This window comes from Tenrec ecaudatus, chromosome 10, assembly GCF_050624435.1.
Source record: "Tenrec ecaudatus isolate mTenEca1 chromosome 10, mTenEca1.hap1, whole genome shotgun sequence".
In the NCBI taxonomy this organism is placed as follows: domain Eukaryota; kingdom Metazoa; phylum Chordata; class Mammalia; order Afrosoricida; family Tenrecidae; genus Tenrec; species Tenrec ecaudatus.
This window is the reverse complement of record NC_134539.1, coordinates 4,746,994-5,033,018: the sequence shown is the minus strand read 5'-3', so window position 1 is coordinate 5,033,018 and position 286,025 is coordinate 4,746,994. Positions and strand designations below refer to the sequence as shown.

At 53.6% G+C, this 286,025-nt stretch overlaps 1 protein-coding gene and 2 long non-coding RNA genes across 8 annotated transcripts; 2 read left to right on the top strand and 1 right to left on the bottom strand.

Moving 5' to 3' along the window:
• Window positions 1-98,825: 98,825 nt before the first annotated feature.
• SMARCA2 (SWI/SNF related BAF chromatin remodeling complex subunit ATPase 2) lies at window positions 98,826-277,057 on the bottom strand. 6 transcript variants are annotated; one of them, XM_075559865.1, is made up of 34 exons: window positions 276,935-277,057; window positions 244,485-244,750; window positions 236,531-236,660; window positions 227,646-228,041; window positions 219,838-220,093; window positions 213,722-213,848; window positions 210,853-211,026; window positions 208,842-209,015; window positions 203,943-204,113; window positions 196,168-196,221; window positions 193,545-193,675; window positions 193,317-193,374; window positions 192,437-192,537; window positions 190,381-190,528; window positions 188,296-188,459; window positions 186,385-186,451; window positions 185,377-185,487; window positions 181,835-182,077; window positions 177,104-177,217; window positions 172,311-172,418; window positions 171,720-171,806; window positions 168,940-168,986; window positions 167,782-167,948; window positions 161,090-161,253; window positions 159,896-160,123; window positions 157,424-157,501; window positions 155,093-155,311; window positions 121,134-121,357; window positions 109,376-109,429; window positions 104,871-104,976; window positions 104,340-104,441; window positions 102,163-102,295; window positions 101,490-101,680; window positions 98,826-99,896 (listed from the first exon to the last, which is right to left on the bottom strand). In XM_075559865.1, exons 2-34 carry the CDS (start codon window positions 244,707-244,709, stop codon window positions 99,861-99,863), a joined length of 4,788 nt encoding a protein of 1,595 aa, XP_075415980.1. In that variant the 5' UTR covers window positions 244,710-244,750; window positions 276,935-277,057; the 3' UTR covers window positions 98,826-99,860. The 6 variants fall into 6 exon arrangements, with proteins under 6 accessions (XP_075415980.1, XP_075415981.1, XP_075415979.1 ...); XM_075559866.1 differs by lacking the exon at window positions 276,935-277,057 and adding an exon at window positions 275,101-275,252; XM_075559864.1 differs by lacking the exon at window positions 276,935-277,057 and adding an exon at window positions 274,642-274,898.
• On the top strand, window positions 125,381-127,316 carry LOC142458895 (uncharacterized). The gene is made up of 3 exons (XR_012786424.1): window positions 125,381-125,566; window positions 126,309-126,425; window positions 126,665-127,316. It is a non-coding gene; the product is annotated as an uncharacterized LOC142458895 (long non-coding RNA).
• Window positions 127,392-138,448, top strand: LOC142458896 (uncharacterized). Its single transcript, XR_012786425.1, has 4 exons — window positions 127,392-134,045; window positions 134,261-134,400; window positions 134,692-136,581; window positions 137,027-138,448. It is a non-coding gene; the product is annotated as an uncharacterized LOC142458896 (long non-coding RNA).
• Window positions 277,058-286,025: the final 8,968 nt, after the last annotated feature.

The following is a 286,025-nucleotide window of genomic DNA, read 5'->3' as shown; positions in this document are numbered from 1 at the left end:
GGGTCAGAGTCGACTCAATAGCGCCTAACAACACCAACCAACCTACGTACCTTCTTACCTATCATCTACTTAGCAGCTACCTGGTGAATGATCACCTGGGAGGCTTTTCTTTCTGCAGTTAAGGCCGGCTTGAGTTGGGCTGGCTGCCCTGATGAGGTCACTTCTGAGCAGTGTAGAGTGAGCCACGTCCTGGCCTTCCTCTCTGCTTCCTCAGCCCTGCAAAGCCTAGACAATGCTCTCCTTTCTTTCAGGAAGGGCTTGCCTTTGCAGAAGATAAACTCTCCCTGGTCCCTGGCCCCTTTAGGACAAGCTTCTGGAAAAATCTGATTCCCACCTGTAATCCTGCCCATGAGCACCAGCTGAACGTTCTCCCACAGGATCCTTCCACAACACAAGTCGGACCAGGCTGCTTTCCTGTATAAAACACTCGGGCACCAGCTTACAACGTTCCCGCCACAGACTCGAGTGTTCGAGAGTTAGCTATCGCATTGTCAAAGATCCAATTCTATCCAGCTCTAAACCTCTCTGTGCAGAGTCGGCAGGGAATTCAATTAGAGTGCTTACTGGAGGCCCTTCTCAGTCCCGAGAGAAATCCAGGTCACTTACATGGTGCCCAGAAAGAAGGAAAACGCCTGCTAGCCTTCATGGTGGCCACTGGCACCTTCATTTGCCAACCCTCCTTGACCCTTCAAGTGTGGGTCTCTACAGTGGTTGTACCCAGTGAGCCCAGGCTCTTTGCCTAGGGGCGAGCAGCTATGTCAGGGCCAGGGTTTCTATGATGTCGTGTGGCCCAGGCCACCGGGTTTCTGCCCTTGGCTCTCTGGCTACCCACCAACTATTTTCTTCCCAAACTCGAGCCCGTGGATTCCAGGGCATCATAGTGAGTGGCCCCACAGGACACAGTGATACTGAAGCATAGGGCTTCCGGGGCTGTTGATCCTTGTTTCCTGCGATAGTTAGGGGTTTTGTGTGCCAACATGGCACACGTAAGAAGATAAGGGCAGAATTTAGCCTGTCAATCAAGTCACAGCTCGATGACCTCCTCTGGACATGCGGCCAAGATAAATGGCTCTCTGGAAGTCCGCCCCCCCCCATCCCCACCCCGCCTTCTCCTTCCTGTTGCTGAGCCACGCTGAGACCCCCGGGAGCCCTGTGATGTGATGCAGCCACCGCCATTGGATCCACACCACTCTGCACCCTCCGGCTGTGATGCTCCGGCAGTCTGCATCAGTGCATGTGGCCGCGTGAGTCTAAAGAGGGGCGTAAGGACTGGTATCGAACTGATGGACTTCAGTTTGATTGGGCTGGGATGTTTCACTGATGTCTGATGTAAAGGTCTCATACCTATATGAGTGTCTCTGCACCCCGGCCTAACACGTGTCCTTTGCTAATTCCATGCGTGTATCCATGGACACGCTCCCGCTCTCCCACACGCACCCGTTCAGCCTGCGGGTTTACTCGTAGAGGGCCACTAAGGCAGGGTGGGGTCCACTGTCCTTAGCGCTCACCAACCTGCCAGCGACTTCCCCAGCCTCCATCCTTGTCTCCCTTGCCACCCAGGTGAGCGCTTGTCTAGCGGCTACCCTGCGGCTTCTCTCCCCTCCTGTCCCCTCACAGTCCTTGCAGCCATCAAAGGACGCTCCTTCTGCGTGAAACCATCTCTTGGCTTTTCACGGTGGTGGGCTCCTTCAGCGTTTGTCCTTCAGGGATGGCTTTCACTTGGCCTCACGCTCTCCAGTTCATCCACGTCATGTGGATGGCTCGACGCTTCACTGTAATTCGTTACTGCTGTCCTATAGTCCGCTCTGAAGCCCTGGTGGCAGACTGGATGCACATTGGGCTGCTAACTGCCAGGTCAGTCGTTTGAAACCACCCACCGCTTCTCGGGAGAAAGATAAGGCTTTCTGTTCCCGTTAAGAGGGACAGCCTTGGAAACGCACAGGAGGGGTCTCTACCCTGTCCCACAGGGCCACGTGTTTGGTTTGGGGGTTGCTGTCTTCTGCTGTGAGCAGGTCCCCAAGTTCATGGATCTGGGCATTATTCGGGTTGCCGCCCACCCTGTTGCTGTGGTAAACGGTGCTGCCCACGCTGGGAATCCTTACGATTCTCCTGCAGGGCAGCTGGTGGTCTGACCTTTGGGTGCTGCCACCAGGTCTTTCCTCCCACAGTCTGTTTACACTGCTGACCCTTCCGCTAGCAGGTCGAGTTTCACCTCCCTCATTTTTCACTTCACCTCTTCTGTGTCATCAAATTGCTGTCCTTCCATGTCCCATTCACGGACCAAAAAAAAAGTCACATGGAGTGAGGTCAGGTGAGTCAGGTGTGTGGGGCAAGAGAGGCATGCTTTTTTATTTTTCGCCCTAAACTGGCCCACTGAGACAGCTGCTGTTACACAGTCTTTTCAGAACCTCTAAATAGTAAGTTTGATGAACAGTCTGACCTGGTGTGAAGAACTCCAAATGCACTGAGTTGACATTTGCATCCATTCAGGAAGTTGACGAACGTCCAGAATGAGGTTTGTCATCAATCAACATGTCACCTATTTTGAAACGAGAAAACCACTCGTCACGTACACCTGTGTTTCTCCCATCGCGCTGTCCTTGTGAGCTGTGTTCAACATCACAACAGTTTCTGCGGCATTTTTCCCGAGCAAGAAATAAAATTTCACGGTGACATGCTGTTCTCTTTACATCACAATAAAACGAGGTTCAAACGAAACTGCTTTCACGAAAAATTCACTGTGACTTGAGAGAACCTTCGCAAGTGACACCACTGGGTGCACTGACTCAGAGCGAGCCGCTCGATGCTCACCTAGCGGAAAAGCGCATACTAAGCAAGCCGGTTTTGTGGAGTGTTACCCCTCATTTATGTTCATGAGTAAAAGAAGAAACACAGCTGAGGCTGCATGTGGTTGGACCTGCAAACAGGTAGTCTGGAGATCCTCGCGTCTCTGTCTGTGAGTGTGTGCTGAGTAGACAACGGGACAGGGCGAGGTGGCAGCAGACGGGAAGAGCTGTCAGTCCTGTTTCCACACCACCCCGTCTCCCTTGATTCTGGGGCAGACTTGCACCGTATGAATGGATACTGACCCAGCATCTGGAGAGCTTTCATGTGTGTTCTCAACCCAAATTCAAACTCACTCCCAGCCATTGAGTCGACACAGTAGGACAGAGCAGAATTGCCCTGCGGGTCTTGGGGACTACACAGGAGCAGACAGCCTCATCTTTCTCCTGCAGAGCAGCTGGTGATTTCGAACCATTGACCTTGTGGTCCACAGCTCAATGTGCAGCCCTCTGTGCCACCAGGGCTCCTTCCGTTCAACTGAACTTGGAGTTATATTGAGGGAGTGGTGTGTCGGGCCACCTCAGTGATGCTGACAGGACCCTTGCCCTTGGGGGGCAAACAGCATAGGGAGACAGATGTGTGGATGGCAAGACAGAACCACAGAAAGACCGAGTGAGCCTGCAGAGAGGTGACTGGCCCTGCATGGAGCCCTAGGTTGACTCTAGAGTCTGCACCAGCCGAAGAAAACAGCCAGCCAGGCCTGCGGGAAGGTGGTGGTGGTTGCCTGGGAGATAAAGCTGCAGAGCAGATTATGCGGAATGTGACATGCCAGGAATATAAACCCTAATCCAAGGCCGGGGGTGATGCTTCAAAGATGTGTAAGGAGAGAAGCCAAGTCATTAAAATTTGACTTTGAGAGGTTAGTCTGATTCTCTAAGTAGTTAGCTCACTGCAGTGGAACTCAGGGATTTTATAATAAATGCAAGATGAAAGTGTGTGTGTATGGATGTGTGTGTGTGTGTGTGTGTGTATGTGGTGGGCGGGGGGGCGGAGTGTGGGGGAGCTGGTCTGTGTGCAAGCTCATCTGTCTGTACTTGGTGGATATGCATAGGGGTTTGTCTGTCTGTAGAAAAATCTCAATCTTCTTTTTCTTCCACGATTCTGTTTCCTTGCCCCAGCTGATGCGTGGAGGCCATGGGGAATACAAGGTGACAGGTGACAAAGACAGTATATGAGCGGCTTCAAAAAAGAAAAGAAACCAAAGATACCCAAGTTCCCCATGGGCGAGACGGTAAATCCCGGAGAGGCTCAGAAAATCCTGCCGGAAATGTGTTCTACCTGGCTCTTTGTGTCTTCTTCATTCTCATGCCAACTCAGCTCCAGATGAAAGAGAGGGAGGGGCCAGGAGGGAAGAGAGAAGGGGAGGGAAAGGGAGAAGGCAGGGGAGAGGAGAGGAGGGGAGAAAAAAATTGGAGTGAGAGATTGAGAGAGGGAGGGAAAGAGCGACAGCGAGGAGACTGCAAAGAGGAGAGAGGTGTAGGGACGGAGAGAGACAGAGAGAAGAGGAGAGACAGAGAGATTTAGGTCTGTCGTTTGTGTGGGTGTTTGCCACTGCAGTAAGTGCATCCTTGTACATTTTTAAATGATGCCAGCGCTCGAAAATTGATTCCGCATCTGTTTTCCATTAAAGTCTACATGAGTAATTAACCAATGGGGCCTCGGTGGAGAAGATCCGCAGGCTGATTTACTAGGATGGCGCTGGGCGCTTACCTCCAGGCGGCTCAGGCCCCCAGAGCTCATATTTCTGAGTCTGCTGACATTCCACATTCCGACTCTCGGCAAACCCAGATGCCCGCCAGGTGGCTAAAGGCTGCTTACAAGAAAGTGTCCCCCTGGACTGTTTTCGGTAAATCTGAAAGTAAGCCACAGAGCGACTGGCCAGGGTCCCCCTCTGCAGTGGGGATCCAGGCTCTGTCTTTGTCTCCGAGCTGCCCCAGGCTGGAGGTCTGTCTCCTCTAAGGTGACTCCTGGGGGGCCCTTGGACGCAGGAAGGAGTGTGAGCAGGGGGCAGTTGCAAAATCAACGGCGTTTGTCTTCAGACTCGTGTTCGAACCCCTCGTGTGGACTCCCGTAGAGAGATGGCTGCCACCGAGTTGACTCCTAGGAAAACACCCTCAGGACCACCACATGTGCCAGCCCACCCCGGGCAAGGGTGCCGGTGTGCCTCCCCTCCCACAGCCCCTCCTGGATCCTCTCCTCCACGGGACACGGTGGCCTCCACCGGTGATGCGTCCCAGCAGCGTCTCCACAGCAAGCCGCCGGACAGTGCTCTTTTGTGACCCCTCTCCCTGCCCCCTTGCTAGTTGTTGCAGGTGCCCTGCCAGTCCTTTCTTCCTGGTCTGCCTGAGGTTGAAAGTACCACTGAAAACTGTGTCCCCGTGGGTGACCCTGCTGGGATGTGAAAGACTGCTGACGTGGCTTCCAGTATCATTCACTCTCACCCTCATTTGGTCCCTGGGCACCTCAGACCTCTCCTCATGCTGACCTCCTGGTCCAAAGCAGACCTTCCCTCCTGTCCTTTTTTCCAGCCCAGCCTGGAGGTGAGCAGGCTGAACCACAGATTCCCCGTGAATCCATGTATGGCTGAGAAGACTCTCCTATGGCATCCCTTCCAGAGATCTCTGTGGTGTCACTTGGCTGCCTGGCCAACAAGAGAGGCCGCTGCCAAGATCGCAGCAAAGCAGATATCTTCTGGAGCAATTGGCTTTTCATTGCTCCATTTGGCAAATGGCCCCACTATTAAGTTAACGCTGTGACAGGGGCATTTTGCCGCGAGCTGAACTTGCTTTGAAGAGGTTGAGTGAGCACCAGGACCTTCCAGAAAGGACCATAGATCTCCTTGGGGTCTTACGTAGCGCCAAGGTCAAGCACACGGAGCAAAGCCGCTATTTCACGGTACGGTGGTGGCGGGCTCCTGGCCTCCCCACACATAGCAGGATGCAGTGGGGCCCAGTCCCGTGCCTTCCCCTTGACCAGTGCGGACCAGACCCACGGGGACACGGGTTTCTGCTGGCAGATTTGGGGAAGCACATCCCAGACTCGGCCCTGCTCAGTGTCACCAGCATGCTGCACGTGTCCACACACAGGTGAGCTACCTCAACTGGGGTGCCCACCTGGCGTCCCTCGTGGGAAACGGGCGCTAACCCTTCGCCACCTGGTTTCACTTCCTAGAGGCGCAGCAACACTGGTCACAGTACCCACGGAGCCGCTGGCGGTTCTGAACTGCTGGCCTTGCAGTTAGCAGCCCAACACGTAACCACTAGGCCACCAACCAGGGCTCCCTGATTAAGTAGGAGAGAGAGAGAGAGAGAGAGAGAGAGAGAGAGAGAGAGAGAGAGAGAGAGAGAGAGAGAGAGAGAGAGAGAGAGAGAGAGAGAGAGAAGCCAGGCTTCCTGCTGCAGTCTTGCAGAGAAAGAGGAGTCCCTTGGAGAACCGGATGCTGCATGCGAAGCTTGCTTTCTCTTCATCAGCCGATGCTGACCAGAAGCAGAACAACAACCACAACATTGAAGCCCACACTCATAGCTGGGAAGGAGAATTTCCAGGGCTCTCGGGAACCTACCTGGAAGCTCTAGGGTGTGGCCTACGAGCCAAGATAAGGCAGTTGAAAACCGAAAAACTGAACTCACTGTGCTGGAGTCCACTCTGATTCCTCTGGACCCTGGAAAACCGGGTAGGACTGACTGCGTTTCTGAGACCATAAGCCTGTCTTTCTCCCATGGAGTGGCTGGTCGATTGGAACTGCTGATTTGTGGTTAACCACCCAACGTGTATCCACTAAGCTCCCGGGGCTCCTAAGGCAGCTGAGGTTGATTGAATGAAGGTCATCAGGGTGGGGAGGACACCTGGTGGTGCAGAGGTTGAAAACGCTTGGCTGTTATCTAGGAGTTCGGCACTTCTGACCTGTCAGTCTCTCTGGGAGAAAGAAACGCCATCTGCTGATTGCTGCTGGGTGTCATGGAGCTGACTTCGACTCAGAGAGGCTCGTGAACAACACACTGCCTGGTCCTCCCCCAGCCTCAGAATCACCGCCGTATGTGAGCCTATGGTTGCAGCTGGTGTGTAAATCCATCTCTTTGAGGGTTTTCCTCTTTATCATTGGCCCTCTGTCATACCAAGCAGGATGGCCTCTCCAGGGACCAGTCCCTCCTGATAACACATCCAGAGTGGGAGTACAGGTTTCTGGCTATACTTCTTCCAAGCCAGGTGTAGTAATTAAATAATCTGGTGTCAATTTGAGACTATTAAGAGTGAAGGAGTGGAGGGAGGCTAGCCTGTCAATCAGGTCGCAGCTTGATGACCTTATTTGGAGGCACAAAGGAGGTAAATAGCTCACTGGAGGCCAGATACAGTCTCTGCTTCATCTCCCTGCAAGACTTTCCTGTTGTCAAGCCACATGGAGCTCCACTGATAGAGCCAGAGCCCTGGAGCTGTAGGAGCCACGAGGAGACCCACACCAACTCTGAGATGCTTCCACTGCCACTGGATCCACAGGACTCTCCACCCACTGGCCTGTGAGCTTCCTGCTCCCGACATCATTGCATGTGTTGCTTGAGTTTGAAGAGGGATTTATCAGACCTTTGGGCTAATATTAGACTTACAGACTTGATCTGGACTGGGCTGGGATATTTTCTTAATATACAGTTACTCCTAATATAAAGCTATTTCTTATACACATATACATGTCTATGGATTTATTTCTCTAGTCTACCTGGACTAACGCAGCAGATTTGTTTTTTTCCTTTTAAGTCCATGGTACTTTCAATATTCATTGCTAACACCAGAATGAAATCCATCATTCTCCCCCACCCCATTTTCCTTAATCATTGTTCAACTTTCATGTGTCTATGAGGTCACTGAAAATACTACGGCTTGGCTTAGTCACACCATAGTCTTTAAAGTGCCATCTTTCCTTTTTAACATTTAAAGAGGGCTTGTGCAGCAGATTTACCCAATGCAATAGTCCATTTTATTTTTTGACTGCTGCTTCCAGGGGGATTAATTATTATTGTTGTTGTTAGCTGCCACCGATATGGTCTGCACAACAGAATGAAACCCTGCCCGGTCCTGCGCCTCCCTCACAATGGCTCCTGTGCCCAAGCCCATTGTTGCAGCCACTGTGTCCGTCCATCTCATTGAGGGCCTGCCTCTTCTTCACTGCCCCTCCACTTCACCAAACATGATGTCCTCATCCCGGGTCTGGTCTCTCCTGGTTACATAAAATGTCCAGAGTCTGTCAGATGAAGCCTTGCCCTCCTCGCTGCGCAGGAATACTCTGGCTCCATGATGCCCGAAATAGACCAGTTTGTCCTGGGGCAGTCTTGGGTGCGCTCAAGATTCTTCTCAGAGCGACAATTCAAGTGCACCCATTCTTCTTTGTTCTTCCTGGTGCGGTGTCCCAGCTCGCACGTGCAGAGGAGGCCGTGGGAAACGCCACGACTGTAATCGTAGATCCAAGTGAAAGGGAATCTTTGATGATTCCAATCATTTCTGCTACATTTATCCTGCTATTGATTGTTGGCTGAGTTGTGAGATGTAACCCACACTGATGTCTTTGATCTTCGTCAGCAAAGACATCGATTCTTCTTCGGTGCTCTGTATTCAAGGTCCAACTTTCACCTGCATCGGAGGCGACTGAAAATACCATGCCTCATTCTCAAGGTCACACCCTTCTAAAAATTAGCCGTTACGTAATATTGCTTAAGCACTTCAGTGTGTGGGTGTATGTGTGTGTGTGTAATCATGTGCTTTTACTTGGGTGCTAGAAGAGGCTTGAGAAAGGATTTGCCTCTTAAATGTCTGTGAAAACCAACCCCTTGCTCTGGGTCCAGGAATTCCACTGCAGAGTGGAGGACCCCATGAGACACATTCTGCTTTGATCTGATTGAAGGTCAAACAAACAAACAAAAGTCCCCTAAACAACCACGAGAAGGTAAGACTGGACCACAAACCCCAGATTCTCTGAGAGGTTGAAGGAGACTGGATGAAGGGTGGAAAGATGGAAGCGAGAAGCGAATGCTCCCCAAACGCAGGCTATAAGATACAGTGCACTGCACCTTCAGTGGTGTTCTGTATCAAACTGTGACTTTATTTTGTTTTTTGGAGAGATGGATTAAGGAACCAGATACCGTTTCATAGGGGTCAGGGTGCCATTCCGCCTTTTTGCAACAAAGATGCGTGGGAGTTACTTCGCTGATCTATTTTCAAACGGTTTCATTGGCGCATGGTCCACACACACATCTGACAGTTCAACATTCCCTCACAACAAAGAGGGTTGTGCAGTCACCACCACCATTCATGCTAGAACATTCCCTTCTTTCTTGTTCTCCTTGTTAGGAGCTCCCCATTTCTCCCCAACCTCCCCTGCCACACCCCCAGGAATTAAGAGCGTGGGGCAAGGAGACTGACACCAGCCTAGGTGGGTCTCAGCTGGCTGCTGTGCACCATCTCACCTGCGGACTCTCTGGGACTTGGAAAGAAAGTCCTTCCCGTGACTCTCTCGCGCCCGCCTTGTCTTTCAGCATGGGCTTTCAGCATGGGCTCTCAGCTCCTTCACCCTGGTGAACAATTCTGAATCTACATGGATGATAAAGCCTGGTTTCCCTAAGGAACTCCCGCTGTCTCTGCAGTGCATGGATTTGAACAGCCGGGGCCGGGGAGACTGAGCTTGGAGTCCTGATGCTTCTTTAGTTTCCATGCAGGATGTTGGGCATGAAGTGAAATAGTGAAAAATTATCCGTTTGGCTGGAAAGCAAGGAGACAGATGGGTAGCTCCCACCGGCCCTCCCCTGTGCCAAGATGCCAAGCCGTCAACACCTGCAGAGGGCAGTCCTTTCAATTACCCAAGAGAAACCCAAACTAACCCCACTGCCATGAAGCCCATTCCGTGTCAGTCACCCCCAAATACAAAGCAGAGCTCTCTCTTAGGGGTTCTGAGACTGTATGTCTTTATGGGAGCACACAATCTCATCTGTTTCACTCGGAGCAGGTGGTGGTTTCGAACTGCAGACTTTGTGATTAGCAGCCCAACGCATAACCCCTACGCCACTAGGGCTCCTTAATCCAGGAAAACTCACTGCCATTGAGTCAATGTTGACTCATAACCACCTTATAGGACAGGATAGAGCTGCCCCTGTGGGTTTCTGAGACTCTCACCCTCTCTTTCTCCAGAGGAGCAGTTGGTGGTTTCAAACTTCTGACCCTGCAGTGAGAGGCCCAATGCATAACCACTCTGCCACCACGTCTCTGTAATAAGCCAGGAAAGACTAGCAGATGGTTCACGGTGCTTCCAGTTACTTTACCAGCTTTTCACAAATGAGAATTCTGCCCTTGAAGCAACCGGGGAAGCAGAGGCTGGGAAAGAGGTTTTGGAAGGCTGCCATGTTGTGTGGGGCAGGTTGGGCACTGCCCACAGGAGCCGTGGATCCTGAATGCACAGAAGGATCTGCAGACCCGTATGGCAGCAGCTGGCAAGGTCATGGATTCAAGTAGGTGGCCAGGACACAACCCTCCTGTCTCTCCGATTTATCTCTTCCTTATACCACCCAATTGTCTGCCTGTTTTAGACCCTTTCCCTTTTCCCTCAGCAGAGATGTCACTCGGAGGACTAACGGTAAACCTGGTCCAATCCTGTGACAGCTGGACAATGACTCGGAGACAGAACAAGAATTGATGCCTTTGAAGCACGGTGTTGGCAACCTTATTGGCTACGCTATGGAGCTCGGATGGTCTGGTGATTATGCCTTGGGTTGATAATCACAAGGTTGGGAGTTTGAGACAAACCGCCTCTCCAAGGGATGAAAGAGGGGGCTTTCTACTCCCTGAAAGAGTTGCTGTCTTGGAAGCCCCATGGGCAGTTCTCCTCTGCCCTAGAGGGTCACTGTGAGGTGGAATCAACTCCACGGCAGGGGAGTTGTTTTGTTTGTAGTGGGCTGCAGAAGAAAGAACCAGTCTGTCTCTGAAGAACCACAGTTGCTGAGAGGAGAGAGCGAGGCTTGGTCTCATGAACTTGGAACAGTCAGCATGAACTGAAGGGCCGATCCCTGGAGAAAAACATCACACCTGGCCAAACAGAGTGCCAGTGAAATGAAGGAAGGAAGGAAGGAAGAGGAAGAGTCTGGATGAGGCGGAGGGACACCGCGGCTGCAACATGGAGCTCAACAATCACACGGGCACCGCGGCTGGACGGATGGACACGGGCATAGGACCACGGTGACGATGGCGCAGGTGTCTTGTTCTCTTGTGTGTCAGGTCGCTGTGGGTCACTGGCACCTAACAACAATAACAACACCTTCACAGAACCGACACCCTCCTCTTCCCCCCGCCCCCCGGGAGCAGCTGGTGGGATGGAACCACTGACTTTGGGGTGAGCACCAGCCCAATTATGACATCTGAGAGAAGCTGGTCTTCTTGCCGGTGTCCACTTCCTGCCTGCCGTTGCCGGGCAGGGTCATGTTGAACTCTTCAAGTCCCTGCTCCGACTGACTCTCATCTCATGCACAGGAGCAGCCCCGGCCCCCCATAGCCACCGCCTCACAGCAGAGAGCTGAGCCAGGTAGGTGGGTGTGGGGAGCACCAGGGATTGCCAGAGGAGCTAATTAATGCATCTGTCTTGGGGGTGGGGGGTGGGGAATGACAGCCAGAACGCTCCCTAGAGGCAAGGCTGGGGAGACATGTCGTCTGGAGAGATCAGTCCCTGGAGAAGGACATCACGATTGGGAAAGTTGAGGGGCAATGAAAAAGAGGAAGGCCCTTGATGAGATGCTCTGGAACCTCCCAATTGTGAGACTTGCACAGCCCCGGGCAGGGTCTTGTCCTGCCCGACATCGGGTCACTGTGAGTCAGAACCAACTCCACTGCATGGCATCACATGACATTCACAGCCAGCTCTCCGGTGGCTGACATCCGAGAACGGTCCAGTTTTCATTCAAATCGCAGCTCCAGCGCTCAGTCTTGCTTTGTCCAAACCTGGACCCAATGCGCCCTGAGGGTGTTCAGTCGCTCTGACAACTTCATCTCTGTCATGATGCCATCATGACACCCCCCACCCCGCCCCACCCACCCACTGCAGGGCTGGGGCAGCATGGCCCGCTGCTGCAAAGCTTTCCGAGTCACCAGTCCCTTTTCTGCAGAGATTCCCAAGAGACCCCCACGCATGCCAGGGCCAGCAGCCTCCGGGGACTGCAGGCACCCCTCCCCTGGATGTGACCATGGGACCCCTGGACATTCAAAATGAGCAGTGAAGAATGGGACACCACCAGAGGAGGCCACAAGTGCTCCATGTCCCCACCCCAGAGCCCCCCTTGGGCGTGGGGCACCTCGGAACCCCTCTGAATTGGCCAGCACCTGACCATCTAGTTTCTCGCTAGGGTGACCTCATGGGGCTTGTCTGTAGCCACCTGGCTGCCCTAGTCATGCATCTGCTGCTGCAGACTAAGCCTCCCAGGGGGCCCTGGCCGGGGACAGGAACTAGCAGAGGTTGCCATATGGGCTCAAGAAGTCTGTGCAGCTTCTCCCGGGCCTGCTTCTCTAAGCCGAGTCCAAACAGACAGACCGCCCAGGATTCCCAGGGGAGAAACAGATTCTCCAGGAATGCTCCAAGTGGACCCTATCTTTGGGGTAGGGGGGGGGTCATTCCACTAGCCGGGTAGGATTCAAGAGTCCAGGACAGGCCCCCAGCCTGATGGCTGCAGGAACACACAAGCCACCTGGTGGGCCTGACTCCATGCTGCTGTGTGCAAGCTTGTCCCGGGCTGGCAGGTCAGTGGGCAAAGCCGAAGCCCCGGCCCAAGCTGCAGCGTGCAGAGCCTGCACTGGGATCAGACCGGCCAGGCCAGTGACACCGCCCGGTTTCAAACATGGAGAAAGAGGAGAAATGGCCCAGCCGCCCCTCAGCGGGCCTGCCTGGCCGTGTGCGCTGAGGCTCCCGAGCCTCTTCCTGAAGCTTTTGATAATTATCTAATTGGTCTCCAATCTCCATAGACGCTGTTTGATCTGCTTTTCGGAGTGCCTGGCTTGACAGCTCCCCTCCGATGAAAGGCCTGCCCTCTCTCCTGCCTCCTGATCACAGAGCACATGGCATCCCGGGATACACAGTGACGGGACGGGGAGACTGATGCCTGTGTGACTGGCCACGTGCGTGATTTTCCTTGGAAATCACCAGGCAGAGCTAGCTGAGGGTGCAATAGTGACCTTGAAAGTAACACCTGGCTACAGAGGGTTCGACCAGTAGTTGGAACTGTCGAATGCAGAGTGGGCGATCGGAAATGTACAAACAAAACCAAACGCACTGCCATCCCACACTGCACGGCACTGCTGACCCCCGGCGATCCGACAGGCCAGGGGAGAGCAGCCCCGGTGGGTTTCTGAGACGGTAATCCTTTATGGGAGCAGAGGGACTCCTCTTTCTCCAGAGGAGCAGCTGGTGGTTTCCAACAGCTAACCTCAAGGTTAGCCACTCACTGTGTAGCCCACTACGCCACCAGGACCCCTGTAAAAGGTAAACTCTCACCTCATTATAATTTTAAAAGATGTTCTATACAGTGATGTATATACCTACGCCTAGACCAAGTACTAGAAATAGGAGACCTTGACCTAGACCTAGATCTAGACCTAGAAACACTTAGACGTAGACATTGGAGAAAGAGGGGGGGGGGGTGTTTCAATCCTGTAAAGAGTTAATCTCAGAAACTCACAGGGGCAGTTCTACCCTGTCCTATAGGGTCATTGCGAGTCAACCTCAATTCGATGGTGGTGAGTTCGGTTTTGACTCGGTCCATCTGGAGGTAGGGGTGGAGTTCAGCCTACCCATCAAGCATCAGCCTGGTGATGCCGCCTTTTTATAAGAGACGCAGAGGAGAACTGAGCTCTGTCTGGCCCTTCGCCCTCCTGCTGGTCTGGGTCTTGTGGCTCCTGTCTGGTGGCTCACGGATCCCTGGAGCTGTGGTGCCCTGGCATGTCCCTGCAGACCTTGGATCCATGTGACTCTGCATCCACTGGCCTGTCGTCTCCCACCTCCCCACTTCACCTGAGGCATTGGCAGCTCCGTGGGGCTGAAGCAGCTTCGGGCTAGCATCAGACCTATGGCCTTGCGCTGGACTGGACGGAGCCATGTTCTTGATATAAAGTCCTTTCTAGTGCATGTGAGAGTTCCTGGTTTTGTTTCTCTAGCAAACTCAGCGCAACCACAAGCCCCAGGAGTAGTTTATAGAGGCCAGTGGTCTGGTTCGCAGTAAGTCTTGGGGCTGGCACAGCGCTGGGAGGCATTTTGGCCATTCAGGGCCGACTCAACGGTCACCACCAACAGCAGAGATGACAACCCACACTGGGTCCAGGGGGCCTGCCATGGGGACCACAGCATCTGGAAGCGTCTCTGGCTCACTCACCTGTCATCACGATAGTGGGCGCCCAGGCGGAGAAAGGGATGGCCAATTGACAGAGCGCTGGTGACAAGGGACTCAGAGTCTGCAGAGCCATTTCCAAAGCTCCGCACGCTGAGGTCCCCCCTTGACACCTCAGTCACTGGCCTTCGCCCTGAGTGAGTGGTGGATGGTGGGAGGTTGGGGAGGTGGACACCGCAGGGGCTGCCCTGACCCTGCTGTCTCCATATCCTATGTGTGCCTCTCACTCTCCTGACCCGTCCCTCCTCCCTGCCCGTCCCCTTTCCATCTCTCGCATCATTTTGGTTTACCAGTAACGTGACCATCGTGTGGTAGGATATAGTCTCCTCCATCATTGTTACCCTTCATGGTGATGCAGTGGCTACGCGTGTTGGGCTGTCATCGCAAGGCCAGCAGCTTGAAACCACCCCCAGCCCCCCACTCCACAGGAGAGAGAGGAGGCTCTCTATTCCTGTAAAGAGTTTCCGTCTCAGAAACCCACAGGAGCAGTCTACTCTATCCTCTAGGCTTGCTATAAGCCAGAATCAACTTCACGGCAATACGTTTGGACTTTGGGGCTTGGCTAGACTTAGCCCGCCCCATTCCATCCACCCTTCGGCAAAGGCCTTTTCTGAGCGTTTCTGCCGTCTTGGCTTTGAATGAGTGCATTATGGACCTGTCTCACGCAGTGTCTCCTGGGTTCCTTACCAAGTTGCTGACACTGACGTGCCCCTGGCTGGCCTCACGGGCATGCCTCGGTACCCCGCGCTTCACGGACGGGCGCCGAGGTCTCCACCCGTGGAAGGTCTGTGACCATCCTGCTTTGGTGCCATTTTCCCAACACCGTGTTCGCTCCATGGCTCTGTGGCCCATTTCGGCCTTTCCCACAGGACTTCGACATCGTCATCCTGCTCTTGCACGCTTCCCGGTCCAGTGCCAGCCGGGCTGGGAGAGCAGAAGACGTGCATCACTCCCATCACGGTCCTAGTTGCGTCCTCACGCTGGGCCGGCAACACGCAGGCCTGACCTCTGCAGGCTGCCTGTGTTTTCAAGAAGTTTGGAGCCTGGTAAGCACAGCCGCAAACCTGGGTGACCCCCCTCCCTCCTGTGTCTTGTTTCCAGGGGCAACTGCTCGATCGCCTATGGCATATTGAAATCTCTTCCATCCTAATAAAAAATAAAATCTGATCTCAACCACAATCCTCTCTAAGCATGCCGCCTAGCTCCCTTCTCCCAACCCCCACCCCCACCCCGCATGCCTTCAAATGTCTGAATGTAGGCATGTGGGCGGTGGACGGTGGAACAGGGAGGCCGCAGAAGGACAGATGCCTTCCAGCAACTGCGGTGTCGGTGACAGATCCTGACTGTATTGTGGGCCGCCAGAAAAAACAAAAACCCCAAACCAAGTTCGCTGTCACCGAGTCCGCGCTGATGCATGGCGACACACCGTGCGTTTCTGAGACCATCACTGTTGGCGGGAGTAGAAAGCAAACACCTCATGCTTAGAAGAAACGCAAGCAGAAGGCTCCTTAGAGACAAGATGGCAAGACCGCGTCTCCATTTTCTGCGGCGTTCCCCTCACTGTGACCAACCCCAAACTCAATGCCATCGGCTTGACTCCAACTCAGAGTGACCCAATAAGTGGTTTCGGAGACTGTGAATCCCTACAGGCACCAACAGCCTCATCTTGCTCCCATGGAGCGACTGGTGAGTTTGAACCAGCTGTGTCAGTCTGGGTAGACCAGAGAAACCAATTCTTAGACACTCATATGTGAATAAGAGAGAGTTTTACATCAAAGAGCAATTGTACATTAAGAAAACATTCCAGCCCAGTCCAGATTAAGTCCATAAGTCCGATATTAGCCCATATGTCGATACTGGTCCATAAATTCCTCTTTAGACTCACGCAGCCATACAATGACACTGAATGCAGGATGATAACAGGCCCATGGGTGGAGAGTCTTGTGGATCCAGTGGCGGTGGAAGCAGCTCAGTGCTGGCAGGGGTCTCCACGTGGCTCCTCCAGCTCCAGGGCTCTGGCTGCATCAGGGTAGCTCCATCAGGCTCATTGTCAGTAATGTCGTCGCACAGGGAGAGAGTGAGTGCCATCCCTCCAGGGAGCTATTTATCTCCTTTGCACCTCCAAATGAGGCATCAAGCTATGCCCTGATCGACAGGCTGGACTCCACCCCTCCACAAACGACACCACATCATGTAACTACCACACCACCTACCTTGGATTAGCAGTCCCATGTGCCTCGGCGCATCCGAACGAGTCGACTCTGAAACGGACAAGAATGACGCTGGAAACCCGTTGGCATGTTTGTGTGTAGACAAGTGTATCATGATCTTTATTGCGCGCTGGCGTGTAAATAAACCTAGTGTCTTTTGCATATTAAACTACTTGAATTTTTGCGGGAACAATACTCTTCTGTGTGAGACGAGGGGGGATATTTTTTAAATCTTGTAACCCGACATTTTTCAACTTGAGGTATAAAGTTCTTGGCAACATTGAAATGTCAAATTGCACAAAACTGCAGTTCATAGAGGAAGCTCCTTCCACGCCCGTGTTCCTGAGGGGAATGAAAAGAGCAATTTATAAAGTCCCACTTCCATCACAGGAGTGCTCTGACTCTCGCTCAGAGACTTTGGGGGGACCTGAGGCATAAACATGGCGGAACAGAATTGGTGCTGGCCCCTGAGTCCCAGGCCCTCCATCTGCCAACTCACTGCCACCGAGTCGATGCCAAGTCAGGGCGACCTTGTAGGACAGGGTAGACGTGCCCTGTGGGTTTCGGAGACTGTAACTCGTCACGGGAGTAGAAAGCTTCATCTTTCGCTCAAGGATCTGCCTACAGTGACACCAAAAGGTCCCAGCGAAGCCACCGCGCCCCCTGTGAGACAGTGCTGTGGCTCTCACTGCCCCATAGAAACTGGGCAGTTCTTGATCAAAAAGTGGGAGGAGGTTTTCAAACACATTGCCCCAGGTTGTCCAACAGAGATGGGGCTACCTGAGACCAATCAAGTCGGAGGACAGCAATTAGCGCGATGGCTGGGACTCTCCGCCGTCCGCCCACCCAGGCAAAGATGGGAAACCGGGACACCCGAGCCAGCTCTTGACGATGACTGGCTCCCTCTGCATTTCTAAAGACAGGGGGCCCTGGTGACACAGTGGTTACGTATTGGGCTGCTAGCAGCAAAGTCAACAGTTCGAAACCACCAGCTGCTCTGAGGGAGAAAGACAAGGCTTTCTACTCCTGTAAAGAGTGACAGTCTGAGAAAGGCACAGGGGCTGTTGCAGGACTGCTATGAGTGGGAATCAGCTCCATGCCGTGAGGGAGGGAAATTTTCAACGATGTTTCACCTGCAACTGTCTGGGTGGATTAAGTTTTTCATTTTATATCGTGGCTTTTAGTAACACTTGATTAATTTAGTACTAAGAAGTGATTTTACAGTATCAGTTAGTACTGTGCGTGGGCCATTAGGCTGCTCACCACAAGGTCGGGGGCTCAAACTCACCAGCTGCTCCACTGTAGAAAAATGAGACTGTCTGTTTGCTCCCAGGTTCGAGTCCCCGTGAGACAGACTGAAGAAGGCATTGGAATGACGGTGCTGCGAAAGAATACTGACGGTGACAAAAAGAACCGACGGATCGGTCGGGGAAGAAGCACGGCAAGAAGAATGCTCCTTAACGGCAAGGGTGGCGGGACTTTATCTCACGTCCTTTGGACGTGCTGTCAGGAGAGGTCAGTTCCTGGAGCACATGCTTGGTAGAGGGACCGTGAAGGGCAGAGCAAGACCCTCCACGCATAGATCGACACAGTGGCTGCATCGATGGGCTCAAACCCAGCAACGGTGGAGAGCATGGTGCAGGACCAGGCAGTGTTTCTTTATGTTGTATGCAGGGTCCCTGTGGGTCAAAACCAACTCCACAACCCCTGACAACAGCCACCTGACTCAGATGTGACTTGGTGGCAGTGAGACTTAATACGCAGACTGTGCTAGTTATATAATCATTTATCGATTTGAGAGGATTCAGAGTGAAGGGGTGGAGTCTAGTCTGTCAACCAGGTCATAGCCAATCAGGCCTCTGTGTGGGCATGGCCTTCTCCAGAGGATTCTGGGAACTCTGGTATTCCCCCCTGGAGGTGGGAGACACTGCAGTGTGAGCAAGACAAACGCATGGGTAAGAGGAACAGAAGTGACAAGCAGGGAGCAAGGCATTCTGGATGGAGCAGGAGCAATCAGACGCCACGTTAGCCCCGAGTGGCTACGTAAAGCTCAAGGCTCGGTACAAGGTGAACGCCTGGGCCCTTGGTTCAAAGGATGCAAAAAGCGGATCATGGTACGTCCTCACATGGGAAGGGTTTTCTTTTCTCTCTATCTCCCCCCCCCCAGACCCCACCCTCTTCTCAAAAGGCCCTGTAGTGTTTTAAATTTGCTATTTAATTGAAGAAAAAGGTTAAGAGTCAGCATGATTTTTACCATTCATGTTTATGTTGTGTGTGCCAGGTAAGGTTTCGCGTCAACTTGGCTGAGTCGGGATTTTCAATGGGTTGGTGGTTAAGAATTAGTAAACTCCACTCTGTACTCCATGATGGGGTCTCCTTGGGGGTGTGGAGGCTTGCTATGTTTGGAGTCCGTGTGTGTCTTCTCATCCTGCCTCCAGTTCTTTGGACTTGAGCCACCAGCCTGCCACATTGCCCAGTGATCCTGGGCGTCATCTACCACTTGCTGCCTTAGCTGCTGCCCTTGCATTCAGTCACCTCTGCACCCAGAAGTAGCCGTCTGGCCTGTCGATATTGGGGTTATCAGTCCCTGTAGCTCTAGGTGTCAGGGGAATCCTCCAGTCTGACATCTGGCCCAGGTACTTGGAACTTGCCCCCTTCTACAACTGTGTGAGTTACTTCCTTGATCTAGACCTCTCTGTGTATATACATAAATAAACTTCACTGATTTGCTTCTCTAGAGAACGGAGCCTAAGACATGGTGCAATGCCAGTTTTTGATGTAAATTACAGAGCATTGAGCTCATAGGCAGAAACACTCCCATTACCCACTTCCTATTTGGGGACTTGTATGTGTACACGTTTCAGTCTCCCCAGAGTAGGGAAAACACGACACACAAATAACACAACTGTTTTTATTCCACTTCTCAATACACACACTTGTACCAACACTCCCTGTCTTAGGCTTCTTGAAGAATAAGAAAAGATCCTGAGAGGGTGCAAATAGTTCACAAGCTCAGCTGCTCACCCAAAGATTGGACGTTCAAGTCTACCCAGAGGTGCCTTTGAAGAAAGGCCTGAGAATCTACTGATGGAAAAGCAGCCACAAGAACTCAGAGGAGCACAGTTCTACTCTGACACATATGGAGTGGCCGTGAGTCAGAGCCGACTCATCAACAACTGGCTCTGATCGTGTGGCTGCTCAGCACCGTGAAGCCAGCTCTGACCAGGACAGTTAGATGAAGCACCCACCATAAAATGCAGGTTATGAAGGACATTTCAGACTATAAAAATCCAAGGCCGGGAGGCACCGTAAACCCATGGTGCTGATCTTGGGTGCTATGGAATTAGCTCCGACTCACAGTCGTCCTGCGCACAACACAATGAAGCTCCGAGCCTGCCCATCCTCACGATCATTGCTGAGCTCCTTGTTGCGCCCACGGTGTCCACCCAGCTTACTGAGGGCCTTCACTTTCCCGAGCCTGGAGTCCTTCTCCAGGGACGGCTCCTTCCCTACAACACGTCCAAAGTTCACGCGACAAAGTCTTGCTGACCTTGCTTCTAAGGAGCATTCAGTTCTGTTTCTTCCGGGACAGATTTCCTTGTCCTTTTGGCAGTCCATATACGTTCCGCCTTCTTTGCAACAGCGGATCTCAAACGCATCCCTTCTGTGGTCTTCCTTCTTCGCTGGCCAGCTTTCACAAGCACAGGAGGTGACTGAAAGTACCATGCCTGGGGACAGGCTCACCTTAGTGCTCAGAGTGGTGACATTACTCTTGCACACTTGGAAGTCTTGCCCAGTGCAATGCATCATTTCATGTCTTGACTCTTGCTCCCATGAGGCTTTCCTCTAGTAAAATAAATAAATAAATAGGTAACTGAAACTCATACCTAAGAATCCTGCAGGTGTGAGACTATTTTTATATGTTCTAGCTCATCTCAAAAGCAAGACATCATCTGATAGACCATTGTGATAGAAGCATGAGAAGAATATTCCAAGTTCTCACTGGTCCAGAGTGCGTTCCAGGGTCCTGAGTCACATTATAAGGAAATAGTTCTCTTTGTTTGTTAGTTTTTATATGATCCTATGCTTATTAAATCATGTTGCTATGATTACCTTGCTCTGTACCCTGGGTCATTACTATGAAATACTGAGTCACCATGCCCAGCTTGTTGAGGATTACTTTGTAACGGAGCCAATATTTAATGAATGAATCACATCTCTTTGCTTTTCAAATCGCTGTCACATGAGCACCAGTAGTGAGACCCCTACCTACTCCTACTGGTGTTAACAAATTTGAATTTTAAACATCTTATTGAAGTACCATTATCAGACTTTATAGACAACACCATACTTTATTTATTTATTTAGTCCAGAGATTTGACCTTTTCAGTTGTGGATGAGAAGCCCTGGTGACACTGGAGTGGGTTATACATTGGGCAGCTAACCACAAGGTGGGCAGTTCAACACCACCAGGTGCTCCAAGTTAGAAAGATGAGGTTTTCTGTTCCTTTAAAGATTTACAGTCTCAGAAACCCTTGGGGGCAGTTCTACTCCGTCCTATAGGATCACGGTACCACGAACTCGAGGGCAGTGAATTCTTTTGCTTTAATATTGTAGATTAGCATGCTATTTAACTGCTTGGTTGTTTTCTTTTTGAATGTAAGTCTAAACCATGGTGAAAACGTTTGTCATGGTGTGCCTGTCCCTGGATATTGCGAATGGGTCTGTTAAGATCAAGTGCTATCATGAGGAGGACGAGACAGCCGATACATTTCTCATTTTTAATATGACATTTTACCCACACAAGTAATTTTTAGTATCTTGCTGTGCTTGTGAGGGGGTTTGGGGGGTTGAAGGACAAATAAATTAATTATTGATCCTCTTTGTTAATACCCCCTCCAGAAGTGGCAGAGGGCTGTGATGTGAAAGGTCAGCAGTTCAAAACCACCAGCAGCAGCTCTAGCGGAGAAAGACAGGACTTTCTACTCCCATGAGGAGTTAAAATCTGAGCACTCACTGGAGTCAGCACTGACTCTATGCCGATGAGTGAGGACTGGAATGATTTAAATGACTGTCTTTTCATTAGGTTATCTTTTTGAAGTACATATGGTATCATTTTGTATGTCCTCTGCAGCGTGGGTGTTAATAAAACTATCGGTACAAGTTGATGGTGTAAGCCCACGTGGAGAGATCTAACATAATCCTGTCTGCGGCCAGCATCATTTCGGAGTTGGCTGTTTCATTGTTCGACTCTTCCTCTCGTAAGCACACCTGGATTAGCTTCCAGTTTTCCCTTGCCATAGAACGCTGTGGTGACCATGGCAGGAGAAGTCTCTCTGCTTATCTGCACGCGAGAGGGAAGCCATTAGAAGTGCTAGGTGAAAAGGTTCATTTTTACAGGTGGCTTCTAGGTAGTCTCCAAAGAACTTTGGCAACAGATCTCGTCTCCCAATACCCACAGCAATATCCAGATCCTGACCAAAACAGCCCCACAGATAGGTGGACTCCATTAGGACGAGGTTCAGAAATTACAATGGATTGGAAAATCGCATCATTCTCATTGTGAATTTTAAAGAAACATTTAGAAATCACCTCCTTTACCTTATGAGGATTGACATGCTGGCCGGAAGAATGGACTCCAATCTGGGAACAATGGTGAGGGGGGGGGGCAGGACTGTGCAGTTTTCTGTTCGGCTGTACATCAGGTCACTATGAGTTCATTCCGAGTCCATAGCCTCTAACAACAAACAACACCCAGTGAGGATCCCTAGTGACACAGTGGCTATGAGGTGGGCTGCTAACCTCAAGGTCAGCAGTTACAAACCACCAGCTGCATGGGAAGAACTGGAGGAAATTATGCCAAGCAGAGGAACCAAGCACAAAGGGACAAGTACAACATGAGTCCACTGAGGATAGGGAGATAGCACCAGACTTCAACCCGGTGTGCCAAGACATGAATCCAACACACCAGCATGAAGCAGGGAACCAATAGAGAGGTCTTTGGGGCTGGCCCCAATCCCAACTATGTGGACTCCACCCCCTCCCCTAGCAGGAGAATGCACTACAAAGGACAGAGCTGAAGCTACAGCTCAAGGGGAGCTGGGGGGAGGGGGGAGAGGGCGTGTCTGATCAGAGCACACAGGAGCAAACGAAGAGGGAAGAGAGAGTGGAACACATCCTGGTCCACCAAGTCCTGAGGATGATATTCCTGCTCAGAGCAGCCAATGCACAAAGAGGACCATAGGGCCACCCCCACACCCCTATGAGATACAATGTCCCTTGCTGGCTGACCCATATCACTATGGGAGACAACACTGGAGGCACAGTTCAGGAATTGTGCCCGATCTGACCCCACCACACCAGGGCAAAATGCTAAAGGCATGCAACAGAGCAGCAAGGGGAACAAAGCAATGAAGTGCCTGGGGAATCCCAAAATAGACTGTGGGGCCAGGGTGTGGCACCCTATCAGACTTGACCAGAAAACACTCCTAAAGGTCAACAAACAGACCTGGAACTATTTATAGGCTTTTCTCCTTTTCTGTCATTGTTTGTTTTGTTTTCTTTTGTTGTTTTGCTCTGTCTTGTTTTGTGCTTATTATTGTCTCTGCATGTCTATCGAGATAAGACAGGTGGGATAAACAATCCAGGGGGGAAACAATGGACCGACCAGTCAGTGGGGACCTGGGAGAGGGGAGGCAGGGAAAGGACATGGGTATTAACAAATCCAGGGGCAAGGGAACAAGTGATCTAAAATCAATGGCGAGGTGAGCGTAGGATGCCTGGTAGGGCTTGATCAAGGGCAATGTAACAGAGAGGAATTACTGAAACCCGAATGAAGGCCGAACATGATAGTGGGACAAGGGGAAAAAGGAAAAAGAGGAAAAAACTAGGAGGAAATGGACATTTATAAAGGTCTAAATACAGGCATGCACATATTTAAATATATTTATATATAATGATAATGGAAACAAATCTAGGTACATATATTTATATGTTAAGTATCAAGGTAGCAGAGGAACATTGAACCTCCACTCAAGTACTCCCTCAAGGCAACAACACTTTGTTCTAATAGCCTGGCATTCCATGATGCTCACCTTCCTGACACAATCGCTAAAGGCAAAGCAGGTGCATAATCAAATGTGGTGAAGAAAGCTGATGGTTCCCAGCTATCAAAAGATATAGCATCTGGGGTCTTAAAGGTTTGATGATAAACAAGCGGCCATCTAGCTCAGAAGCAACAAAGTTCACATGGAAGAAGCACACCAGCCTGTGTGATCATGAGATGTCAATGGGATCAGATATCAGGCATCAAAGACCCAGAACAAAAAAATCATATCAATGTGAATGAGAGGGAGTGCAGAGTAGAGACCCAAAGCCCATCTGTTGACAATTGGACATCCCTTTACAGAAGGGTCATGGGGAAGGAGATGAGCCATTCAGGGTGCAGCATAGCATGGGTGAAACATACAACTTTCCTCTTGCTCTTTAATGCTTCCTCTGCACCACCACCCCCACTATCATGACTCCAATTCAACCTTAAAAATCTGGCTAGACCAGAGCATGTACATGGGTACAGATAAGAGCTGGAAACACATGGAATCCAGGACAGATAAACCCCTCAGGACTAATAATGAGAGTAGTGATACCAGGAGGGGAAGGGGAAAGTGTGAGTAAAAAGGGGGAACTGATCACAATGATCTACATATAACTCCCTCCCTGGGCGGGGGGTGGGGGGACAGAAAAGTCGGTGAAGTTAGACATCAGTCAGTGTAAGACATGAAAAAAATGTATAAATTATCAAGGGTGTGTGAGGGAGGGAGTGGGGGGAGGGGGGAGGAAATGAGGAGCTGATACCAAGGGCTCAAGTAGAAAGAAAATGTTTTGAAAATGATGATGGCAAGAAATATATAAATGTGCTCGACACAATGGATGTACGCGTGGATGGTGCTAAGAGCTGTATGAGCCCCAAATAAAATGATTTACAAAAAAGCAAAGAGGGGCACCTTGTATGTTAGCATCAGCATTACTTTGGCTCCTAAAGGTTCACTGAGTAGGGATTTTTGGTCCACAGAAGAACTCTGATACAGCTCTCCTTTCTTGCTGTAGTCATGTCCTGCTTCTGTTTTCCCAATTCTCTATAATGCTTTCAGAGACAAAAGGTTGTGGAGCCACACCTCAGGAAAAACCCCTTACCTTTATCTCAAAAAGATTATGAAGAAATAAAAGATATACTGCCACACCCTGGGGGGAAAAAAAAAGCAAAGAGAAGAAACCGCCAGACACTCCAGGGGAAAAAGGAGAAACTCTCAATTCCCACAAAGAGTTACAGCCTCAGAAAGCCACAGGGCCAGTTCTGCCCTGTCCTGTGGGGTGGCCGGGAGTCAGAATGGACCTGATGGCAGTGAGCTAACTGAGCTGCCTGAGAGAGAACTACATGGGGGCCGCCTACCACTCCCACCCCTTCGGATCAGTCGATGGGCCCTGATAGAGTGGGAGGAGAAGGTGGACTAGAAACAGGCCAGTGGAGCCGGCAGGGAAGGGCTCTGTGGGACGACTGCCCTGAGAGACGCTTCAAGCCCTGAGCCCAACTAACCCTGAGCCGCCTGGAGCTCAGTGGCCTACTTGGCTCAAAAGAAGGAGCACTGTCAGCCTGTGGGCACTGTGTTCTCTCTTTGTACGGCCATCCAGATGAGACTAACACACAGGAGGAGTGTCCTAGTTCCCTAGAGCTACCACGACAGACACACCACCAGGGAGGAGGATTGTAACAATCAGGAAGGTGTTCACTCCCCGTTCAGAGAGAGACACACGTGTGAATTCATGGAGCGGGCTCTCAGGGAAGGCTCTCTCTGGGTGTCGGCTCTGGAGGAAGGTCCTGGTCACTTCGGAGCTTCTGTCCCGGGCCGTGTTCATGTACCTTGGCATCTGTCTTCCCCCGGCTCTGCTGCTGGGTTTCGTCTCTTTCCCATCTCAAAGGAGAGCTGTCTAAGATGCGCCCTGTGCTAATTGTCTCACTGACAGAACAAAAACGAGCCATTCTTAAATAGGCGTGTATAGCCACCGGTAGCAGAGGGCAGGATTTACAGCAGCTCATTAGACAGGCCAGGAGGGACCAGCCCTGGAGAAGATCATCCTGCCTGGTTGAGAGTCGTGGAAAAGAGGAAGACCTTCAGTGCGATGGGTGGACACTTGGGCTGCAGGGATGGCCGTAAACATGGCACCAGCTGTGAAGGTGGCACAGGTCTGCTGGGCTGCGCCCTGCTACACCTGGGGTCTCTGTGAGCCAGAAGCTGCTTGGCCATACCTAACAGCAGCCACAGTAATTTGGGTAGGACACTTCTTTCCCCAAAGCGCCCAGGGGCAGGTGTACCCTGGCTTACAGGGAGGCTATGAGTCGGGTCAACTCGATGGCAGGGAGTTTGTTGTGTTGGTTCTCCATAACAAGAAGTGACAGGGGCAGAGACACTGCAGGGATGGAAACAGCAACCAGATGGGGAATCACGGGGACAGCTGCGCACGGTGAGGGATGTGCCCAATGTCTCTGGACAAATGATGTGGGGGGTGAATGGGAGCATACCCTGCAAGCCAACCTTCGCCTACAGCACAGTGAGCTCTGATTTCAACTTTCATTCCTGTGTGTGTCTAGAAGTCCAGTGGGCAACCACGGGCCCGGCATCTCTCGGAATGAATTCAAAGACCACCCTATTAATCACACGAAAGACATCAACAGAGGTGAAGGCGTACCAAAAATGCTTTTGATAAAATCCCATTTCCCTGCCCTAATCTAAAACCCAAAACAAGAGAGAACGGAAAAACAAAACACACTCTCACCTCATCCTTCATCCACTTGGCAGAGAGCACCTCTCAATGCTGGAGGAGCACCATCCTTCCCGAGGGCCTTCACGGCACGGGCACCTAGCTGAGCCCCAGTTGCCCGAATGGCCATCATTATTGACCACTGGACCACCGCCCCTGGGCCATGGGCTTTCTGAAAGGCGTAAGCAGCAGGCTGAGGAAGTAAAAACCAGGGTGTCTGCAGAGAGCATGATCGTCCCCTCCAAGATGATGGCAGATGACCCACTGGGGAGAACCCGTTCACGACGGACCAGGAGGTCCCTCCGGCCTTGACATTGCCTCTGGGTTGTCCTGCTGAGTGAGCACCTTCCACCCTCAGCCACCGAGGACCTTCTTGGGCCAGTGACCGTGGTTTCAGCCTGCTGGTCATTGGTTGGCATCGGTGCTCAGGAAGTTGGCTCCAATTCAAGGTGCCCTCATGCAGCACAGAACAAAAGGTAGTCGGTCCTGTGCCCGCCCGCCCGCCCACCTGCCCTCTCCACAATTCCTGGTGTGGTTGAGTGTGTGGCAGTGGTCTCTGTGTCAGTCCTTCTCAGGGAAGGTCTCCCTTGTTGGCCCCACCCTTTACCGACTACGACGTCCGTCCTAGAGATTGGTCCGCCTGATGGCGTGCCTAAAGTCAGGGAGCTAATGGTGGCTAAGGTGCCTCCTGGCTTTGGTTCTGCAGCGACTCTCTCTTTCTCTGGGCCGTCTCGTCAGAGAGCCCTGCTGCCTGTCTGGCCCTTCCCGGGGGGGGGGGGGGCAGCTCCCAGCTCTGCGTGTGGCCGTTCACAGACCCATAACTCTGGAGCTCACTTACAGATTCACTTGACAAAGGCCCCTGTCGGGAATGAGGGGTGGTCAGGTCAACCCTACTTCTTTATTACTAATGACGGGGGTTGAAAAGAGAAAGCATTAGACTAAGCACCCACACACTTAGCGAGGGAGAATCTAGTGCACTTTGCAAATGCCCGACGGGGTCACCAAGAACCCAAAACAGCACTGCCCTCAAGTCACCTCCGACTCCTGGCAACCGTACAGGATGGAGCAGAACTGCCCCCTGTGGGACCCTAAGACTGTGTTTCTTTGTGGGAGCAGAAAGTCTTATCGGCTGACCTTGGGGCTAGCAACCCAGCAACATAACCCACTACCCATCAGGGCTCCTTTAGCGACCCTATGGGACAGAGTCAAACTGATCTTGAGGGTTTGTCTCCAAGGCTCAATGTGTATGGGAGCACACAGTCCCATCTTTCTCCATCGAGTGGCGGGGGAATTTGAACTGCTGATCTTTGGGTTAGCCCACGGCACCCTGAGAGCTCCTGAAATCCAACATGGAAGAGCAAATAAAGAACTAACCCCTGGGTTTGTTAACACCACTACCTTTCCCCCCACCTTCCCCTGAACCATTGCCATACACACACACCACACAACCCACCCCAAACTGTGGGTTTTCTCCTCCAGATTGTTCTTACAGCGGGTGCATATGCAAATGTGGTGAAGAAAGCTGAAGGTGTCCAGCTATCAAAAGAGATAGCGTCTGGGGTCTTAAAGGCTTGAAGGTAAACAAGGGGCCATCTAGTTCAGAAGCAACAAAACCCACATGGAAGAAGCACACCAGCCTGTGTGATCATGAGGTGTCGAAGGGATCAAGTATCAGACATCATCAGAACATAAAATCATATCATTGTGAATTAGGGGGGGGGGTGCGGAGTGGAGACACAAAGCCCATTTGTAGGCCACTAGACATCCCCTTACAAAAGGGTCTCGGGAGGAGACGAGTCAGTCAGGGTGCAATGTAGCAACAAAATGCTTCCTCCTCTCCCACTATCATGATCCCAATTCTACCTTACAAATCTAGACCAGAGGATGTACACTGGTACAGATAGAAGCTGGAAACACAGGGAATCCAGGGCAGATGATCCCTTCAGGACCAGTGATGTGAGTGGTGATACTGGGAGGGCGGAGGGAGGGTGGGTTGGAAAGGGGGAACCAATTACAAGGATCTACATGTGACTTCTTCCCTGGGGGGCGGACAACAGAAAAGTGAGTGAAGGGAGACGTTGGACAGGGCAAGATATGACAAAATAATTTATAAATTATCAAGGGGTCATGAGGGAGGGGGAGCGGGGAGGGAGGGGGAAAAAGAGGACCTAATGCAAAGGGCTTAAGTGAAGAGCAAATGGTTTGAAAATGATGATGGCAAAGAATGTATAGATGTACTTTCCACAATTGATGTATGTATGCATTGTGATAAGAATTGTATGAGCCCCTAATAAAATGATTAAAAAATAAAGAAACAAACAGAAAGAAATAACCCCGGGGATCTCCACTTTAGGCCACTGCCCCGGTGGACTTCAGCATGACTTGGGAGCATGGCAGGGTCAGCCACCAACCCTGCCAGCGGAGGAGGGAAACAGGGACAGATCTGAAATCTGTCAAATCGTCCCTTCTAAGAGAAGGAAGTCACCATAAACCAGAGACAAGAGGGGGAGGGGGCACGGGAAACATGCATAACCAAGGAGGGATTTCTCCCAGAGCCAGACAAAGAGCTGCTTCCTTCTCCCACATGCTGATAAGAAAAAAAGATAAACAACCCAGAGAAGAAAGAGAATGGAGATCTGAATGGAAGTTCAGGGCCAAGCTAGAATCCAATAAGCATATGAAAAGACTCGCTTTACTCGTCTTTGGGGAAATGCAAATGAGAGCGCTTTGAAGCATTGTTGTCTCCTGGCTCATTCAAAGCAACTATAAACTGCGAGATCCTGAGAGCTCACCCGTGAAGGGTCTCAGGTCAGTTCATTCAGCTCACTTGGAGAGGTAGAAATTGGTAAAGCCTGCAGGGAAGGCCACGTGACCTTGTTGTTTGTTTGGGTTTGCACTCAGAACCTGTGGCCCATGAAGGCGCTGATGGTGAGACACTGGTGTTGGATGCCGGGGCGGTGCCCCCTGTGCGCAGCCATCACCGCCTGTCAGGGGCGGCCAGTGTGTTGCTGGGATGCTGAACAGGTTTCAGAGGAGCTCCAGGGCTCAGGTGCAGGGGGAAGAAAGGCCTGGACACTTGCTTCTAAAACGCTGGGGAGGCCAACGGTCAGGTTCACAAGTTCCCTCCATCTGGATCTCCATAAACCGGAGGTGGGGTCAGTAGCAGCGAACCCGGCATTCCAGCCTAGACTTTGGTTCTGCAGAAACACCTGTGCAAATGCACAGAGGGACACAGACCCAGAGAGCCCGGATGACTTATGGGTAGTGGGTTTTGCGTGGGACTGATCACTGCAAGGTCAGCGGTTGGAAACCGCCAGCTGCTCCTCAGGACAAAGAGGAGGCTTTCTTCTCCTAGGAAGAGTTGCCACCTTGGAAACCCACAGAGGCAATTCTGCTCCATCCTTCAGGGTCGCTATGAGTCAGGGCTGACCGCATGGCGCTGAGTGAGAAGTCTGGGTTTTCAAGGGAAAGGGACTCCTGGGGCAGATGCAGAAGGAGCTCCAACCACCGGGTCTGGAAAGAAAGCTGTCGGGGGGTCTGGGCATGTTTTTAAATGACTCTCTCCACCTGTGCGGGTCGCCCTTCACAAAAGTCCAGAGCAAGAGGCCAGGCACAGGCACTGAAATATTCGATGCGTTCTGACCTACAGAAGCGACCATGTCATAAGGGCCATGGGTGATGAACAAGGGCTACATGATGAACAAGGGGAAGGCGCTGTTAGGGAGGAGGCACTGGTGTGTCGGGATAGCTGCTTAATATTCGCCATCCGTGTGCACCGGGCTTTCATGAAATAACATGTCTAAAGTTTCGAGGCGAAAATCAGGCAGCAGGGTATCTGTTATGATCAATAAGCGTGTGCCCCAAGGTAGGCGCCACTGTGATTAACATGTATGTCAGTGGTGTGGAGGGAGAGAGACAGACAGACAGAGACAATCCTGCTGACTTCAGGACTGTAGACCTTATACTGTTCCAGGCACTCAGGTTCTCGGCTGAGTGCTTCCTGTTCACGAAGTCACTCACTTGCCACAAGGATCAGAAGCGGGATCAAACCCGCCTTGCAGATCAGAGAAAGACAGCCCTAAGATGGGGGGGCTCGGGTAGGTGCAGGGGCGGGCATACCCAGCTGCTTCCCCAAAGGTTGGCGGTGTGGGTCTACCTACAAGCGCCTCGGAAGAAAGGCCTGGTGATGGACGTGGAAAGGTCAACCATGGAAAACCCTGTGGAGCCCTGGTCTACTCCGCCACACATGGGGTCAGAGAGGGGCGCAGTTATTTCCAGAATGGCACCAAAGTGGTGGGCAGGGAGGGGTGGAGATGAGCAAGAAGTACCAGTGTTTTCCATCTCACCCCTAACGCACCCACCGCCACGTCTTAACCTGGTGCCAGGTGGAACAGTCTGCTGGAGTGAGTCTCTCAGGGTGAGGGCAGGCAGAGACCAGATGCTAGAACTCAGGGATGAGAGAAAGTGCATGCAACATGATAATTTTTCTCCAAAGAACTCATTTTCTTGGGAGGTAACGGATATGTACATGAGGAACTGCTCTCACTCATTAGCCATCAGGAACGGCAAGTCAATATCACCACGAGCTGACATCTAATGCCCATAACCGCAGCCCGTTCTCACCATCTGAGAACAACAAGGGCTGGAGAGGGTGTGGACAGCCTGGAACTCTTATTCACTGCTGGTGGACTTGCAAAGCCGTACGTACAGCCACTGTGGAAAGCGATGTGGTAATTCCTAAACCGATGGCCATGGAAATACCATCGGATCCAGCAATACCATTCATTACTGGGCATATGCCCCAAGGAAATAAGGAACAGATCACGAACAGACGTATGCTCCCCCGTGTTCGCTGCAGCACAGTTCACAATAGCAAGAACTCGGAAACAGGCTACGTTCCCATCAGTAGAAGAGTGGATTAAAAAAACCAAAACTGTGGATACATAGACACAATGGGATATTGCACATCCCTAGAAAGCAGTGATGAAACCATGATATATCTCATGATATGGATGTATCTGTAAACATTAATGATTGATTCCAATTTGCAATAGGGATCTATAACTACCAAACAAGTGGTCCCTGCATTTTGAAATCGGCTAAGCCCTGGCAGAGCTGTCAGGATAATAAGCAAACTGGCACCCGATTGTGCCCACTATCTGCTCTGGATTGAACTGCATCCCGCCCACCGACCCCACTCACCTAAGAAAAGCCATGTTGAAGTCCTGATCTCCAGTCCCTGGGCTGCACCTTGTTTGGAAATAAGGTCGGTGAGGATGGTGTCATGGAGCCTCGGTCAGGCCGGATTAGGGTGGGTGCCAGTCCAATGGGTAGGCGCTCCGGCAGGGTAGGGGTTACATGTTGGGACCCACCAGCAGGCCCAAAGGAGAAAGATGAGCTGTCTGCTCTCGTGTGGGTTTACAGTCTCAGATCCCTGAAGGGTGGGTCTCCTCTGTCCTGTACGGTTGATAAAAATCAAAAGCAGCTTGGTGGCAGTGGGACTGAGTGATGAAATAGGAGTGGTGACATTATAAAGTTCTAACGCCACAGAGGGGCTCTGAGCAGAGAGGGCCATGTGATGGCGGAGGCCCAGACAGGGAATCCTCCGAGGCAAGGGATGCTGGGAACTTCTGCTCTCATCAGGAAAAACGATGTGGGGCAGACTGGTCCCCAGAGCCCTCGGACACAGTCACTCAATCCACAAACTCACTGCATCGGCGCCCCTCTACTTACCAAGCCTGATGTCCTCCTCCAGGGACCGGCCCTTCCCAACAACACCTCCCGAGTGCACCAGGTCAAGTCTTGCCATGCTGGCTGTTAAGGAGAATTCTTACTGCTCTTCCCCCCAGGTAGAGCTGGTTAGTCTTGTGGGTCCCGTGGTAGAGTTCATGGTCTTTGCCAACACCCTAACTCAAAGGCATTGATTCTGCTTCCACTTGTCACGGGGATACGAGGACCTTGGAAAGCCATGGCTTGAGCCAGGGACCTCTGAGTCCTCAAAGCGACGTCTTCACTCTTCAACCCTTCAAGGGAGGTCCTTGGAAGCCACTGTGCTCGTCGCTGTGATGTGTCACTTAATCTCCTGCCTGTGCCGTCTGTGTCCTTACACGGCACCCGCCTTGAAGGTCTTTGGTATGGCGGCCCAGGAAAACAAACCCAACAGCCTTCTCCCGGCATCTGGGGTGTCGCCCATGTTAGACCCTACCTGAAAGCATGCTGTTCAGGCACAGCCGTGACCTGACCCCGGTCCCCATGACCCCACGATCCTGAGACACCCATCATTCCTGTCTCGCAAGTGTCTGTGAAGTCAGGAGGCCATCAGACCGCCGGTATGGATGGTACGTGAGTATCAAACACGCAGACACGGGCAGACATCACTGTATCAACTCAGGGTGAGCAGAACAGAATGTCATCCAGCCCTGCATCATCCTCACGGCCACCATGCTCCAGTCCAGCATTGTGGCTCCCCTTGCTGGGGGTCTCGCTGGCTCTCCCTGGCCCTCAATTTTACCAAACATGCTGCCCTCCCCTGGTGACATCCTTCCAGATGGCATGGCCCAAGCAAGCAGGCTGGACCAGGTTCTGTTATGATCTGTCGGGTTTTCAGTGGCTGGGATTCAGAAGCCGATCCCCGGGACCTTTCTTCCTAGTCTGCTTTCATCTGGAAGTTCCACTGAAGCCTGCCCACGGTTGGTGACCTGCTGCCCATGGTGGTGACCCTGCTGGTGTCTGGAATCCCCAGTGGCACAGCTTCCAGCATCAATGCTGAAGTCAATGCTCATGGAAGCAAAGGTCAAGAGATCAAAAGACGTGTTGCGCTGGGCCCACGTTGAAAGTGCTGAAAAGCCAGAGTGACACGGTGAGCACTAAGGCGTGCCTGACCCAAGCCACGCTATTCCTATCATCTCACGTGCATGTGAAAGTTGGCCACGGCGTGAGGAAGAATGAAGCAGAATCGTGCATCTGAACGATGGTGCCGGGGAAGCCTAGGCAGAGGACCACACACAGCCTGCCAGAGGAGCAAACAGCTCTCTCGGAAGAGGGACAGCCAGAATGCCCCTTAGAGGCGAGGATGGCGAGACTTCATCTCCTGTCCTTGGGCCATGGTGTCGGGAGAGATCAGTCCCCAGAGAAGGACATCGTGCTTGATAAAGTAGAGCGGCAGCGACAAACAGGAAGACCCTCGACCAGATGGACTGACAGATGCTTGATCATCCACTGGTCCCGCCTCTTCTCTTTCCAATCCGCTCCACTCTGGGTGTGCCCGCACACATGCTCACACACACGCCTGTGATCGTCCTGCATTCTGCATCGTTGCATGTGGCTGTGAGTGTGAAGAAGGACTTATGGACTAGCATTGGGCTTACAGACTTGACTGGGTCTGGGTGGGGACACGTTCTTACATATGATTACTTCTTAATATAAAGCTCTTTCTCAGACATACATGAGTGTCACTGGATTTGTTCCTCTAGTCAGCCCGGCCTGACACAGAAAGAAGGAGGGAGAGAAGGAGCGAGAGAGGGGAAGGAAAAGGAAGGGATCCCTTGCCATTGAATGGACTACAACTCCCGGAAACCTTTACCATGGAGTGGACTACAGTTCCCAGCTGCCCCACAGGACTCTGGTCACTGCCATCTTTATAAAGCAGAGTGCCAAGTCTTGCTTCCGCAGTGCTACTGGGTGGTTGGAACTGTCAACCTTTATATTGGCGATGATTGCAAACTACAGAGACTTTTCTACTCCTCCCTGCCCCTTGGATTCAGGGAGCCTTTAACCTCGAGGTAAGGAGCTTCCCCTAACACGCCAGACACGCAGCCAAATCTGTGGTTTTTCCCTGAAGGGCCCTTTCGGCCTGCCTCTGGGATTGCCAAGCCTTTTGTCTGTTTGCAGTGACGTCAGCCGCCCGCAGTCTGGGCTCGCAATCAGGGGAGGCGGCGATCGACAAGGGTGAAGGCAAGAATTGGGACTTGACGGCTGCTACTGTTCTGAAACACAGTGCCTCCGCAGCTGTTCTCTAGTTATGCTTGGGCAGGGAATTTCCGAGGTTTGGGCTCCCCTTCCAGGATCCTCTTCCCTCTGAGGATCTCTGGGGTGGAGTGGGGGATGGGGGATGGCTTGTTCCCCCACTGCTACCTGCCAGCAGTGCCACCCCGCTGGAGGCCCGCAAAGCCCCCGCAAAATCCACTGCTGTGGAGTCTCCCCAACTCAGTAGGACCACCCCTTCGGCTTTCCAGGGTGGTCATCTTTCAAGAAGCAGGCTGCCTGTCTTTCTCCCACAGTGACTAGTGAATTCTAGCCAGTGACCTTTCAGTTAGCAGCTCAATACTTAACTCACTGCACCATCATGGCTTCGCCAAGTCCCCAGGCCACTCCAAAAGCCTCCTGGGGACACACGTGTTGATTTTATCTCAGCGGATCAGGAGTGCCTGGCTGCACTCCACATGGTCTCTCGAGCCTTCTGGGAAGCAGCGTCTACTTATTGATCCTCTTTGGCCAGGAGGTTGTGGTCAGGTGCCGTTGAACCAGGTCCAACTCAGTGACCCCATGCACAACAGAACCAAACTCTGCCCAGTTGGTCCTGCACCGTCCTCACAATCCTTCCTATATCCGAGCCCACGGTCGCAGCCACTGTGTCCGTCCATCTTGTTGAGGCCCGTCCTCTTCATCACGGCCCCTCTGTTAGATCTCTCAGGGGAGAGCTATACCTCGGTCCTTGGCTCTGCATGAGAATGCATGCCGAAGCCTGGTTGGTGATCCAAGTGAGTTTTATGAGAGTTAGAAGAAGTTTCAGGTTTACACGGCACCCACAGGGCCCTGTGCAGCCTCCCTAGTGGCTGCTCGGAAAGTCACGTGGTCAGCTCCAGGCTCCAGGCTCCAGGCTCTGGGCTCCTGCCTTTTTAAATTATTCGTGGGAGGCATGGTGGATGACCCTGGTCGACCCATTGGTTGAATTGAATTTACCTGGCGTAGGTGGGCCAATCCAGGTACAGCGCCCACCCAGGTGTAGCTCCCCTTCCTGGCCGGAAGCTCAACCATCTGAGCATGCACAGCGCACCGCTTCTTCACAGGGCGGTAGCTCAGACCCCTGGGCATGTGTAATGGACGCCCAGTCCCTAAGCTAAACTACCTAATACCTCCACTTTACCAAGCAGGATGCCCTTCTCCAGGGACGGGTCTCTCAGAGCAGCAGGTCCAAAGTATGTGCGTACTTAGTACTTGTTTCTAAGGAGCGTTCTGGCTGTACTTTTCCAACGACAGATGTGTCGACTCTTTTGGCCGCTCGTAGTACTTTCCGTTTCGTCTCCTTGGACAACACCACATTCGAATGCATCCTTCTTCTGCCTTCCTCGTCCAGAGTCTGCCTTGAACAGGCATAGGAGGGGCGTGAACATACCATGGCTTGGGGCAGACCCGCCTGAGTCCTCAAAGGAACCTCCTTGCTTTCCAACACTTGACAGACGTCTTGGGCAGCAGGCTGACCCACAGCAATGCGTCCTTTGATCTCTTGGCTGCTGCTGCCAGGAGCATTGATTGCGGATCCAAGCCAGACAAAGTCCTTGCCGACTTCAGTCTTTTCTCTGTGTGTCCTGATGTCCCAGGCTGCTGCCGGAAGGGATCACTGTGCTCCTGCTGTGGGGCTGCCCTGTAGAGGAGGGTCCTGGGTGCTTGCTGCAAGCAGGGGGCCTCCAGTGAGCTGCCCCAGGCCCCTGTAACTCCGTTCGAATGTAGCCCGGGCAAGGCTGCAGTTACCAGGTAGAACTTTGCTCCATCGGGCTTTCGAGGCAGTAATCATGGTAACCCGCGGCACTCAATCACCTCAGATGCCGGCGCAAGCCGCCAACAAACACGGGAGAGAATTGCCGCCTTTGAATTGTGGTGCTGGGAGAGGATTCATCTTAAATATGCTCTGGACCACCAGTAGGAGAAACAATCTGTCTTGGAAGAAGTACAGCCAGACGGCTTCTTAGAAATGAGCATGGTGACAACTTGGTCTTGTGTACTTTGGGCAAGTGATCGAGAAAGACTCGTCTCTGAAAGGGGACGTTATTCTTGGTAGAGAGGGTTCCCAAAAGATAAAAAGAAGACCCTCAAAAAGACGGGTGGACAGTGTGGTTGCGACATTGGACCCAGACATGACACTTGGGAGGATGGCGCAGAACCGGGCGGTGTTTCGTTCTGTTCTGCAGTCACTGTGAGTTGACATTGACTCAAAGGCACTAACTGAAAACCTGGAGAACTCACTGCCATCCAGTCCATTCAACCCTATGGGACAGAGTAGAACTGCCCCCCTCCCCCTGGGGGTTTCCTCTACCACCACTCTACGGGAGTAGAAAGCCTCATCGTTCTCCCTCGGAGAGACTGGTGGTTTTGAACTGCTGACCTTGTGGTTAGCAGGCAAATGTTAGCCACCGGGGCTCCAGAGCAAACTCAATGGGGAGGGGGCTGGGGAGGGCTAAGATGAATGACATAAGGTGAGGGAGGGAGGTGATGAAGAAGGTGAGGGTGTGGGGGAGGGAAGGAGACGAGTGAGGGAGATGATTGAGGGGAGGTGAGGGAGGGAGGGAGGTCAGGGGTAGGATGTGAGTCTTTATTCTAGGGGAAAGAGCTCTGCCATGATGGGTTCCACCCTCTGAATGAGTTTTCACAGCTGACGATGTCTCTGCCGTGGTGACCAGCTCAGTGATGCCCTGTGGCTCGAGCCAGCCCCGTGGCACCCTGGGTCCCCCTCAGCATGTCGCTATGGGACTGCGTGAACAGCAGGAGATGAGCATGCTGGGTGAGCTGCCAAGGATATGACCCCACCGGGAGACGGGGGGAGGCGACTGTCTCCTTGTAGTTGGTGGGGTGGTAACCCTCGCCCCACGGGGAGGAGAGTTGCACCTAATGCCTAGACCATCTGGATCCTGCTGCCATGGCTGGCTGGCTTACTCAGGCACATTGCCCTCCTTCAAAAACTAGGGACCTCAACCGGCTCTTGAAAAAGCTCTTGCGGCCTCACTGAGCTGGCACTGTGAAATCACCCCCTCCCCGGAAGTGGTAGGACTTGCTATCCCACCAAAGTCTTTGCATGTGTAAGACACGTTTGTGAAAGCCAGCAGCGAGGCGTGGAGTGTGTACCCCATTCTAAGGCGTGTGCATTTGCGGCCCCTTTGGGGTGCTGCAGTCGCCTAGGGCTTTCTCGTAAGGAGCCGAGACCTCCTCGGCGCATTGGACTCTGTCTCTCAAGTCCCTTCCCTTCCCGCTCTGCCGTCCTATAACTCAGTGAGTCCTGGACAGCGCCATCCATTCTCCTATGGCAGGACGATGGGGCCACAAGCCCGGGGAAGAGGCTCCGGATGATCAGGATGAAGGATGATGGCTCGGGCCGTGGGCAGACTTCTGAATAAGCTGCTTTGTTCCTTTATCCGGCAGTCAATCGTTTGTTACCCAGAACATCCCGGCTGAATGCAGGCGGCGCGTGACCGGTGTTAGGAGTCAGTGTGACCGGGACACAGAGCTGTGGCGATGAAGAAGATGAGGGCCAGGTCCTCAGAGACTGGCCATCGCGTAGGGGGACACATCTGCCCTCGTCAATGACCCTGTGTCAGAGGCCTTGCTGCTCTGGGGTTCCCAATGAGGCCATCCCACAGATTCCAACGACCCACCCACTCATGGGAACGACATTCCCGCAGCGGGCTCTGCAGGAGCCTCACCTCTGTTCGCCACCGCTCTGGGCCTCCTGGCCCACGGGGAGCTGCTCAGCCCATCTGGGAAGGAGAACGTGGGGTGGCTGTACAACGGGAGGTAGACAGTGAAGAACACTGGTTCCATTCTTGGTTGTCTCTGCCAAAGGGAATCGATTGGCTCCTCGTTGGAGAAGACCTCATCCGTGGGCTTTAACTTCCGGGAGTCAGGGCAAAGAGGAAGTCTTGTGACCGCCTTCCTGGATGTTCAGCTTGGCAAGGGTGCTAGGCTGAGTTCTCCAGGGAAGCACAAACAAGTCAACGTGCATGTGTCTGTTGATAGGGAGATTGATATCAAGAAATGGCCTTCACAGGTGTAGAAGTGGGTAAGTCCTGCCTGGTTCAAGTCCGTGGGTCAGAGGTCAGCTGGAGGCTTCTCCTGCCTGCCCCCCGTCACTTCAGGGTCTGAGGAGCAGGAAGCAGGAAGAGGAAGCAGGAGGACCACAGGCTGGTGGATGCCAAGCTGAATGAATCCTTTTGTCCGTAGTAGCGCCTCTTCTCAGCCATGCCAGCACTTCTCTCGCATCCATGGTCTCTCAGCCACGTGGCTCCTTGGCCTCTGCCCTGGCCAGGCAGGTGTCACAAAGCTCCTTCAGCACTGCCTGCTTTACCTGCTCCCAGAGCCTGGAGTCCCACTGCTCTGTCTCACAGTCTTGGCAATGCTCCTCTGCTGCGTCTCCACGCATCCTGGATGCACATCACTCTGGGCTCTTCTTTCCTGGGGCCGTGGGGCTCGCTGGGCCTTCTTCTGAGATAGCCCACCTACACCCAGAGGAATGGCCAAAGGGACCAACCCCCTGAATTGTATTTGAGTGGGATCTGAAATACAGGGATTGGTCACTTTGACGGGAGTTACAGAGACTCTGGATAGAAGAGCCACACCAACTAGTTCCCTTCCCAACAGCTGTAACCATTCCATGCCTGACTATGCCACCGCGGAATTATCCAGGGTCACCACCATCAAGGCAAGGACCAACTGGACAGCCACAGTCTGAAACGTTGGTGATACGTGAGTTGTCTCGATTGTTTGGCCACTACCATGTTGCCCTTGTGGGCATTTCCGTATGTGTCTTCGACCCAGAGAGAGTCGCTATGGATCTGAACCATCTCAGTGGCAGTGGGGTTTCTGTTTGTTATGTGTTGTTTTTGAGTTTTGGTAAATGCGTATACACTTCTCCATTGGGTACATGCCTTGAAGTCCTGGTGGCCCAAGAGTTAAAGGAGTAAACTAATAACCAAAAGGTCAGTGGTTCACACCCACCAGCCACTCCTCAGGAGACAGATGAGGCACTGAGCTACTATGAAGATTACAGTCTTAAAAATCCTATATGGCGGTTCTACTCCGTCCTATAGGGTTGTTTTGAGTTGGAATAGATTCAGTGGTGGTGGGGGTGGGGTGGGGTGGGGGGCGTTGCTTTAAACTCTCAACTTGTTGCCATTGAATCGGTTCCAATTCATAGGCGCTTATAGGCCAGAGCAGAACTGCCCTGTGGGTTTCCGAGCGTGTAAGCCTTTATGGGGAGCAGAAAGCCCCTTCTTCCTCCCAAGGAGTGGCTGGTGAGTCCAACTGCTGATCTGGCGGTGAGCAGCCTAACATGGCACCCACTACACCGCCAGGGCTGGTGTAAATGCTTATGCAGGCTGACTTCAAGGAAAAAGAGGAGCTGATCCCAAGGGCTCAAATAGAAAGTAAACGTTTGGAAAATAACGATGGCAACATCGGTACAAATGTGCTGACACAATGGATGGGTGGCTTGTTAAAGAGCTGTAAGAGTCCCCAGTATTATAATATTAAAAAAAAAACCACTTTTGGAACAATGTGCATGATGTCCTGTTCTATTCTTAAATGGAAGGATTGCTTCTGGCCCAGTGATCAAGGCCCCACAGACTCAAGCTCTCGCCGTCTAGTCTTGCAAGGATCCCAGCCTAGGCAGCTCCTTGAGGTGCCTGGAGTTTGTCTCCAGGGGACTCTATGAGTCAGAAACAGACTGAATTGCACCTAACTGCAACAACGACGGCATTTGTACTTACTGCCATGACATCGACTCCAACCCATAACAACCCGAAAGAGTCCTGGTGGCCTAGGTGATGCATTCGGTAGCTTAACTGCAAGGTCAGCAGTTTGAAACCACCAGTCGGAGGCTCCACAGGAGAAAGCTGGGGCTGTCTACTCCTGTAGAGTCTTGGAATTCCCCCCCCCCCCCCGGGGCAGTTCTGCTCTGTCCTAGAAGGTTGCTATGACCACTGTCAGTGAGGAGGCAGTCTTTGCATCTGAGGGAGTCACGGTGGGATGAGGAGAAGGTTCCCGAGCCAAGAGGGCAAATAAAGCAAGGTCCTCGGGCGATATGACCGTGCCGTGAAAACACGGGCGTCCTCTTGGCCAATGCCTCCTGCAATTCTGATGACTTCACGCCCCCTTGGGCGCCCACGGTGCTCGGCCAAGACCTTTCGCGCAGCTGAAGTCGGACTTCCTCCCTGATTGGTTAGGATCGTGTCAAATGGTAACGCCATTATTCGGCCCCCTCCCTCTCCTCAGCAGCACTTGAAGTTCGGCCGCCTGGAATAATTCACAGCGCATCCTGAAGGGCCATTTGGCCTGACATTTCTCAACATGCAAATAGTGAGTACAGCATGCAAATAGCGAGCTAGATTCTAGGACAGCATTCGTCAAGCCTACTGTAATTTGCACTTGGCTTTTTCCTCATTGTCTGCTGATGTCTTTCTTGGCAGTAAACGTGCGGCTGCTTCTACCTGCGTTCCATATGATCAGATAAAAATCACCTTTCCTTTCCTAAGCTGGCATTTCAGCAAGGCCTAAGAACACATCGACAGGTGGCACTTAAATGCCATTACCTCTCTCAAGCTCTCTGACAACGCGCCCTCTCCACATACCGCTCCTCTCGGAATAGACCCCAACCTGGTGCTTTTCACCTCTGCCAATACAGGATCGGTTGTCATGGGTACAAGGGACATTGGGTTTTATGGGCCTCCACCCATGGAGATGTTCAAAGGGCTAAGATGCTGTGACCTGCTGTGGTGAGTTACCATCAAATTAGCACTGGCTGGTGGAAATCTCTTGGGGAAGATAGCTCAGGGCACCCAAAAATCTTAAAACATGATGGTTGGCTTCTTGACCTCCATTTAGACTGCTTTGAGAAGTGACCCGGACACTCCATGTCCTCTGCTAGCCATTCGTCTTTCCTGATGACATGTCCAAAGTAAGCAAGTCAAAGTCTCGACCATCTTGCTTCTTGGGAGCGTTCTGCTTATACCCCTCCCAAGACACAGATAGTCTACAGCAGGGGTCCCCAAACTACGGCCCCACGGGACACAGGCAGCCTGCCGAGGACACTTACCCGGCCAGCCGGGTGTTTTTGCCCCATTTGATTTTTTACTTCAAAATAAGACATGTGCAGTGTGCATAGGAATTTGTTCATAGGTTTATTTTAAACTATAGTCTGGCCCTCCAACGGGTTTGAGGGACAATGAACTGGCCCCCTGTTTAAAAAGCTTAAGGACCCCTGGTCTACAGTGTGTTCAATGTCCCTCATCAGCACCACAATTCTAATGCTTGAATTCTTCATCCATCTTCCTTTCTCATTATCCAGCTGCCATGTGCGTCCCAGGTAAGTGATGATCCAGTCGGGGGATTGCCCTCCAAGGTGTTACATCCCCCAAACTTGGACCTGTGTCCTCCTAGATTAGTTGTCCCACAGAACTTCGAGAGGGCCCCCTCCCCTGCCCCACCCCACTTATATAATAATGGGGGAGTCAGAGCTATGGAAACTTCAACAAAAGAAGCTTACAATCATAACAAGCTACTAGGCAAAGTCTCCAATGTATCCCAGAAAGAGAGAGAGAGAGAGAGAGAGAGAGAGAGAGAGAGAGAGAGAGAGAGAGAGAGAGAGAGAGAGAGATGCTCCAAGGGAAGAAAGGAGCCTCACCCACCACTGTCTATTCAGAGCATCCTCCTGTACCCAATGTGAAGGGAAGATTGGCTTGCCTATGGCATGAGTGGGCATTGCCCAAGATATGGTAGATAAACCACAGCTCAGTCATAACTTGGCAGAGAATGCAGAAGAAAGTAGAAGAAGGTAGTTCTAAATACCAGAGACAGTCTGATCTGCTGCAGACATGAGAACTACAGTCGTTAAGAGCGCTTCCTCCCGGTGCATACACCTTCGGTATTTTTGTCTGTTCGCTTAGAAAACAGGAAGTGCCAATGGGGTGAGTGTGTTTTCAGTTGTCTGAGTAAGAAGTATCACGTTAGGTGCAAGTGTGACCTCAGAGCGGTCTGGAGAGGATCTGGGTTTAAGAAAATGCCCACTATGGCAAGCGGACAAGAGATGGGCTGTGACGGTGGACTGGGATTGTTAAGGTCTTGTGTCACCTTGGCCGTGCCAGGCTGCCCAGTGCTTTGATACTTCCGACTCGTGAGTGGTCCTACGATGAGATCTCCTTGTGAGTGTGGCCCTGTGCCCGGAGGAGGATGCTATGGAAAAACTCTCCTCCTTTTAGCTGGAACGGGATCCTGCCACTGGCTCATCATAGGACCGCAGGTCTGTATTTTCTGCTGATCCCTGCAGTCTTTAGCAACCCGCCACCTCATCTGCCAACCGTGTGTTCATGTGATGTGGCAGTCCGACCCGCTGGTCTTGGTCCATCAACCCCAGGAGCAAATGAGGTAGGAGATGCCTCTAGCCCGATATCTGGCCCCCGGACCTAGGACTTGACCTGCTTCTACACTTGTGTCTAGAGTGCGTGTCACACTGCAGGGCTCTGGGTGCTGCTGCGATACCAGAAGCAATGTGAGGGGCGTTTTAAACACCAGCAAGCCTACCCAAGATAGACAGGTCTCAGCAAGCCTTGAGACCAAGAACATGCAATGAGGATGGGATCCGCTGTCCACTTCTGAGAGATTAGCCACGGACGGCCTCATGTCCAGCAACAGAACTTTGTCGGCGACAGTGCTGAGCCCCTCAGGTTGATGAGGGCACGTTGGTCCCCTCGGCTTGGAATTCACCCAAACACGCCTGGAGAAGGACTGACACTTCAAAGTAGAGTCAACCACACAAGGCGTATGGAGTAAAGCTTTAGGGACCTGAAATTTCTGACACGGCATGATCCCAAAGGAAGAAACAAATATCGATCAATAATCAGAATATGAACCGTATAAAGTGCGAATCTAGGAAAACTGTGGTCAAAAATGAAACAAAAGGTATGAAGAGCGATATCTGCAGCATGGGTGCGTTCTAACGGGTCCGATGGGTGACCATGGCAGGAATGGCACATTTCACCCATCGTCAAGGTCTGTCTTGAAGCGCAATGCTGCCGGGACAGGATAATATCTACCCGCTTCAAATTTACCCGCTAAAACTGGTGATGAAGAAAGTGAAGATTTCTACCAATTTCTTCATTCTGACACCGATCAAATACACAATCAAGACGCATGGGTAATTACTGGCGATTGGCATGTGAAAGTTGGAGACTAGAAGACGGGGCAAGTTGTTGGCTCATCCCCGTGGGTGAGGATGGCATGGGGTGGGCAGTGTTTCCTTCTCTTGTCCATGGGGGCCCTGAGGGTCAGAATCCACTGGACACCACCTGACAACAACAACGAGATCTGTGTGAGTCACTTCCTTGAGACCACCCTCTGTGTAGACTCATATGTAAGAGGCACTGGTTTTGCTTCTCCAGAGAACCCAGCCTCAGATACCTGCCGGGTCAAGACAAACACCTGCCTTCTAAGCCTCTCCATGAAGCAATTCTGAGCCTGCACCCATTCCTAGTGAAGCCCGATGAGGCCCCCTGAAGGTGGTCAGCTTCCAAGGAAGGGCAGAGGTGCAGGAACTCAGAGCCAAGTCCAAGCATGCTCCCTGCTGTGTGCACGTGTTCAGCACTGGGAGCTTCCGGTAGGAGCTGGAGGCAGGGTGTTGAAGTCCACCAGCACCCATGGACCCATGGCCCTCTCTGACTTCCTGTTCCTGATATCATCTGCACCTCCTCATCGTCCTCAGGCTTGCCTGCTCCTGGCCTTGCAAAACCTTATTGTGGCTGGCCATCTAGTGGTGGTCAGGGGTCAAGAACCTCACCCACCTCTTCACTCCCCACATTTGGGCATGCTCAAGGTCCAATGCCTCATGCTGGGCTGACCCCTATCCCCTGAGTCACCAAATCGCTCAGACCTGGGTGTCCTCCTTGGGCCTTGAACCTCTTCATTATGCATACCTGTAACCTCCTGGCCCTCCCCATCTGGTCTTTGGCCTCACCTGTGTCGCCTTCAAACCCCTCTTCCCTCCTGAATCCTAGGGCTCTGCCTTCACCTGCCCCACCTCTCCTTTGTCTCACACACAGGCACGTCCTGACCCTGCCCACCTAGTCCTTGGCTGTCTCTTGGCTCTTCCCATTGGCTCATTGCTCAGATCTGTGCCTTCTGCTGGCCCCTCCCACCTCTTCATAAGACATGGCAGTCACCTGAGCCCTCCCACCTCCTCAATTCCATTCTTGAGGAGCACTGGGACTCTTCAGACTTTCTCTCTTCACATCCTGGGGTTTCTGATCCTTCCCATGTTCTTAGTAAGCAGAATGTGGCTGCTTTGGGGGTCCTCCCAGCCCTCGGTGCCCACACCTCTGTGACAGCTTGCCCTGCCCGCATGCTGAGTCTTCACACCTGTGCCTTCCCTCCCCCAGCTCACCTCCAGTCCTAATGCTGGGCCTTCTGTGGCAATCTACCTTCCACTGACTCCACACTGGCCTTGAGGCCAGTACCACCTTCTCTCCCGCCCCCTCACCTCTCAGGTTGGGTTGCTTTCTGACTTGGCACCTTCTTGCTCAACACACCTGGCCTTTCATTTGGCTTCCATACTGCCTCACCTCCCATACAGGGACTTCCTCCTGTCCCCTCTTCGCATACCGTTACTCAGCCATCTCTGGGCCCCTCCACCTCCCTACCTGAGCACCTGCTGGTGCATTCCAGGCCCTTCCCACCCCCTCACTTCCCATATGATTGCTGACTCATCCGCCTCCTCACTGACCACACCAGTGCTGCCTCAGGGATCAGTCTGTCTCCTTGTGACCCTACCTGGGAATGTTCCCAGCCTTTTCCACCTCCTCAGCTCCCATTGCTTGTCTGCCTCCTGGTCCCTCCCAACTCCCATTCCCTCCACCTTCACTGTGCCCTCACCCCTCCCGGCTCCTCCTTACCCAGCGCAGAAATTTATCCTGGAGACAGATACCCACCCACACCATGGCCATGATATTCACAGAAGCACTACTCTCATCCACCCAATGCCCAGCAAGATGGATGGATGGATGGATGGATGGATGGACAGATGGACACATTGATGGATGGATGGATGGATGGATACATGACGGATACATGGATGGAAGGATAGATGGATACATGGATGGATGGATGGATGGATGGATGGATGGATAGACTATATGTGTGCCACCCACACAATGGGAGAGGTCTTGTGCAGCAGATTTGCCCAGTTCAATTGGTCATGTGATTGCTTTGATGCTACTTCCATGAGCATTGATGGTGGAGCCAAGCAAAATGAAATCCTGGGCAACTTCTCTTGTTTATCATGATGTTACCATTGAACCCACTGTGAGGATTTGGGTCTTCCTTACATTGATTTGTCATCCACACTGAAGGCCTCAGTCCTTGATCTTCATCAGCAAGTGCTTCAAGTCCTCCTCACTTTTGACAAGCAAGGTTGTGTCATCTGCAAGTTATTAATAATAATAATAATCTCTCCTCCAATCCTGCTGCCACATGGCAGGCACACATACATAGACACATAATAGCATGCATGCATATACACACCTCTACTCTTCCATGCTCTTCTGATTCCATTTGAACTACAGGAGACTGGTGGCTGGGTAAGTAAAGCTTTGGAAGGTGAGAGGTTCAAACCCTCCAGCTAATGAACAGGAGGAAAATGAGACAGCCTGCTTCCTTAACAATTTGGAGTCTCAGATGCCCTACGGAGCATGTTTTCTAGAATGAATGGACGGCGGTGGGCTGTATGCACATGTTTACCGGCGTGCATGCTAATGCCCTTGGTATGTTTTGCAAAATAGATGAGTGTGAGCAGACGGCCATACCTAACTGGAAGCACAAGAATGTCCATTGACCACAATGGACACAGGGTGTATGCGCGCCTCCCATGGCAGAGCCGCCACTTGCCCGTCACTTCGCTGTGCTGGGCGGGCTGGCCGGTCTCTGTGATGCTAGAAGCGATGCGACCAGGATTTCAGATACCAGAAGAGTCATCGGTGGTGGGCAGGATTCAAAAGAGCTTCCGGACTAAGACAGAGTAGGAACAAAGACCTGGCACTCTTCCAGGAAACTGGCGAGTGAACACCGTATCCACAGCAGTGGAGCATCGCTGGCTTTATATCAAGCCCTCCCCCTTCACCGTGCCTCTAAAGTGCCCACGTGGGCACCCAAGGTTTCTGATTCCATTCAAACTCCGGCTGGCAGGCAGCCCCAAGCGGGCCCACGGCCCGTGACAAAACCATTTTCTCCTCCTTGAAACTGCCAGGTGGCCCTCCTTCTCCTGTGTGGCTGGTTCCCACCGAAAAGGGAATCTCCAGTGTGAGAGTGTGCTTGGGCTTGTCTTAAGAAGTCTGCCATTGGGAATGCCCAGCGGCCGCCGAGACCCAAGGCTGTGGGTTAGCGCTAGAGACGAACAGGAACACAGCAAGAAGCTCGGTGAAGGTTCGGCTAGCAATCTCAAACGTAGACGCCATAGGCAGCCCCACCCTCTGCCACCGCTGCCTCCATGGTTCCTGTCCACCATGACAGCCAGTGTGTCTCCAAAGCCACGGTGGTTTGCAGAGTGCCAGCCAGTTGCTTCCAGTCAGGATCCCCCCCTCTGGCAGCTGCCGGGGCAGCCGGGCCTTGGTGTGTGAGCAGTGCTCTTTCGAGAGGATCGGGCCACCAAGGAGGCGACACCTGTCCATGGGCTCTGCAGGGAAACAGACCAGCAGAGGAGTGGAGGTTTGGAAGCGGGCAGGTTAGGTCTTCCAGGAGATGCAGTGAGCCTGCAGCGGGCTGTTGGGGGAGTGGCGTTGCTGAAGCCCATCTGGAGGACATCTGCTCCTTGGAAGGGGACTGATGGATCCCAGAAGGGACAGACACATGGGTGGAGATGTTAGTGTTCGTCTCTGTCAACCAACCAACAGAGTACAGGTTCTCTGTCACCCTCCTCACTTGGAATAGTCACCAGCTAAGTGAGAAAAGGAAGCAGGAAGCGCCTGATGGGGTAGTGGGCCTGCCCACTGAGCTGCAGACCACGAGGCAGCAGTTCGGACCCACCAGACTCTCCTTGAGAGAAAGAAGATGAGGCTGATCCCAAGGGCTTGAGTAGAAAGAAAATGTTTGGGAAATGTTGATGGCAACATACATACAAGTGTGCTGAATACAATCGAGTGATGGATTGTTATGAGAGGTGTAAAGCCTCGTGGGGAGTAGAAAGAAGCGCCGTGAAAGGACAGAAGCTGCGTGATCTCAGGGACGCGAACTCAGCAAACATGCAGGAAGACAAAAGATTCGCAGTGGTTTCCAGAGTGGAGGGGAGCCCCGGGGCACGATGGTAAAGCAGTTGGCGAGTAACTGAAAGACTGGTGGGTTTGGACCTACCTACCAGCTCTCTGCCAGAGATCAGGCAACCGGCTCCTTAGGCGAGCCACAGGGGCAGCTCGACTGTCCTGTGAGGTCACTGAATCCTCTCCACGGCACCTGCCAACACCATGAAAGGGAGCGATTTGGTTGGGGTCTCCACATGGCTCCTTCAGTTCTCAGGGAGTGAGCCAAGAGAGAGTCTCCTACCTCCAAGGAGGAAATACAGGAGTTCCCAGAATTCTCGGGAGAAGGCCATGCCCACACAGAGCAGTCATTGGCTAAGACCTGATTGACAGGCTAGACTCCACCCCTTCACTCTTAATCCTCTCAAGTCCCAGATTGACACCAGATTATGTAACTACCACATTCGTCAGTCTGATAATCACAAGCTCAGCCACTGGAAACCACCAGCCACTCCACCAGCTCTAGTCTGTCTGACAGGGTCACTGTGAGGCAGCATCCAGGGGGATCCAGTGCGTTTGGGTTTTGAATTTCTCCTAGGAGCCTGATGGCAAAGAAGGAGCCATGTGGAGACCCTGCTGAGTTGGAGGAGAGAGTGTGCCTCGGGGGCTGGGGTCCACAATACAGTGGTGGGAGGACTTGGAACTGGGTATTGGGAATGGTGCGGTGGCATGAAGACCGCAGCCAACACCATTGGACTCACTCACACCTGGCCACTGAGTCAACTGTGAGTCACAGTGGCCTTATAGGATGGGCACAATTTCCCCTGTGGGTTTGTTTCTAGGACTGTAACTCTTTATGGAAACAGAAAACCTCATCTTCCTCCCACAGAGTGGCTGATGGTTTCCAATTGCTGACCTTGTGGCTGGCAGCCAACACATAACCACGATGCCACCGGGCTCCCTATCTTCATCATCTCGTCTCTCACTGCCACATGGTCGATGCTGACTCATAGCCACACGGGCAAAGGGAGTGTGTGGTGTCACTGGGAAGATGCTTCCTTAGCCCACTGCTGTCAAGTTGGCTCTTATTCCTAGTGATGCTGAAGGGCCATTTGTCATGATGTTGCCTATTGGTGCAGTTGTGAAGATTTGGGTCTTTGTTACATTCAGTTGTGATCTATACTGAAGGCTGCAGTCCTCAATCATCATTAGTCAGCGCTTCAAGTCCTCCTCACTTTCAACAAGCAAGGTCGTGTCTTTTGCATAGCAAAGAGTAGTAATAAACCTTCCTCTAATCCTGATGCCCATTCTTCTTCATATAAGCCAGATTCTCTGATCTGATCTGCACACTGATTGAACAAGCATGGCGAGAAGACACACCCGCATGCGCACCGTTCCTGGTTTCAAGCCATGTGGTGTTTCCTTATTCTGTTCACGCAACTCCCTCTTGATCCAGGTGCAGGTTCTGTATGAGCACAGGAAGTGTTCTGGAATTCCCATTCCTCTCAATGTTTCCATAGTTTTTTATGGTCTGCTCAGTCGATGTCTTGGCATAGCCAATGAAACACAAGTAAACATCTTTCTGGTGTTCTCTGCGTTGAACCAAGATCCATCTGACATCAGCAACGATGTCCCTTGTTCCACGTCCTCTTCTGAATCCCACCTGAACCTCCCGGCAGCTCCCTGTCAATGTAGTGCTGCAACCATTGTTGAAGGATCTTCAGAACAATTTTACTTGCATGTGATATCAATGATACTGTTTTATAGTTTGAGCATTCTGTTGGGTCATCTTTCTTTGGAATGGGTACAAATATGGATCTCTTCCAGGTAGCTGTCTTCCAAACTCCCTGGCATAGACGAATAAATGCTTCCAGTGTTTCATCGGTTTGTTGAAATCATTTTGATCAATATTCCATCATTTCCTAAAGTCTTGTTTGTGACTGATGCTCTCAGTGCAGCTTAAATGTACCATTGGTCATGTCGTTCATTTGCTGCCTCCTGAATTGGTGGAATATCGACCACTTCATTTTGGTACAGTGACTCTATAGGCTTTCCATCTTCTTTGGATGTTTCCCGTTTCACTCAATCCTGTCAACTTGCGAAGGGGTGGAGTCTAGCCTGTCATCAGCTTGATGACCTCATTTGGAAGCACTATGGAAATAAATATCTCACTGGAGGTGAGACACACTCTCTCTCCCTACGAGACATTCCTGTTGACAAGCCACATGGAGCTATGCTGATGGCAGCCAGAGCCATGGAGACCCACATCAGGGCTAAGATGCTTCCACTGCCACTGGATCCACAAGACTTTCCACCCACTGGCCTGTGATCTTCCTGCACTCAGCATCATTGCTTGTGTTGCGTGAGTGTGAAGAGGAATTTACAGACTGGCATCGAACATATGGGGCTAATATCACATTTGTGGACTTGAGCTGGACTGGGCTGAGATGTTTTCTTAATATACAATTACTCTTGAATATAAAGCTCTTTCTTATACACATAGGAGTGTCTATGAATTTGTCTACCTAGGCTAACACAGAATCTTTCAACATTTCCATTGGAGGCTTGAATTTTTCTTGAGTTCTTTCAGTTTAAGATATGCTGAGCGTGTTCTTCCGTTTGGGTTTTCTAACTTTATAATGAACCTATCTCACTTATTGATTTAGTCAGTGCTGACTCCTAGCGACCCCCTGTGGGTTTCCCAGACTGTCACTGTTTATGGGAGCAGAAAGCCGAGTCTTTCTCCAGAGGAGCTGCTGGTGGTTTCAAACTGCCCACCTTGCAGATGGCAGCCCAGCATGTAACCACATCACCACCAGATCCTTCTCTGTAGGACAGGCTAAAGCTGGTCCCAAAAAGAGCTTGGTGGGTTCTAAGTGCTGGCCTTGGGGTGAGCACCCAACAGGTCATCAATTTCACACCAGGGATCCTTTATGTTAGTATTATGACTCTCTGTCTCTCCAGCTACTATGGCATCATCCCAGCTAGAACTGTGTTCCCGGCGGCTTCCTGTGGCTGATTCTCTGAAGGAGATCCACAGATCTTTCTTCCAAGGGAGCAGCTTCCAGTGAGATATTTCTCGGCAGTTTCTGTGGCTCACTGCTTTTCCTACTCGGAAAACAGCTGAAGCACTCAAGATAGAGAGGAATGTCAACTGCCCCCCTTGTTACTAATCCCTTGTCCCCGAGATTGACCGTGTGGGAGGCTGGGCGGCCCCTACGGGGGGTTGGTGTGAGCCCTGCAGGACAGAATTGCAGGCTGAAACCGGGTGACCAGGAGCCCACAGAAGCAGCCTGGTGGGTCTCCGAGGTGGCTGGCTCAGAAAAGAATACCAAGTGGAGGAGCCCTGGCAGGGTTAACTCTGGGTTAAGCTTGGAGCTGCTAACCACGACATCAGAGCAGGGGTTCTCAACCTTCCTCATGCTGCAGCCCTTTCACACCGTTCCTCATGTTGGGGTGACCCCAACCATAACATTATTTTCATTGCTAATTCACAACTGTCATTTTGCTACTGTTATGAATCAGGTGACCCCCCAAAGGGGTCGTGACACACAGGTTGAGAACCTCTGACATCAGTTTCAAACCCATCGACCCGCCCGTGGGAGAACCTTGAGAATGACAGCCACCTGCTGCCATCAAGACTGACAGCCGCTGACCTGCGAGAGGTCTCCTCTGTCCTGCAGGGGTCACTGTGAGTCAGAATTGAGTTCAGAGCAGTGGGCTTCCAGTGTCCGTATTGACATTATTCTCCCGCTCTTTGCCCCATCCGTGTTGGCGTCTCCTTCCTCTCTCAACTAAGCGGGTCTCCCAGTTGCTGTGTGAGGCAGTAGCCCTGCCTGCCCAAGTGCCCTTGCTGTCCCGGGTACGAAGAGGCTGGGAGAAGCAGCCGAAGGACATTTGTCAGTGGAGACTGCGTATTACCATGATGCTGAGCGGGTTTCCGCAGCGCTTCCAGGCTAAAAGTAGCTCTGGCAGTGGAGGCTGCGATCCGCAAGGTCAGCGGTTTGAAACCACCAGCTGCTCCTTGGGAAGAAAGATGAGGCTTTCTACTCCTGTAAAGAGTTTCAGTCTCAGAAACCCACAGGGGCAGTTCCACCCTGCCCTATCAATTCAATGGCAGGCTTTGGCTTGGTTTGGTTCCAGACGAAGATGGGTCGGGAAGAAAGGCCTGGCAATCTACTTCTTTCAGGAGGATATATGCAGGCTCCAGGTGGAAACACATTTCTGTCCACGGCAAAGAGAAGCAGGGTGTGGTAGTTATACAATCTGTTGTCAATTTGAGAGAATGACGAATGAATGGGGTGGAGTCTAGCCTGTCAATCATTGTATAGCCAATGAGGCCTTTCCATGAGGATTCTGGGAATTGCTGTATTTCCTTCTTAGAGGTAGAAAACACACACTCTCTCTGCTCACTCCCTGAGAGCTGCCCTACTGACAAGACACATGCCCTACGCTGCTAGATCCTGTGCCCTGGGAACTGGAGGAGCCACGTGGAGACCCCTGCCATCATTGAGATGCGTCTACCGCCACTGGATCCGCAAGACTTTGCACCCACTGACCTGTGATCTTCCTGCATTCAGTGTCATTGCATGTGTTGCATGAGTCTGAAAGAACTTTATCGATTGGTATTGGACATATGGGCTAATATCAGACTTATGAACTTGATCTGGACTGGGCTGGATGTTTTTTCAATAGTAAACTGCTCTTGTATATAAAGATCTTTCTTATACACATGAGCGTCCATGAATTTGTTTCTCTAGTCTACCCAGACTGACACACATGGTCAAAGGCCCAAACAAAGTAACAGGTCCTTGCCAGTGGGTGTTACCATGGCTCCCGCATCCCTCTCTGGGTGGACCCATCACAGTGTGAAAACAGTAATGACCCACCCACCCCCTCTCAGAGTGGCCACTGGTGAATCTGAGTGGGGTGGGGCCCCTGGGGCTCAGAGGTGGACAGCCACGCCTGGCTTGCTCAGAAAGCCAGATGCAGTGGTGCCAAGGCCAGGGACTACACTTCCACACGAAGGCAGCGTACTAAGAGCATGGTGGGGAATTCTGAACAAAGAAACAAACCATTGCTGAGTGGGTCCTGACTCTTGGCTACCGTATAGGGCAGAGCAGAACTGCCCCTGTGGCTTCCCAAAGGTGGCAATCTTCACAGACGTGGGGATTGTAACCAACAACCCATGACAAAATGTGCATACGTCGTGGGATGGTGTTTTCGGGGACAGAAGCCACCAAACCAACCTCACTGCCATTGGGTCCATTCTGAGTCAGAGTGATCCTACAGGACAGGGTAGAGCTGACCTTGTGAGTTTCCAAGACCATACCCTAGAAGGCCCTGCCTTTCTCCCCTGAGCAACTGGTGGTTTTGAACTGCTGACCTTTCAGTTAGCAGCCCAACAGGTAACTACTATGCCACTGTGAAAGAGAGTCCAACTCTCAGATACAATTTAAGGAGGATATTGATTATGTCATGACCAGTCTGTCTCATTCTGTCATTCATGGGGTCACTTGGGGGACGGACTGAATGGTCCTGAACAACAGGAAGCAGGACAAAGACAAGACGGAGATGAGGCACAAGGCCAATATGGTGTCCACAGAGTCACAGAAACTCGGCCATTGAAATGGGACAGGGAGAACAAAGGAAATTGTCACATCATGATTGGTGACAGATCAACTCATCACAGTTGCAGGAGAGACCACAGAAGCAACGAAGAAACCTTGATTAGTCTACGGACACAAGATGGACTCAGGGCCCTTTAACCCAGGCCGTCAGGTAGGACTCATGACTCTCTGGGCCCGAGTGCCCTCAACCCACCAAAGGAACCCCCAGCGAAGTTCCTGTTACACTCTGCCCCTCTTTAACAGTTCACGTTGAAACCCACACGCCCCAAGCTGTTCCCATTGCTGCTTTGTGGGCAGAAAGGACCCCAAGGAGGTTGAGCCTATGTCAGGGGCGGGAACCTTGTTTCTGTTAAGGATATTTACAACATCATTCAAGGGCCACACTGGTCAAACACTGAACAGACCCACCCCTATTGTGATGCTAGCAGAAGGCTCTGCCTCTGCCAAGAAGAGGCTGGTGGTTTCAAACTAGCGACCCTGAGGTTCCCAGTCCGTCATGTAATAACCGCTACGTGGACACAGCAGGTGGCCATGAGTCGGCATGGACTCGATGGCGGTAAGTTTGGAATGTGTTGACTGGAGCCTCCTCTCTTTGGTGGGGCGGGTGACGTTAGCTGGTGTGGATGATTTTGCGAGTCGGGCCGTCCCTACCCTGGTCTCCGTCAGGAGTTACTGTCTTGGAAACTCACAAGAGCAGTTCTACCCTGTCTTACAAGGTCATGGTAGAAGTCTGATCAGTGGCAGTGAGTTTTGAGTATCACATTGGGCTACTCTCGCAAAGATGTGCTGACTCAGAGCAGTTCTGCTCTGTTCTATGGGGCCACTCTGACTAGGCCTCGACTCAATGGCAGTGGCTTTAGGTTTTGAGTTTGAACTCCCTTTAATAGTGATCTCTTGGATAGAGGGAAGAACTAGGAGACAAAAGACATTTATAGAGGTCTACATACAGGCATGTGTATATGTAAATGTACTTATGTATAACGATAGGGAAATAGATATATGTACTTATATTTATATGTTCAGTATTAAGGCAGCAGAGGGACATTGGGCCTCAACTCAAGTACTCCCTCAACACATTCTGTGATGCTCACCTCACCGATAGGATCACTGAAGACAAAATGGATGTATAAGCAAATGTGATGAAGAAAGCTGATGGTACCCAGCTATCAAAAGATATAGCAGCTGGGGTCTTAAAGACTTGAAGTTAAACAAACAGCCATCTAGCAGGGAAGCAAATAAACTCACAAGGAAGAAGCACACCAGACTGTGTGATCACAAGGTGTCGATGGGATCATGTATCAGGCATCAAAGACCCAGGACAAAAATCCTATCAATGCGATGAGGTGGAGCACAGAGTAGAGACCCAAAGCCCATCTGTAGACAATTGGACATCCCTTTACAGAAGGGTCACAAGGAAGAAATGAGCCAGTCAGGGTGCAGTACAGCACCAATGACACATTGTAACTTTCCTCTAGCTCTTTAATGCTTCCTTCCCCCAACTATCGTGACCTCAATTCTACCTTACAAATCTGACTAGACCAGATCATATACACTGCTGCAGATAAGAGCTCACAACACAGGGAACCCAGGACAGATAAACCCCTCGGGACCAATAATGAGTAGCAATACCAGGAGGGGAAGGGGAATGTGGGGGGGAAAGGGGAAACTGATCACAAGGATCTACATATAACCGCTTCCTAGGGGGATAGACACAGAAAAGTGGGTGAAGGGAGACAGTAGTCTGTGTAAGACATGGTGGGGGGAGGGGGAAATTTATAAATGTCAAGGGTTCATGAGGGAGGGAGTGTGGAGAGGGAGGGGGAAATTAGGGACTGATATCAAAGGCTCAAGTAGAAAGAAAATATGTTGAGAATGATGATGGCAACATATCTACAGATGTGCTTGACACAATGGATGGATGGATGGATTGTGATAAGAGCCCCCAATAAAATGATTTAAAAAGAAAGAAAAATGACTTCCTATGGATGATTCTTATGTCAACTAGACACTCGTGGCTAGGTATGGTACCTGGAGATACCTCTGGCAGTGTAGCCTTTTGAATGAGAACAAGGGACTCGGGAACTGCCTCTTTCTGCCCCTTTGCCTTCCCGCTTACAGGGATTCTGCCCCTGCCCCTGAAAGCTGCTGGTGCCACCCCCCCCCCCATTTCCAATGACCACGGGCTCAGGGATTCATGCACCCACCAGCCTTTGATCTCCCACTCTGTGTTACCAGCACGTGACAACATGGGTCCGCGGAGGGGCTTCGGGCTTAGGGGAATGAGGTGGACTGGCTGGGCTGCCTTCTTGGTGTTTAATTGCTTGTTGCTAGAAGCTCTTCCTTAGACATAGATGGGTGTCACTGGATTTGTTTCTCTAGACAACCCAGCCTGACACACCTTCACAAGAATCATTCCCAAATTCCGGGGTTTCTGTCCCCCTCGTCCCTTTCCAGAGTCCCTGGTGGAGCAAACAGTCAGCAGGCTTGGCTGATAACCCAAAGGTTGGAGGTTTCCAGCCACCTAGAGATGACTCTGAAGAAAGGCCTGGCCATTTCCTTCTGGAAAACCAGCCACGGAAAGCCCCTCGGAGCGCGGTCCTCCCCTAATATACCAGCTTCACCGTGGACTGCGGCAACTGGTTTTCCTGGTTTTAAGGTCTTTTCTCTCTCCCCCAAGTCTCACCCATCTGGGTCTCAATCCCCCAGGGCACGTCCTCCTTTGAAGACCCAGCTTCCTTCTTTTCTAAGTTGGAGCCTGGTGGCCCCGGATTCCCAAAGGGAACAAGAGCTCATTCTTCAAAGTCTAGGAGAAAAACAATGGCTCTGAGCTGATTCCAACTCATGTGGATACCTCCAACCCCCCGCATGCCAGGTTTCGAGAGGAGTCCCACATGCTCCTGGACAAATTTGGTGTCCTCTCAATTCCACGTGTCCATGGCCATTCTGAAGTCCTGCCCTATAGCCGGCTCTACTCAGGGGCTTCCTCGGATCCTCTTTAGGACAGGCAAGAAAAGCAAAGCGGATTCCCTTCCGTATTCCGCTCCTGGATTCCCGGCCTTCCCCCCCCACCTCCAGGAATCTGCCATCAATTCGGGGGCTCCAGGGTCCCAGGCTTGGTCCTTGACATAAACCTAGCAGAGCCAAGCCACTCTGAGAACTGTAAGCACTGAATAATTAGGAAACACATTGTGCCCGAGTGGGCCTGGCTTAGAGGCAAGGATGAAGAGACTTTGTCTTACATATTTTGGACGTGTCGCAGGATAAGCCAGTCTGGAGAAGGGACATTCTCCTTGGGAAAGTAGAGGGAAACAGAAAAGAGGAAGGCCCTCAGGTGAGATGGATGGACACAGTGGCTGCAACCATGGGCTCAGACATAGGGAAAATGGTGAGGGTGACTCAGGACCGGGCAGAGTTTCGTTCTGTGGCGCAGAAGATCGCTATGGGTCAGAACGGAATGGACAACACCTAACAGCAACCAGGACCACACACAGTGTCCCATTCCACTGCCAGGAGTCAATGGGTTTCTTCAAAGTCTGTTCTTGTTTAATTTGATTCGAGGGCTCATTTACAAATGGCCAGCTCCTCTGGTACACACCCAAACCCCAAACCCAAAGCTGGTGCCATTGGGCCGACTCCTCCGCCAAAGGACCCACCCGGACAGAGAAGAGCCGCCAGAACGGTCGTCTCAATGAGAACACACCGCCTCCTTTTCCTCCATTGGCAAGTGCTTAATCTCTGCACCACCAGGGCTTCTTGGGTGTGTTCCACCAAACCACTGCCATTGAATGGGTTTTAACTCAAAGGCCCTATCTAGGTTTCCTAGATGGTCCGTTTTTATGGAAGAGAGCAGACAGCCTCATCTTTCCTCCTTGGAGTGGCTGGTAGGTTTGAATCTCTGACCTTGAGGTTAGCTGTTTAGCGCTAAACACCTCTCCCACAAACTCACTGCCATCAAGTGGATGCCGACTCATAGTGACCCTCTAGGACAGGGAAGACCAGGCCCGGTGGGTCTCTGAAACTATAATTCCTTACAGGAGCAGAAAGCCTCATCTTTCTCCTGAGTAGCTGGTGTATTTGAACCTCCAACCTCGAGGTCAGCAACCCAACGTTTACCCGACAGTGCCTCTGGGGTGTGTTTGTGATGTCAGGTGCCATTAGGTTGGTTCCAACCCATAGCAACCCTGTGCACAACAGAATGAAACACTGCCCAGTGCTACTCCATCCTATGCCTTCGTCTCTGTGCCTGAGCCCATTGATGCAGCCACGGTGCCCATCCATCTTCTTGAGGGCCTCCCTCTTGTTCGCTGCCCCCCTACTTTACCAAGCACAATGTCCTTCTCCAGAAGCCCTGATCATACAGTAATTATTCATTTGGCAGCTAAGCCCATGGCCAGCAGTTTGAAACCCCCAAACTGCTCCACAGGAGAAAGGTGGGGCTTTCTCCTCCTGTAAAGATGTACAGTCTGAGAAACCCACAGCCCTGCCCTCTGGGTCACTAGGCGTCGGAACTGAGTGGGTGGCAGTGAGTTTGGGGTGGGGGTGGATGTTTAGCAGCTGTTTGTGCCCAGCAATCTAGGCAGAGGAGTCAGAATCCCCAAGTTCTTTTCTCGCTCCAATCTGTACCGCACAGTGGGATCCGGTCATTGTATTTTCGGTTTGCTTTGATTTAGGGGCAAAAAGCTCAGAAGGATGCTCTGGAGCTGGGATTGAAATGGCTTCTTTGTGTGGCACCAGTCAACACCTGGCAGGAACGAGGCTAGTGTAGGAAGGGTGTCCGGTCAGGATGCCCCGTCAGAAGGAAACAGAGTGCAGCTGAGAGAGTGACCACAGCCCCTTTCTGGCCCATCTAGGTCGCCCTGGTTCCAACTTCAGAGCCCATCTGCAAGGCCACCTCTGGTCCTGTTATTCCCAGGGGGCTTCTCCAGGTGCAGCCTGGGCCACACCCAGCTTGGGCTCCATTCCCAGAGGCAATTTGGCTTTCCACTTCCTTGCTTGCAACCACAATTTCCTACCCCCACCAACACCCCTCCCCGGCCCCGATATTGCCAAAGACCTGCTCTTGTTGATTAAACCCCAAGACTTCGTTTAATATCTGAAATCAGAACGGGTACCCAGAAACCAAACCAAATCAATAAGACAGTTTATCACCTAGGAGACGGTTGCATTCCACTGTGCTGTTTGCAGAAAGTGGGAGTGGGGGTCTAGGGGTGGAGTGGGGGGTAGCAAAATAACCACAGTCTGCCAGCGAGAGGAAACCCAGGTGAAAGGAGAGAGGGAAAACATGGTAAAGAGACGGAGAAGAATTTTGCCGCCTATGAAATGCTTTCCCATTTTTTCTCCATTAAAAAGTGTTTCATCCTAATTTTCTTTATTAGACTTTTCAGCAATGCCTCTGCTTTCCAGGGTCTGTGCCGGAATGGCTTCTCCGCTGGGGAAATGCTGAGGAGAAACGACTTGATTGGAAACGGCGTGCTCCAGGTCTTTTGAGAGAAGATTTCTAAGAGTTTGGGCAAATCTGAATTGGTGGGGCTGGGGTGGGGTTTTGGTTTTGTATTGCTTTTACCCTCAGGGTTAAAATGAAGAAATTATGATACCACCAAGCTGTTAGCATCTGGGGTCTCACCACGGTCACACTGTTGTGAGTTTCTCCCCTGTTGCTTTTGATTAAGGAGCTCTGGTCACCTGGGGGTGGGTAGAGGTTGGGCTGCTAACCACAAAGTCATTCGTTCGAAAACCACCAGGCACTCTGAGGGAAAAAGACAAGGCTTTCTGCTTCCATAAAGAGTGACCATCTCAATTCAACCTTACAAATACAGCTAGACCAGAGGATGGACACTGGTACAGATAGGAACTGGAAACACAGGAATCCAGGATAGATGACCCCTTTAGGACCAGTGGCGATACCGGAGGGTGGAGGGAAGGTGGGGTAGAAAGTGGGAACCTATTACAAGGACCTCCATATACCCTCCTCCATAGGGGATAGACAACAGAAAAGGGGGTGTACGGAGACATCAGATGATATAAGACATGACAAAATAATAATAATATATAAATTATCACGGGTTCATGAGGTAGGGGGGGCGGGGATGGAGGAGACAAAAAGAGGAGCTGATACCAAGGGCTCAGGTAGAAAGCAAATGTTTTAAGGCTGTTGATTGCCACAAATGTAGAAATGTGTTTGACATGATGGATGGATGGATTGTGATAAGAGTTGTAGGAGACCCCAATAAAATGATTTAAAAGAAGAGAAGATAAGAAACACAAAAGAGTTATAAGACCCCCCAATAAAATGATTTTAAAAAAAAGAGTGACGATCTCAGAAACCACAGGGGTGATTCTCCCGTGTGATTCGGCATCAGCTCGATGGCAGGGGGTTTGGTTGGGGTTTGGTTTCTTGTATGAGCTGTCTGCTAGTCAAAGAAGACTGCACACAGCCGGAAGGCAGCCTCGGGCTTTAGTGGAATGCTCCGGTGTTGCGTTTTTCCTCTTTTCCTGAGTGTAGCGGGAACTAGGGGTGCCATTTAGACAGATGAGCTGGTTTCCCTGCGGTGAAGCACCTTCATGAGCACACAGGACGCTGGTGGATGAAAACGGTCCCTTCCCGAGACTCGAAACCTTGAGGGAGTGGACTCCCAGCACTGCAGGGCTCACTGAAGGGAATGCAGACGCCTGGTTCTTGCTAAAACCTTTAAAGAGTGACTTTGAAAAGGAAGCTGCCCAGGGAGCGGGTTCCGGCTAAGGGCGACTCTGTGCCAGGGCAGCACTGGGCTCTGAGGGGTGTGGCAGTGACATCATCTCCTGTCAACTTGCAAAGGGGTGGAGTGTGGCCTGTCAACTGGGTCGCAGCTTGATGAACTCTCTTGGAGATGTGAAGGAGATAAATAGCTCACTGGAGGCCAGAGATTCTCTCGGCTTGACACTCCCTGCAAGACTTTCCTGTTGACAAGCCACATGGAGCTGACAGAGCCAGAGCCCGGAGCTGGAGGAGCCACGTGGAGAGCCATGCCAGCGCTGAGATGAGATGCTGCCACTGCCACGGGAGCCACAAGACTTCCCCCCACCGGCCTGTGATCTCCCTGCATTCGGCGTCATTGCTTGTGTGTGTGTCATAAGAGGAATTTACAGACTGGTATCAGGCCTTTGGGCTAATATCGGACTTATGGACTTAATCTGAGCTGGGCTGGGCTGTTTTCTTAATGTACAATTGCTCTTTGATATAAAGTTCTCCCTTTTCACATGAGTGCCTATGAATTTCTTTCTCTAGTCCACCCAGACTAACCCAAGGGGCCTCTCAAGGGCTGAGGGATGAGACTCACAGCGACTCCTGCCGGACAGGGTGGACCGACCCCTGTGAGTCTCCGGGACTGTCACTCTTGACAGGAGGAGAGCCTGGTCTTTCTCCCGAGGAGCGGCTGGTGGTCTCAGAAATGCTGACTTGGGGGATGGAAGCCCAAGGCGTAACCACTCTGCTGCCCGGGCTCCAATGGTCCTATCGGGGTCGCTGTGAGTCAGCATTGACCTGACAAGAGTGAGGTGTTTGGTTTTTTGTCTTTGAGAGGGAAGGATCAGAAGTCCGTCAGCTGCTCCGTCTCCCAGGATGCCTCTGGGCGGACTCAACCCTCCAGCTTCCTGGTCAACAGCCCAGCAGAGCGCTAACCATTTGTACCACCCAGCGACTCCCTGGATGAGGTGGCAGAGGGGGCTGTCTGCTGCCATTGGTGGGCTGTGTGCAACAGAACGAGGCCCTGTCCAGGCCTGCGCCATCTTTACCACTGCGGGCATATCAGCGCCAGCCTTCCTGACTGCCATGTCCATTCATCTCCCTGGGGACTCTCAGACAAAGACACAAACCAAACTCACTGCCAGCGAGTCCCTGCCAGCTCAAGGTGAGCCTACCGGACGGAGCAGGACTGCTTTTGTGGGCGTCCAGGCCTGTCACTCTTTCCAGGAGCAGAGAGCCTCCTCTGTCGCCCAGCACGAGGTATGGCCCTAGAAATTCCTGGGGCTGCGCCAATCCCTCCTGAAGGGTCGCTGTCAGTCAGAACTAACTCCAGGGCGGTGGATTTGTTTGGGGCTCACCCCGGTAACAGACACCAGGCTTCACAGGGGAGAGTGGATTTATTCTGAGGGATGGAACCACGGCCAGGTGGAGAGACTGCCTCCTCCCAGCTATAGATGACAAGATGACAAACCCTGCCTCCCACCTCCCTCAGTGCCCTTGGGGACAGCCGCAGCCAGCCGGCCCGAGCACTTCACTCACCAAACAAGCCTGAGTACAAAGCCTCACCCCCACTTCAAGGGCCCGCCCCCAGATGATTATCAGCAGGCCCACCTCCAGCTCCAGTCCTACCACCTTCATGCCCCACCACCCCACCTCCACATACCGCCTCCTATACCCAGGCAGCCAGGGGAAACCCACACTAGCCTCCCATGCCGTGTTCAGATCTTGGGCATTTATCTTGGCTCAAGCCACCCTGGCCTTTTGTTCTGGAAGCATGCAAGGCTAGGGGAGGAGACCGGGCAGCCACCTGCCCAGGGATTCCGTCTTTGGACTCTTTACCCCATTCTTCCCAAGTGCCTCGGCTGACAGGCTGCCTCTGCCAGGGTCACAGCTCTTTGCCAGAGGGAAAGAGACCCGCCCCGGGGGAGGCAGAAGATGGCAGCTGTCTGCCCCTCTCTCACCGCCCTCCCTCCCCCTCGGCCAGCGGTGCGGACTGGCTGATGTATGATTAACAGGCTGTGCCTGTGCGGATTGAGCACATGAAATATCTTAGCAGCGAGTCTTCCAAACGCACACTGCCATCGAGTCTGTTCTGACTCATGGCAACCCTACAGGACAGGGTAGAACTGCCCCTGTGAGTTTCCAAGACCATAGCTCTGTATGGGAATAGAGTCTCGTCTTTCTCCCTTGGGGTGGCTGTTGGTTTTGAACTGCAGACCTTGTGGTTAGCAGTACAATACGTTACCCGCCAGGGCTCTGGCTAGCAGTGCACCCTCAAAAACCAAACTTACTGCCATTGAGTCCATGCTGATTCACAGACTGCTCTTGTTTTCAAGAGTAGAAAGCCCAGTCTTTCTCCCATGGAACTTTAGGTAGTTTTGAACTGCCTACCATTTGGATCACAACCCATTGCATAACCACTACACAACCAGGGTTCCTAGCAGCCTGCCTTTGTCACATCTTAGCTACTGCACAAAGCAATCAGGTATATGGCAATGAGCTCCCATCTGTGTAGGGAGTAGGCATGATGGATAAGCGGGTAACCTTGCTGGCTGGGAGGCAGCCGGGCATCAGAGAAACAGCTTCGATTTTAGAGTAACCTCCCTGCCTCTGCCCCCAACCTAAAACAATTGCCATCAAGTCAATCCTGACTCAGAGCGACTCTGTGGAACAGAGGAGGGCTGCTCCTTGAGGGTTCTGAGACTGCAGATCTATGGGCGCAGACAGCCTCACCTTGCCCAGTGGACCCCTGACCTGGTGTTGAGCAGCCCCCATGCCTGAGCCGTGGCATCATGTCGTTTTATCCATGAATTCCCAGGGGGGTGCAGTGGAGCGCTGCTCTCGGCTGCTGAGAATTGGAGGTTTCGTTCACTCTGAGGTGCCTCCAAAGAAAGGCCTGGTGATGGACAGCTGGAGCTGCAGCCATTGGAGACCCCACGGGCCCACTGGTTTAGCGGTGGTTCTCCTGAAGCTGCTCAGAGGTCATGGAGAAAACCAGACCCCTCAGGGGGCTGTGGTGTCCCCCAGGAGCCAGGAAGAAGAAAGGACCCTTGACTGGAGCTAAGGCCTGGGGGTGGGGAGGCAGAGGACATGAGGCTCTGGTCCTTGAGCAATGCGTACCTGTGATCCATGCACCACTCTGAGCCCTGAAGAGGACACTCTCCCACAGTCCCTGCACAGTCCCGGTCTTTTCCGGGGCATGCTGAGCAAGGGGGTCTCCAACGGCCCAGTTTTAGTGGCTACCCAGTGAAGAGGAGCTCTGATGGTGAAGTGGATTTTGCTTTGGGCTGCGAACAGGAAGGTCAGCCGTTCGAAACCACCAGATGATCCGCAGGAGAAAGATGAGACTGTCTACTCCTGTCTAGAGTGACCGTCTCAGAAACCCACAGGGCCGTTCCACCCTGTCCTCCAAGGTCGCTGTGAGTCAGAATGAGCTCAGTGGCAGAAGAGGCGGCGTTGTGGGAACAAAGGTGCCCACCGTGGAAACAGGGGAAGGCCCTGGACGAGATGGATGGACACAGGGGCTGCTGCCATGGGGCTGACTCGGGCCTGGGCAGTGTTTTGTGCTTTGTCCTGTCTGGCGGGGGGAACCAAAGTGATGACACCAAGCAGCAACTCAGAGGAAGGTCCCTGGGTTTGCTCTGTGCAAAGGCTGGCAGTTTGAAGCCTCCCAATGGTGCTGGCCGTGGTAGAACTGTCCAGTCAGCATTGGACAGCCAGGTGGGTGGTTCAAACCCACCAGCCGCTCCGAGGGAGAAAGCGGAAGCAGTGTGCTCCCAGGGAGTTAGAGCCTCAGAAACCTAACATAAGTCTACTGCATAGGAATTCACTTGACGGCAGTGGGTTTGGTTGGGGGCTTTGGTTGAATGGCAGTGACAGGGTGGGGGCGACCTGCCTCTGTGAGATGACAGAAAAGTGCGGCAGTTACATAAACTGTTGTCAATGTGAGACTATCCAGAGTGAAGGGGTGGAGGTTAGCCTGTCAGCCAGGTTGCTGCTTGATGACCTCATTTGGAGGTGCTAAATAGATCAAGACAGGACTCACACTCACTCCCTGGGAGACATTCCTGTTGAGAAGACAGATGGAGCTAAGCTAGACCCCTGGAGCTGGAGGAGCCACATAAAGACTCGCGCCAGTGCTGAGATGCTTCCACCCCCACAGGATTCACAAGACTTTCCACCCACTGGCATGTGAGCTTCCTGCATTCGGCATCATTGCACGTGCTGTGGGAGTCTGAAGGGGACTTTATAGACTGGTATCAGACATATGGACTAATAACGGACTTATGGACTTGATCTGAACTAGGCTGGGCTGATTTCTCAATATTCAATTGCTCTTGTATATCAAGCTCTTTCTTATATACCTATGAGTGTCTATGAATTTGTTTCTCTAGTCTACCCAGACTAATGCATAAAAACCTCCGGGGGCAGTCCTGCCTCTAACTCGTGGGACTGCCCCGAGTCGGGTTTGGTTCTCTGGCTTTGGCACCAAGAAGACAGGTGCATCCTGTACTCAGCACAGAGGCCAAGTCCCGCCATCTCTCCATCCACTACTTCTTACTCTAGCGGCATCCTGGAGCTGTGAGGCCATGGGAGTCTTTGAAGATGAAATGGCCATCTGATGCTGAACTCACTCCCGCTAGCCAGCGGGCATCAAAACCCTCCAGCCAGCCCTTTCTTCCTCCTTGAAAGGCCGACATCGAGCGCCCAGCCCTCCACAGATCTCGAGCCGCTGCCCGGCTCAGGCAACCTCTTGTTGGTACATGCCTGGAGCTGTTCAGATCTAGGTCACAACACGGCTTCCCTCTGATGTGGAAAACTCAGAGCCGGGCCCAGATCTGGAGAGGCCTTGAGTTCCTGCCCCCGGACACTGAATGACAACTCCTCTAGTTCCCCAAGAGGAACTGCCAGGCCCCTAGGAGCAAGACACAGCCTGTCCCCACAGGGCCCTGTCCCCCAGGCAGGAGCCCTCCCCAAAGGATGGCAAAAGCCCCTTTGTTCCGTGCCATTCGACGTGGTCTCAAACTGTGTCGCCATTTCTGATTGCCCCGATTTCCTGCCAAGGGACAACTGGGAGGGGAGGCGCTCAGTACAAGCCCTGCTACATTCCAGCGACAAAACTCAGCGGTGGTGGGCAGGCCCCAGTGGGGTGTGCTCGGTGCGGGGACGTGGAACATGAAACCGCATGGCATGCAGATGGAGGAGGGACAGCAGTGGAGGGACTCAGCTGGCCTTCAGCCATTCTCAGCGCCAGGGGAAAAAAGATGGAATCACACGCCCCAAAGCCGCCCAGGTTATACCCAGAGGCAGGCCACCCACGCTAGCCTTCTGGGAAGACCAGATGGGTCATGTTAGTCAATGACCGAGCAAATAGAAGGGCCAGTGGTGTCGTGCTTCAAGTGCTTGGCTACTGACCAACCGGCCGGTGGTTCAGAGCAACCAGCTGCTCTGCAGAAGGATGGGGCAGTCGGCTTCCCTCCGAGGCAGTTGTCTCTGTCCTCCAGGGTCGCCGTGAAGTGGTCACAGGCAGCTGTGGGTTTTGTTTAGGTGTGGTGGGATGAGTCGGCAGAGTGGCATGCATTACTACCTGTGTGGCCCGGTCAGCTAGCTGCCCCTCAGTCCTCAAAGTGACATCCTTACCTTGTGACACTTTCAATAGGCCTTTGCAGCAGATTGTCCTCTATGTGGCTCGTTGCTGGATTTCTGGGCTGTGGTTCTACGGGCGTTGCTTACGGATTCAAGTAAAATTGAATGGTGGACTTCAGTCCCTTCCGTGTGTGTCCGGATGCGGCGCGTATTGGCCTCGTGGGGAGCACTGGGTTTCTTTATGCCGAGCTGTCATCCACGCAGAAAGCTGAAGGCACGGATCTGCAGCAGGAAGGCCTCTGGGCTTACAGCAAGCAAGGGGTGTCACCCTCGTGGTCGCGTGTGGGTAATGAGGCTTCCTCCAATCCAGATGCCTCCCCCTTCCGTTATTCTGCCTTCTCGGATGATTTGGCCAGAATGCAGATCCAGTCAGCTTGGTGAGAGGACAGCGAGCTGAAGGCACCCCTTTCCTGACGTCAGCCCCTTTGTCTGTGTACAATTTCCACTTACGTACAATGAAGTGTTCTGGAATTCCCGTTCTTTGCGATGTCGTCCATTGTTTGCTAGGACACAGGCTGTCGACTACCTTCGCATTCTATAAGACACAGGCCAATGTCCTCCTGGCATTCTCTGCTTCCAGCCATGATCCAGCTGACAGCAGCAATTGATCATCCTCGCTGTAAGCCATCTTCTCAATTCAGCCAGAGTTTCTGGCACTTCCTGTCAACCGACTGCAATCATTTTCAAAGGCTCTTCAACATAATTTTAACTGCAAGTGATTGTAAGTGGTGTTGTTTGATAATTTCAACGTCCTGGTGGGGTCACCTTTCTTTGGGATGGGCACAAATGCAGACCTCTTCCAGCCGGTCGCCAAACGTCTTGACACCGACAGGAGGGAGCCTGGCGGGCGCCCTTCTGTTGAAACATCTCGTCTGGTATTCTCTCCGGTCCGGGAGCCTTGATCTTCTCCACTGCCTTCAGTACATCTTGGACGTCCTCCTTCTGCACCGTTGGCTCTTGGTCATATGCCACCCCCTGAAGTGAATGAACGCAAGCCAGTTCTTCTTGGTGCCCTGCCTTCGTGTCTTCCTCCCGTCCTCTTTGGATGCTTCCTGCCCCGCTCAGCGTTTGGCCCATCGAACCCTCCAAGACTGCACCCCAAGGCTTGAACATCCTTCCAAAGATCCAACTGTTGGGTTAGCAGCTGAGCGTGTTAACCATTTATTCTACCAGGGACTCCAGAGTCTTGTATGGCTCCTTGTGTCCTTCTTCTCCCCCCTCCCCAAGGGAAGGACAAGTGTGGGCGGCACAGAAGGGCCTGTCCCATGTCATCCTCTCCACTGTCCTAATTCTGCCCCTCCCTTGTGCTTGTGTCTATCTCAAAAGCCTTCCCTTCTCACTTCCCTGGAGACCACCATTCTCGCGGGGGTGAGTGGGTACCACCAGTGATCGCTCTCATTGCGGATGCTGACTCATAGCGATCCCTCCTGGGGTTTTTCTGCAACTGTTTCCAGGAATGGAAAGCCCAGTCCTTATCCCAGGGAGCTACTGGAGATTTCGAATTGCTGACCATGCAAATGGCAGCATGACTTGTAACCACGATGCCACCAGGGGTCCCACTAGGTCCAAAGGGTCATGCAATTCCGCTTCTGTAAAATTCCACTGCCAGCCAAGATAACAAAGATGGATATGGAGCTATTCCCTGGAAAGGGCTGACTGGTTTCTATTGCCCCACACTGCTCGGTGAGCAAGATCATGCACTTGGCAAAGCCGCCTGAAGCTGGCGTCAGACAGTTAGTCTTGGAAATATGCTGCATAGATGTTTGGGGTCCATAGAACCTAAACTAAAAAAACTCACTGCCAATTCATTCCAACTTACTGTGACCCTATAGGGTGGACTAGAACCGCTCCGTGCGCGCCTGAGCCTATAACTCCTTCTGATTTACAGGAACAGAAAAGGGCAGGACGAGTGGAAAGTGGAAAAATCTACAGGATGAATCTACAAAGACAGTACCTGGATTAGTGGATGGTTCATGGGGGTGTGGCCGAGGAGGTTGTGGGGCGGAGGAGCTAATAACGATGGGTACAATGTTTTAAAACTGATTGTACAACTCCTCTTGATGTGATTGAACTATTGAATTGTATGATATTTGGATTATGCCTCAATAAACTGTTTATATAAAAATGAATGCATGAGTTTTTCTTCACCTACAGGAGTAGAAAGCTTAATCTCCCCGCCCCCCTGCCCATGAGTGGCTGGTGGTTTTGAACTGCTAACCTTGTGGTTAGCAGCCCAGTGAATAATCCACTAGGCCGACAGGGCTCTTACATGGGACTAGGCTTAGTGATCTTCCTGGAGTTGACCCCAGCTTTGAGCTCTCACAGCCATTGAGTCGATGCCGCCTCATAGAAACCCTATCGCACAGGCGAGATCTGCCCCTCTGAGTTTCCCAGACTGTAACTGTATATGGGAGGAGAGGCCCTGTTTTTCTCTGGCCAGCTTTCTGCTAACATCCTGGAAATCATCGACCAGATCACTACTCTCATGTAAAGCTTTAAAATAACAACCCCTCAAAACTTGCTGCCATAGAGCTGATTCTGACTCTTAGTGGCCCTTATGGGTCAGAGTGGAACTGCCCCTGTGGGTTTCTGAAACTGCAACTCTTTATGGGAGTAGACAGCCTCATCTTGCGCCCTCAGAGCTACTGGCGGTTTCAAACTCCTGACCTTGCTGTTAGAAGCTCAACACATAACCCACCATCCCCCCAGAGCTCCCTAAAATAATAACTGGTGCAGGAGCCATGCTCCTATGATATTGGTTGGGAGAGGTAGACAAAGAGGGCAGCATAGCCAGGCTCGGAGTTGGAGCACAAAGGGGCTGGTGCCTCTCGGGTCAAAGACCGCAGTCTTCTCTGACTGGTACGAGAGGCTCTGGCTGCCAGGCCTTTGCTGGGCGTGATGGAAGCACAGGGACTGACCCGGATTCTCTCAGACACCCTGCTTTCTGGAGCCAGCAGTGGTTGCCATGGTTTCTACCTGGCAGCAGCTCCAAGGTCAATCCCTGGGCAATATTTTACTGCTGGTCTCAGCAGGATGAGTTCTCTGGGCTCTGCTCACACCCCCACCCCCGGACATGTTGCTCCCATAGCGCTCCAGGTCAGGGCAGCTGGAGAGAGAGAGAGATCAGAATAAACTGCAATTCGAGCCCACTGCTGGGGCAGCCAACCCACGTGGATGCCCAGGGGAGTCTGAGCTGGGAGAAGGGATCCTTAAGGAAGGGTGGCTTTAACCACGACAGAGGGACACAGCATTTGCTGGCAAGACCAGGGCTCTGAGCTCACTGGGGGCAGCGTGTGAGGATTGTTTTCCCTTCCCCGGGCCGGGAGCAAGGCCATGGCATGAGTCTGGCTGACTTCTGGCCGGAAGCCTAGTGCACAGGGATCCTTGGAAGGATGGGCCTCCTGTTGCTTCTAGAAGCTTCCCCACCTGCCCCCCTCTCAGGAAAAGGGACTATGATCAGGAGGACAATCTCCACGGACCGCAGGGCCCCTAAGCGTCTGCGTTCATCAAGGGCCTGGGGAGGAGTCACAGCATCACCAAATCTAACCAAGCCCACAGCCATCAAGTGGATTTCAGCGCACTGCGACCCTACCTGGGCGTCCCGAGGCAGTACATCTTTAAGCGAGCAGGTAGCACAATGGCTGCCCACTTCTCCCCCAGCGGGTCTGAAGCGCCGACGTTGCTGTGAGCAGGCCGCTGCGTATTCACCCGCACCACCAAGGCTCCTCGCACGTTGTCGCTGCTGTTGTGAGTTGCTGTCGGGTGGGTTCCAACTCACAGCGGCTGATGCACAATAGAAGGGCAACACTGCCGGCTCCTGCACCACCTTCACGGTGCTGCCCACAATGCCTGAGCCGTCGCTGAAGCCCCTGTGACCATCCATCTTGTTGTCAAAGACCTGCCTCTTTGTCACTGCCCTTTCTCCACTCTGGGGGCCCTGGTGGCATCGTGGTATCATGTCGGGCTGCGATCTTCGAGGTCCATGAACCGGCCAGGCTCTGCACTCCGGCAAACAGTCGCAGTCTGGGACTCTCACAGGACACTTCTCCCCTGTCCTCTAGGGTCGCTCACGGTGCATTCGGATTGGTGTCGTTTGCTTTTTCCTCCACTACAGCTCACACCACTGGGGTGAAACACCGAGGGCTATCCTGCCCCTATGAGCAGCGACTTGGGGCAGCCACCACAGACTGACCAAACCCCAAACCCCAACCCGACCCACTGCCATCAAGTCGACGCATCAGTGGCCCTGACAGTTGGGAAGTCTCTTGCTAATGTTGGAGCCCAGCCAGAGGCACTCGGAGGAAAGGCCTGGAGAGTGACTTTCACAAGGTCATAGCCCTGAGAAGCCCTTGGGGGGAGGGGGGCGCCACTCTGCACACAGGCCTCACCCTGGGTCTGCCTGGTGACTGACAAAGAGGAAGTGAAACCACTCTGGTTCCCACTAAAGGCTCCTTAAAAGGAGGGGCTTTCAAAAAGTTCCTAGGAAAGTTACATTTTCTCTTAGTTCCATTCCTCCCCCCCCCACTTCCATCCCTCCCCGTGTTGAAGCCCCTCATAGTCTGGCTTCTTTAGGGAGGCCAGGATCTAGCCACCTGTTTACAAGTTCAAACCCACTGCTATCAAGTTGGTTCTGACTCACAGCCACCCTATAGGGCTGACAGACGAACTGGAGCAGTACCTGCGGGCTTCTGAGAGAGACCATACTTTTTACAGGAGCAGACAGACTCACTTTCTCCCTGTCTGCTGACAAAGCTGCATTGAAGAGTAGTTTAAAACACGGTCTATCCACCCAGTGGTAAAGAGAAATGATGAAACTTGAAAACAGGAGATACTGAGTGCATGGACCAAAAAAACCCAAACCCATTGCCACCACGTTCATTCCGGCTCATAGCAACCCAATAGGGCAGGACAGAACTGAACCTGTAACTCTTCACAGGAGTGGCCAATCTCATCTTTTTCCCCAGGAGCGGCTGGTGGGTCTGAACTTCTGACCTTGGGGTTAGCAGCAGCTCAACGCCTAATTCAACGCCCCCGATTAATTAAGGCAGTCACAAAATGACCAGCATTGTAGGAGCTCAGTCATAAAGGATGGCTAGAATGGGCAACTGGATGGAGGGCTAAGACAGCTAGTGCCTCCATCGCAGGGCCGGGGGGGGGGGGGGGGGGTGAGGGGTCGGTAGCGGACGTGCAGAAAGCCTCGTTTCTGTTAACTGTGACAGGAAATTGGGCATCGGGTGTTAGTGTCACATGATGAATGTCATGGACTGCCGAAAATATCCAATCAATGAAGCACTCACACTAATGTATCTTTGAGGTCATATGCTCAGCATCGAGACATTATTTAGAAAATGAATAAACAGCCTGAATTATCCATGCCACAGTCAGACCCCACCCCCAGTCCCTGAGGGCAGTGTTTTGTTCTGTTGAGCAGAAAGTCTCTATGGGTCCAATCAACAACCTCCTCACTCACTTGTCCTAAATGCTTCCCTCAAAAGCAGGCATTTTAATTAAATTATACATCATAAAACTGCCCACATGTTTCTATTTCCTGGAAGTTCAGTCCCAGGTGGTGACTGGGGCAGTGGCTCTGTTCTGATCTTGGGCTTAGAGGTTCTGTGTAGGAGGGCGTGCAGGACAAGGCAGCATGTCCTTCACGGGTGCACAGGGGGCGATCAGGCGCTGGGGGCACTTGGCGGGGGATGTGAAACAAGATGCAACAGGGGGCCACTCTATCCCCCCCAATTCACCCGTGCCTGTGCTCGCTCTGCGCACGGGCTTCCTTTAAAAGGCTCCATTTCCCCTAAGGGAGGGCGGCTCTCAAATAAAGGGGGAAACGTTTTCTCAAATGGAGTCATTTCCAGAAAGCCTCTCCCGCTGGGTCAATCCATCAGTGTAGCTCCTCCGGGCACCATTCAGGCAGGGGGTTCCGATCTGAAGCCATTACTGTCAACCCTGCGGTGCCCGCCCCCTCCACAGGGGGCTGCCGTCCCCATCTGCAGCTGGGGTGCAACCACGGGAAAGAGGGTGCAGAGGCCTGGGCTGTTGGGCCCTCACACCAGGGCAGGGATCCACCCAGTGCCCACACCTAATGCTTAGTAATTCGCAGCTTTCTACCTGCCCCCTCCCCACCTTCCACCCCCGGTTCAGGATCAGGGTAAGGAAGTGGAGGGCGCCTCCGAAGAAGGGGTCTGGGCCCGGCAGGCTGAGTACGACTCCACAGGGAGCTGCACCAAGGCTAAAGGCAAGGCTGGGGGTGGGAAATGGGGGGTGTGCAGCCCCTTCCTCCTCGGCTCCCCTTCCTCTCCCACTGGCGGGCACATTCACATTTCAGAGTACAGCGGCCTACAATGCTAGGGCGGGCGTGGAGGGGGGAGGCACTGCTCCCACAGCCAAAGAAAGCCCCCACCCACCCCTCCATCCCTCCACCCCTCCACCCAGGGACAGGGTGCGGAGTGAGCACGAGTGAAGAGCGCCTGCGCAAGAGCTCAGTCCCGACGCCCGCGGGCTAACGACGGAAAGTCCAAATCCGAGGCTTGGAATTTCAGAACTGGAACAGACAGCCCGAGCAGCTCCAAAAAAAACCCGGACTGGATTTCCAAGAGCGAACAGGGCGCCGCTCCCAGCCCCCTGACCCCGGTCTGCCAGGTTTGGGGACAGACAGCAGCATGGGATTACCAAGTGAGCAAGGTAAACACTGGTTTTACTTGTGCTTACGCACTAATCTGCAGTCAACAACTTCACACAAACACACACACCCTCCGCCCCACCCCACCCCCACCCATGCATCAAAGATTCAGCTTTCAGGCAGGTCTGGCAGGCATGCCTCCACCAGGGGCCTGGCACCTTCCCCAGTGATCAAAGTCGCTTTGTAGACCTGCAATCCTGCAGGCACGGACAGCCTGGTGAGCAGGGAAGCAGGAGGTTTCTTGCACTTGCTTACTAACCCGCAGTGACCCTTTGGAGAGTTTTGCTCGCCTTTGAACTTGATGTAGGGAAGACCACGTGGGACTGACCACTCCGGATTAGCAAACAGGCGGCCCGTTGTTCTGTCTGCGCCCGGGCCCTGCACACGTGCAGTCGTGCACGCGTCCACACCCTAGGGCTCGGCGGTGGGAACCTGGGAGGGGCTGGACATGCGGGGCAGAACATCGAAGGCGGCAGAATATTCTCCTTGCTCGGCGGTGTGAAATCGCTTTCCCATTCAGACCAGGACCTGCACACAATTCCCTTTCTGAGCGGTGGAACTCATGAATGTTGATCTAGCAAGTCAGGCGAACACTGGCATCTTTTGTTCCCCGGCAGACAGCGGGGTCCGCCTCCTTCCCAGACAGCTCCCCCGCCTGGGAAGGCCAAGAGGCGCATCCTGCCCTGCGCCCCGGGGTCTCCTGCAACAATGCGGGGCTTGTCTGCTGGGAAGCCCGCCAGATGAGTGGCTCAGCCAGGGAAAGGGCGCCTCCGAATGGAGGGCCGAGGAGGGTTTACACCCAGGAGACCTCAGTGTGTGTCCTCAACCGGGCGACCCACTCTGAGAACCGGACCCTGGGCGCGGGGGACTGGGTGTGCGAACCTGAACAAATAGGATCTGCACAGGGAGAGCGCATGTCAACGCGGTTGTCCAGAGCCAGCAACAGCGGGCCCTTGGCTTGTGGCACTCACCCAGTCTGGTGGCAGGATAGGATGCTTTTTCATTCATGGGACCCAGCCTGGTCATAAAGGAGGTAGCAGAGCTACTGCAGGCCCAGTGTGGATGGGGGGGTTTGTGATGGGTGTGAAAGTTGAATGGGAAATGCCAACACACACACACACACACACACACACACACACACACACACACACACACACACCCCACCCCACCCACCCACTCCCCTCATACAAAAGAATGTCAGGCTCATGAATAAAGATAGCCAATGAGAATTTCCATTTTATCATGCCTCTGTGCTCTTCCGCTGCCACAGCTCCTCCAAGAAACAGACAAAACACCAAACTCACACTCACCAAACTCAAAGGTGACTCATAGTGACCCCCAGGTGGGTTTCCAAGACAGTAAGTTCCGGAGTAGAAAGCCCAGTGTTTCTCCTGCGGAGCTGCTGATGGTTTCAAACTGCTGACCATGAGGATTGCAGCCCAAGACGTAACCACCACACTGCCAGGCACCTCCCCCACAGCTCCTAGGACTTCCAACATGGAGCCAATGCGGAGAAGGAAGTGTTTCCAGAAGACTAATATTTGTGCTTTCTTTGGCTGCTTGATGTGGGTGGGTGGGGGGTGGTGGGGGTGGGGGTGGTGGTGGTGGGGGGGGTGGTGGTGGTGGTGGGGGGGGGAGGGTGGTGGTGGTGGTGGTGGTGGTGGTGGTGGTGGTGGTGGTGATGGAGGGGCTCAGGATTCTTAACAATTGCCTTGTGTGGACTCTGACCCATGGCGACCCCCTCCCTTGTTTGTGAGAAGAAAACCAGTCTCCATACTGTTTTCAAGGGCTGGTTTAGAGGAAGAGGAGTAGATCATCAGGCCTTTCTTCCGAGGAGCCCCTGGGTGGTCTGACACAACCAGTCTTTCACCTAACAGCCCAATACATGAGCATTCACACCACTCAGGCCCCCAGGATTTGCATGAATGAATTCATATTTCCTGCCTGCTCCCTTGGCTGGCACACCATGTACATCTCTGTGTCTCTCAGCCTGCGGCCATGGGAGCCCCAGCTGTCAGTAACACTGGCTCTTGTCATGCTGCCCTGGCCCCCACAGGACTTCCCAGAGAGGAGACCGGAAAAGATGGTTGAGCTGGGGGTGGGGCCTGGGGGTGTTTCTGACCAGGTGGGTGGGCCATTTCTCAGCGTGGGCTTCCTACATATGATGGTGGCCAGGCTCTCAGGAGATAGGGCCTCCGGAGCCATAGTGGGCCCCTTTCCCACCAGCTGTGCAGGCTAGTGAGGGGTGGGGGTTCCTGGGGCCAAGACAAGGAAGCAGACGACATGCATTCTTTCTGTGGAGCGAATTCTTCAGGAGCAAGTGATTCCTCCTCCAAGTCCATCGGCCTTGTCCTCCAGCTCTCTCAATTCCCGGGGCCCTGCATCTGGGTGCTGTTGGCTTGGATAGTTTCTGGGCTAGGCTGGGAGCCCTGGGGGTGCCGTGGTCAGGAGGCAGAGGTCAGTTATGCCTCCATGCTTTTTCATCCTGTCCAACACTAATCGTACTTCCCACAACATTCTAATTCTCTGCTGGGTTTGGGAATCTGTTGCAATGACCATGCAGAAAATACTCATGACCGTAGAGTTGATTGGGGAAGCGAAAAGATTCCAACATGTTAAGTATACAGTTCTTTTTTCCCACAATGCCTCTTTCCAGTCGTGCTGGCAGGCAGGTCTCTCTGTGGTGCTTGGTTCTCAGTCACATGGTCCTTTGGCTTGTGCCCCACCCCACCCCGCAAATCATAAAATAATCTAGGAATTAAGTTAACCAGAAACGTGAAAGACATAGACAAGAAAAACTACAAAGCACTTTAGCAAAGAAACCAAAAGAGACCTACATAAATGGAAACGCACATGTGCGCGGGTTCGAAAATAGAGCACTGCCCAATCATCCTAAAGCTATCATCTCCACCCAAATCTCAACACTCTTTAATGAAATGAAGGTGGGGGGGGAGAAAAATTAATCTTTATATGGAAAGAAAAGAGGCCTGTAGGTCCATTAGTGAAGAAAAAGGACACCGTAGGACACTTCACACACCCAGTCTTGGAATCAGTTGTACAGCAGGTATTTGAAACAACCTGCTAGTCCGCTGACAGCCGCACAGGCCAATAGAACAGGAGTGAGAATCCAGCCCCGGGAATTGCTTCAACATGGCCAAACACCTCTGCGATGGAGCTGGGGGCTTGCTGGCCAGGGACGGGTCTCAGGAGACACCTGAGTCACATGGCAGACCATGGGCCATAAAGACATGGTCTACATTCTAGTGTGGTGAGTAGCACTTGCTGGGGTCATAAAAGCTTTCGGGCAGCCCCCCTAGGTTCAACTATGGCGCTCTTCCTCTCTGGAGCCAAGGAGAGGGCAGAAAACCAAAGGTTCAAGGAAGAAATTTGTCCGAAGGAGTAATGGCCCACAGGAAGCACGGTCTCCTCCTGCCTGGGACCAGAGAACGAGATGGGAGCCAACTACCACGTGCTGACTTCTGTCCTCAGACACAACAGAAGATCCTGGTTAGAACAGGGGTGGTGGTGGTGTATGTGTGTTTGTGGGGCAGGGGTACGGATCAAAAGTCAGATTAATCAAAAAGAAACAAAAGATTTACTGGATTCACAGGGCCTGAGGGAACCCCAAAGGCTATCATCCTAAGAGCTTCTGAACGTGGGATGGAAACCACCCCTGAAAGTGACTTTTCAGACAACAGACCAACCTATAAAATAACCACTACTACCCTGAGTCCAGAGTCCTGGTGGCATAGTGGGTTATTCAGTAGACTGCTAACTGCAAGGCTGACCATTCAAAACCACCTGCCATTCGACAGAAGAGAGACAAGGCTTTCTACTCCCATAAAGAGTTATGGTCTCAGAAACCCACAGGGGCAGTTCTACCCTGTCCTATTGGGCCACTACTGATTGGAAATCGATGGGACAGCAGTGAGTTTGGGCGTTTTTTTGTTTTGTTTTTAACCCCCTGAGAATGCTCCCCTTAGAACAACCAAGTGTACCAGGCCCAATGGGTAGCACTTGTCCAAAGAATTTGGACAGGGAAGCTGGAGGAAGGGACCTGGGGGGACACAAACTCAGGAAGTGCTGATGCCCGTCCGAGACAGCGCCCACGTCATGGAACCAACTGAGAATGAATGGTTGAGTGGGACACTAACTGATTATGCAAACTTTTACCTAAAACACTAATAAAATGTTCTACTTTACAAACCTGGCTAGATCAGAGGATGTACATTGGTACAGATAGGAACTGGAAACACAGAGAATCCTGGACAGATGAACCCCTCAGGACCAGTGGTGAGAGTGGCAATACCAGGAGGGTGGGTTGGAAAGGGGAACCGATTATAAGGATCTACCTATAACCTCCTCCCTGGGTGATGGACAACAGAAAAGTGGGTGAAGGGAGATGTCGGACAGTGTAAGATATGACAAAATAATAATTTATAAATTAGCAAGGGTTCATGAGGGAGGGGGCAGCAAGGAGGGAGGGGGAAATGAGGAGCTGATGCTCAGGGCTTAAGTGGAGAGCAAATGTTGAGAACGATGAAGGCAACGAATGTACAAATGTGCTTTACACAATTGATGTATGTATGGAGTGTGATAAGAGTTGTATAAGCCCTCAATAAAATGATTAAAACAAAAAAACACATTGGCTGTCCAAACCCACCAAGTGGGCCTCAGAAAAAGGCCCGAAAATCTTGGGAATAAGCTACAGCCTCTGTAACCCCAAGGAGTGGGGCTCTGCTCCATAGCCGTCCTAACATCACCCCGAGTTATCCTGAGAGCAACTCTGCACTTTGTTTTGGCTTTTGGAGGCATCGTTCCCCGGGGGAGAAGGCCTGGCCCAGAGCCTCAGACCTGGGCAGGATGACAGCATGAGGCGTGGGCGACAGAGCCGGCCGCTTGAGATTTAGGGGTATTGATGACGACCGCGCAAGCAGAAACCATCACCGTCAGCTTCACAAGGAGGCTTTGCAATCCTGCTCGCTCTGCGGGCCTGGGAGGACTTGGTTCTGCAGGCCACAGTTTTCATAGATAATGAAGGGATGGTGCTAATTGAACAGGGCGCTCTCCCATGCCAGGAGCCACGAGCCACCCTCCCCTCCCCCCGACCGCTGCGAGATCAGGACTGGCAGTCCTCATCCACTGCAAGGAAAAGTGCAGGCGCTTATTTCCCCCCCAGGAGAGGAACGGCTGCAGCTGTCAATGATTCCTGGTGACCCCGCCGCCTTTCCTAGCTTCCAGTACTCACTGGGTTGATGAGCTTTCTGGCAATCAGGTGGCACCTGCTCTTAACGCTGCCGCATCCCTCTTCATCGGTCTCTGAGGGCGTCCGCAACCCAAACCTGCACAGAAACAACGGGGAGAAGACATCAAGTTGTCAGGAAGCTGTCCAGACTCTTGTTGTGTTTGGAACCATGATCAACGCTCCTGGAGGCCGCGGTCAGGAAAGCAATATTCCACGGCACCAGGAGAATCTGCTGCACTGGGCCCCTCCCCCGTGTGGAGCAGCCAAGGTGTCACTTTGCTGACTGAGTGTGCCTGGCACGAGCCTTGGTAGTTTTACGGAACAACACCCGATGGGTGGGAAAGCCCAGGGATGAATGAGGAAGATGGAGGAAGAAGGGACGCCTAGGATTTATCGTGTTGGTGGGAAACGGTTCACGAGTTGCCAGGAAAAAAAACAATGAAAGAATACAGCCGTGTTGGAAGAACAGCCGGAGAGCTCTTTAAAGAGAGGAAGATGGTGAGGCTTCATCTCAGGTGCTTTGGGCACGTCATCGGGACGGGCCCACCCCTGAGAAGGACTTCATGCTTGTGGAGCAGCAGAGAGAGGGCCAGCGACCCAGAGCAAGGCCCTCTGTGAGATGGAGTGGCACACCGGCTGCAACAGTGGGCCCCGAGACAGCAATTGTGAGGCTGGCGCTCCCTGTCCTCGCCGTAACGGCCCGGCTGTTGAACGCCGATCAAGAGGTCTCGTGCAGATGTACCCAGGACCGTGTGCCCTTTGATCTCGTCCATGAGCATGGACTGCGGATTCAAGCAAGGCAAAATCCTTGACAACTTCAATCTTTTCTCCTCCCACCACCAGTCCCATCCCAAGGTCCCTAAGCATTGGGGTTTGAGTATTTTTAGGAACTCTGAGGTTTCTCTCAGGTGGAAATTATTGCTCTTTGTGTTAGGCAGGGTTCTCTAGAGCAGTGGTTCTCAACCCTCCTAATGCTGCGACCCTTTCATACAGTTCTCATGTGGTGGTGACCCCCAACCATAACATGATTTTTGTTGCTACTTCATAACTGTCATTTTGCTATTATTATGAATCAGGTGGCCCCTGTGAAAGGGTCGTTCGACCCTCGAAGGGGTTGTGACCCACAGGTTGAGAACCGCTGCTCTAGAGAAACAAAACAAGTTAAAAAAATATATATATATATATATGGATAGGTTTATACAGCATGAAGAATACAACAGCAAATTCGTTCACACAGCGGTACAGAGGACTCAGTTCAACTCTCTTCTGTGGAACAGTTAATATTCTGGAAGTCCTTCAACTCACCTGGGCTGCCAGGTCCAAGGTCAAGGAAGCAGACAGCAGAGTCCTCCCTCAGGCAATACAGGCAGAATCCACCCAAAGGCAGCAAACAGCAGGGTGGGCCACCAACAGTCAGCAGCTCAGGAGCTTCGCAAAGAGGCCCCAATAGGATCTTGAACTCCAGCAATTCAAGACGACAGGATCCGCCAGCCTCAAGCTCGCGCGATGTACGCACCAGCAACGTGGCGGAGCAGGTCTCAAAGGAGCCTCAAGCTCTAGCGACACGATCCACAGGTTGGCTTGTCCACAGAGAGTGTGACTCACGTTGAGGTAGAGAGTTAGCTAGCTAAAGCAGCCACACACTGGCCTAGTCACCAGAGAGCAAGAAAGGACACCCATAGGGCCTTGCCAAGCCACTTATCTCTGCCCTCCAATCAAACGGCAACTTGATTAATCCCACATGTTCCTATTGACCAGGTTGGAGCAATAAACCTACCTTTCACATTGTTGGTTGAATCAGCTTCTGGTGAGGCGACCCGGGCGTGACAGAGGAAACGCTGCCAGACCCTTACACCACCCTCACAATCCTCGTCCCATTTGAGCCCATTGCTGCAGCCCCAGTGGCAGTCCCCTCTTTGTCGCTGCCCTCGACCTTACCAAGCAAGATGAGGTCCTTTCAGGAGACTGGCCTAAAGTTCCTGAGACAACTCGCCCTCCTTGCTTCTAAGGAGCACTCTGGACGCACTCCTCCCGGGACAGACCTGTTTCTTCCTCTGGGAGTTCGTTTAGCATGCTTCCCGACACCCCGTTCTTCTGGGGTCTTCTGTGCAGATTGTCGGGCATTTGCATGCAAGAGGGAAGGGAACGCACCCTGGATGTGTCTGGCGCATTTTAATCTTCAAAGCAACGGCACCTGTGCTTTTGTAAAACTTGAAAGCGATGACAAAGATGATGAATCTTCTAAGGAGCCTTCTGCCTCTACGTCTTCCAAGACGGAACCATCGGTTCATCTGGCGTCCGTGGCACAAAGAAGCACACGCTGTGCATTTCTGCACTTGGAAGGGGCCGGCCTCCCGAACCAAGCCTGCAGTGTGTGCTCAGGGGCCTTTGCAAGGCCTGTGCCAATGGGCTATGATGGGGGCCAGCTGGGTAGATGTGGAGCCCTGAGATGTGGGGGTAGGCAGAACCTACTGCAGGCTGGCTGCTGGCAGGAAGCCCGAGGTGTTTGACTTGTGAATAATGGGCACTTCCTCTTGGGCAGCCCGCTGCTCTGGGCCAGGGCTCTTCAGAGTCCAGCTGGTTTGAACTGGGGGAGAGCACCAGACCCAGGGCTGGGGGACAGGAAGCACGCGCTCCTGCTGTCCTGGCCATTTTAAGGTCATGGACTCTAGGTTCCTGAGTGTCTTCAGCGCCTCACTTAAAACTCTCCCTGCCATCGAGTGGATCCCTGCTCATAGCAACTGTGTGGGACAGGGCAGAATCACCCTGGGAGTGTCTGAGACTATAGCGGACCATGGGAGGAGAAATCCCTGGGGAGAGGGAGGAGGAGAGGGAGAGAGAGACATGCCCCAGCAAAACTCACAGGCAGGCCAACAGTCTACTGAGCCTTCTAAAACCTCGAGCCCCCCTCTGTGTCTGAGACCCTGGGACTGGAGGTGCTATTCCGGGAAAGGGCTGCTGCTGCTTCTGCCATCATCACCAGGTTCTAACCTATAGAGGCACCTGAAGGCACCGCAGCTTGCTCACGGCCAGGTCGGCGGTTCAAGCCCCCAGGAGAAAGGCGCACCTGTCACTCTGAATCAGAGTCCAGTTGCTGGCAGTGGGTGTGGGTCGTTAGGAGCTCTGGTGGAATAGTGCTTGGAAGTCCTCGGCGCAAAGCTAAAGTTGCTGATGGTGCAGAGCATCAGCTATGCTGAAGAAGGAAGATTGGGGCTTCCTGCCCCGCCCTACAGGGTGGCTGCCAATCTGCTTGACGGCAGTGGGCCCTCCTCTTTCCCATTTAGCTCCTTTTGATAAATCTGCTGTAAACTCTCACTGCACTTAAGTTTGGGCGGAGAAGCCTTGATAGCATAGTGGTTATGCATTGGGTAACTTCAAGGTCAGCAGTTCAAAACTACCAGCTGCTCTATAGGAAAAGGAGGAGCCTTTCTATTCCCATAAAAAGTTACATTGGGGGAGGGGGGAACGAATGAATAGCAATGATGGTGGAATAATCCCAGGGATGAATCCCAAGGATAGAATGGGTGGTGTAAGATATGTATAAGATAATAACAACAATACATAATATATTAAGGATCTGAGAGGGTGGCAGGGTGGGGGAGGGAGAGGGAAAAAGAGGAGCTGATGTTAAAGGGCTCAAGCAGAAAGACAATGTTTAGAAATTGTTAATGTCAATAATACGTACATTCCCACTTGAGATAATGGATGTATAGATTGCTATTACATATGTAAGAGCGCCCAATAAAATGATTTGTTAAAAAAAAAAAAGCGACGTTCTTGGAAACGCATAAGGGCAGTTCTGTCCTGTCCTGTGGGTGGCCGTGAGTCAGAATGCACTTGATGGCAGTGGGTTTTGTTGTTGTTGTTGGTCAGTAACAGGTGAAGGAGCCCTGATGGTGCACTGGGTAAGCACTCGGCTGCTAACCCAAAGGTGGGTGGTTCGAGCTCACATTGACTGACAGGAGAAAGAAGTGACAGCCTGCCTCTAGACCAGCGGTTCTCCACCTGTGGGCCGCGGCCCCGCCCCTACCTTCCCACCCACCCTTGATCGTTTATAAATTATTTTCATTTTCCTATTTCACACGGTCCGCTGTCTCCCTTCACCCACGTTTCTCTTGTTCATCCCCCTGGAGGGCTGGGGGTTGTATCTAGATCGTTGTGATTGGTTCCCTCTTCCTCCCCGTTCTCCTCCCACGTTCCCCCTACCCTCATGGTATCGCTGCTCTCATGGTTGGTGCTGAGGGTTTATCTGTCCTGGATTCTGTGTGTCCAGAGCGATTCTCTGCATCAGTGTACTGGGTTGAGCTTTTGATCTTGTTGGAGTGGACTGGAGCATAGCAGGTTTGTCTCTCTGTTGGCTCATTTGTTTGTTTCAGACAGGGTATGTCGATGCATGGGAATGGCAGTGCCGGGGAAGACCACTGACGTGCCTCAGTCAGCCAGATTACACGGGGCCAGGCAGCAGTCCCTTCCCTTGGCCGCACCGAGTTGGAGCTGCCTGCAGGGCAGTTAATGACTTTTGCTCGGACCAAACTCCCAGGGGCTGGAAGGCTAGCCCTGGGCCCTTATGCATGAGGTCAGTCAGTCCGTGCGTCCTTGATCTCCGATCAAACACGGGGTCAGACCCTAGGAGAGAATGAGAAGCAGCACCCACCAGGTCTGCCTGGCTCAGAGGCTAGAGGCCCTAGTGTCAATATCTGGAATCTGGCCTTGAAGGAGGGGCTGGGATGCTTCTGTGGGCCTGAGACCCTGGGCTGGAGGCTCACATGGCTTGGGGTGGACTAGACAAAAGTGGGGAGGCAAGTCTGTAAGAGAGAAGACCTCGTCAGAAGAACCCCACCCCTGGCCGCCACATCAATGCTGCTCACAGTGACCCCTGGGGGTTACAGAGTAGACCTGCTCCATCTGGTCTCTGGGCTGCAATCTCCTCCGAAGACTGCCAGGCCTTTCTTCCGAGGTGCATTGGGTAAGGGCAACCCCCTCGGAAACATTGGGCTCTGCACTCAGTTGTTCGTTTCTTTCTCAGAAGAGGTCTCCATTCGCTCTGCTGGATTCTGCGCAGTCTTGGCCAAATTCGTCACCACCCGTTGCATCGGGCAAAATGGATAAGGTGGGCGGCACACCTACCACCCCTCATGGCGTGTCTGGGGCTTGTAATCCTTGCAGCACACTGGGGTTTGCATTCACCCACAGGTGAGCAGTGGATCATGCACTCTCTGCCCCACCCACCCCGGCAAATCCATGCAGGACCTGTGGCCAGAGGCATGGCCAGCTTATACCCAGCTCTGCTGAGTGATGGTCACACGTGCCCAGCACAGAGCCATGCAGCCTCAGCCTCGGTCGTCTGCCATGACTCTGCCCACATTTCAATGCCATGAAATAAACTTCCTCTTCCCCCATCGACTTCGATCTGTCTGGATGTCTTATCGTCCAGAACCGACCCTGTGGTGTGTATCCCAGCTGTCTCTGTCTGGTCTGGCTTTGTAGTCAATCCTTTGGGGAGCCAGGCGACCGACTGTCACCAGCCTGTAAATAATTAATGAGGGGGGACATTAGCAGTATTGGGAGGGAGCTGCTGGGCCCACGAGATTTAAGTCTAACCTTGACTCCCTTTGCGTAACTTTTCAGTGGGATTAGTTTTAACCACATTGCATCAGCCCTTAGTAACACAACAAAGCGACATAATTCAGGCGGTCGGAGGGAGGGGGCTCGGCGGGAGGGTAGCCAGGGACAGTAGAGGCAGGCTAGGTTTTGCCGAGGGGAGACTTAGCCCTGTAAATCTCTGCCACCAATGAAATGCAGGTGGCGAAGTGGTTAAGAGTGGCCTCAATGCCCATTGGAAGGTCGCCGGTTTGAACCCACCAGCCGCCCGGTGGAAGAAGTGCCTTCGGTAAGGAGGGCAGCCTTTAGAGGTCCCTGGGGCAGTTGGACTTTGTCCTCTAGAGTGGCCATGGGCCCGTGGGCTTGGTTTGGGTTGACCCAAAGCTCTGCTGGAGGAAGTGTTGTAGGCAATCCACTGCTGCCTAGGGCAAAGACGGCCCACTCCTTCAAGGCGGTTTCAGTAAAGGTAGAGGTGGGTATGCCCCCCAGGGAGGGGGCCTGTCCTGGTGTCCTGAGATCCTCCTGATCCCAGCAGGTCTCCCTGGGGACTCAGCTGCTGGCCCACGTGGCCTTTTCTGGGAGGGCCGGACTGCTGGGAGGTGAGCCACCCTAGTGGCCAGGGCCAGTGAGCCTTCATCCTCAGATGGGACAATTCTGCGGCCTGTTCTGCAGAGCCCCCTAGAGGTCCCCCATGGGATCGCAGCCCCCAGTAGTCCCCAACCCTGACCTCCGCATCTGCTTTCATTAGGTGCCCACTGGGACACGGAGCAGTGACCCCACAGTGTTCCCACAGTGTTCCCAAGGCGCCATCTCCCTCGTGCAGAGGAGGCGGGTGGGTCACTCTGAGGTGGTTTTAGCAAGCAGCCAGCACTTCACCCCTGTGCCCCCATCAGGCACCTGGGCAAAAGAGCGACATTGATGTATTCTCTTATTTTCATTGGTTCAGAACAAAGCCACCATTGAGCCAACGCTGCCACATGTAACAGGAGGGGGCTTCACGAAGCCAGCGGCGGAACCCCACAGACTCTTTTTCCACGTGTCCATGGGCTTTCCCGGAGCCTGGACCTGTCTTCTTTCCCATGTGAGAAACATCTGTCATGACCACGTGCCAGCCCGTGGAGGCAGTGACCTCTGAGACAAGAACTCTTTACAGGTGCGAGGACCCTCGTCTATCACCCGAGGAATAGCTGTAAACCCAATGGGAGGTCAGCGGTTCAAACTCACCAGCCACTCGGAGGGAGAAAGATGAGGCTTTCTACACCCTTTACGATATGTTGCCCCAGAAACTCATTGGGGAAGTGCTACCCTGCTCTTTAGGGTCACCTTGGGTCATAATGGACTCCATGGCACTGAGTTTGGGAGGATGGCAGCAGCCAGGGCTCACCTGACAAGGCCTACAGGGAGGCACGCATGGATCCCAGTGCCGTTCCAGAAACAGGCCTCTAAACGGGCCTGAGGGGCAGGCAGCCCGGTGATGTCGGTTCATCCTGTGAGGACGCAGATGCCCGTCCAGGCTGCCCAGTGGGTGGCAGAGCCAGGTTGCAGCAGAAGGTGTGGTGCCCAGACCGCTCCCCGTTCTTAATACCTCTATAAGATTGTCTCTTACCACACGCCCAGTCTTCCTGGAGTCTAGAGAATCTAGAGCCAAGCCATTTCTAACCGGGCTAGAATCGACAGAGTCCCCAGACAGAGATGCTCCCTCCTCAGCATCATCTTCGTCCCCAGGAAAGACTACGGAAGAGCAATGCTATCGATAACCCTACCTGCTCAGTCTGCCGTGTGTCTGTCTGTGTGTCTGACGGTGGTGGGCTGGGGTGCTGGAAGAGATGCCACCGCTACTTCAAATGCCAGCAGGGTCCTCGGTGGTGGACAGGTGGTGGTGGGGCTTCCCAATTTGGAGAGACTAGGAAGAAAGGGCTGGCAGTTCCTTTATGAAACTGGAGAATATTGAGAAGAGCAGAGGCCTAGCGGCTGACCGGTGTTAGAGGCTGAGCCCCAGGGTAAGTCGTGGTCGTTGGGCCAGGCGGGGTTTCGTGCTGCTGTGCGTTGTGGGTCTATTAATTACACTTAACAACAGCAGTGAGAACAACCACACCACAAGGAACCATGGTAGCACCACCATTAGGCACTAGGCTGCTTACCCAAAGGCAGGCCGTTCAAACCCCACAGAGGCTCTGCAGAGAAAAGGCCTGGGAATCTGTCCCTACAGAAATGAGGACCTTGGAAGGAAGCCCGATGGGGCAGTTGTGCTTCGCAGTGACTTGGAATCAGCTGAGCACCACCCCACCACCACCCCTATCCCCCACCCCTAAAGGACCGGAATCACTACATAGCTTCTGGCTCTTACTCTAGATGCATCAGTAGTTTCGGAACTTCAGCCGTAAGAGAAGCTACATCCAAAATACCACACATCTCCTTCCATGCTGCCATCCGTCCATTCAACAAACTTTCCAATGGGAGTCTAGTATCGTAGACCACAAGCTAGCATTCTGTCAGCAAACGTTACTTGCTTGCACATGTGAGCCTAGTGTGGGGCCTCCTAAGCTCCATGAGCAGGGATAGGGAAACAGAAGAACCCGTGAGAACTAGTGCAGGCTGTGGCTAGTTGGCCTGGTAGAGAAAATCAAGCCCAAGATAACTGGCTGGCTACCACTTGAGGTTCAGTTCACCTCAGCAAACGTCTGCCAGGGAAGGGATTGAAGGGGGGAAGTTGTTCTATTTAAGAAAACACAATCCATCTCATTGTGCCTTCTGCCTTGGGGCGCTATGGGCTCATGGCACTGCGTCCTACCGGGATTAACTTCACACTGGTGGGGGTTTGTCTCTGCTCATTTGCTCTGGATCTGGACTGGTGTGCAGTCTGAAACCAGTAGCCAATCCTTGGAAGAAAGACAAGGCTTTCTACTTCCGCACAGAGTTACAGTCCTGGAAACCCACAGGGTTGTCATGAGTCCAGGTTGACTTGATGACAGTAATTTGGGGGTGGGGGGCTTGGTTATATTTTTGGGTTGGGGCTGCTGGGCAGGCTAATTTTCCCTCTCCCTTGTGTGGCCAGAGGAGTCAGGTAGGGCCCCCACCCCCCCTTACTCACCTGTGGAGCACACTTCACTTCTGACCCAGAAGGGGCTCCGGGAGTCACCATGAATCAGAGGCGAGCTGGTGGTCGCACCTGTATCCCTACCTGTCCATCTTTGTACAGGGGACCAAGTCACAGGTGTGCTCCCACCCCGGGTCTCTCATTGATGCAATGGCCTGGAGTAACCTTGCCAGTTCTGCACCTCACAGGTACCAGTGGGTCAGATAGGTATCCCTCCCTCCCCACCCCTTAGGATGGGACTGGGCATGAAACACGGCGAACAAGGAAAAGCACAGTCAGGATCCTAAAACAACACTGCCTCTCTGTCCTTCCTGGGGCGAAACGCATCTGAGCATCTCTTCCCTGTCCCTCAAACCCCGCTGTGCCCCTTCTCTGAGTCCCAGGCCCAATTGCTGCCAGGCCTCTTCCCTCTAGTCCGCGGCTGCTGGGACTACCCCTCCCAGGAAGCCAGTTGTCCTGATGGCTTCCGGCCCTCTCCCTGAAACTAGCTGTGTGTCAGCACGGGCTCAGCCCCACAGCTTTGCGCCCAATGCCTGGCTTTGGGAAGCAGACTGCCAGCGCTTTCCTCCAAGGCGCCTATGGGTGGACATGGCCCTGCAAACTTTGGGTGAGCAGTGGAGCACAGAAGCTCTTGTCACCCCCAGGGGCTGTGGCCACTCTGTCGGAGCCTGGGTGCGGCGAGGCCTGGGTGTCCCCTGGGTGGACGTCCTCCTGCCTTTGCTGCTTTCATGCCACAGATTAGAGAAAGGCTCACACTGTGACCGTTGGTTCAAAACATAAAAAATACCCCCCCTAACCCCCCAGGGCAGCTTGAATTGGCCCTCTCTTAGGGGGATCTCTCCCTTGTCCTCAGGTTTCCATTGGGCAGGGGACTTTTAAAAACACCACATCTGCCCGAGGTCCTTCGGAGTGTCGCGTGGATGTAAGTGGGCAGTCGCTCCGTCTCCATCTGTGCCGGTCGCTAAAAACCCAAACCAATCTCACTGCTGTCAGGTCTATTCTACGCCGGCTCTCAGCGACCCTCCAGGACACGGTAGAACTGCCCTGTGGGTTTCCACGACGGTCGCTCCTCAGCGGAGCAGAGCAACCACCAGGCGCTGCTGTGCTTCTCCAACTGGGTCTGATGGCTCCATTTCTCTCCAGGGCCTGAGGTCCCTGGGGGCCTTCATCACCACTTCGCTGGCCCTGGGCTCTTTCACTTCACCTGTGGGAGGACGCCAGCTGTCCTTGCTGTGGACAAAGGACGCCTCTGCCCTCCAGTCTGTTCTGGCTCTCGGGCGTGACAAGGTAGGATGGAGAGATGCAGTGTGTTCTGGCCTGTTCTTTCCCCCGCCCCCCCCGAGCAGATCACCAGGCCTTTACCTCACAGCACCTCCAGGTGGGACCCAAGTTGTCACCGGGGGTCCCGTAATGACAAGCAGGCATGAAGACAACAGGGGCGGAGGCACCTCCTGGCGAGGGGCCTTCTCAAAGGCTCCTTACGAGGATGGAGGACACAGTACCAACTCAGAGGGTTTCATACACCGAAGAAACACACCTCTGGCTCCTTCCTCTCTCCCTCCCCTCTCCCGGGGGTGGGGGTGGGGGTGGGTGGTGGTGGTGGTGGTGGTGTGTGTTTCTCGCCCGTTCCTACCGCATCTGGGAGGCTACCCCACCATCTCCCTGCTTCCACGGTCTGACTCCCAAGAACATGTCAGTCGCCTTTGCCCAACTGGCCGGAGCCGGCATGTCACTCTGGGATACTGGAGCTGCTCTTCCCTCCAGGCACATACGGCTAATCATCGTCCTTGGCATTGAGTTGACAATTCATTTGTGTCCTCCGCAGGCAGGCAGGCACACCGCCTGTGTGGTAGAATGAAGGAGTCCAGGGCCCAGATTCATCGTGAGGCAGACAGCTGTGCCGGTGGCAGTTAAACAACCCCGTCCAATCTAATAGCGCACGCTAATCAGCATTCAGAATTAGCGTCTAGACATTCATTGTGTGCCACGGCCAGTGGGCCTTGGGAGGTGTCTCACCATGATGGCGCCTAACAGCGACCACCACAGCTGGGTGTAGTTCCAAAGCGAAGTTTCCTCCAAGTGCACCCCTGAACACCCACTCACTTTCTCTTTCCAAAACACAGAATCGCCAAGGGCAGCGGGAGGGAAAAGCTTTCCTGGGAAGGAGACTCCAAAGGGCCAGCCTGTGCTCCCCAGCTCCCCGGGAGCGCAGCCTGGTCTTCAGAGGGAGCTCCGCTCAGTCCCCGGGCTTCACTGAGAATCCACTCGCCGGCTGGGGGTTTGGGTTTGCTGGTTCTTCTCGCAATGTCCTGTGTTCCCTCCTGCATTTAAGCGTATGATCCATTATTAATTCATCTTTTGGGGGTGGGGTGGTAAAATGAAAGCTCAGTTTTTTTGCCCGTTTCTGCCATCTTATAAAGTTAGGCCACCTCCCATATTTGGCCACATCCCCCCAAGAGAAATGAAGACATCGCCATCGTGGCTATTTTGGTAAGTGTCCGGAACTGGGGAACAAACAAAACCCAAGTGACCATCAACTGTCAATGGGTGAAACAGAAAATGGTGAAGGACAATTCGTACTCTCAAAAAACTCCAGCTCACTTCCAATGAGCCGCTTCTGCCCCATGACAAAGCCTTAGGGCAAGAGAGAACTCCCCCCGTGGGTTTCCAAGGCTGGTGGCGCAGTGGTTACGTGTTGGACTGTGAGCTGCATGGTCAGCAGTTCGAAACTACCAGCAGCTCCTTGGGAGACAGGCAGAGTCTTCTACCCTCCTTAACAGTTACAGTCTGGGAAACCCACAGAGGGTCACTAGTGAGTCTGCACTGACTCGATGGCCGTGAGTTTGGTTGGGTTATCTCTTTATGGGAGTAGAAACCATCCAAGAGAAAGCAGAACCCATCTGTGAAGCGCCTTGTGTGTGAATGATCACAGGGCCTCTACTTAGAATACTCAAGATCTAGGCGGGGGCGGGCCGAGCCGGGTACGCAAACCCCTATCCCCATCAGCTTATACGAGGAGACTGACTCTCAGGAACTCACACAAAGCGAAGTGAGTCCCACCCAGAAGGGTCACACACTACCTGGTGCTGCTGATAGGAGATTCTAGACCAGGCAGCCCTGCAGGGCACAGAGACAATCAGTCGTTGCCTGATGCTGGGGCCTGGGGGAGAGGCAGACAGCACAGGGGGCCTGAGCAAACCCTTGGTGAGGAAGTGGCTCTGCACAGTGCTGCTGGGGGTGTTACCTGTGGACACACGACGAGCCAAACTCGTATTGCTGACACGGTGAGGACGACCATTAGAGAAGCTATTGCAGGGGTGTTTACAGAGCAAATGGATGGTCTAGTCTGCACACACTTGGATCCGTGATGTGGGTGGCAGTCCCCACCATGTCGCAGCCCTCTCCCCACTTCTCCCTGGGTTTCCTGTTTCTGCTCTTCCTTCTAGCCCGAGCTTTGTCCCTGGACCAGCAGTGATCCTCGGGTCTCCCTGGTGGGTCTCAGGATGGCCTACCTCGCTGCCTTGATGTTAGGGCGGGGGGGTGGGGGGGTGGGGTGGGGGAAGGCGGGCAGTTGGACTGCGGCGGTGAGTTCTGCTCCAGGCTTGGGGATTCCACCAGTCTCAGTCAAACCAGCCAGTCATGTCTTCTTTTAAAAAATGATTTTAGAAGTTTTTCTTTTTTTTTCAGGATTCCTCAGGGACTTTTAAAATTTGCTCCCATTGTTGCCCTGTTGCCCTCCTTTTGCATTTCAGCACGGCTGTGCTTGGGGCAAACCGGGCACACTTTCTGCTCCTGAAAATAGACTTCTGCCTCGGGGGACAGGGTTTGGCACCTCAACAGACCCGATTGGAAAACACTCATAAGGGTCAGTAAAGAGACCTCAACTATCTATTGGTTTCTGTTTTGTTTTTTGTTCGCCCTATGCCTATCTGTATAAGATAGGCAGGACAAACCACCCCAGGAGAAAACAATGGGACGGCCTGTCAGGAGAGAGATGAGGCTTTAGACTCCCTTAACAAGGTACCGTCTCAGAGACCCACACCCTGTCCTACAGGCTTGCTATGCACCAGAGCCAACTCGGTGACAGTAAGATCGTCTGCTTTTCTGTTTGCGGGGTGGATTGATCGTTGGGTTGGAGACAGCTGGGGGATTGGCATCCCTGGGACTGTGCCCCGTGTGTTTGGACAAGCAAGGTGCAGGTAGTTCCACATCTGCCTGTTACAAAAGATTGCCAGTGGCCAGGCAATCGTGAAATCAATTTCCACAGCATCTAACTGGTTCCTTCTGGTCCCAGTCCCTGCTGAGAAGTCGCTTTTCCTTCCCAGCGAGAGGCTGAGTCCGGATCCTCATTGAATAAGCGCTGAGGGCGGAGGCGGTGTTCTTCCTACTGCAGTCTTCCCTCCCCGCCCCCCACAGCATTCCCTTTTCCCACCCCCTGAATAGAAAGTGCCTCTGGTGATGGTTGCAGTGAGTGAGGAGCTGGACTACTAACAGCAAGGTCATCAGTTCGAACCCACCACATGCTTCTCAGGAGAGAGGACGTGGCCTGTTCTCCTAAAGATGGATCGGCTCTGACTCATAGCTACCCTGTGTGCACCAGAACAAAACACCACCCAGCCCTGTACTGTCCTCCAATCATTGTTACGTCGGCGCCCATTGTCGCAGCCATTGTGTCCATCCATCTTGTCCAGGGCCTTCCTGCCCCTCTACTTTACCAAGCGTGATGTCCTGCTCCAGGGACTGGTCTCTCTTGACAACGTGCTCAACGTATGTGAGCTGGGAGACTTCCCATCCTCTCCTCAAAGGAGCGTTCTGGCCATACCTCTTCCAAGAGAGATGTGTTAGTCTGGGTAGACAAGAAAAACGAATCCATGGACACACATGTGTATAAGAAAGAGATTTACATACAGGAGCAATTGAACATTGAAAAAAACATCCCAGCCCAGTCCAGATCAAGTCCATGAGTTCGATATTAGCCCACATTTCTGATATCAATCTATAAAGTCCTCTTCAGACTCACAGAACACCTGCAATGACACCGAATGCAGAAGGTCATATGCCAGTGTGTAGAAAGCACTTGGATCCAGTGTCACTGGAAACATCTCAGCGCTGGCAGGGGCCTCTCTGTGGCTTCTCCGGCTTCTGAAGTCTGGTTGCATGTCCATGTGGCTTGTCTTCTGCAATGTCTCCCAGGGAGTAGGAGAGAGAGAGCGATAGATAGATAGATAGATAGATAGATAGATAGATAGATAGAGAGTTGTCTTCCGCCTCCAAGGAGGAAGTACCAGATTTCACAGAATTCTCAGGAGAAGGCCACGCCCACACAGAGGTCTCATGGGCTATCTCCAGATTGACAGCCTAGACTCCACCCCTACACTCTTTGTCCTTAAATTGACCCCAGATTAGGTGGCTGCCGCAGCGAGGAGCCTATTCTTTGGGCCGCCACTGTTAGTCTCCAGCACCACTATCCAAATGCACTGCCAAAATGTTGAGCCTTGTAACCCACAGGGGCAGTTCCACTCTGTCCGACAAGGTCCCTGTGAGTCGAATTGATTTGTCTGCAGTGAGCTTGCTTTCTGAATAAGAAGCCTCCCTGATGGCGCAGGGCGTCAAGCACTGGGCTACTATCAGAACGGACCCGTCCAGGCCTCCGCAGAAGAAAGAAGAGGCAATCGGCCCCCATTCCAGTCCACAGCCTCAGAAGCCCCCGGGGGCATCCCACTCAGTCCTACATGCTCACTCGGGGTCAGGATCGAGGGATTGCAGTGGGGTTGGCTTTGGGTTTTGCTGAGTATGCCTTCTCCCTACCAAAGTCTGGACTGTTTTTTTTCCTTGAACAAAACCCTCGTCTGCTGACTCTGATCTTAGGGCTGGCCAAGTCAATGCTTTCCACCTGCAGTGTTTCTCGGCTGAAGAATGAGACCCACAGGTAAACAGCCCCAGTCAGGAGATCACCCTTGGATGTTTCCATCCACCTGCTAACAGCGTACCCAGAATTCAGGTGGCGAGGGCTTACATGTTGAGCTGCTAACTGCAAGGTCAGCAGTTCAAAAGCACCAGCCGCTCCGAGGCAGAAAGATGGGGCTTTCTACTCCTGTAGAGTTAGAGCCACAGAAACCCACAGGGGCAGTTCTACCCTGACATATGGGGTCCCTGTGAGTCAGCAGAGAGTTGAACAAGGTCCCTGGGAGGGGGCAGGGGTGGCTCAGTGGTAGAAGGTTCTACTCCTGCCAGGTGAGAGGCCCAGGCTCCACACCCAGCTAGGGTACCTCATGGGCGATCCTACCTGGGTGGGCAGGCACCACCATGTACCTGGTTCCAATGCACCGTCCCAAACGTCAGGTGGTGCGGGGCAGCCAGGGCACACGCAGCATTGGCGAGCATGCTGAGCACACAGGCCAGAAGTCGGGCAGCCCCCTGCTCCAGGTGTGCCAAATCCACGGAGTGGATGAGCTGGGACCACACCAGGATTGGGTGCTTTCTTGGCTGGAGACCGGGTGGTGGAGGTGGTAGTAGTGTAGCCACCCATCCTGAAAGATGAGCTTTTTGGCGGCTTCCTTAAGGAGCCTGTCTGGTGGGCATGGGCCTGGAGGACTGGGCTTTAATCTGTCATTGGTAGCAAGCTCTTTGGGGTACTGACAGAGACCAGGGGGCCCAGCCAGCCCTCGGTGGCACCAATGAGGTGATGTCCAGCAAAACTGGATCTCAGTGGCCTCAGATCCTGACTTCAGGTGAGATATAAGGGAAAGGGCCTGGGACCCTGTGGAGTGAAAACTGAGTCTCCTAGGGACCATTCTTGAGTGGTGTGGTAGTCCTATCATTTCATGTCAACTTGAAGATAGATAAACGTGTAGGCGTGGTATTCAACTTGTCAATCAGGTCATGGCCTGCTGGTGACTCCTTGTGAGCATGGCCTTCCCCTAAGGAGGGTCCTGGGAACCTCTCTCTCTATGTCTTCCCCTTCCTGTTGGCGGGACACTCTGAGATCTGCCAGAGCCCCGGAGATGCGTCCAGCACCATCGGATCCACAGGGCTTTCACCTCCAGGCCTGTGATGGTCCTGCATTTGGCATCACTGCTTGTGACTCCGTGAGTCTGAAGAGGGACTTGAGGACCGGTATCTGACTTATGAACTTGAGTCAGCCTGGGATGGGATGTTTGCTTGAGCTAAGATTACGTCTTGATATAAAGCTCTTCCTTACCCAGATCTGAGTGTCACTGCGTTTGTTTCTCCAGTCAAGCCGTCTCACATCAGCAGAGGCTATGAGTGTACAGGAAACCATTCTTTCAGCCGAGTCTCTCTGAGATAAAAACATTCGTGTTCTTAGATGCTGCGGCACTGACCCTAATGCTTGAGGGCCCCTCATGGGGCAGAGTGGTGTCACCTTGCGGGGCTTGTCACCTCAGAGGTCTCAAGTTGAGGACTGAGCTGAGACCTGTCTTTAAGCCCAGGTGTCTGCATGGCTTGATCAGCAAGGTCAGTTCTGGGGGTTCCCCACTGGGGAGGTGGGGCACGGCACGGAGTCTTTGGATCCAACCAGATCTAACTCCCAGGTCCCGGCGTATCCTTACAGCGAGGTACCCTTGGGCTCACCTTCTTTGTAAAAGGATGATGAAGAACGAGCCTTGTCCACGGGTTCTTGTGATTACATAAAATGCCACTAAGGTCCGGTGCTTTTGAGGCAATTCTGACTCATGGCAGCCATGTGGGGCCGGACAGACTGCCCCTTAGCGGTCTCCCGGCTGCCACTTTGATGGGAGCGGATAGCCAAGCCTTCTATGCGTCCAGAACCACTGGTGGGTTGGAGCCACGCACTTTACAGGTAGCAGCCAGGTGCTGAACGGTGTGTGCCGTCGTGGCCCTTGAGAGAAGCCGGTAAATGGTTCCGTCCTAATATCAAGGGACACATCATTGCTGGCGCCAGGCAGATCGTGGCTGAAAGCAGAGACCACCAGAGCAGTGTTCACGTGTGCCGCCCAGACTCTACCAAGGCTAGAGAAGAACGGGCATTCCAGAAGGCTTCCTTGTGCTCCGTGGAACCTGTACACAGATCAAGAGGCAGCTGTGGGAACAGAACAAGGGTCTACTTACAGCATGTTTACAATCAGGACAGGTGTGGTCAGGGTGGTGTCCTCTCCCCATCCTTCCTCAATCTGTCTGCTGAGTCTGTCGTCAGAGAAGCTGGACCACGTGAGTGATTACATGATGATGTTGCAGATACCTGTGACTTTTACCCCCTTGATTTACTTGGTGAAAGCGAAAAGCAAGGTCCCCCAGTCCAGCCCACCATGGTTCAACTTTCAGCCAAATGACAGACAGGCCTCCCTCAAAAGGGAATAATCACACGGGGACATACCCCCTCCGTAGAAGAGGTCAGCAGACAGGCTCACACAGGCCGTATTGGCCCCAACATAAGGCTCAAAGGCAAGAAGCGTGAGGCCAGAGGATGAGTGGGGACAGGGAACCAGGTGGAAGGGAAAGAGTGCGTGTCTCATTGTGAGCAGTGCGGTCACGGCCACGGATCCAAGGGCGTGGGGCTGTTGAATGGGAAGCCTGTGAGCTCTATAAACCATCTGCTCCTGCTGGACCACAATGTCCACTCCCGAGCCGAGAGTCCATGAGTGTGTATGGAACCATTCTTTCTCTCCAAACTCCTTGAGATAAAAAGACTCATGTTCTTCGATGCTACTGAGCTGACTCCTACTCTCAGGGGCACAGAGCCGTGTCGTCTTGCAGGGTTTTCTGGACTGTCATCTTCAAGGAAGTCGAAGGCTCGATCCTCCCTCGAAGCCCCTGGATGGTTGGCACGCCTGACATGGTACGGCTAGCAGCTGAATGCTGAGCCACTGCACCACCAGAGACCGCAAAATAACGAGCTGGGTAGGATCCCTGTGACCAGGAAAAGCACAGCAGGTTGCTATGAGCCCAAATGATGAACAGTGAGGCGTCCGTCCATCTCCTTGTGAGAGTCTCCCTTTGTCGCACGCGCACGCCTCTGTCCACTGTGGCCCTCACACCCCAACAGAACAGGTACACGATGCGGTGCACTGCACACAGCGGGGTACCATGCAGCCACAAGGGCAGAGCGCTACATACCTTAATCCCATCCCAGGAGGGCAAAGTTGGCGTGAGTCGCCGGCCTTTGAAGGCAAGCCTACATGCAGACAGGCCCGTGCTCACTGGTGGTTCCTGGGGGAAGGCAGTAGGGGGTCACATTCCTGATGATTTGTGGCTAAGTGCCATCCAGCCAGGGATGACTGACTCAGAGTGACTCCAGGGGTAACAGGAGGACACCGGACGGTCCTCGCCATCCTCACCCTCACCGCCATGTTGGGGTCCACTGTGGGCGCCGCTGTGTCAATCATCTCGACAGGCTTCCTCTTTCTTCGCTGTCCCCTAAGCACAAAGCCCTTGTCAGGGCAGAGCCCTCCTGATAACACGTCTAAAGCACCGAGGTGAAGTCCTGCCCTTCTTGCGTCTAACAGGAGCATTCTGGCTGAGCACCTTACAGGCATGTCTGTGTTCTTCGAATCCTCCGTTTTTCAAGATCCATCACCAGTGTCTCATTCAAACGGCTCTCACTTTCTGTCGCTTCCCTGATCGCTTGTCCAACGTCCACATGCCTGCGAGCCGGCTGACAACGCCATGGCCTGGGTCCGGAGAGTGACCGCATCCTTGTGCTTCCACACTTCAGAACCCTATAGGGTGGACAGGAGTCAGAGATCGTATCCAGCAATTTTACCCAATGCAACCATCGTAGGCTCGCTTTTGACTGATGCTTCCAGCGAGCCCTGACGGTGGATCTAAGCAAAATGACATTCTGGGAAACTTCCCTCACTTTCCTGCTTATCACGGTGTTGTCTGTTCCCTGGAGTGTAGATTCTTGTTGTCTGGGGGTGGGGTGGGAACAGCCACACTGAACACAGGTGTAGTGAGCTGGACTCCCAGGTGAGCCGTGTCACTGAGAGGGGGTCAAGAGAAAAGGGTGCGGTACTCAAGAATTCAACATCCACCATGGGGCAACCTACCGACAGCGACCAAGACGGGAACGTGAGAACATATGAACAGACATGGGCACAGAGGTATATGGCAGGCACACATATATCCTGGTACCTATGTGTGGACAAGCACCTGCAAGTACACACAGGTAGAGAAATGTGTGTGCAGACACATATATTCGCAGAACACAAGGAACACCTGAAATAAAAAAAAAAAGACAAAGCAAATGCTGGCAAGTTGTGGAAAATGTAACTGAGGTCAGTGAAACCTTCCACATAGAAATGATCCAACTGGAACATAATTTACAGCGCAAACTTCCACTGCACACACGATAGAAGGTTAATACCGACAGATTATTCTGGCCAATAAGCAGAATTTAAGCCACTAGGCAAGTTGATCAGGGTCTTGGTGAGACTTGGTCTATGGTAGCATCTCCCAAATTGGCTAGCAGTTTCGTCACGGAGGAAAGGGATTAGCCCCACCCCACCCCACCCCTGCACCCCATCTCTCTCCTCACACCTGGCTCATATTTAGTGTTTTGATCAATCTTTTCCCACTTTGCCACTTGCTTTTTTAAAATCTTAAAAAGCCAAGAGAGCTGGAGGTTCTTAAACTGGGTTCTCCAGAGAAGCCAGCCCAGTGGAGTTCATGTCTGTGTTGGTGCAGCGAGGTTTCTATTAAGGAAATGGCTCACAGCGCCGTAGACACAGGCAGGTTCCAAGTCTGTGGTACACAGGTCAGACCGGTAGTTTTTTCCTGACTCGCACAGCTCTGAGAGCTGATAAACCCAAGACCGGGAGGCCAGACAGCAGGCAGGTGGCTGCAGAGGTAAAATGGCCTATAGGCAAGTTAGGATGGCAGGCCGCTGATGACTCTCCAGGTAGGCTAGCGATCTGGCAGGCCATTGGCTCAAATAATCCGAGGAAATGGAGGTTGACCAGCCAGGTGTCGGATCTAGATCCCGCAAAGAGCAAATGTTCCCACGACTTCTACTCACACCGGAAGCAGGCAGCCACCACAGGAGTCTTCATCACAGGGGAGTCTTGGTGGCCTAGTGGTTACGCACTGGGCCGTAAACTGCAGGATTAGCAGGTCAGAAGCACCAGCAGCTCCTTGGGAAGAATCAAGGCTTCAACTCCGATAAGGAGGTACATCCTCAGAAACCCACAAGGACCATTCTACCCCGTCCTACAAGGTCGATATGGGTCAGAATGGGCTCAATGGCAGGGAGGGCTTTTTGCTGTTTTGGACTAACTGCCAAACTGGCCCAGCCCAGTTGACACAAAATCTTTTTTAAAAAAATCATTTTATTAGGGGCTCAAACAACTCTTATCACAATCCATACATACATCAATTGGGTAAAGCACATTTGTACATTCATTGCCCTCATCATTCTCAAAACATCTACTCTCCACCCAAGCCCCTGGCATCAGCTCATTTTTCCCCTCCCTCATGAACCTTTGATAATTTACAAATTATTTTGTCATATCTTGCACTGTCCGACGTCTCACTTCACCGACACTTTTCTGTTGTCTATCTCCCAGAAAGGAGGCTTTATGTAGATCCTTGTAATTGGTTCCCCCTTTCCAACCCACCCTCCCTGTATTGCCACTCTCACCACTGGTCCTGAAGGAATCCTCGGTTCTGAATTCCCTGTTTCCAATTCCAGTGTACATGTCTGGTCTAGCCAGATTTGTAAGGTAGAATTGGGATCATGATAGTGGGGGAGGAGGAAGCATTTAGGAATTAATGGAAAGTTGTATGTTTCATCATTGCTACACTGCACCCTGACTGGCTGGTCTCTTCCCCATGAAGCTTCTGTAAGGGGATGTCTTAATTGCCTACAGCTGGGCTTTGGGTCTCCACTCCACACTCCCCTTATTCATATGATATGATTTTTGTTCTGATGATGCCCGATACCTGATCCCTTCGAGGCCTTGTAATAGCACAGGCTGGTGTGCTTCTTCCATGTGGGCTTTGTTGCTTCTGAGCTAGATGGATGCTTGTTCACCTTTAAGCCTTTAAGACCCCAGACGCTCTATCTTTTGATAGCCGGGCACCGTCAGCTTTCTCCACCACATTTCCTTATGCACCAACACAAAATCTGAACTATCACTGCCACACCTATGACTAAGGTGTACCTGACCCTCCCCGTGCATTTCCAATGGCTTCATACACACGTGAAAGCTGGAGACTGAAGAAAGACGACCACAAAAGAGGCGACGCCCTTGCGTTATGGCATTGCCAAGGAGAGAGAGTCGCATATACCAGGAACTGCCAGAAGACCAACACACGTGTCTTAGAGGAAGGTACAGTCAGTGAGTTCCTGAGACGTGGGGTGGGCGAGACTTCATCGTATGCACTTGGGACAGGTTCTCAGCAGGGGACATGCTGGCAAGTGGACGGTCAGCAAAGAGGAGGAAGATCTCCAACGCGGTGGACTGACACGGTGGCTGCATCCACGGGACTGAATCTAACAGCGGTGGCGAGGATGGTGCAGTGTTCCTTCTCTTGTGCATGGGGCCACTGGGCGTCAGAAGGGGCTTGAGGACTACCAGCACCACCTCCAGGTATTCTGAGTCCCAGAGTGGGGCCAGCCCTCTGCCGGAGACCACCCCTCCGGCAGCAGGCTGCCAGCCGGTCCTCAGACAACGCAAACACAGTAGGCGGCATTCTTTGAACTAAACTGTCTCTTTATTTGGAAAGCACCAGCACACCACAGCCTTGGAAATTTACTGGAATTTTATTTGCCTCAGGCTTATGACTTGCAACCAAAGACATTGTGCAAAGAAAGCAAAGATTAAGTACACTTTCAGGAGGGGACAAGACACCTTGATAACACAGGAGATCGGGGGCACAGGAAGCCATCCAATACACTATTAGTGATCGCAATATTCAATTGTGCTGTCAACAGAAACATTTTTATCCCCCATCCCCCAAATCAAGAGCCAAAAAGAAAAAAAAAGAAGAAAAAAAAGCCAAAGCAACGTCGACGTTGACAGGAGACATCAATCATATATAATTCCGAAAGCGCTTCTTTCTTAGATGGTTGGGCAGAACTGGAACGAAAGATAGGTGTGCAGCGGGAATCTAGCGAGTGTACGTGGGCTACCTATCCGAGTCACTCACACGTGCCACAGTGTAAAAACAAAAACAAAAGGCAAAACCAACTAAGACGACGAAAGGATTGGTACCGAACAAACAGAAGCCTCGAGAACTGCCTGATGGGAAATAAAATCACCAGCGGCAACGCCTGGCTTCGCCCGGTCATCTGTGCTGTAAAACCACACAGGCCCTCCTGCTCCGGGGCGCCTCAACCAGGCGCAAACAGTCCACGCCAACCAGACCCGGCCCGGAGAAACAGACGGCCGCCCACGTGTTTGCCATCGAAAGCGATTTTTTTCCGTCTGTCTGTTTTGTTTATTCTACTAATGGTTGAGGCCCGTTTGGTCACAACAAGGTACAAGTGTTTGTGTGTGTGCGCGCCCATACGCGTTTTCATCTCTCTCGCTCGCTCTCTTTCTCACGCCGTGATACCATGTCTGTCTGGCACTACCTAAAGCTAGTTTTAAAGAGGAGGATGGATGGGATCGAAGGGGTCCGGTGACCGTATGACAAGGTGGACTCACTGGGTCCCAGTGAAGAGGGGGAGGAGGGGTGGGAACAGGGGTTCGACGGAGGAAGCAATCATCCCGCCTGGCCGGCAGTCACTCGTCATCCGTCCCGCTGGCTTCCGACTGTTCCTGGAATCAGAAGGAGGAAGCGTCACGGTGGAGGAGGGGAACAGAAAGCAGAGGGCGAGCTGGTGTTTTGCAGACAGTTAAGCTGGGGAGACGGAAATACTTCAGAGAGACGCTGAAAGGGGAGTTGTGCATGGGGGCTTCCCAAGCAGCTGGCCCACTGCTGGTACAAGGGGTCTGCTCACTTTCATGTGGGCATCAACAGTTTGGGGGTCACTGGTACGTGTTGGGCTGGTTAGTCCACGTCTACGCACAGGGCCTCATCTGACAAAATGGCCCTGGCGTGCTTTCTACGAGCGGGTTGCCAGGCTCTGGTTTTGTCCATGGAGTTGCTGGGTGGGGTTGAACTGCCAGACTTTGGGTTACCAGCAGAACCGCCCATACGCCCAGGCCCCCTGGACTGAATTGTGTCCCCTCACAATATGAGCTGAGACCCGAGCCTCTGGACCTGCGCAGGCGCAGTGAACTCTTTAATGTGTTCTTCTAGCCAGAGTGTAACTCCCACCAAGTGACCCCCGCCCCCCCCCTACCCGCACAGGTCAGGGTCAGGTGAGGGGGGCTGCTGATAGGAGTCACCTGGGAGTAACTGTGCCAGGGCTGTGAGTGCCATCCTGTGTGTGTGAAAGGAGTCCTCTGAGAAGAAGAGGACAGGGGATCTCACTATCAGCAAGAGCCAGGAGTGGAGCTTGTCCTCTGGACCAGAGATCCCTGCCCAGGGAATCTCCTGGATCTAGCTGTCCCCTCAGAGCAGCAGGGCCAGGAGCCAGAACATGGAGCAGAGGAGCGCACTGCCCAGCTCACAAAAGCCAGTCCAACTCACTCACTGCCGCCGAGTCTGTGCCGTCACTGTGAGTTCCTGAGATTGGTAACTCTTTCAGGGAATAGAAAGCCCCACTTTTCTCCCATGAAAGCAAGTAAAACTGAGCGCTTTGGGGCCTGAGGCTGGCTTGTGGAGTGGGGTACCTCCGGGCACTAACTAGGGGGAGCTGGGCTTGCTGACCCTCGGAGGTACAGCCGAGTGGTTACTGGCATGAGGAGCCTCTGGGCACTTAATCCAGGGCGTTGGGTTTGCTGACTTGTGGAGCTTGAGAGGAATGCCCGTGGGTTGGGGCTTATGTGAAACTGCGTGCCTCTGGGCATGTGTTCCTGAACTCAACACCCAAGCTCACTGCCACGGATTAGATGCTGGCTCACAGCGACCCTGCGGGACAGGGAAGAACTGCCCCTGTGAGCTTCCTAGGCTGTGACTGGTCAGGAGCGTCGACAGCCTGGTCTCCCTCCCGCAGAGCGGCCTGTGGTTTCTGACTGCTGGCCTCGCAGTTAGCAGCCACATGCACCACCGCTAGGCCACCCAGGGTGCCTTCCCAATGGTTCCTGGGTGTCGACTAGGAACCGGCCACTGGGAAGCACGGAGTCCTGAGTGAGTGGGAGGGAAGATACGGCAGGAGACTTGACTGAGTACCCTTTCCTTTTCCAAACAAAATACATTAAAAACAAGACACAACACCACAGAAAGCAATCAAGGATGCCGCCCTGCAGGCTGGGCTCTAGGTCGCCCCGCCCGAGCAGATCCCTCCACCATGGGGACTTCCTAACCTGCAGGGCAGTTCCTCTCCTGGGTGGCCGGGAGGGGAGGAGACTCACATTCTCGTCCTGTTCCTCCTGGCTGTCGAAATCGCTCACGACAGGCTTGGCTTTGCCTCGGTTCGGCCTCTTCTTGCCCTTCCCCTTCTCCCTGCCTTTCTCATCTTTCTTGTTGAGCTTGATCTTCACCTTCACAGATTTGGCTGTTGGGGGACAGAGCAGACAGACAGACGCCCGCCCAGTGAGCAAACCACAGGGACAACCAGGAGAGCTGTGACGGGCTATTTCAGGGGCCGGGACAGGAGCCGGCATGCCAAGCGCTCACACTGCTGCCCAGGGACTCCGAGCTCAGCAGAAGGGGCAGGTGTGCATGGGGGTGAAAGCCTAGGTCGTCCCTGGGTGCCCCCGAGGCAATGTTCGGCTCATAGTAACCTCATTTGCCCAGTGCTATTGTGGCACGGTTTCAAACAGGTTTGAAAAAATGAGCAAATCAGAGATGACAGCCCCAGGGGCTGTCATGTGGGGGAGATGTCACACGGGGTAGCTGGGAGCTGGAAAAGACTCTCTGGTCACCAGCAGCAGCAGCAGTCACCGGTGAGGAAAGCAGCTGGGTCCAGGCCAGCAATGGCCAGGTCGTCAGCCAGGGAGGGGCGCAGCAGCAAGAGGAGCGGACACCTAGGCTCACCCTCAGACTCAGACTCCTCCTCGTCTTCCTCCTCCTCCTCCTCATTACTCTCATCCTCACTCTCCTCCTCTTTGGCGATTTTCTGCCGGGCGCTCTTAAATACTGACTGCAAGACAATGGAGTCTTCGTAGATCTGCAGGGTTGGAAAGAGAACAAACGGCATCTCTTGAGAAGCGGGAAGCCGGGGGCCAAGGCGGGTGAGCTGGACACGCGCTGGTCTGTGCACAGTGTACTGGCTGCTTGCGCGCACGGCCCTGGGGCCCTACTACTGCACTAGCCCATCCGACTTGCCCATTTAAGTCCTACAAGCCAGTGTGGGTGTGTTTTTAGAAACAACTATTTTATTTTGATTAAATATATATATATAATTCTGTATTATATGCTACATTATAGCAAATGTTTTTATCTATTATATCACATATATATTACATGGACTGTTGACATCTATAGTACCTTTCATCTACCTATCATAAAAGCACGTGCCAATCCTGAATCTTTCCACATGTCCCGTTCAGTGACATGCTGGCCATTCTTCGAGCCGCGAGGTTATTCTCACTCTCCTTGCCCGAGTTGTTCCCCGCTATTCACACTCACTCACTGCCCACCACAGCACTCACTGCCACCCGCCACGTCCACCGCCCGGCGAGAACCGCCCCTGTGGGTTTCCCAGACTGCAACTCTTCCCTGGATCGGAGATTCCCATCAAGCCTTTCGAGATCACATTGTCAAGTGATCCCAAACCCGCTGCCATCGAGTCGATGCCGACTCACAGGGGCACTGTGGGACACAGAGGGACTGCGCCCGGGGATCTCCCAGACGGTACATCTTTATGGGAGCAGGCGGCCTCATGTTTCTCCCGCAGAGTGGCTGGTGGGTTTGAACTAGCAGCTCTCTATGCCAACAGGGCTCCTTGTTCCGATGCAAGGCCAGCGCCACTGACCTTCAAGTCCCTCCCTCCACAGAGAACAGAGCCATTCCGTGCCACTCCGTTCCAGACCCTTAGACTTCTCCAGTGTGCGCAGAGGCGTACAAGGAGCTACTGGAGCCTCAGAGGAAGGGCTGTCCTTGCTTTTAAAACAACTAGAGGCAGTGGAGGAGGAGCCCTGGTGGTAAAGTACTTGGCTGCTAATGGGAAGGTAAGCCGTTTGAACCCACCGGCTACTGCATGGTAGAAAGACACGGCTGCCAGCCTCCTTATAGATCACAGTCCTGGAAGCCGTTACAGGGCCGTTCTGCCCTGTTTTGGAGACTGGTATGAGTTCGCATAGACTCGGTGGCAACGAACTTGGTTTACGGGCTCGGTTTAGTTAGAAGTGGTGTCTTTATTTATTTCTACTTTGTTTTAAATCACACTAGTTTCAAAGATGAGGCTTCATACTCCTATAAGGAGTTAGTCTCAGGAACCGACACGGGCAGCTCTCCCCTGTCCTGTAAGATCGCTAGAGAAGGACGTCACACTCGGCAAAGTGGAGGGGCAGTGAGAAAGAGGAAGGTCCACAGCGAGATGAATGGACACGGTGCCTGCAATGATGGGCCCAGGCCCTGGCACGATTGTGAAGATGGCGCAGGACCGGGCAGGGTGTTGTTGTTGTGCACAGGGGCGCTATGGGTCGGAATCGACAGGATAGCACCTAACAGCAATACAGGGCTACCCTACGTTGGAATGGGCTCAAGGGCAGTGCACCAGTTTCAAGTCCTAGCGGCAAGGCTGCACTCAACAAAGCAGTGAGTAGAATTAGATGCAGGACGCCTACCAAGGCCAAAAGTGGGGCGCTGACTTTTAAGGATGACTTTAAATGCTTTCATAGAAACCCTTCATCTAGCAAGAAGGCCAGGCCTGTGAGGGGTGCGAGCAGGAGCTAGCTGCAGCCCTGCAATAGAGGAGCTGATGCAAGCTGGAAAATACCAGGCCTCCATTCAGGTCCCTGGGCAGCGTGGGCTAGAAGCCTTGTGCCCCTTCTTCAGTCAGTGCAGGAGCAGTGCTTCCTGGGACAGAAAAGGAAACACTTTAAAGAGCACCCCCAAAAATAAAAGACGGAAAAAGCAGGCCCACTACTGTGGAGTTGCGCCTGGCTTCAGGGACCCCATGGCCCTGCAGGGTGTCGGGCTGAGTCCCTACAGGTGGGCACTGTTCAGACTAGGCCCCTCTGGCTGGTGTACGCGCACGGGTCTCGGACCTGGGAGCCCTCCAGGTTGAAGGTCTGAGCGTTGTGGCACAGCAGCATGACGTCCTTCTCCAGGTCCCCCAGACTGCGGTACTTGTGGTTCCGGATCCGCTCCTGAGGGACAAGGACGAGAGAACGCGCGGGTCACTGTGGGGGCACGCAGTGACAAGCCCATCCCTTCGGCCCAGGCTCCATGCGTGGGTTCCCAGACTGACCTGGTCTGCCATCCCCTTTACAGGGCAAAGAAAAGAACCTCCCCCACCCCCACCGCCAATCCCGGCGATGAAACACTTTTGCACTGTAGCTCATGATCGATCCATGGACGAGGGGAGAGGACCATCTTCAATAACATGGGCTCCAACACAGTAGTGGCCTCTTCCCCTCGCACCTGCAGAGGCGCAGGGCACTGGAGTCCTCCAGTGACAAACCCTGGGGCGGGTCCCAAGGCGAACCATTTCAGAGGGTGTGCCTGGCACCCCTTCCAACTATAGTTTGATTGATTTGTTTTGTTTTTCTCTAAATGCCTGTAAACAAAATGCCCACCTTAATTTTTTTGAAATCCACAGGCTTCCGAATCAACTCATAGTATTCTGGTAACTCCTTCCGGGAGGGAAGCTGGATGAAGACTTCGCTGAGCTGCCGCCCAGAGCTGTGAGGTGGGCGGAAGGAGGGGGGCAGAGAGAGAGGACGTGCTGTCCAGAACATGCCAACAAAGCTGCCGCCGCCACAGCCACTAAGGCCCCCCCTGTAACCCCCCCCCCACTACAGACAGACACGAACCCTGCCGGTGGCAGAGCTAGTGGCTCATTAGTTTGGAAGTTGGTTGCCAGATCTTGCTTTCTAGGTACCTCTGGGTAGACAGACTTGAGCTTTTAACCAGCCTTTAAGGTGGTTATCAACTGTTGGTACCCCCATGGGCTCCGCAGACAGACGGAAGCTCCTTTCAGGTCAAGGGAAACCCCCAACAATGATGCAGGCACTGTCTTCAGAATCTCATCGAAATGTCATTTAGGCTTTCCCACGTCTGCCACACGCACAGACCACGCCGGCTGTGCTGCCAGACACGTGACCTGCACCGTGGACTGGGCCTTTGTTCCTCCCCCAGAACAGACGAGAATCATTTAAGGTATACCCTCGGCGGGAATTTTAAAAAGGACATTCTTAAGGGAGTCATACTAGAATCCGGAAAAGGCAACATGGGAGGGAACTTGGCCCTCAATCACTGTACAACGGGTTAGGAGGGGGTCCAGGACAGTGGGCTAGTATAAAACAATCATTAAAAAAATGCTCGCTACCCAAGGCAATTCCAACGCACAGCGACCCTATAGGACAGGATAGGACCGCCCTGTGGGATTTTAGAGACTGTAATTCTTGATGGGAATAGAAAGCCTCCTATCGATCTCAAGTAGTGGATGGTGGTTTGGAAGGGCTGATTTTGCCATTAGCAGCCAATGGATAACCCAGTATGCAGCGAGGACACTGGTGCAGAAAGCCCCATCTTTGTCCTGCAGGTCAGCTGGTGGGCTCAAACTGCTGACCTTGTGAATCGACTCTGATAACAACCCTTGGGCAGATCTGGTCTGACTACAGGCCTTGCCTGTTTCCGGTTGAGTCCCTCCTGGAGAACTTTGCACATAGGGGGCCACGTAGGCAGCAGGCCCCGCTATGTCTCGGTGACTACCCACTGGGGGAAGGAGCCCACAGCCCCGCGCGCGCGTGTGTGTGTGTGTGTGTGTGTGGCGGGTGCCCTCTGGACCAGGGTTCGGCAGGGCTTGGGGGCTCAGCACAGGGACACTGTGGGGATGGGGCACCGGGCGGGGACTTTAGCAGTCACCCTGCCCTGGGGATGCAGGCATGCAGAAGCTGGCGCCATGGCTCCCATTAGGCAGACCACAGCTGGAGGGGTGGGGGTGGGGGTGCATTTTTTTCACACACCAACTCGCTCCCTAGAAGATGCCACACCTCCACTTCCTTTATCCAGTCAGCAGTGGCAAAAATAAAAATAAGAGAAATAAACCATCATTTTCCATCAGAAACCACGGCCAGGCACCTTGCAGAGGGGCGACTAGGGGTGGGGGGGGGAGGAGGGGCCAGGCAGCGGCTGTTGGAACCGCTGTCCCGGCTGTGTAATTAAAAAATAATCATGATGACAGGCATCATAACTGAAGCATGCGCACTGACTCGTGTGGTTTCCTAGCAACGAGGGGGCGGGGGCTCACTGAGGCGCCGAGGGCTGCATAAATTAGCCGGCAGCCCTCCGTGCAAGGGGTGGGTGGGCTTTTCTGCTACACTGGGTCACAGCTTCCTTTGATTTTATTTTTTCATACATACGCGGGTCTCATGAATACAAAAAATGGGGGGGGGGCGGGGGAAGTGTAGCCATGGAGGGGAGACACGGGAGGCGGGGGTTACCATTATTGTGAGAAGAACTGGGGTCTGAGCAGGCCTCACCGCCCCCACTCCCCGGCCCCCATCTCCACACTGGCCCCCTCCATAAATTATGCTCCACAGTACGTGACCGAAGCTATTGTGTTGGCTGTCATCTTGACGCAGGGTTGAAGCTTGGGGACCGGCCTTTCTCCACCCCCGTTCTTGTGCTCTTCGGGCGCAGAGGCGGCGGAGGATGAACAAGGAGGGGTGGGGGTTCTGATGTTTTGACTTGCTGACAACCCCAGTCCTTCAGAACCTGGCACCCAGCAGGGGCAGGGCCCTCCCTCTGAGAGAATAGGCAACACCTGAGCCTCAGTGACATCTTGACGGTGTCGTTTGGTACTGCCAACAGATGGTGGCATTTTTCTGCAAACAGGTCAGCAGCACATCTTGGCTCTGTCCATCTGTGCCGGGCAGACTGCCTCTGCTGCTGTGGATCCCTTCTGACGCAGCTGGACAACCCTGCTGGCGGACTGGGACTACCCCCCACCCCCACCCCAGGTCTTTGTGGGCTGCTGCCTCCGTGGTCCTTTTCCTGCAGAGCGGCCCGTGGGTGGGTCTGAACTGACCACCTTTCCATTAACAGCTGAGTGCTTAACTCCTTGGCCACCTGGGTGCCTCCAGACCGTGCTGCTGATGGCATAAGGATGTGTGTGGGACCATAAAGATGGGGACCGCCATCAGCTCCCTGCTTGCCCGGAGCTCAGCGGAGAAGGCTGAACCACCCACCACAGCCTCTTCTACCCAGAGACCAGACAGAACTATTTCCGACTTCCACAACCTGACCCTTCTCACCAGGGCTGCAGTAGCGGGGTTCCAGCAGAATGGGAGAAAGATGTGGACCAGAACTCATATTCTTAAAAAGTCCGCATTGCCTGGTCCGACGGAGACTATGGCCCGAGGGCCTCTTTTAAGCCTCAGACAGAAACGACCCCTTTCAGTGAGATAACCAATGGGCTTTTGGAATAATGACTATGACAATGAGTCATGAGGGTCCTAAAAGAGAAATACCAGAGGAGCCAAAAGGTCAGAATGCCTCTCTAGCAAAGCCAAGATGGTCCAGGGGCCAGGGAGACTGCGGGGCTTGCTGTTGGGTGTCACTGGGTCGTCCTGACCTGTAGCGACCCCATGCACAACAGACAGAAACACTGCCGGTCCTGCAGGCCATCCTCACGTTGGTTCCTGCCCCGAGCCCACGGCTGCAGCCATGGTGTCGATCCATCTCCGTGAGCATCTTCCTCTCTTTGGCTGCCCCTCTCCTCTACCAACCAGGATGTCCTTCTCCAGGGACTGGTGTCCCCCGACAACGTGTCCAAAGCACACGAGCCACAATCTAGCCATCCCTGCCTCTGCGGAGCCTTCTGGCTGTACTTCTTCCGAGACGATGGCTCTGTGCTTTTGGTGGTCCCTGTGCTTTCCGTGTGCTTTGCCAGCATAGGTCAAATGCCACCGAGTCTTCTCAGCTCCTCCTAGTCCATGTCCATTTTTTTTCACACAGATGCGAGGCGACTAGAAATGCCACGGCTTGGGTCAGGGCACCTTGGTCCTCAAAAGTGACATCCGTGCTTTTGACGCACGGTTCTCGAGGCTGGGACCCTTGGGGAAGTGGACAGCCAGGGCTTTCTTCCATGGCACTGCCAGGGGGTCTGAACCAGCAGTCTCCAGAGCCCGGAGTCAGTGTGGGTTCTGTGCTGGGCTGCTAACCTGCAGCCGTTGGAAACCACCAGCGGCCCTCAGATGAGAGAGGAGGCTTTCTCTGCCGTCACGGTGTCGTCAGAATCCCACGGGAATGCTTCTACCCTGTCCTATCAGGTCCGAGGAGTCGGAGCGGACTCGGGGGCAGTGGGTGTGGCTTCTGAGCTGAGCGCTTAACTCTCTGTGCAACCCGGGGCTCCTACAGCCATGCAACTCTCCTTCCTCTAGTCCTGGTTAGATCCTGCCTTAAAGAAGAAGGCTGCATAGCGAGTAATCTGTGAGAATACGGGCTACAGCCTCAGTCTCCAGCCTTAGCCCTGACCTTGGCCAAAGACTAGCTGGGCTCGGGGTTACCATCAACCTTCTGTTTGCACAACAACTAAAGGGCCAACTCCGAGGGGCGCAGGCCTGCCTGTAACCACCCTGAACCCCAGGAGGTTGTGCATGGCAGCCCCTGCTCAGCCCCCATCTGGCAGAGCCCAAAGTTCTGAGAGAGGGTGGCCGTGCCTTCTGTCCAAGCACACGGGAGGCTGGATAGGTGGGCTCAGGTGCCACATCCAGGAGATACCCTCCCCCCCATGTGTACCTTGTGCAGAGAGCCTGTGGGCACCTGCTCACTGCTCCCCACCCGCAAGGTGTGTCCAGCCCCAATGTGTCAGACCCAGCGAGGGCACCCCGGTGCCTGCACCTACTGCAGGGGTGCCAGGTCCCCCAGGTGTTTCTCATGAAGCTTCTGCACCACAATGACCCAGGTTGAGGTGGTGGCTGGCAGATGCCTGGCCCCGAGACCCCAAGCTGGGCCAGGCCTGGGTGCCAGTCAGACAAGGTTCTCAGAATTGCTGTCCGGCTCCAGGGTGGCTGGAGCCAAGTGTCCCCAGGGTTACCTGTGTTTAGAGACAGGCCCACATGAGACCGTTTCTGACCTGTTTCCTTCTATTTCCAACTGGGAGTTGCTGGGAACCTTCTCCACGTTACACCTGCGGGAGGAAGAACACATGTCAGAGGACCGAGCTCACGTCCTGCCCGCCCACTGCACCGTGGCCGGTGACCGTGGGAGGCTTCTTACTTGACAGCCCGGGGCCTCAGCCTCACCAGCCTGCATGCAGAGGAGGTAGCCAAGGGTAACGGGTGGCATCTGGGGATGGAATGACACATCCTGCTCCAGAAGCAATGGGCTCCGGAGCAGAAGGTCGCTGGGCCCACCCTCCTTTGCCCTTCTGCTGCACCCCCAGTCTCCTCTCCATCCACTTAGACTCCTCCTGGGCTCCAGGACCCTTGACTGTCATCTGGCTGTTGCAGGGGTGGTGGGGGATGGGCAGCCATTTGTTGGGGGGTGTGTGTGAGAGAGCGCCTAGTGGACTCACTCAGCTCTTCATTTATATCAGAAAGTTGGCGGGATGGGTCGATGGAGTGACGGGCTTTGTCCCAATGCCTGCTCAGAGGAAGTGCTGGCCTCGGCCACCAGATGCCTTCTGGGAACCCCATGGGAATAGCTGAGCCCTAGGGACTGCTCAGATGACAGACAGTTCTGTCATGGAAAAAGTACAGCCAGGATGCTCCTTAGAGGTGAGACTCTGTCTCATGTACGTTAGATGGGCTGTTAGGAGAGACATCACATTGGGTCAAGTAGAGGGACAGCGAGAAAGAGGAAGGCCCTTGAGGAGATGGATGGACACCGTGGCGGCAACAGTGGGCATAAGAATGGTGAGGAGGGCACAGGACTGGGTGGGCAGTGTTTGGTTCTGTTGTGCATTCAGGCTGAGGGACATCGAGGGGACAGCTGGGAGGGCAGTGTCGGATAGCCAAGTCCCTGAGGTCACGGGGTCAGGCAGGGAAAGACACTGAAAGGTCTGATCTCCTCAGAAGGCCCAAGGAAGCTCTAGAACGCTCTTCTGTCCTGGGATGTCGTGGTCAGAGTTGCACTGGGTATGGAGGCCTTGTGGTGGAGTGGGTGGGTCCCTAGTGGGACTGCTGCTAACCACAAGATCAACAGTTCAAAATCACCAGCTGCAGGAGGAAAACGAGGCCTTCCACTCCTGTAAAGAGTTACCGTCTTAGAAATGCACTGGGCAGTTCTACCGGGTCCTGCAGGCTCTCTGTGAGCTGGAATGGGGTCCATGATAGTGAATTTTATTTTTAATTTTTTTAAGGAGCTAACAGCCTGGAAGTATGGGGTGCCTGGAGGGGGTGAGTGAGCACTGTGGTTGGTCAGTGCCAACTCGGCGACTCTACAGGACTGGGCAGAACCGCCCCGGGGGGTTTCTGAGATGACAAGTCTTTGCAGGTGTAGAAAGCCTCATCTTTCTCTGGAGAAGCGACTGGTGGCTCTGAACTGCAGACTATGCGATTTTCAGCCCAGCAAGTCATAACTAAGTCACCCAAGCTTTCTCTAAATGACAGCGTGTTCACAAGCGGGCCTTCAAGGAAAGTAGTCCAGTCATAGCAGGGGTGGCAACTACCGGGAGTCCCTTTCACCGTGTGCCTGCACCCCCAAGTCCAGCTGCTGTTGGCTCAGACCTGTGTGTGGCAGCGTACAGCTTTGCCCTGCAAAGTTTCAGTCACTGATTTGGGGTGTGTGTGTATGTGTGTGTGGTGGGGTTTAGATCACCTAGATAGATTGCAACTTCCCATTTGCAGCCAAGAGTATTAGCCATCTGCTCTCACTGCCACAGAGCCCAGTCTGACTCACAGCGACCCTGTAGGACAGGGTAGAACTGCTCTGGTAGGTTTCTGAGACTGTAAATTTTTAACCAATTGACTGATTTGATTGCTTAATCAATCATTTTATTGGGGGGGCTCTTACAAATAGCTTAATAATCCATCATTCAATTGTATTAAACACCTTTGTACATATGTTGGCATCAATATTTCCAAAACATTTTCTTTCTACTAGAGCCCTTGGTATCAGCTCCTCATCAGACCCAACTGGGAAACACTCATAAGGGGCAGCAGACACACCTGGATTTTTTCCCCACCCTATGTCTGTCTATATAAGACAGGCAGGACGAACAATCCCGAGGAGAAAACAACTGTCACTCTTTATGGGAGTAGAAAGCCCCATTTTTCTCCCGAGGAGCGGCTCGTGGTTTTGAACTGCTGACCTTTCGGATTGCAGCCAAACACATAACTTCTGTGACCTTACCAGGGCTCCTCTAGCCATCTGCATTACACCTGCGAAAGCCAAGTCCATTGTCGTTTGGCAGATTCTGGCTCACAGACTCTGGAGGACATAGAACTGCCCCTCCCCCCCGGGGTTTCCAGCTGTCACTGTCTCAGAGGCAGACGGCACACTGTCCCCTGCAGAGAGGCTGGCGGGTCTGTACTGCCAACTTTTCACTTAGCAGCCAAGCTTAGTCAATGTGCCACAAGGACTTCTTCTGCCCTGCCCCTTTCTCCTGCACAAGTCAGTCCTCAGAGTGTGACGACCCACATCCTTAGAATGGAGGGGAGCCTAGAAATGCAAGCTTCCTCCAGATGGGGTAAGTGTTGTTACCTGGTGCGGGCGTTACATAATCTGGTGTCAACTTGAGACTTTTAAGAGTGAAGGGGTGGAATCTAGCCTGTCAGTCAGGTCGCAGCTGGAGGACCTCATTTGGAGGCCCCACAGAGATAAATACCTCCCTGGAGGTGGGACATAGGCACTCTCTGCTTTGTCTTCCTGAAGACAAGAGACATGGAGCTGGCTACCCTAGAGTCTTGGAGCTGGAGGAGTCATGTGGAGACCCCTCCCAGCGCTGAGGTCCTTCCACCACCACTGGATCTATAAGACTCTGCGCCCACTGGTCTGTGATCTTCCTGCATTTGGCATCATTGCATATTGCACGTCTGAAGAGGAATTTAAATATTGGTATCGGACATAGGGGCTAATATTGGTCTTATGGATTTGATCTGGACTGTGCTGGGATGTTTTCTCAATATACAATTGCTCTTGAATATAAAGCTCTTTCTTATACATATGAGTGTCTCTGGATTTGTTTCTCTAGTCTACCTAGACTAACACATTACAACCATAAACAAAATAATGTCCCTCATCGGAGGGTTCCCGGGATGGCAAATGATTCAGCGCTCAGCTCAGCTCTGCTCATCACCAAGAGGCTGAAGGTTGGAGCCCAACAAGGATGGTGGAAGAAAGGCCTGGCGATCTACTTCCACAAGGTCACTCACTGCCACTGAGCCCAGGCCAACTCACAGCAACCCTAGAGGATAGGGCAGGGCTGCCCCGTGGGTTTCTGAGACTGTTATTCTCTAACAGAGCACAAAGCCCCAGCTCTCTCCCGTGGACCAAGCTGCTGGTTTATTTAGAACGGTTGACCTTGCAGTCAGCAGCTCAAAGTGTAATCACTCTGCCACTAGGCTTCCTTAGCCCAACCCTGCGGCAATGCCTCATGTGTCCGACCTCACAGTGGACTCAAGAGTCCCAACCCTTTGCCAGAAACAGGGCTGGTCTTCCCAGACTCTCCTGCTATACCCAAACCCATAGCCATCGAGTCCATTTGGACTCTGGGCAGGGTTCCAGAGACCATATACCTTTACAGGGACAGACAGCCCGATCTTTCTTACTCCCTCGGGGCAGCTGGTGGGCTTGAACCGCTGACCACGAGGCTAACAGCCTGGCGCCTGACCCACAGTGCTGCTGTTGGTGCCTCCAAGCCTATGGCAGAGGACAGGCTATGCCGACACCCTGCTCCTATTGGGTTCCTAGCTCCTGAAGGAAAGAGAAGGACGCTAGAATGTGACCACCGAGACACGGCAAATGCTGCACAGAGCCCTCGGTCGGCGGGATGGTTGAAGGAGCATTAGCAAGCAGTTGCCCATGACTTCAGTGTCCAGCACCAGACTCATGACCTCCTGAATGAGCGAGGCTGCCCCTGGCAAGCTTGCTTTTCAGAAACGGAGCCAGGAGCCACAGCCAAGCCAAAGGAGACGGGAAACTTGAGGCCTCCAAGCTTGTCGTGGATCCTCGAAGGCTCTGTTACTCCAAGATAAGTGACATCACCACCCGCCAGTGGGCCTGCGGTGGATCAGACACTGGCTGCTAACCGAAAGGTTGACTGTTTGAACCCACCAGCTGCCTTGTGGGAGAAAAAGGAGGCAATAGGCTTCCCTATTCAGCTGTGCCAATTCAGGGGTGGGCAACTGATTGGAAGTTTTCTAGTTAATAAATTGATGCCAGGGGCACTGGATGAAGACCCTCAGCAATGATTTCTATTAGTTCTTAGTTTGACCAATAGACAGAAAAACATAGGAAGGGAAAAAAAAAGCCCAAATTTAGAGTTATGTCAACAGGCTGTTTGATAGGGCAATGACCAAGGAGACGGCACCGTATCAGAATAAATAGATGTTTAAGTTGAGAAGAGAGAAAAAAAGTCAAGTTCTTAGTGGAAGGCTAACCTCAGTCTGGCAGGGGGTGGTTTGGGGGGGTGTGTGTGGGTGTGGGTGTGTGTGTGTGTGTGTGTGTGTGTGTGACAGACAGCAAGGCGAGGTTGTTCAATGAGTCACAGAAAATACAAGGGCACCGTGTATCAGGGTTGCTCAGCAAAGTTAACGCAACACAAGCCTGAGTTCCTGAGGGACAGACTCAGCTTTCTACTCCCGTAACGAGGTGCGGTCTCTGAGACCCACAGGGGCAGCTCTACCCTGTCCCAGGCTGAGTCAGAATCAGCTGGAAGATAGGAAGTTTGGAGTTACCCTTGCCCAAAGCAAGGTTGACAATGGCCCTGCCACGGACGGGCCTCCTTCCCAATGCCCGCCCTGGAGAGCCTTGTAAAGCGCGTCCTGCAGAGGTGGAGGGAGCCTGCGGAAGGGCCCCGGCAGCACACGAGGGGGCTTCCGTCTGACCGAGAGGATCGTGAAGGGAATGTCCTTGTCTACAGATGTTTTGGAGGAAGTTTTCCTCTGGAATGAGGACAGGTTGACCCCGCTGAAGGTCCAACAAAGAGCAAGATGTCAGAGGGCTGACTCCATGTTCACCTAGGAAGTCAATACCCTGCTTAAGACAGGAGCCCTGGTGGCAGAGTGGTTATGCGTTGGGCTGTTAACCACAAGGTCAGCAAAACCACCAGCTCCTCTTTGGGGAGAAAGATGGGTCTTTCTACTCCTGGAAAGAGTGACAGTCTTGCAACCCACAGGGACAGTTCTGCCCTGTCCGACAGGGTCACTTTGGGTGGGCATGGACTGGACTGCAGTGAGTTTATCCTGCTTAGGAGAGCTGTCTTTCAGTGTTGGGAATGGCCTCCTCAGTGGGGTGCCCCGAGAGTGTCCTCGGGGACGTTCAATGGCCGACTGTCAGACTGTTTTGGAAGGTGGACACCCCAGTTGCCATGGAGAGCGCACGGTCTCTTGGTACCCCCATGGGGGGTCACAGTAGAACCGGGTTTTCAGTGGCTGACTTTCAGTGGTAGCTCATCAACATCCTCCTGAGGCATCCTGTGTGGACTCGAAGGTCCAACCTTTTGATGAGCAGCTGAACACTTAACCCTTTACACCACCTGGGAGACTCCTGGAAGCTGGGCCCTTAGGGCCCTACCCACCTGTAGGGCCTTTCTAGGAATCTCTCTGGCATCCATCCACAAAACAAGAAGACACTTCTCTAGCCTTGGAATAGTCCCAAGTGACCCAGCTCTCCGAAAACTCACATCATCGCCAGCTGACGCACGGGGACCTTGTAGGGCGGGTGGAACCGCCCTCTGGGGGTCCCAGACTGTAACTCTTGACAGGAGTAGAAAGTCTCGTCTTTCTCCCTCAAGCAACTCACAGCTGGGCTACGTTAACCTTTCAGCCACCCTGACACAGTTATCAGCGGGGGGTGGGTGGGGGGGTGGTGGTGTTTGTTAAGAGAGAGGAGACACACTCAGCACTTAACTGATTCCCGGGCTTCCAGGAAGCGCTGTTCGCTCGTCACAGAATGATTTGTGCTTATAGTTTCTCTCTGGGTCATGGAGACGCTGAGCCAAGCTCACTCTCCTGGGGGTGGGTGACCTGGGAGTGCTGTGGGGCTCTGGGGGAGGGAAGGCACCTTAGCACAAGGGGGGGGGGGGGAGCAGGCTGGTCCAGAGGGGCAAGACCCGTTCACACAAAACGCCTCTGATCTCCCCGCTCACCTTCTCTGCACACTTGTGACAGGCAATCTGGACTCTCTCGGAGAAAAACACAGACTAAAGCCACAACGAAAAACTGCAGTGACAACTTGATTGTGCCAGAACACTTGTGGGAGATTACCACACCAAACTCACCGCTATGGAGCGGGTGCCGACTCACAGCGAGCCTGTAGGACAGGGCAGACCTGCCCCCGGACGCTTCTGAGGCTGTGAACCCTTACGGGAAGCAGACAGCCTCTTCTTTCTCCCTTGTTGGGGTTGGTGGCTTCAAACTGCGGACCCTGTGGTGAGCAGCCTGGTGAGTAACTACTATGAAAGCCACCGGGTTTACCAATCAGGTTTAACCTCTGGGGCACCTGTGTCAATGAAGATGCGTAGTGCCCCTTGGTTGAGACAAGGAAATAAGAGCACGCGCATGTTGCACCTCAGGTAATGAATCATACAAACATAAGGATACACTTGTATTTCAAATTAAAAAATATTTTCTGTTAACAAACAGAAACAAACCGAGCTTCGTAAGTCCAAATCAAAACGAAAACCTCTTTGGACCACAGAGAAAAATCCCCCCCCACCCTTAAGGAAAATGAAACAGTTTGGACCCGTCGGGACAGGCTGATGTCCCCTGGAAAGGCCACCCCAGCCTTGCAGTTATGAACGGCACACAGGGATAGGCTCTCTGGGCCATGCTTCTCACCGGGTCCTCCTTTCAGAAACCGAGACCGGGCTCCGAACTCCCCAACTCAGGAAACAGACGCCGAAATCAGCCCTGCTCGACATACAAATACAAAGATGCTTCTGCCCCGCAATCATGCAAGAATTTAAAAAGAAAGTCTGTCTCATGAGAGCTAATTAATTCTACTTCCATAGCAGTTAAATATAGATGGCAGTTCTTATTGAATCCACTGGAAGCATGGCTCCTGTCACAGCTTTGCCATGGCTGGGTGGTGGCGGCGGGCACAGGTGGTGGCTCCCCGACAGGTAGACTGAGTCACCAAATTAGCCACTGTCTTACATGACTCAAAGGAAAAAACATAGACACAAATCTCAACACGGGGAGATGTACTTTTTGCAGTAGCGGGGTCCCCCCCACAGCCCCAACCGAATCCAACCAAAAATATGACATTGTAGCCAATTAAGACCTTCCTAATTTCAGAGCCTCCTACTGGCACTGCAAGTGGGTAAGAGAAATCTAGAATATAAATAGAAGCGGTTCTTTTTCCTCCAGGATTACGAACATAAGCTACACATGAAACATGCAATGTGTGGGTGGGGAGGGGAGAGGGAGGCTGAAATTCTCCCTTCTCCAGAAGCCCCCTAAACAGGCTACTAGTCAAGGAAGAGAACAGACATAAAATCAGAGAGGGGTGGGAGTGGGGAGTGACCACCTTCGTCTTGATGGAAAACCCACACATTTAAAACATCTTTTCCCTGAGGTGCAACGAGGGACGTGCCCATCAGACACCCCAGGTGGAAGAAGGTTTCTTGGTTTGGGGAAGAAAAATCTGGAAGCCAGCACCGGCCAGGGGCATTTCATTCTAGATTTGGCAGTCCAAACCTTCCCTGGTGGGTTATCTACGGAGGGTCTGAAACACTGTCCCCCACCCCCAGCCACTCAACGCCTCTGAGAGCGAGGCTTCTATTAACTCAGCTCGAGGCTTCTATTAACTCAGCGCACACCTGGGCTTGTATTCACTGGGCCTGTACCCACATTAGGGCACCAAGCTCAAGGTCAGTGTCCCAGTGCAGGATGGAGGTAGTGCTCTAAGCCACTGTGTTCGGTGACAACTCTCTAGTCCAGGGGTCCTCAGACTTTTTAAACAGGGGGTCAGTTCACTGTCCCTCAGACCTGTTGGAGGGCCGGACTGTAGTTAAAAAAAAAACACAAACTATGAACAAATTCCTATGCACACTGCACATCTTATTTTGAAGTAAAAAAACAAACGGGACAAAAAACATCTGGTGGGCTGGATAGATGTCCTTGGCGGGCCACATGTGGCCCGCGGGCCATAGTTTGAGGACCCCTGTCAGGGATCTGGGGGCCAGTTCACCCCAACAAAAGTGGCCCCACAAGGGGTGGGGTGTGTTCCTGAGACTAAAATCTTCGTGGGAGCTGATCGACGCGTGGTCTCTCCCACAGAGCGCAGCGTTTGGTTAGCAGCCGAGTGATTACTCACTGAAGCCTGGGCTTATCAAAAGCTCAGACTCCCTGCCATCGAGTTGATGCCAACTCACAGAGACCCTAGAGGACAGGGTAGGACTGCCCCTGTGAGTTTCCGAGACGGTCACTCTGTACAGGAGTAGAAAGCCTTATCTTTCTCCTGAGGAGTGGCTGGTGGTTCCGAACTGCTGAACTCATAGTTAGCAGCCCAATACTTAACTACTATGCCATGAGGGCTCCTTATGCTATGGTGAAACACACACACACACACACACACACACACACACACACACAGGGCAGAGCAGAACTGCCCCACAGGGTTTCCTGGGCTGAAACCGTCACGTGACCAGATGTCCCGTGGTTCAAAACCACCGACCTTTCCGTGGCAAGCCGAGTGCTTGACCACTGCGAAGACGCCAGGGCTTCCCGGGCTGTTTCTCCTTCCCTCAGCAGAGGGGCCACTGTGAACGCATGAGACAGGTATCACTGTGGCCTCACCCCACTGTCCATCTTGGGGTGGTTTCTACCAAAGTGGCCAGCCTGGGTCTGGGAAGACACAGACCGAACGCCTCTAGGAACACAGCCAGGTGGGGAGGGCCAGGTGTGCAGGTGGATGAGGGTAGGCCAGTGGCACTCCCGGATGCAGACAGCAAGGTCACAGAGTGCTGGGGCAGTGACAGCCCAGATAGCAGGGTTACCCTTGACCATGGGGGTGGCCATCTCTTCGCCCCTGGTTGTTTCCTGAGACAAGTGGACAGGGTGCCGCACGCTGCACTAGCCACACACAGAGGTTTCAAACAAAACACAACACAGATGGCTGGAGACTTCTCTCTGCCTCTCGGTCTTTTCTCTCAATCTTCACATGGTGGGACACCGGAGAAGGCACTCAGTGTGTGGTCCATGACCAGGTGGCCTCTTACATCCTCAGAGGAAGAACTAGCTTTTGGCCTGGGATCATAGCCAGGCCTTGCTGACACCCAACCTGGGCCCACTTGGCAGGTAGAGAGCAAACAGCCGAGCAGAGACCAGGGGGCAGGCACTGGCCTCCCCAAGACAGCAGCTCACTCTCCTGAGACCCTGAGAGTGGGTAGTTTTCTCTGCTGAGCACTGTCATTTCTTTACACAAGGGGCTGACCAAATAAGGCTTAACTCTTCAGCCTGCGCAATGTCCTGACCATGAGCCCGCCTGCCAGGAGGCTTGGGGGTGGGGGGTGGGGGTGCGGTTAAGAGAGACATGATACACTTAGAGTTAACTGATTCCCGGGCTTCAGGAAGCACTGTTCCCTCCAGGCACAGGATGGATTTGCACTTGGGAGTTTCTCTACTGGGTCATCGAGGAGCTGAGCCAAGCTCACTCTCCTGGGGGTGGGTGATCTGGGGGTGCTGCGGGGTTCTGGGGGAGGGAAGGCACCTTAGCACAAGGGGAGAGGGAGCGTGCTGGTCCAGAGGGGCAAGAACTTTGACCCATTCACACAAAACGCCTCCTACCTTCCCCACCTCCCCGGTCACCTTCTCTGCACACCTGTGACAGGCAATCTGGACTGCTCCAACACAAGGCCCCCAGGCGAGTTTCATGTGTTTTTTTCCCCCAACACTAGCTAGGCTTTAGAATGAGGCTTCCTTCAGAAAAAACACAAACAGCAGTCCCAAGGAAACACTAAAACAGAAACTTACTTGTGGTTAACACTCATTGCCATCGAGTTGTTCCCAACTCGTCGTGACCCAACAGGACAGGGCAGACCTGCCCCCAGGAGTTTCTGAGACTGTAACAACTGTTTAAGGGACCGGAAAGCCCAGTCTTTCTCCCACAGAGAGCTGGTGGTTTTGAACTGCTGACCTTTCAGATCACAGCCCAATGTGTAACACAGATGCCATCAGGGCTCCTTGTATTAAAACACTTGAGGGTCTATAACCGATCCAAACTCATGGTGGCCCTGTAAGACTGGGCAGAACTCTTCCCTGGGGTTTCCTAGGCTGTGAATCTTTATGGGGCACAAAGAGCCTCTTCCCTTTCTCTTGGCGCAGGGGGGTGGGGAGTTTGAACTGCTGACCTTGTGGTGAGTGAGCAGCATGGCTCATGACTCACCATGGTAGACAGGGCAACATCATCAACATCAAGCTTTTTTTTTTTTTTTGCGATCATACAATTAATTGCCTTCATAATCAATGCCATTATACAATTTAGAGAAATAAAATGCATAGGTTGGGTTTGGATGGGGAAATATATATATATACCAACTGAAACAGGTGGGAATGTTCAAATTAAATGAAACGAACACCAAGGTCCTCACAGGCTGATAAAGTGGGAACGAAGTGCCCTAACCCCAATCTTGTTAGGTGTCCCTACTGCAGCACAGCCTAGGGCTGTCTTTACTGGGGTTCGGATCTCTGCTGCGCTTTGTTTCTGTTTCTGGAGTCTAGCGGGCCTCTATCAGGTTCACATCCAAAGGACCCTTAAGCAAGAAGTGACAGCTCAGAAGAGCCACTGAGCTGACAATGACCAGTGGCAGCCCCAGCAGGCCGAGAAGGGCAGCCCCGCAGGGTGGCCCCCAGCCCGGGGATATTTATGGGAGCTGGTGGCTGGGTCTTCCACAGAGCCACTGGGTGGACTCAAGGCGCCGACCTTTCCGCTCAGCAGACAGGCGCTGCAGGCGGAAACTAAGCTTCATCTGCTGACCCGTCGGGATGAGCAGGCGTCTGACTATGCTGCTGGAAGGTGGCTCAGACGGAGCTCAGGAACTCAAGCGTTTGGGGGAAGAAGTAGGTCATCATATTTTCCGCGGGGCATCTGTGTGGTTATAAACAGAGCCTTCATGGGACCATATAAGGAGGGGCTTCCAGATACTTCTGGAAAAATTCCATTATCTTTCAAATTCCATTTTCCACACGCATTTTTTTTGCAAGCCCCCTCATATGGGTCCGAGCTGTGCTCTGAGACTCATTTTGCCACAACTCAGTTAAAAAAAAAAAAATGGAATAACATTTGTTTTGTTTTTGTCTCTGTTCCAAAGGATGGTAGTTCCCAAACAAATGTTGGGAGTTCAAGGGTCCCTAACAATTCTTCGGAGTTTAGATTTTTTTTTTGCATGTAAAAGAGAAGCCCCCATTTCCACATAGGAGGGGGGGGGTCTTCCCAAGGCCTGTGAGAAAATTCCCTTGCCTTTCAATTCCATTCTCCCACACGCTTTTTGAAGTCCCCTCATGTACTAAGCTAACCCTGGGTGCAGCAGTCCAGGGCAGTGGGGGCCATCTGGAATAGGCTCCCTGGGCGGTGGGGTGGTGGTGGTGGGGGAACAGTCACTTCACAGGATTTCAGGAGTCCTCAGAGCATGACAAGTGCTAAAACCCAGCCTGGCCAGCCCCGCTTGCTCTTCTCCCTTGTGGTGGCAGAGGGCAAGGCCTGGGGCAGGTGAAGGGCGCACTCACCTGTCTTTGTAGTTGATCACCGTGTCTATGATGGCATTCATCTGCTTGGTCAGTTTGGGGGGGTTGGGGGACAGTTTTTCCGCTGGAGGCCGGCCGCGCCGCTTCTTGGCCTTCTCCACATCTTCCTTCACAGTGGGGTCTTTCTCCGCCACGTTGCGTCGTCTTTTCCGCTTCTTCAGCCGCACTTCCTCCTCCATTTCTTCCAAATTGCCGTCTTCGATGGCCTGTTCAATGGGGCACAATGGGGGGGGGCACGTCAAGACAAACATCAATAAATAACCATGACAACCTCCTCACCACCCCTGAAAAAAAATACCAACTGAACACAGTTTACAAAACACACTGCACTCCCACGCACTCAAACTTCATAGTCATCAACTGGGAACGAGGAGGAGACTTGAATCTCCCCCTGCCGCCCCCAAGCCTGTTTGATCAGCAAACTCTCTGGAATGTCCCGAGACACGGACAGGGAGCACGAAGGCCCCACACCAGGACCTCAGGAGTCAAGTCTTTTAGGAGAACCGAATCCCCATGAAATTTTAGCTCAACCTTAAGAAAAAAGACCTTAATTGTCTCACAAATGTAGGAATGGGAAGAAAGGCAAATAATCAATGGAAAAAAGGGGAGCGGGTGGGGGGGGGGTGTTAGGAAAAAAACCCCAACAATGTCCTAAAGAAGAAGCGATCCTTAAAAATCCTACCAGCCTCCACCTTTTCTTCCTGGCGGTTTTGAATCTATTTCTTTATGATTCACAACATGAGCCAAAATGTCATCTATGTTTCATTAGGAAACAAAACAAAAAAACGCCGCCAAAGCCACAGACACATTCAGAGCCATGTTTCTTGGTCTAAGCCCTTCAACCTGAGATCAAAGACACACACACACAAACACACACACACACAAACACATTCCCCCCCCTCGCTCTCCCAATCACAATTACCTGCAAACGTTTGCTTTAAGCCAGAGCCCAGCACCCCTAATGCAGAGAAATAATCAAAGAACTATAAAGCAATCAGGTAGCAAAAACACCTGCTTCCAAAGGGCTACAAGGTCCACACCATCGATCCAGAAGTTTAAACTTCCCCCCCACTTCCTGGGTACATCTCAAAACTTCAGGAAAAAGAAAAAAAAAAGAGGAGGGGGAGGGGGGAGTCCAGAATACAAACACAAGAAATTCTGACCGTGGAAAAGAAATGAGAAGAAAAAAAAATTTCTTGCAATTAATCTCTGAAAATTGCTTTTTTTCCTCTTCCCTCTTCTTCCGCTTCACCCCTCCTTCCCTGCACCCCCCCTCAAATAACCAATGTTGTCATTTGCTTCTCTGCCTCTCAATATTGCCTCCAGTATGCAAATGCTAATCCATCCTTTCTGGAGCTGAAAAGCGTTCTAATCACAAGGCAATTACCTTCATTTCTCCACAGCACCAAACATGGCTAATATTTATGATCATGTGAGTATAACAATCAATATAGAGGGTGATTACGGCTCAGACAGAATTTCTTTCACTTGTGTACAGTGCTGCCTGCAAAGGGGCAGGCTGGCGACGAGAACCTGGTGCAGAAAGGAACCAACCTGGTGATTGCAAGATGCCAGTGGGATTACAGAAAGAGAGACAGGGTCTGTGTCCCCTGCAATCTGTACACCCGGAACGCAACCTGAACAGAGCTTCCCCCACTTGGGGCCAGCCTCAGCCTAGGCCTTAACAGTCCAAAGACAATTTCCATTCCCATTCCCCTTGTTCAGAGCAGCATTACAGAGGAAGAGGAGGAGGAGGAAGCTAAGGAGTTAGGGGGGGGAGGGTGTGCAAAGGAAAAATGCAAAATACAAGAAAAAATTCCACATTATTTCATTAATATTAATTTGCCTACAAGCATAAGACACCCTCTCTCTGTCTAAACCCACTGCAGCTAAGTGAAGATGAGAAGATGGTCCCCAGCAACCGCCCCCACCCCCATCCCCCCCACCTCCTCCTGCAAATCTGGAGGCTGAGCATGCTAATAACAAATCCAGCATGCAAGGCTGTCAATCGCAATGCTTGTGCTCCCCCTCCAGCACCCGGCTGCACACACAGAAACCCGGCCGGCCGAGCACCAACTTCCGACGTGTCCCACATCTGCACACGCCTGGGCGGTCCTTCTCCTGAATCTTCCCGACAGCAAGGACAAAAGATATTTACCTCACCACTCTCAGCAGGCCGCCTGCTATCGGGAATCACAGTTAGTGGGGATAAAATTAACAAGCCGGCAAAGCAGCGAGCTCCGAGTCTCTTCATCAGCTGATCAGGAAAAGAGAGAGAGCCGGGAAAGTGCTATGTTTTCGTATACAAGTAATTTTATTTTACTGAAAATTTAATACTGAAAGTGGGTGCTCAAAATCTGCTGTTTCATTCTCTCCACTACAAGGCCCAAAGCCTCCCTCCTCCAGCCTCTTTTAATATTGACAACTACTTATCATATTTTCCCCCCCTTATTATTGCAAGCAGCAGATTTAAGGCATCCCCCCCCTTTTTTAAAGCCCGGGTGGTGGCTGATAAATAATTAAGCCAATAAGAACATAAATTAATATTCCGATTTTGTTATTTCTTTTAAAAAATAGAAGAAAGGTATGCTTTCTTTTTACAATTGATTTAAACCTCCTTTTTCATGGCTTTCGGGACACACAGACTGCGTGGCTTGGGCGCAATCGAGGAAGGTTTTAAAAAATAAAAGACGAATCTCCCCCCCCTCCCCTCCCCCCCTAGGGTTGTAAATAAAAGCGCTGGGCTACGGAGGTCCCCATATTTTTGACTCGACATTTATGCCATCCTTTCTCTTTAAGGAAAAAAAATCCCGAACCACCGAGACTCTCCGCTTTCAGTTTCACGCTGTAAAAATTTTCATTGTTGTTCTTTTTTCTTTTCCCCGCGCCCCCCCCCCTGCTCCCCGCCCGCCCGCCCCGCAACCGCCCCCCCCCCGAGTGGAATAAATGAAGGTGGTGGTGGTGGGGGGGGAGTTGTGAAAAAGGGTTTTTCTACTCTCAGCTGCACGCCCCCTCCCCTTAATTTTACCAAAAGAGGGAAAAAAAGAAAAAGGAAAATAAACGAAGCATGCGTCCTTGCTATTTGGACTTCTCAGCGTGAAAATCGGGGGAGTCGCAGCTAGGCAGCGAGAAGCGGGCGGCACTGGGCGCCGGGCGCCCGTGTTTTATTACAATGGCTGGTGCGCGCAGATCCTGGGGAAATTTGGGGTTGGGAAGGAGAGAGGCTCGCGGAGGGCGGCCCCTCCTTCTCCCAAGGCTCCGATTTCACGCAGGAATGCAGCGCCACAAAGCCCCTGCCTTCCCTGCTGGCCTCCCCCTTCCCCTCCCCCCTAAGACCCCCCAAAGTCCTCCGCAGGCCGCCCCTCCCAGCCCTGGGACCCAGCGGGTCGGTTCCTAATGGAAATCAAGCCGCCAACACCGCCCGGGCGCCGAGTGCTTCCAGGGTAGAGCACCCTTACGCGCCCGCATGTAAGTAGAATAATTCATGGCGATTTTAAACTGCCCTTTTTCTTCTGTTTTTCCAACAACCACCAAAAAAAGTAAAAAAGAATTTTCTCTGTCTCTTTTTTTGTCTCCAACGGACTTTAACTCAATGCTAGGGGGGTCTAGGGGAGGGGCAGGGTGGGGGGGGCACATAATTGTTTTCTTTAAAGCAGCAAACTTGCTACGCACTGCTCAAAGTCCTACCCCGGCCAAGAGTTCCCTTCCAAACCTTGTTACCAGCACAAAAATGAAATAAAGACGCAAACCCCCCGATTTCCGACTGGTGACGGGTTGCCCCACAGTGCAGCCCTAATTCAACATACAGGCGGCTCCCCAGCCCCGAAGCCGCCAGATTTAATGAAATGAATAGGCAGGAAGTGGTGGTGGTGGGGGGGAAGTGTACAAATAAGAAATTAACACTTTCCTGCCCTATGGAGGCGGGGGGGGGGGGCTGAGAAGAAAAAAAAAACCAAAACCGATCCACACGCGCAAACTGCAAGGAACGTGGGGAGTAAAGTGGAGCGGGGTGGGGGTGGGGGGGCACCTCTTTCCTTAAAGGTACACGCGCCCGTCAGGTCCCCGGATGCCAGGTGGCAACCCAATTCTCAGCCAAGTTCAAAGAGTTAAACCATATTTCAGCTTGCATTTTTCCTGAATGGAGCAGGAATTACTCTTTCCTCCACTGGATGGCGACCTTCCCCCCCTTCCCCCTCTCTTTTTTTTCCCTTGAAAGAATGCATGTGACTGGGGCGAAAGGACGTCCTAGGGAAGGCAGCCTCGCCCATGAACTCTTAAGAAGGCAAACGCCAGTAACCACGGGGGACAGGACAGCGCACGGCCAACCCTGGGCCAGACGCACGTGGGTGCAAGCCCATCTTTTCCCCACCGCCCAGACCCCACACTGTCTCCTCCCCAAGCCCCGGGGGGACCCAGTAAGTTGGTGGCGTCAGGCCCTTGTTCTTCTCAGGTGGGGTGGGGTGGCCCGGAGGGGAAGGGGCGTGCTACACAGCCTAGCCAGCTCCTGACGACACAGGGGCGCCCATCCTGCCAGCTGCCAGAGCTGCATCACGCACAGGCCCCCCGCTGACACCGGGAGAATCCCCAGCCCCTCCCCCTGCCAGTGGCACCCACCATTTTAGGGACATTCTAAAGGAGCCACGTGGACGGTGCCGATGGGGGCGGGCAAAGGGTGGGGGTGTTAGCATTCCATATTTCAGTGGGATGTGAGAGTATCAGGTTTCTGCCCACAGACCAGCCACGCTCTGTTCCTGATCCCGCAGGGCAGCCCCCTCCCAGTGGTGGTCCAATGGGACCCGTGTGGGATTCCAGAAGAGCGCTCTAGGACGCTGCTGGCGGTGTGTGGATTAAGGAAAGTACAAATCAACACTGTCATTTTCGGGGAGGACAATTTGCCAACCACCAAATTTGATTCCAGTAGAGGCGTTCAGGCGGGGGATGAGGCTAACCCTCACGTTGGAGGTTCAAATCTATTTGGCGGTACCCAGGAAGAAAGGCCTGGTGAGCTTCGCTGAAAACCCCTGGCAGCCCAGCTCTTGCTCTGGGGCACACATGGAGGTCTTCCGGAGTCCCTCACTGCAGCCCTGTGGGATACTGGACTTTGGCCTGAAGGCTTTGGACAGCGATAAGGCTTTGATTTTTCTTTCCTTCCACAAGGCAGCCTGAGAGAGACACTTGCCCAATGCCAGATGCACTAAGGAGGAAGGCAGGAAACTCCAAGCAATGGCAGGCTGCCACATGCCCTGACCAGCCCGACCACAGCGTGGACAACAGGTAACGGAGAGATCCCGCCTGCTCTCCTTGGGACTCAAGCCTGCCAGGATCTCCCCAGAGAACTTGTTTGGTCTTGTCCTCACTGGGACTGGAAGCATTTTCTTCAAAACCCCCTCTTGTAGTTATTCAAGCACGATTCCCTAACGACTTCCCCCTGCAAGGCAATACCTGCATGCAAGACTGACACATCTGCCAGGTGCCTGTTTGTTTCTCTGCCTCTGGCTTGCATCTCTCCCCAGGAGCCCTGCTGGTGTGGCCCGTTATGGTTGGGCTGAGAAACCCAAGGTCAGAGGCACCTGGAGAGACAAGTCTGGAGATCTCCTTGGGAAAACCATCAGCCTCGAAGCCTCCCAGAGCACAGTGTGACATACCGTGGGGGCCACCACAACGCGCCGTGGGCACTACGGTGCAATGCTGGGCCCAGGGAACAGCTTTTCATTTAGTAGCTGGTGACCCCAACACAGAGCTCCTGCGAACTCCTCCAGAAGATGCGCCTAATGTAGTAACCACCTGGTGGCCCCTTGGTTTCCTATGGGAGACTTTGGGAGGGGTGAGGGGAGAGGGGGAGGCAGAGAAAAAGCAACACCGCTCTGAGTTCTTATCCCAAGGCCATTAATCAGTTACCACCACCGCCCATCCCCTCACACAGGGCGGGGGAGCAGGGAGGCCCAGGGACTGCCTGGACTTACAAAGTAGCTCTGGGGAGCAGGGGTGGGGGTGGGTAGGGCATAGGTTACCAGCTGGAATGCTGGTCCCAAGGTCAGCAGTTGGACTCCAGCGAGAAAGGGGCTGTCTGCTCCTGTAAGGATCTATAGCCTCGGAAACCTTTGGGAACCGTTCTCTGTCCTGCAGGGTCACAGTGAGTCAGACTCGCCTCAGTGGCAGTGGTCATCGATGAAAAAAAATCATATGATACTTTTTTTTTTGCAGGGGGGTGGGGGTGGGGGTGGGGCTGCCCGAGAGAGAACATGCAACTGCTGGGTGTTGCCTTGTTTGGAGATAATGACAGCTGTTGAAATGGACATGCCTCCGGAGAGCGAGGTCTGACTCAATTGAAGGACTCTCTCCCGGGCCTCTCTGTCGTTACAATAAGCATACACTGCGTTTCCTTTGTTGAGGCCCTGGAAAACATGCAGGGCCTGTCCAGTTACACACAGATGGCGTTCAGGGAATTGAGCACCTTTCCTCAATCTCCTTTTCCACGTGGCTTCCTCCTCCTCACGAGGGTCAACTCGGCCCCACCCCACGCCCACAGCACCTGTTTAACCTTCCCAGTCGCCACTGTCCCTTTGAGGCCACGAAGATGCACACGATGCGGTGCCTGTGGGTGGACGGGCGGGGGGGGGGCGCACTCTTTCCAAATTAAACCAAACAGCTCTTTGGTTCAAAGTCGCCTTCACGGGATGGATTATTTGGGTTAAAGGCTGAATGATAACCTTGAGGCACTAGTTACAGGGGCTTGTCCAGCCTCCTGTGATCCAGGAAGTCCAGATTCCGTGGGCATCTGCTGGGCAGGCATTTGGGAGGGAAGAAGGGTGCTTCTACCCCAGGCTTGCCGGCCACCACAGCACGCAGCGGTTGCGAAGCCTCAGCTGGTGGGAACAGACTCAGGCAGAGCCAGGGGAAGACAGGTCACAGCTTAATAAGGAGGGACCAGCACACAGCACGAATTTAAACGCAAGCTAATATGGGAAGGGCGCAGCACTACCTGTCAATGAATGCGCAGCACCACCCCACCATTACTGCCTCTGCCGTCCCTACAAGCAAAACCCACTCCCCTGCCGTCGTGGCGATGGCACCCACAGCGAGCTGGTAGAATGGCCCCCTTTATGGGCGTGGGAAGCCTCACGTTGCTCTCAGGGAGTGGTGGTGGGGTTCCAACTGCTGACCTTGTGGGGCCAACGGTTAAGGTTGGAGGTTCTCTTCCACTGACACCCCCATGGGGGCACGGCTCCCCTCAGATGGATGGGTGTCAGAGTTCGGAGGCGAGCGGGCGGTGTCCGGGACTAGCTTCCTCATCTCCATACCACAGCCTCCCCCGTGAGGGAGGCGCTGTCTGTTGCCACCTGGCAGCTCCGATGCACAGAGACCCCACTACGGCAGAAGTAGGCCCTTCCTGGTCCCACACCACCCTCAGAGTCCTTGCCTAACCGAGCGCATTGCCGCAGCCCCTGTGCCAGTCCATCTTGTTGACTGCCTCCTGCTGGCTCACTGCCCCTCTCTGCTTTACCAAGTGCTTTACCAAGTGTCTCCAGGGACTGGTCCCTCCTGATGGTATGGTCAAAGCAAGTGTGGTAATTTCACGTCAACCTGAAGATAGATCATAGTACACAGGTGGTATTCAACCTGCCAATCAGGTCACAGCCTGAGGATGACTCCTTGTGGGCGTGGCCTTCTCAGAAGGAGGGTCCTGGGACCCTCCCCCCACTCTCTACCTTCACCTTCCTGCTGGTGAGACCTGCCAGAGCCCCGGAGATGCCTCCACCACCATCGGATTCACAGGACTTTGGATCCACAAGACTTTGTACCCACCAGCCTGTGATGTTCCTGCATTTGGCATCATTGCTTGTGACTGTGAGAGTCCGAAGAGGGAATTCTGGACTTGGCTTAGACATTTTTGCGATATATAATTACTTCTTGATATAAGGCTATTTCTTACACATATGAGGGTCACTGGATTTGTTTCTTTATTTGACCAGGCCTAACAGTATGTCTCATCGCTCTGGCTTATGTCAGAACCCACTGTGGATGGCCATTATGTCAACCCTGATGATCTTCCTCCTTTGACCTTTCTACTGGACCAAGTACAGTGGCCTTTCTCAGGCCCTGGTCTCTCTGGATGGCTCCAAGGAAGGTCCTCGTATTAGCTCGCTTCTACAGACGAGGAAACCGAGGCACAGAGAGACACAGAAATAAGAGGCAGGGCCCATATGCGAACTCTGGAAATCTGTCTTCTAGACAAGGCCTGTGACTATGATGATCTACCCTACCCCACAGCACCAAGCAGTACCTGTGGTCGATGATGCAGGGAAGGCTGCCGCAGTCACAGGCAACCCTCCGAGTTGCCAGGACCACCTGGCTTAACTGACCCTGCCCTCAGCCAGCAGCACCACCACCAATCCCGCCATCCTGAGAGAAACCAGCCTTCAGGGCAGTCACTGTTTTTCTTTGGTGCCTGATTATTATGGTTTTCCAATGTGGCTGCTAATTTGGCCTGAATGCCTGGCAAATTGGATGTTTTTCAGGGGATTTTTATCTTGCTTGGATCCACAATCAGTGCTTGTGGTAGTTACATAATCTGATGTCACTTTGAGGATTAAGAGTACAGGGGTGGAGTTTAGCCTGTCACTCGGGATACAGCCAATGAGGCCTCTATGTGGGCATGCCCTTCTTCTGGGGGTTCTGGGAACTCCTGGAATCCCTCCTTGGAGGCGGAAATTTTGCTGTCTCTGTCCGCACTCCCTGCAAGACATCCCTGTCAAGAAGACACACGGAACTACATTATTCCCCTGAGCTGCAGGAGTCATATAGAGACCTCTGCCAGCGCTGAGATGCTTCCAATGCCACTGGATCCACAAGACTTCCCTCCCACTGGCCTGTGATCTTCCTGCATTCGCCGTCATTGCTTGAGTTACGGAGCCTGAGGAGGACTTTATAGATTGTTACTGGACATATGGGCTAATATCAGACCTAGGGACTTGATCTGGGCTGGGCTGGCATGTTTTCCCAATATTCAATTGCTGTTGCATATACAGCTCTTTCCTCCACACACATGTGTGTCTATAAATTTGTGTCTCTAGTCTACCCAGACTAACAGTACTCATGGAAGCAACAGTCAAGAGATCCAGCGACACAGTGCACTGGGCAAAGCTGCTGCACAAGAATATCTTTGAAGTGTTGCCAAGCAAGGGGGTTCCTTTGAGGACTTAGGCGCGCCTGACCCAAGCCGTGGTATTTTCCATCACTTGCTACGCGTGTGAGAGTTGGTCATTGAATAAAGACCACTGAAGGAGAAACTGGTGCGTTTGAAGGACGGTGCTGGTGAAGATGACTGAAACTCTCGTGGATGGCCAAAAAGAACCAACAGATCTGTCCGGAAGAGGCACAGCCAGAGTGCTCCTTAGACGCGCGGATGGCAAGACTTTGATCTCACAAGTCTCTGGACGTGTTGTCAGGAGAGACTCATCCCTGGAGAAGGACACTATGCTTATTAGTCTCACGGAGGGGCCGTGAACAGAGGAAGCCCCTCAAGGAGACGGATGGACACCGTGGCTGCAAGGATGAGCGCAAACCTGTGACCAGGTGTGAGGACGACACACGGCCAGGAGGTTTCGTTCTGCCGAGCGCAGGCTCACTCTGAGTCAGAACTGACTCGGCGGCAGCTAACAGCACCAATCTTTAGCTCAAAGTAGATGCAAACTTCTATTCCAGCCATTTACTGGTTTTCCGTTCCTGGTGCCATTTAAAACTCACTTCCATCAGGTCAACTCTTTCAGATAGAGTAGTGCGGCCCTTGGGGTTTCTGAGGCCGTAAATCCGCGCGGGAGTGGGAAGCCTCCTCTTTCTTCCACGGGGCAGCTGGTGGGCTCACGCTGGCAGTGCATGGGGCTGTTCACCACAAGGTCAATAGTTCTAAACCACCAGCCACTTGGAGGGAGAAAGGCGAGACTCGGGACAGAGTGACCATCCCGATCCATTCCGCCTTCACGGTGCTTCCTCCAGACTCTTCTTCGTTTTACTACAAATCAACAACAACAATCAAGCAACAGCGGCTGAAGGTGGTCACCCAAATCGCACCCGTGAAAAATGCTGAGTGGCTGACTGATGCTTTATATCTACATTTTACTCACCATCCAAACGAGACCCAAATGACAAGTCCTGACTAAAGGGTTATGGGTACCAGTGATCCCAGAAGGACTACCCAGCCTTCGAGCCAGCAGATCCACGGAGGCAACCTCAGCCGCACATCCAGACATGTGGCAGCCTATACGCACCTGTGCTCTGCGGGGGGAAATGCCGCCCACAGAGAGCTGATGCACAGCATTTCCCTACTTGCCCTCCATCCTCATGCACCACCGCACGTGAGGGGTACAGACCAGGGAGGGAAGAGCATGTGTGGACACATTCGGTGGGAGACCGTCACCTTCCTAGGCCATTTGGAGATGCGTTCTTGCCATGTCCTAAGTAATATTATTCCCCACGATGCCCCCCCCCCCCATAATATTGCCACTCAGGGTCCTTGCAAGCACTTGGTTGGCACTATAGACGCTTGAAGGTCAACTGTTCGAAGGCTACTCAACCTGCAGCTTGTCTGCCATGGAGAGAAATCAGACCCTATGGTCTGTCCCGACCTAAGTAGGGCCCACCCCTTCTGCTAAGGATCGGAGATTGTCCCCCTGGAGAAGAGCTCAGGGGCACGTAAGGTCAAGGCAGCTCCGAGATGACCACGGTTAGGCTGCCATCTTGACTCTAGACGCCACCCAACCTGTTACGTATGTGCCTTCCTGCCACATGGGCTTCTCATACCTCCCCATCCTATGGCAGGTTGACCCCTAGGTCGCACCCCTCATGTTTGCCTCCAACACAACCCCTTCCTGTTACGCATGTCCGAGATTATTCCAGTCTCTGAGAGAATACATCACTCCCTCATTCTGGTTCCGGTCTCTGTTGGAAAAGGGGGGGCCCTTGCATGCTTTGTCCTGTCTGATGGCTCTTTAATTTACCCCTCGATTACACAACTGCCCCTAAGGCCCATTCACCTGTGAAGAGGCTGGTCCCCACCACACAGGTTTGGGCTGTTTCTGTCAGGAGGGTGTCAGGTGTTCCTACTTTCCTTAATGGCAGTCCCAAGGGTGGTCTAATTTCCCTGCTTGTTCTCGTCTGTTCATCCCCCCACCCCCGGGCCCCCTGCAGTGGCTCGTCATAGCCCGGCTCTTGGTGGGATGCTTCTCTAAATAGCGATGGGCTACACTGCATCACCGCGCCTCCCTGTTTCATTGGCCGCAACCTCATTCGACTGCAGACCGTAAAGTGTGGCGTGGACAAGAATAGACATTGCGAAGAATAGGAATGCCAGGGCATTCTGTTGTGCTCATGGGGACGCTGTCCATAGACCGCGGGGCAGTCCTTCCAACAGTTGAGGACAGGCACGTGTCAGGGCTGCATCTTTTCCCCAGACTGATCTATCGGCCTGCCGTCGTGCAAAGAGCCCGGGAAGCTGGACTTTCTAAAGACTGCTTCACCGAGTGGCGGCACCGTCAACAGTCAGGGGATATGTCAATGGCACAACCTTGCTGGCTAGAAATGAAGAGGGCTTGAAGCAAAGAAAGCTGACTGTTCAGCAGACTGCCAGAAACACGGGCAGATCGTCTCGGAAGAAGTAGAGCCAGAGTGCTCCTGAGAAGTGAGAATGGCGACAGTTTGTCTCCTGTCCTGTGAACACGACATGAGAAGGGACCAGCTCTTACAAAGAAGAGGATTGACAACAAGAGGCAGACCTGCAATGAGATGATGGACGGGCCAAGTGGCTGCCCCATGAGCTCAAACTTAAAGATGCTTTGAGCATGGTGCAGGCCTGGGCAGTGTTTGTCCTGTTGCTTGTGGGCCTGCTTGCTCTGGGTCCAAACAGACTCCACAGTCCCTAGCAACAGCAGCATCCTGCTGGTCCTCTCCTACACATACCAAGGGGATCTACCATCAATGCTCCTGGAAGCCACAGTCAAGGGCTCAAACGGCGCATCGCGCAAGGCAAACCTGCCACACACGACCTCTTTGAAGAGTCGGAAAGCAAGGCTGGTACATTGAGGACGGAGGTGTGCATCTGACCCAAGCATGCTGTTTCCAATGGGCTCACGTGCCTGGGAAAGTTGGACACTGGGTAAAGGAGACCGCAGAAGACGAATCAATGCATTTGAGTTGTGGTGCTGGAGAAAACTATTGACAGTACTAGGCGCTGGCAAAAGAACCAACCCATCTGTCTAGGGAGAGGTCCCATCAGAATGCTCTTCAGCGGCAAGGATGGAAAGACCTGGTCTTGTGTACTTTGGACACGTGGTCAGGAGCGACCAGTCCCTGGAGAAGGACGTGCTGCTTGGTAAAGCAGCAGCATAGTGGAGACGAGGCAGGTCCTCGGGGAGATGGACGGACCCCACAGTGGCTGCAACTCTGGCCGCAAACATCAGCACATCTGCCAGGAGGCTGCAAGACTGGGAGGGTCTCCTGTTGGACACGGGCTGCTATGAGTGGGAACCAACTGGACAGTACCTCACACATCGCCGACACAGAGAGTGGCCGGCTCTGTGCCACGGGGCAAAGCTCCAAGTTATCCTCAGCCTGGCCTCCCTGCCCTGACCCACCCTGACGGACCTGCCACATTTCCCCAACATGAACATCTGGGACCAAGAACACACCTAGCACCTCACCATCACATGCCACACTCAGGGCTTCAAACCGGCTCATTTCCATTCTGCCACCACCGCCCCTTCCCCAGGAAAATTTCCATTTCCATCCAGACGGACCGGGAATCTTCAGCTGAGGAAGATGCTCCCAAGCTCATGCTATGAGATGTACCTGGGGATGTCGTGCACGTGGAGAGTCTGATTCACTCAGGAAGGAGGGGTGGTGAGTTCTCAACAGGACGTTGAACTGGAGCGAACTGGTTCCAAGTCCTGCTTCCCTCTCCCCCTGGTGTCCTTCTCCGCCCCTGAACTTGTGTAACTTGTATCCAGCCCTCAGCCACCCACTCCCCCTTCTCCCTCAAACTCCATCACAGCCATGCCAGATGCTCATGTGCCTTTCAATACCAAGCCCTGTTTTTCTGTTTCCACAATCCCTAGCACGGGGGCAGGCTCCAGTGGGCACCAAGGGTGACCCAGGACCGGGCGGTGTTTTGGTCTGTTGTACATCGGGCCTTTATGCGTCGGAACCAACCCGGTGGCACCTGCCACCACCACCAACCTAGCACAAGGAGAAACAGGTGGGTGGTTAAAATACGCCCATCACCTCTGGTGGAGTGTGTCCTGACCCGTGGTGGTGGGTCCGCCTGCCAGGCTTTTCTTGGGAGGAGCCTCTGGGGATCCCCGGTAGCCAACTTTTGGGTTAGCAGTCAAAAGTGACCCTTGTTCACACTCACCAGGCCCCCCCCACTTCAAATACACACCCCAAACCAAACCCACTGCCGCTGATACAAACTGACAATGTGGGGTGTCTAGGGCTGTAACTCTTTATGGGAGCAGACAGCCTTGTCTTGTCTTTCTTTCTCAAACAGCTGACCTTGCAGGCCAGGCTGCCTGTCAATACCCACTACGCCAAACCTGCCATCGAGTGGATTCCAACTCATCGTGACCCCCTATCGGGGTTGCAGATCTTTATGGTAGAAGAAGTTCTCATCGTTCTCTCCGGATCCGCAGGTGGGTTTGAACTTCCGACCTGAACACACCACCACCAGGGTCCCTATAAATACAGTGTCAACTCACGTTCAGACAGAGCTCCTGACTGTCCGTCCCAGGAGCGTGAGCGGGGAGGGCGTTCCTGCAATCTGCTCCCCTCTCCTAACCTCTGAGCCCATGACTTTATGGCGGGGAAGCGGACGTGTAGAATCGCGAGTCCTCTTTTCTGACCATTTCCGTCTTGGCGTCTTCATCGCTGCGGAGGCAGTTCGGTTACAGTCTGCCGCCCTCTCCTTTTCTCTCTCCTAGGATTCATTTACATTTGCTCTCACTTCTCATATTTTCTGTTTCCTTTTCCATTGAGGTTTTCATGTTTCACTTTGTTATTATTGTTAGAGTTAAAAAAAATTTTTTCCCCCTTAATAGTGAATGTTTTCCTGTAGATGGATTCCAGGACAGGCCAATCTCAGACAGTAAGTGGCTGAATGAAGCCTGCACTCCTGCAGGGAACTGAGGTACCACCTCTACGGGCTCCTGAGTTTGATCCTGAGCTCCTGGGCGCAGCTGACCCTGATAGGCATGGGTTACCATGCCGAGCCATCCCCAGCTGTGGGGGGAGGTCCCCCAGAGGAACCCAGGGCACCTTGACTTGATAACCTTGCTTTTTGAGATGACCTTGTTTGTCACAGAAAAACCCCACATCCATTTCAGTTTCCGCTCAGTTGTTTTTAAGCCACTCAGACTCCTCCTTAGGGTTGAGAGAGAACAATGTGGAGGGAGGTTTTTGTTGTTTGTTTTTAAGAAACACATTGTATATATTCACAAGGTGCAGCTCAAGAAACGAAATCAACAATCCCACCTGTTAAACCTTCCGGGCGTGTCCTGTCTCTCCTCCCTCCTCAGCTTCCTACCCCTCCCTCTCCCTGTCCCCATCCCTGGCCCTGGCCTCCTCTCTCATTAAAAGTCTTGTCTCTGGGTGTAGAAATGACGTTTCCTTTGGTTTCTCCTTATTAAAAGTGGCGTTATTAAATATTTATCTTTCTAGGACTAAGTTGGCTAAGCAGAATGGTCTCCAGCTTTGCTCAAGTCTTGTGGTGTTTGAGAGAGTTGTCCTTGGTTTTTATTGAGGCATGGTAAGTCCATTAACTCGATCATCTTGGACAACCCCAAACCAAACTCACTGCCGTCGAATCGATTTGGACTCCCAGAGACCCTATAGGACACGGTCCAGGTAGGACACGGTCCAGGCCCTCGTGGGTTTCCGCAGCTGCAGATCTCCCCAGGAGTAGACTGCTGGTTTCCCTCAACTTTTCCCTGCGGAGCAGCTGGTGACCTTGAACCCCAAGCCTTTCAGTTAGCTGCCCCGCAACTCTTCACTGCTCAGGAGTTACCTCAAAACTCAAACTCCCAGTCAATGAGTCGATTCCAACATGGCCCTAGGGACCTTGCAAGACAGGGCAGAGCTGCCCCTGAGGGTTTCCCAGATTGTAGCTCTTTACAGGAGTAGAACGTCTCATCTGTCTCCAGGTGGTTTCAAACTGCTGACCTTGTGGTTAGCCGACGGCCTTGTAACCCGCTACACTTTGGGGGCCGCTTACCCTTGAGCTCACTCTCAAACCAAGCCTTTGTTGTTTGTTGTCCCACCCCCACCCACCGCACCCCCGTGTTTTCACAGTGCTTACCCAACTCACACATCCCAACTGGGCACGACACAGGTTTACATTCCTACTGAGATAGTGCAAGCCAGCCGGCGAGTCAACACAAGCCAGGTATGTGGGGCAAAGGGACGATCCTGCCTTTTGTTTGCTGGGCTCCAGCCCCCCCCCTTTAACTAAGCCGCTCTTTATTTTCACTGGCAATTTACTCAGCCTTCTGCTGGCTCCAGCAGTAAAAGGACTTCTGGGAGAAACCCAGGGCTCATGGCGGAGGGGCTAGGAGGACTGAGGTTGCTGCTTCTGGAGCACCTGAAACCCCGGGGAAGTCGGGAAGTCGGGAAGTCGGGGAAGAGGGCACCCAGGGGGCCTGGCCCTTGGAGCAATGCTGGGGGCCGGGGAGAAGAGGGGAGCTAATCGACAGTCCTAGTAACTCCCAATCCTGCTGCTGGGCAGGAGACCACCCACCAGGAGCCTCCACCTGTAAGTGGCTAGGCTATCAGCCCACCTGAGTTATGTCTCTTAACCCTTTGGGGACAAGGGGCTTATCTTCTGCTTCCAGGGCCTCAGGAGACTCACCTGCTGCTGATCTGACAGCTCCACACCGTTCCAGGAAGCGACTAGAATCCACAGGCTGGGGTGTGGCGGGGGCTGTCACCTGTCTAGGGTTTCATGTCTTTTCTGAGTCCCCCAGCGTCCCGGGCCTGAGTTGACGTGTAGGCTGTGGCTCCACATGCCCTCCGCCACGATCCCTGCCACGAACCCCCAGACCCAGGCTCCACGCCGGCAAAGCTGGGAGAAGAAGGCTCACTGCCGGGGCCGGGTTTGGAGAGGACCTCAGTGTGAAGTGGAGCCCCAACCCCGCATGCTGAGCCAACAGGGACATGCACTGGCCCAAAGGCTGGACACGTGTGTCCACTTGAAGTGCCTTGGAAGAAAGGCCCGGTGATCTCCTTCTGAGAAGGCTCCCCTCCCCCCGGGGCACACTCAGTTCATGCTGACACTCAGTGGGCACAGCTGCACCTGGCCACGGTGGTAATGACAGGAGCCCTAGAGGTATAGTGCATTATGCATTGGGCTGCTAAACTCAGGTTGGCGGTTCAAACCCACTGGCCTCCCCAAGAGAGAACGACGAAGCTGTCTACTGTTGTGAAGATTTACAGTCTCAGAAACCCTTATCAAGGGTCGCTATGGGCTGGTGTCCGCTCAGTGGCTGTGGTAGGATCCTTGTTTTCCATGCAGGACTGCGCTCTAGTCCCAGCACAGGCACAGTATACTCCTGCAGCCATGACCTTTTTATCAGTGGAGGCGTGTGGGTTGCTGTGAGATGCTGAACACGTTTCAGTAGCGCTCCAGGCTAAGATGGGCTAGGAAGAAAGGCCTGGCTATCTACTGATTTCCAACTGAACCCAGGGAGCACGCACAGGGTCGCCGTGAGCCGGGGTCCCACGATGGGGGCTGCTTAAAGCGATGTGTTTTTGTAGCACCTAGCCTAGGAGGGAGGCTCTGCCACAGAGAAGGGGACCTAGCAACTGGGTGTTGGGAGGCAGGGTTGGCCCTGGCTCATGCAAACTCCTGAGAATTCCAAGGGAGTGACCTCGAAGGTCAGTCCTTCCCAACACACCTGCTGCTGTTGATGCACCTGCTGCCCTGTGCACGATGACCCTATGTGGCTCAGAGGACAGCTGCCCCACAGGGCTTTCTTGGCTGCAATCATTGTTAGACAGAGACAGCCAGGCCTTTCTTCTGCAGCACTGCTGGGTGGGTGCAAGTCACCAAAATGTTAATTTAGTAGTCAAGTACAAATGCTGTAGCCCAGAGGCCTTCAGGCCAGCGCTTAACCCAAGGTCCCAACAGGGTTCCTCTGGGCCTTGAGGGAGGGAGGAAGGCATCTTTGAAGGAGAAGGCATGACTGTTACCAAACATTCTAATCAGGATCCTGGTCAAAGTGGGGGATGGGTGTAGGGGGGGATATGGAACAGAACATCTAATTTTTCAAGAATCCAGACTTACTGGACCTACTGAGTCCCTGAGACCATGGCTCCGAACAGTTCTTCAAACCAGAGTTGAAATTCTCTCAAGTCTTGAGTTACTTAAAAAAAAAATCTAAACGTGGGGCTACCAAAATTTCATGGAAATATGGAATTCCCTCACAGACTTTTGGAAGCCCCTGGTATAAGACCAGGGCCCTGGCAGCGGTGTGGGTTACATGTTGGGCTGCTAACCCCAGGGTCAGCAGTTTGAAACCACCAGGCTCTCCCAGGGAGAAGGAGGCTCTCTACTCCTGTAGAGTTAAGATTCTTGGAAACCCACAGGGGCAGTTCTCTCCTGTCCTATACAGGTTGCTCTGCGTCAGAATCCACTCGATAGCAGTGAGACGGTGTAAGGCCAAAGGGGCACAGCGCCGTGAAAGCCTGAATGAGACTTGGTGGCATAGGGATAGTGGGTTGGGCTGGGATGGGAAAGACTGGTAGTTCGAAACCACCAGCCATCTCTCCTTGGGAGCAAGACAAGGCTTTGTACCCCTGTCAAGAGGTTCAGTTTTAGAAACCCACCAGAGCAGTTCTACCCTGTTCTGGAAGGTTGCTGTGAGGTGGTATCCACTGAAGAGACGGCTGGGATGGCGTGGGAGGGATGGGGTCAGGGCGGGAGGGGACTTGGTGGAGGGCAGCCTCCAGGGCAGAAATAAGGAGTGTTGGCAGGGTGTGAGCAATGGAGTCGCTCATCACGGTGTCTACAGGCATGGAGAGGAGGCGGGGTTGGTTGTCTGCTGACGCCAAAATAAAATGGAAAACAAAAACACAAGAGAAGGGCAAACAGCCACTGCAGCTCGGGCTGGAGGCCTGTTTCAGGAGTGCACATGGGAACTGGTCCTACAGGGGGGGAGGCAGCCCCACCCAGCTGCCCTGTTGCAACAGGGGGAAGCGAGCTCCAGGGTCGCAGTGGCCACTCCTGGCTCCGAGTGTCCAGCACTTGAAGGACGTGCAGTGTAGGCAGCGCCTTCCAAAATCAAAAATACTCCAGGGAGAGGCAGGCAACAAACTGGCCAAAGCAAGCCCCCACGGGCTAGGAGGGAGCAGGAGTGTAACTTACAGGGCATTTCACACTGTGCTGGTGGTGTAGTGGCTACACGTCCAGCTACTAACTGCAAGGTCAACAGTTCGAAACCTTGGGAAGCTCTGTGGGAGAAAAACAAGGCTTTCTACTCCCACAACCAGTAACAGTCTGGGAAACCCCAGGCCTACAGTGTCTCTGTGTGTCAGAATTGACTCAATGGGATCGGGGATTTGAGACGTGTTTGTCAGTAATTAAGAGATGATTTAAGGTGGTCTTTCCCAAAGTGGCACCATGGTTGGGGTGGGCGTGGGTGTGTCTGTAAAATCAGAAGCCTGGATAGATACACTTGACCCTGGATGGAGGGCAATAGCACAGAATGGTTAATTACAAGGGGGTTCTGAGATCTTTTTTTTTTTTTTTTCCGGAAAAGAGGACAGTGGGTCAAGTAGGTTTGGGAATCTATGGTCTAGGGCAGTGGTTCTGAACCTTCCTAATGCCGAGACCCCCTCCCAACCATCAAATTATTTTCATTTCTACTTCATAACTGTAATTTTGCTACTGTTATGAATCACCATGCAAATATCTGATATGCAGGATGTATTTTCATTGTTATAAATTGAACATAATTAAAGCATAGTGATTAATCACATGTAAATAATATTGTGAAATATTTATTTCTAATGACAAATAAATGAAATTTTGTCTTGAAGCATGGTGTAGCCTGGGTAACAGTCATCACACTGGGTACGCATATGTGGGCGTATCTGCATGTGGGCGGACCCGCCTGGAGACGGATAGAGGAGCCGTGTCTCGGTTCCCAAGACCATCGGAATATGTTTTCCAATGTTCTTAGATATCCCCTGTGAAAGGGTCGTTCAACCCCAAAGGGGCTACAACCCACAGGTTGAGAACCGTTGACTTCATGCCACCATTTCCACTGGTTAGATGTGTGTGTGTGTGTGTGTGTGTTGCTGTTGACAAGAAAAGCTGCCACTAGTGGAAGGGGCCCTGGTGGTACCTGGGTTAAACCGAAAGGTCATCAGTTTGAATCCACCAGCCGCTCCATGTGAGGGAGATGAAGCAGTCTGCTCCCTTACAGAAAGCCTAGGAAGCCGTACGGGGCAGTTTTACTCTGCCCTCTGAGTTAGAGGAGACTGGACACCAACAGGTGTGGACTTTCGATTTTAACACTAGTGAGTGGGCACTGGAGAGTGGCAAGTCCCACAAAGAGAACGAATAGTGGGGAGGGGGGCAAAGGTGGCCTGGGGATGGACTTCTCCCCTTCCATGTGGGGGGGCCTGGGTTTGACTCCTGGCCCAGGTGGTGTGTGTAGGGCTGCCTGTCCATGGAGGCCTACGTGTGGCTGTGGCACTGAACAGGTGGCAGCCAAGCTTCCAGACTAAGAGGAGGAAGAAAGGCCTGGAGGTCGACATCTTTAGTAGTTACATCATCTGGTGTCAATTTCCTCAAATTCAATCAATTTCCTCAAATTCAGAGTGAAGGGGTGGAGTCTAGCCTGTCAATCAGGATGCAGCTTGATGACCTCATTTGGAGGCACAAAGGAGATAATACAGTTAACTGGAGGCAGGACGCTGCCTTACTCCCTAGGGGACATTGCAGCTGACAAGAAACATGGAGCTACACTAGTGCTCTGAGCTGGAGAAGCCATGTGGAGACCCCTGCCAGTGTTGACATGCTTATAACACCACTGGATCCACAAGACTTCCCACTCACTGGCCTGTGATCTTCCTGCATTCAGCATCATTGCATGTGTTTTGTGAGTCTGAAGAGGACTTTATAAATTGTTATTGGATATATGGGCTAATATCAGACTTATGGACTTGATCTGGGCTGAGATGTTTTCTCAATATTCAATTGCTCTTGTATATAAAGCTCTCTCTTACACACGAGTGTCTCCCTGGATTTATTCCTCTCGTCAACCCAGCCTAACATGACTTCTGATAATCTTCCCTCTAGTGGTGGGGTGGACAGGGCAGCCTCTCGCTCCATGGTAAGTGGGGTCTCGAGTTGGGCTGGAAGGGTTATGATGTGACTTCAGTGAGGGTGGTCCCAGAGAGACCACGTGATGATGTGGGCCTGGGCCTGCCTGCCTGGAAGGATGAAGGCTCCTGGGAAATATATTCGAGGAGCAGAAGTGGCTGTCACAGCAGCTGCTCAGATCAAGGCCCCAGGTCGGCAGGTCGCTGGACTCCAGGGCCTGATTCCCGGTAACCTCCGTGGGCAGATGAGAGCTGCCCCAAGGGCTCACTGGGCTGAGCCCTTCGGAAGCAGAACCCCAGGTGGGGCTTCCAAGTCACTCCTGGGCGAGTTCAAACCAGCAGCCTCTGGCTTGTGGCCATGCAAGGCCTCCGGGACCTCCGCCTTCCAAAAAGCCACACTGCTGCCATTGAGTCATGCTGACTCACTGACTCTTGATGGGAGTAGAAAGCCCAGTCTTTCTCCCTCGGAGCCGAGGGTGGTTTCAAACTGCTGACCCCGCGGATTGCAGCGCAATGTGTAACTGCTACTTACAGACCATGTATTTGGGTTTCATCACATGGCCTGGGAGACTCTGGACGGCTCTAGGTGGGGCTCCCAGCTGACCTCAGCTTAGGAACGGTCCACTGACTTTCCAAGGAGCCAATGGAGCCCACAGAAAAACTCTCTGAAAGGCCAGGCCCCCAACGGCTGGAGCCCCTGCTCCTTAAATATTGTCACCCCAGCCTCTCCTCTAGTCCTTCGAGATGGGGGCAGGGTGTGTGTGTGTGTGTGTGTGTGTATGTATGTAATGTTCTGTGTATATGTATGCGTGCATATAGTGTGGTGTGTGTGGCACAGGAGCACAGGTTTGTGTGCATGAGTTGTGATGTATGGCATGTGTCCATGTGTATGATGTGTGTGCAGGTATGTGAGGCATGTGTGTGGTGTGTGTGTGTGTGTGCATGTGTGAGGCATGTGTGTGTGGTGTGTGTGTCTGAGTATGTGTGGTATGTGAGGCACTTTGTGTGTTCATGTGTAGTGTGGGGACACAGGTATGTTTGAAGCATGCATGCATGTGGTGTGTGTGTCTGTAGGAATGTGTGGTTTGTGAGGCACGTGTGTGCTGTATCCGTGTATAGCGTGGGGACACAGGTGTGCTGCTGGGCAGGGGGCAATGTCAAGTGCCCCAGGAGGAAGCAGAGGGGCAGGCTCCTCTCCTCCTGGGCCCGGGGGATCAAGAGGCAGCGGCCATCCCTCCACAGGAGTGTGGGGAGTGGGGACAGGGACAGGCCCTGCAAACAGCCCTCCGACAGGGAGGCCACTCTGTTCCTGCTGAGCTGGAGATGCTCTGCTGGCTTCCTGCTCGGTGGGGACACCTCCAGGGCATGCCTGCCATCTGTCTCTACCTGTCCACTCACACTGCTCTTGGCAAGTCCCTGTGGGTGGCCGGAGGCACCTGACACCTGCCTCCTCCTTTCAGGGAGAAGACAGGGAAAATGACCAATTAGCACCGTTTTCCCGAGGGGCCGGGAACCGTGTGTGGCTCATCATTGCGGGGGCTCACAGAATGTGTGTGCTATGGGGCTGGTCCTCACACAGCCTGCACACACAAACAGGGGATGGTGGTATGGAACCCACCTGCAGGGGGAGCGGCTGGCGGGGGCAGGGCGGGGGCTAGAGGAGGCGGTTGCCTTTCTCTGGGGTGGTGAGTACCCTGACCGACCAGAGACTGTGTACCTGAGCCCAGGAGGGGGAGAGGTCTGCCGGAGTCTGTTCCTGGCTGGACGCTGTGCTTGAGGCCCCTGCCTGCTGGCCCCAGACACGACCCCCTCTGCCAGGCTCTTCCTGTAGGAGTGGACGGCTCCTAGAGGACTGGAGTGAAGCACAGGTGATGTCAGTGTCCACAGACCCATGGCCCATAGCTTCCTCAGGCAGCAAACACTATCCCCCTGACCCCACGAGCCACCAGCGCCTGTCTGTCCTACAGTGGTGGCTTGTGTCTTGCTGGGATGCTGGAAGCTAAGCCACTGGCTTTCCAGAATCCAGCTTGGGTTTCAGTAAGAGTTTCCAGACTGCGAGGGACTTGGAGGAAAGGCCTGGTGATTGGCTTCTCAAAATTGGGCCATGAGAACCCTATGGATCACAGTGGGTGACTGTCTGTCTGTCTGGAAGAGAGGGAGTCCTGAAGGACAGCAGGCACTCAGAGCACACTGAGCTGCCGCCGTGGACTGGAGTGGTGGAGGGATGAGGAGGATGCAGGACCGGACTCTGCTGCTTTCTGTTGAGCATGGGGCCACCACGTGGTAGAGTCATCTGGATGGCAGATAACTAGAGGGGCCTTTCTCCTGCTCCCCTAAACATCGGCGTGGTTCTCACTTTACCAGGGGTGCTGCTGTCAATTATCATCCTACCTGGCTCAGACAGCCACCACAGTGCCCGATCGGCAGGGTACCAGCTCCTGGGGCCCTCCAGCTAGCAAGGTTCATACCATATGCTCCTTGTGGAGAAAGGAAGGGGCGCGTTCCAGTAGCCTGACCCATACACGTACCCCCATGACCCAACCCGACATGAACCATGCAAGGCAAACCAAGCTTGAGACAGGAAAGCGACAGGCATGGGCCTTGGCCGGAGCAGACTGCACCAAAGAGTTGGTGTAGTGGTTACGTGTTGGGTTGCTAACCTTAGGGTCCACAGTTTGAAACTGCCAGTCACTCCTTGGGAGCAAGATGGGCCTTTCTATCCCCATCAAGAGTTGCCCTGAGAAACCCACAGGTGGTCCCTCCTGTCCTGTAGGGTCGCTGTGAGTCTGGATCTCCTACACGACAGCGTGTTTGGTTTTGAGAATGCAGAGGAGGAATGGAAGGCACACGGCCCAGGAAATCCTCAGGACTGGCGAGCATCCCACACCTCCCCAAAGAGAAGCCAGTGCTGACATCACATTAAACTCTGCCATGGAGCCGATGCTGACTCAGGGAGACCTACCGTAGGAGCTTCTGAGATCATCACTCTTAACCGGCAGTGGGGAAACCCTGTCTTTCTCTCTCAGAGCGCCTGATGGTTTCAAACTGCTGCCCTTGGGCAGTTAGCAGCCAAACAAATAACCACTATGCCACCAGGGCCCCTGCCATCATATCAGAGGTGAGTTATTTCAGTGTTTGACCAATTACAGCAGGCTAATTTTTAAGGCGGTCATTTCTCATGGCCCGGGAGTGTTGGGCCACATGGCCTTCGGCAGACAAAAAGGTTCCTCTCCCCCCCAACACAGAGAAACTGCGGGCTTGTGATTCGGGCCTCATCAGAGCCAGCGCTTTCTCCAGGGGCTTTCAGCATGTTGAGTTCTGTTTGAGAGCGGGGTGTGGAAATCCAAAGGGTTAATGGTTGAGCCCCAAAGCCAAAGTGTCTCGAAGCATCTCTGCCCTGAATCTCGACCCAAACACGCGCCCTTCTTGTTTCTCCTCCTTTGCTGTCGCTTTCCTTGGCCCACTGAGGTCTCCCAGTTTTATGATGGCAATCTAACTGGAGAGGGACAGAAAGGCTCACGCCCAGATGCCACCAGAGCCACCCAGTTGGGATTCAAGAACAGAAGCAGATCAGGTCGGTAGATCCAAGAAAAAAACCAAAGTTGCCCACACCTGTAAACTCTTGTGAAAGCTTCCTCCGGCCAACTCCTGGCTCCTCCCTTCGCCAATTAGTCAATTAATCGGAGGAGCTTCCTTCTGGGGACTGCCTGCAATTTGGCAAAACCCGAAGCTCTATGCTGGGGCCTTAGCTCTCCCTTGTGTATAAAAACGGAAGTGCAGCTGCAGAGGAAATTCTGCCCCTTTGCCTCTGAGGCCCAGGTTTAAAAGTGAAGGTGCACCATCTGGGGAGAAGGGGGAAATGGTAAAAATAAATAAATAAACAAACTACCAGGAGCTGGGATGCGGTGGGCGAGGGTCATCAGAAGGCTGGAGGTGAGGGCAAAGACCCCAGAGAGTGAGCGGTGTGCACCCCAAAGCAAATGGCTTGAAAAGGCCAAACCCAACTCACTGCCTTTGAGTCAGTTCTGACTCTCAGGAATGGGCAGGCAGGGTCCCCGCCAAAGGAGGGGGTCTTGCCAGAACAAGAAAAGTTTTTTAAACTCAAAGAATATGTTAGAAGAAGCCCATCCCTACAAAAGATCCTTGCTGACCCCGTATGGGCAGAAAAACAACACTCACCAAGCATAAATAAGAGACCGCCACATAGAACAACCTCAAAGAGAGAACAGACCTCAAGATAGCATTGACTTAAAGATGGAAAGAATTCAAAGGCTGCTGAGGTAAGCTTTTAAAAAAATGCCAAAGGGACATAGGGAAAAAGCTACAGTATACAAACATTCCTGGGGTAAGGACCAGGTAATATGGCAGGGACCTGACCAAGTACAGGGATACACATGGTAGACAACTAAAAAGGAGGCGGGGAAAGGAAAAAAATAATCATAAAAGAAGAAAAGGGTAGCGGGGGCACAGGGCACTGACCCACCCAAGGGGAGGGTATCGTTTGTGTCTCCACAGGGAAAGAGGGACCAGACTTCATCCCAAGATGTGAATGCAACATGCCGGCGTGGAGTAGGGAACCAGTGGAGAGGTCTGAGGGACCAACCCCAACTGCTAAGTGGACACCTGCCCCTCCCCTCAGAAGAATTTATTTCAAAAGACGGCACTGAATCTACAGCTCCGGGAGAGGGACATATCTGATTGGAGCACGTGGGAGCAGATGAAGAGGGAGGAGGAGACAGTGGAGCACATCCTGGCCCACCAGGCCGTGAGGACGATGTTCCCAATTAGAGCAGCCAGTCGACAGAGAGGACCACATGGCCGGCCCCACTATGAGACATGCCCCTCACTGCCCTACAGGGGATAACACCAGAGACACAGTGTGGGAACTGCACCCGATCTGATCCCGCCAAACCGAGGCAAAACATTAAGGGGTGCAACAGAACAGCAATGGAATGGAGCGGTGAGGTCCCCAGGGAATGCTGAAGGTAGACTTTGGGGCCAGGGCATAGTGTCCCAACAGACTGGACTGGAAAACACTCCTAAAGGCCAGCAAACAATCCTTGGACTAACTACAAGCTTTTCTTTCTTGTTCTGTTTTGTTTTGGGTTTTTTTGTCATTGGTTTGTTGTTGCTGTTTAGTTGTATATTGTTGCTTGGTTTTGCTCTGTCTAATTTTTGTGCATGTTACTATCTCCGCAGGTCTGTCTAAATAACACAGGCTGGATGAACAATTGGAGGAGAAAACAACGGGACCGACAGTTCCTTAGGGACATGGGAGAAGGGGAGGTGGGGAGAAAGGTAGTGGTGTTCACAAACCCAGGGACAAGAGAACAACAAGTGATCCAAATCGGTGCTGAGGAGGGTGTGGGAGGCCTGGTTTGGCATGATCAAGGTTAATGTAACCAAGAGGAATTGCTGAAACCCTGGTGGGGACTCAGCATGATAGTGGGACAGGAGGGAAGTCAAAGGAAATAGAGGAAAGAGCTGGGAGGCAAAGGGCATTTATAGAGGTCTAGATAGACATGTACATATGCAAATATAGTCATATATGAGGATGGGAATATAGATCTATGTGCATATATTTATAGGTTTAGTATTAAGGTAGAAGAAGGACATTGGGCCTCCACTCATGTACTCCCTCAGTGCATGAATACTTCTATTAAATTGGCATTCTATGATGCTCACCTTCCCAACACAACTGCTGAAGACAAAGAGAGTGAATAACCAAATGTGGTGAAGAAAGCTGATGGTGCCCGTCTATCAAAAGATACAGCATCTGGAGTCTTAAAGGCTTGAAGATAAACAAGTGGCTATCTAGCTCAGAAGCAAGAAAGCCCACCAGCCTGTGTGATCACAAGGTGTCGAAGGGATCAGTTATCAGGAATCAAAGAACAAAAAAATCACATCATTGTGTGCTCACCTCCCTGATATGACCGCTGAAGATAAATGGGTGCATAAGAAAATGTGGTGAAGAAAGCTGATAGTGCCCGCTATCAAAAGATATAGCGTCTGGGGTCTTAAAGGCTTGAAGGTAAACAAGCGGCCATCTAGCTCAGAAGCAACAAAGTCCACATGGAAGAAGCACACCAGTCTGTGCGATCACGAGGTGTCGAAGGGATCAGGTATCAGGCATCATCAGAACAAAAAATATTACCATAGTGAATGAGGGGGGTGTGCGGAGTGGAGACCCAAGGCCCATTTGTAGGTCACTGGACATCCCCTTACAGAAGGGTCCTGGGGAGATGAACAAGTCAGGGTACGATGTAGCAACGATGAAAAAGACAAATTTCCTCTAGTTCCTAAGTGATTCCTCCCTCCCCCTCCCCCTACTGTCATGATCCGAATCCTACCTTGCAAGTCTGGCTAGACCAGAGAATGTACACTGGTACAGATGGGAACTGGAAACCCAGGGAACCCAGGGCGGATGATCCCTTCAGGACCAATGGTGTGAGTGGTGATACTGGGAGGGTAGAGGGAGAGTGGGTTGGAAAGGGGGAACTGATTTCAAGGATCTACATGTGACCTCCTCCCTGGGGGACAGATAACAGAAAAGTGGGTGAAGAGAGACGTGGGATAGAGCAAGATATGACAAAATAATAATTTATAAATTATCAAGGGTTCATGAGGAAGGGGGGAGTGGGGAGGGAGGGGAAAATGAGGACATGATGCCACGGGCTTAAGTGGAGAGCAACTGTTTTGAGAATGATGAGGGTAACGAATGTGCAAATGTGCTTTACACAATTGATGTATGTGTGGATTGTGATGAGTTGTATGAGCCCCTAATAAAATTATTTTTTAAAAGTTTTTTAAGGAGAAAAGCACATTTTACAGTATCACTGGGAGGTCCGATTTCAGGCTAGAATGGGGGTGGGGTGGGCGGAGACACATTCTCCTGGACCACAGGTGCCCCTGCGTGGGCCGCAGGGCTGTTCGTGGTTCGTTGGCCTGTGCATTTCAGCACTCGCATGCTACCCAGTGGGTTCTGACTCAGTCTAGTGAGGGACTCCAGGGGACAGGGCAGAGCCTTCCCTGAGGGTGCCCGAGACTGGAACTGTTTAGGGGAGAAAAATGCTCCTCTTTTCTCCGGCAGCGGGGTGCCTGATGGCTTCACCTGCTGACCTTGTGTTGATCAGCCCACCAGTGCGTCTCGTGCATTTGGACAGGACTTCAACTCTCCCGCAGACAGTCCACGGAGCTTCTCCTGCTTAGCCAGGTCCCCTGCTGGTGTCCTGAGGCTAGTTTCTCAGTGAGGCCGGGAGGGGAAGGAGAGGGGGCACTCGGCCATCTGTTCCCCTACATGCACCCAGGCCTGATGTGGCTCTTTAAGTCCCGAAGCACCATCCCAGTGAGGGGGTGTTGCCCTGGGGACATGACTGTGAGGGCTGTAGCTTCTGATTCAGAACAACGCTGGACCCACTCGGGGCTGAGTGAAAGCGGAACTCCTGACTCGGGCTCACCTGACATCTCTGCCAGGCTGGGGAGACGTAGTGCCTGCTCACATACCTAAAGCAATGGGTTCTTGCATGGCCGTTTCCACGGGGAGCTAGATTTTGTGGGTCACGCACCCACACACACAGGCATGTGAGCATAAAACCCTGCTTCCACGGAGTCGGCGGTGATGCGTGGTGGCCCCGTGTGGAACAGAGGGTAGCTTCTCTGTGGGGTTTCCTTAGCTCTCCCTTTCTTCTGCAGGACTGCTGGGTGGGACCAAAGGGCCAGCCTTTCGGGTTCCTCTCTGGAGGCACGGTGCTATAGCACCAGCATTAGCATCGCCGCTGGAGCATGTAGGCAAGCAATGCGCAGTGGCAGGACGATATCCTTCAACATCTGCTCTCTCTCTCTCTCTCTCTCTCTCTCTCTCTCTCTCTCTCTCTCTCTCTCTCTCTCTCTCTCTCTCTCTCTCTCTCTCTCTCTCTCTCTCTCTCTCTCGCCCCTGTGCGGGAAGCAATACTGCCTTCCCCACTGCAGCTGCTCTGATGCTTCCGGTGGCTGAATTTTCAGAAGCTAAAGGCTAGATCTTTTTCTGAGGGACCTCAGGGAAGACTCAAATCCCCGAGAGCTCCCGGTCACAGCAGCTGAACACGCTGGCCTTTTGCCCCACCCAGAGAGCAGGACCAGGATACTTCAAGTTGGCAGGCAAAGGCAAAAAAGACCAACGGAGCTGCCTGTACTGGCTGCTCAGCACGAGGTCAGCGTCTTGAACCCAGCCGCGGCTCCTTTGCAGAAAGATGAGGCAGCCCGCTCCTGTAAGATTTACAGCCGTGGGAAACCCCGGGGTGGGCGGGAGGGAGTGGGGAGTGTTCTACTCCGTCTGCAGGGCTACTCTGACTTGACGGCCACGAGAGAGAGAAGTTTTGCGCCCGTGTCAGACAAAGGCCTCAACTAGGCTTTGCAGATCAGCCAGGGGTTAGGGGGGAGGGGGAGGTTGGGCGGGGGGGGAGGCGCTCTCAGAAAAATCTCTGAACACCATGGGTTGAGCGGCACATCTGGGCCAGTGGTGTAGGGAAGTTGCTGTGTGACAAGGGAGAGAGAGGAAAGGAAAGAGGAGGACAGAGCTAAGGGCTCCCAGGAGGGTCCAAGCCAGTGGGTGGGGGTGAGGCAGAGGGAGTGGGCAAGCGAGGCCCTAAACACCCTCCGAGGTGGGTTTACTGATGCTACCCAAAAGGAGGGTGGATCCAGTCTACCGAGATGGTACGTGGGAAAAGGCCTGGTGATCCACTTGTGAAAAATGAGTTATTGGACATGCCAGGGAGAGCAGGTCCTCTCTGACACGTGTGCGGGGCCGCTAGGAGCCAGAGCTGGGGCCTGGCACCTGGTTTGCTGAGGCCCGAGTTACACGGACTATCACTTGCTAGGTGCTGGTCAGGCACGTGGACAAAAAGTACAGCAGGAGGCCTTTGGCAGTTCTGTATGCCAAACCCCAGCTTAGTACAGCAAGCAGCTCCAGGCTGCACAAGACCCTGAGGGGGATGCAGCAAACCTGGAGGAAGAGGGTGGTCTCAGTGCGCCCTGCAGGTTCTAGACCCTGGTGGGGACAGCAGAATCCCCTAGATGGGACCAAGAGGGCCCAGGCAAGCCATGAGCCAAAGAAGCTAGGAGTTTGATGGGACTTCAGCGTGCAGGGACAGTTCACCACTTGCCAGCAACGTCCCCCAAAAGGTTGAGCTAGACCCGCTCAGACACCTCATGGAAAGCCGAGAGGACACGGTGGAACTGCCCCTGTGGGTTTCTGAGGCTGTCAGTCTCTACCGGAGCAGACAGCTGCCTCGTTCGCCTGCAGAATGACTGGTTGGTTTCAACTCCTGAACTTACGGTTAGCAGCCCAAACCATACTCCACTATGCCACCAGGCTGAGTCAGTATTGACTTGGTGGTGGTGAAAAAGAGAGCTAAAACTCCATTGGGTGGCCTCTCTCTTGTGGCCACCCCCAAGGCCATGAGGACACATAATGCAAAGCACTATGCATAGCGTAATGTAACGTAGTATAATGTAGTGTGACGTAATGTAATGCAAAGGAACATAGAGTCATCTAATGTAATCATCTTCCATAAAGGAATGTAACAATGTAATCATCCGTCACAATGCGATACAATGTAATGCATACTGCAATGTAGCCTAGTGTAATGCAATAGAATGTAGTGTAATATAATATAATGTAACCTACTGCATTGCCTATAACATAATATAGTCACCTCTCATCATGTAGTGTAGCTCAATATACTACAGCCATCTTCCACAATGCAATGTAATGCAATGCAGGATAATATAACCCTGCACAACACAATGCAGCACGATGCCATCACCTTCCACAAGGCAGGCAACACACGGCATTGGAACCAACCAGTAGGTCTAGGTCACACCCGTGCAGGGGGTCCTAATCCTCATCACATACAAGCATGGGAAGAGACATGCTGTGCGAGGTCCCTCTGAAAGCCAAGCACACCGTGGACCTGGGAAATGCCCGGGGCTGGTGACAAGGACCTGAGTGCCACTACCAGTCAGGGCAGAGGCCGGAGACAGCAACGTTCATCAGCCAGGAAGGAGTGGGTCTGCCCAGGTCCCGCTGACAGGCTCCTGGCCTCCAGCACCGAGATGAGCCAAGGGTCCCTTCCTTAGAGGCGCTCAGCTGTGCGTCCCTGAACCACTGCTAGGTGGGACGTCCACCCAGGTTTTCTTTGGCACCAACAGAGGGGTGACATGTGAGTAGAGCCTTGCAGGGTGAGTTACAAACGAGCTGAGGGCAGGGGCAGGGGACTCCAGGGTGAACACCAGCCCTCTGTGACCTCAGCTGGGGGCTGTGGAGCTGAAAACAGAACAAGCAGAGGGCTACCACCCCACGACAAGGAGCAACAGCGAGGGGAAGGACCCCACTCTGCAGAGACCAGGTGGGAGATAAGGGGCATGGTCCCTCTCTGGAACCAGGCAGCCACTGGGCCAGAGTCCTGTCGGGCTGTAACTGCTGCTGCTGCTTCAAAGGGCCGCCCTCCAGGGGCACTCCAGAATCTGAGGCCCCAGCCAGGCACGTGGGTATATGGGCCAACGAGCCTCCCTGCTGGTCCCCCTGGGGCTTCTTTAGGCGCCGCCCCTGCTAGAGGCACACTGATGGCACTGTCCTTAAGCACTCGGCTGCTAACCACAAGATCAGGGGTTTGGAGCCACCACTGTCTCCCCAGGGGAACGATGAGGCCTTCGGCTCCTGTCAAGGTCTACAGCCTCGGAACCCCACGGGGCAGTTCTGTCTGGCTGTCCGACAGGGTCTCCCTGGGTCAGAATTGACTTCTGGGACGTGGGTTTGGTCTGAGCTTGCCTTCTGCCTAATGCCTTTCAGGGTTAATACCTCAAACTCAGCCATCAGCAGCCAGGGGCAGCCTGCGCCCCGCGGGCTGTGAGGAATCCCAGGCTACCATTTGACTGTGCAAAGAGCTCGCCCAAGGATCAGACAGATGGCAGCCGGTGAACAAGAAAAATAAATGGCCGCAGTTATGTATTTCTACTGCTCACGACCCAGGGCCTTCCCTGTTCATTAAACCGCAAGCTCGCTCCCGCTCATCCCGATACGGGCAGCCCGTCTTCCCATGACCAGATGGCCAACGCTGGGCTGCAGAGTCCCTGCCCTTCTTGGATGAGTTACTACGCTCCCGCAGGCCACCTCAGGGTGAAACCCACGAGTACTGAGACTCACAGTGCTGCTCGGCAGAGCACCCTTTGAGTTGAACATATGATTACATTGCTATTGCTGTTGCCGTGAGCCCTGGCGCGATCCCCGACTGTCAGTCACCCGTGGGACAGAGGAGAACTGACCAGGAGGATCTCCGAGACTGACACCTATACAGAAGCCCACTGCCCCCTCTTCCTCCTGCGGAGAACCCCTTCAGGGGGATTTGAACTACTGACCTCTCCTAACAGTTTAAACAAACCAACAAGCAAATCAAACTCACTGCAGTGAGTATCTTTTTTTTTCTTCAGCTGTGTGTTGTTAGGCAAACAGCTGGCCATCTCTGTTTGCCTCCCTGTCCAGCTGGGACCCCAGGGTTGCCTGAGCCACAGGGTCTGTGAGCTCCAGGGTGAGTGGAGGAATTTAGAACGAGGTCTGGTCCACAGTCAACGTGATCCCAGGTCAGCTGTCGTCATAAAAACAAACCCATGGAAAACCCCAGGGGCTGTGAAGACAGGGCCCTGGTGGTGTCCTGCTTACACGCTGGGCTGCTAACCCCAAGGTCAGCAGTTCGAAACCACCATCAGCTCTGTGGGAGACGGAGGAGGCTGTCTACTCGGAGACCCACAGGGGCAGGTCTGCCTCTCCTGTAGGGTTGCTACGAGCTGGCATCGACGCCTTGGTAGTGCGTGTGCTTTGGGTGATGGGGGATGGGAACGTGACACATGAGGGGTGCACTTGGGAGTCTGAGTCCAGGGGCCACATTGGATTTCCATTTTCTACCATGTGGGTTCATTGCATTATTCAGAAGTCAATGTTGCTGCTGCAGGGCAGCCCCGTCAGCCCCACTCATGGCGACAGAACACTGCCCAGTCCTGCGCCGTCCTCACCACTGTTCCTGCGTGGGAGCTAACTGCTCCTCTGAATGTTCACCCCCCCCCCCCACAGGGGTCCTCATGTGGAGGAGACCTTCCCGAGGCGGGACTGCAAATCCGTAACTCTCCCTGTGAGGCAGTTCCACTTTCCACTCGCACTCCTGTCATCTCCAGTAAGCACCAGGCACGGCCCTCCCTTTTAGACACGACACAACACGACACGACACGACACGACACGACATCACACACACACACACACACACACACACACACACACACACACACACACACGGTGCCTGAGCCTTCAACGCTTCTGCAGCTCTGTAGTCTGGCTTCTCTGAAGCCGCTTTCCCGAGGACCATAAACAAAGACTACGCTCAGCTTCGCTCCCGCCCCAGACACGGGGTTCCTGGCTTGTCTTCTCTGGAGAGGCCAGCGCGGGGTCACGATTGCCTGGGGATGCTGGTCTCCGTCACCGCATCGTGGCCTGTGAGAAGCCTCTGGTACTTAATCGACTGCTTAAATCATCGTAATAAAAACGCGAGGCCGCCGGGGAGAGGGTTTTCCTGAGCTCAGACACCAGCATGAAACAAACAAATAACGTGACACTTTATGGGGGTGGGGAGATCTGAACGACACCTCACAGCAGGGAGACCTGGGAGCTCCTGAACCCTAATATTCCGATGGGAGCCTGGGGGCCCCAGCGAACGGAGGACAGTGATATTCTGGACACGCTGCCCCCTCATACACGGGACCAAGGTGCTGTCACGTCAGCCTCTGTCTGTCTTCTGACTTGGAATGCCACTCATGACCCTCTCATCCTCCCCCTCTCCCCAGGAAAATCTCGTCTTGAGAGGGGCCCGGACAGGCCTTCCTTGGCAATTCCATCTCAGAAGGCACCCCTGCCCGACCTACCAGCTGATAGATAACCTGGGCCCCGACTGCCCGGATGAGGCAGCTAGGGGACTGTCGCCCCTCGTCACTCACAGGCAGCCACGGCCAGGGCGCCTCCCTGCTGCCATGTTCTGTGGTTCTATAACACCATGCATGACCGTGCCGTCCTGGGATTTCCCCTCTCTGAGCTGTGGCCTTGGAAGGGTCAAGGCCAAGACCGCCACATGACCCCCAGGCGATGACCCATCAGTGGGTACCAAGCCCTTGGCCAAGCTTTGCTTCCAGTGGCGAGAGGGGCACTGCTGGGGCAGGCCGTTCAAAAAAACCCAACACCAAACAGAGAGCCCCTCCACGCTGTCTTTGCCGAGGACGTGCTGGGCGACACACGGGACTGCTACTACCAGGTCAGCAGTCAGGACACACCAAAGGCCCCCAGGGTCAAAGAGGAGGCTGCCTGCTCCCGTCAAGAGGTGCAGCCTGGGATGCGAACAGGGGCTGCTCCCCTCTGCCTTGGGGGCCGGCACTGGCTCGGGCAGTGGGCTTTGCCCTGAGCAGCAGCCGCAGCTGCAGCAGGACTCTATTTCCATACCGCCTGCTCCTGGGCCGCTGACCGCCCAGGCCGTGCGCCCCGGCATGCTCTCTCTTACCCGCAGCCACTGCTTCTCCGTGAGGGTGTCACTGTAGTCCACGTCCCGGCGCTGGCGGGAGCCCCTGCCGAAGATTTTCTCCTCCTCTTCCTCACAGGTCAGCCGCTCCACCTCGGCATCGTCCTTGATGATCCACGAGGGCAGCTCGTCCTCCTCCAGGAGCCGGGGCTTGCGTTTCGGGTTCCGCGCATCCTCTCGGCGCCGGTCCATGTCCATGCGCTGCGGACAGTTACACACGTGTCACCGAAGAGAGGTGCAAACGCCAGGGAGGGAGCTGGGGGTGGGATTCCACTCACCAGCTCACAGTCATGGGGGGGGGAGGGGGAGGAGTATTCCCTGTGGGTTTCTGAGCCTGAGTCTTTCTGGAAGCAGGCAGCCTCATTTTCCTCCCAGGGAGCCAGGGAGGGGCTGGTGGGTTTGAAGCCCTGACCTGTGGGTCAGCAGTCTGGTGCCTAACCCATAGCATCACTGAAACTCACGAGTCACCCTGAATGGCTGCAGGGACCCTTTCATATTCTCCACCAACCAAGCGGGCAGTCACCCCCCAGTAGTTTCTGGGTCTCAGCCGACCCCACCAGAACCAGGGCGGAACTGTGCTCTGCTCCATGGGTCTTTCCTGGCCGGGTCTTCAGAAGCAGAACTTTCTTCTGAGGTGCCTTAATGTGTATTCAGAGAGCCAACTTTTCAGGTGGTAGTCAGGCACCACCCAGGGCAAGATCTTCTCTTTGAGAGCCCTCTCCCCCTGTGTGGAGTGTTCCAGCTCACCCCCAAAGCACTGTGTATGGGTGGAACAGCTGCCAGCCAAAATCCCTTCCTCGGAGCTTGCCTTTGGACAGTTAGGGATTCACTGAAAAATACTCTTTTTCAGAATGCCTCCTCTTTATGTTCCTGGGCGCAAAGCTCCTCTTTACAAGTGACCTATAAGAAGCCCTTGATATGGAGTCGATACTGATTCATATACTCATACAGGTCAGAGTAGAACTGCCCCCATAGTTTTCCAAGGCCCTGGTGGCACTGCTGTCAGGTAAGCGTTGGACTGGTAACCACGAGGTCGGTGGTTCAAACCCACCAGCTGCTCCGAGGGAGAAACATGAGGCTGTCAGCTTCTGTAAAGACTGGCAACCTCAGAAGCCATATACAAGGCTGCCACCAGTCAGAATCGACTGGACAGCAGGGGGGTTGGTTTGACTCTTCATGGGATGGAACCCTGGTGGTGTAGGGGGTTAAGTGCTGGGCTGTGAACAGCGACACAAGGTCAGCAGTTCAAATACACCAGCCAACAGTGATGCTGTTTGCTCCTATACAGAGCTACAGCCTTCAAAGTCTAGGCAACAGCTCCACCCTCTCCTGCAGGATCATGGGAGTCAGAGTGGACTCAGTGGTAAGGACCCAGGGGTGCTGGAATCCTTACCAGAGAACCCTGCCAGGGCTTTTCTCCAGTGGTTCTGAACCCCAACCTTTCCATTAAGAGGGGGTCACTTATCCACTGCGCCACCAGGGCACCTCCTGAGAATTCATGCACTGCTTCAAGCCCATCATGACTTGTGTCCACCCTAGATGATGGAGTAGACCTGCCCCTGACCTCTGTGTGCGGTTTATCTAAGGAGACTCACATGCCAAGTTTGTCTTCATTTTATATCAGACCGTGTTATTGCTATTGTTTCTAAGTCTGCACGGGTGAAGCTGGGCAGCTTTCCCGAATGATGCCAGCCTGGGCTTGGGAGATAGGAGTGGTAGCCAGCCTACCCTCTCCTCTAGAGAATCTAGCTCAGCTCATTTACTGTGTAAACACACACACACATACACACAGATACACACACATACAGATACACACATACAGTCACACAGATAGATACACATTCTCAACCACTGTCTAAGCATACATACATGCACTGACATACACACTCAGCCACTGTCTATAGCCCCCCCCACATACACAAAGAGATATACACACACATACAGATACAAACACAGATGCACACACCCAGCACTCTCTACATACAAAAATACATGCACAGATACACACATTCAGCCACCGTGTACACACACACACACACACACACACACACACACACACACACACACGGTTCTGCCCAAGTCACTTTCAAAGAGAGGCAAGCACTGCTAAGCAGAACGTGCCTGCAGGCTACCGCCAGCTCATCTGCAGCATCTAAGCTGGTGGGGAGAACGGGCATGGGCTTGAGGGCTGACCCTTGGCTGGGACTCACTGGCTCTGAACAGCTCACCTTCATCAGAGTAGGTGGGGGGGATGGGTAGGGGTGGGCAGAGGGCAGGGGAGGGGCGTTGTTCTGTGAGCCCCCTGGGCGTTACCATGAACAGGTCGAATTCTTCTTCACGGCGGGCAATCATCTGGTTCAATGTCTCATCGTCTGGGACCTCGTCTTCTTCCTGTGGCCAAGAACAGAAAGGTGCCCCAGGCTCAGAACAAAGGCTGGGCAACCAGAAGTAAGGGACCTCAGATTCCAGGGGCACAGGCTGCTCAGCCAGGAAGAGGCGAGGGACACCAGGGATCACACTTGCTGTTCAAACGGTCTCAGGTGAGCGGTGGGCGTGGACACCCTGGTTCTCCCAAGTGCCTCTTGGAATCCTCACTTCTTAAACAAGCTCCCCAGCAGCACCCCCACACACATCAACACCCCGCTCTGCTCCATTGTGGGGGTGCAGCATTTACAGGAAGAGGGGCCCCTGCCGGAGCAGTGGGTCAAACCCACCAGCCGCTGTGTGGGAGAAAGACAAGGCTGTCAGGTCCCATCAGGACTGACCATCTCCCAGACCCTCCGCAGCAGTTCCGCTCTGTCCTAGAGGGTGGCTGTGTGTCCATGGTCGACGGCAGTGAGTTTGGAGTCACAGGGGAAAGGAGCTTAATGTGGATTCTGCTGTTTCGTTAACGTTATCCCCCCAACAGATGCTTAGTTCCAAAAACTCGCCAGAAACCCACGTGCATACGCGGCAAACGCATAGCCACTGCCTGCTGGACCCCAATTCACGGCGCCCCGCTGTACGCCAGAGCAGAACCACACCCATGGCGTTCAGAGGCTGATTTTTCTGAAGCTCGTCACCAGGCCTTTCTTCCGTGGTACCTACTTGCGGCTAGCAGTGAATGCCTTAACCGTGTGTACTAGTGGGGTTGCCATACAACCCTTAGCATGCCTTGCTGAATGTCTTTCTGGCAGGGAGCAAGGGGCTTGATTGCTAGTGATTGGAGTTGTGGGTGGGACAGGATCCGTAACCAAGAACCCATCACACTACACTTGGTTAAAAAATCACTTACACGACGTAGAGGAGACCATTCCACCTGGACTGAAAGTCTGAATTCTGGATGGGGTTGGACAAAGCCATACTCACTCTAGGCAAAACGAAAGAGCCCAACACACACAACCATGTACACGCACACACACACACACACAATCATTTTCAAGTTCTCTATTCTGTTTGGTTTTTTTTAAAGAAATGTTATGCACTGCAGTCCACGCTTCGGCTGCAGAAGTGATTTCCCAGATTTATTCTCAGCACAGCCAGTGAGCGTGCCCAAACTCAGGTACGGGATGACCGTGCGTGAGCAGAGGGAGGGAAGAGGAAAGATAACGGTCCACGCACCCAACTCCTCTGTTCAAAAGCAGGCCCGTTCCAGAGTGACCCAAGCCATGGCTCTGCGCACCCAGAGCATCTCACAGAGGGACTGTGGGGCGTGGTCTGAGACCTCACATTCAGAGACCTGGCCAACGTCCTGGTGAAGACCAGTCTTCTTTTGCCTCATCTGCTCCCCACTCATCCTCTGTGTGTCTGCGTGGTGGGGGGCTTGGGCTTCCTTCCCAGTGGGGCCCAGGAGGGAAGATTCTCTTGCAGCAGGCTGGAGAGGAGCCTGACCTCAGACGCCCAGGGAAGCTCCTGGGCTCTGTGTCCCCTGGCACTTCCTGACGCCCTGTGGAGATAGCCACCTATCAAATCACAGCCGCGGAACTCGCAGCAGCCCCCTGTGAATCCACGTCGAGCTATGTCCCGCAGGCTCCTCAGTGGGTGGCTCTCTCGACAGCAGAGTGCCCGACCTTTCTCAGAGCTGCGGCTGGTGGACTTGAACCTCCAGCCTTGGATATCAGCTGAACTTGTGAACCTGCTGCCTGACCCAGTGGCAGTATGTTTAAGAGCTGTGGCCCCCAATCAGAAGCCAAAAGAGGAGAAGTGGTGGGGAGTGTGGGGAGGGGGGGGACTGGTGACTGCTTCCAGGCTTGTCTGTAATTTTGATCTTGCAAGAGACATATCTGCTGCTCTCCTTTGGTGAGCAGGCACCAGGGAAGTCCCTGAGCCCCAAGACCTGACCTTCCCCAGCCTGTCTTGGAAGCTCACCGGAATCAGTTCTCCCCTGTCCTCTCGGGTTGCCGTGAGTCAGACTGGATCTGAATGGAAGTGAGTTTGGTTTTCAGTTTCTTTGCTGTTTGTGGTTGCCTTGACTCACAGCGACCCCTGGGGTGTCAGCGTGGGACTGCACCGTGGGTTTTCTAGGTGGGGGTATGTGGTTCATCTTTCAGGAACAGATCGCCAGACCTTTCTGCATCAAACAGGCGGCGGGTTTGAACCACTGACCTTCTCGTTAGTGGCGGGGCACTTGAACCTCATGCTACCATGTTCAGTGGCTTTAAAGACGCCGTTTGCCTTTCCTCCCAGGGTTCATGTGTTTGGAGGAGGAGCCTGCCCACCCACCCAGGAAGTTCTTGGAAGAGCCAAGGGGTCCCTGCTGGCCCCTCAGGGGGCAGCGGTTAGGGGCGTACCCAGCCCTGCCCTCACCTCGTTTTCCTCCTCATGCTCCAGGATGGCCTGCAGGAAGGCCCGCCGCTCGTGGCTCGAGGACTTCTGGTCGAACATGCCGGCCTGAATCACCTTCTGGTCGACGTTGAGCTTGTACTTGGCGGCAGCCAGGATCTTCTCCTCCACGCTGTTGACCGTGCAGAGGCGGAGCACGCGCACCTCGTTCTGCTGCCCGATGCGGTGTGCACGGTCCTGCGCCTGCAGGTCCTGCAGGGAGGGCAGCAGGCGTGAGGGCCAGCCAGACTAGCCAGGCTCAGAAGATGCACGGGGGCCCTTAACTGTCTGTCATGCAGAAGAACCGGGACCAGAGGAAGGGCATCGTGTGAGATTAAATAGTTAAAAGAAAGACAGGTGCTGGCAAGAGTGACCTTCTCGGAACCTCACGGGGGCAGTTCTACCCTGTCCTCCGGGGTCGCTGTGAGTGGGCACGGACTCTAGGGCAGCGGTGATTTTGGCTTTGGAATGTGATGGCTGGTATCGACGGCTTCGTGGACCTCATTCGGTCACGGGATGGGCGTTCCCCACCCCTGCTGGGAACCTTTGTGGGAGCAGATGGCCCCCTCTTCCTCCCAGACAGTGCAGAGGCCACGGGCCACAGGAACACGAGTCACAGGGTGGATGGGACCATGGAGTGAGACACTCCGTACATGGAGAGGGGTCCCTGCGAGCTCTGACCGAAGTTCACTGTTGCTGCGGGGAGGTGTCCTGCTCACCCCGCTCCCATGTGGACTCTGTGGAACGGTCACCCCAGGAGATGGGGTGAAAACAAGGCATACGGGAGGCTTTTCTACCCAAAGCTTATGCACGTGGGCACGTCATCATCAACATGTCCAGGAGGGTGGGGGGGGGGGCGGAGAGCAGCCATGTCCACCAGCTGGTCTCCACGGGGCCACCTGCTGGCCTGCTCACTGACCGGTTGGTGGTTGGTTCTAACCACCAGATAAAGGTCCCGACTCCTGCTTGCTCATCAATGACAGCCAAGAAGAGCCCCTTTGGGGCGGTTCCACTGTCACTCAGGATTGTCCTGAGTTAGAATCCACCTGTTGTACACGCCCCCCCTCCCAACAACGATGACATCCCACCCCTGGGAGGAGACGCCCCCCAACCTCCCAGTTTGGAAATACCCTCTGCCTTGCAGAAAGGGGAGGCGCTGTGGGAGGGAGGTGCACGAACCTGGTGGGGGTTCCAGTCGCTGTCAAAGATGACCACCGTGTCGGCCGCCTGGAGGTTGAGGCCCAGGCCCCCGGCCCTGGTGCTCAGCAGGAAGATGAAGTACTGTGAGCCCGGCTCATTGAATTTCTTCAGCAGCGCCGCGCGGTCCTCGGACTTGGTGGTGCCTGTGGGGTAAAGGGGGGGATGGTTGGCAGGTCACTCCTGCCCGCCTGGGAAAGGCGCAGAGCTGTGCCTAAGCGCCGCACTCCTGGACAAAGCGTTCCAGAGACTTCTTCCCGGTACCCTGGGGCCGGCGCTTTGGAGAGAAGCATGGAGCATTGTGCAACGAGACAGACAGACAGACTGAAGCCAGGATGGAAGGAGAGACCTTCTTGTCTATGACCCGCTGTTCGTAAAGGAGTGACCACTTTACTGACCGGGCACCCATGCCACGTTTACACATGCTAGAGAATTCCTTCAAACACTCACTTCCCTGGACACACAGGGCATGGCCCCCAAGGCCATTAGCACACGAGCCTCAGTGACGAGAGGCGGGGGTGGGTGGGGGAGGACTGTCCACCAAGCTTCTCTGGCCAGGGACAGAGCCAAGGCGGCGAGATTTCTTGCACGGGAGAACCGCTTGCTCGCTGCCCTCCACAAGGCCCGCGATCACCTATCCATGCCCACACCCTTCCCCTTTCCTCCGCCCGCCCCCACGGTGTTCACACAGCGCCAGCTATTTTTTGCCGAAGCCAATGCGTCAAGTGTTGATTTGGGGTGGGGTGGGGGTGGGGGGTGGAAATTGCTCGATGAACGCTCAGCCAGTTTTCTCCCTGCAAAGATTCCAGCTGCGGGAGCAGATGCCGCCGCCGCCCAGAGACAGCTAATGTGCGCGTTGCCTGGGAATGGCTTGGGAGTGAGAAATGAGGGCCGCTCAGGATATGCCCACGCCCACCTCTGTGCTGACACATCTGTCTCCCTGTCCCCTTCACACCCCCTCCCCCGAAGCTGGGAGTTTGACCTGTTCTGCCCCCCAGCACCAGGACCCTGCAGGTACTCAATCCAACAGCCAACCTCCCGCTGTCAAGGTGATTCCACCCCACTGTGACCCCGTGGGACCGTGCATAATGGTTCCCCAGGGTACTGAGCCCCTCAGACTTTCATGTTCCTCCTGAAGAACCGCATGGTGGGTTGGAAACCCAGACCTCGGGCCTAGCTGCCCAACACCACACCCAGTCTATACTCTGTTAGCTGTGGTGCCTGGTCATTTTCAGTGATGATAAACGTCGTGCATGACGAGGCTCAACATCACTCTTCAGACGCTGCCACTGTAGAGCAGTCTGTCCTTGGGGTGACGGGACAGATTTCAGAGCATCTCCTAAACCAGCTGTCTTGCTGTCAGGGACCCAGGTCAGAGCCCGGCTCACTGCTCACCGAACGAGGGGGCTTGGGCAAGGTAAGCACTGCTGTCGTCAGGCACTGTCCAGTTGGCTCCGACTCATAGCAACCACACACACAAGGGAAGGAGACACTGCCCGCTCCTGCGCCAGCCTCTCAGTTGTTCCTGTGCTTAAGCCCATCCCGGCAGCCTCGGTGTCTGTCCATCTCATCGAGGACCCTCCTCTTTCTCACCGACCCCTCACTGGGCCACCCACGATGTCCTTTTCCAGGGACTGGGCTCCTGACAACATGTCCCAAGTACGTCACCCACGACGTCTTGCCATCCTCACTTCTGGGGAGTGTTCTGGCAAGTCTACTCCTCCCACTAGAACTCCGCTCTCATCTGTTGAATGGGCACCTGCTACGTTCCTCTAGGTCTGCTGAACGTCCTGACCCAGGATCTACAGGCACGACTCCATCAGGAGAGGGGGGTTTCCTTCAGCAAACGGGGTCGGGCTCTCACAGGGTCATTCTGACATCTGGTTACGTGTGAGTGGAGGCTTGTCATGGGAGAAGACATACACATGCACACTTACACACACACCCCAGGAGCAAGACGGACAACGGGAAGTATCCACCATGACCCACAGGAAGGTCTGTCCCTTGGAGCTACCGCCTGGATTTGAACTAAACTGTCTAACTTCTAAAACTGCAGGACAAGAAACTCCTGTGCTGTAAGCCTCCCACCTGTGGTGCTCTTTTTCCGGCAGCCCAGGACCAAGGTGAGGCCGGGCATAATGGGGAAATGAGACTAAATGCACGGGAAGTGCTTATCATGAACTCCACTGGGTTCTAGCATCCCATCAACGTTAGTATTGCTCCCAACCAAGCCAAACTGACCTCTATGAGTCTATGCGGACCCATAGCTACACCACTGGACAGGTTAGAATGACCCCTGTGGGGTTCTGAGACCGTAGCTCTTATGGGAGCAGAAAGCCTCGTTTTTCTCTTGGGGAGCAGCTGGTGGTTTCAAACTGCTGACTTTGTGGATCGCAGCCCAATGCATAACCTCTACGCCGCTCGGGCCCCTTTGTTGAGGGGGCAGCCCATGGCAGAGAGCCCCTCAGGCTGGAAGAGGCTGAAGAGGCTGGCTCCCAGGAGTCTTGCTAGCTGCAGAGACGGGGAGGTTCTGAGCCGAGTCCTCTGGTCGCTGAGGGAGGTTCGCCCTGAAGCCCCTCTGAGGAGTGGGCCACGCTTGTAGGAGGCGCCCAGGGGAGGCTGTGCAGCCAGGGAAGGTGCCGTCCCACCACCCCTCCGCCTGGCGATGCCAACCCTGAACACCTGCTGTGGCTGCCGACTGAGAGGCCGGCGGTTCAAGCCTGCCCAGTGCACCATGCTAGAAAGGCCTGTGCCCCAGGCGCTCAGGTGAGGCGGCACTGAGTGGGGTTGGTGGGATGGGGAGAGGCTTGGTTCCTGGGTCATCGTCTTTCGGTGAGCAGAGAGAAGGTCCGAATGTCGGCGAGGGAAGATTTCTTTGGAGGCTGAGGAGCAAGAAGAGAGGCTGGGACTTGCTGGGGGTGCCTGCGAATTCAGCACTGAGGCTGCTCAGTTCTTCCCCAGAGGATGGTGGGGGTGGGGGTGGGGTAAGGGTTTAAGATCAGCAAGTCTATCAAAGAGGACAGCGCCTTGGGGAGGTCAGCCAGAGAGCGAGCCCACCCAGGGACCCCGGGAGGAGACTCTGGGCCAGCCTGGGTGGCAGCAGGACCACTTAATGACTGTTTACCAGCCATAACTGAGCCTGGCATGAAAGCGGCCTCAGAGATGGTTCTCCCATCCCAGAAATTCTCAGAAAATAATGGCTATTTTGGGTTTAGTGAAGCTTGTGACAGGCAGGGGGGAAAAATCCCACCCCTGGTTTTACTGTGACTATAGACTATAAATACCTATTATATCTATTACAGGGAATTATAGGTAATTATATCTAATTATAGATAACGCGGAAGGAAGGCCTATCGGATCATACTTAATCAGCGGCAACAAAGACGCAAGGCGTCACGCTGAAAATAAGGCGAACCCTTTGAGCGAGGCCCGGCCTCTGAATCTCCCACAGAACCACTGTGTCTGGAGCCACTGCCCAGCCAATCCGTGGCGGATGTTTTCTCATCAGTTATCATCCAAGCTGCTGCCGCCAAGTGACATGGATGTCACAGATGGCAGAAGGGAACCATGCCAGTCTGCTGGTCAAGCTTGCGCCCACATCTGACCACCCCTCCCACCTCTAGCTTTGGTAGGGAGGATTGGGATCCAGGGCCTATTACCAGTTGGCAGGGGTCAGACAGGCCTCCACCCTCCATCCTCCTTTCCCGGGTTCTGGCCCACGTCCCTCCCACGGCACTCCACTTTCCGGCCAGGCTTGACAATGGCCTGAGCGAGCTTGCAGACAACACTTGCAGTTATGGGGCTGATTGAGGAGGTTACCAGGTTACATGCCAGGATCAGAAAACACTATGGGCACAATCATCGGTCCACAGCAGCGCCCTCCTCCGCCAGGTCTCCCTCTGCTCCTCAGCGGCTGGGCCACAGGTCTCTGACTTCTGTCTCCCTATGCCCACCAGCTGCTCTGCTTGCTTCTCATGGACTCGGGAGTGTAGCCCCTCAGTACTGGCTCAACCTGGCTTCTCTGCTCTGTCTCCAGGTCTCCTTGCCTCGGCCTCTGGTCCCTCCGGCCTCGGCCTCCACCACTTCAGACAGAGATCTTGAGCTGGCTGCCCTGCTGGCTCCTCTCCAGGCGGCCCTGGGACTTCTCCCTCCTCCTGCAGAGAGGGCTCGTACTTACAGCCAGGGGAGGGGTACCTAAACCGACTGACCCCCTGCGAGCATTCCAAACCCGAGGTGCAAGGTCCCACCTAATCATCTGGTCAGACGGCGTTCCGGAGACAAGGAAGTGATTGCGGGCAAGTACCACGGAGTCGGTTCCAACCCACAGCACCCCGTATTGCAACAAAGGGAAATGCTGCCTGGGCTGGGACCATCCTCACAGGTGTCCTTACGTTTGAGCCCACAGTTTCAGGCCCTCTTCTTGGGGGCCTCTGATAGGGGTGAGGTTTTCGGTGCCCACGTCCTCCGACACCCAAAGAGGAGAGTCATTTGGAGACATCTCCCTCCACCATCTCTTTATAGGCCTTTCCTCCCAGCATGGACACCCCCCTGAATCCTGCCCATCGTGTGCAGCCACCCCACCTGTATTTGAAATCCCGGTGGCCCTGCGTCCAGTGTCACAGCAACACGAGAGCCACAAATCCACAGATGGGCACTATTGCTCAGGCATCATTCAGGGCTGCCGAGTCGATGCCAACTCACAGCGACCCTGTAGGACAGGGCGGAACTGCCCCTGCGGGTGTCCGAGACGGTCACTGCGTGAGAGTGGAAATCATCCTCTTTCTCCTGCGGAGCAGCTGGCGGCTTCAGACTGCTGACCTCACAGCGGCCCAGCACGCAGCCACTACCCCGCCAGAGGTCCTGACTATTTATAGAGACCCTCTGGGAGATCTTGAACAGAACCCGGCCACAAACGCATATATGGATGGGGGAGACCCCCAGCATGGGGCCACACTGGAGTCTCGTAGCCGTGCCTCTTACCCAGTGACCAAACACATTCCGGGGAGTAAGTCTGGTCCCACTCCCTATCCACTGGCGTGCTGTGGGCTGCACACGGGGCTGCTAACCTCAAGGTGGGAGGTTCAAACCAACCAGCCACTCGCTGGGAGGAAGAAGGGGTAGTCTGCTCTTGGGAAGGTATATAGGCTCGGAAGCTGCACCGAGGGTTTGTTCTGAGTCAGAATGGGCTTGGCGGCAGTGGGTTTGGCCGTGTGCAGACACCAGTATCACTCCTCTCTGATATGTAATGGCTGGCCTCCAAATTAAAAAAGAAATAAAAAAAAACGACTCAGGAAGAAACCATCACCTTTTCCTACAAAAGCTTGGTGTTTATTGACTGAACACTAATTCAAAGCAGTTTAACTCTTTCCCCTTAAAAAACAGCCAGCATTTGGCATCGTTTGCAAAACTTGACAGTCTCATCTCTGAAGAATGGAACGTGTGGAAATGCGTCCTATTTAGGACCACGGAAGCGTCCGTGGTAATTAAACATAACCTTAAGTGAACGATCACACCGTGACTGGAGGCAGGGACACAACTGCCCCTGCCACACACACACAGTCAAAAAAAAGCCAGAGGGTTAGCTTGGACGAACAATCCCTACACAGCTGCCTTCAGAGCTGGCAGTGCATTTCGATTCTTATTTGAGTTTAGTTTTCGAGGCCAGCAGTTTGAAACCAGCAGTTGCTCCTTGGGAGAAAGAGGAGGCTACTTCTACTCTCGCGAAGAGTTACAGTTTTGGAAACCCAAAGGGGAAGTTCTATTCCGTCCTTGGGGGTGCGGTGGTCGGAACTGACTCGATGGCAGCGAGTTTGTTTCGTTTGCTTAGTTTTAGCATAGACAAGTCTGGGCCAGTGTGTGTTTGACGTTAGGTCAGCAAAATGAAAAAACAAAACACACCAAACCCGCAGCCTTTCGAGTTGATTCTGACTCACAGTGACTGGATGGGGCAGAAGAAAACTGCTCCCGGGGGTTCCCGAGGCTGTCAGAGGAGCCGTGGCAGAGTAGGTGGGACAGGTTGGGCTGCTAACTGCAAGGTCAGCAGTTCAAAATCGCCAGACACACCGCAGGAGAAAGATGAGGCTTTCTACTCTGCTACGGAATTGCAGCCTGGGAACTGCGCAGGGGCACTTCTACCCTGTCCTCGAGCCGGCAGTGCGTTTGCCGGCCATGGCATCTTCACAGGAGCACACAGCCTCTGCTTCACCCCGTGGAACGGCTGGTGGGTTCACACCCTGACCTGGCGGCTAGCAGCTCCGTGTTGAACCCCCTTGGCATCTGGGCTCCAATGTTAAACCGCTGGGCAGACCGCGGTCACGGATGATTACTGAAACTTTGAGCTGGATGTTGTCAGAGACATCGTTATCCAGGGGGTAAATGTACGTGCCCGCCCTGTAACTAGGAGCCCCAGTGGCTCACTGGCTAAGGCACTCAGCGGCCCAGCGAGAGCCTGGCATTGCACACTCATCAGCAGTGGCGTGGGAAGAAGGACCTGACCGTCCGCTCCTACAGACACCAGAGCCGGGGGAACCCTGTGGGCGGTTCTCTGTCACCTGAGGGTCACTGTGCGATTCAGTGCCGCAATCGTCCCCACCAACCCTGCTACTAACTCTTCACCAATCCCGCCCCCAGCCTGGGCAACAAGCCCTCCCCCTCCCCTTCAGCCACACACTCACCGTCGAGGCGCAGGTAGAGAAAGTTCCGGAAAGCGAAGTAGTCCTCCATGATGGTCATGAGGGACGTCATCTGGCAGAAGAGCAGCACCCGGTGGTTGGTCGCCCTCAGCTTGGGCAGAATGCGGTCCAGCAGCTCGAACTTCCCCGAGGCCCGGTACAGCTCCGCCCTGTGGGCACCGAGACAAAGCCAGACATCAGGGTCTCGAGAGTATCCGGGGTCGCCTTGCTGCCCACCTGGTGCCTTGCCCAGAGTCCACACTGAACAGACGACTGTGGGCCGAACCCAGGGAGGGGAGGGCGGGTATTCCTGTAAACAGAAGACCTGCTCATCTGAGACCAAGAAAGAACCCATTGCCCAGGCAAGACTGGGCCATGGACAGGAGAGAAGGACACAGAGAGACCTTGTCAGGACCCAGCTCTTACACACACACACACACACACACACACACACACACACACACACACAATACTTCTTTACATCCTTGGTAAATCCTTATCAATTTAGGGCCTTCCAGATGGTGCTGAGTGGGGCCCTCGGGGCTGCTAAGTGCAAGGTCAGCAGTTTGAAACCACCAGCCACTCTGAGGGAGAAAGATGAGGCTTTCTACTCTTGTAAAGAGCTACAGTTTTTGGAAAGCTCCATGGACAGTTACACCGTGTCCCCTAGGGTCGCTGTGCCCCGGAATGGACTTGATTGGCCCTGACCGCTCCGGTGGCAGCAACAGGAAGGGTCATAGATTCTTAGCCAGCTCTTAAAGGCAAGCACAATCCTAGACGTGTTACTTCCACAAAGGGGTCAGCGCAGAGGTGACCAGGGCTGAAAGGAAGGCCAACAACCACTAGATGAGCGGGAACATCAGGTGCGCTGTCTTGGATGAATGAGTGCAGTCCCGGGGCCAAAGAGGACTCACTTCCTGCTTTGTCAATTAAGGGTTAGTGGGATGGGCTTTTGGCACATTGACCATAGAGCTGAGCAGCTGAGGCTGAGAATGCGTGGCCCGAAAAACGCATTCTCTGGGCTTTTTCAGGAACCTCTATTTTTTTTTTCGTGCCTCTATTCTGAGGTACTGGGGGAGTTGAACCACTGACTTTCTGGTTAGTAACCACTGGAGCCACCTCGGCCCTAGGTTTTAGAGAAAAACAAACATGAAGACCTACCCGTTGATGACTCCGTTTGAATAGCCCAGGTGCTCAGCAAAGGATTCCTACACGGGAGAGGCGGAGGGACAGTGAGAAGCAGCGGAGCTCCATAAGGATGCTCCCATCCTACTTATTCACCTACATACTTATGAATTAAAGCGGCTTTATCCTGTGAGGGCCAGAACAAAACGAGAAAGAAGTCCACAAAATACTGGGCTCTAGAACGAACCCCAAACCAGCTCTCTGGTCTGTCTGCGTGTCCTGCTGTGGGGTTTGCATGCTCCCGTGATGCCGGAAGCGATGTCACTGGTATTTCAAATGCCAACAGGGTCTCCCAAAGTGGACAGCTGTCAGCGGAGCCTCCGGACTGAGAAGAGACGATGAACAAGGACTCCGCTCCCCACTCTGGAGGAAGGAGCCACTGCAAACCTTGTGCAGCGCTTCGAAGCATTGCCAGATTTTGATGGCCCAAAGAAGGGAAGCAGAACAGTGTTGGGGATACTGCCGGGGGTGCTGGGCCCCTCAGATCCGAGGACACTTGAACGGTGACGGGGAGGAGCCGATTTCTCAGAGTGGAAGCCACGCTGGTGATGTGAGTGGGGTAAAGCCTGGTGTAGTGAAGCCTCTGGGAGCTTCCCGGGACCCTCCTCACGGTAAGGAGAAATGGTACACAGGGGCAGCGAGGAGGAGGAAGGCCCTCGGCCTGACGGACTGGCCGTGGCTGCACCAGCACACGTGGGCACAGGGGCAGTTGTGTGGATGGCGCAGGGCTGGGCCGTGTTGCCCTCTGCTGGACACCGTCACTCGGCTCCCAGCCGACTCGGCGGCACCCACCAACAACTTTGCATTCAGACTCCGCCTTGTGAGACATGGACCCGTGAGCTGTGTGCAGTCTCTAGACCCTTGGCCTTGGTTGCTGGGTGGATTGGTGGATTAAAACATCCACGAGCAGCCGTGGGTCCCAAGGTCCCCAAGGCCCCAGCCTCACTGTGGACACAGTCGAAAGCTGAAGACAGTCTCACGGGTGGGAAAAAGGCTAACGAGGAGGCACTAGGAATTTTTTTTTAATCTCTTCTCTCCTGTGACCACGTACCTACTCATCCTTACAGGGCACGAGGCCTGGTCTACGAGGAGGTTGCTGGGAAACCTGACTCCATCTGCCTCTCACCCTGCTTCTGCCACCTAGGGCTTTCTTTGGCTTGCCACACTGGGGTGCATTTATAGGGGCCCAGGCTGAGTCCCCGGAGGCTGCCACAACTGCAGGAGTGTCACAGTAGGAGGGCAGATGCCTCCAGGTGGGGGAGATGCGAGCACCTCCTTCAGAGGTGCAAGGACCCAGATGGAGGCTATGCCCAGCCACAAGGGCTCCCGACCTGCTGTCGGTATTGAACCAGCGTTTCCGTGATTTTGTAGCAGTGTGCCTTGGCGTTGTGCCCTCTTGGACCTTACACGGCGGAATGGTACAGGGTCCGGGCAGTGGTGAGGAAGCTTCTCACGGAGCACTATTCCAACCTTTTTTTTTTTTTTTTAAACACACTGTGACCACTGGGAGTCCTGGGGGTGTCATGGTTACAAGTGGGGCTGCAATCCCAAAGGCCGGCAGTTTGAAACCCCCCGCCACTCCGTGGGAGAAAGATGAGGCTATCTATGCTATAGAGCAGTGGCTCGCCCCTTCCTTACACTGCGACCCTCTCACACAGGTCCCCAGGCTGTGGGGACCCCCAGCTATAACATTATTTTCGTTGCTACTTCATCACTGTTATTTTGCTACTGTTATGAATCGGGTGATCCCTGTGAAAGGGTCGCTCGACTCCCGAAGGGGTCGCGACTACAGGTGGAGAACTGGCTGCTGTAGAGAGTTACAGCCTTGGGAGGCCACAGGGGCAGGTCTGCCCTGTCCTGTAGGGTCACCGTGGGTCGGAATGGCCTGTAGGGCAGCCCTTGTTTCTAAGGAAGCTGCTGCTCATGTGTCTGTGTCTATCTTCACTGTGTGGGGGCCCTGCTGTCACCAGGCCATCCACCACTCTCCACGACGCCCCCACGATGTGCCACTCTGTGCAAGCTCCAGCGGGGAGCAGCGTGGACTATGGCAGGCCAGGACCCTGGACCAGGCAGCTTATACTGCCCCCTCCAGGTGTCAACTGGCTTTCCCCTAACCTTTGGCTCTGTGGTGGTGGCATTTCTTTGTTTATTGTTTTTAAATAACAAAAACTAATTCTTGGGGGAGGAGCCCCATTGACTTCCTGGTTGGCTACAATTTGGGCTGCTACCCCTGTGACAGCAGTGGACCACGTCTCCATTTGCTTCCATAGGATCCCTGATGACAGAGGGTGGGGCCTGGGGGGCGGGGGGGGGTCACACATGGCCCGGCCATTACATCTTCCCACGGCGGCCTTGCTCTGAACGTTCAGCTTTCTGGGCTTTGAGATTGTGAGACATGGGCATCCCTTGTCCCCAAGAGACCCGATGCCTGCTTGGTGGGCTACACGCCCACTGGAGAGGGGATCCTTGAAGGACAAGGCAGACCACGGGGCCCCCTCGGATGGGCCTCCCTGTTTGCAGGGCCAGGCCTGTCGGATGGCTCTCCCAGGCTGGCGTTGTCTCATGCGGATGGACCAGCTCTCCCAGGTGTGTCCTCACGTTCTAATCATGCAAATAAACACTCACCTCCTCCCCCCAAAAGGTGCCACTTCAGACACCCAGCGGGGTAGCCCGGACCGTCCTACAGGGTGGTGAGTGTGGGCGTCGACTGCCTGGTGGAGAGTTGGGGAGCATTGGGGACCAGGGCACAGCCTCACCTCGATGTGCTGGAACATGTAGGGGTGATTGCAGATCTTCCGCAGCTGCATGATGGTGTTCATGAGGGTCTTGGCGCCCCCTTTCCCCTGAGGACGAGAGACAGGGGAGCCCACAGGGTTACTCATGCTGGGGATGCACAGGACTGGTAGGGGCCCGGCCCTTCTGGCGGACACTCCCACCAGGGCCCCAAAGCTCGTGTTCTCAGCAGCAGGCTCCCGGGTTGACTCCGTCCCTCTCCAACCAAGGCCTAATGAGACCGTGTGCGGTGGACTACTCAGGGCCATAACTGCCCCTTCCTGCAGCTCAGGGGAACTCTGGACACTGCAGTGGACACCCAGGGAGTGAAAGGGGGTCTGGCGACATCGTTGGTGCCACCCAGCACCCTCTAGGTGGAAAACTATATTGGTGGATGAGAAGTAGTGCCTTGGGTCTCCCCGGGGCCTCTGGCCTGTGTGTGGGGAAGAGGCTCCTAGCTTGCACCAGTATTTTATGGATTTCCCAGACATCAGCAGGAGCACCTGGACCAGGGGACAGTCAGCCGGGTGGCCTTGAGGTGCAGCACCTGGCCCTTCCTTCCACCCCTTCCCTACCTTCTTATCTTTCTCAGACCCATCCGTGAGGAGGATGCCCTTGGCCTGCATGTGACGGTACAGGATCTTCTGCAGGGCTGACATGTCGCACTTGATCACGTACTCCACCTGTAAGAGAGAGGCCAGAGCACAGGTGAGGGCAGGGGAGAGGACCCACGCACCTTCCTCTGGTTTCTGGTTTTTGGCCGGAAGAAAGCAAGGGCGTTCCTGGAGCCTGGTTCCCCTTCCTGGGTCCACCCTGAACCCCAGGATTAAAGGGGTGCCACCCCGGTGGCAGAGTGGTTACTCATTGGGCTGCTCCCTCGGAGAAGACCTGACCAGTATTTCACATGCCAGGAGGGTCACGCATGGAGGACAGGCTTTAGGGGTGCTTCCAGACTAAGACCAGGAAGGAAGGTCTGGCCATGGACTCCGGGAGAATTTGCTGACTGAAATCGACAGGACATGAGGGACCATGGTGCCACCGGCCTTCTGGAGGGGACCCGTGCCTGCAGGAGGACATGGCCTTTGGTATGTGCACGGCCAGTGAGGGCCAGGAAGGCCCAGGCTGAGAGGAGACGGCACGCATTGGCTGCACACAGCGGCTCAACAAGCTAGTGACCATGGCTGGGCGGCCTTCCAGCCCCTGGTACGTGAGGTGGCTATGCCTCAGGCCGATCGAGGGCAGTTCTTTACCTACCTGGCAGAGGTGTGGTGACGCCAACCCCGGGACCTGTAGTGGGTTGTGTGTGACTGGGACTTGGGCCATGTTTCCAGAAACGCCCTGACTTGTTTGTGTTTGGGCGAGCGTGGCCTTCACGCAGTGGGAAGGAGGCCAGCTCAGGGCCTTTTGGGGGCTCCTTCTGCTTCCCACCCGAGCCCCCTTCTGCCAGAGGGGCGGAAGCAGGGGTGACCGGCTAATAGCCTGCAGTTTCTTGGTGATTTTTCCTGTTTCAGGAGCCCGAGTGGCGTAGCGACTATGCATTGGGCTGCTTATCCACAAGGTCAGCAGTTTGAAGTCAGCAGTGGCTCCACCAGAGAAAGAGGAGGCTTTCTGCTCCCGTAAAGAATGGGTTATCTTTCTCAGATCTGTCCGTGAGCACGATGCCCTTGGCCTCTTGGAAACCCACAGGGAGCTCCACCCTGTCCAGCAGGGTCGCGGTGAGTCGGAAACAACCTGAGGGCAATATCAGCCTTCAACTTTAAGAGTCCCAACAGCTCTCGATGTGACCATCCTTGGCCTCTGTGTGGGACGGTGACCTGCTCAAGATGATAGGCTGAGGGCAGAAAGGGACCCAGCACCGGGATGACTGCCCGCCCATCCTAAGGGGAACGGGCCTCAGGCAGCTCCCATTGCAATGCTGTGGAGATCGGGTGTAGACAGTGAGAGGTCCTCACCGGCCACTGCCTATCCCACTCCTGCCACTCTCACATGCACACCGGGCCACGACCAGCTACCGTGGCTGCCGTCCTTCATCAAAACGACGCCGAGACTCCCAGCATGCAGGGAGCAACACCCATGGTAGCCGGTGCCTCGGAGTCCAGCAAGGGGAGGAGCGCAAATCAGCAGGCAAATGCTTAATCAGCTGATGAAAAAACCTACCAGGTTCTTTTCAGCGCCGAGGGTCAGGGAGGGGGGTCACAGGGGAGGAGAAGCCCACCATTCATCCACATGGAGCTTTGAGTTGGAGGGTAGCTGCCAGGCCACCTGCGGCCACGACTAACCTACTCCTGCCCCTGGTCCTGAGGCCGCGGAGCAGAGGGAGAATGGTCTGCTCTTCTGCAGACCAGACCAGCGGGGCAGGGGACCCACCAGCAAGGTGTTTTAAGGTCCAGTACCCATTCGTGGCCAGGGAGGGACCGGAACACAATCTCCTGTGCTCAATCAAGAGGGGACTTCAGACAGGTTCCCTGCGTCACATCATCTGGTCAGGTGGCATTTTCAAAGCCCAGCTGCTTTTCCCTGAGCTGTGAACACTCCAGGGAATCTCACCGTGGGCAAGAGAAGCTGCTAAGAGCAAGGTCAGGTTTCGAGAAAGAGGGACACAACGGACAAGGTGATGTAGATCGTAAACGAGGCTCTTCAGGAAGTCCATGGGAGATGGGCACGATGGGGAAAAATCCAGACAGACAAACCTGCATGGCACTCAAAAACTTTTTTGTTGTTGTCGTACCCAAACAAACGGGCACAGTCTTATTACAACCACACGTCTGGGCAGGACCGGTTTGAGCTGGTAAACAGGCCCATCAGAGAAACCTGGATTCTGTCAAAATCGCGGCGAGAGAATGAGCATCCATCTCCTTGTGGTGAAGCGCGGGTGGGCGAATGGTGCCATCGCAAATGCCGTACGAAAAGTGGGGGGTGGGCAACACCCCCAAAGCAAGCAGCAGGGGGAAACCAGACAGCTGTTTGAAGAAGCCACAGGGTGAGGCTGAAGATGAAGCCCTCAGTCAGCAGTGCACACCCAGCAGCTGCTCCGTGGGAGCGAGACGTATCTTTGAACTCCAAGAAAGAGTCACAGGCTTGGAGACTCACCCCCACAAGGGGAAGTGCTGTCCTGTCTTGTAGGGCCACTGTGAGTCCCTAGGTGACAGGGAGCATATGTCAATCTCAGATGCAGGTTGCCTGGCCTTTCCTCCTGGTCTTCCCCGGGGAAGTTCCACTGACATCAACGCTCCGGTATAAGAAATACTGCATGCCCGGAATCAAGCCATCCCGGGGAGAGAATGGAAAGACGGCCATGGTGGGATATGTCAGTTGAAACCTAGGAAAGTGTGGCTTCTTATTTTTAAGAGCAGAGCCCATGGGAGTGGAAGCCTGATGGGTTGTTCCGTAGGCCAGGGGACTCTCGGGCCATGTGCGTGCCTGGCTGCCCTGCCCAGCGAGGTGGAGGCCTGGGCCGCCCCTTCTGATCCAAGCCCCAAGCCCTCTAGGCTTGTTTGGCGAGTTTTTCCTTGGACCTACAATGCACACAGTCCAGAAAGCGCGTGTTATAGGACTGAGCGAGCCTTCTGCAGATCCACTGCCATCAGGTTCATTCTGACTGGTCCTGATCTTGTAGGGCTGGACAGCTGCCCCTGCGGGTTTCCAAAGGTGCCCATCTTCGGGGAAGCGGGATGGGACACCTCAGCTCTCTCGCATGGTGGCTTCAAATGGCTGGACTTAAGGCTAGCTGCCCGACTGGCGACCGGCTAGGAGACTAGGGCTCCTTAATTTGCTGCCAGACCTCTTTCAAGTCTTCAAGGGCAGAGGATGTCCCACTGAGGACTCGGTGTAGCGACCAGGCCATGGGATTGTGCTCGCCTCCTGTGCGTGTGAAAGCCGGCCATCGGATGAGGAGGACCGAGGAAGAGTGGGTGCACTGCACTCATGGTGTCAAGCTGGAAGAACGTGGAGCCCCCCCATCTGTGTTGGAGAAAGGACGAGCAGAATTCTCCTTTGGAACACTGAACAGAACCAAACCAAAGCCTTAAGCCAGCAAGTTGTCCCAAGAACCGAGGGCCCAAATGAGCCACAGCCTCCGGAGACCAGAACTGGATGGGACCCGGCTACCAAGACCGACTGCTCTGAACGGAGACACGACAGAAGGTCCTGCTCAGACCGACTGAACAAAACGAAATCAAGCCATAACCAAGCACGAAGCGGAACAAAACAAGGCAAAAGGAAACAGAGAACAAAACTGGAAGGCAAGAGGCAGAAAAGGGCCGCGCTAGATCTGCTTGGTCCGAAAGAGCTGGAGGAACTTTCAGGAAAACCTTCCGGCTTGCACCTTTGCCACTGGCGACATGTCCAGAGGCCACCTCTCAGCCAAGCCCCGATGGGACTCCTGAAGGGACCCTGGAAGCACTCCTCAGACTCACCACCCCAATAATAGGGAGAGTGTGCCCTGAACCACAGACGAGAAGACAGGGCGGGGCAGCACCCTGCACCAAGTTGGGGAGCCCGGGAGGAAGCTGGGAGATGGCCGGCACACTGTGGGGGTCTCAATCTGTGATGCAGGGCCCTCAATGTATGAATCAGTGACGGAAGACCGCTCTGCTTGGGAAATGCTCACCAAACGCACAATATAAAACATGTCTTTAAAAGAGATAACGGAAAAGTCCACGTCAGCCACAGATTAAAGTATAAATACCTGCCCCCTCCCCCCAACCAAACAAAAACTCCCCTAGGAAGTGCAGTTCTACTCTGACCTGCCCGGGGTCACTATGAGCCCCCCCGCAGCAACAGGTGCTGCTTGGTCCTACCACCCTTCAAAGGGCCTGGGAAAGCTCGGGTGGAGAACACGGGGCGGGGGGGGGGTACAGTACATATTTGATCAAAGGCGTGAAGTCCTCTATAATGGGGCTAATGACCCCCACGACATCGAATCACAACGACCTCATAGGACAGAGTGGAACTGCCCCTGTGGGTTTCCGAGACTGTAACTCTTTATGGGGGCAGACAGTCTCTTCTTTCTCCTGAGGAGTGGCTGGTGGTTTAGAACTGCCAGCCTTGTGGTAACTAACTTGCTATGCTACCAGCGATGATAAGCAGACCATGAATTGTAACTGAAGCAGGCGGCCTCATCGTTCTCCCAAGGAGCAGCTGGTGGGCTTGAACTGCTGACCTTACCATTAGCCAAAAGCCTCATCTTTCTCCCGAGGAGCGGCTGGTGGGTTCGAACCTCTGACCTTGTGGTTAGCAGTCCACCTTGCAACCAGTACACCACCAGGGCTCCTTACAAAAATAAGTACAGGTACTCTGCCCAATCAGAGTGTATGCAAAACAACTCAACAGACCTCCCCACCTCCACCAGCCCAAAGGGGTGACGTACTTTTTCTGGAAGCTGGGACTCCACTTCCTTCTTCAGCCTCCTCAGTAAAAAGGGTCTCAGCACCTTGTGCAGACGCCTGATGATCAGAATCGTCTCCTCCTCGTTCAAGTCCACCTACAAGACAAGAGGGTCTAAGCTTCCCCTCAGGGGCCTCACCTCTGGATCCCCTGGCCACTCCCTAAACAGCTGAGAAGGAAACGGCCTCCCCCAATACTCCCACCCCAGATGCTCTGGTCTCAGGACCAAGTCCCAGAAGACACTCATTATGACTCCCAACTCCCTGCCATCGAGTGGATGACGACTCACATCGACCCTGTAGGGCAGGGCAGAATTATCCCTGGGGGTTCCGTGACTTGATGGCAGCAGAAAGCCTCATCTTTCCCTTGCTGAGTGGCTGGTGGCCTTGAACTGCTGACCTTGAGGAGAGCGCCCCAACGTGTAACCACTGTACTAGTTCAGGTCAATTGTTGCCACAGCCCAGAGGGTGTTGGGCAGGCAGTGTGTTAGCAGACAGCACTTTGTGGCAGATATATAATTGTTGGTCAACTTGAGGATTATGAGTGTATGGGTGGAGTCTAGCTTATCAATCAGGTCATAGCCTATGAGGCTTCTGTGTGGGCAAGGCCTTCTCCTGAGCATTCTGGGAAATCCGGTACTTCCTCCTTGGAGGTGGGTGACACTTCTCTTTGTCACTCCCTGAGAGATGTAGCCACTGACAAGACACATGGACCCACCCTGATGCAACCAGACCTCTGGAGCTGGAGAAGCCACAGAGAGACCCCTGCCAGTGCTGAGATGCTTATAACGCCATTGGACCCAAACACTTTCCACCCACTGGCCTGTGATCTCCATTCGGCATCATTGCATGTGTTTCGTGAGTCTGAGGAGGACTTTATGGATTGGTGTTGGACGTATGGGCTAATATCAGACTCATGGACTTGATCTGGACCGGGCTGGGGTGTTGTCTCAATGTTCAATTGCTCTTGTATAGAAAGCTCTCTCTTACACACGTTTGTCCATGGATTTGGTGCTCTAGTCTACCCAGACTAACAGTGCTGCAAGGAGCTAGGGCACTCGGCTGCCCACCAAGAGGCAGGAGGTCAAGCCCACCTGGAGGGGACGAGGGAGAAAGGCCTGGAAACTGCTGTCTTAGGAAAAATCCTAAAAAATAAAACATCGGCCACCGGAAACCCCATGGAGCCCAGTACTACCCAACCCCCATGGATGGGTCGCAGCGAGCTGGAGTTGATTGGTGGTGACGGATACCGCCATTGGTGGACTTAAAGTGGAGGCTTTCGAGGCGGCCCGTGATGCAGGCTGTCTTTTACAGAGAACCAAGACGGGGCCGGGGCTTGAACTGACAAAGAGCAAGTCCAAGAGTCCAGCCAGTGCTGCGGGGCCCAGGTGCCCTGCCCTCCATCCATCCCTTTCCTCTGTCAGGGAGGCGGGGCCTGTGTGGCTGTGTTCCTAAGAGTCGAGTCCCTAGTCATTCTTAAGGAGCCCTTAAGTGGTCTCACGTTGGAACCACAAGGTGGGCAGCTCGAGACCAGGAGCGGAGCTGCGGGAGGAAGGTAAGGTTTTCTTCTCCCAGAAAGAGTCACAGTCTTGGAAATCTCCAGAGGCAGCTGTACTCTGTCCCCGAGATATGCGGTGAGTGGTCATCGACCCAATGGCAGTGGACCCTAGTAGACCTTAGAGGGCAGAGTTGGCTGGCACAACTTTTGATAAGCAGGCCACGCAACGCACAGTGGACACAGGCTATACCTTAAACAACAGCAAAATCCAAGAGCTAAAAACGACCATACTCGCTGCCATCCCCCAGTAAGCCCCGTGGAATTCTGAGACTGTAACTCTTTACGGGATTAGAGAGCCACCTCTTTCTCCTGCAGGGCAGCTGGTGGGTTTGAACTGCGGAACTTCCACTTAGCAGTCCAACTGGTAACCCACTATGCCACCAGGGCTCTGCGTTCCTTGAGAGGACTCAACAATCAGAGGGGCAAAGAGCCCAAGGAGAACTCCCCCTCCACACTGTCCTGTGTCTGTCATCCTGCTGCTAGGAACCCAGCAGAGTGGACACAGGGGGGTGCATGAGGGCGCAGGCGTCACTAAGTGGTGGTGCCAGGATGTCAGGAGAATCTGGGCACAAACACGGGGCCCTGGTTGTGCAGTGGTCAGAGCACCTTGGGGCTTTGTCTTGCATACTTTGACCAGCCCCTGGAGAAGGGCATCATGCTTGGTAGATGGAGGGGCAGGCCCTCCAGGAGATGGGTTGACATGATGGCTGCAGCAGTGGGGCTGGGCATGGGCACAGTTGTGAGGCTGGCACAGGACTGGGTATTTCCTTCTGTTGTTCACAGGTTTGCTGAGGCTCGGAACAGACTTGATGGCGCCCACCACCACCACCACCAACAATGCTCACCCAGGGTCAGCAGCTCCAGCCCTCCACCCACTCATCAGGACAAAGAAGCCGTAGTCTTCCAGAAACCCCACCACATTCCATGCCATATCGACCCTAGAGGTCAGCATGGAGTAGAACCGTCTCTGCAGGTTTCCAAGACTGGAATATTTACCGGAGTGGGGAGTCTCCTCTATCTCTCATGGAGTGGCTGGTGGATTCGAACTGCTGACCCTGCAGTGAGCATCCCAACTCATAATGCACTAAGACACCAGGGCTTCTCCTCGTAAAGAGCTATGGGCCAGGGAACTCTCAGGACAGTCTGCTTCCTCTGACAGGGTCACACTGAGTCAGAACGGACGCAGGGCAGTGGATTTGGTTGGGGATTTGTACAAACAAGACTGAAGGGCACACCGCATCTAAAGAGGAGCGTGTGCCAGACATCTGGAGCAACGAGCCCTGCTTCAGACACAGGCGCTCTGTGGGAAGACCTTAAAGGCCAGGCACACGGGTACCAAGGATCCTTGCTCCCACTCTGCGGGGAGGAGGCTGAGCTAGTCGGTTGAATTAATTCAACAAACACCTCTGAGGTCACCTTCCCTGTGGCCCTCACCTGTCTGGAACATCCTTGGAGACCTGGAGAGAGCACAATGGTAAAAACACAGGGGGAGGGGCACTAACTCCCCTCCTCCCACTGCCAAACTCCCTGCGGTCAAGGTGAATCTGACTCAGAGACTGTGGAACAGAGGAGAAACTCACTCCCCTGATGGCGGAGGGGTGGGGGGAGAGGGGTGTTTCCAGGGTTGTCAAGATTAACCACTGCACCACCAGGCCTCCATCAGAAGTCCCCACACCAAAAAATAACCAAACTTGCTGGCATCAAGTTGAAGCGTCCCTATAGGGCAGGGTGGCAGAACTGTCCCGTGAGTTTCTGAGACTGTAGCTCTTTATGGGAGCAGAAAGCCCCGTCTCTCTCCCTCTGAGCAGCTGGTGATTTCGAACTGTGGACCTTGTGGATCTCAGCCTAACACCTACTCTCTGCGCCCCCAGGGCCCCATGGGAAGGCCCAGGCTTTGCACAGTCTGCTTTCCTGGGTGGGGACAACTACCCCCAAGGGCGAACATGCCTGTTCTGCGAGGGGCTCCTGTAGGAAGGGGCACTGTGAGCCCGTAAGGGCGGCCTCTGGGCTGCACTGTGAGCCCGTAAGGGCGGCCTCTGGGCTGCACACAGCGTTGCTAACTGCAAGGGAGCAGTTCGAGCTCCCGGGGAGAAAGAGAAGCTGTGTGCGCCCGTAAAATGTTAACAGTCTCGGAAACCCACGGGAACAGTTCTACCCTGTCCTCTGGGGTCGCTATGAGTCGGCATCAACCCGAGGGCAGACAGCTTGGTTTGGATATTTGGTTTCACCATCCCGTCCTTAGAATTCCCAGGTGGCAGGCACGCTTTGTGCTCAGCCCTGGCAGTGTAGTGGTTACTGGTTGTGGTGCGATCCGTGTGGTTATTGGGTCCAAGCCCCTAGAGACTGGGCTTTCTACTCCCGTAAGCAGTGACAGTCTCAGAAACCGACAGGGGGTGGCTGAGTAAGCATTGCCCCGATGGCAGTGAGTTTGGGGTTTGGTTAACCTACAGACTGATGAAGGGAAGCCGCTCATCCAGAAAGGCCCGGTGAGCTGCTCTGGTTAAGCCGACCCATTGCTCTCTGGCCCATTCCAGCTCACCAGAACCTTACAGGACAGAGGATGCCTGCCTCAGAGGCTGCCATCCTCATAGGAGTGGCCAGCGGATTCAGACAACTGACCTTCAGGACCTGGCCTAATGCTTTAGCCGCTGAGCAGCCAGGGATCCCCAGGTACAGTATTACTAAATCCCAAACTCCCCGCCACTGAGTCGATTCTGACTCATAGCAACCCAACAGGAGGACCGGGTAGACGTGCTCCCTAAGAATCTCTGAGACTGGCTTTTGACAGGAGTAGAAAGATTCGTCTTTTGCCCACAGGCTGGCTGGTGGTTCTGAGCTGATGACCTTGGCTCCAAACCACACTGGCTGCCCTGAGTCAGCTCTGACTCCTAGTGACCCTAGGGGGAGCCCTGTTGGGCAGCTCTACCCTGTCCTTCAGGGTCACTCGGAGTCGGCATCGACTCAAGGGCAGCGCATGCAGGGTTGGAGCCAAGATAACCCGTGGCATGCGCACCTCTTCCCTGGAATCGCCTCTAGGGCAGTGAGCCTGTTTGTTTTGCGGTTTGGGGGGAGGAGAGTCCGGTGCAGGGGTTGGGGCTATCCCATTTCACCGTAGGCCTGCGGCAGGAAGAAGAAAACCCCATGGGCGGACCAGTACCCGCTCTCCAGTCATGGCGAAGGGAGCGTTGAACCACTGCTCGAAGGTGCTGCAGCTCTTGAAAATCGTGGGGAGCAGGAAGTTGAGGAGGGCCCAGAGCTCGGGCAGCTTGTTCTGTAGCGGGGTCCCCGTCAGGAGGACCCTTCTCGGAGCCACGTAGTGGGTGTTGAGGACCTGGGTCAGCTTGCAGTGGTGATTCTTCATTCGGTGGCCCTCGTCCACGATCATGTACTTCCAGCGGATCTGTAAGGAAGATGGCGGCAAGAGCCAGTGAGCCCAGGTGCTCACTGCAGGTGAGTGGTGACGGGCCGTACATGGTGCACAGTGAGGCGCCATGTCATTACAAACCCTCCCTCCGCTCTGCCGGGTAACAAGAGAGAATACTTGGGTGGGTGCCCAATCTCTAGGCCCGAGAACATTTTTAACCAGATACACCAGAAGGGAATGTCACGCCACGGTGGAATCCTCTACCCTGAAACCAGAGGAACTAGAAGGTGCCCGGCTACTGCTACCCATGGCTCTGACTGGGGCTGCAGCAGGTCCTGGATGGAGGGGGAGAAAAATGTCGAGGGAAATTCAGAACCATGTGAAAGACTGGCTTGGTTGGACAGAGACTGATGGGAAAGCCAGGACTGTGGCTCCTGGCTACCCATCAGACCTGGGACTGCCTTTGCGTCCCCAGCGATCACCTTACAGCCAGTGGACACACAGGCTCATCCAGGGACCACCACCACCCTGGAAAAGTCAATCAAATGAAGCCACGAGGGCAGCATGAGACCCAAGCAAAGCCCAGAAGGCAGGACGGGACGGCAAAGAAGGACGCACAGACACAAGGAACCCGAGGGTGGAGGGGAAGAGAGCTCTACATCCAGGGGATTGGGACCAATAGAAACCGGTGCGTGGGAAACCGAGGGGCTCTGTAAATACCCAATCCACAGTCTGGGGTGGGGGAAGACAATAGAAATACGAAAGCAGTGGTGTTCTGTAGCGACCAGCTGACTCCACAGACCCTTCACCAGTCAGGACACTCGGTCTCAGAACGAATGCTCCTCTGTGCTCACTGGGAGGGCCAGGACTGGACCCCACCTCTCTCCGTCCAGTGGACCGACTGCTAATGGGACATCATGCTCCTTCCCCAGATCATACTGTGTGCCTTGTAAGGGCACGTTGTACAGAGGCCCCCACAGAAGCCAATGACTGGCTTTCCCAAGAAGGCGGGCACCAGCAGGTCCCTCCATAAATCGGAAGGGGCTCATTTCCCTTTCTGTGTCTAGCTCCCATTCTCTGTCCCATCCTCGGTTGGTACTGGAAACACCGATGATGGGCCAGCGTCCAGTGCTACAGCAACATGTCAAAGCAACTCACTGCAGTCCAGTCAGTGCCCACTCAGGGCCACAGGACGGAGTAGAACCGCCCCTGTGGGCTTTTCCGAGGCGGTGCCTGTGTACGGGAGCAGAAAGCCCCGTCTTTCTCCCAAGGAGCGGCTGGTGGTTTCGAACTGCCAAGCTTGCAGCTGCCAGCCCAACGTGTAACTCCTCCTCCACCAGTGCTCCCGCACCCAGCAAAGGTTGGGTGATCTACTTCTGAAAGATACTCCAGGGAAGCCCGGTGGATTCCAATGGGAAAGTGCCTGACATGGTGCTGGGACAGGAGGCCCCCTACCCAATGACTGCAAAAGTAGCCCCCAACGGGCCCGTGGTGGTGAAAACGGGGCAGGATCGGCCAGCGTTTCATTCTGTGACACTAGGAAGCCTCAAAGGGTTCGTATGTGGATGTATCTCAGAGGCCACCCTCTGGAAGTTGTGTTGTATGCTTTTCTGGTTTTCGGGATCTGAAACTCCGGGCTGATGAGCCCACAGGGACAGCAAGTAGAATAAGGGCTTCGGGGAGTAGGGGGTACAGTGGTGGTGGTGGAGGGGGTGCTGTACAAGGGAGACGATGTCCAGGAGTTCAGGAAGAAAACGAATGTTTGGAAATTGATTGCGGTAGCAATTGTACGATTCCGCGGGACACGACTAAACTACGGAATGAAAGGACATATGTATCAACTCCCAATTCATGTAAAACAGAAAAGTTCCCGGGGCCTCCGCGGGTCAGAGCTGGCATGATGGCAACCAGCACTGGCAACACGTCGAGGTCTCTGCCTCGTGCCCAGCGTTCTGCAGCGGAGCGTGGCTGAGCCTGGCCTTACGGCTCGGCGCAGTGCTCGGCTGCGTCCTCCTATTGACAGCTCGACTCATGTTAACACTTAAAAGTGGGACCGTTTCCCTCAGAAATCTGGGCCTCCAGCTTCGTCCCCCGAAGGAAAAGTTGCTAGAAGAACAGGCAGCCTGGGCTTGCAGCTCAGCTCAGCCCAGGTCACATGTGCCTCAGGAGCCTGGTTCAGGGGACCCCATTTTAAGACATCCAAAATGGAAGCGTGCTGGTGAGAGGGCCTTGCTGGACCATTATCCCCTCTGTCCCCTGGCCTTCCAGCCATCGCCAGAGACATTGTTCACAGCTCCTTACGGTGAGAGGAGGGAGGAGGGTCCCCGGGACCCAGCCAATGCCTACAGGACGGCGGGCCAGGGCCAGATGCCCATCTGGGCTCCCAGACCCCCAGAGGGGCCAGCCAGCAGCCTTCCCCTTCCTGTTCTACACGCCAGTGGAGCCAGGGGGAGGGCATCAGAGGACACAGGTCAAAGGACAGACACAAAGGTGACCCAGCCACTGCATTCTCTTCTAACTCAGTAACCCCGCAGTTCCTTACGTACAGAACTGAGAGCGGAGACCCGAAGAGATGGACGCACACCCACTGAGGGCCTGGGCTCCTTCTCGGGGACACAAGAACCAACCGAACCCTTGGCCGTCCAGTCAGTGCTGACTCTCTGGACCCTGCACGAGGGAGTCAAACTGCCCCAGAGGGTTCCCTAGGCTATCAATTCTTAAAGGGACCGGTGGGTTTGAACCACTGACCTCTATGCTTAACCCTTGCCACCCTGGGCTTAGGATTTGGGGATTGTGTTACCCTCCTGTAGGAGCCCTGGTGGCATCGTGGTTATGTGTTGGGCTGCGAGCCTCAAGGTTGGCAGTTCGAAACCACCAGCCCACTCCAAGGGAGAAAGACAGAACTTTCTACTCCCACAGGGGCAGTTCTACGCTGTCCTATAGGGTCACGATGAGTCGGCACGGACTTGATGGTAGTGAGTTTGGCTTTATACGCCTGTACGTTTGAAAAGCTAGTCAATCTCCCCAAGATGAATATACTGCAGGAAAAACATCAAGGAAATAGTGTTCGCTGCTAAAGAAGCTGACTCTGAAGGAGACAGGAGGTTGGAGGGTGTTGAAGAAACAGGAGAGGTGGGGCAGAAACAAAGAAAGGGCTACAGGTGTGGCAGGATCCCCAGGGAGGGCTTTCTGGGACACTCTCCGTGTTCTGGGGGGTAGTGACTGGGCAGCTACTTTCCAAACAGGAACTGAGCCACACAGCTGCGTCTCACACCCTGGTCCTTAAGGGTGTGCCGCCCACAGGAAGACGAGGAGCTTGTGGTTTGTCCACGTACCTTGGCGAGGATGTGCTTGTCTTTGATGATGTACTCGTACGTCGTCAGGAGCACGTTGAACTTGCCACTCCGCAGCTGGGGGACGAGGGAGCGGCGCATGGCGGGGGTGCCCTGATGGGGAGAGAGAGAGGATGCACACTGCCCAGGGGGGTCGGAGCGCAGGAGATGGGACCGCATCCCATCTGCACACATGTGCACACATTCACACCCACATACACACACAGTCACACAATACACACTCATGCACTCATACACACACTTACACGGACACACACATACTCATATATACACATACACACACACACACACTCACACACATACACTCAGGCACATACATATACTCGCATGTACTCACACATACATACATACACATATACACCCATATACACTCACACACATAACTCACACACATACACATTCATACACTCACACTCATACACACATACAACACACACTCTCTCTCTCTCTCTCTCTCTCTCTCTCTCTCACACACACACACACACACACACACACCCCTTCAGACACACATATACTCACACTCACAGCTGCTACCCCACTGAGCTCAGGGGGGCTTGCAAACTCAGGCATGTCTTGACACATCCCAGACCCTCCCAGAGTGGTCTTCCTGAGGAAGGGGAAGGGGAGAAGGAGGAACTGGGGGTATCCTTGAGTGGAGACCCCTCCTAGCTCTGCCCAAAGCCCCCTGAGGAGAGCAGATCAGCTGGCACCTGGGCCATCACTGTCTGGCTTCTGGGCACTGGGGGAGCCACGTGCGGCTAGCCAGCCAGGGTGGGGCAGGGTGCAGGTCCTTGTGATGTCTGACTCTCTTCAGAGACCCAGACAGTAAGGACGTTGGACTGCCACTGTCGTCCCCGGGTGACAGACACCAGCTGTTTAGCACAAGGCACACATGACAGAGCTCTGACACCGAACATGCCCAAGGGTGTGCAGGGCCTGGGAGGGGTGGGGAAGGGGGCCCCCTCACCCCACAAACACAGCTTCCCGCACCTTGTAAGAGATCTTCACCACGGAGGGAGCCCATTTGTCAAATTCGTACGTCCAGTTGGAGAGGGTCCTGCGGAGGGAGAACAGGTGTGTGTGCGGGGCCACCCCACAGGCTCGCAGGACACACGGTGCAGCCCTGCCACGGAGTGACGTGAAAGGCGTCGGAGTGGAAAGGCTGGCTCAGGATCAGGGCCGGAATGGCTTGTCGTCGTGCATGGGCCGTCGCAAACCCTCCTCAGCCACACTGCCACCAGGCGTGCTGCACACGGGCGTCGGACGCCCCCGGCCCCAGGCGGAGTGAGAAACAGCCGAGTCAGTTCAGAGAAGTGATGAGCCAGGAGAAAGAAAAGACCGTCCCACGTGGCGGCCTTCAATAAATCTGCCAGAGAGGGCAGGCGCCAGGGTGGGGGTGGCGGGGGTGGAGGGGATGGGGAAGGACTGAAGGAAAAAAGAAAGCCCTTTAAGGGTCCTTGTCAGGAACACGCTAGACTGTGTGCCAGATGCGGACCAGATGCAAAGTGTCGATCCAACATGGCGATCCAAGCAGGCGCCGTCTAAAAGAGCAGGGACTCCCATCACAGACATTAAAAACAGCCCTCAGATGGCCCCCCTCACGCAGACGCAACTGGGGGTCGGTCAAACAGAGGGAGCCCTGGTGGTCTAGTGATTACGCTTTGGGCTGCACAGTTCGAAACCGCCAGCCACTCTGCAGGAAAAAGACGGGGCTCTCTACTCCCACAGAGAGCTCCAGCCTCGGAAACCCACGGGGGCAGTTCTGCCTTGTCCCGGAGGGTGGCTGTGAGCCAGCATTGGCTCCAGGGCAGGGACTTTGAGGACCGCTCTTCTTCCTCGAGGTCTAAGCCGGACAGAACGCCGGCACCTGGGAGGAGCCTTCCACGAGTTGCACAGCCAGCAGGGAGCGGTCACGGCTTCTGTCGAGGCGATGTGCTGGGCTGCTAACCCACAGATCACTGGTTCGAATCCACGAGTGGCTCCACGAGTGGCCCCACAGGAGAAAAGGCCTGGTGATTGACCCCGGCCTCCATTCCAACCTGGGAAACCCTAATGGCCGGCTCTCCACTGTCACCTGGGCTGGAGATGTGTGCGGTTCACCTGGACGGCACATCACAACACCAATGGCAGGCCGCTCACTCTGGGATACCTGCAGTGCAGTGGTGATGCGCTCAGCAGCTCACCTGTAGGCTGAAAGTTCACCCCCACCTGCTGCTCCATGGGAGAGAGACCGGGCTACCTGCTCCAGTCTAGGAACCCCTTAGGGGCAGTTTTACTCTGGTGTTGGGGGTCACTGTGTGTCAGCATCAACCTGACCGCACCCCACAACAATGAGGCATCACGAGAAGAGAAAATGTAAAGGAATGGAGCCGCTGCTGAAGCCCACCCACAGCGAGCCTCTGGCACAGAACAGAACTGCCCCGACACCCACAGGTCCCAGGCTGTCGATCCTTAGGGTGGCAGGCGGCTTGCTTCGTCTTTCTCCCTCGGAATAGCTGGTGGGTGGAAACCGCCGGCCTCTTTGGACGAGCGGTTACACCACAGGAATGGGAGCATGCCTGTCTATGATCACACACCTTCTCTACGAGCATAAATAGGAGGGTGTGCTGAAAGTGCTATTTAAAAGAGATAAATAAATCAAAGACCTATTTAAAAATCTCCCCACCCGCCCCAGGCCACTAGGCCCGTGGTAGTGGACACCTCTATTGGCTATCTGGCTGGCAAGCTGTGAGATGCTTATGTGTTGCTGAAGGCGTAGTAGCCAGTGAAGGAGGCAGGGAAACGTAATCTGGGCCCAGCTGCCCGGGCAGCACCCCCCTCCCCCAAGGACAGGCTGCTTCCCAGGGCAGGTTCCCGGGAGGGCAGAGGCAGGGGGTCCGCTGGACGCAGGGCGGCACTTACGAGAGGGGTACGATGATGAGATAGGGCCCGTTGAGGCGCTTGTGCTCCATCAGATAGGTGATGAGGGCGATGGTCTGGATGGTCTTGCCCAAGCCCATCTCATCGGCCAGGATGCCATTCAGGTTGTTGTTGTACAGGGACACCATCCACTCCAGGCCCTGCAGCTGTACAACGGAGTGGGGCTTTGGTCACCCAGGGTCTGTGCAGGAAGCCCATGCCCACACCAGCTGCAAGAAGGCTGCTGCTTCTCCCATCTCAGCAGCTCCCACGTGGGCCGGGGGTGGCACCCACATGGAAGGGGCTGACCTTCTGAGCTGGCACTTGCGCCCACCTCTTGGTGGCTGCTGGGCGGTGCTCGGGTGGAGGGGTGGCAGCCGGCTGCAGGGAACTGCAGGGCTGTTACAGCCTGGCCGCTCGCTCGTCCAGCCCAGTGCTCCATTGTCGAAGGTGAGCGAGCATGATGATAAATGAAGAGGCGCCCGGCGACTGCCGTGCCCAACACCCAAGAACAAAAGAGCCAGGGACAGAGGATGAGAGGCAGATGGACAGACCTCAGGTGGGTTTGCTGGGAAGGTCGCAGGTGGTTAGGGACAGCCTTCTTGGTAATGGAAGCCCACCCTGAGGGGGAGGATCCGCTCTCCTCTTGGATAGGAACGGGATGGCGGAGGACTCAGAGGGTGCTTGGCCCTCACCCATCTGGTCCTGGGAGGAGAAAGCCACTTTGCAGTGTGGGTGCCCCCCAAGGGTAGCTACCTGCAGCTGACACCTGGACACAACATTGAGAAAGAGGACGGTCAGCTTTGGATTCCCATGCGAAGCACAAAATTCACAGCCTCTACCTGCATCCCAACTCACAGGGCCTTGTACCAAGGGGCAGAGTAGATCTGCCCCTGGGGATTTCTGAGACAGCACGTCTTTACAGAGCAGAAAGCCTCCTCTTTATAACTTGGAGCAACTGGTGGTGCTGAACTGCTGACCATACGGTTAGCAGCCAAACATGTATCCGACCGCGTCACGTGGGGCCTTCGTTGAAAGCCTTCATCTCTTTCTACATAAGGCTCCAAACCTCCGTATTTTAAAAGCGTGTGGCTGGGTTTTCTTGACTGTGAAGGGCCCTGCAGCACAATGGTTATAGGTGCTCAGTGGAGACATCCGAATTCTCTGCACAAAGTCTCTTGAACATGTTGAAGAGCAAGGGTGTCACTTCGGAGGACTAAGGTGAGCGCTTGGCCCAAACCATGGCATTTGCCTTGCCACGCCCTCCCGGGCGTGCAAGAGCTGAGCACTGACCAAGGGAGACCAGCAAAGAAGGGGTGCCCTTGAACAAAGGTGCAGGTGAAGAACGGGGAAAGCGCCATGGACTGCCTACAGAGCAAACAGATCTGTCTTGGAAGAAGTACAGCCAGAATGCTTCTTAGAAGTGAGGATAGATGGTGAGACTCCGTCTCATCTACTTTGAGTTTGTTGCCAGGAGAGACCAGTCCCCGGAGAAGGGCATCCTGCTTGGTAAAGCAGAGGGACAGTGGAAAAAGAGGAAGGCCCTTGACCAGATGGACCAACACGGTGACAGCAACCACGGGCTCAAACACAGGACCAATGGTGAGGAGGGGGCAGGGCCGGGCACTGTTTTCGGTCCATTTTACCTAAGGTCGCTGAGTTGGAACCAACTGGAGAGCACCCACCAACAACATAATCGATGACAAATCCATCCCAGAGCCAGACAGGAGAAAACAGAACCAAAACTCAAACCGAAACCATGGCCACCAGGTCACTGCTGACTTACAGCGAGCCTGCATGGGGTCTCCCAGGCCATAACTCTTTATGGAGCCATATAGTCTCGTCTTACTCCCTCAGACCGGCTGGTGGGTTAGAACCATCGACCTGGTAGTTGGGAGCCCCCTGTAGACTTGACAGCAGGACCAGAGCTCCCGAGGAGGAGGAAAGGCCCTGGGGAAGGAGCTGAGACAGAAGCGCTCTCAGAGTGCCCCAGGCTCTGTGGGGCGGGTGGAAACCCTGCAAGCCTACACTGTGCAGAGCAGGCAGGGCGGAGGGGACTCCCTGTCAGGTGGCGGGCGCAGGCCTCACCTGGTAGTGCTTCAGGGTGCCGTTGATGAGCAGGGCCGACTGTCTCTCCACACGCTCTGAGATGGCGTGGGCCACCGTGTAGTAGGACTGGGAGCCCCGCGCACTGTACTGCATGCTGTACTCATCGTCCACGTCCTGCTTGGCCGTCCTGGGGACCGGGGTGGGTGTGAGGGCGGGCAGCTGTGTGCGCGCTGTCCGCCACCCACATCTGGTGAATCAGCGCTGTTATTGGAAGCCACCCCCGGGGTGTGCTCGGAGATGATCCTCAGAACAGTTGGTGGTTCATCCCACCCCAGGGTGCCTCGGAAGAAAGTCCTGGTGATCTGCTCCCAGGAGCTCACCGCTGTGAACACCCCAAGGAGGGCAGCCCTGCTCTGCTCCGTCCACAGGGGCCGGAATCGACCTGACGGCCACAACACAAGCTTGCAGCTGGCTAACTGTAGCTATGAGCGTGAAGGCTGGCCAGCAGGGAGCCCCTGACGCACAGTGACCCCCACCCCGCACACATCCCCACAGTCAGGGGTGGATCAGCCCTGCGTGATCCACTGGGAGGCAGTCTTGCAGGCCTTTCTCCCTAGTCTTTTCATCTGGAAGCTTTCGCTGAAACGGGTTCAGCATCACAGCCACACACGAGCACCCAGGGATGGGTGGGTGGAGGCGTGAGGTGCCCTGAGCAGGGACTGAGCCCACTAGGAAGTGAGAGCTGTAACCCTATTCTGATCTTCCCCTAAACTGTGCAGTCAAAGCCAAACCCACTGCCACGGAGTCGATTCTGACCACAGAGAGCTGCCCCTGTGGGCTTCTAAGCCTATCCAGCTTTACGGAAACAGAAAGCCTTATCCTTCTCCCACAGAGCGGCTAGTGGGTTCGAACCATTGATGTTTGGATTAGTAGTCCTGCACTCAGCTACTGTGCCTGCAGAACTTCTTTCACAACTGTGTGAATTCACAACCATGGAGTTGATGTGAACTCACAGCGGCCCGATAGGCCAGGGTAGAACTGCCCCTGTGGGTTTCTGAGTCTGTCCATCTTTACAGGAGCAGAAAGCCTCGTCTTTCTCTGTTGGAGCAATTGATGAATTTGAACTGCTGACCTCCATATTAGCAGCTCAGTATGCAACCACTATGCCACCAGGGCTGAGCTGTATTCCTGGGGGTCATCCTTGATTTCCAACACCATCCTGGTGATTGTCAGATCCTTTCCTACACTCATGTGAACCTGGATTTAACCAACTGCCATTGAGTCAATTCTGACTCATATCAACTCTCAAAGACAGAGTAGAATGCCCCCCCCGTGGGTTATTAAGACAGTAAATGGTAGTAGATAGCCTCATCTTTCCCCCTCAGAGCAGCTAGTGGGTTTGAACTGCTGACTTTGCAGGTAGCAGCCCAACTCAAGACTGGAACTCACTGCCGTCAAGTCGATGCTGGCTCACCGCGACCCTACAGGACCGGGCAGAACTGCCCCTGTGGGTTTCTGAGACTGTCACTCTCTATGGGAGCAGAAAGCCCCATCTTTCTCCAACGGAGTGACTGGTGTGACTGCTGACCTTGCAGACTGCAGCTGACAGTAAAGGCCACTGTGGCACCAGGGTTCCTTGTGACCTGCTACGTCACCATTATGATCATGCCCACACGGTGCCTGTGGCAACCAGGAGGCTCACTGAGGCGATACCGCCTGCCCAGGGGCATGGGACAGAAAAAGCGGTCACCAGGATTTGAATGCAGGCCTGCTTGACCACACGTGACCAATAGGGGGCACTTTGTAAAAAACCAAAACCAAACTCCCTGTCACGGAGTTGGTTCTGACTCGTGGCGAGCCTATAGGACAGGGCAGGGTGAGCTCCTGAGACCGCTACTCTTGGCAGGAGGGGGTTTAGAATGCACAACCTCGTGGGTACAGTCCAACATGGAATCACTTGCTCAGCCTTCCCAAAACCTGCTCCTTCCCAGGAAGAAAATCCCGTACCCCAGAGGGACGGAGAGACAGAGAGACAGAGACACAGAGAGACAGAGACTGGGGGCAGGAGCAGGGGTGTGTGGGTGAGGGGACTCACTCAATGATCTGCTTGGCGTCCTTCTCAGAGACGTCTTCGCTGTTGGGGTCCAGAAGGATCTTCTCCTCTGTGTCCTGCCTCCCAGACTCTTCCTCCTCGTCCTGGGGAGGGGGGAAGAAAGAATGGGGTGGGTGGGGATGCATTTCCAGCCAGGGGCTCACTGGCTGCCACTGGCACTTTCTGAGAACCCGTGAGGACCTGAGGACACACTGGCCTTCCCAAGGGAAAGAAGAGGCCCGGCCTGAGGAAGGGGAGCGGAGGTAAAGTCGGCTGGAACAATCCTCAACAATCCCCTCGCCCTTTAACCTCTGCATCTGCATTCACGAAAAGGTCCCTCTTGGGGGACGTGGGGACCTGAGAACTGTTGGTCACCACCCACCCTCATGGCAGCCCCAGGTCCCAGCGGGGAGACGCTGTCTGGCCATGGTGCCATCCCTGTAAACTGACTGCAAACCAGACCTTTCTGATCCAGGCGGTGGGGAATTCATGGGCTGATTTTCAGAAGCAGACCGCCAGGCCTCTCCGCTCCGCCAAAACCTGCCCAGCGTCACGGCCACACACACGCCCCCACTGATGGGCAGGGGGCCGGGCACTGAGTAGGAACTGAACGTGGGCCTCCCGGGTGGGAGGGAAGGAGGCTACCCCTGGACCACAGAGGCCTGCTTCCCTTTTCCAGTGTGCCAAGCACATGTGGAATTCACCAAAGTTCCCGTGGGCCACGAGCCACCCAGCGACCAGGGCACCCCGAGCCGGCCCCATGAACACGTATCAGTCCTTAGCTCCAGTGGTCAGTGAGGCCCAAGGCTGGGAGGTGAGAAAGGAGAGAAGGGCGCAGGGGCTGGCCTGACCACTAGACATGAGCCCGGGGCCTCGGACTTACCTCCTCCTCGTAATCAGAGCTGCCCTCCTCGCTGTCGGACCGCGGGGCCACCTCGTAGCTACAGGAAAGGGAGAGTAAGGAAGCCCGGTTCTTCTTGTCCCCATGGCAAGTGGGGTCGCACCCTCAACCACTCCCCAACAGGTTTCAAGACGCCAGCCCTACCCCCACCCCCACGCCCCACGCCTCCTCCCACCAGCCCCTGCCCCACATGTCCTGTCCCCGCCTTACCCTGGGTTCATTTCCAGCCAGGCATCCAGCTGGCTGGCTTTGGGAGCTTCCGGTCCAAAGAGGACCTTCCCTGTTTCCGTGTGGGTCACCTTGACCGGCAGGTCACTCATTTGACTGCTCTCATCGATGGGCTGGAGGGCGGACACAGAACACTGGGTCACTCGGGTCAGGGACATTATCCTCAGATCTGGGCTGGGGGCTATGCTCAGCAGTCTCCTCCCAACCCAACGTGTCCTCCCCACACTCGCTGCCAGCTAGTAGATTCCGACTCATCGAGACCCTCTGGGCCAGACTAGAACTGCTCCCTTGGGTCTCCGAGGCTATAAATATCCATGGGAGCAGACAGCCTCGCCATGCGCCTGCAGAACAGAGGGTGGGTTTGAACTGCTAATCTTGCAGGTAGCAGCCCGGTGTGGAAGCCAAGACGTCACCCTGAGCTCTGATTTGTGGTGCCCCGGTGTGTTAGAATGCAGAACTGCACCCTTGAGGGGCTCCATGGGAAAAGGTGACCTGGATGCGCAGTGGTTAAAGTGCTCACCTGCATACCCAAAGATCAGCGGCTAGAAGTCCCCCGCCCCAGCTAGCCACTCCTCACAAGAAGGATGAAGCAGGAGGCCCCCATGAAGACTTGAAGCAGCCTTGCCGACCCACGGGGTAGTTCTACTCTGTCCTACAGGGTCGCTGAGAGTTGGCCTCGATTCAGTGGCCGGGGGTTTGAATTTGGTTTTCTTCACTAAAGCCCAGGAGAGGTGACTGCTACCATGGGTAGAGAACCCCTGATTAGATGCTACCACCTCCTCCGGGGAAACCAGCCCTCGCCGACTCTTTGCAAAGCCCCGGGTTCAAAGGGAACACGGCGAAAGGGAGGGTTGGGTCTGGAGTCTGCAGAGCCCAGGCCACCATGTGTGGGCCGAGGAGGACCGGGCTGCCCTGGGTTCTCAGTGGCTGATGTTGGGAGCCTTGGTGATATAGTGGCTATGAGTTGTGTAGCTAACCCCAAGGTGGGCAGTTTGAAACCACGGACCACCCTGAGGGAGAAAGACGGGGCTTGCTACTTTCTACTTCATGATTGACAGTCTCTGAAGCGCACAGTGGGTGGTTCTACCCTGTCCTTCAAGGTCGCTTTGAGTTGGAATTGATTCGGTGGCAGACTGGGTTTTTCTGGTTTAGGGAAGGAGACCGCCAACCCTTTCCTCTGCCCCACCTCTGGCTGAGCTCAAACTTCCAGCCATTTGCCTAGGCACCGAAGGCTGCCCCAGCACTGCCCCAGAAGCCACCTGAAAGCAAAGCATCCGGTGTCCAGCCCCCGCCACTGTGAAACGTGACCCCGGGAAGAGGAAGGACACACGCATGCTGATTTGGAGCGTGGGGAACCGGCCGAGGCTGGACTGTGTGAAAGGGCTGCTCTGGAAATGGAGCGAGCCGGTGGGATGGCCAGGCTGCTGTCTAACCCACTGGGGAGAACACACGGTTTTAAAGGGCCAGACAGGAATCCCCCTATGCGAATGAGCAGGCTGATTACAAGCTGGTCCTCCTGGAGCTGGCCCCAGGTTTGTGGGGGGCAAGGCTTGCTTTGTCTCAACCACCAGCCATCCAGGTCCATGGAGGTAAGAAATGGAGTGCGTAGGCAATTCCCCTAACTAATGAAGTCAGGCTGCTTCAGGGACAGAGCACCCGTTAGAAAGGCAAGCTAGGTCTGACCTGGGCTTACTGACCAGTCTGCTGTGAACAGTGCCACATGGGTCTCACCCCATCCTAAGCAGGGCATGCACAGGCTTACGTGTGCTCACTGACTCATCTGCATCCACTGATTCCACATGGAAGATGTAGGGAAACACATCTGGAACAGTTCACTACAGACGAGTCAGTCAGATGGCTACAGACCGGTGCTCTCCTTGGTCACCAGGTCCTGTCCCTGGCAGGTATGGGGACATTTGCAATGGGCTTTGGTTCTACAGGAAGGGACTGCAGGCTGGGAGAGAGGCAGGTGCTGGCCCGATTCTAAAAGCTGGGTCTTGGGTGCAGCGAAATTGTTCACTCGAAGAAGCAAGTAAGCACAAGGCAGCCCGTGCTTTCCCTTGCTTGTTGGGTCATCTGATGCGGGTGGCTCTTCTCGTCCTTATGGCAAAGGTAAAAAAATACGGAGCTCGTCCCCGGACCGGCAGGAAGGCAGGAAGGCAGGAAGGAAGGAAGAGACTGGAGAGAGGGGAGGGTGGAAGGGAAGGAGCCAAGCCCTTGTCCATCAAGTTGATTTCGACTCAGGGTGAGCGACTCCCTGGGAGAAGAGACCAGGGATGATAGGCCACAAAAACAGCTTTTTAAAAAATGTAACACGCCCTCCTGATTTCCCCTTTAGGCTTCATGTGCCCTAAAGCAGGGTTTCTGAAACCCCCTTATGGCGGCATTAAAAAGACCGGTCAGTATGCAGGAAGAAGGGAGCTGGCAGGTCACTGTCATGAAGTCCATTCCGATGCACAGCGACCCTGCAGGACAGGGCAGAGCCGCCCCTGTGGGTTTGTGAGACTGTCACTCTACAGGAGCAGAAAGCCTCATCTTTCTCCCGAGGAGCTGCTGGTGGCTTGGAACTGCTGACCTAGCAGCTAGCGGATGCAGAATTCCTTACCTCTCCATCCGGCCCCAGGGCGGGCTCCCCTCCTTCTGCGTTCTCCTCAGCCTTCTGCAAAACAACAATGGTAAATGCTGTAGATGGTATGGTTCGTGCCCACCCACCAAGAAGGCAGGTAGCCAGAGCACTTCCTGGCAACCCTTGGTTCACATCCTGACCTCACCCCTACCCATCACCACCGACCAAAATGTGAGCGCCTTTCTGTGGGTTCTCTCCAGTATTTGAGGCAAGGCGTGTATTTCATGGACAGCTCACAGAGCCGTGCCAAGCTGAGACCCAAAGCCGGCACAGGGGAGACGTGCGGATCGGACCCTTCAGATATGGCGGCCCCGAGGTGGTGCTCAGAGCCTGGATCGTGCTCCTCATGTTTGCCATTATGAGCACAAGCCCCGGCTTTGGGAGCCCAACCTTCGTGCCCCCACATCGGGTTTGGTTTTGTCTGGATGGCTGCGGGGTGTTTCTGTAACGAAGCGTGTGCCATTCCGATTCTCTTAGCATCTTTTAGGTCAATGACATGAATTCAAGGCCATTGTGTTCTGCCATCGCCATTGTCTGTACCTCTAATTTTCTATCAGTGTAACATAAGCACGTTGTCCTCTAAGCAATGGGTACCCCGTTTTTCCTTCCTCCCACCTGCCCGTCTGACCCATGGAGACCTTAGGCACAACAGGATACACTGCCCGGTCCTGTCCCATGTCCACACGGTTCCACTGCATGTGCCTGTTGTTCCAGCCGCTGTGTCCATCCACTTCCTGGAGGGCCTTCCTCTTTCTCATCGCCCCGCCACTTGACCCCTTTATTTATTTTGCCCGCTGTTAGGTGCCAGCCAGGTCGGTTCCTGACTTGTAGCGACACACCACGCACAACACAACAGGACGCTGCCTGCGCCGTCCTCACCATGGTTACTCTGCTGAGTTCACTGTCGCAGCCACTGTGGCCACCCAGCTCCTTGAAGGCCAGCCTCTTTCCCACGGCCCTCTACTGACCAATCACGATGTCCTTCTCCAGGGACTGGTCCCTCCGGATCAGGTGACCAAAGCACGTGAGATGATGTCTCTCCATCCTTCTTTCTTTCTTTTTAAAAGAGTTTACTATGAGTAATTTATTTACTCATTTAATCTTTTTTTTGTTTACAAATAGATTTTTAAAAACATTTTATTAGGGGCTCATACAACTCTTATCACAATCCATACATATACATACATCAATTGTATAAAGCACATCTGTACATTCCCTGCCCTAATCATTTTTGAAGCATTTGCTCTCCACTTAAGCCCTTTGTGTCAGGTCCTCTTTTTCCCCCCTCCCTCTCCATCCTTATTTCTAAAGCGCCGTCTGTCTGCACTTCTTCTAAGACAGAGGTGTTTGTCCTTCTGGAAGTCCACGGCACTTTCCATCTTCCTTGCCAGCACCCTCATTCAAAGGCAACCATCTGTCCGTCCTCACTGTCCAGAGAATGCCCTAGCCCAGGTCAGGCACACCTGAGGCCTCAACGTGACAGCCGTGTGTCCCAGCGCTTCCAGGAGGTCTTGGGCAGCAGACTGACCCAGCGCAATGATGTGCCCTTTGACTGCTTGGCTGCCGCTTCCAGGGCTGTTGATGGTGGATCCAAGGAAAAAGAAACGCTTGATGGCTTCAGTCATTTCTCTATCCTGATGTGACTGGAGCCCTGGTGGTGTAGTGGTTTTGTGCTGGGCTGCGATCCGCACGGTCGGCAGTTTGAAACCACTAGCAGCTCCTCGGGAGAAAGGCTGGGCTTTCTACTCCTGTCAACAGTTACAGTGTCAGGCTTTCTACGCCCATAAAGAGCTACAGTCTCAGGAACCCACCGGAGGTTGCTGTGAGTCAACGTTGAGTTTGGTTTCTGGTATCGTTATGTCATCCATCGGTCCGGTTGCTTTACGTGGAGCTGTCATTCAGACTGTCCGCCTGGATCTTCATCAGCAGGTGCGTCACGGCCTCTTGGCTCTCAGCAAGCAAGCTTGCATCGCCAGCCAGCTGCAGGTCATTCACAGCCTTTGTCCAGTCCCAAGGACACGTTCTCTTTCTTCTAGGCCAGCTTCTCCGAGGATTTGCTCGGCACATGACTGAGAAAGTGTGGCGAAGGATCCAACCCCTGGGGCACACCTTTCCCAGCCTGAAACCACACAGAGTCCCGCTGCTGTGTCGGACCTGCCTATGGGTTCCCTAGAACACCAACATGCAGAAGCCTTGCTTCTACGGCATCACTGGAAGGCTGCGCTGCTTCTTTACATTACAGTGAACACAAATAAATGACGAGTCACTTCTTTGATCAAGACATTTAAGGAAAGGACCTTTCCCCTCTGAGCCCTTTAATTAATATTGATATAGCGCTCTAATGGATATATCATATATATGATACAGAATCAATAATAGCAAACTTTATTTAAGACATTCACTGGTACGTTTTTGCTCAGCTGCCTTTTCACAAAACAGCGTTTACAGAAAACGCACTGTTTCACATCCCCAGGTTTTGCCCGCATGGGAGAGTCATCCGTGTTTGACGCCTTGCACAGCTCTCTGTAAGGATAATCCCGGGTTCTCACCAAGAGTGCATGTGTGCATGTGGACTGAGGCGCAAAGGATCACATGAGAACCCCCCCCCCCCCAAGCAGCAGCAGCAGCAGAGAAAATGCTCTCTTCTGGTTGTGACTTCTCCCGAATGTTCTGACGCATTCTGCTGACAGCCCTGCTCTCCACGCTGGACATTTCCCGGGTCCACGCGATGGGAGGAGCATCCCCAAGCCAAACCCGTGTCTAGGCTGAGGACAGGGCACATAGCGAGAAGCCCGCAGCACAGGACAGCCACGTCTGTCCCCCCCGTCATGGAAGCTTCCGTTTCTGCAATTCTCAGGCACTCTCCTCGTTAATTAATGGGAGAAAGTCAATTGCTCGCCCACCCTCCTCCCCATCTTTCCATTCCAACCAGAAAGGAGTTACCAACTTAGCCCACAAAGAAAGCCCACGCAGGCACAGGGAGGAGGCTGATTCCACATTTCTGGCAGATAGGAATGGATCACAGCTTCAATCGGTGCTCCACTGAAACACGTGGAGTCGCCGGAATGCACAGACGCAGGGCGATTCTGAAGGATGAGCTTAGAGGAAGGGGCTGCCACTGAGCAATAGGGCTGCCAGGAGCCATCCCCTCAAATACCTTCCACTCACTCGAGAGGCACTGCGCTCTGGAGCCGGACAAGCTGAGCTGAGCTCCCGCTCTGGAGCTGTGTGCGGGGGCTCTCCACTGGGTGACGGCCCCACATCTTCTCTGCCTGTCTGTGCACAGAGCCCACCTCCGAAGCCCGCGGTGGGGCGGGGTTGCTGTCTCAGTCAGCATAGTCCAAGATTGAGAGGTTCCCAGGTGGTCCAGGTAGCTCAGTCCAAAGGTTGTCAGTTCAAACCCACCCAGGCCCCTCCGAAGATAGGCTTGGGAGTCTGCCTTGAAAACTCAATGCAGTTCGTACTGAACGTACACAGACTCAGTATGAGTCAGAACAGACTCGATGGCAAATAGCAGCAATGATGAATGGATGACGCGTTGGTGGCATTGTAGTAGGTTACTTGTTGGGTTTCTCATTGCAAGGGTGGTGGTTCAAAACCACCAGTTGCTCCCTGGGAGAAAGACGAGGCTTTAGGCTGCCATAGAGTTACAGTCTCAGAGACCCACAGGGGCAGTTCTACCCTGTCCTATAGGGTTGCTATGAGTCAGGATCGAGTTGATAGCATTTGAGTTTTGCTTTGTTTGTCTTGAGCAACAATGCACTTCATGTTCGGAATCTTCTGCATAAGGCCTTTGTTTGGCTTACTTTATCTCCTGTCAACTTGTGAAGGGGTGGAGCTTAGCCTGTCAATCAGGTCACAGCTTGATGACCACATTCTGGAGGTGTTACAGAGACAAATTGCTCACTGGAGGCTAGATACACTTTCCCTGTGAGACATTCTTGTGGACAAGTCACATAGAGCTTTGCTGATAGAGCCAGAGCCCCAGAGCTGGAGGAGCCACGTGGAGACCCACACTTGCACTGAGATGCTTCCACTGCCACTGGATCCACAAGACTTTCCACCCACTGGCCTATGATCTTCTTGCATTCTGCGTCATTGCATGAGTCTGAAGAGAAATTTACAGACTGGTATTGGACATATGAGGTAGTATCAGATTTATGGACTTGATCTGGGATGTTTCCTTAATATATAATTACTCTTTGATATAAAGTTCTCTATTACACCCATATGAGTGTCTGAATTTGACCCATGCCAGGGTACTTTCAGTTACCTACCTCCCCTGTGTGCCAAAGTTGGACAACGAATAAGGAAGGTCAAAGAACTGATGCCTTCGAATCACGGTACTGACAGACACTGACAGGACCATGGACCACCAGAAGAACAAACAAATCTACATATCTTGGAGGAAGTACGGCCAGAAGGCTCCTTAGCAGCGAGGATGGCGAGAATTCATCTCAAATACCTTGCAACATGTTATCAGTAGGGGCCCGTCTGTGGAGAAGGGCATCATGCTTGGTAAAGCAGAGGGTCAGAGAAAAAGAGGAAGTCTCTCAAGGAGATGGATGGACACAGTGTCCCCCCCAATGGGCTCTGGGTGGCCATGAGGAACTGAACAGCTACACGTTTCAAGCATGGATGTCCACGAAATGAGAGACCAACGTGGTTAATCCTCTGTGTCAGAATCAAGCCAGGCTATGGCGTGGACAGAAACTGCCCCATCGATTACCAGCCAGGGATCTGTGTCTGTTTTTTTCCCAGACCCCCAAGAAGGGGGGCACTTAAAAAGCAAGGGACACAGCGGATAAAAGCAGGAAGGGCAGTATCGTCCACATAGCACATACTCAGGGCATTAGGATGATTGATGCTATCCGCTGCCCATAGACGAGCGGCTTTTCAAAGGGAATGGGGAAAATGGAATGGAAAGACATTGGAATGTGGCCATGAGAGCGTCCTATGCGCAAGCCATAATAGTTAAGAACACACACACACACACACACACACACACACACACACACACACACACACACACACACACACACTGCTGTGCTCTATGAGGCCTCTCGCACATGCCCTTATAAAAAATACCACCACCTCCCCTACTCATGCCCCTTTCTGCCATGCAGTGACACCAAGTGGTAGCCAGGGGGCAGTCTACTGCGCTGGGGAGAGGTGGGGAGGCGGATGCCTTCTACCATCATGCTTTGAGTTCTTCCGGTGCATGACGGGAGGGTGTGCTTGGATGAAGCCTTCCTCCCATTTGGTCTTTGTTTCAAATGAAGGCCACGTAGGGGGTGTCTGGTGCCTCGGTCGAGTGGGAGGAGGCTTAGCCTTTCAGCGCCTGGTGACATAACCCGAGCCCGCTGCTTGGAGGAGTGAAATTCAGGGTGAACTACAAATGCACGGGTCCCAACTGCCCGAGTTCACCTCTTGGCTTTCATCTCTCTCTCTCTCTCTCTCTCTATCTCTCTCTCTCTCTCTCTCTCTCTCTCTCTCTCTCTCTGCCTGTACTGGCTTTCCCCCTCCCTGACTACAAGGATAGAGTTGGTGTCAAACACTGTGTGAGGGCCCTGCTCTGTGGAAATGAACCCTGATTCATCCACCAGCACAGCCATGCACACCCAGGCCTGTGATGATGTTAAGCAGTCCCTGTGGGACATGCAACTACTGGTGACAAGTCGGACGCTCCCATCAGGCGCGTGAGCTTTCAATGGCACAGGCGGGCAGAGGACGACCTCCAGCACGGAAAACCCAACAGTGACCCTGGCACTTCCCTAACCGTCTGGTGCAGCAGTCACTGGTGGGTGGTCTCCAGACTGTCTCCTGACTCTCAGTGACCCCACGTGACCAGGGGGACACACCCCGTTGGGTTGACTCAGCCGTCATCTTTACGGGAGTTGGTGGCCGAGTCTTTTCTCCAGGAGCAGGGTAGGCAGGGGGCAGGGTTCCAATGGGCCCACCTTTGGGGTAGCAGCTGTGTGCTTAACCCCTGTGCCATCAAGACTCCTTAATCTGGATTGGGAGAGACCAGTACTGCTATTGAATGGGGGACACCTCCTGGAAGATCACGGGTCCCTTTTTCCCCCACCTGTCTGTCCCAAGGCAGGTCATGCCTGTCTCCTGATCTCGAAGTACATGTGTGTGAAACATCTCACTGCCCTGGAGTGATGCCGACTCACTGCGACTCCACAGGACAGGGCAGACAGCCCCGCTGTGCGGTCCAGACTGGACCTCCTTTCCAACTGCTGGCCTCATGGTCGGCAGCCCAACTTGTGAGTTGCTTTGCCACCGGGACCCCTGCATTTGGAAGCCAAGACGGGCCAGGGCTCCCTTGGTTTGGACAGCCTCTTCATTGTAGTGGTCTTCAACTGAACCGGCAATGGATCTGAGGGGCACTTACCAGATTCAGGGAACAAAACAGAACCAAGAAACTTCCACACGCGCTGCCACCCAGTCCGCTCCAAGGCACAGCAGTCCTCCGAGGAGCTGTCTGCACAGGAGTGGAGCCCTGGTGGCAGAGTGGGGCAGGCACTGGGATGCTAACTGCAAGGTCAGCAGTTTGAAACCACCCGTGGCTCCCTGGGAGAAAGACGAGGCTTTCTACTCCCGTAAGGAGGTGTGGTTGGTAGGTGCTGTTGGGTCCCTTCCCATCCGTAGCAGTAACAGAAAGAAGCACTGGCCGGGCCGGCACCGTTTGAGCCCACGGTTGTAGGCTGTGTCCATCCATCTGGTCGAAGGCCTTTTTCGCTGCCCCTCCACTTTACCAAGTATGACGTCCTTCTCCAGGGACTGGCCTCTCCAGACGACGTGTCTGAAGTCCTTGAGACGAAGTCTCACTGTCCTTGCCTTCTGGGTGCACTTTTTCTAAGACAGATCTGTTTGTTCTTTGTCTTGGAAACCCACAGGGGTTGGTTCTACACTGTGCCTCTGGGATAGTGGGGTGTGAGTTGGAATCGAGATTTGATGGCTATGAGTCTGGTTTTGGATAACAGGGATCAGATAGCCTCATTTTTTCCCCTTGGAGTGACTGGTGGGTTTGAACTGGCGGCCCGGCAGCCAGCAGCCACCAGTGTTTCAGAAGTAGCCCGCACCTGTCTCTGGCAACTTCCTGGGGCTGCTTTCCACCAGTGCCCAGCACTGCTACCGCTCTTTCTCTCCAGCTTCTTTGCTGCAGCCCAGCCGGCCACAGGGCCATCAGACCACAACCAGCCCCCTACAAGGGGCCCTGCTTTTCGTTTCTTGTTGATTCCTCTGTGTGTGTGTGTGTGTGTGTGTGTGTGTTTCTAGCTACCTCACAGCACATGATGTATCAAACAAGGAATGAGAACGCCCTCTGTGACTCTCTTCTGCCCACCACCCCTCTCCTCACTGCACCGGCCTAACTCCCCACTGCCCACCCTTTCCCACTCGCCCATTGGTTGTGGCTGCTAGGGGTCAGTAGTGGGCCCGCCCCGGGAGCCCCAGGTGATTCTCAGTGGCATTGTGTTGTCCAGGGTGTTCAGTGTTCTCAGAGGTGAATCACCAGACCTTTCTCCTGGGTCCTTCGGGGACTGCCTATATCCACGGACTTTGTGCGACCCAATTATTAAAGCTCTCCCCAAGCAGGGTCCCTGCGAATAGGGGGCTGGGGAGGAAAGGAGGGAGACCTCAAAACCCCTGTGGGAAAATGGAATTCAATGGAAAGAACTTGGAATTCCCCCCCCAGGGACTTCCTGAAGAGGGGGTGGGCCTGACCCACAGATTGGATGACTCACCCTCTTCCTCCTCCTCCTCTTCTTCTTCTCCTTGGCCGCCTGTGCCTGCTTGTGCTCCCACACCAGGCTGGTCAGGTTGGCCACGTACTCGTCTGTCTGCTGCAGGAGGTAGGCCAGGCGCCGGTCTTTCTTCTGGTCGATCAGCTTCCTGTAGCCCTCTTCATCTTCAGCCTGTTAAGGAAAGAGAAGCATCGTAAGCACACGGCCATCAGGGTGTGTCCCTGTCGCTGGCTTGCCACCAGGGCGGAAAGCCACACAGTGACCCAAGCAGGATGGGGCGCTCCCTGAGCCTGCGCCCTGCTGTGATCCATCTGCTGTGGGTCGGACACTCCTGGCTTTCCCTGGCTCATCGTTTAGAAGAAGTTAGCCAGGCCTTTTCTCCTCATCTGTCCGAAAAACTCCTGAAGGCGATTCAGCATCGTGGCACCACACGCGTCTCCACTGACCGGCAGCAGTGTGACTGCCCAAGAGGGATCGAGGCAGGGAACGGAGCCCTGGTTCCCCAATGGAAAGCTAGGGCTCATCAGTGAACCAAATACTCTCTCCACACAAGTGGGTAGGCGACCTGTTTCCCCCTGCACCCTGGCCTGAACTGAGTGAGGTCTGCCTGGCGGTGTCTGGAGCCCGCTGCACCAGTTGCCACATGCAGGTGGGTGCAGGCAGGTCCACGTGTGGTGGCCAGCTGAGTCCCAAGACAATGACATTAGCAGCACAGTGAAGCCACACCCCCACCCTATAGGCCAACCCCGAGGGAGATCGGGGTAGCTCAGCAACCTGGCACTGTCTTTTAAAATTTCTCGTAGGACAGCAGTTCTCAGCCTTCCTCATATGCTGCTCTTTCATACGGTTCCTCATGTTGTGGTGACCCCTCCCAAACATAAAATTATTTTCATTGCTACTTCATAGATGTCATTTTGCTACTGTTATGAATCGTCATATAAATAGCTGATATGTGGGATGTATTTTCATTGTTATAAATTGAACATTGTTAAAGCATAGTGATTAATCACAAAAGCAATATGTAATTATATTCATGAAATATTTATTTCTAATGACAGATGAAATTTTGTCTCGAAGCATGGTGTAGCCTGGGTAACAGTCTTAATGTAACAACAGTAAACTACATTGCTACATTTTGTGACAGTCTGCATAAAAAGCCAACATCAGTGTTAAGGTTGAGATAGCTTCTTTCTCACCAGATCAGTGTATCTGCATGCGGCAGACCTGCTGGAGATGGATAGAGGAGCAGTGTCTCGGTTTCTAAGACCATCAGAAATATGGTCTTAGGCGACCCCTGTGAAAGGATCATTTGACCTCCAAAGGGGTCTCGATCCACAGGTTGAGAACTGCTGTTCTAGGACCTATCATTTTACACACACATACACACACACACACACACATCCAAATTTGACCATTCACTGACCGAAGGCTATTCTGGATCATCTCAAATATAATCGAAAGCAGAGGGAGGGGCCAAAGGAGTATTCAGGTAGCCATCAGCAAGAAATGGAGAGTCAACCCACTGCCTAAAGAATGCAGAAGAGATTTTCATTCTGCCATGGAATCCAGCCTTTCTGGACTCAGTGGTCACTCCCCCAACCCCAAACCAAAACCCAAAACTATTGCCCTGAGGGGACCTTTAAACCTTCAACCATTAGCATCAACAAGCAATGGCTGGCAAAGATTTGACCTCTTCTTGAAACCAAGTGGCTTAGCTTCGCATAGAAGGAGAGTCTCTCCCTGCACGTGCTCCCTAAAGAACCAACCATCCACCGGAGAATCAGATGGACAGCGGGCCTCTCCCCAAGTTTGACGGGAAGCTCCGGTGGGGAGGGCAGTGACATAAGGGGTCGGGAAGGGTGACCTAGCCTGAAGGACCATCATCCTGGCCCTTTCTGAAGTTCGACGTGGAATTGGCCTGAGTGCCGTCGGCTGTGTGTACTGAGGAGCAACAGAAAAATGAAGGTAGGAACCAGCTCATCGACTGGGCAGCGCCTCCTCCTGAGACTCCCCATCCCGGCCACCGACTGGAAGAAATTCCAGGACGGCCGGCCCGTCCTTCCTGAAGAGCTTCAAGGGCATTCTTCCAGAGGAGGAAGCAAACGCACTTTGACACATGGCACGTCATGGTTGCTACTTGAAAAAGAAACGCTCCTCTTGATACGATCGAACTATTGAACTGTTTGATAATGTGCCAATAAATCTCCAAAACCATTTTTTAAGCCTTTTGTTTGTTTGTTCATGGCCAATGACAGGCCGAAGCTGGGGGCAAAGAGGGGGGTGGGGGTCGCTTTTGTTAATAGGACCCTGGTGGCTAGAGTTCTGTACCGCCAGAAGCCACGTACTTGCGCAGTGAAAAGACAACAGGGAAGGTTGAATGGGACAGAAGACTAATGGATTCAGAACCACGTGCAGAGGAACCCAGGGCACCCACCCCAAGATAACCTCCTGGATGCCAGGATCAAAGAAACAACACACACACACACACACACACAATCTTCAAGGCGAGGGGAGAGGGTTCCATTCCAGGGCAATCCCAAGCTTCCCATCCCAGGGTGTCATTCCAGAATTTTCCAGAGTGGCAGCTCCTAAGCCACCCAGCCCAGCCCGGTAAGTGTGACCCTCAGACCCTGCGGCGACTCTCATGCTTTTGGTGAAGGTGGAGCTCCCGAGGGGGGCGAGCGATAGGAAAGACGGGAGCGGAGGGCGAGGAACCCTCGCCTGCCTCTCTTTCATGTGGGGATCCCTTCACTTAATTTCAAAAGTTAATGACGTGCAAATGCCTGGTCGTGAGCATCACACCAGTCTGTTCCCGGAAGTCCCCATGCCCTTTCGCTTCAGTGGGATCAAACAACTGCGCGGGCTAAGCACTCAGCTGGCTGTATAACGTGGTCACAGCCAGCGGAGAGGGAGCCTAGACCTGTTCCCTCCTTCTCCTCACCCCCACTACGCACGCACGCCTTCACATCCCCAAAGAGAGGGAGGTTTAGTTGGGACCTGCACACAGGAGCCCTTTAAAGAGACAGCGATGACTTGCTGGCATCCAAACAACCAAAAAGTTATCAGATGCAAATACAATGCAAACCCACAACGCCGAAAGCATCCCTTCCCATTGTCCAGGGACTTCGGCTCAGGAGCTAGTCATCATTGCCACCCACTCAGACGTGGAGCTGGAGAAGGGATCCCCGGGTCCCAGCAGTGACAGGCTGCCCCTTTCCTAAAGCCCACAGTTCGCTCTGAGGCCCAAGTCTCCAAACAGTGGTCAATAGAACGAGATGTCCACCTAGGCCAATGGCATGAACTGGTCCCTCCCATGTTGGCCGGTCACCCATGCAGGGACGTGCCCCACCCTTGGGCTCTGATAGCAATGGCGGGCGGTCATGGGGGTGGGGAATGCCCAGTTTCAAAACGAACTTATTTTGCATGATATATATTGCATCATTAGAAAAATAAATAATTTGTGTCATTCAAAAAGAGGGGGGTGGGAGAGACAGGGAGAGAGAAATTACAGCTTTCAGGAAAAAAAAAAATCTCCTCCTGTATTTGCTCTAATACCCCAGGGAGGTGTTAAAAACAATCAGGTAATGTTCCTGAAATCTACTGCGAAAGAAAGCAAGCCTGAAAAACGAAAGGGGCTTTCTTGGTTTCCGAAACGCAGTCTGATGCACTATCTCCTTCACGGCGTCTCTCTCAGGACTGTCCGGGGGTGCCGTAGCCCATCCAGTCAGTGCTGACTCTTGGTGACCCCTGTGGGTTTCCGAGACTGTAGTTGTTCACAGGAGTAGAAAGCTCGTTCTTCCTCCCACAGAATGGTCGGTGGTTTTTGAACCGCCGGCCACGCGGATTGCAGCCCTGTGCGTAACCACTACGCCACCAGGGCTCCATCCTGCAATATATGCTCCCATCTTCAACCGGGGATGGCAGAGTCGGCTGAGGACGTGGAAATGCTACACTCGTCCGTGTTTTGGTGTCCTGGTCATGCCTAGGGCTGTTAATTTCGCAAGGCCAGCAATTCAAAACCACCAGCCGAGCCTCGGGAGAAAGATGAGGCTTTCTACCCCCATAAACAGCTATAGTCTCACAAACTCACAGGGCCAGTTCTACCCTGTCCTATAGGGTCTCGATGAGTTGGCATTGAGACTTGATGGTGGTGGGTTTTGTTTTGTTTAGACACGAGAAAGTTATTTCAGCCCCTCCCTCTGAAGTTCAAAAGGAACTTACTAAACAACTGGGGTGGGGTGGGGTGGGGTGGGTGTAGGCTGCTTTCCCTTACTCTTTCTGCAGTTATTACTAGTGAGCTGAATCCAGGTCTGACGCCTGTACCAAGGAGTGGGGCCCTTCCTGGCCCTGTGCCTCCCCAGGGATGGGCCGTGGGTGAGCCTGCTGTGATACACAAGCTTTCACTGGCTCATTCTGGGAAGCAGATCTCCGGGTCTTTCTTCCTCGGCTTAGCCTGGAAGCTTCACTGGAATGTGCCCAGCATCACGGCCACGAGCAGGCTTCCTCCGAAGGATGAGTGGTGGCTACCCAGGAGGTGCCCTAGCGGGAATCGAACTCGGGTCTCCTCCTGGAAGGTGAAAATCCTGCCACGGAACCCCCAATGCCTTCACTTCTCTGCTTTAGAACCAAAATCAAACAGACTCACTGTCGTCAAGCTGGCTCTGTGAAACTGCCCCTAGGGTTTTCAGGGTGGTGAACCTTTAGGAGAGTAGATGGCTAGGCCTTTCTCCCGCTTGTCCGAGTTTGGCCGCCCCTCTCTGCCCATCTCCATCTTTTGAACCGCCCCCGGGGCCCCTTACCATCAGCCTCCGCATCCTCTCCTTCTCGATCCGCCCCCGGGGCCCCTTACCATCAGCCTCCACATCCTCTCCTTCTCGATCCGCCCCCGGGGCCCCTTACCATCAGCCTCCGCATCCTCTCCTTCTCGATCCTCTCCGTCTCCTTCTTCTGCTCCCTCTCCGTGTTGGCATGCCAGGTGGCCACCGCCTTGGAAAGCTTCTGGATCTTCCCAGCCACCGATCGGTGGTACTCCTTGAAGTCCTTGGCATGCTGCAGAATGCTGTTCAGGTATTCCTAGAAACACACAGCGGGAGACACAGGTGGCTCAGTCTCCCCTCCCAGCGGACACCTCCCCCCCCCCCGAGAAACATGGAGAAACAGCAAGAACCTTGTTTTGTGACAGAGGATGGGGAGGCGTCTGAGAGGGTGAGACCTGGGCTGGTGGGAGAAGTGACCCCACACAGCTGGTTTGGTGGTCAGGCCGAGGAGAGAAGCCTCCTCTGCCTTGAGGTGTGGCTTCCTGGGGGTGGAACAAATCTATTTGCCCTATGTTTAGGAGCAGAAAGCTCTAGTGCAGGGTTTCCCAACGTGGGTGCTACTGCACCCCGGGGAGGGGCCGCTGGAACAACGGAGGCAGGGAACCTGCAAAAGCAGACACCTGAAATTGATCCTGGATGATGGGCCAGAGATGGGCGAGGAGTCGATTTCTTTTTTTGATCTGAAAAGCGGGCAGCTGGTCAAACACATGTGGAAGCCCCTGTTTGACGCCAACAACATGCACGTTATTTTGCGAGCCTCCCAGCGTCCTCCTGCCATCTCTTCCTATGCTTGCCAGGGAGGGTACATGCGTGTGCACAGTCACCTGTGAGGAACCCGGTCTTGGCAGTGGCCTGCTTTAGAGCCAATCATTTCCAAATAAACCTGGAGGATCAAAGTGCACCTCGTGAGAATCACGTTCTGAGAGCAATGCTACCAGAAAAGTCAGACCCACGGCCACCAGCTCCTGCTCTTGGGTGACCCCACGCTCGTCAGAGAGGAACGATGCTCCACGGGCTTCCAGCGGCAGGGTTTCAGAAGTAGATTGACAGGCCTTTCTTCCAAGGCACCTCTGGATGGGCTCGGCCAACCACCCACCCCACCCGGGGCCCCCTGAGCTAATTCAATCACGACCCAACGTGAGTCGATCCAAAGCTGCCAGGTGTGATCTGTACCAACTTCTTAAGTCAAAGCAGGGGCGTGTGTCCTCTAGTTATGAGACACAGCTGTGTTTGCGAAGATACAGTCAACTGAAACTCAGCGTAGCACAGAACAATAACGCAGTCCTATGGGAGTCACAGGACAGGGACACAGAGTCCAATTCTTTATCAAGAAGGATGGCACAGTGCTCACGAGCATAGGGGCATTTCTCAGATGGTCTTTCTACAGACGTGTATTTGTATGTACTGCTAATATGCCCAGGTGTGCAGGAGAACACACAGGGGTCCCGATATGCAAACCTCTTAACCACAACCAAACACCTCGAGGGTCTGAGTCACTGGTCTTAGGGTCAAGGTTATAGGAAGGTCAATGGGCATAAAACAGTCCACACAATGTTCTACATCCTACTTCCTTCAGGGAGTAGTGACTGAGGTCTTAAAAGTGGGCGAGTTTGCACCGGAGACGTAGCAATCAGTCTCTCCGCCCACCATCCAGGGCCACGAAGAAGAAGAGAATCAGGGTCCCAGGAAGACCGTTAGCCCAGAGGCTGGACGGACCACGTGAGTCACGTGAATGTCTGCTTCTGAGACTTGAAGGACTAGGCGGTGCCCGGCGACCACAGCGGACCGCTCTGATCCGGGGCCACAAGAGAAGATGTCAGGCAGATTGGGATGCAAACATAGCACTAAAGTCAAAATTCCAAGAGAAATTAAAGCAGACTTGAGCACCGGGTCTGATGGAGACTGGAGGAACATTCGAGCCTAGCGCTGCCCCTAGGGACCCTCTTTGGGGCCCACAGTGGACAGGCCACCAGAGGGGTCGTGGCAGCAGAGAGAAACGTGCTCCTAAGCCGAGCTCCGAGGCAGGGGGTGGGGGAGGGCAGTCCAGGCCTGGGGGGCGGGGGGGGTGGCGGGGGGGAGGAAGCCCGCGGTACCTGGTGCTTCTGTCTCCGCTTGCGCTCCTGCTCGACCTTCTGCTGCTTCTCCAGCTTCTCCGTCATGCGGGCCTCACGCAACGTCTGCCGCTTGCTGCGCTTGTAGGCCTTGGAGTTGAGGGCCGTCTCCAGGGTGGTGTCCCGGCGCATGCAGGCCACCACCTCCTGCCTCAGCTGCAGGAGGAGAGTAGTCAGGGGGGAGTCTTCCTTGGGAGGCCCGTTCCCCGTCCCCGACCTCCCGTCACATGCCTTCAACGGAACGGAGCTGGGGCTTGAGGCTCCTTCTTCAAGCCACCCAGAAGCAAAAACAGACTCACCGCCATTCTCACTTACAGAGACACTATGGGGCAGGGTTACAGGGCAGAACTGGCCCTGTGGGTTTCGAGACTGTAACTCTATGGGAGTAGACAGCCTCCCTTTCTCCCACAGAGCAGCTGGTGGTCTCGAACTGCCGACCTTGCCTACCTCAAAACCAGCTGCCACCCACTCCGTTCCGACTCACGGAGACCACGAATGGCAGAACAGAACTGTGCTCTGCGGGGCTGTCAGTGGCCGGCGTCCTCCAGTGGATCTCCAGTCCTTTCTTCGGAGGCGCTTTTGGGTAGGCTAGAACTGCCAACCTCTTGGTGAGCGGCTGCTCCTGTCTCCATTGGCGCCACCCAGGGTCAGTCTCTGCCGGGCACAGCGAGCTCTTCTCCAGATGAAGGCACTTGACAATGACACGGATCTACGGTCTTTACGAAGCAAGGCTAGGCCCGGTTCCCAAATCGGCCAGATCGGAACAATGATAACACGGGAGGAGTGTTTAAGAAGAAGAAGGGGGAAGAACCCAGCCAGCCAGCAAGCAAGCAAATGCCGCCCTGGCTTTTGGATAAATGAATGCGTTCCAGCTAATTATTCTAATGATATTAATTAGATAATGGGCTTTCGTGTTTCTTTCTTTTTTACTTCGTTTTCAAAACCCTACCAACGCTTTCTTTGTGATTAAGGGGTAGCTTTCAGGAGGCTTTGTGAGCGGAATAGAAAAATGACGGCTGATTTGCATTGCGTGGCCGAAGCGGTGGCGGCAGGTACCCAAACGCTGTTTATTCAGAGAGAGGAGAGAGATGCTGCTCTGGCTGCCTTCCCTCCTGTTCCAAACAACAGCGTCCTTCCAGAATGGTCTACGTTTGGCATGCTGCCACAGACTTATTTTATAGGACCATAAATGCAATATCTTACTAATTATCTCCCGTGATGTAGTAGGCAGGCACTGGGGAAAGGGGCTGGGAAGACACAGTCAAATAATTCAATGGAGTTAATTATCACTTGCGATTCTCTTCCATGTAGTCGAGGAGGCTCGCTGGCGAGAGGGTTTTCAGTGCTATCCCACCAGCAGCCAGCAGTAAGAGACCAGCACGATGAAGCACATTGGAATATACTTTCAGCCCTGCTGCTGCAGTGGGCTCATCTCTCGGCTGTCCAGTACTTTGGACAGGTCCCTGGGGAAGGACTTCCTGTTTGGTCAATGGGAGGGCCAGCGAAAACTAGGAAGACCCACCAAGAGATGATGGAACAGTATGTGCAAAGACAGGCTCAGGCAGAGGGACAACTGTGAGGCAGTGTCCCCTTCTGTTATGCGTGGGGTCGCTGTGGTCAAGGCCGAGGCGACAGGCCCTGACATCCTCCATCGGACTGAGCCAAGCAAGTCAGGGCTTCCCCAACTTTCCTGCTGACACACTCCATGCCCCACGCCGGGGACTTCAGGGACCAGGCCTCTCCACCCAGCGAGGAATGCTCCCTCACGGTGGGCTGAGGAGGCAGGGTGGGCTCCCGGGCCGAAGTCACCAAAGGTAAAATCAGCTCGAGCGTCTCATCGCTAGCCTTCTCCTGGTGCTACAAACCAGAAGGAACGCTAACGAGACAGGGTTGTCTGGTCTGTTTACATGCCTAGTCATTATGGGAAAAGAAACAACAGCAGGGAGTGAGTTGATCCTGGCTCAGGGTACGCCCTCCCTCAGCCCGTGTCGGAGTAGAACCGTGCTATGTAGGGTTTCCAATGGCTGGTTTTGCCTTTTGTTTGTATTTAGGAGCTGATCACACCAAGCCTTTCTTCCTGGGCACCTCTGGGTGGGCTCAACCTGGCCCCTTGTGGTCAGTACCTGAGCCGTGTTTGCTCCAGCCGGGACCCCGCTTCTATTACCAAAGGTTGACTAAGAACCCCAGAGGTCCCTGGTGGCACCAACAACCAACTCTCAAAGCCACTGCCCTGGGGTCATTGACGACTCACAGAGACCAGCAGGACAGGGTGGAGCTGCCCCCGTGGGTTTCTGAGACTCACTCTTCATGGGAGTAGAGAGCCTTGTCTCTCTCCAGACAAGTAGCTGGTGGTTTCGAACTGCTCACCTTGCCCGGTAGATCACACAGCTGAGGAGAAAACCTCTACAGAGCTGCTGCAGGAGAAAACTCCTTGGCTTCGTCTGTGTTTGTGTGTGTGTGTGTTGGGGGTGGGGGTGCCTGCCCTCTGAAGCTTCTACTTGACGACCCCTAGGAAGGAGCCCTGGTGGTGGGTGGTCACACGTTTCACCGTATGGTCACATGTTGGACCGTATGGTCGGCACTTCGAAACCATCAGCAGCTCCTTGGGGGAAAGACCGGGCTTTCTACTCCAGTTAAGTTACAGTCTCAGAAACCCGCAGTGGGGGGTCGCTTTGAGTCAGCATTGACTCAATGGCAGTGAATTTGGTTTGGGACCAGACTCAGGAGCCTTTCCCCCACACCCCCTGCAAAACACACACACACACACACACACACACACACACACACACACACACACACATACACGGCCCTATGCCGAGGTCCCCACTCCTCAGGCTGGGACAGGGACTACCTGACGCTGGAAGTTGAGCAGCCGCAGTGCCTTGAGCTCCACAGTGGCTTTGGTCCGTAAGTCCGGGGGCAGGGAGCCGGGCAGGTTTTCCAGCTCCTGGATCCTGTGTGCGATGCGGGCCTGCAGTCTGAGGACAGAGAAGCATGGGTGAGCGGGAGCTGCCAGACCAAAGAGCCATCGGTCAGAGGGGACATGCCACCCCTACAACTCTATTCCACATTCCCCGATGGTGTCAGACCCCCAAGTGGGTTGTCTGAAGTCCATGCGGCTGGAGAGACCTCCCTTGGGGTGGGTCAGAGGCTGCAAGGGACTTGGTGCCCTCATGGGCAATGGTAGGCGGTACAGACCCGTCCGACGGGGCAAGGGAGAAAGACCAGGCCATTGGCTCCCCTGCAGGGACGGCGGGAAAACCTGTCACATGGGGCCGCTGTGGTGGGAATCTACCTGCAGCACCTGCCCCCACTCCCCCAATCATACTCCAGCACCCAAGCATAAGGAAGCACTTGGATTATGGGAGGTGAGGCTGATGTAGACATCGATGCTGGACAAGCAGAAGGGACGGTGGGACTGACTCCCGGGAGCTAGGCTGCCACTCCGAGCCGAGGGTGGGCCCTCACACCAGGGGCTCCATCCCATGCCCTGTCTTCTGACACCAGTGGGTGGCCCGGGAGGCTGAGCAGCTGGCAGAAACAATAGTAGGTGCGGAGGCCACAGAAAGCAGGAAACCCAGACCACCCAGCGACCACCCTGCTGAGCACAGTCCCGTCCTCTGTGGACGGGGAGGGCATGCAGAAAGAAAGGATGAACTAGGCATCTCTGAACAAGAGGGGGTTGGGGTCAGCAGGGCTGAAGACCAGTATGTTTTTTTCTTTCTTTTTTTTTTGAAAAGATGACCAAAGATTTTCCTTTCTAAGAAAACCATCAAGAATGAGAGAGAGAGAGAAACCCCTTTCTCATGGCCATCGAGTCCATTTGTGACCCTAGAGGACAGAGAAGAACTGCCCCCGTGGGCAGGGACTAGAAAGCCTCCTTCAGAGAAGCGGTGGTGTCAAACTGCCGACCTCGTGGTTAGTAGCCCGACCTGACACCCACGACGTCTCCTGGGCTCCAGTGATACCCTAGGGCATCAAAATACAATTTCCGCCTGGGAACCTGCATGGACGTGGACTATGAGAGTTCATCTTGAACGTTCCAGTGTGTCAGTCTCTACAACGGGCTGCGTTCATGCAGCAGCGAAGTCCTCCCTCACTCAGGCTGGTGGCTCCTTCAACACCGCCTTCTGCCCAGTCCCCCAAACGTGTCCTCTCGTACTGGCAGCTGTTTGTTTTGGGAGGAAAAAATGAAAAATGCCATCTTTCCCACAAGCATTACCAATAAGGGAAGTGTGGAGATGTTCACTGACTTCCACGGGACGCACTATTTGTGGCCCATGTCGCTGAGCGCATGCAGCCCATTCAGGCTGGTTTTCGGAATAAGCTGTCCTCACAAGGTGTCGCTGGGAACCCTATCGAGATCCCGTCCTGCCGAGTCCCATCAAATGCTGGTCATGGCTGTGTCCTTCCTCTCTGCAGGCCAAACTGGGCCGGCTCTTCTGATTCCATTCGGCATTCCCTCCTGGCCACCGTAGCCTCAGTCCTGACTTCTCGTGGCCCTGGGTTAAGATTCTGAGATGGTGAGTCTTTTCCAGGAGCAGATGGCTTCGGCTGCCTCCTGCGCAGTGGGGGGTGGGCTTGAACTGCCCGGCACCCGCCCGACTGCAGCACCAGGAATCCATGTTTCTTATCCACCTGGGATGGTCACTGTGATTTTTCCTTCTAGGAAGGACACACCTGGCTGTCCATCAATTGTGTGAATGTTCAGGGGGCCAAAGTGCTGACCGGGAGCATCAGCTTGTTTTCTTAATTGAGCTCGAGGGGATGGGAGGGACCTTAGAATAGGAACAGACAAATCCATTCTGGATGTTTGCTGTGCTCAAATGTCTAGAACCTTAAAGGGAAACGACCCAGCGGAAGCGGAGGCCACCCTGAGGAAGTGACCTTGACAGTGCAGTCCCATGAGCTCCTCCTTCCTGGTCTGGACGCAGCAGTCCTTACTCCGGGGACTGTTTCCGTCCCATGACCTTTGTTCCAGGGCCTCTGGCTTACTCCCCTCCACAAAATGGGTCATGGGGGTATCAGGAGGGGCCTGCCGCATCCTTGGGCTTCTGAGAACTACGTCTGAGAACTGCAGCTTACAGTCAGCTCAGGAGAGAAAGCAGACACACCAGGGGTTGGACCCCACTGGTCTGGGGGTGGGAGGGGGGCTGAATGGAGAATTGGGAGACATGGGAAGCTGGAGAACTTAGGGAGGGGGGAAGGCAAGTGGCTGGGAGAAGGGGTTGACGGTGAGGGAAGGGAGAAGGCAGAGGACATGGGTTTAGGGGAGGTGGGAGTGGGGTCAGTGGAGATGTGAGGAAGGGGTGGACTTGGGGGAGATAGGGAACTGGGGGTTGGAGAAGTAGAGGAGGTGGGGGTGGGAAGAAAGTGAGAGGTATGGATTTCAGGGAGATGGACAAATGGGGCGCTGGAGGAAGTGGGGTTGTGGGAGGTGGAGGAGACCAGGGTGGTGGGGAAGGTGGGCAGTTGAGAGACTTGGGAAGGTGGGGATGGTGAGCAGGTGCAGAAGGAGGTAGGGAACTGGGGCCACTGGGGTAGTGGAGAAAGGGAGGAAGTGTGGGGAAGTTGGGGAGGTGGGGGCTAGGGGTTTGGGGGTTGGGAAGGTGGGAAGGAGAGAAGGTGGACAGTTGAGGGACTTGGGGAGGTGGGGTTGGGGTATGGAGGGAACTTGGGGGACTGGCATCGAAGGAGGGCAGCTTGTGCCCAGGGCCTGTGACTGTGAGTGAAGCGGGGTTCAGAGCATGAGCCCACTCACTGGAATCCCCTGCCCTGGACCCAGAGTCGGGGCAGGTGGGGGCCTCTCTCTGGGCTGCTGCTCTCAGAAATCTTTACCCTAATTCATGCTCCTCTGCATTGTCCCGCTTCCCTACCAGGGGCATTCAGCAGGCAGCCGGATGAAGGGTGGGGCCCATGCCCCAGCCTAGCTGACTGCAAGAGGTAATAGCGCCTAGCTGCAGGAGGGCTCAGCTCCCATCCTCCTGACGAGGTCGGAAATTGGAGTAAAATTAGGTCACTGGGTGTTTCATACAGATTGAAGAGTCCATCAGGAGGGGCAGCGGCCCTTCAGGAGAGCGAGAGAGAGAGTGAGAGCGAGTGAGCCAGCGAGAAAGAGAGAGAGAGAGAGAGAGAGAGAGAGAGAGAGAGCCATTAAGAGCAACAGATATTTGTACAGGGGCAGAGAAGTTGATGGTTCCTGTAGGAGAGTTATTTGAACAGAAAATGACGCCTGTACATTTGGTTCCTACACTGAGTTGGGCAACAATGGAGAGAGAGAGAGAGAGAAAGAGAGAGGAAAGAGAGAGCTTTTTGTACATGTGCTGGTGAAGGAGCCGTGGGCAATTTCGGAGCAGGGACTAGCCAGGGCTGGGACACAGGCCAGATGAAAACCTCAAGCAAGTGGCTGTCTGCGCTGCGTGGCAGTCTGACTCGATACCAAAGACGTGGGGAGTCGTTCAAGGCCCCCCTTCCCATAGTCAGCCCGCTTGAGGGTGAAACGCGTCTCCCTTGTTTGGGAAGTCAGCGTACAAGGCCAATGTGTGGCTTCCTGCTGTCCTTGAGGGATGAGTCTGTGTCTGGACACGAAGCCACACCCACTCCTCACTCAGTGACTATCTTGTGACTTGACTGATGTCTGGCAAGGACTCGGGATGCAGAGGAGGGAGGGAGGGAGGGAGGCAGGTGAAGGCTAAGGTTGTTGCCTGTCAGTGTGGCGGGGCCAAGATTCTCTGTGGTTTGGTTTGACAGTTACAAAATGGGAGGGGGGCGGCTGGCCTCCGTGTGGTGATCGGATATAGTTAGCCTCCGTTTTCACATAACAACCTGGTCTTTGGAAATGAGGTGGGCCATTAAGTGGGGGTCGGGGAGGTGTACAGTGAAGATGGGGCTAAAAGAAAACAGGTGAGTCAGAAGTAAGGGGCAATAAGTTTCTAGCATTCACCCCGGAGAGTGAGGCCAAGCCCCACCACGGAGGAACGATGACGGTCGGATGGAAAGATCCAGGGAATTGGGGTGGGTATGGGTGGGGGCATGTTTTCAGGGAGCCCATAAACAAATCTCAGGCAACGTGTCCACATGCTGGATAAAACCAACCAAACACTAAGAAACACTGCCACCGAGTCGGTGCAGACTCATAGCTAGAACCGTCCCTGTGGGTTTCCCAGGCCGGCACTCCCCCGGGAAGTCGAAAGCCTCCTATCTCTCCTGCACCGGTGGACGGTGGACGCTGGTGGGTGCCAGGGCGTCAGTCCTAACTCAGGCCTCTCTCTGCAGCAGAAGGAAGCAACCTTCCTCGAGGCTGCTGCTACGTTTGCACACGGCGGCCAACGTTCTGATTCCATGATGAACCAGGACGAGCAGCCAAACCAAGAGGATTCAACGTGTTTTTTTTGGAAATTATGCTTCTGGACATCCCCCCCACCCAATTTCGTTGACGAGGTAAGTGGTATGAGAATGACCCCCCCACCCCCCGCCATACATGAGCGTCCATCAGAGGATTTCTGACACGCAATTTGTGCTGGAATGCAGGCCATCAAACTGTCAAGGAGGCTTCTCTCTGGCCTGAGGGCTGCTTCAAACGCACCCACCCCCCACGATAAGGCAGCACCCTGGGCCGATGTCAAGGCTAACAGGATGCCCCTGAGGGCGTGTCAAGGGAGAAGGCCAATGAATCCCTGCCGCGGAGCAACTGATCTTCAAGGAGAACCCAGCCGCGGCTCTGGACAAGCGCGGTCCCAGAGGCTCCTGTGCTGTTGTGGGTTCTAAAGCCGGCCAGGCTGGGACTTCACGCCCAAGGAGGCAGTGGCTCTGTGACCCTCGGCTGTCTAGGTGCCGCAGTCCAAAAGCCACTTATGTGGCTTTATGAGAGGGGAGAAATGAATCAGGCAAGAAGATGTATACCTATGAGCCTGTACACACGTGTGTGTGTGCGCGTGCACATGCAGCTGAAAAGAGGTTGTGGGAAAATTCCATCCTCTTTTAATTCCATTGCCCATGAACTTTTTGAAGCCCCTGATGCTCATTTGCTCTCTCCCCTCTTTCTCTCTCTCTCTCTCTCTCTGTGTGTGTGTGTGTGTGTGTGTGTAGGAGCCCTGATGACGTTGTGAGTAACATAATGGGCTGCAAAGTCAGCAGTTTGAAACCCCCCCGGCTGCTCCGTAGGAGCAGGATGAGGCTCTGATGGTGTCAAGATTTAAAGTCACAGAACACAGAGGGCCGGTTCTACTCTGTCCTGTAGGTCTGATGAGTCAGAACTGACCTGAGGTCACTGCATTGGAGTTGGAGCTGGGGTGGGGTTGTCGGGAAGGCATTGGGCTGCTCACCACAAGATTTGCTGTTCAAATCCACCAGCCCTCCCAAGGGAGAAAGACAAGACTGTCTTGGTTCTACTCTGTCCCACAGAGTTGCTGTCAGTTAGAACAGACTCCAGGGCACTGAACTCCAGTCTGGGTGGCATTGTCCAATAGGATACGTGTTGGACTGCTGACCATCTTTGTTCAAACCCAGCAACCGCCCCGAGGGAGAGGATAAGGTTCTCTGCTCTCTTAAAGATTTAGCCTGGGAACTCTTTCTTGTGAGGTCACCATGCGTTGGCATTGACACGGTGAGAGTTGTTTGGGGCTTGTACGAGGGCATTTAATCTTCACAACCACTGTGTGGTCAGGCCAGCCCCAACACGGCAAGCCCACCCACAAGAGGACAGGATGCTGCCCACCCTTCCCGCCATTCACTGGCCATCAGACCGGGCTTTCAGAAGCAGACTGCCAGGACTTATCTCCGCATCTTCATCTGGAAGCTCTGCTGGAAACTGGCAGACTGGGGAAGGGGGCCCACAGATTACTCAGCCTCCGGGCCACACACAAGTCCCCACGGGCTGTCGGTGGCTGTGCATGAGGCACCCTGGTTGGGAATGAACCATTGCAGCTACAGGCCCACCTCCACCCCCATCTCCCCCCAGCATGTCACCTGTACTCGCGCTCCTGCAGGATCTCCACGGGGTCCAGGCCCTGCGGCTTCTGGATGGGGCTGATGCGGCTCTGCTTCGGCTGCAGCTGCAGGACGGGCGACGGCTGTCCCGGGGCCGCCTGTGGCGCGGAGGGTCCAGGCACTGCGGCCGCGGGGGGCTGCACAGCAGCAGGGGGTGCCGGTGAGGGCCGGCCACTGGGTGTAGGCGCAGGCAGCTTCTGTGCGGCACTGGGCCCACTCAGCTCTGGCCCTGGGCCTGCAGACAGAGCGACACAGTCAAGTGTGTGTGTGTGTGTGTGTGTGTGTGTGTGTGTGTGCAAGGGGGATACCAACTCCCCTACATACGCAAGGGGGGTGGGAAAGGGAGAAGGGTAATGGGGGAGAAAGAAAGAGGAGGAGGCGAGGACAGGAACACAGACAGAGTAACAGGAGAACACAGGAAAGAATAAAGACAAATGGGGAAGAGACCCAGAATGGTTGGAGACAGGGAGGCTAAAGTGGATCAGGGGGATGAAGAAAAGGAGGAGAGAAGGGAGAAACTAGGAAGAAGAGGCGTCATCAGGAAAAGGAAGGTGTGTTCGTCTGGGTGGACCAGAGAACCAAATCCATTGATACGCAGGTATGTGCAAAAGAGAGCTTTATATAAAAGCCATTGTGTATGAAGAAAATATCCCAGCCCAGCCCAGATCAAGGGCATAAGTCCGATATTAGCCCAGATGTCTGATACCAGTCTATAAATTCTCCTTCAGACTCACACAGCACAGGCAATGACAGGCCAGCGGGTGGAAAGTCCTTTGGATCCAGTGGCGGTGGAAGCATCCCAGCACTGGCATGGGTCTCTATGTGGCTCCTCCAGCTCCAGAGCTCTGGCTCCTTCTGTGTGGCTTGTCAATAGGAATGTCTTGCAGGGAGAATGTGCGTGTGTCCCCCACCTCCAGCAAGTTATTTATCTCCTTAGCACCGCCTCCAAATGAGGTCATCAAGCTGTGACCTGATTAACAGGCTAAACTCCACTCCTTCGCTCTTAATAATCTCAAATTGACACCAGATGATGTCACTGCCACAGAAAGAAATGGGGAGAACAAAGAGCAAGGACAGAATAAGGAGACACGGAAATGGTAAGAAAAGGCAGGGAAGATGGTGGGGGGGGGGGGGACAGAGAGACTTAATGGAAAAGGAAGCAAAGAGGAGGAAGGGACTAGAGGGGAAAACAAGGGACAAGCACAAGGGAAGAATACAGAACAGTGGGAATGAACACGGCAGGAGAAGGAGACAATGAGGGGAAGAGGGAGGAGAGCAAGGAGAGAAAGGAAAAGAAAAAAAAAAGTTAGAAGGGGGTGGAAGTAGAGGTAGAGGCAAAACAGAGTAGGGAGACAAGTGGGGTGACGGACAAAGATTCTGGCCTTGGTCCCTCCAGAGGAGTGGCACTCACCAAAGAGCACCAGGAAAAACAAGGCCCAAATGTGGCTCTGAAGTAGTACGTGATTAAAGAACAGCCTTTCACCTTTCAGCCTGGCTCCACCGTGGGGTTTTCTTAGGAAGGATTTTCAGTGGATTTTGAGTTCAAAAAACCCAGGAGTCACCTAACGGTCCAATAGGATTCAGGTGTGGCCCTACAGGTGTGGTCCAAACCTTAGCGTCCTCCCTCCCTTTCAAGCAGGCCTGGTCGATTTCAAGTCACAGTGACCCCTATGGGACAACCATAGAAATGCCCCTGGGAGTTTCCAAGGCTGCAAATGTTCCGGAATAGAAAGCCTTATCTTGAGAAGATCAGCTGTCTGAGGGGCTCGAACCATTGACCTTACAGTAGCTCCATGTGTAACTCACCAGAGATACAAACTCGCGGCAGGGGCTGCCTGACCATGGTGCCCTGAACCAAAAACACACACCCTCTTCTGAAATCTTAGATTTCAGGCTAAATCAGTAAATCTTGGGGACCAATTTTTTTCCTTTCTTTTTTAAACAATACATTGGGATATAGGAGTCCCTATGGTATAGTGGTTATGCACTGGGCTGCGATCTGAGAAGTCAGCACTTCGAAACCACCAGCAGCTCCAAGGGAGGAAGACAGGGCTCTCCACTCCCATCAATAGTCACCGTCTAGGAAACTCACAGGGGCAGGTCTACCCTGTCCTACAGGGTCGCCGTGAGTCAGCATCGACTTGATGGCAGTGAGAGCGTTTTGGAGTCTTAGGATATATTTCTGCAAACATTCAGTGTAGCTCGGGAAAGTGTCTAGCATTTTTCTTTTGAAGTAAAAGCCCGTGCAGCCTATTGAAAGGCAGTTAATTTAAAATAGTTGTCCAGGTGAAACCTCAGGAGTTGAGCTAAGATGTGAGGCACGGACCAAACACACGTGCCCCGTGGGCCCTCCTCGGTGAAGTGCTCACTTGCTCTAGCATTTCTAGTGAGCTGGGCGAGGCGGCCAGATGGGCGGGGGAGTAGCTAAGAATAACCGCACCAAGCATCCTGCCCAGCCTGTGCCCTGCCCTTCCCGAGAAAGCGGTGCCGCGGTTGATGGCGGCAGACACACAGCTGTGCGCTGCAGCAGGGCTCCGTAAAGCACCGCTCACAGGCGCGCAGTAGGAAGATGCGGAGCAACCCTTTCCATTTGCAACGAGGCGCCGCTTACCGATGGGCCTAAGTGACAAGGGCCAGGGGCTCAGCTCGGAAAGGCAAGGGAAAACGGGACACTGGCCTGGGAGGAAGGCAGAGAGGGAGAACATACCGCCGAGGGATCCAGAGATTGCACGTGTGAGTGTGTGTGTACGTATGTGTGAGAGAGTGTGTGTGAATGTGTGTGTGTATGAATGCATGCATGGGTGTGTGTGTGGAGTGTGCAAGTGTGTGAGTGTGGTATATATGTGAGAGTGTGTGAATTGTGTATGTGTGAGTATGTCTATAAGTGAGAGAGTGTGTGTGTATGTATTTTGGATGTGTGTGCATAGGTGTGTGTGTGCTATGGGCAGGGTATCACTATTCTTTCCCCCACCCCCACCCTTTGAAGTTAGGGAAGGCCTTCCCAAAGATGTAGAGCCAGACACGATTCCATCTTATTTTCAACAGTGTGATGGACGGAGAACTCGTGCTATACCATCCAATGGTTTAAATGTGTTCAAAGGAGGGGTTCCGTCATCACCACAGTCAACTTGAGAACATTCTTTGCATTCCTGTGCCTGTGCTTATGACCCCACTGCCAGCCTTTCCGGCTATCACCCTAAGGAACTAACTGTAAATCTGGTTACTGTCTCTATAGATTGACCCACTCTGGAGTTCATATACCGAACGTCATACCCAAACAAAACAAACCAACCATGACAGTCCAATAAAACAGAAAAACCTCACTCCAAAAATAAGCAGACGATAATAGGAACTAGAACAAATTTAAAAGGGGTCAAAGGGGAAAACAAATGACAGAACGTTACATTTTAACCTCACTGTATCTGCAGAAATCCACTTTCTGAGACACCCTGTCTGAAGGCAAACTACTCACATCCTGGTCAGTGGTTCAGGGAAATCCCAGGGGGCTCGCTCTACCTGTGGGCTCTGAAAACTGATGTCTTCCAGAGCCTTCAGCAAACCTGGTGCCCAGAATTTAAGTTCTAATACAATTCCTTCCTCTGATCTTGGGTTCTGCCACTTACAATCCTTGGATCACAAGGCGCTGGTGTGCTCCTTCTGCATGGATTTGGCTGACACCTCTCTTAGATGGCTGCTTGTTCTAAGACAAGGCCTTTACAGGCCCAGGGGCTGTTCTTTCTGAAAGCCAGGCACCATCTGATTTCCTCGTCACAATTCAACATACAGCTGATATCTTCAGTGATGATGATTTCTTCGGGAGGATTATCTGTAACCCTGATTCTAAAAGCAGAGCATCAAATTCCTTGTGGTGGACTGGAAATGCGTTTCTTTCGGGTTCCTGTACGTATTGCAGGTGGCAGAGCCCTGGTGCCACCAGGCTAAAGAGCTTGGGGGCCGAGCTTGGACCCAGTAGCCGCTCCTCGGAAGAAAGAGGTGGCAGTCTGCCTGTGCAACACTGTCCAGTCCTACGGGGCAGCTCTACCCTGTCCTTTTGGGTCACACTCTGTAGGCTATAACAGGTGGGTTTGCCCCACCGACCCAAGCATCTTGCCCCTGCTCCCCCCTGGGGGCTACCCAGACCCACTTCTGAGCTGTAGTTCATCAAGGGGTCAGCCTCAACGCTCACCCACCACTTTTCTTTTCCTTTCGGTTCACTTTTTTGTTTTTGAGGGGAAACCGGCGTTGTAAAGCAGGAGTTGGAAGACAGAGCGTTGTTGTTTTATTTGGTTGGTTTTTTCTTGGCGGGGGTGGGGCGGCGTGGGGTTAGGGTAAAGCCGACAATAGAAAATAAAGGAGCTCTTCCCCGGGCTTCCCAGGGCTTCGGCTGTTAGCAGCATCATTTTGGTGTGCTAAGTGCTTTTCTAAACGGGGAAACGGCTCCACTCGGCACTGAACGCACACAGCTGATTCCACCTCAGGGTGAGCCCCGTCTTTATGGCGAAGATGCCAGGCCTTTCCCCTGCAGGGCCACTGGGGGTGGTGGTGGGGGGGGTTTGGTTCCGACCCACGGGGACCCCTGCACAACAGAAAGAAAGTCCGCCTGTCCCTGTGCCACCCTCAGACGGTGCTTCTGCGGGAGCGCACTGTCGCAGCCTCGGGGCCAACAATCCATCTTGTCCAGGGCTGTGGTCGTGACGTCATGGCACGTCAACTTGAAGACTGTAAACGTGTCGGGGTGGGTGGCAATCAACCGGCCACTGAGGTCACAGCCTGATGGTGCCTCCTGTGGGCGTGGCCTCCTTATAAGGCAGGTCCTGGGAACCTCCCCCCCCTCTCTGCCCTCGCCTTCCTGCTGGCTGACCCCGATGCGTCCCCCACCCTTGGAGCCACAGGTCTCTGCAACCCCCGGCCTGCGAGCTTCCTGCACTCTGCATCAGTGCATGCGGCTTCATGAGTGTGAAGAGGGGCTTATGGACTAGGATCAGACTTATGGACTGGGCTGGCGTGCATAATTACTTCTTGATGTAAAGATCTTTCTTACACATAGATGAGTGCCGCCGGATTTGTTTCTCTAGTCCATCCAGCCTAACATAAGGGTCTTTTTCTCTCTCGCCACCGCTCCACTTTACCAAGCATGATGTCCTTCGCCTGGGTCAGCAGTGTGCAAACTGCGCCACCATCTTCGCCCACAAAAACAAAACCAAGTCAAACTCACAGCCACCAAGTCTGCTCTGATGCACAGCGACCCTGTGGGACAGGGTAGAACTGCCCTGTGGGTTTCCGAGACTGTCATTCTTTACGGGAGTAGAAAATCTCATTTTACTCCTGCAGAGCGGCTGGTGGTTTTGAACTGCTGACTTTGCAGTTAGCAGCCCACTGTGTAACCACGACACCACCAGAGCTCCTCCGTGCCACCCAGAGGCCTGCCACACCCCACAAAAGTCCTCACCACCCCCACCACTTGGGCCATTGTCTAGGGACACCGTTGGCTGAAGACACACCTTCGCAGTCGGTAAGTGATACACTAAGTGCTCTCGAAGGACAGCGGGCCACTGAGTGAGCTGGAGGTCTCAGGCCCGGGTGGGGAAGCGAAGCCATTTCTCTTGGGAGGCGGGGTGGGCAGAGTGTTTGTTACACTCAATGTCCAAAGAGCCCAGCCCTTTTCCTTTGTTCACCTCTTTGAAGAACTTGAAAAGCTTTCTCAAAGGAACTGCTCCGCTTCCGGCCCAGGACACGATGCTTTGGACACGTTTCCTGAGGAGCCCACTTCACTTTTAAGACCATGTTTGTGGATGTCGGTGATAAGGAGATACTCCAGGAAAATGCACGGCTTTTTGGGAAGTGACAGGGGTCCAGGTGGCATAGTGAGTTTACCCATTGAATTACTCACCTCAGGGGCAGTAGTTTGAAACTACCAGCTGCTTCAGAGAAGAAATATGAGGCTTTCTACTCCTATCAACAGTTAAAGTCTCAGACACCCATAAGGGCAGCTCTCTCTTGTCTGTAGTGTCTGTGGTAGTTACATAATCTGTTGTCAATTTGAGACTGAAGAGTGAAGGGGTGGAGTCTAGCCTGTCAATCAGGTTGCAGCTTGATGACCTCATTTGGAGGTGCTATGGAGATAAATAGCTCACAGGAAGCCAGACCCACTCTCTGCTACACATTCCTGCTGATAAGCCACATGGAGCCACGCTGATGGAGACAGAGCCCTGGAGCTGAGGAGCCACGTGGAGACCCACGCCAGAGCTGAGATGCTTCCACCACCAATGGACCCACAAGACTTTCCCCCCACTGGCCTGAGATCTTCCTGCATTCAGTTTCATTGCACATGTTGCCAGAGTCTGAAGAGAAATGTACAGGCTAATATCGGACATATAGGCTAAAATCGGACTTAGGGACTTGATCTGGACTTAGGGGCTGGCATGTTTTCTTAATGTACAGTTGCTCTTGTCTAGAAAGCTCTTCTTTATACACCTAGGAGTGTCCCTGGATTTGTTTCTCTAGTCCACCCGGACTGACACAGGAGCCTCTGAAGAAAAGGGCTGGTGATCTCCTTTCTAAAGATGACCGCCGACAGACACCCTGCTGAGCAGTGGTGCACTGAAACACAGGAGGGGCCCCTGGCATGCACCTGATGCCAGCTGTTTCCCAGGGCACTTGGGGGTCCTTGTCACTGAGACTACAGCATCTACCCGAGCAAGCTCCAGCCCCCACCAGGGGCCCATCTTCCTGACCCCCACCTGCTCTCGGTGACTTCCTTCCCCTTACACCTCCACTGGCTTCTGATTCTCTATCTCTGCCTGCAGGTAAGCCTCCCATAAACCAACCAAAAAAACAAACTCACTGCCCTCAAGTCAATTTCACTCACCTCCGCTCTATGAACAGGGCAGAGCAGTCCCTGTAGGTTTCTGTGACTGTGGCTCTCTATAGGAGCAGACAACCTGGTCTTTCTCCCACAGAGCAGCTGGTGGTTTTGAACTGCTGACCTTGTGCTTAGCAGCCCAGCATGTACCTCACTATACCACCAGGGCTCCAAAAGCCTGCCCACAGACTTTTATTGATAAAAAACAGACCAAAAGAACCCACTGCCATTGAGCGGATGCATATTTCTATCGACCCCGTGTAGACTTGCAGAGGCTGTCAGTCTTTACGGAAGCAGTCTCGTCTTCATCCGCCCCATGGAGTGGCTGGCGGGCTGGAACCACTCACCTGTAGGCTAGTCGTCCAACCCTGACCTGACAGCAAGGGTTACCAGGGCTCCAAAAAGTACAGCTTCTCCCGACCTCACCCCACCCCCACCCCCAAAAACCAAAGTCTGCCACCGAATCAATTCTGAATCAGCGCGACCCCATAGGACGGGGTAGAACTGCCCCTGTGGGATTCGGAGACTAAAACCTTAAGGGCGTAGAAAGTGTCAGTTTCCTCCCTAGGAGCTTCTGGTGGGTTTGAACTGCTGACCGTTTGGTTAGCAGTCCGATGTGTAATCAACAGAAGAAGGACTTTAGCAGGCAGGCTGGAGGAGCAGGTCTGAGGATGGGCTTGCCTGGAAGCAGGGGCTCTTGGTCTGGTCTCTATTCAAGCCTTTGGAAGGACCATGTGGCAGTGTGGTATGCACACTTTGATCCCAGGCCCTCAGCTGGCACTGTTCTCAGTGGGGTGGGCAGTGGTCTTTGCTGGTGGGGGCAGATCAAGAATCCCGGCCCTTAACTGGGAGCAACAGAGGCAGAAGAGGGACAGGGGCGCTCCAAAGGGGCAGGCCAGGTCAGGCCTGGGCAGAGCGGACCTACCGGCTACTCGGTTGAAGCTCAGGAGGGCTGGCTGCTGTGCCGGCGGCTGTGCCGGTGGCTGTGCCTGCGGTGGCTGGGGCTGGGGCGGAGGGGGTGGCTGCTGCTGCATGCCCGGCAGGGTCCGTTTCCCCTGGACGGCGAGCTGCAGTGTTTCTGGGAGCGGCTGGCCACGGGCCAGCATCTTGTAGGCCAAAATCTGAGCTCGAAGCTGGTGCAGCTGGACGGGGCTGAAAGGCGAGGGGCCTCTGCCGGGCTGGCTCATGGCCTGCGGGTCGCTGGGGATGAGGGGCCCTGGCTGGCTGGGCGGCATCTGGGAGGTTGGTGGCCCTCCGGCGGACATGGGGCTGGACACATGCTCAGGGGCTCCCAGCGGAGACGGGTGCGGGGACATGTAACCTGGAAGAACACACAGAAGGAGGGACATGAGACATAAAACACGAGACACTGCTGGCTATTCTGACTGCTTCCAGGAAAGGAGGCTGGTGCCCCAGAAAGACAGAGTGGACCCCGGAGAGAACGATTCGCCCCCCCTCCCCCAGCAGTCACCTGAGCCATGCTGGGCAGCGAAACCGGTTTGTTCTCAGTCACTGACCTGAAGGTTGGGGACTCAGATGCCCTCCCACCCCCCAATCCCTGAATAGCCTGAACCTCTGCTGCAGTCAAGATGACAGCCTGCACAGGGCCAGGCTCAGTCCTAGGCTGCACTGCACAGAGGGGTCACCTGTGGGAGGGAGGAGACCAGGGAGCCACAGGTTTGGGATTTTTTGTTTGTATGTTTGCTCACTTTTAAATTTATTTTGTTGGTTCTTGTTATCTTTAAAAAAAACCATTGAGACAAAGAGGTCAAGGTCATTTTAATTCTTGTTTTGTCAGCTGCTGTGGAGGGGACCCCGACTCACGGCACCCCGTGCCGTGTGACAGAACAAAACAATACGTTTCACCCGAAGCATTCCTAACACTGCAGACTCCGGCTCTGGTTCACGGCATGGTGCCTGGGCTCTTGGGGGGTGGGGGTCTGCCTGCTGAGGCACAGCAAGCAGGCTCACTTCTGTTGGCTGGGAGCCACCGAGGAACGAGGAACAGAAGGCGCTGGAACCAGTGACTCACTGTCCCCAGAAGGAGCTCGCCCCTCCTGAGAGATCAGAAGAGCTGGACGCCGCCTCTCCCCCCTCCCCCCAGCGTCCCCCCTGACACCACCACCATGGATCATTCTGAGATTCTTCAGAGGAAGACTGATCAAAAGGGTGGAGACGTGCGGGACAGAATTCCAGCTTCTCATGGAAACTGGACTTTCTGGGTCCACCAAGAATGGGTGAACTCCTGAAACACTGGCCCCGATATCGCCTCTGAAGAAGCGTATATCCAAAGTCTCTCCTGGAGACTGGAGACGTCTTTAAAGGAGAGGCAGTTAAGGTCAGGTGGGGGTCAGCAGACTTGGGCTCTGGAGTGTGCTGTGCTCTTGTGGTGCAGACACGTGACTCTGAAGTAAAACCTTAACTTTTTAGAGACTGTTATTCAGGTGAGACAAGCTCATTTGTTTGTAAAAATGCATTTACAGCTATGGAATAATTTTTATCTTGTTGTGAAGGACAGGATCGGCTCTTCCTTCTCAAAAGTTTGCCGACCTCTGGTTTAGATTAAGCAGAAAAAGAATAGCTCAGAGAGGGAGGGGCAAGATGGTCATTAGCCTCCTAAGTTGTACAAGGAGAGATGGTTGAGTGGGGGCTTGCCTGGCCGTGTCTATTTTTAACAACAACCCCAAACACAGTAACCCCACTGCCAGCAAGTGGATTCCCACTCACGGCAACCCGACGGGACGGGGTGGAACTGTCCCTGTGGGCTTCCGAGCTGTACCTGCTTACGGGGGCGGGCAGTCTCGTGGTTCCCCTTCGGACGGGTTGGTGGGGTTAAGCCACAGACCCTGCAGTAGGCAGCCCAGTGCCTGATGCATGTGCCACCAGGGCTCCAGCCCTTAAAACCTAGTAGAAGCCCAGCACACGAATGTTATTGATGAGGGCGCTCTGCACTCTTCCATTAGACTTTATTTTATATTCCGCTCGGAGCTGCCGTTGCCGTGGAACCAGAGTCCCGGGCTTCTCCCACGGACCATCATGGCTGGGCCACTTGCTCCTTAGAGGCAAGGATGGAGACGCCTGGTCCCACGGACTTGGGATGTGTTTTCAGGAGAGGCCAGTCCCAGGAGAAGGACACCGTGCTCGGTGAAGTGGAGGTGGGGAGGACAGCGAGAGAGAGGAAGACCCCTGGACGAGATGGACGGACACGGAGGCTGCAGCCATGGGCTCACCCACAAGTACAACTGCGAGGCAGGTGCAGGGCCGGCAGGTGCAGGGCCGGCAGGTGCCGTGTCCTCTGTACTTCAGGTCGCTGGGGTCAGACACCTGACAGCAAGCACCCAGCCCACCCTTTCTCGGTGTGCCCGCCCGGGGGCCCGCAGGCTTCTCAAGACCTCCAGAGCAAAGCCATCTGGGTGGGCTGTGAGAGAGGTGAGCAGGAAGTTTCCGGAGAACGTGTTCAGGGAGAGAAACCAGAGTGCCCACGCAGGTGAACGGGAGAGGCTGGCCAATGCAGAGGACACCCAGGGGGCAGTTCTGTTGTGTCTGAGAGGGTCGCCAAGGGGGCGTGCATTTGGTTTGTGGTTTTGGTGTGCTGCTGGAGGGTGACCCAAGAAGAGGAGAAGGGGGCTGCCCTGGCATTCCCGCAGGGGGCTGCAGTGAGCAAAAGCATCGCCAATCAGACACCCAGGCAGCGGTGAGGTCCAACCACGGGAAACCACACCCAGGTCAGAAGGTCTTTGTCCCCATTGCTTGAGGCTGTGCAGGCCTCGGCCGGTGGAGCTTTCCAGCTGACCCAGACTAGAAAGAAAGGCCTGGAAAGCCACTCCAAAAGCCCTGTGGACCACAACAGGCAGCTCTGCAGAACACCGGGGCTGGCACAAGACCAGGCAGCAACGTTGCTGCCTGCTGGGGGGTGGGGGGCACGAGGGGGACAAGCCGACGATGGCTGACGACGTTGACATTCCTTTAATAAAATGTATCAACATTTTCAATGTTGTATCCACAAGGGCCTGTCTGTGCTCCTCCAGGCGGGACCTCCCTGGAAGCTGCTGAGAGTTGCTGTCACATCCAGCGAGCGGAGATGCTGCCCATCCCTGCGCCATCTTCATGTGTGAGTCCATGGTCACTGCCATGGTGCATTCTGGGTGCCTGCTGACCGAGGGAGCCCACCTCCCCGTGCCATATTGGACCCGAGAGATGGTTTGTGATCCCTAGGGCTTTCACAGGATAGTTCTTGAAAGCGGACCCCCAGGCCTTTGTTCCTAGTCTGGCTTAGTCTGGGGGTACCACTGAAACCTGCCGACCATGTTGACACCTGTAAGGAGTTAAGATACCACTGGCTCAGCATCACAGCGCGGGGTGGTACATCCTTCTATGCATATTGTTTTATTCCACAAGATTTAAAAATGGTACAAAAGGGTACCCCAGGGGTTAAAATGGATCAGGATGCCCCTCCTCCCCAAACCCTAAAACAGAGGCAGGGAAGGTCCAGCCCTCTGGCTGTCCACATAAGGCCTAGAATCACCCACATCAGCTAACACCCCACGTCCCACCAAAGAGAAGCAGTCCCAGCCATGCCACTCGGGGTGAGGTAATAAACCATTGACCAGTAAGGCCCACAAGTAATGTTCTAACTTTCCGAATGGCCCCAGGCAGGGAAAACGTCCCCAGCCCCCCTTAAAACCAAATTCAGTGCCCTCAAGTTGAGGCTGACTCACCGTGGCCCTCCCTGTGGGCAGAGAGAAGTGGCCCTGTGGGTTTCCTGGACCGTACATCTTGCTCCCAATGAGAGGCTGGTGGCTTTGAACTGGGGACCTTGTGGTGAGAGGCCCACCATGTACCCCTATGCCACCAGGGCTCCCTGACAGCCGACACAGTGGGCGGGGTGCCAGGCAGCTCCCGGCAGTTCCCTGTTCCTTACATTCTTATTTCACCTGATCTGTAGTATTTTCCTAGTAGAAGGGTGACCCCACCAGGGGGCTAACGGGATTGGGGCACCTCTCCCATTCCCCAAAGGCCTCAGGGAAGCTTCTTTGTTGGCCTTGTTGGGATACTACCCAGCGGATGATAACTCATGGTGACCCCAGGGGGCAGAGAGGAGTAGCACCCCAGGGTCTTTCTGAGGCCGACTGCCAGGCCTGCCTTCTGAGGGGCCTCCGAATGGGTTCGAACCTCTAGCCTTGCAGCCAGTAGTCGTGCACTGGCTTAGCTGTCTGGGTCCTCCAGGGAAGCTGCAGTTGAACCCCCGGACATGGAATCGATCCAACCCCTAAGAACCCCCCACGACAGAGCAGAGCCGTTCCCTGGGGCTTCTGAGCCCTCGGTCTCTCTGCAGGCAGACACCTTCATTTCCCTCCTCGGAACAGCTGATCGGCTCCAGCCAGTGACCTCCTGGTTAGCAGTCCAGGTCACCCACGGTCAGTCACTGGATGCCCGTGACCGGCATCAAGTCCTCCAAAATTCCAAGGTCCACACAGTACCACTTGACCAGCAAGCCCATCTACGTGGCCTGTCCAACCCTGCTGAGCAAATCCCTCTTTCAGATTGGGAATGATGGGTGTGGGGGGGCAGGTTCTGCCAGGAAAACAAGGCCCATCGTGCAGTCAGCTGAACCCAGGAAAGCGGACGCGGTCACTTGAAGATCAATCGGGAAAACAATGTTCACCGCAGCTTGGTAAGGAAGACCCAGAGCTGGAGCAGACACCGTGCCCCAGGATGAATCATCGATACAACCAAGTCTGACCTCAAATCTGATCCAGAGAGACTGGGGGTGAGGGTGGGGGTGAGGGGTGGCAAAAGGATTTCCCAGAACTGGTAGGGGGGTTCACTAAGTCCATTCTGCCATGGGTATGAAGCTACAGAGGTGGCCATGTCTCAGCTACAGAGACGGTTGTTTGTTGCCGCCCCCCCCCCACTAGCATTCCACAAGACATGAGAAAAATAGAATCTATGGGAGGAAATAAAGCACATTTTGGTAGTTGTCTTTCACTCGAGGGGGAAAAAAAACAGAGAGAGAGAAAAATTGCCTGCGTCTGATTCTACCTCTGTCTGGAGGCCGACAGCACGAGAGTAGATTGTGTCTTTTTCAGAGGCTTGCTCATTCAAAACCCACCCCCAAATGGTGGCTCCCCTTCCCTGGTCTTCCTGGGCCATGATCTCCCATTTCACCTGGCCTCAGAGCGCAGAGATGGCCTCTCTCCTCTTAGCGACCTTGACCATGCAAGCACCAATGTTGGGAGGATGTTCTCCTCATGCACACTTCAGGTATGACATGTCTGCCTTTGAAGACTTTCCTCCACCCAATGGGCTGGCAAATCAACAATGTTGTCATTGGGACCCGTCTTGATGGAGGGAGATGGTTTTGCTTCTCAACCGATCCCCTAAAATAACCTCAGAGGGTGCTGGGTGGGAAAAGGCGGCAGGCAGCCCCCTGAGCAGCACCACGCCGCTCTGTGCCTGGGTGTTCGGAACAACTGACTCCCCAGTGGGGAAGACCTGGGCTCTTACACAGCTCTATTCAGACCATTCAGCCTCCTTTAGACTGTGTCAGGCCACCTCGGCACGGTTCAAAAGCACGTTTTTCAAATAGCGCCCTCCCTGAACTAACGGGGCACTTCCATTGTTTGGAGAGGGGGCAGAACCAGATACCCTGAAAGCAAGGACTTAAGAAGCGCCTGCTGGTGAAATTCCACCAGGCTGCAGCAGCCTTCAGTAGGGGCGATGACCCAAGGTAAAGAAAACAGAACCTCTCACAAACTGGACCCACAGACCACAGCCTGGCACATGGAGAAGAGCCTGAATTTGCCGGGGGGGGGGGGTTGGCTCGATGGGGTCCACCATCAAAGGTCACAGCAGCAGCGGTCAGGGGATCCAAGGGCACATTGCCTTGGGCAGATCTGCTGCATAAGACCTCTTTCATGTGTTCAAGGGCAAGGGTGTCCCTTTGAGGACTAAGGTGAGCCTGCCCCAAGCCAGGGCACTTCCAATTGCCTCCGATGCATGAAAAAGCCAGGCAGTGACTAAGGAAAGAGCAGGGGAGAATCGGTGCCTTTGGACCATGGTGGTGGTAGTGGTGGTGGAGGATGTGGTGGTGGTGGTGGTGAAGAGTCCTAGAAGTGCCACAGGAGGCCAGAAGAACAAGCACATCTGCCCTGGAGGCAGTGCAGACTGAATGCTCCTTAGAATCAAGGCTGGCGAGACTTGTACTTTGTACACGTGATCCGGAAAGACCAGTCCCTGGAGCCGGACATGGTGCTCCGTGACGCAGAGGCTCAGGTGGACAAAGGAAGGCTCTCAATGAGACGGACTGACATGTGGCTACAACACGATTCAAACCCGGGAAGCGTTGTGAGGCTGGGGCAGGGCCGCGCAGTGCCCATCCAGTCACCGGGAGTCAGAGCTGACTCAAGGTCACCGAACAAGAGCAATGACAGTATCTCCTGAAAAGTGAGGAAGACTGAGAGCGAATTAAAGGCACAGTTGACTTTGGAAGGCACTTTCCCACGGGGCTAGGTGGGTGCCCAGTGCTAGAGACGCAAAGATAAACCCAGTGGCCCTCTTACGTTAAAGGAGAGAACCAGGGGAAGAGAGAAAGTTTTAAAAAGCTCTAAAACAGCGGTTCTCAACCTGTGGGTCTTGGCCCCTTTGGGGGTCAAACGACCCTCTCACAGGGGTCACCCAATTCATCATAGTAGCAAAATGACAGTGATGAAGGAGCAACGAAGATAATGTTATGGTTGGGGGGTCACCGCCACATGAGGAACTGTGTGAAAGGGCCGCAGCGTGAGGAAGGTGGAGAACCGCTGCCCTAAAAGAATGTTCTCGGGGAAGACATGGTGTTCGGTACCGTGGCTGCCCGTGGCCCCATGAGGATGCAGTGGGGCCTGCTGTGGTTCATGGAGGTACCGTCACAGACTGTCCTAGGTGAGGGACCCAGGGGTGCAAAGGGGAAAAGGCACAGAAGCTCTGTGAGCACGCCTGGTCCCACGAAACTTAACCAGGACACCCCAACTAGTCCCTGTAGGACATCCTGGTCGGTGCCACGAGACAGAGGAAGGTCCTCCACGAGACGGATGGACAGCGACCGTGGCTGAGACATTGGCCCCCACATGAGAACAACTGTGAGGCTGGCGTGGGGCGCGGGGGTGTTTTGTCCTGAGGCATGTACATGGGGCTGCATGGGGACCGACTCAACGGCAGCTGCCAGCAACATTCGTGACCCGAAGGAGCCCTGGTGGCGCTGAGGGACCAGCACGGGGCAGCTAACAATGAGGCTGGTGCTTCCAACTCCACAGCAGCCCTGGTAGATATCGACAGTCTGGGAAAACCCCATGGCAGGTCACCAGGAATCGCAGGCAACCGCGGGTTGTGGGACGGTGTTTAGGTTCTTCTCCATCCTTAACAGCAGAGGGGCTGTTGTCTTCCTTTCCTGTGCCGCCAAAAGCCACCATGTTCGGGAGCGCTTCGGGATGTGGCCAGGACCGTCTGGATCCATCGCAACATGTACGCACGCCTGACACCCAACTTCCGACCCTAGTCTGGGACGTGGACATGCCTGCTTCAACGTTAACAGAGAGGCATTCCACGGGTGCTGCTCTCCCATTTCTCCCCCCTGCCCCCATCAGCCCTCCCAGGCGGGTGAATAGAGAAGCAAGTTCACTGAATGACGGAATAGCACACACAGAAAACAGTTCATGGACTCAGCTAAGTGGTTGGCGGTTCAAATCCACTCAGAGGCACCTGGGAAGAAAGGTCTAGCTGTCTGTATCCAAAACACAAAAACAGCCCTTGCAAACCTCGTGGGGCACAGCGGTTCTCCGTCACGTGGCGGGAGACACTCTTGGGGTCTCCCACCATGCGCCGAAGCCTTGAATTAGAGTGAGCATGTCCATGTCCACTGGCAGCGGATCAACCATGCCCCTCGCCCATGCGGAAAGGGCCAGTCGATACCTCTGAAATCAGGATGCCAGGGGCAGAGAAAGCTCAGAGAAGTCCTCCCGCACCTGGAGCTGAGCGAGCCTGCTCAGGGAAGGCACTGAGCCGCCCACCAGCACTGACAGGTGACACCCCTGCCAGCAAAAGGCACCTTGCAGACAATGTGACTCAAAGCACCTCCCCATTCAGGCTGTCGCGGGAGGCAGGCCGGACTCTATTTCTGGTCCTGTCATTTGCAGGATGTGGCAAGTGAAGGGGATGGCATGTGCTCCGCCCCCTTCCCCCTATCCCCAACGTCGGCCAGTCTGTGGCACTGTGGTGGATGGCGGGCTACTGTGAGGCTGGAAGCTGAGCCCCACAGGCATGGCAAATCACCTGCCCAGGGTGGGCAGGCTAGGAAGAGCATCCTGGGGGTGGACTTCCAGACGTGAGCCCGAGAAAACCTTGTGGTTTGCAGCGAGAGCTTGCCCAATGGAGTGCCGGAAGAGGGACCCCTAGGCTGGGAGGCACTCACCATCCCCAGTGACCCCTAATAACAGGCTCCAACATGCCCACAGCGCTCCCATAGCACCTGACTGACCACAACAGTGACCAATTGATCTTACCAGGTGATGACGATGATGAAGGGTCCAGACCAGGTCATGAGGCGCTGGGCTGGGTGCTTGGGCACCAGGGCCTGGACTAATAACTAGAGTTAGGGAGAGCCAGTGCCCATATATGTCCAAGTCACTCTGACAAGGACCGGGCAGGGCGCTCTCTGCAGAGAAAGAACCCTGCTGGATCCGCCTTCCTGGGGAGCCATCATTGCAGTCACTCTGGGAAAAGGTGGGGTGCGACCGGGGTGAGACGGAAGCCAGGCGTGGGGCAGGCACCCACCTTGGCTGTGCTGATCCATCGGGCTCTGGGGAGGACCTATCCCTGGGTGTGGGGGTCGCATCCCAGCATTCTTCAAGGCGCCGCAGTGGGTCTCTTCTGCAAGCCCCTTGTCTTGCATCCCATCAATGGGCTGAAAGAGCCAAGACCCCTGGTTAGATCCTTCCTGAAGGCACCCCCACCCTCCAAGAGGCCTTTCCCAATGTCTTCAAAGGTATAGCGCTTTCCCCCATTTCCTGGACCAGAACCCAAGCCCAAACACACTGCCATCAAGTCGATGCTGGCTCATAGGGACCATATAGGACAGGATGGAACTGCCCCCTCTGAATTTCAGAGACGGTGAAGCTTCCCAGGAGTAGAACACTCTCTTTCTTCCCCAGAGTGACTGGGGGTTTCGAACTGCTGGCCTTGAGGATCACAGCCCAATACATAACCACCACGCCCGCCACCTGGAATCCTGATTTCCTGTCCAGCAGTCGTATTATTGTTCGACCTCACAGAGTGGGGGCAGACCAATAATGACAAAGACCCACATAGTGGATTTACACATTGGGCTGCTAACCTCAAAGGCAGTAGTTTGAAACCAACAGCTGCTCCTAGGGAGAAAGATGAGGTTTTAGTCTTCCTGTAAAGAGTTACAGTCTCGGAAACTCATAAAGGCAGTGTTACCCTGCCTTAGAGGGCCCACTATGAGTCAGAATCGACTAGAGGGCAGTGCATTTGGTTGAGTTATAGGATAAGAAACACTGGTGGCATCATGGGCTACCCATGAGCTGCTAGCCACAAGGTCAGAGGTTCAAACCCACTTGTTGCTCTGTGGGAGAGAGAAGAGGCTGCTCCCATAAAGAGTCAAAGTGTTGTTCTGAAATTCATGATGTTGACGACTGCACAATCTTCTTAATATGACCAAATGATTAAATTGTCTATGGGAAATATATGCCAATAAAACCAATTTTAAAGAGATTTGAAGTGTTGGGAACCCCAATGAGCCATCGCACTTGGTCCTACTGGATGGCTATGGGTCAGAATCGACTCGATGGCAGTGGGTTCGGTTTTGGGTGGAGAGGTGGGTTAACCATTGGACTACAACGCTCAAGGTTGGTGGTTCAAACGCACTGGCCACTCGGAGGGAGAAAGATACGGCTGTGAGTTCCTATGAGGATTCAGTCTAGGAAGCTCAGACAGGCATCTACTCCATGGCAGGAGGTAGGGTTATGCTGTTGCTGCCACGACCCATCGAGTGGTGTCAGACTTGGAGGACCAAGAAAGTATCTGTCTGTCACAGGTGATCACAAACATCGACAACAAAACCTCAACCCAGTTGATGTTGCGTCGACTTAAATCAGAGGTTAAGGCTTTAGTTAAAGACTTAGAAAATTTAAAAAAAAACTAATAATTATTTTTAAATACTCTCAACACCTACAATTATTTTTTTAAGGGCTGACCAAGATAAGTTAATCTTCCATACCATTTTAAGTCAGTCTTGAAATGTGTCGTAGTTGAAGTGAGGAAGGGCTTCCCTAAAACGTCTGTGACGATCTATCTTTGGACAATTTCTTTATTTCTTTTTTTTTCCATTCGAGAGGAAGGAACTGTGGAAAGTTGAAACGCCGGATCCAGAAGGTTCCATGGCAGTTGGAAAGAGAGAAACAGACAGAGCCTTGACTGGGGGGAGGTTGGACATGGAGAGAGAAGGAGGTGCAGGGAAGATAAAGCTGACCTCCCGAGGGAGGGAGAGAGGCCCTTCAAGGTCAAAGGCATCGTGTGGAAAAGGAGAATGAGGAGGCTAGGGACCAAGACTGCGGCACTGGTATGTCCCAGTCGCCCGGTAAATAGCTCTTGACGCTAATCCGATCCAGAACCTGGCAACCAAGCATGAGTGGGAAGTGGGGGAGGGAAGTGGGGGAGTCTATGCCTCCCCCAACCAGAGGAGCAATTTCCAAAACAGCCTGAGCAGGAACGCTTTCCAGAAGTTTATAGAAACCAAATGACTTTGGGCAAGAAAAAAGCCAGCGTGGCTCGCAGTTTGGGGAGAAATGAAAAGGTCGTGTCTGCAGCGTGCAGAGCAAGCCCTTGGCAAGAGGGGGACGCTTCCCCACCAAGAGGAGCAGGATCCTTGGGGGCACGTGGGAAGACTGCCTTGAGAGTGTTGCTGGCAGTAAGAATAGAAGGAAATCCTAACAGGGAGCGGGAGGCCCTTAGGCCACTTGTTTATCCCCATCCAGCTGAGTCTTGGAGGAAGGAGGAGAAAGGGGGCAGCACAGAGCCGCCTAAAAGCAGGGGTGGGGGTGGGAGGGGGAATCTGAGGACAGAGAAGCATCTGGACAGCAGGTGGGCGTGCGGGCACCTCCCCACCCCCTCTCGCCCGTGGAAATGCAGCGGCCCCCAACGGCACCACGTGCAGGAAGAGAATGAGGCACAGTCTCCGAGCAGGCATGGCGGGGTTCAGCATGGGAGAGAGCTCACAGAGATGCCGGGGAGTGGACAGATGGATGGTGAGGAAAACCTAACAGCCAAGGCCAACTGGTCTAACTCAGGCCACCACCACGACAGAGAGCTTCAGCCTGCTTTGGTGAGGCGCACACAGGCTCTTAGAAAGTGAGAAGCAGCCCCCTAAGGTGCCATTGTTCAGATGTCTGTCTCCCTGTGGGGTCCCAAAGAAAGAAGAGTGATGGAAGCTGCAGGCCTGCGGAAACTGAGGCCACAGGACTAAAGGGCCATGTGAACATCAGTGTCTGCAAGCAGAAGACCGGGAGAACTAGTGGGTGCCCGGCTACCACCACCCACTCGGTTTTTAAAAGGATCCCTTTAGAAAGTGAGAGAAGAGGTAGAATAAAGTTCAAAATCAGAAGGAGGAGGATCAGGTTTACTGGTTGGATTGAGATTGGCCCCCCTCACCCCACAGACACACACTCAAGGCTATGGTCCACAGTCACACTTCGGGCCTGGAAACAAATGCACCTCCCTCCCTTGGCTGGGTTTTCAGCCAAACAATGGGCAGGTCCTACAAAGGACACAATCACTCCAGGGCATGCACACCTTAGAACAATCAACCATTTGCCACCCATAGGACTGCGGGTACCCAAGAACAAAGGCCGGAAGGGTTAGGACAGCAGGAAGCACAGGGAGAAGTGGGGGTGTCAGGGTCCAATGCAGGGACTGCAGTCCCTGAGGGAAACTAACCATGCCCGAGTTACTAATGCTCTGAATCAGAAACCTTCACTCCATTCACAAACAAAACAGACAGATCTGATGCTGACCTTCCTCGTAGTGACCCCTTAGGACAAGGTAGACCTGGCCCTGCGGGTTTCTGAGACTATCATTTTTTATGAGAGGAGATAGCCTAACCTTTCTCCCCTGGTGGATTCCAACCGCTGACCCCGTGGTTAGCTGCCCAGCACATCATCATGGAACCATTGCATGGGGCCCATGTGCTGCTCAGGACCTCTTTAAGAGGCTCGAGAAGCGAGGTGATCCCCTGAGGGTCCCCTGAGCAGCGAGGGGCGCCTGGCACAAGCCGTGGTGTTTCGAACCTGGTGGAAAGCTGGGCACTGGATAAGGAAGACCAGAGCAGATGCTGGTGACGGACACTGAAAGTACCAGGCAGGCCAGCAGAAGCAGCACGTCTGTCTCGGAAGAAGCATGGCAGCGTGCTCTCCGGAAGCTAGGTTGGTGCGACGGAGACTTCCGAGCCTCGCGTACTTGGAAGACGGTTTGGGGAGAGACTGGGACCTGGAGAAGGACCCCATGCTTGGTGGAGGGGCATCGAGGAAGAGGAAAGCCCTCGAGGAGATGATGTCATAGTGGCTGCAACAATGGGCTCACACTCGGGGCAGTGGTGAGGAGGCGCAGGACCGGGCAGTGTTTTGTCCCGCTGTCCATCCGGTGGCTCGCTGTGAGTCAGAACCGACTTGACAGCATGTAGGCACGACCACACTACTGACCCAGCACTTCGTTTACAGTTGGAATACTGACGTGGTTTCTGGGGGGTGCATTCTAGCTCCCAGCGACCCCGTAGGACTCTCGGGTGAGCGCTTTGCCATGGGGCCACCAGAGTCCCTTAATAAGGGTCAAGGGTAGCCTAGCATTTCCTTCTAAAGGAAACCAGGATGGAGCCACTCTGGCAGAAGTCCCCAGGCAGCAGATCAAACCAAAGATGGCCTCTTCATGAATGTAAGTACCGGGCAAGCTTACAATGACGTCGACCTGCCCATACGCCCACCACTCCCCTGCACAGTACGATGTGGGAAAGGCCCACCCTCTTCCTCTAAACGCCAGCGAAGCTCACAGTGAATTTACAAAGGGGCAGGCGAGGGGTGAGGACTTGGGGATCCTGTAGGGATACACGTGGCATATCCCATGAGCCCAGGAAGGAATTCATGCGGCAATGTGCTGCTTCGGGGGTAGAAGAACAGTGAGAAGCAGACCTGCGTGCACACAGCACTTTTTTTTCAATGGAATGAGAATGGCACAAGCTTTGAAGATGGCTGACCCGGGGCGAAGCTAGGATAAGCTGGCTCCTACCTCCTAGGTGGGCACCTGTGCTCATTGATCTGCCCTCCTTTCGTGAGGCAGGAAAAGGCCAGGACTGTGGTACAGGACATAAGGAGCCCTGGTGGCATAGTGGCTATGCATTTGGCTGTAATCTGGAAGGTCTGAAGTTCAAAACTACCAGTGGCTTCTCAAGAGAAAGATGAGGCTTTCTACTCCTGTAATGAGTTACAGTCTCAGAAACCCACAGGGGCAGTTCTGCCCTGTCCTGGAGGGTCTCTGTGAGTCAGCATCACCTCAATAGGAATGAGGTGATTGTTTTGTTTTGTGGTGGTGGTGGGGAATTTATCTTCCAGGTGGTACAGACAGCTAGTGCATATGACTGCTAGCCTGTAGGCTGGCGGTTCAAGTCCTCCCAGAGGCACCTCAGATGAAAGGCCTGGTGATCAATTTCTGTAAAATCATCCACTGCAAACCTCCGAGGAGCACAGTTCCCCTCTGACCCTCATGGGCTGCTGGGCTAGGGGATGGACTTGAAGACCACTGGTGGGCTGACTCTCCATGTAGCGTTCACTGTCACAATAACCATAGTCGATTTGGCTGAGTTGAGAACCACCAGATAGACTTCTCTAAAAACAACAATGGGGTCCTCTCTTTACGGCTCGGAAGCCTTAACTTAAAACGTACCTGAATCACAAAACCTAAATCCGTTCCCATTGAGTCAACCCTGAATTAAAGTGACCCCGAGGGACAGAGGAAACCGCCCCCCCCCCACCCAAATTTGTTTTTTGAGGCTGTAAATCTTTACCAGAGGAGATCAACCAAGCTCACCGCCATTGAGTTGATTCCAACTCCCGAGGACCCTCCAGGACAGGGTAGGAGGGCCCCTGGGTATTTCTGAGACTAACTCTCTACGGGAGTAGAAAGCCTCGTCTCTCAAGAAGAGCAGCTGGTCTCTGACGTGCTGACCATGCGGGGAGCAGCCCAGTGCAGAACTGCTTATGCCAACAGAGCTAGCTCCCCGACAGCCCCATTCTCCCCCTCAGAGAGACTGGTTTGAACCAACAACTTGGCGGTTAACAGTCCAATGCCTAACCCACAGTTCCACCAGAGAAACTGACCCAACATCCTACGTACGTCAAGGAGGGACTCGCTCTTTGCTATGGTTCTTTTTTTTGTGTTTTAAGACAGTAGTTTCCACAGCTGAGCTCCTGAACCAAGAAGCGCCCACCTCCCTACCCACCTGTGATGTCACCCAAAGCCACCTGCCCTTGAGGCAAATGGACCCTTGGTGACTTGACCTTGGTCTGAGCAGGGCTGCTCTCCTCGGCGTTTTCAAGGACTGGTTGTTCCCAGGAGCAGATCAGCTGGTCTTTCTCCTGAGGCTCCGCTGGATGGATTTGGACCTCCACACTTTTGGTACGCAGCCAAGCACTGAGTGTTTGCACCACCAAGACCCAAAACCCATGGTCAGAGAGCCCGTGCCGACTCCTAAGGCTCCGCTAGGTCATAGTAGAGCTTCCAGGTTCGGTTCCTCTCTGCGGAGGCAGACTGCCGCTTCTTTCTCTGGTGGAGTAGCTGGTGGGCTCAGCCACCTACCTTTCTGTTAGCAGCCCCGGGCTTTAACCACAGAGCCCCTGGGGCTCCTTCGCACCCCTCAGACCAAAAAACCACCCTGACTGACACCGAGTCAGTGCAGACTCAGAGCGGCCCTACAGGACAGGGTAAACCTGCCCCTGTGAGTTTCCAAGACTGTAAGTCTTTACAGGCATAGGAAGACCTGTCTTTTTCCTGTGGAGTGGCTGGTGATTTCAAACTGCACACCTGGTGGCTAGCAGCCCAGCAGGGAACCCATTGTATTACCAGAGCTCTGTATATATGCATATGTGTTTATTAAAATAAATGTGTTATAATATATGTATGTATCTGAAAAAACTCACTGCCATCAAGTCAGTTCCAACTCACAGCAATTCCACAGGGCAGATTACAACTGCCCCCGTGAGTTTCCGTGACTGTCCGTCTTTATGGAAGTAGAAAGCCTCATCTTCCTGCTAGGGAGCAGATGGCAGTTTCGAACTGATGACCTTGTGGTTAGCAGCCCAATGCACAACCCACTACACCACCACAGCACTCTCTCTCAAGATTATATATGTATATGTATATATGCCATCGACTCAATAGGACAGAGTAGAACTGCCCCTGTGAATTTATGAGACTAACTCTTTAGAAAGCCTCATCTTTCTGTCACGGATCAGCTGGTGGTTTCAAACTGCTGACCTAGTGGCGAGCAGCCTCATACACAACCATTATACCATCAGGGACACACACACACACACATTTTCCTTTAGGAAAAAATGCTCTTTCCTTCTACTCTTTCTAAGTTTTCATAAAAGTTGACATTTCTAGAGAAGATTAATTTTCAGTACGTTCATTAGAGGATGATATGAATTAACAGAGAAGGGGGAGAAAAATAAAGATATATCCACTCACTTGCTTCTTCATGGAGCCAAAATCTCTCCCGCCCACAGATCACAGTGACCTGTCAGGACTGCTTATGCTAGTCCTGTTTCTAAGAAGCCCAGATCTGATCTGTAACCATCGCAGGGCCCCAGAACATGTGTGTTTTTAATAATGTACAAGAGAAGACAAAGACCTCGCTGGAGCCTCTTGCTAGTAATATTTAATTTTTTCTTAAAGGAGCAGGGGGAAGGGTGTGCGTGTGTGGATGATCAGGAATACGAGGATACTTCCAGAAGTTGGTGGAATTAAAAGAGCATGGGCCTTTCGGACCACCTCACGTCAGCCATCCATGAGCCCTGGTTGTATGGTGGTTAAAGCACTCAGCGGCCAGCAGAAAAGCCGGCAGTTCCAACACACCAGCTGCTCTGGTGGAGAAAGCTGTGACAACAGTCAGCTTCCATGAAGACGGACAGGCTTGGAAACAGGGGGGTTTTCAACCCTAGTCTGACCCTACAAGGTCCCTAGGAGTTGAAATCGACTCAAGGGTAGTAGGTGGGCTTTTGGGTTTAGCATTTGAGGGCAAGTAGAAAGGCTGGCGGTTCATGCCACCCAGACAGGATGCCAAGGAGAGAGCTGGGAGATCTGCTTCTGGAAGGCCACACACAGCCTTGAAGGTTTAACCGAACCAACCTCACCACCACTGAGTCTTTGCCGACGCACAGTGACCTCTAGGACAGGGTAGAACCGCCCTGTGAGCTTCCGAGACGGCAGTTCTTTACGGGAGCGCAACGCCCTGTCTTTCTCCCGAGGGCCAGCTGGTGGTTTTACCCTGCTGCCCTGACAGTTAGCAGTCCAACACATAACCACTAAGCCAACAGGGCTCCTGTGGAGGCTTGGAGGGGAGCAGCATGTTGGACACACATGCCTGGGGCGGCTGAGAGTGGGATCCCACTGGCCAGCAGCTGCCATGATTCCGGGGAGGCCGGGCAGGAGCCGGGGCAGTTACCTTGTGCGTCTGATGAAGTCCTTCCTGGGGGAAGTCCCCAGAACCCATCGCTGGCATCGCGTGCGAGACGCTCGGAGGCCCGGGGCTGGGTCCCATCATACTGTGGACGGAACCGGGGGATGGGCCTGGCCCAGGGCTGGGTCCCAGAATCGGTCCTGGGGAGGGTCCGGGCCCTGGCGAAGGCCCCGGGTGGGGCATCGCGCCAGGGTCTGCGGGCGTGGACATCAACTTCTCCTGCCCGTGTCCGTCAGCAGAAGAACGCTTCCCTGGAAGAGAGCAACGAGAAAGGAGTATGTTACACACCGGGCTGAGACAGGGCAAAGGCCTGCGTCCCTGTGGGACCAGAGCTGAAATCCTAAGCACTCCCTATGACAACGCAAGCGCAGAATCGATCACTGAATCCCCACATAGATTCAGCCTCCACTGAAGCCCTCTTCTCGGGGCCCTGGTGACCCAGTGGTAAAGCACTGGGCTGCAATCTTCAAGATCCACAGTTCGAAACCACCAGCCGCCCCCTAGAGAAAGATGAGGCTGTCTCTTCCCATAAACTGTTACAGTCTTGGAAACTCCCAGGGGCAGTCCTGCCCTGTCCTAGAGCATCACGCTGAGTCACCATCGACTTGATGGCCAGGAGAGTCCTGGTCTTCCTGAAGCCCACTCTATTCTGAATGGCTGCCACAAGCTCTCACTGCTGTGGACTCCATTCTGACTCAGGGCCACCAGCGTAGAGGACAGCAGAACTGCCCCTGGGGAACCGGAAGCCTCATCTTTCTCCCACGGAGCGTCTAGTGGGTTCAAACTGCTGCCCTTGTGGTTAGCAGCCTGCTGTGTACCGCGCTGCACCACCAGGTGTCCATCAGTGTTTCCCTCCGGAGCTGTACTGTCTCAGATGCAGGAAGACTTACTTGTGAGAGAAACTCATGTCTGATACCTACACACAAGGCTTTGAGTTTGCAATCGACAAACGCTCTCTCACGGAAGTCGTAGTCGCCCCTGGAGCCATTAAATATAAAATTCCTTCAGAGCATGCTCCCTGGAGACCTGTTTCTGTAACTGATCCAGACCACCAAGGGCTGGAGATTACGGCAGAGGAAATGAGACACAATTCCGTACATGGTCAAGGAAAGAGAAGAGGGTTTTGTGTGTGTGGAATTTGCATTTTATTTATTACTTTTAAAGAGAATTATATTGGCATCTACTTCACATATCATACGATTTAATCGTTCAGTCGTATCGAGAGTTGTGTGACCATCACCACGATGAATTTCTGAACACTGTCTCCTCAGACTCACCATCAGCTCCCCACTCAGCTCCCCTATCTTCCCGGCTGCGCCAGTCCTGTGAATGTCTCTATAGACCTCCCTGTCTGGATTTCACCTACAGGAAACCAGACAAAAACACAAGCACACAAAGCAAGCAAACAAACGGAACCCCAAAACACTGGCCAGCCAAAATTAGGAAAATCCTGAGCCAAGAGAAAGCAGAAATATGCTCGAAACGACTTTAAAACAGGCCAAAAGGAAGAGATCAAATGATAGGACATTATATATATGTATTTTTAATTATTTTATTAGGGGCCCGGATAACTCTTATCACAATCCATACATACATCAATTGTGTAAAGCACATTTGTATATTCATTGCCCTTATCATTCTCAAAACATTTGCTCTCCACTTAAGCTCCTGGCATCAGCTCCTCATTTATTCCCCTCCCTCCCCACTCCCTCTCCCTCATGAACCCTTGATAATTTATTAATTATTATTTTGTCATATCTTACACTGTTCAATGTCTCCCTTCACCCACATTTCTGTTGTCTGTCCTCCAGGGAGGAGGTTATATGTAGATCATTGTAATCAGTTACCCCTTTCCACCCACCCTCCTGGTATCACCATTCACACCACTGTTCCTGAAGGGATCATCTGCCCTGGATTCCCTGTGAAACATACAACTTTCCTCTAGTTCCTAAATGCTTCCTCTCCTCCCACTATCATGATCCCAATTCTACCTTACAAATCTGGCTAGACCAGAGGATGGACACTGGTACAGATAGGAACTGGAAACACAGGACATTCTATTTTAACCTAACTCACCCCAAACCAAACTCTCCGCCATCAAACCGGTGCCGACCCATGGCCACTTACAGGACAGGGTAGAACTGGTCCTGGGAGTTTCTCAAAATGATAACTCTTACAGGACTAGCAAGCCCGGGCTTTCTCCTGCTTTTAACCTAACTTCATCTACCATAATGGACTTTACAGTATTCTGTCTGATAGCGAGGCTGCTTCTTCACAGAGGCTTGATCCATTTGGGGCTTCCTCTGTCACCCATAGCCTTCTGCAAACTGGGTGCTCACAAGTTAAGCTCTGGTACGAGCCCCTCCTTTGGATTTTGGTGTTTTTAGAATCCTTGGATCACACAAGTTGGTGTGCTTCCTCCACGTGGACTTAGTTGACACCTCACTTAGATGGGAAGACTTTTAATCAAGGGAAAACATGAGGATCAGACAAATTCCAGTTACACACACACACACACACACACACACACACACACACACACACACACACACACTTCTAGCCAGGTTCTTTAACTTTCTTCCTCAGAGGTCTCCATGCCACGGTGTGGTTTGTGGGCACCAAGGTAGCTGTGACTGGTGGGGCTCTTGCAGCCAAGTGAACAAAAGACTGCTTGGTCCTGCACCATCGCAACGATGGTTGCTATGTGTGGTAATTACACAATTTCACGTCAACTTGGTATATAAATACATAGGGGTGGGGTCAAGCCTGTCAATCAGGTCACAGCTTGATAGTACCTCCTTGTGGGCATGGCCTTCTCTTAAGGATGGTCATGGGGACCTCCTCCGCTCTCTGCCTTCACCTTTCCGGCTGGCTCACCCCGAGGATGGCCAGAACCCGGGAGATGCATCCACCACCATTGGATCCACAAGACTTTGCACCCACCAGCCTGTTTTCCTGCATTCTGCATCATTGCTTGTGACTGTGTGAGTCTGAAGAGGGACTTATGGACCAGTATTGGACTTGTGGACTTGAACTGGACTGGGATGGGATGTTGTCCTGTTATACAATTCCTTCTTGATATGAGAAGCTCTTTCTTACACACATATGAGGGTCTCTGGGTTTGTTTTTCCAGCCAACCTGCCCCAGCACACTGTGTGAGAGTCCTCTATTGAAGCCACTGTGTCAGTGCATCTCCTGAGGTTTCTCTCACCGACCATCCAGTCACCAGGCTTGTTGTCTTCTCCTGATGCTGTGCCCAGAGTAGGAGCCTTCTGGCTGCGCTTCTTCTGAGGTGGATGGGCTCATTCTACTGGCACTCCGTGGTCTATTCCATAGTCTTTACCATCATGTAAAGACAACAGCTCCTCCCTGATCTTCCTTCATGTGTCCAACTTTCACACACAACACGGGTGAGTGCAAACACCCAGGCTGGGCCAGGTGCACATGAGTTCTCCAAAGAGCACCTTTGCCCTCGAGCACTTGAAAGAGGTCCTTATGGAACAGGTTTGCCCAGTGCAAGGCCCTTTCACTTCGCGACACCTGCTCCCAGGTGCGCTAGTTGTGAGTCCGAGTAGCAGGAAATGCAATGATACTTGTAAAGATCCTCCACTCCCAGATCTGCCACAACGAACCCCCAAGATGCACTGCCATCAGGTCCATACCAACTCACAGTGACCTGGGTTTCCGAGATTAGAAACTTTTATGGAAGCAGACAGTCCCACCTTTCTCTCCAAGGGGTGATTAATGGGTTTGAACCACTGGCCCTGTGGTTAGCAGCCCAATGCTCAGCCCACAGTGCCACCAAGGCTCCTTGGGGCACCCTCATTATCCGCCCCCCTGCCCCCTACAGCAGCAGAAACCAGAAAGGACAGCTGAGAGCACTGTCCTGCTACTGGCTCACACATCGACGCTGAGCTCACGTGGGCAGGGATTTCCCCCACCCTGCCGGGCCTCTGTGGGGCATGGAAACGCTGATGCTCCAATATCCCACCGCCCGTCCACCCACCCTCCCACATGCCAACACTTGTTGGCATCCTTGTGGGGCATGGCCTCCTTCGAGGCAACGGCTGCTCCTCGGCTTCGAGCCAGAACAAGCAAATGAGCTGTTTCCAGAGGAATCCGCTGACAAAGATCTAGGATGTCCTGATATGGCCCCAGTGGCTATCATTCTAAGGCTGCTACCTATTGGGACGTTACCTCGGAGGCACACACCTGTACACACAGACACGTCCCTGCTGTCAACCTGGAAGAACACAGAGGGAGGCCCCGGAACCATCTGCTTTCCTAGGACTTAGGGATTCAGCTGCAGAGGCCTGGCTACCCACAGCAGGTCCGTTCTTGGAGGGAAATGGGGGAGAAAGGGAGAAATACAGAGCCACACGTGTCTCCCCCTTAGCTGCCTACTGCCCCCTTTCACTGCCCAAACTCACTGCCATGTGAGCAATGTTGACTCACAGTGACCCTAGAGGGCAGGTTAGAACCACCCCCTGCGGATTTCTGATACTATAACTCTTTAAGAGGATAGCAAGCCTCCTTTTCCTCCCTCTGAGCGGCTGGTGGTTTTGAACTGCTGACCTTGTGGTTAGCAGCCCAGCTCATGACACCACCAGGGCTCCCCAGTATTAAATCCAATGAAACAAGGTCTGGTTTTGCTTCAGGCGTCTGTGAGCCCAGCAGCTCAACCCGAAGATGGAGCGCACTGTAGGCAAGTGGGTTGTGACTGAGTGCCCTCACAGGGCAGGGCAGAACTGCTCCATCGATCGGGATGTTCAGTGTCCACCGTTAAGGCAGCACACAATCTCATCTTCCTCCAGTGGATGGGCTGGTGGGTTCGAACCACTGCCCTTTCCAGTCAGCGGTCCGAAGTTTAACCCCTGCCCATCAACGCCACCCCAGACAGCAGCTAGCACTTGGTCAATCAGCTGAGACCTTTGGCAGGCCCCCGTGTAGCCGAGCAGTAGTATGCCCCATAGGCTTCTCTGGAATTGATTTTCCAGAAGGGGATCTCCAGGTCTTTCCTCCCAAGGTCCTTCCAGATGGACTTGAGCCTCCAACACCAACCTCCAAACCGGAGGTTCCCCAACTGTGTGTACCCCCGGGGCCAGGGAGGGCTCCCACAGCAAAGACTCAAAAGAGCAGCAGAGCAATGCAGGACCAACGCAAGTTCAAGCGCAAAGTGTGACGAACCAAATCAGTGTCCCGGAGGTGATTCTGCCCCTCCCCCCACATGTCCGAATGTCTCCCCACACTCCATTGAGCATTCAGGATGGAGACAGTTTTCCGAGGCAGACAGCCAGGCCTTCCTCCAACAGCACCTCGGGGTGGGTCATCCAGCAGGGCTTCACTGCTGGGGTCTCCCCCGGGGGCGCCTCAAACTAGACATGGGGTCCATTTCTTTTCTAGATGAAAAAGAGAAAACAAGGCAGGCATTCGCCTTGTGGTGCTGGCGGAGACTATGGAAAGGACAACGGACCACCCGGAGACAGACAGACCTGTGCTGGAAGAAGCACAACCAGCCAAACTGCTCCTTAGAGGTAAGGGTGGCCAGACTTTGTCTCGAGTACAGTGGACATGTTGGAAGGAGGGACCCGTCCCTGGAAAGGGACGTCATGCTCGGTAAAGCAGAGGGGCAGGGAACAAAGAGGAAGGCCCTCGATCCGATGGCGGGGCACAGGGGCTGCACCTATGGCTCCAAGAAGGGGACAATTGCTAGGGTGGGGCCGTGTTCCCTTCTGTTGCATGGAGGGTTCATACAGATCAGAACCGCCTCGGCTGTGCCGAACAAGAACCACCAGGCCATCTCAGGAGATGCAGGCCAGGATGGAGGCCGTCCTGACACAAGCAGGCGTCTCAAAGAGGCCGCAGAGGTGGCTCCTGGGATCCCAGGCAGGGCACCACCCCAGGGGGCTCCGTGGAGACGGTGCGGAAAGGAGAGAGCAGATGGACTGGTTCCACTAGGAAGGGGAGCTTGCAGGGTGGGCGACAGCCTTGCATTCCTGGGTTATCATTGTTTCTCTGTGATTAACAGAGCAGGTGGAAACCACCCTGACGCCCTGCCACTCCCGCTCCTTCCCCCACCCCCGCTGTGGAAGCTGACATCCATGGTGGGGGGGATGTTTCTACACGTTACCATGTTCTTTGGTGTGCGCCAGCCAGCCACTACAACCCTGGGGTACTTTTCATGAATCAAAGGAAATCGCTTACTTCCTGTTATGATTTACCTTGGAAATGCTTTCAGAAGGTATGACGGTAACCCACCCACCACGTTTCAATAAGGAAGACGCGGGCATGTAACCCATCGTGTGTGTGTGTGCGCACACACACACTCATAATATTTGTACTACTTTCAACACATAGCACCACTTTCATCTCAGAATTGGTCAGAGCCCTGGTGATATAATGATTATATTTTGGGTGCCAACTACAAGGTCAGCAGTTCGAAACTACCAGCTGATTCTCGGGAGAAAAACAAAACAAGGTTTTCTACTCCTGTAAAGAGTGACAGTCTCAGAAACCTGCAGGGGGCAGTTCTACCCTGTCCTCTAGGATCCTTGTGAGTTGGCATCGCCTCGATGGCAGTGAGTTTTGAGTTTGGTATCTAGAGGAATAAGCACTGAGCTGCTAACTAGAAGATCAGCAGTTCAAAACCACCAGCTGCTCCGTGGGAGAAAGTTGAGGCTGTCTACTTCCACGAAGACTGGAAGTCTCAGGAATCTGCAGGGGCAGTTCTACCTGTCCGATAAGGTCACTGTGGGTCGGAATAGACTGACTGCCAGTGAGTTTGATTGCAATGGACTGACTGGCAGTGAGTTTGTTTGTTAGTTGGTATCTTGTGGTTGGTCACCATTTGAGCCGCCCCTGACCATGGTGAACCTACAGTCTTCCAGGCTGGGCCCTGTGGGAAGCAGATCCCCAGGCCTGGCTTCCAAGACACTTACTTCTTGGTGGATCTGAACCAACAACCTTCCAGCTAGGAGCTGCAATACCCAGGAACCCCATGGCTGGTAAAAACTCCAAACTTGCTGCCCTCGAGTCAATTCTGACTCATGGCAGCCCCGTACGGCAGGGCAGAACTGCCCGCTGTGCATTCCTGAGACTGTACCTCTTTACAGGAGTAGAAAGCCTTGTCTTTCTCCTGTGGCGCGGCTGGTGGTTTCAAACTGCTGACCTCACAGTTAGCAGCCCAACACATAACTGCTATGCCAACAGGGCTCCTTAAATACTCCTGTTTTTGTGAAAGGAAACAATGAAACGTGTACTAAAGAAAATAACAGTGCAATGGAGAGTTGTGGGCCTGGACAGGGGAAGGGGAGAACGCTGGGCTCTCTACGTTGGTCCTGAGTTACAATGTCTGAAACCCACAGGGGCTGATCCACCCTGTGCCATAGGACAGTGAGAGTTCAGAACTGATCTGGTGACAGTGAGGGTTTGTTTGCTTTTATGACAGTAAGCAGTTAGAAAAATGCACTTAGGATTGTTCCTTTTGGGTTTGGTTTGACTTTTGGTTTTCGTTACATCTTATCGTCGGTAACATGTGTCACATACAATGTTGCCAGTGTATAATCAGCTGCTGCGCTTCTCTTCTCTGCTGCTCACTCAGGGCCAGATGATCAGGGTCAAGGCTTTACTGTTCAAAAAGCCCAGGGTGGGTTTCTTTTCCAGAACCAATCAGGGTCTCCTCTGGCTGTAAGACAGCACCCCAAGTACTGGCCGCTTTGCCACAGTTCACAGGTAGATTCAAGAGGCATGGAGACATGACCTCAACATGGACTTAAAACAAAAACTCTTTTTAAGGCCCCACGGATCTGACACCCTAGTTTTCTGACCGGAAATGCTCCATCCATTCCCAGGGACATCCCGGAGGTTCCAGAACCTTCCAGAGATGGCGCTATCAGCATTGTCCAATTCTTCTTCATCCACAGGCCACGGCTTATCATCCGAGGGTTTTTTATGCATTAAAATACAAGCAGCCTTTAAAAACCTGCACAGAAATTCCTTTCCATTTCCCCTGAGCTTTCCCAGGGCCCCTCTTATGTCTGTGCATTTGTAGGTAACCTTCCCAATTCCCCAAAGGATGCCAGGTTGGTCTGTGAAGGCATGGGTATGAAGAGACAGTCACAATGAAAACTATTTTTTACAGAATACAACAAGAGGTGCTCGCTGCACGTCCAGAACCCCAGAGTCGTCAAAGCAGAGCCCCATTTTAGGTGGGGGACCACCCAGACGTGGGATGCTCATCAGAGATCATGAACATAAAGAGGGGCCCTCAGAGACCCTGTGGGCCAGAGCAGAACTGCTCCGCCGGGTTTCAATCCTTCTAGAAGCAGACGGCCTCGCCTTTCCCTGTGGAGCAGAAGGTGGGTTCCGTTTCAGTTAGCAGCCAAGCACGTGACCCTCTGTGCTGCCAGGGCTGCTTATGTCGTAGCCTTTTTAAAAAGAAGGAAGCCTTTGGGGGCATGCTCAGTGTCGCGCGGTCAACGCCAACTCATTGCGACCCTATAGGACACAGCAGAACTGCCCCTACGAGCTTCTGAGACTGTAGCTCTTTACAACAGTAGCAAGTCTCGTCTTTCTCCCAGGGAGCAACTGGTGGTTTCGAACCACTGACCTTGCAATTAGCAGCCACAATGCCCTCGGGGGTCCTTTTGGGTACATGGACTTATTGGACATATGGCTCACACAGCAGGGTTCAGCAGGCAAGGAAACCTGCCCATTCCATAGATCTGAGAGCCCTGGCGGCGTCCTGCTTCAGCATTGGGTTGCTCACCTCAAGTTCAGCAGTTCAAACCCACCAGTCACTCCTTAGGAGAACAATGAGGCTGTCTGCTCCCATAGAGAGTTAAAGTCTTGGAAATCCACAGAGGCAGTTCTTCCCTGCCCTAGAGGGTCACTATGAGTCAGCATTGACTGGATGGTGGTGAGTAAGGAGTGGGCAGGGAGATGACTGGCCTGGAATGGGAAAGCTGACTGGTTTTTGACGAAGTGTCCAGAGCCTTGGGCCACCATCAACTCACGAGGCTCTCAGAGGCCCTGCCACTGTCCATCACGGCTGGGACTGCAGCTTTTACAGATGCCACCCAGACCTGCCTGCATGGGATGGAATTTATCAGCCGGCCTCCACAGTCACAGCCCGATGCTGAAGCCAGGCTCCCCTGGCTATTCGGTCAGTCTACCTCAGGGAGGGGCTGTCCTTGTTCTGGTTGACCTCCCCTTGAGCACACTTGCTGCCCTTCGGTCTTTCCTGGAGCAGTGCCCAAAGTCTGAAGACAGGCCCAACCAGGGATTAGGACCCTGGCCTCTTCACTGCACCCTCTCCGGTGCTGGTGAAAACATTTGTCGGCCACTGGCGATCCCCTTGCAGAGGAGTCTAGGGGAGGAGATGAGCTAGTCAAGGTGTGATGTAGCACCGATGAAAAATACAACTTTCCTCTAGTTCCTAAATGCTTCCTCCCACCCCACTCCCTACCCCATCATGATCCGAATTCTACCTTTCAAGTCTGGCTAGACCAGAGGATGTACACTGGTACAGACAGGAACTGGAAACACAGGGAATCCAGGGCAGATGATCTTTTCAGGGCCAGCGGTGTGAGTGGCGATACTGGGAGGGTAGAGGGAGAGTGGGTTGGAAAGAGGGAACCGATTACAGATTACAAGGATCTACATGTGACCTCCTCCCTGGGGGACGGACAACAGAAAAGTGGGTGAAGGGAGACATTGGACAGGGCAAGAAATGACAAAGTAATAATTTATAAATTATCAAGGGCTCATGAGGGACGGGGGACTGGGGAGGGAAGGGAAAAAATAAGGACCTGATACCAAGGGCTTTAGTGGAGAGCAGATGTTTTGAGAATGATGAGGGCAATGAATGTACAGATGTGCTTTACACAATTGATGTATATATGGATTCTGATAAGAGTTGTATGAGGCCCTAATAAAACGATTAAAAAAAAACACACCAAAGAAAACATTTTAACAGACCAGGAACACAATGTAACTCTGCCCCAGTAAAGGGGTCTTCAAGTGCATGGACAATGTGTATTATGAAAAAACAAACATGCAGGAATCTAAAACAAATTGTTTTTTCCAATCACAACGAACTGGCAGTGACTTGTGACAACATGTCTGAACAGGATCTGGTGTGAGGCACTAAGAAGAACCAGACATCAGCCCCTATTAGAGCAACATGGATTCTGCTCAAATCGAAGCAAGAATCAACATCGTATTTACACCGAATCTTAGGTAGAAGACAGGAGAAAGGTGAGGCTCTCTACCCCGTGAAGAGTGAGTCTCAGAAACCCACTGGGGCTCGATGGCAGGAGGCTCATTTGGGGTGAAAGAATGGGGAAATGGTTGCTGTTTTCTGGCAAGACAGTGACTGGATTAGCAGGTTCCAAGCTCATAGCTCCACGGAAGAGGGAAGACCATCTTGATGGTGACATGGTGACACCTGCAGAGGCAGACCATCCACATCAACTCGTGAGGAAGCAAGTCCTCTTGGCTTGGCCCTTCTTGACGAGGATCGACAAGGAGCATCAGAAACAACAGCTCACGCCACGGCCACCTCCGCGGCTTGCGCCTACATCCTTCTGACTGAAAAATTAAAGTGGAGCGAATCTCCTGTTGCTCAGCTAGCATGTTGGATGCCAACAGGAGCAGAGCTTCCCAGGGACATTTGACACACGTGGGATCAAGATCCCGGAGCACTGGCACAGGCACGGGGCCGTGGCTTCCCCAGTAGCAACGCCGTTGGAGAGCTGGCTACCAAGAGGGGGAGGTGGTTCAGTCAAACCCAGAGGAGACGGGTCAAGAACAACTCTGGGGAGTGTCGGCGGTATTTTGCTTGCTGACTTTCTGGAGGGCTGAAGAACAAGGACATGTGCTTACTATGAATGTCTGGGGGGAAGGTCAGGGAAGCATGAGCAGAAGACAGCCCAGAAGTTCACCAGACACTCAACACCAGCCCCTCCTCCTCCTGCTCCTCGGACAAGGGCAGTGTTGGGAGGAGCCCCATGGTAAAGCATTAAGCGGCTTCCACTTGATCACCCAGGTTTGACTCCACTGCCTGCTGGTTGTTTCCTAACTAACCATCTTTCAAGGGTGTCCGTTTCTCTTCAGCTGACAATGAAGAAATCAGCTAAATCCCCGGCTCGCTCAGCTCTTTGGGGGACGGACTAAGTGGCTGGGATCACGGCTGACTAACCTGCCTTGAACTTGATGGCGCTGACATTGAGAAGTCAGCTTTATATTGTTCGTGTTTGTCTTTTAATTCTATTTGTCCCTAAAGACCCCTCGTGTGTCAGGAAGCCTCAGGGGGATACATGCCAAATAGCGGCGAGTCTCCGCTGGACACATGCCATTGCCAAGTGAATGTGCTCATGGTTTCAAGTCCAGGAAAAGCCAACTCAGTTTCCCCCACCCCACAATGCTTAGGTGGTACCCTAAAAGCAAAACAAAACTCACTGTCATCTAGTTGATGCTGACTTACAGCAATCTTATGGGCCCCAGGAGAACTACCCCCTGTGGGTTTCTGAGGCTGTCACTCTTTACAGGAGTAGAAAGCCTCTCTTTCTCCCTCAGAGAGGCTGGTAGTTTTGAACTGCTGACCTCACGGATAGGAGCTCAGCTAGTAACCCACTACACCACCAGGACTCCACAGGTACCCTTAGGATCCCTAATCTCCTTCTTTCTTCCCCAAAGCACTAATAAAATGGTGGTGGTGGTGGTGGGTACAGTGTGTGTGTGGGGGGTGGGGGTGATGGTGGGTACAGTGTGTGTGTGGGGGGTGGTGGTGATGGTGGGTACAGTGTGTGTGTGGGGTGGTGGTGATGGTGGGTACACTGTGTGTGTGTGGGGGGGGTGATGGTGGGTACAGTGTGTGGGGGGGGGTGGTGGTGATGGTGGGTACAGTGTGTGTGTGGGGGGGTGATGGTGGGTACAGTGTGTGTGTGGGGGGTGGTGGTGATGGGTACAGTGTGTGTGTGTGGGGTGGTGGTGATGGTGGGTACAGTGTGTGTGTGGGGGGGTGGTGGTGATGGTGGGTACAGTGTGTGTGGGGGGGTGGTGGTGATGGTGGGTACAGTGTGTGTGTGGGGTGGTGGTGATGGTGGGTACAGTGTGTGTGTGTGGGGGGGGTGATGGTGGGTACAGTGTGTGTGTGGGGGGGTGGTGATGGTGGGTCCAGTGTGTGTGTGTGTGGGGGGGTGATGGTGGGTACAGTGTGTGTGTGTGGGGGGGGGTGGTGATGGTGGGTACAGTGTGTGTGTGGGGGGGGTGATGGTGGGTACAGTGTGTGTGGGGGGGTGGTGGTGGTGGGTACAGTGTGTGTGTGGGGGGTGGTGGTGATGGTGGGTACAGTGTGTGTGTGTGTGTGGGGGTGGTGATGGTGGGTACAGTGTGTGTGTGTGGGGGGGGTGATGGTGGGTACAGTGTGTGTGTGGGGGGGTGATGGTGGGTACAGTGTGTGTGTGGGGGGGGGTGGTGATGGTGGGTACAGTGTGTGTGTGTGTGGGGGGGTGATGGTGGGTACAGTGTGTGTGTGGGGGTGGTGGTGATGGTGGGTACAGTGTGTGTGTGGGGTGGTGGTGGTGGTGGGTACAGTGTGTGTGTGTGGGGTGGTGGTGATGGTGGGTACAGTGTGTGTGTGTGTGGGGGTGGTGATGGTGGGTACAGTGTGTGTGTGGGGGGTGATGGTGGGTACAGTGTGTGTGTGTGGGGGGGGTGATGGTGGGTACAGTGTGTGTGTGGGGGTGGTGGTGATGGTGGGTACAGTGTGTGTGTGTGGGGTGGTGGTGGTGGGTACAGTGTGTGTGGGGGGGGTGGTGATGGTGGGTACAGTGTGTGTGTGTGGGGGGGGTGGGGGGTACAGTGTGTGTGTGGGGGGGGTGGTGATGGTGGGTACAGTGTGTGTGTGGGGGGGTGGTGATGGTGGGTACAGTGTGTGTGTGTGGGGGGGGTGATGGTGGGTACAGTGTGTGTGTGTGTGGGGGGGTGATGGCGGGTACAGTGTGTGTGTGGGGGGGGTGATGGTGGGTACAGTGTGTGTGTGTGGGGGGGTGGTGATGGTGGGTACAGTGTGTGTGTGTGGGGGGGTGATGGTGGGTACAGTGTGTGTGTGGGGGTGGTGGTGATGGTGGGTACAGTGTGTGTGTGGGGTGGTGGTGGTGGTGGGTACAGTGTGTGTGTGGGGTGGTGGTGGTGATGGTGGGTACAGTGTGTGTGTGTGGGGGGGTGGTGATGGTGGGTACAGTGTGTGTGGGGGTGGTGATGGTGGGTACAGTGTGTGTGTGTGTGGGGGGGGTGATGGTGGGTACAGTGTGTGTGTGTGGGGGGGGTGATGGTGGGTACAGTGTGTGTGGGGGGGGGTGATGGAGAGCTGAGATAATATCAGTAGGATGGCAGTAATTCCTATGGGAAAGAAGGTCAAGTGGAACTCACCGAGACCCTCCCCTGCAAGGCGGAAAGTTGTGGGATCTCCACGGGCAAACCCACTGCCACCCTGTCCATTCCCGCGCAGAGCTCGCCCCGTGGGTTCCCAGACTGTCACTCTTTCCTGGGAGAAAGAATGACAGCCTAGGGAGGGGGAACAGAAAATTAAGCCCTACGGGGGTCATGCTACTCTGTCATCCAAGGTCAGGATAAGTCAAAACCAATTAGATGGTATCTCATAACAGGTTTATCCACCAGCAAACAGTTTCTTTTGAGTGGGGGGGAGGGAGAGGGGAGGGAGGAGGAGGAGACGGAGATTTCACTCTGTTACAGAAGGGAATGACCAGTTCAGAAAATGTGTCTGTGGGGGCGGAGGCCATTCTCTTCCCACCCACCCCCACCTCGCAGCCAGCCCCATTGCCCTCCACCCCCACTGGCTAGCTGCCTCTCTCAAGGCCAGCTCACTCTGTTCTCATTAAAGACTCTTTACCAGGACACCGTGTCTTCCTCCGGGCCTGCTCCCCACCCTTCATAGCCGAGGAGCATAGTTTTCAAAACGAAAAGACTCGGGAGCTTCTCACGACCCCCCCGGCCCCCCGCCCCCCCAAACACGTCAGTCCATCTATCCAAACCCAAATTGCCATCCACTCCCCTTGGCTGACAGACCAGGAGCTGCATCTGTGCCTTCAAAGGGATTCTTCAAGTTCAGGGCCTTCTCAGAGTCAAGGCCCAGTCACGGAACATACTGCCTTGTTAGAAGAGCTGTAAGAGCCTCCAAGAAAATGATGTATTTAAAAAAGAACATACTGTCTTCCTGGGATCAACCGACCCACCTGCAGTCATCTGGAAACACACCCTCCTTCCCTGCCTACAGAGTAAATCCAACTGAGGGAGGGAGGGGTAATGAAATGACTATTCATCCCTCACTCCCTGCCATCAAGCCAAGACCGACTCAGCGACCCCACAGGACAGGGTAGAACTGTCCCTGTGGGCTTCTGAGGCTGTAACTCTTTATAGGAGTAGAAAGCTTCAGCTTTCTCCCAAGGAGCGACTGGTGGTTTCGAACTACTGACCTTGCGGTTAGCAGCCCAGCGTGTAACCACTAAGTCCCCAAGGCTCCTGTCATATCTCTGTGGAAAAGTGGAGGCCACAGAGGCAGGAAGAGGTCACCAGCCTTTCCCAAAGTCACACGTGTCACAAGAGAGGAGCTACAGAAAGAACATGTCATCTCTTGGGCACCTGGCAAGGCCATTCCCAGGCACTGGGGTCCGTGAAGCTCTGGGTCCCCACAGTGCCCAGGACTGAGAGTGGAGGAGAAAGGAACAAAGACAGAAGCAACAAAAGCGACCAGTCCCAGAGGCTAAGAATGGGCTGTGATCGTGGCTGATTCATGAAGGGGCAGCTGAGTCGAGAGAAGGCCTTAGGCAGCGGAGAAAGCACCATCACGGGCCCCAGGCCTGTGAGGCTCAATTCAGCAGCCAGACGTGGCTTCACTCATTGATTCCCAATTGCTAATTCCCAAGGGAGTCTTGGTGGCATAGTGGTCACACGCTGGGCTCCTAAAAGCAAGGCCAGCAGTTCAAAAACACCAGGCTCTCTAAGGGAGGAGACGAGGCTCTCTACGCCTGTGAAGAGTTACAGTTTTGGAAACCCACGGGGGTGGTTCTATCCTTTCCTGCAGGGTCACTTGGAGTCGGAACTGACTCAATGGCAGTAGGTGCGTGCTGTTGGGTAAGTGGTGGGTCAGTGGTTCAAGCCCACCAGACCCTGTAAAGGAGATAGATGAGATGGTCTGCTCCTGGAAAGAGTTACAGTCTTGGAAACTTTAGATAGGGGCTCGATGAGTTGGTATCAACTCAATGGCAGTGGGTTTGTTTCTGTGATTTTTTTGTGGGGGTAGATGTGTAAGTAATGAGTATCTGGAGGCACGTTGGTAGTAGAGTGGGTTCCAAGCTGAGCTGCGAACTATAAGGTCAGAAGTTTGAAACCGCCAGCCAATAGGTGGGTGAAAGACGAGGCTGTCTGCCCTGTACAGAGTCACAGTCATGGAAACCCACCCAGGCAATGCTACCCTGTCCTACAGGGTGCCTGTGAGGCAGAGTAGCCGGTACTGAGTTTTGATTTAAGGTGTATCCAGGAGTCACTGGGTGGCGCATATATCACGCACATGACTACTAACTGAGACGTCAGCTGTTCAAATCCGGTGGAGGCACTTGGAGAAGCAAATGTAGTCATCGACTTCGGACAAGGCAGCCGCTGAAGACTCAAGGCAGCGTTCACCTGGAACTGGCATCTGCCCCACAGCACCTGGGGGAGGGAGGGGTCCTGGTGCCACAGAGGTTAGAGCCCGTGGCTGCCCACCGAAAGGTCAGCAGTGAGAGCCCACCATTCATTCACTCTTTGGGGAAAAGAGGCCACCATCTGCTTCGGTAAAGATGCCCGCCTTGGGAACCCACGGGGGCTCTGCTCCATCCCGTGGGGTGGTAAGGGGTCGGGCCCACTCAATGGCAGTGGGTGAGGCTGGGTTTCCCCACTGGGCGGAAGCATGTGGTCAGTTGCTCCAGACTGAGCTCTGACTTACGGCAACTCCGTGCGTGTCCGAAGAGCACCGTGCTCCACAGGGGCCTTCAATGACTGACTGTGCAAAAGTGGACAGCCAGGCCTTTCCTCTGCGGCGCCTCTCGCAGACATGAACCTCCAACCTTGGGGCTGGCAGCAGGGATTTAACCATTTCCACCATGCAGAGGCTCCACGGAGGGTGTGCAGACACAAGCCACTGGCTGGCTCCGGGACTCCCAAGAGCCGGTGGGGCTGTCGACTTGAACCCCAACCAGCAGCAGGGAAAACAGCAGCAAACCTACAATCTCACAAGTCTCCCTAAAACCTCACTGCCCTTGAGGCCACTCCAGCTCACAACAGAGCAGCACAGCCCCTGTGGCTTTCCAAGACTGTGAATCCCTTTGGAGCGGACAGCCTCCTCCTTCTCCTCCCAAGGAGCAGCTGGTGATTTCAACCTGCTGACCTTGCGGGTAGCAACCGACGCACAACCCCCACCACACCACCAGGGATCCCTTAGGCACAGTCCTGGGTGGGGAGGGGGTGGCTTTCAGCTCGGCGGGCGGATGGGAGGCATGCGAGAAAAGGTAATGGAAAAAGTGGCAGGTCAGCCAGGCCTTGAGTGAAATTTTAAAAAATTTATTTTCAAGCAAAATCAAAAACAAAAAAAATAATAAAACAAAACAAGAAAAAAAAACAGCAATAGATGGTTCCAGGTCTGTCTGCTGACCCTTATGTATGTTTTCCTAACAAGTCTGATGAATGCTTCCTCCCTCCCCCCCCCACTACCATGACCCAGTTCTACGTTACAAATCTGGCTAGACCGGAGAACACACATTGGTGCAGATAAGAGCTCTCGACGCTTGGAGTTCAGGAGAGATAAACCCCTCAGGAACAGTAGTGGGAGTAGCGATATCATGAGGGGGAGGGGATGGGCAGGAGGGGGGAAAGGGGAGAAAGGGGGAAGCCATCACAAAGTTGGCTATATAGCCCCCCCACCACCCGAATAACAGACGAATAACAGAAATGTGGGTGAAGGGAGATAATGGACAGTGTAAGATACGAAATGATAATAGCAATATATAATTGATCAAAGATTCATAAGGGTAGGAGGGTGGGGAGGGAAGGGGGGAAAAGAGGAGCTGATATCAAGGGCTCAAGTAGAAAGAAAAGGTCTTGGAAATGATGATGGCAGCATATGTAAAAATATGCTTGATCCCCTGATGTATGGAATGCTACAGGAGCTGCAAGAGCCCCCAATACAATGATTTAAAAATTTTAAAAAGTAATCAAATAAAACTTCAAGTTTCCTTGAGACATTCTTTAGTAACAAAAAGCAAGGTATGGTGGGGGCGTGGGCAGTGGGGATCAGAAACTCTAACAACCAAAACTGCCAATTGTCCCCGACTCCCTTCCAACCCACGGTGACCCCGAGTACGCTGAGGACTAAACTCCAAGGTCTCGGGGCTTGACCTTACAGAGGCAGGCCACCCACTCTTACTTTTGGCGGTCACCTTCCAGGGGCAAGTTACGCACAACACTGCTGGTGCTTCTTAGCCCTCACCGGATCCCCCAGGTACCTGACCAGGCAAAAGCCCCATATCTGAGGGCCATCAAGTCATGCAGACCCATAGAGACCCCGTAGGCCAGGGTAGAACTGTCCCTGTGTGTTTCTTTCATTCTCCCACCTCCGGGGTAGCTGTGGGTTTCGAAATGCCCACCTCTGGGTTGGCAGCCCAACGCATAATCACTATGCCACACGGGCTCCTTGGACCAGGCAAAGCCTCCAAAGTGGGTCTGGCTGTTGGCCAAATGTGATGAGGAAGCTGCCCAACAACCCTTTTCCACAACTGGGTTTGCAGCCAGAACCCAAGGTTCAGGTTAAAGGTGGCATCTTTGAAGGAAAAAGGAGGCCCCGCCCAGAGGCGGCGTTCTTCTGGGAAGCGTTCCCGGCCCTCCCAGCAGAGAAGCCCAGCAGATGTTTCAGAGGAGAGTTCTTTGCATGCCTGCTGGTCAGTGCAGCACAGCTTCCAGGGCCTGGCCTGCCCGGAGGCCTTCTCCAGCAGTTCACCCACCTGAAGGAGAACTGTAATATGGCACCTTCACTCTCCTGGCCAGCGAGAGGAGGTGGGGAACGGAGGCCAACCATGCAGAGAGAAAGGAAGTCGGTGGACCAGAAGCTTCTCTTTGAGAGGCCAAGGTCATCTGGTGGGTGGGTGGGTGCTGGGACATCACCGGGTCGCTGCTGCTTCTTGGTCCAAGACGTACAGCATTAAACAGTGCCCAGTGTGATGTGTACCATGGATAAAACCGGCATCGAGCGAGAGGGCTAGCAGGTTAAAGTCACGGGCGCAGAACTCTAGAAAAAGCCACAGAAACATCTCCTGGGCCTTTGGCCTCAGGAGTAATTCCCGTCAGTTCCAAAAGCAAGTACCAAGGAGATTCCACAAGTCTGTGGGAAAATGGAATGACGAGATAGCACGACTCCCTCCCCGCGCCGTGCCCATGAGCCTTCTGAGCCTCTTTGTATGGGTTTGAATGTTGTGAGAATTGCTGCCCTGCTCTAAGATCGTCCCCAAGATCACAGAATGACACGTGGAGAAACGGCGGGGCCTGTCTTGCTCTACACCAGCAGTTCTCAACCTGGGGGTCGAGACCCCTTTGGGGATAGAACGACCCTTTCACAGGGGTCGCCTGATTCATAACAGTAGCAAAATGACAGTTAGGAAGTAGCAATGAAAATCATTTTATAGTTGGGGGGTCCCCACCACATGAGGACTAAACACAGCACGAGGAACTGTATGAAAGGGTCGCGGCATGAGTTAGGCGGAGAATCAGTGCTGCCCATCATCTCAACAGCCAACCCCAAACCAAGTCTCAGCCATCGGGTCCAGCTGACGCACAGTGACCCTGTCGACAGGGCAGGACCGTCCCTGTGGGTTTCCGAGACTGAAACGCTTTACAGGAGTAGAGAGCCCTGCCTTCCTCCGGAGGAGCAGCTGGTGGTTTAGAACCGCTGATCTTGCCATGAGCGGCTGAACGAGTAACCATGATAGATATAAAAAAAAATTAAATGTAAACCCCTTCCTGATACACAAGAAAAAGTTGTTTTGTTTTTTTATAAAGGTGACCAACGGGAATTGGCTGCTTTCTGGTCCTGGTTTGGGGTGTCAGAGAGCTGATAGAATTTCTCTCTGTGTTTGTGAAGTCCAAAACGGAGGCCTGACTTGAGGCCCTGCCTGTTACAGCAGCAGGAGTTTCTGCTTCTCTCCCCAAGCTGAAGCCAGAGGCACTATGGGGCCCTGGAAGTCTCTCTCCCAAGGAAGAGTCTTCACTGGAAAAGGTGGGAATCTCACCAACCCCGAGGTGCTGCGCACAGGGAACTCAGAGTCTGATTTCACCACCCGACGTCTTATCTTCACTCAACACTGTCTCCAATTGTTCAGAGCTAAACAAAACAAAACCTCAAGCCCACTGCCATTGAGTCCATGCTGTCTCATAGAGACCCAACAGGACAGGGTAGAACTGGCCCTGTGGGTTTCCGAGACTGTCACTCTTTACGGGAGTAGAAAGCCCCGACTCTCTCCAGCAGAGCATGTGGTGGTTTCGAACAGCTGACCTGGCAGTTAACAGCCCAACTTGTAACCCACGACGTTGCCACCTGCGCCGAGCCTGAAAAATTGAGTGTCCCCAATGCATATGTGTCTAATGGATGCTGAAAACAAACAAACAAACAAACAAATAAATACATCATTAAAATAAGAAAGAAAAGAAGCAGGAGGAATTTAGCCGAGTTTGTTACAAGTCAGCCTGGAGCTGGCCGCTCTCCGCAGAACTATGGAAAAGTATCCAAGTGGAAAGCATGGACCGGGCATGTAGGAGGGGACGTGGGAGAGTGTCGGTACGTGGGAGAGTTATCCTTATCTTTAGGAAAGGCGGGTGAGAGAGATCGCCCAGCCCAGAGCAGGGCATCGATGCCACTGGGCGGGCTGAAGCGGTGGATGCTGGGCCGCCCACACGCTCGACAGCGATAAAATAAAACGTGGTGTGTGTGTGTGTGTGTGTGTGTGTGTGCCTCGTTCAAGTAAGGACTCATCTTCCTCTTTGGGTTAAGGACATAAACTGGGATATGAGCCTCTGTCCTCCCTGTGCCTAAGCTCCTCCGTCTACCCACTGCCAGCCCTGGCAGGGGGTCCTGAGAACCAACTCAGCCAGGGCTACCTGTCCCATGATCCCCTGGCACTCTCTCCGCAGGATCCCGGCTGTTCGCACCGTCTGCTGGGTGGAGCTCACTGCCTGTTGGTCAGCGTGCTGGTCTGGGGTGGCAGCCTGTTGCTGTGATGGAAGCCAGGCCACCATGACCTACCTCTCAGCAGGGCACTCGTGGTGGATGGGGTCTCGGCGTGAGAGTAGGAAGAAAGGACTGGAGGTCTGCTCTCACAGATCACCCTATGGATTCCAACACAACACTGTCGGATGGGGTGCCTGAAGATGAGCCCCCCAGGGTGGGACGGTGCTCAGAACACACGGAGCCACGGACGGGGGCAGAGCAACAACCCTGAAGGCGCTACAGGACCAGGCAACCCTTAGTTCACTCCTACGTCAGGTCACCCTGAGCCGAGGCCAGCTGGATGGTCCTAAGACAGACACCGTGCGAGGGAGGAGTCTCTGTGCGGTAACCGGATGCACCTTGGTGACAAGTGACAATGTTTCCACCCTGGAGACACACCTGTCCAAGGACGTGTCAGAGGTCCTGCGATGCAGGGACTCCAGAGTGTCACGCTCACTGCTGTCGGGGAGATCCCGATAGAATGGGGTAGAACTGCCCCTGTGGGTTTCCTCTTTACCAGAGCGGAAAGTCTCCTTTTTGTCTCACAAAGTTCCTAGCGGATCCGAACTGCTGGCCTTGTGATGAGCGGTCCAAAGCAGCACTCACGACACCACCAGGGCTCCTGGTTTTGATAGCGGCCACAGCAATTCAAGAATGAGCCCTTCGAACACGGCCGGCGATGGCAGCCATCGACCGAGAGAACGTGCCTTTTATCGAACGTTTCCATTGCCACACAGCTCATGTAACCTCTCTGAGTGTCAAGGTCTTCGTCTGCAAAATGACAACCCCCGAGTGGGCTCACTCGCTCACTCACTTACTGCCATCGAGTCGATGCCGACTCACAGCGACCAGCACAGAGTAGGGCTACCCCCAGGGATTTCCAAGGCTGTAAATCGTTACAGGAGCAGAAAGCCTCCGTTTTACTCACTGTAAATATTGACTCAATGACACTGAGTTTGAGGATTTTGTTTGTGTTTATTGAGTGGATACTGACAACCACCTTACAGGACAGGGAAGAAGTGCCCTGTGAGTTTCTCTTTACGAGAGTAGAAAGCCCTGCCTTTCTGGTGGATTTGAACCACTCACCTTAGGGTATAATGCATAACCAGGGCTCTCTCACTGCCGGCAAGTCAGTGCTGACTCCTAGCGACCCCCCAGGACAGGGTAGAACTGCCCCTGTAATGTTTCAGAGCTTGTGTCTATTTGCAGGAGTAGAAAACCTCACCTTTCTCCCTCATAGCTGCAGGTGGTCTTGAACTGCCAACCTTGAGGATCATGCCCAATCTGTAACCATGACACCACCAGAATTGATGGCTCTAGATCCCCCAATTTTGCTAGGAACTAAGTCAATTATTCCATCGGGTGACATTTGTGAGACTTCTCACAGGTTCCCATTCCCACTGGGAACTTGGGTCCACAATCTGCCGGTTCCACTTCCTTAAATAATGCTAAAGTGGCCCGTGGATTGAGGGCTTAGCTGATGACCCAGAAGCTGGCGGTTCGAACCCAGGAACAGCTAGCACCACCGAAGAAAGTGCCGGCCACCTGCTCCTACAGAGGTTACAGCCGAGAAAACCTTTACGGGGCAGTTCCACTCCCTCAGGTGAGGCTGCTGCTTGGGGATGGAAGCTGGTGGGCACCTGCCACCATCAGCTGCGACACGCTTACACCCCCTCTCTCCAAACTTTGGGGACACCTTCCAACACCCACTGGATGAAGTGAACCATGCTTCTGCCACGACACGGAGACTTCCAACATCTCCAGGAACTTCAGAATATGCTCGACCCAAACCTCTCGCTGCAGGTGACCCAGTCCTATCAGGTCTTCAGCTTCTTTCTGCAACTAACTCTCTGTGACATCAGACAGTTGCCACCACCCACCTACGCCCACATCTCTGACCTCGGCCCTCCTACAGAAAACCAACCAACCAACAAAAGGCCCAACTAGTTGCTGCCAGTCTCCTTTCCAGACCCTGGCAACCCCCAGTGGATCAGGGAGGAAGGGAGCATGTGTCAGCCGGTTTCCAAGGCTGTGGCTTTTCAAGGGCAGATCGCCTGGCCTCTCTTCCAAGGCACATCTGGGTGGGTTTGAACACCCAACCTTGCGGATGGGTGAATATTCTGGAGCTTAATCAGAGTCCACAGCAATCCTGCTTCCACTCAAAGACCCTGGAGATTGCCCCTTGAGGGCACTCAGGCCTGGTCATGTGTTCAAGGGAGCACGTCTAGTCTTTAAAACGCCTGGAGCCTCCATGTAAGATCATCTCTGTCAGTTTGTTTCATTCTCAAACTCACTGCCCCCGAGTCCCTTCCACTCGTAAGGACCCCCTGGGATGGGGCAGTACCACCCTGTGGGTTTAGGAGACCATACCTCTGTAAGGGAGTGGAGAGCCTTCTCTTTCTCCCACCGCAGAGCACGCATTCACCACCACGGGGCAGATTCCAACTCACAGAGACCTTGCACAACAAGGTGGAGCTTCCCCTGGGGGTCCCAAGGCTATCAATCTGGACAGGAGCAGAATCCCTCTTCTTGCCCCTGGGCAGCAGCTGATGGTTCCCCACCCGCGAACCACAAAGGAGTTGTCCATATGTACGCACAGAACCTAGATCAGCCCAAGATGGGGGGGGGGAGAGTGGAATGATCTCATGAGCATTCTGTTTCCAATAACTTACCTCCCTCACCGCTCACTGCCACCGAGTTGATACTGACTCATGGCGACCTCACAGGACATGGGCCAGATGTCCCGCCTTTGGCAGGACAGTCCCGATTTTTAACAATTTTTCCTGCATCCTGTGGCATTTTTGAAAAAGTCCCGATGTTTGGAAAGAATGCACAGCAAGCTAGGGTACACGGTTTTCGCCTGCCCTGTGGCTATTTCGCCAGGATGTGAGTTTATCCACGGAGTCCCGCTTTCCTAATGTTGAAATCTGGTCACCTTAGACGGGGCAGAACTGCGCCTCAAAACTTCGGAAGCTGTAACTCCTCACAGGCGCTGGAAACCTCCCTCTCCCTCCTTCGAGCACGGGACAGTTTCAAGTAGCCAGCTACTACGTAAGGGCAGGGTCCCTGCCGGCACAGTGGTTATCAGTTGGGCTGCTGATGGCAAGGTAGGTGGTTCAAATTTACCAGTTGCTCCTCAGGAGAAAGACCAGGCTGTCTGCTCCCATCAAGATGGACAGCCTCCAATGCTCAGGAAGCAGTTGGACTTGGCCTGACTGTTCACGATCAACCAACAAATTCCTTTCCTTGAGTCAGAACTTGTCATCTGAAGATTTTAAGCAAATTTCACACCCAGACCCTAAATTCAGGTTAAAAACAAGAGATTGGCAGGTGTGTGTGTGTGTGTGTGTGTTTGTGTGTGTGTGTTGCATTTACATTTCATGGTGGCAGGGGACTGGGTTGGGTTAGATGTGTCTATAAACTTATTACTTGAAAGTCCTGGCTCCTTTATCCCAAATATTTTCAAAGAAAGGTTCTCTAGCTATGTAAGAAAAAAAATAAAGTTATAAGAAACAGCGATAAACCTCCTTCCCTTTATTGAGTTTGCTTCCTTTTGGTCAACAGCATATGATATAGTGACTAAGAGAGGAGGAGGAGGAGGGGGCGCAGTGGAGTAGTGGGGCAGGCCTTGAGCTGCTAGTCACAAGGTCAGCAGTTTGATACCACCAACCACTCCAAGGGAGATGAACTAGGGTTAGAGACCCCAAAAGGACCTGTCCTTGGGGGTCGCTATGAGTTGGAATTGACTTGACAGCAGCAAGCTGAGAATACAGCAAGACGGTAAGTAGGTTTTGTTCTAGCTTGTACCGACTTTTCTCCCAATTTGGGTGTTGTTTTTCGAACGGCTTGTCTAATCTAAGACCTTGGCATCTTACATATGAATTTTCAATTCAGCGTGACAATCCCCCTGCCACTCAGGGGGATTCACAAGACGAAGAGAGGCGAAATGGAAGGAAACAAACAAAACAAGCACTCAAGCAGACACAAAGAACATCTTGCTGTGGTCTTCAGTGGGATTTTGCCAAAGAGAGATCTGGAGACAGCTAATCTCTTAAACTACCGACTCGTAAAATTCTCACGTTGGGTATAAAAAAAAAATCACTGATCACAAGTCCATGCCGACTCATAGCCAACCACCCTATAAGGCAGGGTAGAACTGAGTTTCCTAAACTGTAACTCTTTACTGGAGTAGAAAGCCCAGTCTTTCTCCTGCACATTGCATATACTGTCCATTGGCTCTATTAATTTTTCCCAGTGATGTATACTTTTCAATACAGAAGACTCTCATTTTTATTAGGCTTACTCCTAGCTATTTAATAAGACTGCTTATTGTGAAAGGTCTCATTTGGGGTCCTTGTTTTGCATTTGCTCCTGGTAGCGCATGGCTTGAGGTATATTGTTGCACATGGCAGCATTGCTCGGTTTACTCATGTCATCTGTTGGTGTATCTGTGATTTTTTATTTTCTAAATTAGGAGCCCTAGTGGCGCAGTGGGTTACACCCCGGGCTGCTAACCCCAAGGGCAGGAGGTCAAAACCACCAGCCACTCCAAGGGAGACAGATGAGACTCTCTACTCCAGTAGTACAGTCCCGAAAACCCAGAGGGGAAGCTCTACCCTGCTCTATAGCTTCGAGATGGGTCAGAATCCACTTGGTGGCAATGGGGGGGCGGGGGGGGTTGGGGTGTTCGTTTTTGTTTTTGAGCAGTATGGGAGGTCGGAGATCCTCTGGTCTTCTCATTTCCTTTTCCTACCAACCATGTGACGCCCCGCCTAAGTGATTGTTTACAGGCATTTAAAAGAGTAAGGGACTGCAATTTGCCCTCCTTTGCAATCCATATAATGTGAATTGATTGCTCTTGCCTCAATCATCTTCGCAGCAGTTCTCAACCTGTGGGTCAAGACCCCTGTGGGGGTCGAATGCCTCTTCCACAGAGGTTTCCCAAGAACATTGGAAACACATATTTCCGATGGTCTTAGGAACCGAGACACTGCTCCTCTATCAGTCTCCAGAGGGGTATGCGCACATGCACATTTGCCCACATATGCATACCCAGTGTGAAGACTGTTACCCAGGCTACACCGTGCTTCACAACAACATTTCATTTATTTGTCATTAGAAGTAAACATTTCACAATAGATAATTACCTATTGTTTTATGAGTACTACTTGAATATGTTCAAATTGTAACAATGAAAATATATCCTGCATATCAGATATTTACATGACGATTCATAACACTGGCAAAATTACAGTTATGAACTAGCGACGAAATTAATTTTATGGTTTGGGGGTCATCACATGAAGAAGTGTATTAAAGGGTCTCAGCTTGGATAGCTATATATATTTATATATATATATATATTTCAGATTGAGGAAATTCTTTTTCTCTACTGGTTGGCTGATACATACTACTCACTCACTGCCATGGAGTCGAGCCTGACTTGTATTGAGCCTGTAGGGGAGAATGGCCCCGGTCAGTTTCTGAGACGGTAACTGTTTACAGGAGCACAAAGCTTCATCTTTCTCCCACAGACCCCATGGTGGTTTCGAACTAACAAATATACCACCCAGAAAAGGTGTTGATGGACAGAGGCTGTTTCTCCTTCTTTTAGGTCACATGGTGGGTTGCATGAATGATTTGGAGATGTTGAAGGAACCGCGAATTTCTAGAATGGGACCACGTTGGTCATGACTAGTATCAGTTTTATATCTGGGAGGGGGCGTCCCCGTCACAGGCCTGTGAGGCTGTGTGACTACTGAACTGCTAGTCGCATCTGTGAAGAAAACGGACATTAAATAAACCGCGATAAACTTGTCAGGTTTGCTGAACGCAGGTTGCGAGATCCTATTTAACTTAGTGATAAACATCTTAGGCAAATAAATGCACTCTCTTTCCTACACTGACACAGACAGAACTCTGAGTCTGTGCGTGGTTCCTTGACCCTCCTGTAAAAGCTACCGATAGCAGAGAAGAAATGCTCCCGCTGGAAACAGACATAAGAGCCACCGTGTGCACTTCCGCTGAAGGCCCCCCCATGTGTTACAGCACACCACCGCTCCAGAGGCTTTTCCGGCTCTCAGCTCCACAGAGCAGGTCACCGGTCCTTTCTTGCACAGGGCAGCTGGCTGGATGCAAACATTAAATGGAAACTGCTAATGAGCCCCAAGGACCTTGGAGAAATGCCATGTGGCTGGGGCTCTAGAGCCCAGCAAGCTCACAGGGCAGAGCAGAGCTGGCCCTTAGGGGATCCGAGCTGTGGTCTTTGTCCGATCTTTTCTCCTGAACTTCGGTTCCAACCTCCGATTGTGCTTAGGGGCCAACGGCTTAACCATGGCCCCACCTGGGCTCCCTGATAAACACCTCAAGTCCAAGCAAACCAAAGTCACTGCCCTGGAGTCCCTTCTGACTCCATGTGACCCGACAGAGCAGAGGAAGCCTGCCCCATAGGGATTCTAAAGCGATCTGGCCTTTGCAAGAGCACTGCTGCGTCCTTCTCCCACAGAGCAGCTGCTGAGCCAACAGGCCTGCTCTACCCAACTTTTGGTTAGCAGCCGAATACTTTAACCAGGCGCCACCAGGGGTCCTGATAAAATACCCCCAAAACCTTAAACTAGCCCAATGCCAGCAAGCCAATTCCAACTCCTAGCGACCTTATATGGGTGCACCTTGTCATCTTTCTCCTTGGGAGTAGCTGGTGGATTTGAACCACTGAGCTTACAGTTAGCAAGCTGACCCATGGAATCATCAGGCATCCTGGACAAAGCACCCCAAATTGAAAAAACCAAACTCACTGCCACGTGCCCATGGGGACTCTGTAACAACCTTTTGGAACATGGTAGCATTGCCTCTTTGAGTTTGCAAGACTGTAACTTTTTACTGGAGTAGAAAGCCTATCTTTCTCCCTCAGGGCAGCCAGTGGTTTCCAACGGCTGAATTTGCAGTTAGCAGACCATGCTTAATGGCTGTGCCACCAGGGCTCCTGGACAAACTCCCCAGGCCTTCTGAAATACTCCATCATCTTAGCACCACCTGTATTTTCTAAGGCCAAGGTCTCTGGGAATGAATGATCCCCAACTTCATTAAGTGGCAGGAGATCTTAATCTCATAATACAAATTCCTGCCCTGACACCCTACAGAGAAATCCGCAGCCCCAATTGGTCAAAAAAAAAAAAAAATCGAACACACACGGCATTTGAGGCAATGGAAAACATTTAGAAGCCCTTCATAATTCATTTCCATACTTTTTTTAAGTGACAAGGGAAAAAAATATCTGAAACCATCCCCCCTGTCACTTGTGACTTTCCACCGTAGGAAGCTCTGCTCATCCGTCCACCAGAAATACTGCAGCAGAGAAGGCTGGCTGCAGCAGAGAGCTTCCTACGGCTGTTCTGAGAGGCCCTTAGCTCTGCTTCCACCCCTCAAATACATTGAAGGCAAAGAGTGGGACGTGAACTTGGGGCAGCCGAGCCCCTGCCCTCAGGCCTATCAGCTGGCTGCAAAACTCAACCAAACTCATTACCGTCAAGTGGAATGCCAACTTGCAGAGACCCACAGGACAGGGCAGTGCAGCCCCGTGCGTTTCCAAGACAGTAACGCTTGACGGGAGTAGAACGCGCCCTGAGCTCTGTGTTTGGGAGAAGCTGGTGGCTACCTTCCATGGCAGCATGGCAAGATGTCATAAATAGTGATTCATTATTTCTCTGGAGTCTCCAAAAGCTGCTGACCTAGGAGAGCTTGACAAACAGAAGCCTCCTTGACAAAGGGAGACTTCTAAAGAAAAGAGAGGGAGAGGGAGCGAGATAAAAGAGCGAGCCAGGAGGGTACCAATGGGCAGTCCCACTTTTACAATGGCCTACACGTCTCTCTTAGATGGAACTGCTACTACAGGGTATCAGTTTATACAACGAAATGTCCACAATACTACAGTCACCGAATGAGATGTCGCCATGACGTCCTTGAGGGGAACAGAGGAGTCAGACTAGATAGGCGTAGTTTGTTTTTTATTGCAGCTCTGCAGAAAAAAATGATCCCTTCATCAGAAGGTGGGGGTGGGGGTGGGGAATAAAAGTGTTCAGTAAGTATCTGGCCCCGGCCCATTTTCTAGCTCTCTTCTCGTCAGGACTATCTGAAGCCCAATTCAGGCATCCCCCAGCTCTGAGGTCCTTTTTACTGTATTTTATTTTGTGACTTATTTGTTATGATGCTTATTTTGTGTCCACTCCACTCTAAGCCTCACTCGTCAGTCACAGCCCTTTCGGAGAAACTCAAGAAATGCTGACAAACCACTTGAAAGGCAGCCCAGCAGACGAGATCTAAGGTGCTTTGAACACACTTTTGTGGTCAAGAATGCTTCCTGTGAGCTGCCTCAGCCAGGTAGGCCTGCTGCAAAGAGAGCTCTCCTATACCTGGGCCAAGCCTTCAAGGGTTCTGCCACCCTGGACCCCTCATTCATGTCAAATGGTCTTCCCCAAGAGAGCTTCCCTCTTGAAGAGCCTTCCACCCAGTCCACTGACCACCGACCTGCAGGTTCTTTCTCTCCTGATGCCGCCAAGAGATAGCTCTGGAATCCAAGAGATTGCAGTGGCCCTCGGCAAAAGAAAGAAGGAGAATTCCAGGAATGAAAGGGCAGCTCCAATTCCAAAAAGAGAAAGTGTTCCTATATCCGCATAACAATGCACCTGGGATTCACAGTGGCCAAACCTCAGAAGGTGTCACCAGAGTGCTAGGCCTGGCCTGGCAACCTTTCAAGTCCAGGGCTGTCAAACAGGCCTGGGATACCTCCCTCCAGCAAACCGAACTATTTCTGAAACCATGTGTCCATGTCATCGGTAGAAATAAGTTTACACACACGACCTGGGCATGGAGGTGAGTTAGGGTGACTTCTAAGTGGTTGCTGGGTCTTAGGGCCACGAATTTTCTCCTCCATAGCATGCAACACCCTTTGTGTTCACAGAACTGGGCGCTCAGTCCCCGTGTCTTGAGACAGTCCTTTACATGGAAGTCGAACATTTAAGTCGCTGCTTGATCATGCGGCTGGCCGGCCCAAACCATAAGCCAGCACACGTAAAGCTTACAATTCTGTCCCTTTGCGACATGACACCTTCAGTAAAGGCTCAGAGAAAGAAGTGTCCCTAATGCCCAGGCAGCATGACATCGCTCCTCAAAAAGCCAACCCAGGAGGCCCCTCTGGGGCTTTTGCAAAGCCCCCCCCCAACCAGTTTAGGGAAGTGGGGTGGGGAGCTGGGGGTGGGCCAACAGCCGTGCAAAAACTCTCCCAAAAGTTATATAAACAAAGGAGGGGGGCCACCCGGCGTGGGCTCCTTGCTGGTGCTCTACTACAATTACATAACACACAGTGCACACATTAACTAAGGAATCGATTCTGCACCCCGCACCGGCACCGCACTCCCTCGCCTTCCTCCTCCTCTGGGGGGAAAAACCCAACCACACACACAAAAAAACCAAGGGCCTGGCAAGGCCGACCGGACGACTTGGAGCATTGATTTCAGGGCTGGACTAAATCCTGCGAGAGTTTGAGATGCGTTTAGGCCCCAAGTTTCAACGTGCAGCTGCCCCAGGGCACAGCGGAGCCTGCCCCTCCCCGGACCCGGAGGGCTGACAGCTGACAGTAGCCAGCTAGGCCTGATGTCCCCTGCCCCACGGCCTCCCGCTGTAAAGTTTCCCTCGCCATCGATCGCAGCGCCTGTGCCCGAGTCGTCCCGCTGGCCTGACTTTGCAAGCGAGGCGAGCCAGCTGGGGAACCGAGCAACCGGCCAGGAAGGCGTTGGTAAGCTCCGCGCACAGCGGGCAGCGGCGCAGGCTCCTTACCTGGGGCGCCTCACACAAAGCAGCGCGGAGCTCCTGGGCAGGCGCGGGGCTCCGTGGCGAGCTCTAGGCCCGCTCCCCGGGCCCGGCCCCCGCCGCTTCCTCCCTGGCGCGCGTCATGTCACCGCGATCAAACATGTCTGTGCGCTTCGCCGCGGTGACTTCCTGATTCTCGCCGCCCGCGCGCGCACACACTCGTACTCTCAGCCACGCGCACACGCCGGCCCCCGCCCGCCTCCCGGGCCTCCCCGGCTCCGAGCGGCCGCCGCGCCGGCTCCCCGCACCCCGTGCACACTCACACTCCCGCGCGTCCCCGCCGGCCGCAGGGCTCTGCGTCCCTCCGCCCCGCGACGCACTTGGCCGCCCTGCCAAACTTTTTTTTTTCCTCCCCCCGGCCAGATCCCTGGCCAAGTTCCCGGCACCCCGCCCCACCCCCGGCAGCCCGGTCGGCCCAGTGCTCACCGCCAGCCGCCTCTCACGGCCACCGGATCACCAGCAGAAGGCGAGCCAGGCGGCGGGGGCGAGCGCGCAGACACTGGCGGGAGGCGATTTCCCCGCGCGCACCGGAAACCGACCCGAGTGCCCTGGCCAGGCCGCGGGGGTTCCTGGAGCCTGCACTCCTGCGCCCGCCCCGAGCGGGGTCCAGGCAACTGGGCTGGGAGGCGGGGGCCTGGTGCAGGTCACTGGGGGCACCGGGCTGGGCGAGCGCCCGGCGGCCGGAGGGAGCTGAGGGGCCGGCGTGCGGGTCCGGTTATTTGGGGAAGTGCATCGCGACACCTTTGCAGATGGCATGGCCGTGTTTTGCAACGCCAGCGGGAGGAGGGCAGGCTGCCAGGTGGCGAGGGAGAGGTTGGGATGGGAATAAAGCAAACTAGAAGCAGGGAGGTAGGGGTGCGAGTCATCGCTGGGGGAAGGCTCCCATCCTTCTCCCCGCCTCCTGCCCTCGCCACCCTCCACCCGCCCCAGCCCTCCCCTGGCAGCCCTTCCCCTTCTCTGGCGCACGCCACAGCCTCTGCCAGGGTGCGCGCGGGTCCTGTTTGTGACAGTCAGGCCGAGAGGATTATCCGGATCACGGCCTCCTGGTCCGCAGCCGCGGAGGACCTCCCAATCCCCAGAGCACTGCCAGCCCCCGAACGATGGCGGGCGCCCAGTGCCCGCGGCCCCGCGGCGCTGGCACAGGGACAAGGCGAAGCACAAGAAAACAGACCCCAGGAAGGGGGAGGGCAGTGAAACCGAGCCCAGCGGGCACCTCCGTTCTCCCCCTCCGGGTCTCTCCCTCCTTCCCTCCCTCCCTCCCAACCCGCTCGCCTCGCCGCCGGAGCCGGACACTCAGAACTTCAATGCCGGAGGCAGCCCGGCTGCCAGGAACCAGGTGCGGGGATGGCCCGGCCGAGGCGCCGCTGGCACAACACCCCCCCACCACCACCCTTGTGCCCGCAGGCCTACCTGCGGGTCAGTGCCCCTATCCCCGCCCAAGGGAACGTAGAAAGTGGAGGTGACACTTCTGATCCAGCACGCACCGGCCCCACGGGTGGCTGTCGCCTCCCTCAGGCGCGCCAGCTCTGGCTCTGCAGCCACTATCGCTTAGAACAGTACCCGCAACACGAGCCCTTTAAACAAGTCCCCGGGAGCCGGTGGCGGCTACTCTCCGGGGGGCCCAGCCTCCCGCAGGCCCTTTACAACTCTTCCTAGGAAGACTGCTCAGGAGGGACAGTAGCCTTGGGATACTGCTCCCGGTCCTCCTGCCAGCTACCCCCCCTCCCGCCCCCAGCCAAGGATTAAAAAAAAACAAAAAAATCTCCCAGGTTTTTAAGATGCTGGTGGTATTGCAATCGTGTGTGTGTGTGTGTGTGTGTGTGTGTGTGTGTGTGTGAACCTTGACTTGGCAGCGCCGAGACCACTGCCTCCCCAGGGTCAAGGCTGTGGTTTGGCGCGTGTCGCCTCTCCGTGCCCCCCTGCAGTTACACTGATCCGGGTTATTATTAGCACGGCCAGGCTCGGTGGAAACTTTCCCGTTTCTTCCAGGGCCTCCGGGAGCTGGCGTTAGCGCATTCCACCTGAGGCCCGCGGGAAGGAGGCGGGCTGGTGGCGCCGGCGCTGGCGGCGCCCGGCCCGCCGTTTGTTTTGGTCTCCGTGCATGCACCGTAAATAATCACTAGGATGCACATGCACCCTCCCCGGGCCGCGGCGGCGGGCCCGCGGGCTGGCGCGGCGGTGGCGGCGGCGGCGGCGGTGGCAGTGGCGGGGAGGCCGGAGGGAGGGGACCGCGGAGGAAGGAGTTGTAAGTTCTATTTACCTTGCTCGCGCGCAGTGTGCTGGCTGAATCGCTTCCCTCTGTGAGTCACCCAGAGTACAGAAATAGAGCGAGCGAGGACTGGATTATGAATATGACTTCATTGATGACAGCCGAGCCCTCCCCTTCCTAAACTCGGGCTCCGCCCCGCGTCCCACCCTCGCCGCCTCCGCGGGCGCCGGAAGACGCGCCGCTGTTGGCCCCGCGCGCCGTTCCTCCCCGCGCGCCCGGGCGCGGGTTGGCGGGGCGCGCCTGTCACTCGCGCCGCTCAGCGACTCCGGGCGCGCGGGGGGGGACGAGGGGGCGGTGTGCAAGAATGTGGCTCCAGACAGCTCGGCAGTCTGCGTGGATCCGTGTGTGTCTGCCGGGCGCCGGCTCGCGGCCGCGCTGGAGCCGGTGGGGGGCAGAGCCAGTGCGCAGGACGCCCCCCACTCCCGGGCCCCCAGCCAGCTGGGGCCCCCTCCCCGGGGCGCCGCGGGCGTCCTCCGGGGAGGCTGCGGGAGAGGAGGCGGCGCAGCGGAAGGCAGGGCAGCTGTAGTAAAAGCGCGTAGTAGTTTGGGATATGTGGAGAAGGTGCTGGAATTTAACTGTGGCTGCGCCTGCAGAGGGACGCGGAGGGAGCGAAGGGGGAGGGCGCCCGGGGCCAGCGAAAGCTGGTTGGTGGCCCAGTGTTGACCCAGGGGAAAGGGAGCGTTCTGGTCCCCGGCTAACTTTTTCTCTCCGCCCCCAGGCTGTAATTATAAATCTTATCCCCGCCCCGCCCCTCCCTCCCCGAAAAAAAAAGAGAGGGGGGGGGGGCGGGAACAAAGAGTATTCCTGCCAATTCTGCCCTTCTGCAAAAAACTGACTGCAGCCTTCCGAAGACCAGCGAGGGGGAGCAGCTGACACTGGGAGGCTGGGCGTCTGCAGAACAATTCAACCTTCCAGGAACCCTGCGGCGAGTCAGAATGGGGTCGCCACTCCGTTTACTCCGCGCACCCCAGAGGAGCGCCTTCACCCTCGACCACCTGATGTGGTCTACAGCCCACAGGGGGCCGGGGTGGGGGGGCGTTGGAGAGTGGGCTCTGTTTTTTATTTAAGAAGGGACTGGCAGCTCTTACTATCTGCAGACCCCTGTTTTCTCCCCGCTCCCCGAGTTTAAGGTCAATTTAGATCAAGAAACGGGGAGATCTTGGACTTTGGCGGTTCTGAGACCTTTTGTTCCATTCCCCTGCCCCACCCCCTTGAAAAGCAGGACTTTGTCGGAGGGGTGGGGGCAGCAGGTCAGTCTCGGCTGAGACCATTTTATTTGTAGTTTCACGAAGTGTGAAAGCAGGGAACCTGTGAGCTTTAGACTCAGACTCCCGTGGATGACTGCCCTGAAAATTAAACTGCTTCCTACATGGATGGGACAGGAGGGGTTTTGCCCATGGCTCTTTGACCCTGATTTTGCTGTGGAATGGCTTAAATTAGTCAAAGAGCACCGTGACTATTGTTAGGGTACGGACTCCGCCCTCCTCTAGAGGGAAATCTGAACTCCAGAGCCCTTAAACTGTTCTAGAGATGTACTCTGACCAATCAGGCCTGACCGCTTCAAAGATGCCTTCAACAACCAGTGGGGTGTGTTGAAAGGTGAGCTGTGCCCTTATCAGTGACAGGTATTGGTGACATCCCTGGGCCACAGCTGGCAGAAGCCTGGACTGCAAAGACACCATTTTCCAAGAGTTTTCCAGGGTCCTGTCACACACTTATGAACTTTACTTGCCTGACTTTCTACCCCCGAGGCAATCTCAAGACAACAAACACTAGTCCTGCTAGAACAGCAGCAATGGAACTCACTGCCTTCAGGTCAGTTCTGACTCACATTGACCCTATAGGACAGGGTGGAATCGTCCCTGTGGGTTTCCAAGACCATCACTCTTTCCTGGAGAAGAAAGCCTCTCTTTCCCCTATGGATCGGCTGGTGGTTTCGAACTGCTGGCCTTTTGGTTATCAGCCCTGTGCCACCAGGCTTCCCAGCCCATCTAATAAAAGTCAAATATAGTAAACCCGGAAGAGTATGTTATCAGGACTTACGTTCCTGCTGTGGGACGTGCCAGTGTAACTTCTAACCGGGGCCTATGCAGTGAGAGCTCTTGTGCCAAGTTAGAAATGTAGTAAAGGGATCACAAAGAAGGCTGACTGACTCCTAACCACCTCGTAAAGTGCAATAATTACAGAGTTGGAGGAGCCCTGCTGGTGCAGGGTGAGCACTCCCTGTTAACCAGGAGAAAGGTGGTTGGACCCACCAGTGCTCCCTGGGAGAAAGAGGTAGCAATGAAACCAGTTCATGGGACTCTCACTCAAATTTTCACACACCAACCCAACCCCAAATGTCAGCGATGAGCAACTGGAAGAGTTTGATCAACTTCTGCCGTCTGTAATAGGTCTAAGGGCCCGTGAAGATGCATCGATAAGACCGGTGATCGGCAGGTGAAAGTAGGAAATGTAGAAGAAGGCTTCGTAGCTGGAGAAACAGGGTGTTGGCGACAGAAACGAAGCTGGATGGAGACCTCATGGCAGAATGTTCCAAGCCCAGCGACTTCTTCCCGGAGAGCGGATTTTTTTCAGTAATATAAATGGTAACTATATAAGTGGTCTTTGCCGGGCAGAATGCACAGGAACCAAATCTAAGACAGCTGTGGAAAGAGTTGATGGAGAAGCTCAATAGTAGTCTGAGCAAGACCAAGCGCTGGCTGCATAAAGATTGTGTATTATGTTAGTGCATATTGTTTGTCAAAAAAGTTCATAGGAAGATGAAAGAATGGGAGATCTATATTGACTATTTTGACAAAGAATTTAGAAGATGGGTCCAGCGTTGGACCGCTAACCACAAGGTCAGCAGTTCAGAACCACTAGCTGCTCCAGGGGAGAAAGATGAGGCTAAAATTAAAGCGTTTCAGTCTCACAAACCCTCCTGAGCAGTTCTGCTTTGTCTTATAGGTTGCTGTGAGTAAGAAACAACTCAATGGTAATGAGTTTGGGAGGTTTTTTTTGTTTGTTTTTATTGTTGTTAAGCTGCTAGCAATTATCAGGTAAATCGGGGGGGGGGGGGTTCCTGTTTCTGTCAAGGTCCATTTGGATATTTATAACATCATTTGAGGGCCATCCTGGTCAGATGTTTCCTTAAGTCTCCCCTGATGCAGTGGCTGGCTACTGCTTCTCTTTGCTGATGTGTGTGTTCTCTTAGCTGGTACTGCCTTGCACAGCCGCACCCCACCGCTGAGGTACATGAATAAGATGACAAAGTATTCAGCATCTTAATATTTTCCAGACGGAAAGAACTGGTATATTTTCAGTTAGTTTGTTTGTTTCTTTACCTGCTATGCATGATTTAAAATTTTTTATTGGTATATAATTCATATATCATACAATTCAATAGTTAAATCACATCAAGAAGAGTGGTACAATCATCACCACAGTCAGTTTTAGAACATGTTCTTCATTTTTGTACTCACTGTTATTAGCTCCCCATTTTCCCCCAAACTCCCCCGCCACACCCCCAAGAAACCATGAATCCAGTTACTGTCTCAATAGATTTTACCTATCATGAATTTTATATACAGGAAAACATTAAAAAAAACAAGCAATAACAAAGTAAAACCTCATTTGAAAAGAAAACAGAAAATATTAAAAATTAGAACAAATTTAAAATAGATCAACAGGGAGATTAAATGATAATGTGTTAAATTTTAACCTAACTGCACCTGCAGTATTCCACTTTCCATTGCATTCTGCATGATAGCAAAGGAATTCACACCCTTGGTCTATGGTCTGAGAAGATTTACCAGGGAATGAATCCACCAGTGTTTGCCCTTAGCTGTTTTTGCTGCTTCCCCTTATGTAGCGATCAATGAAGCTCTTGGGACTATAACAAAGTGTGGTGAAGAAACTAGATGGTGTCCAGCGATCAGAAGGAATAGTGTCTGTGCTTGGTTTAAACAAGCAGCCATCAAAGTGAGGTGTCGATTGAGTCTACATGGAAGAAGCACATCAGCCTGTGTGATCCAAGGATTGTACGTAATAAAATACAAACCCGAAGGAGGGAATAGTAGCTGAGCTGAAAGTGTGAACACCTGGTTTGCAGAAGGTTCTAGATGACAGTGGAAGTCTCAAATCCATTGGCAAGGTTTACACATGGACTAAACTTCTGGTGAAGCCCCTCTGATCCTAGTGGAGAGACGTGAGTCGCCTTGTTATCAGACAGAGAGCGTTGTAAAGATGTGGCCGACGTAGTTAAGTCAAAACGCAATACCTTATCATTTGATCTCCCTTCTGACCCATTTTAAAGTTGTTTCAGTTTTTAAATATGTGTTCAGGTTAGGGTTGGTTTTCCTTTCTCATTTCATCCCAGCAGAGAGGTATGCTGATGCTGCAGTTCTGAAGGAGTGTTGAGTGTCAGTCTTTGTCAGGTTTTGTTTGTTTTCAATAAAGCTGGGCGTGAGACAAGTGCCTACCTGGCAATTGTGAAATGGAGGAGTGATACTTAGTCATAAAATGGAAGCTCTCAGGCTAAATCATAGGCCCGGCATCGTGCATAGTCCTTTACATACGCCATTTCATCCAGTGAACCCAGGGGATGTATTATATTAGCCCCAATTTACAGATGAGGAAACTGGATTGGAGAGAGGTGTAAGTGATTCGCCTGCGGCGGCGGTCTCTAAAACGGAGGGCACAGCCCGTGCTCGGAGCGCAGGAAGAACAGTGACAACATGTGTCTTATTTTTGATCCATGAAAAGGCAATGATGTAATGATTTTATAAAGAGAGAGAAACCTAGAACTTTGTGTTGTCCTCACTGAGGCTAGTGTCTGCGTGGTCCCCAAGTTAGTCACAGGTCACGTGCTCCTAGGGAACACCGGGAGAAGGGAGGGCTCACAACAGTGACGAAGGGTGATGACAGTGTAGCGGTGAGGGTGGTACCCCCTCGGCTTCTGCCACGGCACTGCCATCACCTGAAGTTCACAACAGAGCACCAGAGGGGTCTCCACACTTCCCTCATGAACCAGGAAGTAAAATCGGGACAAAACTAAAATTTAAACACGTGGATGAACCAGAATGATCACCAGAATGGGCAAAATGGGGGGTTGAAGCCCTCCTAGAAACGGAATCTCTCTCTTAGAGAAATGTGTTGCATAGCAACCCAGTTTCTTGATGAGCAGGGTTGGAAACATCGTGATGCTGGGCTGTGTGCTGCATTGCACAGTCTGGGCAACGATCACCTATTTTCCCAGTCCAGTCATCATTCCGAATCACCCTTGTTTGAGAAATGGGGTCTGTTCCGCTTTCCCTTCATAGGCCACGGCGGAACCAGTTCCAACCAGTTGGAAGCTCTGGTTTTAAAGTTCTCAGGTGAAATAGACTTACTGGATGATATTTTTGGTGTTAGCCAGTGAAGCTTTGCTAGTTGAAATGCTAGAGCTGCAGTTCTCAACCTGTGGGTCGAGACCCCTTTGGGGGTCCAACGACCCTTTCACAGGGGTCACCCAATTCATAACAGTAGCAAAATGACAGTGATGAAGAAGCAACGAAAATAATTTTATGGTTGGGGGTCACCGCAACATGAGGACCTGTATGAAAGGATCCGGCATTGGGAAAGTTGAGAACCACTGTGCTAGAGGCTTAAAATATTCTTGGAAAGAAATAGAAGCGTGAGGTCATACCAGTAATACAGGCACAGATGGAAATTAGTGTCAAGTCCGGCACTTGAACCTCCAAGAAGTCTTGGCCAGCCATCTTGAGAAGGAAAAACAAGTTCTAAGCAAAATGAGGTCAAAAGCATTCCTAATGATCCAAGGTCTTCTTGAAGTCCTCGGTGACCAATTCTGACCGAAACATACATTCTCCCTCTAAGGCAGTGCCTATTGATGGAATGACATCGCCTTGACTGGCCAGCCTTTGAAAACTTTGCAATTATCTTCATTTCACTCTTTTATAGCTCCTATTTTGTGCATGTGTTTTATAATTCACTCGACCTATTAGCACTGAATATGTGGATTATGAGTAAATGCATATAAATCATGCTCTAGCCTGTGTTCATTTTCATTTTCTCGTCTTTGGCGGAAAGAAGAGGGTGACCAAACAACTTGAAGGTGGTCGAATGCAGAGATCAGAATTTCTAGTGTAGCTTCATCCAGTTTCGGGCCTAGAAGGACCCACCTTGCTCGTGTAGAAATCGTTTAGTTATTGTCCAGTAGGGCAGTGTTTTGGGAGATCCTGGATGGCATGTATGGTGAACCTGCCCAACTGCTAACCAAGAGATGGGAGGTCCCAATCCATCCCGAAGAGCTGCTTCTGAAAAGCCGGCCACTGGAACCCTATGAAGCACATGCAGCTCCACTATGGCACAGATGAGACCCCCTGGGCCGGAGTAAGCACATGGCTTGGTTACCAGGTTTTCAACTCATGATGGGAAAGGGGGTGGGGTATAACATAAATCACCTCTAGCACATCTGAGAGTCCCCCTCCCCCGCACCGATTTGTAGCTGATGGCTTTGCTCTCCAGACTTTGGGGATCACAGGTCCATGGGTAATCCCTATACCAACCAGATTACCAACCACCAAAATCTGAGCAAGTTAAGTACCCACAGCATCACACCAGAGCATCTCAAACAGAAATAACCACTTTGATTAGAGTTTACTTTTTGAACACATTGAGATAAAGTATCTAGTTTAGGGGAGAGATTGCCCATCTAGCCTTGAATAATGATCCTATAAGGGAAGGTAGAATTGCCCTTGTGGGTTTCCAAGACTGCTAGCTCTTTAAGGGGGTAGAAACCCATATCTTTCTCCTGCAGAGCAGCTGGTGGTTTCAAACTGCTGGCCTTACGGTTGGCAACCCAATGCATAACCCACTATGCCAACGGGGCAAAGACCATCTACAACAATCAGTGTAGGCCTTTATTTTGGGTTTCAATTGCTTGCCCCACAAAATGGTGGCTATATAAGACAGGTATCAGAAGTTTGGGCAGGGCGGCCTGGGCTCTGCGTGGGGGAGTTTTACTCATGCCAGAAGTTGTTATCTAGCTTTCAGGTTAACTCTTGGAGTAGACACCAATTTCCACAAGTGTTGAGCATAAAGAAAAAAATCTTAAGGTTTAGTCTACAATTGTGTATATCTGATGGTTTATCTTACCAGAGACATGGTGGTATATTGGAACTTTACTATTATATACATCATATGCATGATTAAGGAGCCTTGGTGGCATAGTGGTTCCAAGTGGGGCTGCAATGCGCATGGCTGGTAGTTCGAAACCACCAGCAGCTTCTCAGGAGAAAGATTGGGCATCTACTCCCATCAACAGGTATAGTCTCAGGAACCCACAGGGGTCGCTGTGAGTCAACATTGGGCTCGATGGCAGCGAGCTTGGTTTTTGCATAGATGCTTGGGGGAAGGGCTGTCTTCTGTGTCATAGATCTTCCTTGGACATGGGGGGAACCTGAGGCATGTGTCAGAATGACAAAAGACGACATGACCTCAGAAGTTTCTAGGCTTAGCTCGTAGGACTTAGAGTTTGGGGTATCTCTGAATCTTAAAGAGGTGGCTGACACCTCACCCTTGGTTAGCCTTTGACTCAAGGTGACATCATGCGCTGTGGAACCAAATACCGTCCTGCGGGGCCAAACCACGATTCCTTGCAGATTGCGCCACTGTGCGCCACAGGGTTTCCGTTGGCTGGTTTTGGGAAGAAGATTGTCAGGCCTTGTTTTCTCAGTCTGGAAGTTCTCCTGAAACCTGATCAGCATCTTAGCAACACACAAGCCCCTGTTGACAGGGGAAAGATGCACACGAGGCCCCCTGGCTGAGAATCAAACTCAGGTCTCCTATGTGGAAGATGGCAGGTCTCCCATTGGGTCACCACCATCTCTGCTTACATTTTGCCTGCATTTGATTGAACTATTGAAAAAAATCTCCCACCCACCCCCCTTCACCATTGAGGGCATTGGTGGGACTTCCTTTTTAGCATGATTTATCAGCTGGTTTTACTGACTGTATCTACTACTTACTGCCATCCTGCAGTTCCCCTGGCCAAGATACAGTTTTATAATTTACTTCAAACCTTATGATCAGAAAGTAAAACTGTATTTCTAACCCCAACATAATAAATAGCTGCTTATCAATTGAGGAACATAATTAGTGAACACATAATTTAATGCTCAAGGTAAACAACGATTCATCCTTTCAAGCAGCCTTCAAGAGCTACTATGGGGAGTCTTGGGGCTGGCAAAGACGCTATCAATGTCTTACTTTGGATAGGAGCACTGTAACTCTGATTATCAGTGGTTTAAAAAAATGCACGTTGGTCCTTGAACTTCTGGTTCCATGCATGGAGTTAAGTGTCATTAACTGGAACCCAGGGTTGAATGCATTGCCCGCAATCACCCTCCCAGATGAGCACCATTGTCAGTGCATCATTATGGTACTGCTTCTCTTCAGAGATGGAACGTTCCTGTCGTCTACCACGGCTTCCCATCTGGGTGGGAAGAAGTGCAGCTGGGATGTTCTCTGGAAACCGGCGTGGCGAGACGTCATCTCACGTAGTTTGGACATGTCAGCAGGAGGGCCTCGTTCCTGGGGATGAGCATCTCGCTTGTAAAATGGAGGGCCACCAAAAGCAGAGGAAGATCCTTAATGAGATAGATGGGTAATAGATTATGAGCTGGCCTGCTAACTTCAAGTTCAAAACCACCAGACACTTCCTGAGAGACAGTTGAGGTTTTCTGTTCCAGTTGTGAGTCACAGGCTCGGAAGCCACAGGGGAATTTCCACTCCGTCTTGTCGGGTTGCTATGAGTCGGAACTGGCTCAGTGGCAGGGAGTTTGGGTTGAGTTTTGGCATAATGGTTATGCTTTGGGCTGCTAGCCACAATGTCATAACCTATTACACCACCAATGCGCGTGAGCTCGCTCTCCACACACGCGCGCACACGCACACACACGGATATATAGAAAACCCAACCAAGTCAATTTCAACTCATAGCAACCCTGTATGACAGAATACAGCTGCTCCTATTGAGTTTTGTGACCAGGTAGCTTCATGAGCTCAGGAAGCCTCCTCTTTCTCTCATGGAGTAGCC

Coding starts and splice junctions, on each gene's coding strand:
- SMARCA2 (XM_075559865.1), bottom strand. CDS start 244,709: ATGTCCACGCCCGCAGACCCTGGCGCGATGCCCCACCCGGGGCCTTCG. Junction 196,222..203,942: donor AGAGGAGGAGGAGGAAGAGG/GTGAGTCATCCA, acceptor GTTGTTTTGCAG/AAGGCTGAGGAGAACGCAGA. Junction 186,452..188,295: donor CTCATCATCGTACCCCTCTC/GTAAGTGCCGCC, acceptor CTCCCTCCGCAG/GACCCTCTCCAACTGGACGT.